At 39.9% G+C, this 244,233-nt stretch overlaps 6 protein-coding genes and 1 long non-coding RNA gene across 18 annotated transcripts; 4 read left to right on the top strand and 3 right to left on the bottom strand.

Annotated features, from left to right (window-relative positions):
- The first annotated feature begins 929 nt into the window (after nucleotides 1-929).
- nucks1a (nuclear casein kinase and cyclin-dependent kinase substrate 1a) lies at nucleotides 930-17,870 on the top strand. Its single transcript, XM_008410259.3, has 8 exons — nucleotides 930-1,193; nucleotides 13,258-13,307; nucleotides 14,609-14,699; nucleotides 14,858-14,904; nucleotides 14,993-15,145; nucleotides 15,500-15,649; nucleotides 16,322-16,474; nucleotides 17,468-17,870. The coding sequence occupies exons 1-8, from the start codon at nucleotides 1,177-1,179 to the stop codon at nucleotides 17,728-17,730; spliced, it is 924 nt and encodes a 307-aa protein (XP_008408481.1). The 5' UTR covers nucleotides 930-1,176; the 3' UTR covers nucleotides 17,731-17,870.
- Nucleotides 17,871-25,098: 7,228 nt separating this feature from the next.
- On the top strand, nucleotides 25,099-35,520 carry LOC103465439 (Krueppel-like factor 15). The gene is made up of 3 exons (XM_008410258.3): nucleotides 25,099-25,256; nucleotides 27,874-28,955; nucleotides 32,016-35,520. The coding sequence occupies exons 2-3, from the start codon at nucleotides 27,916-27,918 to the stop codon at nucleotides 32,182-32,184; spliced, it is 1,209 nt and encodes a 402-aa protein (XP_008408480.1). The 5' UTR covers nucleotides 25,099-25,256; nucleotides 27,874-27,915; the 3' UTR covers nucleotides 32,185-35,520.
- A 6,507-nt stretch (nucleotides 35,521-42,027) lies between these two features.
- elk4 (ETS transcription factor ELK4) lies at nucleotides 42,028-56,907 on the top strand. Of its 5 annotated transcripts, none has more exons than XR_014087684.1 (7): nucleotides 42,028-42,255; nucleotides 44,712-44,926; nucleotides 45,441-46,196; nucleotides 47,350-47,592; nucleotides 51,950-52,069; nucleotides 52,149-52,979; nucleotides 55,846-56,907. XR_014087684.1 is itself a non-coding variant. In XM_008410256.3 (6 exons), exons 2-6 carry the CDS (start codon nucleotides 44,720-44,722, stop codon nucleotides 52,245-52,247), a joined length of 1,422 nt encoding a protein of 473 aa, XP_008408478.2. In that variant the 5' UTR covers nucleotides 42,028-42,255; nucleotides 44,712-44,719; the 3' UTR covers nucleotides 52,248-56,907. The 5 variants fall into 5 exon arrangements, 2 of the variants coding, with proteins under 2 accessions (XP_008408478.2, XP_017160465.2); XR_014087683.1 differs by having other exon boundaries at nucleotides 54,084-56,907; XR_001776638.2 differs by having other exon boundaries at nucleotides 52,149-55,781.
- A 1,188-nt stretch (nucleotides 56,908-58,095) lies between these two features.
- slc60a1a (solute carrier family 60 member 1a) lies at nucleotides 58,096-71,684 on the bottom strand. 2 transcript variants are annotated; one of them, XM_008410254.2, is made up of 12 exons: nucleotides 71,576-71,684; nucleotides 71,266-71,351; nucleotides 70,815-71,115; nucleotides 67,929-68,127; nucleotides 65,701-65,952; nucleotides 63,873-64,002; nucleotides 63,271-63,383; nucleotides 62,162-62,335; nucleotides 60,838-60,985; nucleotides 60,679-60,749; nucleotides 59,535-59,655; nucleotides 58,096-58,672 (listed from the first exon to the last, which is right to left on the bottom strand). In XM_008410254.2, the coding sequence occupies exons 3-12, from the start codon at nucleotides 71,045-71,047 to the stop codon at nucleotides 58,620-58,622; spliced, it is 1,494 nt and encodes a 497-aa protein (XP_008408476.1). In that variant the 5' UTR covers nucleotides 71,048-71,115; nucleotides 71,266-71,351; nucleotides 71,576-71,684; the 3' UTR covers nucleotides 58,096-58,619. The 2 variants fall into 2 exon arrangements, with proteins under 2 accessions (XP_008408476.1, XP_008408475.1); XM_008410253.2 differs by lacking the exons at nucleotides 71,266-71,351; nucleotides 71,576-71,684 and having other exon boundaries at nucleotides 70,815-71,163.
- A 2,598-nt stretch (nucleotides 71,685-74,282) lies between these two features.
- Nucleotides 74,283-121,051, bottom strand: cdk18 (cyclin dependent kinase 18). 2 transcript variants are annotated; one of them, XM_008410251.3, is made up of 16 exons: nucleotides 120,690-121,051; nucleotides 99,480-99,615; nucleotides 93,793-93,929; nucleotides 91,850-91,981; nucleotides 91,530-91,586; nucleotides 90,532-90,646; nucleotides 87,785-87,879; nucleotides 87,628-87,690; nucleotides 86,069-86,192; nucleotides 85,560-85,680; nucleotides 83,877-83,974; nucleotides 82,765-82,870; nucleotides 81,686-81,728; nucleotides 81,504-81,594; nucleotides 81,308-81,385; nucleotides 74,283-79,992 (listed from the first exon to the last, which is right to left on the bottom strand). In XM_008410251.3, the coding sequence occupies exons 2-16, from the start codon at nucleotides 99,595-99,597 to the stop codon at nucleotides 79,958-79,960; spliced, it is 1,413 nt and encodes a 470-aa protein (XP_008408473.1). In that variant the 5' UTR covers nucleotides 99,598-99,615; nucleotides 120,690-121,051; the 3' UTR covers nucleotides 74,283-79,957. The 2 variants fall into 2 exon arrangements, with proteins under 2 accessions (XP_008408473.1, XP_008408474.1); XM_008410252.3 differs by lacking the exon at nucleotides 120,690-121,051 and adding an exon at nucleotides 109,332-109,490.
- Nucleotides 121,052-183,564: 62,513 nt separating this feature from the next.
- Nucleotides 183,565-185,302, bottom strand: LOC145551769 (uncharacterized). The gene is made up of 3 exons (XR_014087682.1): nucleotides 184,759-185,302; nucleotides 184,152-184,266; nucleotides 183,565-184,057 (listed from the first exon to the last, which is right to left on the bottom strand). It is a non-coding gene; the product is annotated as an uncharacterized LOC145551769 (long non-coding RNA).
- Nucleotides 185,303-193,836: 8,534 nt separating this feature from the next.
- LOC103465433 (uncharacterized) lies at nucleotides 193,837-220,084 on the top strand. Of its 6 annotated transcripts, XM_081607476.1 has the most exons (3): nucleotides 195,909-197,767; nucleotides 212,977-213,091; nucleotides 214,555-220,084. In XM_081607476.1, the coding sequence occupies exon 3, from the start codon at nucleotides 214,586-214,588 to the stop codon at nucleotides 214,718-214,720; it is 135 nt and encodes a 44-aa protein (XP_081463602.1). In that variant the 5' UTR covers nucleotides 195,909-197,767; nucleotides 212,977-213,091; nucleotides 214,555-214,585; the 3' UTR covers nucleotides 214,721-220,084. The 6 variants fall into 6 exon arrangements, with proteins under 6 accessions (XP_081463604.1, XP_081463602.1, XP_081463603.1 ...); XM_081607478.1 differs by lacking the exons at nucleotides 195,909-197,767; nucleotides 212,977-213,091 and adding an exon at nucleotides 193,837-195,801; XM_081607477.1 differs by lacking the exon at nucleotides 212,977-213,091 and having other exon boundaries at nucleotides 195,909-196,128.
- The last annotated feature ends 24,149 nt before the right edge of the window (nucleotides 220,085-244,233 follow it).

Below are 244,233 nucleotides of genomic sequence, written 5' to 3'. Positions count from 1 at the left end.
AATACTGCCGACTCAAGATGTGGGACGATGATATAGCATCCTATCAAAGAAAACTACTAAAGTTAAACCAAAAGGTGTTTCAACTGAGAATCGTGTGATGAATGAATCAGATTGATGTAATTAATTTCATGCTTTGGGGTTATTGTGCCTTTTTTATTTATTTTTTTCAAAAATATTTGTTTGGTTTTGGGATAAATTGTAAAGGAATTCTCATGAGCATATGTACTGTATTTCTCAAAGAATTTCAAAGTCCTGTCATTTTACAATTATGTGTTACTTTGTTTTGGTCTATTCGATAAAATTCACATAAAATTTAATTTTATGTATTAAATCAATTTTTACAAAAGTTGAGGTTTTTCCTAATTTTTTTCAGCACGTGTAAAAAAATCAGCATAAATAGTTGAACTTTTTTTTTCAAAGAAACCCTACATTTATAATTAGAGGCTGTAATGTAAATCAGGATTTAAGCAGTAATGCAGAAGGACCTGCTACCTGCATATCCTACTACTGCAGTCTGCAAGGTGAGACAGAAGAAAGTCTTTCCCGGTAGTGGTGCAGTCAAAGGTGGTCATTTAAATGCAACCCAATCAATTATCATAATGTCATTGCACTCTTGAACGTATGATTGCATTGTCGCTTTACAGTCTTCAGGGACCCACACTGAATTGGATGTTTGCATCCAACCGGAGGGCCTCTTTTTGTTTTCTCAACAGTGAGGTGTCAACCTATCCTGCTAACGGGGAGGGTGGGGGCGGAGGCTAGCATGTAAAAATTCTCTGACGAGCAGCAAACGCATGCAATAAAAGGAAAAGTCGTCGTTCAAATTAGCCAATGGCGGCCTGAGAAGGACGTGTTGCTGCTCTCAAGGTCCGTAGGGGGCGGTGCTGGCCAGTGAGGACCGTCCCCTCAATACCACCTGGTTTGGTTGCACACAAGCTGCAGTTTCAGTTTGTTTTATTCACCATTTTGAGTAGCTGAAGGTAAAAAATAAGAATATTTGTGTTTGGTGAGCGAAACCTGGACGTCCTCTTATTTTCACGCGCTAGCTCGGACGGTGGAGTCGCGCGGCAGCCTCGCGCCTCTCGGTGTTGTGCAGAGCGGGAATCTTATTTCTTTTACCCCCCCTCCCTGTTCTTTTTCTTCTCCCGTCTCTAACCTCCACAGTATTCCTGCAAAATGTCAAGACCAGTGAGGTAGGTGTGCTCGTTTCGTCCCGTTCTCTTTCTGTGAGTTAAATAACGCCACTCGTTGTCTGGCTTCACCGATAACATGCACGCTCTCCACCATGTTGGCCTTAATGAGGCGCCAATGGATTCATTTCATGAAAAAATAATGGAGGTGTGTTACTGAGTGTTTTTCCTGTGGGCACGCTCTCTTTCTAACATGGATCCCAGCGGGGTGGTCTGCACGCGCAACCCGCCGCTGCGTCGTGTCTGTCTGCTGCTTTTCAAGCGGATCCATGATGAGTATTGTTGACTCTCATGTAGGCCAAGCGTAACATTCATCGGTGTGATTCAGCCAGCTCTGGTCGGTTAAACCGGGCCTGGCGATATTTTTCCCTCCGTTAGCTGAGAATGAGAATATGGCTACCCATTCATCCAGGGGAGGTTCTAACACGCAGCCAAGTAGCCCCCCCTCGCCATAGAGGGAGAAAAAAAAATCCCCGGAGTAGGTGGTGGTTGGCCTAAGGATTTGATCTTGTTAGCGCGCGTGCTGGTCATGTCGGTGCAGCACTCGCATTATTGTCGCTTTCACAGCTTTTTTTGTGCTAAGGTAATACGCAGCCGGGTTATGTTGTACAAAAATGTCGTCGTCGTGAGGGTTGAAGGGGGTGGGGGGAGAGGAAAAAAACGAGCGGGTACATTTTCAGCGCTGTAAATTAACACTGCTGGCTGATGTCACGAGGAGGCGGAGATGTACAAAAAGTCACCACACCCCCTCCGTCCCCCTCCGCCCCTCCAGCGCCAGATCCCTGCTGTGATGGCAGGGCATGAGGTGTCCCTGCGCTCTTTAATCCAAATTAAAATGCCCTCCAGCTTGATTAGAAGCCAGTTTGTCCCGACATACTTTAGTCTTTAAATCTTTTTTTTCTTCTGGAATCTAAGTGATGTGTTTTTTTGTTTGTTTAGCAGTACTTTGGAATAACTGTTTGCGTTTTTTGTTTTATTGAGCAACTTCTTTTGCAGTTTGTCATAATTATAAGTGTATCGACCCAGCTTTCATTGACTATCATCCGTTTTAATTCTTTCTAAGCGCTACAAGATGCCAGAGTTAATTTTGAAAGCGCATTTTAGTTTTAGTCAATTTAGTAATCTTAGTAGTCTTTTTAGTGATACAGTGGATCCCCATCTATTTGCGGTTCATTCTTTTTCTATGGAATGTAACTAGAAAATGTGTCTGTATATATATATATATATATATATATATATATATATATTAGAGATGTGCCGATCAGGTTTTTTCCTGCCGATACCGATCACCCATGAGGGCCGATCACCGATACCCATCACATAATTATTATTTTATTTTTTATTATAAACACTACTAGTTACATTATGTGGAAAAAGGAACCATGAATTCTCCTTAAAACTTGTTTTTAATAACTTTTTCCAAGAAGAAAACTAAACAGTCATTCTGCAAATTGTACTGCTACCAATAATACTATCTTTAACAGACTGATAACATATGAAGGCTCTGAAGAGGCTAAATAATGCAAAGAGCCAAAATAAAACCTCTCAACATTGCCAAAAAAATTCAAGTATAAAACTTAACATTCAAAGGCAAATACAGGTTCCATTACAATAAATAATCCAGTTACTGAATGAAAACTTCCTGATAGCATGGCGGCTAGCTGATTACTGCTAGTTCTGAGTGGCTGTTTCTGACTGAGCGGAGTAATTATGCAAAGCAGGGAGGAGATCGATAATTTTTTTTAGAGACTATCCGTCTCATGTCCGGACAGCGAAAGTTTTAATACGTATGTAAAATGTATTTTTTAGGTTAGATGCTGCAGCTTTAAATAGAGGTTCAGTGTGAGAGTCACTACCAGGTGGAGCAGAAGCGGCGCTCCGTCTGTCAAATATTACTGCCTGTAGCGCGTAGCAGCGGTTCAACAGCGAGAGCAGAACCAGCTTCTTGCATCTCAGCTCGAAGACTTAAATAATTTTGCGGGTTATTTGTTTAGCTTTCTGACCGTCATGCTAATCCGGGTGAGTGTTTGTAGCTGCGCGCTGCTTTACCTGCTATCTGATCCTCCATGTCTTTTTTACTGCAGTGAGCCTCGATGTAGCCAAACTCCGTCAAATATGGCATTGTTTTTATGTCCTATTAGCTTCGTTGTGTTGATGCATTTTGACGTGCTTCAATTTTCCGCCGCAACACGCAAACTTTCCCATTCACTCAGTGCGTTATAGTTCCACATCGCTTAAGATTTGTTGCTGCGCGTTTGCGCAGAGTGAAGGAAAGAGGAAACTAGCTGCACAGGCAGGCTGCGAAATGAGATGCAGGTGATCGGTATCGGCAACAAGAGCCAATGATCACCGATCATGCACTTTTTCACGAAAATCGGCCGATTATGATCGGTGACCGATCGATCGGCACACCTCTAAAATATATATATATATATGACAAATAAATAAAAAATTTCTTACCCTCCACGCGTGGTCTCTCTTTCTCTCTCTCTCTCTCTCTCTCTCTTACATCCTCTGAGCTCGGGTCCTCTACCAGAGGCCTGGGAGCTTGAGGGTTCTGCGCAGTATCTTGGCTGTGCCTAGAACTGTACATTTCTGGACTGAGATGTGTGATGTTGTTCCTGGGATCTGTTTTGGCCACTGCTCCAGTTTGGGGGTGACTGCCCCGAGGGCCCGGATGACCACAGGCACCACTGTGGGCTTCACCTTCCAGGTCTTTTCCAGTTCCTCTCTGAGGCCCTGGTATTTCTCCAGTTTCTCATGCTCCTTTTTCCTGATGTTGTAATCACTTGGTATTGCTACATCCACCACAACGGCTTTCCTCTGTTGTTTATCCACCACCATAATGTCCGGTTGGTTCGGCATTACCATTTTGTCTTTCTGGATCTGGAAGTCCCACAGGATCTTAGCTCGGTCATTCTCCACCACCTTCGGGGGTGTTCCCCACTTTGATCTTCCAGGCCATATTTTGCACAGATGTTCCTGTACACTATGCCCGCCACTTGGTTATGTCGTTCCATGTACGCTTTCCCTGCCAGCATCTTGCACCCTGCTATTATTTGCTGGACTGTCTCAGGGGCCTCCTTGCACAACCTACACCTTGGGTCTTGTCTGGTGTGGTAGATCTGAGCCTCTATTGCTCTGGTGTTTAGGGCCTGTTCCTGGGCGGCCAGGATGAGAGCCTCTGTGCTGTCCTTGAGTCCAGCTTTTTCCAGCCATTGGTAGGATTTCCTGATATCAGCCACTTCAGTTATTTGTCGGTGGTACATCCCATGTAGGGACTTGACCTCCCATGACCTCCAGCACCTCGTCCTCTGTTCCCCATTGTCTGAGACATTCGCTGAGCACATCGTCTGTTGAGGCTTTGTCCTTTATGTATTTATGGATCTTGGATGTTGGCTCTCACACTCACTAGTCCTCTGCCTCCTTCCTTACGGCTCATGTACAGTCTCAGGGTGCTGGATTTGGGGTGGAACCCTCCATGCATGGTTAGTAGCTTCCGAGTCTTAACATCCGTGCCCTTTATCTCTTCCATTGGCTAGCTAATTATTCCTGCAGGGTATCTGATTACTGGTAAGGCTTAGCTGTTTATTGCACAGATCTTGTTCTTGCCATTGAGCTGGCTTCTCAGGACTTGCCTTATTCGTTGGAGATATTTGGCTCCTTGTGACCTCATCAAGGTTGCCATTTGCTTGTGGTATTCCCAGGTACTTGTAACTGTGCTCTATGTCTGCTATTGTTCCTTCTGGGAATGAGACCCCTTCTGTGTGGACGACCTTCCCTCTCTTTGTAACCATCCAACCACACTTCTCTAGTCCGAATTAGGGGTGTAGCGATACAATAATGATACGATACGATATTCTGGTCACGATACAATATGTATCACGATATTTGTTGAGCGATACAATTCAGTACATTTTTACAATTTTCTGAAAGATTTTAGGACAGTGATTTTAGTGACATTTTCTGTTTTGTGACTTGAATTTAGTTAACTGAAAACTGATTAAAAGCACCAACTACACAATACCTGAATCTGATTGGACAGTCTAACAGTCTGCAGCTGGACAAAATGAATCTAAGATGCAGTGACAGAATTAGTTTCTGTCATTTAATTCATGTGGATTTGACATAAAACTCAAAAGTTTAAACTGTAATCCAGGAGCCGAGTGGTGAGATTATCAGCCTCTGTAGACTCTCAATATGCAAATGACTGCACTTATGTTTTTTGTTTTGGACACTGTGGCAGCATTTTGAAGTAAAAATGCAGCCACAAATGCAGTCTTTTGGACTATGGGGAAAAGGCTTTTCTACCTTGGCTCCCGGAGTTAGCCGTGGCTGTAAGCTGCTTTCTTCTAACTGCTAAAGTAGTGGCTCCGCCTCACCCCGTAGTGATCGACTCCTTGCAGCTACGCAGCGCCGCTAATTCCCTGCTTGGATCTCTGAATAGCTGCCTTTCAGACTGCCAGGATCTCATAGTTCTCTGTCTCTGATACTCTATGTTGCTAATAAGAATTATCGATCAGCCATTGTTATCATGGAAATCCTCACTGCGCCGCGGATTCCGGCTGGGGGTTTTACCTCTTTGTCTTCCTGCTCAAAACACAGCGCCGCTGCACGCCCACTTCGGATGTTATCAACCCATGTTCATTCTTCAGGTAATCTTTTATATACAGAACAGAAACCGCTAAGCTAAAAGCTAATTACGAAGTGAATGCTACCAGTCAAAATTTGCATTAATTTCGCGATCTCACTGCTTTTGCAGCTGCTCCGTTCGCGCCGCTTCTCGGTTCCGCTTCTCTTTCACGGTTACTTGTGCAACTTTACTTTGTTTCTCAGCAACAAAATACAGCCCATCGTTATTTATTGAAGACAACATGAGAAAATTTTTTTACCTTGATGGTTCTGATGGCTTCCAATGTTACTGGCATGACAAGGAAGATCCCACCTGAGATGTTTTCTACATGGCACAGTGGTGGGGGCGCCATCATGATTTGGGGTGCGTTTTCCTTCAATGGAACAATAGAGCTTCAGATTGTGCAGGGGCGTCAAACAGCAGCTGGCTATGTGGAGATGTTGCAGCGGGCATCCCTCATGACTGAGGGCCCTCGTCTGTGTGGTAATGATTGGGTTCCTTAACAGGACAATGCTGCAGTTCACAATGCTCGCCTGACAAAGGAGTTCTTCCAAGAGAATAACATCACTCTTTTGGACCGTCCTGCATGTTCCCCGGATCTAAACCCAATTGAGAACATTTGGGGATGGACGGCAAGGGAAGTTTACAAAAATGGACATCAGTTCCAGACAGTGGAGGCTCTAAGTGAAGCCGTCTTCAACACTTGGAGCAACGTTCCCACTAGCCTCCTGGAAACACTGGCATCAAGCCTAAACGATTGTTTGAAGTCATCAACAAGAATGTTGGAGCTACTCATTACTGAGTCCTTCTTTTTGACACTTTGATTTCTGTTTTGGGAGATTTTTTTTTTTTTTTTAGCTATGGTCTTTTGATCAGCTAAAAAAATCATGTTTGAGTGTAAATGCAGTTTTCAATTAATTTCCCGCTCAAAAGTTTTTGTCTCTTACGCTGATTTCTTTTTTTAACATTGTGAAGCTCTACTTAGAACCTTCTTAAGATCCAATAGTGAGTTTTTAACTGGTCTTAAGATTTTGATCAGGAGTGTGAATATATATATATATATATATATATATATATATATCAGTGACGTGCGGTGAGGTTCATTGCTGGTGAGGCACTGATTTATGACTTGGACACCATGCATGTTATTGGACGTAATAACTTTATTAAAATTTCGCGTATACATACAACGCTGGGGGACAAAAAGACTAATCTTTTACACGTCATCCGTAGTTGCGTTAACTCAGTGAAACTTATAAATGTAGGTATTAATTTTGTGCTATGATCCACAGCAAAGTGATCTGTATTTGCCAAGCTACATGCAGACTCGTTGCCATAGCAACTGACAATACCACTTCATGTTTTAGAATTTAACACCAAAAAACATTCAATAATTTTGCACACAGAACAGAACATTTAGTCTGTTGTTGTAGTATATGTTAGGCTTAATGTTTTATTAATAAATAATTGCTGTGGTAGATTAGTTACCGCTTCTACTTTACTGAATTATTTAGACATAAACTGTTGCCCACAAAATGCACATTTCATTAAAAACCGAAACAAAAACATATTATTGCTGTCTTACCTTTACTTATCAATGAAATCCATGCACCGCTAATTCTGCACAAAAATATCCATTCATCCAAAGCCAAGTCTATCCTCGGCATGTCTTTTCTACGCCGTTTGAGAATCAAACTGTCTCGAAGCAAAACTTTCAGCTCTGGTGTTGGTCTTCCTTCAGTTGAACATCCACTTTAAAAAACTGTTAAAGTGTATAAATGTAGTCTTTCATGTTTACGTCGGAAGAGAACGGAAAACAAATATATCGCGGTACTTTACTTATATACTGTATGGCTAGCTCCATGGCTAGCTCGCTGTGTCTTACTCTGCAGTTGTGGAGTCACGATATCTGGGATCATGAGCGCCCCCAGCGATGAGGCAAGAGAACTGCCTGCCTCACCTCCAGTCTGTTCTCTGCCGTTTCTGATCATTCCTCGGCACACAAAACACGATACACACACACAGTTGGTGACAAAAAACACTGTACATTATAAACATAAGAGAAATTATGGAAAATCAGTCCATATATTAAATGTTTTTTAGCCATTTTATTGCTGGCGTACAGACTGGACGAACATGCTCCCATAGAACTGCAGCCAGTGCAGTTAGCGAGAGGTTGTGCAATCCCAGATGAGGCTCAGCTTCCTGCTGCCTCACCAGCTTCGTTTCTGAGCATTTGAATGGGAAAATGCGAAAATTCAGCGATCAGAATTGGTTAAGCTAAGTAAAAAATAGATACTTTATAGTACAAACCATAGGGTGAAAACTGCAATGTAAATGATTTTATTATTGTATATTATTTTTCCATGATGACAGGTGAGGCTCTGCCTCCCCTGACCGCACGTCACTGATATATATATATATATATATATATATATATATATATATATATATATATATATATATTATTTTTCTTTTTAATAAATGCAGCCTTGGGAGCTGGAATACATGGACGCTGTACTATTTGACACACTATTGGCTGACATTTGCAAAGCAGCCAATCCAAAAGCAGCATTCATTTTTCTTATTGCTGATTGGCTGTACCCGACAAGAGCAGAAATAAGGAAGACTGTAGATGTTCACTTCTGTTGTAGTGTGAAGATGGTTTCCATTGTGCATATTTATGCATATTGAACCTTTATAATTGGTAGTTCTAAGCGTTTTGGTCTCAAGCATTTGCAGGCTTCAGCTGGTGGTTGTGTTCTTAATGCTGCCATCAGGGGACAGAGCAACAAGAGGAAGAGAGTTTTTGTCTTGACTATGGCAACTTAGTGGCTTTTTCCTAGAGAGGAGCAAGCCTGGTGATAGCGACTCGATTGGCAAATGTCAAAACTGGATTGTTTTGATGTTAATTTCTGACCTAACAAAGTGGACCTCTGACAGGCGTGAGGTAGGACTGGGAGATATGGCTGAAAAACATATCACAATAAGGATTTCATATCGGTCAATAAAAAATATTGATTAGTTGTTGTTTTTTTAATAGATAAAGACTTGCCAAACTGGTGACATGACATTTCCTGGAAACTGTTTTTAGCTTTTTGCAATTATGAGGCACTGTGGCAAAGCCTGACACTGTTCAGCAGGTTGTTGCTAGGTAACCAAAGAGTCAATTCTGTATTCACCAAAGTGAATACAGAATTGGAACCGTTTGCGTTATTTTGTTGAGTGTCTGAAAGTGTTTGTCAGTTTTTGTAGGTTAAGATTTGGATAAGCGTCACCTTTGTTTATAACTGATTCTATGATTCAGAACGAAGTGATGGAAAAAGGTCTAAAAAATAAAAATGTAACTTTTATATGATGCACATGGAAATCCATAGAACTTTGCTGTTACTCCCCATCATCAACTTTTTGTATTCTAGCCATTTTTGTTGACCCAACAAATGGAGTGAATGAAAACAGTTTAACAAATGAATTGGCAGCGGTCCACATTTATTATTCAAATGTAACAAGCAGCTGTGGTTCAGCAGAACATTGAATGGGTTTTACAAGTCAAAATAAGGAAGTATTTTGCCGCCATTGTTTAAAAGAACTAAAACATGTGCAAAACCAAGAATCTGACATTTTTAACATTTTAATAGAAAATCTCCCTATTGAAAATGCTTTGAAGTGAACTAAGCACAAAAGTATGTCACATAAAAAACCTGCAAACAGTAAAAGTTTGTGTACACTTCTATAAAGATCAAGGTCTTTAATTTTTATTTTCTGCATCTGGTACAGATGTTACACCCCCCACAAAGAAAAAGAAAGCAAAGTTTATCCATGTTTCTGATGAGACTGCACTATAAGTTGTCACATTTATCCTTACACTTCCTGTCAACCGGGTACTGACAAAACATACAGATTTTTTACATTCATAAGCATTGCTAGCCTTGCGCTAAGCTTAAAGTTTTTCTTTTTGTTTCCGTGAATGTTTATTTTCTTTTTTCCACCATGGCTGACTGGTTTATTCTGTCTGTGTGGAGAGGAGAGCTAACCCAACCCCCACCTAACCAGGTCATAATAGAGAAATGTGCGATAATGATATGACTTTTGATAAACTATTTAAGTAGTGTTATTATATTTCTGTGTTTGGTTTATAACAAACAAAACCCAGATAAGGAGTAGTCTTGTCAATGTACAGGGGACAAAAAAATTTAAAATAATTATTGCCATTGCCGCACATTATTAGAAAATCTTGCAATGGCCATATTGGTTGCCGGATATGCCTATTTTCTTTCCAATATATATCATGTTTTTTATAGCATACATATTATTTTCATTGCAATATTGCTAAATTTGCTACATTTTGCGCAGCCCCAATTGCAAGAAAGTTTTCTTTTCCTGTGTTCTACTGAGATATGTAGAAATATCAACAATTACCGAAAATGCTATTTTTGCCACAAGTGGTCAGATATTAAAACCAGTACATTCAAATAGTTGGTAATTTTAAAAGTTGTTTCCCTAAACATGCTCATTTATAAGAGACTGAAGAAAAACATATGGAATAGATTTCCTCTGCGTTTGTAAGAATCATTTAAATAAACATGCTTATTGCACAGAACGCTTTGGTTTGTTGTTGCACTGCTCTTCATTGTGTAACAAGTTTACTAGCTGGCTGATAAATTACCGTAATAAGAGTAGTGGGCGACATTCTTTTATTTTAAACCTAAAACCTTTCAATAAACTGACCATCTGTCCTGTAAACAAGATCATAATAGCATCGTTCTAACCCCAGTCTGCCCAGTAAAGGCTGCCAGTACTTGCAACAATAAATTTTAATGAAATGTTTAAGTGCTTGTCAAAATCATTAAATTAATCTAATTAAATTCTGATTATTTTTCTACTGAACTAATTAAATATTATTTATGGACCACATGTTTATGGAAATGTTATAGCTAAAAGAATGAGTTAACATTGTGAAACCTGGGATTGAGAAAAGGGTAAAATTAATCCACAAAATGTGACTTAATCCTTACCAACAGGTATACATGGCTGGGGTTGATACAGGCTATTCTGGAAATGCGAATTTCATTCTTGTGGCCTCTACCACAGAAGTACAATTATGGTATTAAAGTACACAAAAATTACATCAATGTCACTTTTAAAAACCATAAAAACTGCAACATATTTTCTGTCAGTGGCATGGAGATGGTGTTGTGCAATGTTTCCCCCAGAAAGTCATTCATCCAGCAGCCTGTTGTGTTTTTGAGTTAGAAATGTTTCAAGTTGACAGGAAGCTTGGATACATCACTTGATAATTATGTGTTGGAAGATTAGTACCGGACCCCAACTATAAAGTCTCAAAAATGCAAACATTAAAAAAAAAACTTGAATTAACTAAGCAATTCTTAGCCTGGTGGGGGCACAAGTAAAGCCAGGTGGCCCTCCAGGCTTATCATACAACTTATCTTCTGGAGTTGTTCCTGCTCTGAAGCGGTAGGATTTTTCATATAGTGACAAGTTATGTTTAAGACACTGACTCCAATGTGTGGTTGAAAAACTGCTGAAGCATTGCACATAAGTGACCAAAGCCACAGCAGTTGGTACAATCTCTCCCTGATGCTCTTTTGCTATATATTTCAACATTTCCCAAACACCTAAGCTGTCAGGAAAACTAAGAAATTCTAAGTTATTCTGCACTTTAAATTGAATTCTAATTTGTCAATTTCCCCAATTCGGTGTTCCCTGCATAGTGGATAAAACCATACGACCTTAAACAAGTATTATCATCATATAGTCACTCTGATGGGGGGGGGGGGAGACGTGTTGTGGGATAAATCGCCTTTACCAGGTGGATCCTGATGCATAAAGGCTTGTTGGATCTGCTCCTAAAACCTGGTGTACGTAAATAACAGTATGCAAGGATCCTAAAACATATCCTTTGTACATCCCATGGTCAAAAGTCATGTCTTAAAGGGGAATTTATAAGGCTTTTATACGGATTTGGATTTTGTTATATGGATTTAGGTGTTTTTTTGTTCAGTTGCTCTACTAGAGAAAACAAAATGTTGGATTTGTTTTATCCAGGAATGTATACATCTCTGAAGTCAGGCCTTCTGTCGGCAATCGGATCACAATCTTGTGGGGGGTTCTGCTTGGAATATTGACCCCTTTTTTCAGATAGAATGTAGCCTGGTATAAATCAGCTCCTTGTTCTACGCTTTGCTTCGTCCAGAGGACGTCTGTTGAGAAACGATTACTTCCTGGATGTGTGGACTGTGTTTAAGTTTTAAATTTTACTCAATCGCTAATGTTTGGCTGTGATGCATGTAAGGCACCAGTTCAACACTATGAAATTTACTGAAAATTAGCAGCACTGTAAACTGCCATCCTCCACTGCAAAGAGAACTGCCTAGCCAAACGAGGCAACTGTTCATGATAATTCAATGTTTGGTAGTGTGGTCGAAATGGACTGAATGGTTTTGTTCACTTCCTCTGCTGTCATTGCCAAAAATTACAGGCAGACTACAATTCTGAAATAGAGTAGGAAATTAACATCATCTTTCAAAATTTCTCCTTCTGCTCGCTGATTGGCCCGGTTAAAATTCTACCGGAGAAATTTAGCTCAATTGGAGAAATCACAGGCAGAGCACTGAAGGGCGATGAGAATCTAGCAGAATTGCATAGGAAGGCAATGGTCAGGCTATAGGCAACCTACTAAAAAAATTAGAATTGTGAGAAGATGGTCACAGGAATCTTAAGAAGCCATGCAGGGTTGGTCTGAGGCCCCGGACTGGGAGGCACTGTGCCAGCCACATGGAAGTGACTGACTGGGCTCTGACGTGTAAGGAAAGGTTTCAGAGGCATCGTGCTTACTGTTTCATACAACAGAAGCATCTTTTTTTTTTTTTGTTAAAAAATATTGGACATGTTTTACCAATTTCTGTCCATATACTGAGGGTTTTGTGTAAATGTGAATCGGTGGGTTCAAAACAAAAATCTAGCTATGCTTGATGTTTTTCAGCTGGTCTAAAGAAAAACTTTGGTATAAATTAGATGGTCACAGATGTGCCGTTTGCCTAAATTTAGTCTTAACGGTGTTTAGCCATTTCCACTATTGCAGCAGCTCTTGAACGTTTGTGTTCCCCAAACTGAAGCTGTTTGTCACCTACGGCTAAATCTATACACACAACCAAATTAGTCCTGCAAGCCACGCAAGGTTCAAGGTCCAGTTCAGTTCATCCGCCTCTGCCTGGCCACTGCTGGAGGTTTTTCTACCCAAACAACACAATGCACACATTCAGGCAGTTTCTTTGTTGCTTCCACTCTATTCCGTAGAGGGGAAACACAATAGTGTTAACAGTCTCCTTCTCTCCACTTTTTATAGTCTGGTATCAGGTGAAGCTTGTAAATTTACTCTGTAATCTGATCAAATGTGTGTATTTATGTTCACAGGAACAGGAAAGTGGTGAACTATTCACAATTCAACGAGTCTGACGATGCAGGTAAGCAACGCCATGTGTGTTTCTCCACCGGTTGTCTCGTTCAAAACAAAATACAATCTAGCTAATGTGCCAAACATGAAGTGACGGCCGGCATGTAGATGCAGTTTACGTTCTTAAACCTTTAACCTATTTTATTCATTTGTGCCAGTTTTATGAATGCTTGTTTGTGGTCAGCTTTCATTGGGGTGAACATGTATCATTGGAAATGAATGTTTCTCTGACACTACATTGCCGTCTCCCACCTCCTCTACCCCCACTTAGAAATATCACACCCGCTCTGGAGTAGCTCGCTGCTTGTGCACACATTCATAGTGTTTCAGTTATTAACTCCAGATGATCCATGTGCTTAGATCAGCCTCATATTCAGTTAGACATGCAAGGCTGTTGGAGTTGAGCAGTAAGACTCAGCCAGGCTGCTGCTGCTAATCAGATGTTTACTATTCGGTATCACAGGGTAACTTTTACTGGCCAGCACTTTTTGCAGCTTTTGTTTTTGATTGTTTTTCTTTTTTAGATCTGGGCTGCCAATTCCTTCTTTGTGGGTTTTTTTTTTTTTTTTTGGAAGACTAACCCATCAACGCAAAGACAAATATGGAACCATTAATGATTTAATTAACTATGATCAAAAACCCTGGTTTTCTGTGATGGAGAGTAACTCCACGGCTCTGTTGGTATTGTATCATTTTGCCAACTATACCTTCATATGCATTATTATTCACAGAACTACCACAGAAGCTAATATCTACAGTCTTGGGAGGTGCAGCCAATCGGCACCAAGGAAAATAAATGGTGCTCCTTATTTGGCTCCTTTGCAAAGGGCAGCTAATAGCTTAGCGTTACATCCAGGACAGAGCTTTCTGAGCTGCATTTTCTTTAGAATATGTTTGATATAATCTACAAAAAAAAGTGAACATTCGGACAAATTTCACTTGAATTGTTTAGAGCTGCGTTCCATAGGGGAAAAAAAGTATAGGCGGTATTTTATGAACTTTTGTTCAACAGATAAATAAAAAGAAATGCATGAAGGGATTACAAGACTTAAGATCACAGATATAAAAGCAGTTTGTTCAAAAGAAATGTTGCTGGACTTCCTGAGCAGCACAGCTCTGATGGTTCTAAGCAGGGCCTACAATTTGATTGAAAACAGTTGCATGTTAGTGTAACAATAGATCATAATTTAATAAAGTAATAAAAAAATATTTTCTGAGTAAATTAGTAGTGAAACATTTACTCACTGCTTGTAGACGGATGGATGGATGAGAATGTGAGCTGAGACGTTGTGCTTGCTCTCTTCTCCGTAGATGAGGAATATGGCGGCGATCGGCCTAAGAAGGTGCGCCCCGCCCCTCGTGAGCCGAAGCACAAGCGCTCGAAGAACTCACAGGATGACAGGTTAGGACACGGTTTGGATAATCTTCGTTCTGCCGTTGGACCTGCGCTAAATGATGTTATGTTTATGAGCGCGAAGTTCAGGAACTTTGAGCAGATGGTGCTTTAGCTTTATGTCAGACTGTTAAACACAAAGTCTGTTGTCTTCTGCTTTCTTGCAGCGAGGATTCTGATGAAAAGCTCTCCAAATCCAAAAATGATTCAGCAGGTAAGTTTGTCCATTCGATTTGATGAGCGCATGCTCCACGCCAACCCGAGATCCCGACTCTCTGACTTCCCCGCATGTTGTGATGCAGATGACTTCGGCAGTGAGGAGGAAGACAACGACTTTGGAGAAGAGGAGGAGGAGGAAGGAGGCAGCGACTACGAAGAAGAGAGAGGAAAAAAGGCAAAGAAAGCCAAAGTGGAGAAGACCAGTAAGAGGGGCCCAAAGAGAAAACGGGCTGCAGGTACTGGCAGCTGCCACAACACCCAGCTTAAAATGTTATGCTTCAGACTTTTACTGTCTGACTTTGAGTTTTTTTAGGAGTGACCAACACAAAAGTCCACTAAATTCACGACTTTCACAATGATTTACATGTAAAAGTTTGAAAATGGATCCAATCCTGTTGAAATAAAAATGGATCAGCTGTGCAGAAACATGAACTGAAATATTTTTTCTTTGTAAAATGAAATCTTTTGTAAGTTGGTGTCGTAAAAGGTCACAGATCAAACGGTGTGAGTTTATCCACATCCTTTTCCTCCTGCCTTCATGTGTTTTTTCCCGTCGTAATAAGCGCCAGTATAACTCGCTGTGTGTACAGATGACAGTGACGACGACAAGGAAGTGAGTCGGAAGCGTACAGTGAGGCAGGCTGCTTCCAAGGCCGTGTCAAAACAGAGAGAGATCCTGCTGGGGGACGGAGGCAGTGAGGATGAGGAGCACGAAGACCAGGAGGAGTCCTATATGGACCGTACGTACAACACCAGCAGCTCCACTAATTTTAGGGCAGCAGGACAAGGATTGCATTGCCTGTTTAGTTCTTGTCTTCTAAAATGAAAGAAACTCCAGAGAATCCAGAACTGGCCAATAGTGACCCAATATGGAGAATTCCACATGCTAACCTATAAAATATTGAGAATCTTAATATAAAGTGCATTTGTCACTTGATTGAAATTCTAATCGAGTTCATTGCAGGGGTTTATAATTATAGAGAAAAAGTATATATATAATTATGCGTTTAAAATATGCGTAATTATTTAATTAATTGAAATTACTGTGTTGCTATTCACCTTCTTCTGTCTCGATGCTTTTCCTGAACCTCCTTACTGGCATTTATGCATGTAACAACCAGTCTTTCTCACAGAGCAAATATGGATAAATATTACATGTGAACATTAACTTCAGGTATTTAAAACCTCCCGTGGGAATAGTCAATTACGTATTTTAAAGACTTTATTTTCAAATAAAATCTTCTCTTTATTTTGTTGTAATTCAGATACTTTTTTAGTGAACATTTACTGTGACAGTCCAACTCTTGCTTTGGTGATTCCCACCTTTTCTGGGCAGCTGTTTGACTGCATGTCAAGATTTTATTAAATTTTTTACAAACTTAAGTTTCCCCCCTCTCTGTTCACACACACAGCTGACGAGTCTGGCAGTGACGAGGACTTCATGGTGGAGGATGACGATGACAGTGACTATGGCCGCTCCAAGAAGAAAGGAAAGAAGGTCATCCGACGGGGGCGGCTGGAGAAAAAGGAGAAGAAGAGCCCCAAACCGCGACTAAAGGCCACAGGTAGTTAGGAAACCAGCAGACATGCCAGTCTTTCTGTTTGTAGCAATTTGATTCCAATTTTTTATTTATTTATTTTTTTGGGCTTGATTTGACTATCAGCAAGTGTCATTATACAACTTCCTTCTCAGCCCTAGTGGAAAATTTTAAAGGGTTAATAGAGGAGCCATGTTGTGATGATTTCCTGAAGGTGTAGATTCAGAAAGAATTAATTTTGAATAAATTAGGAAAGTAAATTGGGAACTAAAAGTTTCTTGTATATAATATAAAATAAAATTTTTCAATTGGAAAAATTGGATTTTATATATATATCTAGCCATCCATTTTCTAACACCCTTGTCCCTTAGTGGGGTCGGGAGGTGAGAGGTGGCGTCACCCTGGACAGGTCGCCAGTCTGTCGCAGGACACACAACCATGCACACACACACTCACACCTAGGGACAATTTAGAGAGACCAATTAACCTGACAGTCATGGTTTTGGACTGTGGGAGGAAACCGGAGTACCTGGAGAAAACCCACCATGCACAGGGAGAACATGCAAACTCCATGCAGAAAGACCGGGGCCGGGAATCGAACCCAGAACCTTCTTGCTGCAAGGCAACAGCTCTACCAACTGCGCCACTGTGCAGCGCATATACTGTCTATATAAGCATTTTTATAACTGAACATAGTTACTTAATTGTGCTATAAAATTGAAAAGTCATAGTACTACCCCTTTAAATAATGAAAAAAATACAATTTTACAAAAAATTAAGCAGACTAAAATTGATTAAAATTTCCATGGCTATTAATTATGATTCTCTATATAGAATGAAATTATTTTATTTTTGTTCCAGCCTCTCATTTACAGTCAGAACTTTTACTCAGTTTTACTTCAGTCTGTGGAAATGCTCACATCAATTTTAGTAACTTGACGTGAAATTTTAGCATTTTTTTTTTTTTTCTTTTTAACCGATGAGATAAGTTGCCCTGAGCTCTTCCCCTCTGTCCTGCAGTCACCCCCAGCCCCATGAAGGGGAAGGGCAAGGGCCGCCCCAGCACCAAGACCGTGGAGAAGAGCTCACCCAAAGAGGAAGAGGAGGAGGAAGAACCAGAGAGCCCTCTGGAGGAGGAAGAGGAGGAGACCGCCGAGAAGAAGGAGGAGACCTCCCCCGCCCCCAAGACAACGAAGGAGTCTGCAGGAGGAGACGAGGAAGAGGAGGAGGACGACGAGGAGGAGAACGGCTCAGAAGAGGAGGCACCCTCTGGGGAAGACTAGAAGATGGCACCTGTTCCTTCCCATCCTCCACTTCTCTCTGTCTCTCCTTATGTTTGTTTTCTTTTGTTGCTCTGCATTTAGGGTTTGTTGTTTTTTTTTGTATTCTTCCCCTCCTGGTGGCCTGGCTCAACGATTTGGAGAATCTCTGCTTTTTTGTTTGTTTGTTTTTTCAGTCAGCATCCCAGCTCCTCCAGCAGCATCCCATCGTCTCCTCCGTCTCTGTAGGACGGTGAAGCGAGCGTCCGTCTTGCAGCAGAGCAGCAACCTTTCTTTTCTCCCTGTTTTACCGGTTCAGCCCATCCCAGGTGGTGTTCGGTATCGGTAGGCAAAGCGCTGTATCTCATGCACGTCAACACGCGCCGGGGTCTACGCCCCTCGTTTCCTCTCTGCTTGGTGTTTTCGGCGCCGCTGAATGCCGTGATGAGTTTTAAACATTTTATTTAAAGCATTTCTGAGCTCACTTAAAGGTCACGCTTGTCATATTTAATCATTTTTCCTTCAGCTGCTTTTTTAACGGTTTTCTCTTTTGTATATCCAGCTATATTTTATTTTATTTTTTGTTTTCTGAAACGGCGCTCCCTGCATGGCTGCATCATCCTAACATCCAATCCCTTGTGCCAGGCACCTCCACATCCTGGTTTTTTTTTTTTTTTTTTTTTTGTTCGTTTTCAGAAAAATGCAACAAGAGGTGTTCTTTGTTTTGAGAGCTTAAAACAAGAATGTTTTTTTTTCTCTCTCTCCTGTTGGCTCATTGTTCTAATTCTCTATTCAGATTTTTTTGTAATGTTTGTTTTTTAAGAAAAAGAAATAAAATGTATCTTGATTTTAAAGAAAATCCATTGACCCTATCTAATCTGTTCAGTGTGATGGTGGGAGCAGCTTTCTCTCTCTCTCTGTTTCTCTCTCTCCCATCAGCTTTAGTGGTTTCCCGTCGGTTTCCCATCACTGGTTCTTCAGTACTTTGAATTGCCCGCGTTAGCAGTTCAAGTAGACCGGGGAGCTCCGTGTTCGTGTTCATTTGTCTGTAGATGCCTTAATTTTCATTTGGTTAAAAAATTTTCTTTTTTACACCAGTGGCTCTAACATCATCCCTGAAGGCCTGAGAATGTAACGAGTCCTCACATTTCAAGCCTTTCCTAGCAAGGCGGCCGACGCCCGGCTCGAAACGAGTCACCAATTAGTCCGATCAGCAGACCATCCAAAGCCATAGACGATCTCAGAACTCGTGATTTTTAGATCAGGTGCAGCACTTGTGAGATTATCCTCTTGTGTTTGATGTCAAAGCAAAAAAAATAAATAAAAGAATGAAGTTGCTATTGCGATCTTGGGGACAGTGCTTTCGTACAGGTCGTCCTGAGGTCGCAATAGAAGTTCGTCCCAGCCGGGTTGGTACGGGGCGCCGGAACTTTTGTTCACAAGCACATTTGATTGTTTCCCGCCTGTCTGCAGTAGGTCAGTGTTTTTCTACGTTCAGGTCCCTGAATTGGCACCGAGTCCTTACAGTCCAGCCGTTTTTAAAAACTTGGAGGTTAAAAAAAGAGGCTCCTCTCTCCTCCTACTGGAGATACATGGTTCTGTTCCTCTCATCCACTCTTCAACTTTACTCTGTTTTTACTTTTTTGTTTGATTTCTTTTTAATCTACGTTGAGTTGTTCTGGCAATGTTAATGTAAGCTGACTTGTGATTCCTATGGCGACCAGGCAGTGAAGCTTTTGTCAGTCTAGTGGGGGGAAAAAAGGAACACTGAACTCTTCAATCTTTTTGCATGTTGTGGAAAAAGTGCGAAGCGATGATGTTGAATAAATGCTGGCAGTAGCAACATTGTGGTCTAAAGGAAAAGTATTAAACAATGTTGATAATGTTTTGGTTTCCCAGCTTCTAATAAAGGCAACCTACTTTTTATACAGATTACCTGCTTGTCTCATGACCTTCAGCTGTGTGTGAATGGCTACTGATGTGTGAGATGTTTGGTTAGTTAGAAAATTATGCACAAGGCTTATTTGTAACAAAAGGCAAAGACAATACAGTAAATCACTTAAAAGATTAAGCTGTGTCAAATTTAATAGCAGCAAATTATTGTTATAAGAATGTCAATGTAAATGCTGCTTTAACAGTCTTAACTTCATGTACCTAAAATTAAGTCCTTAAAATGTCTTGAATTTATTTTAAAAAGTTAGTTGGTCTTTAGTGTTTTTCCCAAGTCTAAATTTTGTCTTGACAAATTTGTTTAATCCCACATATCCTATGTATTATTATCATTTTATTTTTTTTGTTGTGGGACTTTTCTGCCCGTCAAAAGTTTGAGTCGTTCTACGGAAGCATATTACGGTTGAAGCTACTGCTAACTAGCTTTTAACATACCGGTGCTAGCTAGCTAGCTTTCATTATGTCTATCATTCCTAACTGGAGGTTTCTCACCAGTTGGCTGGTCAAAGTTCATCCGTTTCTGTGGAGATGTAGGTCTTAAATTTCATTCACAGTGGTCGTAAAAAATGTCTTAAATTTGAGTGAGTGAAACCTGCAGAAACCCTGCTAATAAGATGAAAGTGTAAGTAGTTGTGAAGAAGAATTAATAGAATTTTTCTAGTTTTTACAAGTCTGAAAATATCATTTTCAGATAAAGTATCCCCTTTGACGTTTTGCCATTTTTATTGATTTTACAAACCAATCAAGATCAACAAAATTTGACTTTTTTTTTTTTTTTTTTACAAAAAAGGTTCAACAAACCCTTAAATGTCAAAGTGAAAACCAATTTCCTCAAAATAATGAACATGTTTTTAACCTACAGCAAGTGCATTACCTTCAGCACAGTCTGTGTACATTATTTTGATATTTGAACATCTGGAGCTTTATGGAATATGAAGCTTTAGATCTGATCATTGACGGCCATTAATGAGTGTCTGCTAAGCCCTCGCTCCATTTACAGAACTTGCAGCTCAAGAGCACATGCTGCACTGCACAGCCATGTGTCAAATAAGTTTTTAAAATATTCTTCTGTGTGAGGAGTGATAGCGAGTGATACCCGCCGTGCACTGTTGCTAAGAAACCACACAGGAATCTACACTCCTTGTGTGCTGCATTATGCTGCAGTCTTCTCATCCATATGCTCTGCTTGGCTCGTAGGAATCAGCTTTCGCCAGAATCTCAGTCAATTCAAGAATAATTTACTAATTCATTTACAACACCTTTTCCCACTACCAGCAGTCTGAAGCCTGAGGTTGGCGCCACTTGAAGGGGTTTAGTTATTGTAACACTCATTCTAACAGTCAGCACGCTCTGGCAGTGTGAGCAAGGATGCTGAAATATGCCCAGTAAAGGATAGCTGTGCTCTTTGAATGGCAGTATTCTGAAAATCAGCAGGTCTTTTCAGGAGCTGTAAAAGGCCAAATATTTTCTGTTGACAACTGTGACTTCAGTTTTTACTGCTGTAAGAACATTATGTGAGCAAGTCTTTTAAGCAGCTCTTTGAAATGATCCGACCCATCAGCATGGTAGCCTGGACCTTCGTCTATTGAGAAACTATTGGAAGGCTGTGCTGACATTTGAAGCTTTATCCACTCGCTAAGACTTGACATATGCAATGCACCTGTTTAGCAGTATAAAGTTTGCCAGAAGTTGTCTGCGCTGTGAACAACCGTCCTCCACTGCCGAGAGAGATGTGCTAAGCTGAACAACATGGCTGTTGATGTTAATTCAATATTTACATGGGTGGTCAAAACAGCTTAGTTCACTTCCTCCATTGCCATTGCTAGAATTACAGGCAGACTTTACAATTGTAAAACGACAGCGTTTGCAACTTCTCCTACTGTTTGCTGATTGGTCTCGTAGAAATCCCACTAAAGGAATCTAGCTCAGTGGGAGAAATCCCAGACAGAGCTCTGAAGGGAGATGAGAATCAAGAAGAATTGCGTAGAAAGGTAATGACCAATCTATAAATGGTCTCACATGAGGAAACTGCTGCTGAGAACAGTGCTCCTAAAAAGTCAGATTGCAAATTAGCTTCAACAGACAATTTGTCTTCAACACTTTGCGGATTTATTAGGTTTTCCAGAAACCTAATAAGATGAAAAGAATGGGAACCATCTGATGATCTGGGTCACTTTGGCCCAAATGTTATGTTCAACATATCAGAGGGAATAGCAGCAAAAATTACCAACACATCAGATACTGACCCGTCACATTAATTTGATGTCTTTAAAGTATGTGAAGTGAGTTGATGGCAGTTGCAGCATACCACAAAGACGTATAAAAACAAATCTGAAAAAAAGTTCATTACACAAAATACAACAAACGTGTTACTGGTAAAGACTTTGGACATAGTTTGTTTTGGTACTAAACTTTAATTTTGCACTTTTCGTGGTTTGTAAAGTATCTTGAAATGATATTGTGAATTGGTCCTATATAAATAAGCTGAATAGAAATTTATTAAATGCTTATAATGTCATGTCTAAAAATGCCAACTTCTGTGTAATAATGAAAAAATATGTAAATACACAAATGGCAGGGCTTTAAAGTTCAAAGTAATTCGATTCTGATTAACTTTTTTCTGCTATATTCTTTAAAGCTCACTGAGTGATGCTGTGTTGGGAGGAAATTTCATAAAGCAGGAAATTGTGTTTTTTTTTTCTTTATTTTTTTGTCCAAAGACATGAATTGTGAGCACATCTAAATATGGTAAACATGAAGTGTTCAGAAACAGAGTTAAAGTAAATTTCAATCCACAAACAGCTTGTTTTCTGTTTAATGTTTTCCTCATTTCTAAGTTCTGTTTTCCTAGAACAGATTATTTGTTATAGTTTAGCCATGTGGTTAAACTATTAATTTGCTTTTGAAAGTGTGGCTGCTTTTGGCTCCACTGGACCACCAGAGGGCGCCTTTGCACAATCCTTTTAAAAACAATCTAAGTGTTACCTGGTAAAGACGTTTCAAAAAGGCTGTTTATTTTCATTGATTATTTGGGACTAATGCTGCAAAGAATAGAGGGAAAAAAGTTACTTTCTGAAGCTATTCTTGGTACACACGTTCACACCAGAAATATTCTTGAAGAACATTTGATTTGCCCTCGTTTTTTTCCAAAGACCTAAGAGTTAATTGACAGATTTGTGTATAGCTCTGATGAATATGTGTGAAAAGCATTAAAATAAGTTAGTTTGGGGTAGAGCAGGCGCTACAGTCCTCAACACAGATGTGATCCAAAACATGGTCAAATCAACACTAAAAAGTTCAGTTAGACACAAAGTCAACCTTCTTCCATAACCACTGAAATTTGCAGAGAGGAATACGCTGTTTATTATATTATCTTTACAAAGCTTTTTATTTCCACTGCACTGTTTAGGCAAACTGCAAACTGAAGAACTTCAAAAGATTAATAGATATGTTCAGCCAAAGAATATTGAGCATCAAGACATCTGAAGACTTGTGTGTAAATTAGTTCTTCTTTTCCCAACAAGTTCACATTATTTTCCTGGTGGCTGGAGGATGGAGGAGCAAAACCGAATGTTCTTTAGCAAAAAAGAATTCCTACCAGTTTTTTTTTTTGTTTTTGTTTTTTTTTCATTGCACTTTTCTCTCCTTAACAGTCCTGAGGTTAACTTTAAAATAAACTGTGTTAGACTAGATAACTGTGGCTGTGGTGTAAACCTCTTTGAGGGGTCAATATAACCAGAAATGTACTATAAATTCAGACCATATTTACATACAGATAATCTGCTTTTATGGATCAATACCTTGTTTTCCTGAAGGAATACTTTATTTCATTTTTTGTAGGGTGAAATATAGTCATAGTCCATATAAGTACTTTATATGTACTTTTGCAGAAGGGCTCAGTAACAGAAAGTACAGCCGTAAGCACTGAATCAATGTAGTCATAATAGTCATAACCAGGGTCGCAACTACATATTGTGTATATATATATATATATATATATATATATATATATATATATATATATATATATATATATATATATATATATATGTGTGTGTGTCCTCTCTTAAAGGGATATGTCTGAAATGGTAGTGTTGTGTTCCCAATGGTAGAGAATAGGGTGTAACATTACACATAGCCCGTGGAATATGGGCTATGTGTAACATTCATCAATAACGGTGTCCATAATTAGATGAGTGTATTGTTTCATTTCAACAGATCTGTTAAATAAAATTGCTGCATTCATGTTGCAGCTTCCCCAATGAATGTAACAAGAAAGTCCTCACTCTAAGCTTCCTGCCTGGATTGCCAAAGAAGCAAAAACAGTGAGATTTGCGATAGTTTGTAGATTAGATTTTTGTATCACTTTTCAGGAATGCTGAAAATGTCCTTTTTGTGTTTTAAGGCTGTTTTAGGAAGCTTTCAATCCAGGCCTTTTTAGTCTGTTAATCAGTGAAGTTCGTTTCCCTACAAAGTCTGGTTCATTTAGGGAGGTGTGAATCTGTAATCAAACTCTGATCCACCTACACACCTGGGTCTTGGTTCGGTTGAAGTGAACTCTGGTGTGGTTCGAGTGAACACCAAGCGAACTGGAGACCGCTACAAAAGCAGGAAGGAGGCTATAGCGCGGGGCATTCTGGGTAAATGCAATCAAAGCAAATGCTCGTCTAATGCTAGAGGGATAAACGGCTCGATGTCTTTTGCAAGACAAAAGAAAAATCCTACAACCAGTAAAATCTGACGGCATTCCATTTTTATGCTTACAATATTGTTATGAAGGAAGTTGCACTCAGTGTCTTCCTCAGAGGGTTTTGTGTCATTTCCTTCAGTGGTTGTTAGTGCAGTACCAACACAGGCGAGGGGGTAAACAAGTTTTTCAAAAGGTTTGGTTCGTTTGACACAGCACAGTGTGAAAGAGAACCACACCAGCTGAAAACGTAACACATGTTGCAATTTCGGTCGCCAAACAGTCTGCTGTACTATGAGGTGTGAAAACACCCTTAAGGAATCTCTGTTTGGTGAAGACTAATCTATCAATCCTGTTTAATCAGTATGAAGTGTGATGAGACAAAATGTTATGAGGTACAGACAGGAAAACAGAGGCCTCAAGGTGACAGTAATATTTATTTACAAAGAGAGAGTGAGCTACTCTGGTAGCCTATTTATTGGTTGCACTGGTCTCGGAGAACAGCCTGGAACATGGTTTCCGTTGACATTAGTATTGATATTTTTATTTATCTCATTAACGCCACAATAATGACAACTACAGTTTTTTACTTCGCTCATTATCTTTAGGTTTTTAGCCTGCTTTTGGATAACACATGGCAGTCAGACTTTATAGAACAGCAACCAATCAGAGCCTTCCTCTTAAGGCGAGCCTCCGTGGCGCTTGACCAATCACAGCCTCGGAACGGGACCCATGCCTCCGAGTTGTGCAGCGATGCGATCACGTGACGTGTGGAAGAGGAATGCCAACATGGACCCGTGGCAAGGACGGGATGTGAGCGTGTGGCGACAATAACACGACGGAGGCGAGCAGAAAACAGCGAGAAGACGGAGAGAGGTCGACGCATTGCCGAGCCTCCTCCCGGTAACACACGGTAGGCTGAGCTGGGGCGGCTGGGGGACTCCTGCTCGGCTCTCCCGGAGACTAGCAGGAGTATAAATAGAGCTGTGTGTTTTTCCCCCCCTTTTTGACCCAGCCGAACTTGAAACTCGTGGATTCCTCCGCTGTGTAACCACGCGGCTGGCTTCTCCTCGTCAGACAGTTGCATTCTGGTCGGTTTTCTCCCCAGCTTTCGACTCTGCCCCTCTGTTGTTGTTTTTACCGTAGCTGCGGTTGCTTTACCATATGCTCGTGGGCGCGTCGTTGCGGGCCGTGTTTCCCCTCCCTAACTCCAAGCAGGCCCTGCTGCAACATGTGCCCCGACGGTCTGACAGCAACGACAACCATTCCGACTCATAAGCAGCTTCCCACTGTAATCATAGCTGGTTATGCTGATCTGTACGGAGTGGGTTAAGGGTGGAGGAGCAGCGGGAGGGAAGGGGGTGCTTTCACCCAAAACAGTCTCCATTTTAGATGAGCTTATTGATCTGTTTGAAGCTCAACAAAATGTTACAGGTTCACCAACGAGCCATGTAACTAGAAGGTCCTGTAGGTGGCTCTTGTTCAAAGCTTCCTGTCTGGGTTCCCAACGAGGCAGAACGAACTTCCAAAATATCCTGCTGTCACTGTAGCCCACTTAGCTATGGTCAGTTTAGTTCATCACAAACTCATTCAGTCATGGTTGAAAGTAAGTACACCCTCTGAGTTTGGAGGAAAAACTGAACAGAGCAGTATAACACATTGTGCATGTTGACTGAACATAACCCAGGCACATCTGAAACAATCTGATTCAGCAGATGTTTGGGATGTAAACTTTGTGACCCTGTAAAAATCTGTTGGAGAGAATTGTACCACGATAAAGATGCAATAACCTAGTGGAATATGTCTGCACTGTCCGTACGGTACTGTATACTATCCTTACTTGTGTTTATATATACATATACACACACATAATACTTATATTTAATCTTTGTGGCAACCCACATACCTTGATGCGACTGCTCTGCCTGAATTCCCCCACTGTGGGACAATAATTGATTTCATTTGAGCTTCCAGTTGTTATTGTTTTTGCATCTATGAGCATCTTGACTTGGGAATTGTTGCCAAGGAAACAGTTCAGAATTCCCCAAATCTCTCAGATTATGAGGTGACCCTAAATATCATAAGCCCCATTTAACTGGGCCCAAAGTATTTTTGTTTCTGGTTTTATTTATTCCAATTCCAAAATGTTGTTTTCTATTGCTTAAGCCTAAGACTGTCAGAATAAGCAATAAATAAATTAATCACATTGATAATTTCCGTTTGCTTGCTTGTTTGTGTATAGTTTGCTTAAGCTTTAAAGAGATGCTTACCTTTATTTTGAAAACTGATACAAACATTTGACACAGCACAGAGTAATTAGTTTATTTTTTAACAAAACTCCCAACTGGCAGTCTTGCTACTCTATTTTTTGCTCCACCTGAACCCAATGATTAAAATGTTTTGAAGGGCTTGTTTTTTTTTAGATTCTATAAATCCATTTTCCTTTATAATTTCAGTTGTTTTGTTTATTTATTTTGGATATTAAAAATGTCTTCCTTTTCCACATTTAAATGTTCTTTGGACAAATGTAGGTTTATTGATCTTTGAGAGCACATACTTGCATTATTATGCCTATTACTATTATATTAGTTGAAAAGGGTCTCAAAACAACAATGCCATGGTTTATTGCAGCAATATCTTGTGCAACTGTTCAGTAATTTTATTTTATTTTTTATGAAATGTGTTGCTTTGGATTTATGTCAAATTTAAAGGACTTGGACACAGAAAAGAAAGGGAGGAAGGTTAAAAGGGAAAGGAAATGAGAGTAGAGGAGAGAAAGAAGCAGAGAGAATAGAAGAAGTCTGCCTCTACACCTGCAGAGAGAGAGAGAAAATGTATGCATATATAATAACAATTATAAAATCACTGAAAAGTTCAAGGTACAAGTTAACACAAGATGTGTTTAGTGGTGACTGCGCCCCAATGTAGAAATGATCTGAACAACATCTGAATATAAACAGTTTCCAGTAAAACTGTTTTTGTGACAGGCCTAATTAAACCATTCATGATTAGTGCCTGGACTAACTGTGAAGCTGAAAAATGAGATGGATTTCTTCTTTAGCTTTGTAGCAGACAACAGAGGGTTTTCAGTCAAACGTTGCTGGTATTTGGAACTGTTAATAATTTTATTAAAACCTCAGTTTCCTCTCAATCAGGCCGGGATCTGACTCCATCCACAACCAGGATTTTTCTGGCAAACAAAACCAAATGTAGTTTTTTATTTATTTAGTTTAAATTGGATGTTTTAATTAGGCTTTTTTTTTAGGACAGGACTCTCCTTTTTAGTTGGGACATATTGGAGAAATCTGGAGAGTCGTTGCACTAGAACACAATCGCTGTTCCAGAAGTTCCTGCGGCTCCCATAAAGTGTTGCTCTCATGTTTTTTGGAACAACCCAGACCGTTTCAGTATCCTCATCAGCTGTGAAGAAACGTCCCATTTCAGTAATGCTATTGTCTTGAATTTGAGTGAATGTTTGCTTTTGCAGCCACCAGAACACTGAAATTCTTCTGTGACTCGTTTCCCTGCAGGTTTCTGTGACTTCCTCCTCCGGGTGCTTTTTTTTATTCTCAATGGTGTCCCTCAGCAGCAGAACACTGACTGTGGAGTCTGAGCTGTTCAGGGACAGCAGCAGCAGCCTGTTTTCCTTCTCAGAGGAGGATGCAGTGTGCTTGCGCTCCTGCGACAGCCCCGGGGCCTTCCAGCAGGGGGCCCTGCACGGCTCCAGCCCTGAAGAAGAGGAGGAGGAGGACGAGAGCGAAGGCAGCAACCGGCTGGTTTATCGAAGTTCAACAGACGGGGGAGCGGATTATCAGGAGCCTCGAATGCCAGAGTTTTCTTTCCGCCCATCTTCGCCATTCTCTCCCACCCTGGAGGACATAGAGGAGTTTCTGAAGGAGAAGATGGAGCAGGTGAGGGCAGACATGAGGAGCAGCAGAGAGGAAGATTCTCCGTCGTCCTCCGTACCCTCTGCTTCATCAGAAGAGACTAAAAGTGAGCCATCAGTCGGTGCTTCCCTCTGTACTTCCTCCTCGGAGACCCCCGAGAAAGAGAAACACGACCCCGTCCAGGTTGACCCGTCTCCTCCTACTCACCCAAGCCCTCCTCCAGCCACGGTGACCCCTCCCGTGCTCCTCAGAGCTCCGGTGGTTCTCCAGCTGCAGCCGTTACCTCTGGCCCAGCCTCAGGCCCCCGCCGGCTCTCCTCCGTCGGCCCCAAGTGGCATCTGGCTCACTCACCTGGTCATGGGGCTCCAGGGCGCTACCGCTCCAAATCTCACCCTGGTGGCCCCCCAAGTGTCCTCCACACCCACCACCAGCTTGTTGCCACTCAGCAGCGATAAATCAGCAGACCAGAAGTATGTGAAGATCGCTCCTCTGCCCATCACTACAAGGACTCTGGAGATCACAGCGGTGGGGGGCGTCCCAGGGGCCGCCTTCCTGAAAACAGCGGCCCCCCGGGCAAACAGGGCGTCGCCCACCGAGAGGGTCCACAAGTGCTCCCACCCAGGCTGTGGGAAGATGTACACAAAGAGCAGCCATCTTAAGGCCCACTTCCGCCGTCACACGGGGGAGAAGCCGTACACCTGCAGCTGGCCAGACTGCGGCTGGAAGTACGTCAACCTCAGATAAGATTCCTTCAGTTTTAGCACAAAGTCTACCTGATTGTCGGAGGCCCATGCCCATCCCTGTTTAGATGTTACCATTGTTCTCTCCACAATAGCTCCAACTCAGTCAGCTTGGATGAAAACAGAACTTAAAACTCAGAACAGGAGTTTTAAGTCCTTTTCAAATGGATTTGGGTCTGGACTTTAACTGGACCATTTTAACACATTAATGTCTTTTAACACCAGTGCAGTGTGTCAGACAAACATTTTATTTATTTTTATTTCACCTTTATTTAACCAGATATGTTGACTGAGAACAAATTCTCATCTTCTACGGCGACCTGTTCAGAAAACATTAAAACATCATACAACAGAATAACATGCAGAGTCATAAACCCAAGAAAAAGATCAAAATTCAACATGTCGATGTGAACAAAAGTTTTAAATGAGAAGGAGTACCTGGAAGAAAAAGCAATCTGACATAGTTTACCCCTTCTCTCAAAAGTCAATTTGCATCAGCAACTAGCATCAATCAACCATCATAGAAATCCCTCTAAACAGGCAGTGCATACAGTATGTTAATACATAAAATAACAACAAAGAAGATGTATTATCTTTGCAATGATATAGCAATCTATGGATTCAGTATACCTTATTAGACCATGACAGTATTTTATATTTTATTATTTTCTTAATTTTGCTTTTAATTTCTTGGTATATAAATATACTTTGAAAAGCGACCAGTATGGAGTGTAGTTTTAATGGGGAAAAGTTCACATTGTATATTATTCTTTTGCAAGGCACTCTGAGATTTGTATTATTATTACTATTAAACCTTTATTTTACCAGGATTTAGAAAAAAAAACTAAATTGATTACACAGAAAATGACAAGCTATGAAAAAAAATAGGTGCATGCCATTGAATCGATCTTTTAGTTTGGTTGTCAAAACTCCAAACGAGATGAATTCAATCTGTTGCAGTTTATTGTGTTAAGTTCCAGGAAGAGGGAACAGAGTCAACATAAGCCTTCTTTTACCCAATGCTGAAATATTTACTGTTTGCAGAGGAAATATTTCAGCAATGTTAGCGAAAGAATCACGTTAACATCTGTCTGCAAATGAATGTCAATTAGACAGATTAGTGTAGCCATCTGCTGCCTATTTGAATCATTCTTACAGTCGCATAAGCTATCAGTTAGCTGCTAATTTGTCATTAAATTAGGCTAATTATGTTTAATTGATCCTAAATCAACGTTTCCATATTTTATGTTGAGTTTTCCTATTTTTCATTGGAAAACTTTATGGATAAAGTTATACTACTATTGTTACATTGTCAGTACTAAAGTTTCCATGGTTAGAGTTAAAAAACAAAGTTCAGCGTTCAATTTACAGCACAAGAAAGGTTTATATGCTTTAAACCAGAAAAATGAATAGAAATCAGGAAGCAAAACAACAGAAGCTGCAAACCATAATTAGGACCCAACATTTATGATCCTTTACTGTGTCCTCTACATCCGTCAGTCTCTGACTATTATATTGTGTGGATGTTAGGGGTTGTTTTTCAGTGCAGACCTGGGCATGTTGGTGGCTGTTTTAAATGTCTTTTATTACAGTAGAATGGCTGATTTCACATTTGAGAGCTCTTTGAAATTCTTACCAGACTCATAAGACAGACCAATTAACCTGACAGTCATGTTTTTGGACTGTGGGAGGAAACCGGAGTACCCGGAGAAAACCCACGCATGCATAGAGAGAACATGCAAACTCCATGCAGAAAGACCGGGGCCGGGAATCCAACCCAGAACCTTCTTGCTGCAAGGCAACAGCTCTACCAACTGCGCCACTGTGCAGCCCGAGTTAATGAAATCGAATCAGAAAAATTCTTGGTTCGACTGCTGGAGGGAGTGGTAATTTGTAAAAGCACACAGGCAAGAAAATAGTGTAAAATTAGCAAAATGTATTCAATGATATTCTCAATATATACAGACAAGTTGTTCAAATAGATGTTCCCTCCCTCCCCTTTATCCAAGGACTATTTAACCAGTTCAGCTCCTTAATGGAGGTGAGAGGAATGATGATAAAGGATCCAAATCAGTTTGGTCCAGTCCAGAGTGAAGATGAAAGTGTAGCTGTGGATTGAATTTCTTCTACCAAATTGGGAGGAGTTGACAGGATGTGACGTTTCTCTTGATTCGCTGTTTGGTTTAGCTCGCCAGTCTGGTCCACTTGGCAACAGACAATCAGAATTCTGGATCAGGATCTGGAACTGAAATAGGATCTGGAAACAGGAACCTGGGCCAGTTCCCACTTGTCAAATTGTGTGATCCGGTGAAGGGTTTAACCCATAATGATACATCTGCAGCAGCGTCTCCTACCTAGCCCGGTCAGCAGCAGCTGTCTATTAAGACTCTGACGTGTGGCTGGTCAAGTGACCTTAAAACCACGTGATAAAAGACACACTGAATGGTGTTTGTTCTTGTTTGGTTTATTTTTGTGCTTAAAAGAAATTAAGGAAAAGAGGATTTTATTTTAAAATAAATCTTTAAGTAAAAATAAATAAAAGTGAATCTAGCAAAAATGTTTAAAAAAAAATGATCCTGGTTACAATTATATTTTACAAAAAGTTTTATAAAGGATCCTTTCTTCAGTATTTACTGTTTGGTTATATTACTTGAATATGAGCATGTTAAAAGGCTGGGGTCTGGTTAGATAAGACCACAATTAACAGCATATGTGTAGGAAAACCACCCTGAACATATCACACCCACTGTGAAACATGGTGGTGGCAGGTTCATGCTGTTGGGAAGCTTTTTTTCCCCTCACAATCTGAGTTTTAGCATTTCTGCAAAAAAAAAAAACTGACTAAAAATTTGAAGTCTGTATAATTGCTAAAATGATGGAGAAAAAAACTTGCAGCTTGAATTGGAGCAAAAGATGATTCTACAAAGTATTGACTGAGGTGTTGAATACAAGTGCATGCCACACTTTGCCAAATGTCTGTAAACTCTACTGCTTTAAGTTGTGCAACATCTTCCTCACCCTGACCTCCTGCTCTCACACGCCCAGGTTCTCCCGATCGGACGAGCTGTCTCGCCACCGCCGCTCTCACTCGGGCATCAAACCATATGAGTGCACTCTGTGCGAGAAGAAGTTTGCCCGCAGCGACCATTTAAGCAAACACACGAAGGTCCACCGCAGCTCCCGGCCCAGCAGGGTGATCCGGACCACTGTGTGACCACTCTGGGTCTGTGCGAACCAGGTCCGGGGCTCAGGCTTCCCTCAGGACTTTTTGGTGCTTTCACAAGCAGAACTTTCCGAAGAATCCGGAGAGCTGGCTGTTGTTTCCCCCTCCCCAGCCCTTTCTGGTTTCCTTCCTTTCTCTTCCTCTCCGCCGTTCTCCTGTCAATCGTCGCATCTGAGGAGTTCACCTTATACAGAGCAATCAGCCACCTCAGGAAAAACTGAGCTGAGAGAAGACTTCCTGTCATTTACACGCACATCACAGGAAACAGTCTTCCAGAGGCCCCTCTTCCAGCCACTGCTTGCACTACTGCTCCTGGAGCCTGGAACTGCCAGCAGCTTTAGGAAGAGGGACACTAACCAATAATGGGAACATCTGGTGTTTTAAAATTTCTCGTCTTTACTTCTGGCAGTTGTCCCTCTTCCTTGAAGCCAAATTTCAGGGTTCAAATGCACAAGAAGCGTCTAACGTTTTCCTCTTCTATGTCCCGGTTGGTGTCATGTGATCCAGTCACAAGGGTTGGATGACTATGCTCCTTGTGGCAGCGCTCTGTCCTGGGTGCAAGTATGAACAGCAAAGCAGAAGACGCAGTTCAGAGCTGCCGTTGAATTTCAGAGACAATCGAATTGTACCAAACTCTGGGCTTTGCTCAAAATTATGTAAATCAGTGCAGAAATTTCCAAGTTAGTATTTTATGCAATCAACGCTGGCCTTTTGAAGCATTCACCCAATCATGAGCCACTTTATCTGGACTTGTATGCCCAATCTCTTGATCGCTGCCTTTTGTCATGATCACCAACTTGTCTTTATCCCATTGTTGTGTTGTTGTCCGATGACTGCTCGTATTTAACTGTGATTCCCAACAGGGAGGTTGCCAAGCCAGAAATCCCTGTTCTGGTCCCGCAGGAGAGTGAAAGCGACACTCTCGGTGCGTGACCGTCTATAAGCTCCTTGTTACCGGCAGATCAATGTGCAGCCGACTTCTGTGGCCTCGAGAACCGCTGGGTCCGGTGGTGCAACGGTGACATGAAACACTGCTCTTACTTTATTACAGTAGCACTTACTGTAACTATCATTATGTTGGATTTTAGCAGCAACAAAAGCTAGTAGTTTAAATAGATGAAAAAGCAGCTAACATCTGTCCAATCATGTGGATTAGCATTAGGCATGGGCCAGTTAAAGGTGTCAGGGTGTACCATGTATATCTGACCTAGGTCAGCCACAGGGTCTCCTCTCAGTGGGTCGTACCCAGAAAACCTTCAGAGGGAGACAACTTCGTCAGATGTTTAAACTACCACAACTGACTCTTTTCAGTGCAAAGGAGCATCAGCTAAACTATTTTCTATGATTTTAAAGTGCTTTGAGGGTGTTTTCACACCCAACAGTCCGATGGACTCGGTTTGATTTGGGGACCAAAACGGTAACATTTGTTCCATTTTGAGCTGCTGTGGTTCACTTTCACACTGCAATGTGTCAATTGAACCAAACCCTTTGAAAAACCTTTTTCTCCCCTCGCCTGTGGTGGCGCTGCACCAAGAATCACTGAAGGAAACAACAAGAAAACCTCCAAAGAAGACACTGAGCACAACTTCCTTTTTCATGAAATGCAAACAAAAATGGAGTGGCATCAGATTTTAGCAGCAATGTCTACCAAAAGGACAAAACTGCTAGCGGTAGACTCACAGGTTTTTTTCTAGTTGTATATACCCAGAATGCCCTGCGCTGTAGACCGCTTCTTGCTTTCGGAGCTGTCTCTGGTCCACTTGGCATTCACATATGAATTTAAACCATGTCAGAGTTCACTTTAATCGAACAGAGACGTAGGTTTGTAGCCGAACGAGAGTTTGCATCAGAGTTTGATTACATATTCACACCTACCCAAACAAACCGGACTTTCTAGGCAAATGGACTGGAGTTTGAGTAAAGCAGACTGAACAGGGCCGGTGGGCATGCACCCTTCATGAAAAGCCAGGTAAAGTGTTGGGGTGACTGGAGTTTTCTCTGAACATTTAGAACGTACACACAAAGCAGTGCTGCCCTTCCCCCACCTGTTGCTGTACATATCCAGTCAGCTGGCTTATTGAAGGCAACTCTTTTTTTCATACTGATCAAAAACACAAATGTAAATGTCCTGGAAAACAAAAAGAGAAAGAGATCAGACTTGGTGTGAAACCTGAAGCAGCATTGTTCATTACTGTTGTCAAGGTGTATTCACCACAGCTGGGATGCTGCTTGAAATAAATGGGTTTTTTTTTAAAGATATTTGTGTTACTACCATGAAATATGGTGTTTATTTATAGTTACCATGAGTCTCATACTGGCCCATGCCTCATTAGAATACTATAATGTGTACGCAATACAAAGGACAAGATAACACATGTACAGTTTGTTGCCTTGATATAATGTTTTTTTTTTGTCAATTCAAAGAGGATTTTCAATCAGTGCATTAAGCTATTTAGTCGTGTTCCTTGAGAACTGTTTGGTCTATTTTGTAAAGCTTGATTGTAGCGTGATCAGTGTGTGGAATGTAGGACAGTTCATAGTTTGGGATTATGACTCCTACTCTGCCCATTCACAAACCAATAAGCTAAAACTGCTGGTTTTTAAGTGCACTTGTGTTTGAAGAAATGAGCCGCCATCGGCTCTTCCTGGAAATGTATCAGAACCATCAAATGCGAAACCAAAACAAAGCCACATGCTTTTACAGAAGGTTAAAACATTTGTTCTTGGATCTCAACACTTTGGTGCTTTTCGACCTACCAGTGCTTCACAATAACCCTCTGCACACATGAAAGTGGGAAATTTTTACACACCTGGCTAGTGGAACCAGCACTTACTACTAGAAACTAGCTAGATTAGTCAAGCATAAGCTCAGCAGACATCAGTGCTTTTGGATCGGGCTCAGACGTACAGCCCTTGTTCATGTAGCAGCGCCTTAACACGGCAGCCATTGTCACCTCTGTCTCCCATAGCATTTAGCATACTCTCCAGGTTTCATAGTGCAAACAGAAGCTGGCGGTGGAACAGACAGACGGGGCAGGCGTGCTGATCCGTCTGAACTGGAGCTGTCTTTGTGTCTGAGCCTCCCCAGGCTGCTTCTGCTGACCTACATCCAGACCTGCGCCCTAATCATCATCATCAGATTCTCTTTTTACCCCGCTCACGCCTGTGTATCTGTATGTGTTTGTAAGATTTATACATTTATAGATGTATACACACACTCGCATATATGCATACTCGGATACACATGTTTTTCTTTAGTTTTCTTTTTTTTAATATTAAATATGCTATTTTCCTATTTGCAAAAATAAAAATTAAATTTAAAAATGACCAATGGTGTATTGTGTAATCTGTATGTATGTGTATATTCACACACATTACAACAATACAAAACACATCAGCAAGGCTAGTCTGAATTGGTCTAAAAAAAATTAAATGGAGCATTGGAGTGGCCTAGCCGAAGTCTGGATGTAAATACAATTCAGATAATGTGATAAAACCTTACCATGCCACTCACACTTGAAAACTGTCTGATGTGACTTCAGTAAAATGTGTCTGCAAAGGACAGTGCAGGACTTTCCTCAGCAGTGGCCCTGAAGACTCTGCCATTTATCGCAAATTCTTGACGCAACAACTAGATCATTAGCACTAGAAGTGGTAGGTTGCACGTACACCAGCTAATCATATCATATACTTCAATTAAAAATAAAAAAGATAAAGCCAAAAGCAGAAACATAATCCTGATGTGTTGATTCCTGCATCACTTTGTGCTTACAAATTCTGTGTTCAATGCTTATTTTACACACTGAATGTTAAATAATTTAAAAGCTATCTACCATTTTATTTCCACTTTACAGTCATGCTTATCCAGTACAATAAAAATATTTAAAAGATCAATTTCTAATTAACTGCGATGGACTGGTGACCTGTCCAGGGTGACCCCACCTCTCGCCCATTGACAGCTGGAGACAGACACCAGCACCCCTCCCAAACCCAATAGGAAAAGAAAGGAAGGAAGGAATTTCTTAACAATCTCAACAACAATCTTTAAAATGATGTCTTACTAATTCACTAAGATTCCCTCTTTACAACATCAACTAACCACACAGTATGGTTCAGCTTTTTGCTGTTGTATTTTTTTTGTCACCTGCTCTCCATGATATCAGAAACAGCCGCAAACTGGTTTTCCTGCTGAGCTGCAGCATGGATTACAGCAGAGTGGGTGCCACGGTAACCACATCAAGACCCCTCCAGTGAGCCTGTGGTTTAAGACATATATATATATATATATATATATATATATATATATATATATATATATATATATATATATATATATATATATATATATATATATATATTAATTCCCTTATCACCCTCCACGCGTGGTCTCTCTTTCTCTCTCTCTCTTTCATCCTCTGAGCTCGGGTCCTCTACCAGAGGCCTGGGAGCTTGAGGGTTCTGCAGTATCTTGGCTGTGTCTTAGAACTGCACATTTCTGGACTGAGATGTCTGATGTTGTTCCTGGGATGTGTTTTAGCCACTGCTCCAGTTTGGGGGTGACTGCCCCGAGGGCCCCGATGACCACAGGCACCACTTTGGTCTTCACCTTCCAGGTCTTTTCCAGTTCCTCTCTGAGGCCCTGGTATTTCTCCAGTTTCTCCTGCTGCTTTTTCCTGATGTTGCAATCACTTGGTATTGCTACATCCACCACAACGGCTTTCCTCTGTTGTTTATCCACAAATGGTAATGGCAAACCAACCGGACATTGTGGTGGTGCATATATATGTGTGTGTGTGTCTGTGTGTGTGTGTGTGTGTGTGTGTGTGTGTGTGTGTGTGTGTGTGTGTGTGTGTGTGTGTGTGTGTGTGTGTGTGTGCATACAATCCTGTAATTACTCGTGAACTGTGATGTGGCTGCTGCTGCTGCAGTGCTATCTGCATGCTTATCGCCTCGGTATTTCCAGTTCTGCTCGGCTGGAAGGCAGTGCTGAGAGGAAACTGGGAGCAGCTTCAAAGCCAAACACTGGAGCTGTGGCTTTCCTGCATTGCCTCTTCACATCGTGCTCGACGTCTCATTTTGTGTTCAGTAAAGAGGGCCCCTTCGTCTGGTTTTTGTGGACATGCTTAGATTATAGGCCGAACAAGAGAGCCCAAAGAGCAGGCCTGAAGAAGAGAGAGAAAGAGGGAGAGAGAGGGAGAGAGAGAGGAGTTTCCTCTCAGAAATGAAACAAGGCCAGAGGCGCAAATGTGACAGGATGAGTTGACAACAGTCACAAGCAGAGGTTACTAAAGGACAGAGCGCTGTGCTATAATCAGGAACAAGGCTGCCTTTTCAAAGCGAGCAGAATGATAAGGAAATAAGAAAAACTAAAGAGACGAGGAGAGTTTTTCTTGATTTGTGAAACTGCTTCCAGCTTTTCTAATATTTAAACTCTGTAAACATGTTTTTCTCCTTATCGTCTTTGCTGCCAACATTTCTTTCAATCTACAGAAGCATACGTCAAAAATACAGATTAAAGGGGCAACATTATGTAAAATAGGAGGAGTTTTGAGGAGTTAAATGAAACACAATTAAATAAACAATTTAAAATGTCTGTATTCCAAACATACCAGGGCCGTTGTAAATAGAAAGAAAACATAAGGAGCAAATTTCTGCCAAAAGACTCAGAAAATTTGAAGAAAAAACAAGGACATTTCTGTAATTTTCTAGCAAATTTTCGACTTTTCAAACTCAGAAATGTATTTGTTTTCTCTATACAATTTCTGAGATGAATGTCAAAATTGCAGATTTTTTTTGGTGGAAATTTACTCCTCCTATTTTTTGCTATCTACTATGGCTTTAATATGGAGTTGTAGAAACCAGCTCATTCATATTTAGCTGGTTTGCTAAATGACGCTAATGATAAATGATAGTAGGTATATTACAGAGCTAAGGTGGCTTAGGAATGACAGAGCATCTGGTGTTGTCATGTGGGTATGTGGGAATGTGGGGCCCCAAATGAAAATCTGCTTAGGGCCCCAAACAGTCTGGTTGGTGGTCCTGATTACCACCACCAACCAGAAACCCCCTTCCCTTTTTTGTTGTGTAGTTTTTAGCCCTGGTGACATCAGAGTTGTGATGAAATCAGGTTCATGAAGTTCATCCTAGAATTGAAAGTTTTTACCCGTCTCCTTTGTTTTCTGGAGCAGTGCAGCCCAGTCATTTTGTTGTTGTTCCTCATATTGTGATGCATGTTAGAACTTAACACTTACTTTGAACAAGCAGCAGCAAATATCTTTATTTTTTTTAAGTAGCATCTAACAACCTTTGATTATGGCTCGTATTGTACGTACTAACCCTCCTCTATGTTTTATCCTATTGATCATGATCAATAATTTTTTTGTTGACAAATTTACAAAAAAAAATAATTGTGTCAAATTTAAAACTGATTTGTACAAAATAATGACAAACGAAAGTTAACATAAAACAAGCGACTTGCACCCACCCACCTTTAAAGATAAAAATAATTGAAAAATAGATGAATTCTGGACTGGATTGCAGCTTTTAATGACCTCTATTCAAATTTCAACTATAATAAAATGGTTCATTTTGTGTTATTTTTTAATTGTGTTAATCATATTAAGCAATTTGAACTGCCTTGTTGCTGAAATATGCTGCAGAGATAAATTTAACTTGATCTTTAGATTTATCATTGTGGTTTTTACTTCTTGTCTTGTCTTGGCGTAATCTGTAATATCTATATTTTCTTGGCAATAGCCCTTTCATGCATGAATTATGATCATATATGTTAGGATTTTTCCCCAAATGTTGTTGATTTTCTCAGGGCAAAAAAATAAGGTGGGAAAAGATTTTTTGTAACATAAATATTTTTTGTAGGATTTATCCAAGTGTCCACTTAGATGGACAACATGCGCTTACGTCTTTTCAACTAATGAAATGCTATAAATTATAATGTGAATATATTTTGACATTAGTTAACAGAATGCATAAATATAGGACATTGTATTCAACTCTCATCCTAATCTAATGTTCACTACTATCTGATCCCTTAAATTCAGTCCCTCTCATTAAAACACTTGGTCTCATTTTAGTCTTATTTTGGCTCCTTCTCAAACAGTATGATTTTATTATGGGCATTTTTAATTTTATAAAACTAACAACATTGAATATGACACTTCAGGCATTCTGTTGTTTTCTGTAACATAACAGTGCTGTCTCTTCAGTTTCAGACTACCAAAAATGAAAGCTATCTTATATGAAAACGCGCAAAGCACCCAGGTTACAAACAACACATTGGATGCAGATGTATTTAGTTTTGTCTGCAGGCTGGATCATTGCATGTTGATATTTTTGGCTGCAGTGATATAGGGCCAGTGTTCTCCAGCCTGATCTCATGGGTTTGTCTTAGACCAGTGGTGTCCAAAGTCGGTCCTGGAGGGTTGGCATCCTGCATGTGTTAGTTCTCTTGTTGGTTCAACTCACCTGGATCAAATGGTGGCTCATTACAAGATCTCAGGAGAAATGCTGAGGAGGAAGTTACTACCACCAGGCAGAGAACTAGAACATGCAGGATGCCGGCCCTCAAGGGCCAACTTTGGACACCACTGCTTTAGACACCCATCTGCATTTCAACGGTGATGGGATGGCACTGGTACTGTTGAACATGTCTGGATGGAACCCTCATTTATTAGCACACAAGCTACAGATGTGTTGAAATGTAAAAGATTCACCTTCTCCAAGAAGTCAAAAAACACTTAGTATGATGTCAAGGTGAAGACCTGGCTCTAATGATTTCTACATTCTTGACCTTGGGTATCTGAGGTATGACATGATTCCATATTTATTACTGGAAATGTATTCACTTCCTGATCTGTTAAGGCCAGAATTTGTTTTTTCTTTTTTGGGATGCAGTTATTTCATGTCCCTCAACATCTTCCGTGATTTCAGTGATCAAAGGTTCTTCATCATCCTCATCTTCACTGTCACTATTGCTGCCATTAACCAGTAACGAATAAAAACTTTACTTCTTAATGGCAACAATGGACTTCAAGTTAAGAACTAAAATCTGTCAGTTTATTTACAGTCAAAATATTTGCTGGAAATGTTGCATATTGTAGATCTATAGTACTGATATCAATACCTGTCAAAATTTTGTCACTGATGCATGATGTCCACTTTAGTGGACAGGTGATCAGTAGTAATTTTCTCCAAATATAAAATTGTTATTTAAAAAATACATTTAGTATTAGTCTTTAGGGGTTTCTTGATGACACAATATTTTTTTTTACCTGCCAGAGTTTTCCACAGTTAGGAGGGAGGACTGGATATCCCCGTGTTAGTCTGGTACGCTTCTGTCTGTTCGCGTCATATTGGATTTAACAAAAAAAAAAAAAATCTTGCACTTGCAGTAGATGGACAGTAGTTGTCAGTGTATTGCATGATGCACTAGTGTGCACTTTAGTGGCCAGTGTGCATTTCAAACGTAAAAATCCACAAGAAACATAAGAAAATGGCTTTTAGATAGCTGTCCACTGTAGTGACCGCTATGCATGAAAGGGTTAACATGCATAGCTTGACACTATCAACCTTCATTCACAGTTGATCGTAGAACTTTCCTTTTATGTGTAATAGAGCAGGACAGTATTCGTGTAATTGGCCATTTCGCAGCTTGGTTCTGAGGATTATTGTGATGCACTGCCCCCTGGTGGTGATTCGTAGATCTACAGTTCACGTTGAATGCAGGAATAAATTGTTTTGCTGTTTATATTAATCCAGAGAATTTCTTAGAATTCTGATTCCAATGTGGGAATTCCATTTCTAACAAATGGAATTTCCATTTGATACAGTGATACAGTTTTCCAGTGATGGGAACCAACTGATACAGTAAAAGAAAAAAATGGTGCTGCAGTTGTAGCAAAAATAATTCTACTCCATTTGATGTAATTAAATTGAGCTGTGATACGTTTTATTTTACCCACAGTTACTGTTACAGTACATAACTGGGTCAGCCTAATATTGGAGCACGACGCTAAAGTTTCTAGCGCTGCTCAGAAGTTCATCTGAAAAAAAATTCTTTGTTTTTTCATGATGCAATCTTGATTTTTTTTTTTAGGTGCAACATGACAGAACAATATAGAGTGCCTTGCAAAACAATTCATACCCACATAAGTTTCATGTTGCTTTCAAATTGCAAATGACAATATGTTTGATTTAGACTATGACAAAGAACAACACAAAATAGTGCATAACTGTGAGTCTAAGGGGAAGGATGCATGACTTTTAAATCATTTAGCAATTTTTTAAAGTTATGTCTATGTTTTGTGTTATGTCGAGTACCAATCACAAGGTTTTCAATTTTATTTAGATTTAGTATGAAGGAAGAAAAAAATTATACATGCTTTTGAAAAATAAACATTTTAAAAATATGCCTAGGATTTGTAACATGCATCCTACAAGGAAAAAACAACAGGTGATCTGTCACTCATGTTTTTATAGTTGAAAGAAATGAAAAAAGATAACATGAGCTAAACCCAGAGATGAAAACAAACAATGGAGGAAGTGATCTCTGTTTATTTAATGACGCATTTAAGTAACTTTTGAATTCGTAGGAATTCCAACCTGCATTGTTCTTACAGTCGTTCAGAGCGAAAACAACGTCAAACCAGTGAAACTGATGAGATCGCCAAATAACCTTCTATTTCATAATCCTACTGAAAATAGTTATACTCGAGACGCTATTCTTGTCTTATCTTCTTTGACTTAACCACATTTGTCAAGCAGCTTCTGTATGGAAGGACTTCACACCCACGAAGTCTGTAAAGAAAGTTGTCGGATTACGTTTATACGCAGAACATTGAACGCAACATCAGTTCCTGGTCAAACGATACACCGTCAGTAAGATCCAGATGCTTTTAAATCTGAATTCCTGAGTGGGAATGCGCTCAACCCTTTGCTAGGACCCCGTTTCCTGACCCACGGTGCTGTAGGAGCTTCCCAGAGATGACAGAGGAACACCTGGACGCGGCTCGACGACTCAGAAATTCAGCGGGCTCTTCGAGCGAGGTAACCTTAGCACAGGAGCTAACTTGGAGCTAGCCTTGAGCTAACTTAAAAGCTAGCTTTCATTAACGTCGGCGCTTTCATTTGTTTGACACCTCAGCAGTGTGTACGCGCGCGCTGGAGGCGACACCAGCTGCTCGAGCTTTAATTTGGGACATTAATTGACGCCCAAGAAAACCTTTTGCAGTGTTAGCTGTACCGAAACTATCCAAGGGCTCTCCATCAACAAGTGGTCTCTGTTCTGCACAGTGGGGAGCTGCCTGACAGCATGAACAAATCGCTCCACTTTAAAACCTATTGATATAACTGTGCACTAAATCTGCCATTCCGTTCAGCACTTCATCCCTATATCTACAGATGAGGGTTTCAATCAGTGTCATATGTTATGTAACCCTCTGTGGTAATCTTCTTCTCCGACTGCAGTTTTTCTCACTGTCCTATTTTCCTCTGATATCGGCGCTTTTAACATGACCGTGTGAGACAGATTGGATCGTGTGTGTGTGTGTGTGTGGGTTGGGTGTTCTCCATCCAAGCATGTCGCATGAGTCAGGCCAGATTTATTCCAAGAAGCTTAAACATCTAGATGTTGACGGATCCTGTCAAAGTAGAAGTCATGTTTTGATGCAGCAGCGAAAATACCAGAGACACCATTCAAAAATGAATTATTATAATCATATTGTATGGAATGTCTGACAGCAGGTTTAGTTACGGTGACTCTGTATCATCGTCTGTCCTGTCAAAGGACATAATCGTTTTGTTTACTTACATTCTGGTAGAGAACTGACCCACAAGCATTTTTTTAAATGGTGTTATTGATTGGCTCTGATCAGTTATAAGTAGATCAAATACTAATAATGCTAACCCATTAAAACTAAGAATTCCCTCCGTTTTTAGTCTTTTGTTTGAATCTTAGTAAAAAATGAGTTTTGTATAAATAGATGGGATTTTGTCATACCTTAATTTTCTGTTGGATTAAAAATCGCTTGAAACTTGCATCAGTCTTTTCCCCTCTCTTTTGGTGTAATAAGCGCTGGGGAAATGACCAAAATTAGAATCTGCAGGTCACAGAAATCATGTCGTGGATATCTGCCTAAGAGTAGGGGTCAATGTCAAATTGCTTTTGTTTATCTCTTTGCTTTTTGAGATTCTCAGAGGGGTTAATTTGAGATTTCTCCAATCGTCAGTCAGAAGTCAGAAACAGTTTTTTCTCTATCAGTTCTGATCAGTGAGTGTCGGATGAAATACTGAAAATCTGATTTACCTCTACCTATCAAACACATGCAAACTAAGAAGGGAAACACAACATTCTCATATAATATTGCAGCAAGGTTTTTTTAATGAAAAAAGTTGAGAAAGGTGGTTTGAAAAGTAGCAAAATATAGCTCCAAAATTGTTAAGTTGGTAACATTGGGAGACTGATGTAAACCGTGGCTGATTTTCAAACATTGGTGAAGGAAGATAAGATTGGTTTGACATTTATGAATCAAGGTTATTATAGTTAACAAGAAATAACAAAAACTGAAATTGAGAAAAAGATTTTGTTGCTAAATGAAAAATCGGTAAGTAGTGGGGGAACAATTACAACTAACTAGAACTATATTGTGCATTTATAAAACTAACTTTGTTTTTGTCTTCATTAATCTGTTTAATAATCCTTTGAACTGATGTGAAATATTTTTTTTTTCTCCACACCGGCAGTTTACGTCAGCTGTCTGCAAATTACGGCACTCCACATTCCTCCTGGCGGTGCTTATGCTAGTCCACCTAAAGGCAACAGCAAACGTCTAGAATCAGTTGGTTGTTTCGTGATAATAAGTTTTTTAAAATGGTATGTACTGACGGGTATTCATTATCCAATGATGTATACATAATCACAATACAATACTCTGGTTAATTTTTAAGTGCAGAATTCAAAATGGTCAAAGCATGAAAAGCTAAAACTACTACTCTAAAGAAACAGCATTCAACTACTAAAAACTAAACGTTCAACTGATAATAACTAATGAAAACTAGCAAACACATCAAAAACTGACTAAAACTAACTGAATTATACAAACAAAAAGTCACAGCGAAATAAAACTAAACTATATCGAAAAACCCCAAACTATTAAAACCCTGATAAGAATTGGCCAATCACATAAACTTAAGGAAATCGGTGCTGATCATTTGGCACGCTTTTAATTTTAAAGATCTCAGTTTGGTAAAAATGGCAAAAATGACAATTTTGCGACATGGCATTTTTAGAGTTATCTGACTTAATCCTGTACTCCACAAACCCCAACTGGTATTGATTGAACAGGTTCCTCTATCACTGCATCACCTTCCTTCAGTGTGGGAGTCTTCTAGCAGATGGTGCTGCTGAACTGATTGGCAGCGACTCCATTTAACGTTCTAAATAGTGTTAGCTTTAGTGTCTGATTGTGTGTCTGGTGTGTGTTTTCTTTTTTTTTTTCCCTCAGTAAGCAACATGGACAACTCTGTCACCCTGTGGCAGTTCCTGCTCCAGCTCCTGTTGGACTCCAGCAACGAGCAGCTCATCTGCTGGACCAATGAGGAAGGAGAGTTTAAGCTGCTGCAGGCCGAGGAGGTGGCCCGGCTTTGGGGAGCCCGCAAGAACAAGCCCAACATGAACTACGACAAGCTCAGCAGGGCGCTGAGGTACTACTATGACAAGGTATGCTCCAGTGACCTCTGACCTCTACACAGGAGCTGGTCAATCAGGGGAGTTTCATGCCAAAGAGAAAAAAAAAAATCCCACAATTTTTTTTCATGACCATTTAGGAGTTTACGCTTAAAATGTGTGGAAATATTCTGATCCTATTGGTTCACAGCAACAAGAAAGGAATGGCAGCTTGCATACAGTTGAGTCCAGAAGTTTACATACACTGAATGAAATGACTTGTCATCCACCTTTCTTCTTCTCACTGCCTGTAGTTCAGTCCGACCAAACGTCAGAATTTCCTAAATTATTTCTGTTTTTTCTTGCACCACCAGTGCAGAGGAATTCTAAAGTAAGTAGCTCTGTAGACTGGTGCCCACCCTGCCTGTGGTTTGACCCTGTGGGCGTTGAGCCATGCTACTCTGGGACGTCTGTGGCTTTGGGCTTGGTGCAGACAGGAAGCACCCAGCTGCCCCGCACACAGGGCGGTGCTGCCGACTCACTCTGCTCCGTCTGCTCTGTCTCGTAGAACATCATAAAGAAGGTGAACGGCCAGAAGTTCGTCTACCGCTTTGTGTCCTACCCTGACATCCTGAAAGGAGACGCTGCTGCCCGGATGGACGGGGGGGACGACGGAGCGGGCGGAGTCCTCCCTGCCGCCGCTAAGAGGCTGGACAGCGTTCTGCTGGAGGCGGAGTCTGCCGACCGCTCCAAGGTGGGGTCGGGTTCAGCTGCTCTGGGCTCCAGCACCAAGCAGTCCAACAGAAACGACTACATCCACTCCGGCCTCTACACTTCGTTTCATCTCAACTCCCTGCCCAACGGCCGGCAGCTCTTCAAGTCCATCAAGGTGGAGAACCCTGCAGAGAAGCTGGCTGAGCGGAGGGCTGCCTCCCAACTGAGCCAGGAGACCCCGTCTCTGCTGCAGGTGCCTCCAGCAGCCGCTCTGCCGTCAGTCATCAAGTTCGGAAACAGCCCGCCAAAGCCGCTGTCCGCGCCGCCTCCTCCGGTCGCCATGGAGACCACCCTGAGTGGCTTGGACTCGCTGCAGGCTCCGCCTCAGAGGGCCGAACTCATCAACACACACTCCTCCCTGCAGCCTCAGTCCGTCTACTCACTGGAGCACAGCCGGCAGTCAGAACCCGGCCTGGGCCTACCGGACCTGGGCGCGGCACCGGAGGCCGCTCAGGAGGGAAACATGACCAGCAGTGACGGCGAGTCGGGGGGCTCTGGGTCCACTGAACCGGCTGCTCTGGAGACACCAGAGACCCAGCAAAACGACAAGGCCAGTACACTGCTGCAGACATCTCTACATCCATCTACACAGGACAGAGCATTTATCATATTATTTATCACTTATCCTGATTCACTTATCCTGATTAGCGTCTTTTCATTTTGATTTATAGTTCTCACAATAAATTCAAATCATTGACAATTTGAATCAATAAGAAAAAATGGTAAAACTGTAAAAAAAATTGTAAAACCCCTAAAACTGTTTGAATTGTTGGGATTGTTAGCAGGGAGGTACGGATCTACTTCTCTTACTTCTGATACCAATACAAGGTTTAGTATCGGCTGGTCCTGATCTAGTATAGAAAAAACATAGAAAAACAGCTGAATTAACTTAAAATGTTTGCTAACTGCACCAGTATAGCACACTAGAACACACAAATAGATTAATAAGCTTGGTCAAACATGTAAAAACAAAACGACTTTAATTCTTTTAGTCAGTAACAGCCAATGGAAAATAAATAATAAACTCAAACTGACTAAATAATGGTCAAATGTAAAAATAAACTAACAAACCTTCTTTCAAATGATTCAGAAAGTGTAATTAGGAATTCTAAATATAATTAAAAAAAAACGCATGATGTCGCTCAGAGCACAAAGCATAGAATTATACTGAATAGATCTGACCTTTTGCATCAGGCACCTTGTCACTGATAACCAATCTAGATCATTTTTCAATATCAGGACTGATACAGATATGGATATCAAATGGGTGCATCTTTAATTGCTAGTTTTACTACTTTCTTCACTATTTGCTCGGTGAAAGTATCAATAACCTTGGAAGTATGTGTGCAGTTTAGTGATATAAATCACACTTCTTTACCACGCCTGGAGTCCTCTTCATGCGCCTGAAGAGGTGTGTTACAATCATGTTTTTCAAGAGTTGTGTTTGTGCCATGCAGTCACAGCCATGCAGTTACCTAAAAAAGTGGTAAATAATTCTTATTCTCACTTTTATCATTATAGCAGTTCCACAGAATATTGTGATAAATCTAAATCCATATTGCCCAACTTCTAGATTAAGATAACAGATTAATGTTGACCGTATTTATGAGTTTGTTTAAACCAGCAGATCTTCCTGTGTGGCTGTCATATCTGATAGACTGAGGTGTGACCCATGTTCTTAAAGGAACCTGTTGTGTGTCCAGCAGGTGGATGGCAGCATCAGCGTATGTATAGACGAGCCCAGCCTGGTGGACACTGAGACCAGTTCGTCCTCGGTGAACAGCAACACTGCGGGAAGCGCTCAGGCTCTGGGAAAAACCCGTAAAACACCAAAGGTCCTGCAGCTCAGTCCGCCCGCTCTGCTCGTCACCACGTCCGAGTTCTCCCCCATGAACCTGTGCAGCCCCTCGCTGCCCACTGCCTCACTCACACCAGCAATGCTCCAGGTGAGACGCCTCTATACTGCCGCGTTGCCATGTTTATCACATTATAGCCGATGTCAGTGTGCGGTGTCTCCAAGTGCACCGATTGCAGTTTTGCTGAAGATTTTTAATCCTTTTTTTTTTTTTGTCAGAAAAGTTTTCACCATTTTGCAACGGTAGAACAAATCTACCGCTTTTTTTGAAAAGCGCTGAGGACAAAGCCACTGCACTCCATAGATCTTTAAGTTAAAGGTTTGTGAAGACTTTTGGAAGGTGTTGAGTCAGACTGAATTAAATGAAGTTGGACATTTTCTATAACTTAGTAGCGTATATCTGCCTAGTTCTATTTTTTTGTTTTTATGAGTATTTGCTATTCTCTGCGATAATTGGATTTATAAACGTGGAAACAAAACAGATGGGTAAATTAAAGCAAACATAAAGTTTTTCAAACTACCAGGCTGGTTTCTACTGGTGTAAAGTTGCAGAGTGATCAGCATAGAGGTTGAGCTGGCACCGTGTCAGTATGACAGCAAAACCTCTCGGCAATCCTCTGAGCTCAGGCTGGAAGAAACAAACAAACAAATCTGTTTGAAGATAAAAATATAATAAAGTGCAAAATGCTGAAAATCCATAAATACTTGAGACCCCCTTTAAAATGCTCATAACTCACAATTTTAACAGACCAATCACCAAATATACCTTAATATGCGTTAAGTGGAAACCATCCACTGTCTACTTTATCACTACTGCTGGGGGTTCAACCAATCAGCAGCAAGCAGAGTGAATGCCGATGGTCCATGAGGTGGTAGTGTGATGGTTTGCTCTGAATCCAACTTCTCTGAGTCAGTTTTCTGGTGCAATGTTAAAGTTCATTCTTCAGTCTGACTCAAAGCTCCTGCTGGACTTGAACCTGCAGCACTCTGTGCTCTTTTCTGATCAGTGTTTACTGCTTGGAGTTAAAGCCAAGCTGACAAATAACATTTCTTTGTTACACATCTCTGTTGTAAATGACATCTTGGATCTCAGTGAGGCAGGATGTATAAATAGTGTAAATAGATCAAAACTGTAGTTAAAATAATCAAATCAGAGCTTATAAAAGTGGACAGGTCAGACATTAGAGTGGAAAAAAAGATATCAGTATCTGGCCTGAAGGGTGCATTTCTTTTTTCTATTTTTTTTAATCCAATAAAACCAAAATTCAACTTTTGGATTACAATTCTATGATTTATTTGGCACAAAGCCAGTACTGGGCGTTAAGAAAGAGATCTTTACTGTCAGTCGCTGCTTTAACCATAAAATTGCACAAATCGAAATTAGCTGAAGTCAGTTTCTTCAGTCAGACTGTAAGAAACTGACATATTTCAGTCAGTTTCTTACACTTATACAACCAGATATTTCTTTTATTTACTCTTTTCTCACATTGTTTTTCACGGATGTTGGACAGGATATGAACCTATATTACCCGCTTTATCTGTCATGGTCCCATTTTATGTCAGAAAGCCCAAAGTTTTAACAGTTTCTTGCTCTCATCCACTTTCCTGTTTTACTTTCAGACATCTTTCAACTGCTGGACATCTAAACGAAGACAAGTCAACACCTTTTTCTCACAATTAATTTCAAAACGCAACCAGTTAATAGTTTTCTAATTATTATTATTATTATTATTTTTATTATTATTATTATTACTATTAAAAACAAACAAACAACAACATGTCTTTGAATGTGGGAACTCAATCTAAACCCACTTTAAAGTGTGTCCAAATAGTTCCAAGCCAAATGTGACTATGAAAGTGACACTGCAGCTCCCAGGTGAGCAGCAGGGGGCAGTAGAGCTCCAGTAACGTCTCCTTGCTTTTGGCTGTTTAACTGGTGGCGGCGCTGTGTGGTGTGTCTGGGTGGATTAGATCTGCTTGTTCAGGTCAGACCTGGTCATGACTTCCAGCTCAAGCTCCCTGTCGGCTCACATATGGAGAGGACCAACATTTAGCTCTCAGTTGTTTGCCTGTGATGGACTTTAAAGCTGAAACTCTACTTTTCGCAGCATCAACACAAAACATAACAAAGAAAACAAATCAGGAGATTCTGTGTTAATTTCAGTTGATTATTCAGCAATAGGTATCACAATTTTGTGGTTTTCCAATATCTTGCATGATAATTCTTGCTTTTCAACCCTGTATTGCACTGCAGAAAGTTGGAATAACAAAGTGTTTTCTATCTTATGTTGCTGCTTCTTTTCACAAGATGCTCTGAAGAAACAAATATTTCTCACAAACTTTTTTTTTGTCACATTTCCTCCGCAAACACATTTGAAGGTGCAAAACCTCTTTATTTTCACTTTCCTCTTCTCATCCTCCACTCCACACAGGAACCTTCACAGTTGGACCTCAGCTGTGTGTTTGGAGGAGGCGGAAAAATGTGGTTCTAGTTGGAAAAACTGGGAAAACAGTTTAGAAAAAAAGGTTTTAGACGCCTGTAATCTGCGAATGGATGATATATGTTTTAGTCTGTGAGGCAGACACCTTGTCTGATTTTACAATTAGGCTTAAAACTTTATTTTTTAATAAAGCTTTTAGTTAGACCGGGTTAGGTTATCCTGACTTACGTCTGTAGCAGTGCTGCTATAGGTCGTACATCCCTGTGGCGGTTAGATGGTGGATACTAACTAGTACATAACACGCCGTTCCTTGCAAATGTAAAACTTTACTCAACTAAAGTTTTACAAAGCAGCTAAGTAAATTACCGCTTTAGAATTTGTCCAGAAACGTTCATTTAAGGGAAACTAAGTGTGCTAAACCTTTTCAAAGTTAGCAAAAATGCTAAAGAGCTGATTAGTAGACGTCTGTGCCCCACTTCAAATGGAAGACAGTTCCAAACCCACCGGCCCATTTCTGTCCTAATATGGAACAGAGAGCAGCCTGCGCCGACCCGCTGACCGTATCTGTCCTCACCTTGGACTTTCTACGTTAGGTTCTGCCTCAGAGCCGGTCCCAACCCCACTGGTCCTGAGGAGACAGACCAGTAGGATATTCTGTGCCAGCTGTTGCTCTGTTGATATAATGGCGTTTTGCAGCAATCATTTACAACAAGCTATGAGTGCTGACATTTTTATGAGGAGGATAAACAGCCAGCGCAGGGCAGCCGATAGCCAGACTAATTAAACTGCCGATATTAATCTGATAGCCTGTGGCTTCAATAAGCAGAGAACAGCTCACATACCGAACAACTAGTATCATTGCTATGTAATGTTACTATGATTAGACTAGTACTGATTAACATTAGGGAGTGTGTGGTGGGTAAATGTTTGTGTTCTTACTATTATTAATAGTAGAATTTTAATTAATTTAATTTTATTTTTTTACTGAAATGTAAAACTAAAATCTTGTGATATGCGATTGATCAACACAAAGTAGTGTTTACTTGTTCAGTGGAATCGAGATGTGTTCAAATATTTAATCACATTTTATTTTGTATTTTGGTGATAAATCTCAATAGTGTGGTGTGCAGCTCCTTTTAGTTTGCTGGAAGGCGAACCTCCACCTCAAGTCTTTTCTCACCTTAAACAAGTTTCCTCAAGTCTGTTTCCAGCTCCATCCATCTTTCCATCAACCAGCTCCCCTGTCCTGGCTGAATAAAAGCATCCCGCATCATGATGCTGCCACCACCACCAGGGATACTCACTGTTTTCTGTCTCAAAAGCTATTCACATTGTTTTTCTAAATTATCTTCATTGTATCAGAGTAAAGGAGCTGAATACAAAATAGATTCCAGATTTCTCAAATATTTAGAGAGAAACTACTATTCCTCACTCATCATTTTAATGGTAGCGCACATCCCAGAAAGTTTTGACAGTTTTTATGCACAAAAGTGACTGAAAAAATCAAACACCCAGCTAAGTGTTTAAGGTTGAATACGCTCAAGGATCCAAGTCACAATTCATCACTACTTTGTGTTGGTTTATTTAATAAAATCCCAATAAACCATGATAGAGTTTTATGGTTGAACCGATTGCAGTTTCCAGACCTGACCTGCCGAATCAGATTTTATGTGTGTGTATGAAACTTTGCTAAAAATGATGACAAAGTTGCTAAGCTGAGAACAGTGGGGTGACTTGTTAACCGTGGATGTGCAGATGTGAGCTGGTGGGTGGAAAAAGGGAACAGTAGCAGATTTTCCAGGCTCTGCGGATCTAGACAGGAACATATTTTACATGTAAACGTTGGCTGATCTCCCAAAATGGATGAAATCGGTGCAGCGAAACTGGGTCCTGAACTCCCAGTTTCAGATCCCAGTCCAGAGCCTGGATGGGCTGTAAAGTTTGTGAATCTGTTTTCAGGTTGGTAGTTTATGCTGCTTTAACAGTCAATGTTTCTGTCTCTCCCAGACTCCAACCCTCCTGCTGACTCCCAGTCCTCTGCTGTCCAACATCCACTTCTGGAGCACGCTCAGTCCCGTCGCTCCCCTCAGCCCAGCCACCAGACGTCAGGGAGCCCACCTGTTCCAGGTGTGTGTGTGGAACCAGCTCAACTTCCTGTTTCTCTGTGCTCTAAAACTGAACACCATCATTTCCTTTTCTGTCGCAGTTCCCGTCGGTCCTGAACTCCCAGTTTCAGATCCCAGTCCAGAGCCTGGATGGGACCAACACACCCGGACCCATTTCCCCAGACCCCCAGAAAACGTAGACACGGCCCAGACCCATGTGTGGAGGGCGGATGAGGGCGAAGCGTTCACTTGGTCTTGTGGCATTCACGCCCTCAGGACCCTTTTCTGTTCGCCATCCTGATGCATTCATTTTGTCTGGCTTATTTTGGGATCACAGCAGATGAAAAGGAGAGAGGGATTTCCATGGTAACTGCACCGGACACAATCTGCTTCACACCTAATGGGATTCCAGCTGTGGCTTTGCTGCCAGATCGGTTCTTCTGACCTGAGTCAACTCTGGTCGTTTGTTGCTCCAACCTGATCATACGCCAGCCTCAGCTGCTCACTACCTGACCCACACCACCTCCACCCTTCTGTCTTACTCTGACTTGTCGCCATAATCCAACCTGAACCTTAAGTTATGTTTCTCCAGTGCTTTGCAGATGTTCTAACACTCCTTTCACACTTTTTCTGTGATACAATCCCAACATTCAGTGTGTTTCATTTGGATTTTATCTCAGAGAGTGGAAGGAGTGTGAATACTTAGGCAAGCCACTGTGTGTGTTTGTTTTAATGAAACTTATGTGGACACCCTGACAGCCATGTTGACCTGTTCTGCCTTCTTTAGGGAAGAAAGAAAAGCCATACAGCATTTTTGGCCACAGGAGGCACCCATCCAGCCGTAGTTCTCTCTGTCATGGATCACTAGTGTCATCGGCTTGTTGGGGCGGGAAACCAGAGAACGGAAACAGAGGGAAGCGGCTCATTTGTTAGTGAGTGAGCTTTTTTTTATCACCACCAGCTGGTCTTTAAAATATTGTTTAGAAATGAGAAAGGGGGAAAAAACACGTCAGGGCAACTGTTTGCAAGGATAAGATGGATGCAGAGATTCCTGTGGTTGAAATGTCTCCCTATAATTTTGTAAAAAAATTAATACCATAAAAACTCTTTTTGATGCTCGCCATTTGTGGAAATTCTGAGCAGTTGTTTGTTGCATCTTTATAGATCCAGTTAAGAACCTTAGAAGCATTTCGTTTAAATTCAAATTAAAAACATATTTTGTTGAATCTCCAGTAGCAGTCAGACCTGTAACAAATCTAGAAAATCTTCTGACTAAAGATAGTTGTTGCATGGCAGTCTTATGACTGTAATGACATGCTAACAGCTAAATATCCAGGGACAAAGACAATATTTTTTGTCCCTGGATAAAGGATATCCAGGGACATGTCCTGGATGACATCATCAGTAGTTACCAAACACTGCTAATCCACCTCATTTGCTTTGGCCGCTCCCCTTTAACTCTCTGCCTGTCTGTATGGTTACCAAACCGAGCAGAGAGGGTTTGAACTTCCTGTTCCTCTCTCTGCTCTGCATCATGAAGCCTCCTCTTCAACTGCTCTTGGAATTATTGTAGCTTTTACGATGCTAATCAGTTGCTCCGAGTTGGAAAAACAATACGTCGTTGCCATGGCTATGCATTCAAGCTGTCCACAAGTAAAATAAAGCAAGCGTAATTTAACAATAATGCAACACCTCAACCAAAAGGATTAACAAAAGTGTAGAAGAAGAAATGAGAGCTAGCGTAGCTCCTGCTGCCACCACCAGTGGCACTGTTCTAGAATTAGTTTGAGTCCAGTTCAGCACTGGACATCCCTACATACATGTGGTATTTAGTACGTGGTTATTGCTTCAGTATCTGTTTACTGACATGCATATTTGTACAACTCCAGGTTCATTCAGTCTGTCCTGTAAACTTCTACGTTCTTGTCAGCAGATGCTGCCGTCTTCCCCCTGTTTCCAGTTGAAAAAGCTCCAAACAAAACGGATGGAATTATAGCCAAGACTGTTGATGGCTCTTTTTTTTTTTCTTTTTTTAGCAATACCTTTGCTTGCCCAACAGTCAGCCAAAACATTGTGACCTCTTTCTGCCGCTGAGCTGGGAATGCACCAAGAAGTCAGCCAGAATCAGGTCAGGTCAAGACACTAGCAACATCCTTCGGTGTGGAAGTTCTTACTGTGGGAAGCAAGAAAGGGTTAAAAGCGACTTAAATGTAAATGTATCGTCAGCTGTTTGCTGACAATATTTTCAACAGAGAATAGGAAAGCTAAACATATTACCGAAAAGTTGTTCCCTTATATATTTTCCTAAGGTTTTATTCTCCAAATTTAAACAGCGAATCAGAGAAAACATTTTATTTGCTGTTTTTTTAATTATTATTTGAATTGACTAAAATGAAACAGAAATGTCCAACAGCAGAGCATCATTTGTGTGGACGCCAGTTTGTAGCTTAAAGTTGCTTCTCAGCTTTAATGCTTAAAATCCAAGGTGACAAACTCGAGGCCCGTGGGCCGAATGTGGCCCACTCTATTTATATGGCCCCTCTAATCTCAAGATCTCCACATAAATCCAATCAGATTATTTTTTAACTATACATTGTAAAATTACATCAAAGATTAAAGTGATTTAAGTTTAAGAAGTAAAGCGATAATATAACAGTTCCTTATTGGGTAATTTTATCAATAAACTTAATCAAAGATGCAACTATTATTTTAGTTATTGATTAATGTATTGATTATTCTGATTATTAATTAAACTTCCATACAATATTAGAAATGTATATATATAAAGAGCATTTCTTTAGTAAATGTTGGATCATTTGTAGCAATAGATGAATCTGCAACTAAAAATACTTTTAATAAACATGTAAAAAAAACAGGAGATTCTGCTGGACTTGACATCAACACACTGAAAAAGTGAAACATTTGATCCAAGTTAAAAAGATGAACTTAATCAAATTAAGTTTACCTAAATGCATATATTAATCTAAGTTATGTTATACACACGTGAATAAATTAAGTTTGACAAACTTAATTTGATTTCATGTAACAATTCTCCTTTTTTCAGTGTAGTTAATAAATGGGTAGCCAAGGTGCTATTTTTAACAGAGTCTGAACCAGGTGAAATAAAAACTGCCACTTTAGGGTTTCTGGGTAAAACATTTACAGTTCTTTTCTTTTATCTTAAATGCGAATTGTATATATTTTTTTTGTACAGTTTTGACTTAATTGCTGCTCTGACTCCATTGTTCTTTCAGCAAACTCCTTTTTTTGGATCCGTATACTCGAGCTAACGATTAATCGATTACTAAATCAGCTTGCAGTTATTTCAATAACCAATTCATCCAATTAATCGCTATTCAAGATCTCGATGCAACCAGAAAGAGTGACAGTGCTGCATCACCCTCTCCTTCTGATTGGCTGGTGATGTTTCGGTTGTGAACATTTCCCCGCTGCCTACCCATCAGCCACCTGATTCCCACTCCATGCGTTTTACCCGACTTTAAAGCCATAAGTCTGACGCAGACTCCAGAGGGACTCCCCGCCTCTCTATGCTATCTAACATTGAAAGCGTGTGTGGCGCTTGTTTACACCGTACTTGGATTAAAGAAAAAAAAACAACACAGAGGTGTGTTCTGTTTTTAACCAAAGTGTCGAACTCTAACCCAGGGACGGGTTAGACGGGTTGGTGCAGGACACTCAGATGGAAACGGTGCCTTACAGCAGCCAAGCCCAAGGTCAGCCTCACTAAGCTCTCTCACACACGGAGCTCTTTTTATCTGATTTTATTTTTAATTTCAGATGCCGTATCTTACATGTCGACCAAACCAGAGAATTGGAGGAAACTCGGCAGCGGTGTAATTCTGGATGCATTACTGTACATACAGACAGCGACATGAGCGCTCAGCATGTAAAATACCAGCTTCACGTCGGCGGCCATGTTCCTTTTTAACCTGCCTCTAAATGTTTGCTCAGAAAGTGTATAGATAAATATATATATATATATAGAAGGAGAAAAAAAGCCCTGTCTTTAACTCATTGTAACCTCCATTTATTTTCCTGTAATGCAATAGAATTTTCAGAATAATTTCTATTTTTGTAAATCAGTGTCTGCTTTTTAATATTCCTCTTTGTGCATGTTTTTTTGTATCCTTGTTTTATTTTGTGTAATTTTTGGGGAATTAATGTTTTTTTTTTCCTTGTTTAGGAATCAAAGCCTTATTGGGATAAAATCAAAGTCTGTTTTGTATGTTGACTGTTTTTTGATATCGTGTTGATATTGTACATGCAGATGTTGTGATCAGACGTTTGCACTTAAGAGTCGGGGATTCCTGTCATATTGGATTCTGTCACTTTTCTAGGATTTCCTTTGATGACTAAAGAAATGTATTTTTCCCCGTAAAGGGAGGACTTCATTATGCACTTGTATTTTATAAGAACAAAAGGAGCTAAATCTAAAGTTTTACAGTTTGTATGGGAAAAAAAAGACTAATTTGTAATTAGGCACTTGCACAAATATTTATAAAAATGTCTACAACCCATAGAACAGATATATGGAATAAGCATTTTTGCTGTAAGTTTAATATTAAAAACTATGAAATGGCTATAAAATGATCCCAAAGCTTTTTTTCTCTCCTCCAGTCGTCTTGGAGTTTAGTTTTTTCTTCATATCTGCCGTCTTGATTCTTTTCCTTGAAATGTAAAAAGTTGTTTTTAAAGAATGACTGTTTTTGCTTTATTTTGTCCAGTTCGATGCTTATTCAAAATGTTTACAAGCTGCTTGTCTTGAGTGGCATATTGATGTGCGAGAAGCCTGCAGGAATTCTGTACAACAGACCAATAATAAAACAAATGTCTAACTGACACCAGCTTTAATGTGTGTGTGTGTGTGTGTGTGTGTGTGTGTGGGCGCGTGTGTGTGTGTAAGTAAATCTGATCATTCTTTGGAAACCTGATGGTTTCTTTAAACTCCAGATCTGGTTGATGTTATTGAAATCCAGTTGAAATCAGAAGTTTGCGTAAACTGATTAAAGACATTTTTTCCTCCCCAACTGAAGTGAAGTCAGAACAAAGTTCTCGTCTTAGATGAGTTAGAATTACCAAAATTATTTCTATTTCCAGATGCCACAATGATGAGACTCATAATTGTTTGAACAGATAAACACAGCCTCAGTAAACATATTTATCGCTGTGAATTAAAATCCTTTCAATGAGACGACAAAATGCAGGAGTGACCAGAGATGACAGTATTGGTGTCCACAAGTTCATACAGATGGCTGATGCAAATTATTTCAAATAATGCAAAATTATTAGCGACAAAATCTTAAAACTCAAAGTATTCGTCTGTTAAACACTTTTTGGATTCTCTATTTTCTCAGTGAATGAAACATTTATCCACTGACTTTAATTCAAAAGCTGACTGATGCACCCAAATCTCCTTTTCATTTTTTTTAAGGTTGACTCAAAACGGCAAATTTTAAAAAGTAATTTAAAATTAGAAAAGTAATTTTTTTAATGCTCATAATAAAGTTCTTTCCATTTACTTCAATATTCTGATTCAACAATATTTATCCCAAAGGGAAATGAAATATTTTAGTACTTCTGGCTATCTTCTAAAAGCGGTTAATGTAGATCTCCAGTAGCAGTCAGTCCTACGACTAAGCCGCGGAGGCCTCTGACTGAAGACAGTTTGCTGTATGAAAGTCTCATGACATGCAAACAGCTCAACACACAGGAACAAAAAAATATATTCTTTGCAACATGTCCTGGATGAAGACAGCTGTTCGATCAGATGTAAAACAATTCCTTGTTGCCATAGTTACGCATCATAAATGTTGATGAACCAGAGGGAATAATTGTCCAAAGATTGAACCCCTCAGCTTGAGCGACACAGTTCTAGAACAACAACGCAAATATGCAAAACTCTGTCAAAGTTTTAGATCTACAGTGATTCATGCATTTTTTAAGAAAAATCTGATTAGATTATCTGTTTAGTTAAAATATTGGAAGTTCTGTTCATTGATTAGCAGTTAAAAAAAAAAAGAAATAAAACCTTTTTCAGTGATTTTTATTTATTATTATATCTTGGCAAACGTGACAAAAGGTTTGAACAACACTGTCAGAAGAAACCAGCTGTGCCTGTTGCTGTGCCCTGCCAGTCAGCTGGCTGAAATAAAGCTGTTACACTTTTCTGTTGCTCTTATGAAAGACAGCAGGTCTTCATCAACCTGATACTGTGTTTTTTTTATACCACAGAAGAAAAGAACAAACATTTCTGCACAATAAACACTTGAAAAATGAAATCAACTCCTGTTTTAAATGTTACTTTTTCCTCCAGGCTAAATATCAAAAAATAAAACATAATAGAAAACAGAACAATATCATATTAGCAGCAAGAGGAAAAATTGATTCCCTCGGTTTTAAATAAAGCAGTTTGATCAAGTTTGACGTGTTTGTTGTACCATGTTGCAGTGAAGCGACAGCTGACTGCCACAGCGGCTCAAGCCCAGAAACCCTGAGCTTAGAAACCGTCCTCAGACTGAAGCAGTCAGTCCAGCTGTCATGATGTCTGGACATCAGGAGCCTCCGCTCTTCGGCTCATCCTTCATGTCCAGACAGGGAGACGAATCTGAAAGACAAACATTTGACACTGAAGTTCAGTCAAATATTAGACGCTTGGATTCAAACAAATGCATCGTTGCTCCCAGGGTGGCTCCTGTGTTTTTGCGCGGCATTTCCAAGCTGGTTGGAGATCAGAGCAAAACAGATGCTAAATATGTTGATCTGTCACTGAAGAACCACAAAGTTTTAGAGCCAGGCTAAGAAGTTTCAACAGTAAAGTCATAGCATTAAATTGAAGTCATAATGTTTATGATTTTATTATGAGAATAAAGTCAAATGGCGTCATTGTGATAAAATCAGAGGACATGAGAATAAAACAAAGAGTACTGCTGTACGACAGTAAAGGAAAAAAAAGCACAAGAAAACAAGTCCTGAGAACGTGAGAATAAAGTTGTAATAATGTGAGTAAAGTCATGATATCAGAATAAGTTTGCATGGCAGAAGACATTTTATGGGAATTCCTCCAGGAAAAATAATTTTTAAAAAAATTAATGAGGAACGTTGAGCATCTTGTGAAGTTATACTTTGGAATCGGCTTTACAAATAAGGACTTAATCTTTTAACAAATCACCATCAATAACTGTCAGTAGCAGGACGACTGCAAAAAAACCACAGAGCCAATTTCCAAGACAGAATCACAGACTGGACCAGCTTCAGGTCTTTAACTGTTACAGCTTTGCTCGCATTAAAAACAGAAAAAAATTATTCTTGTAATTTTCGTGTAATTCTGGTAATATTGTCTCTTTATTCTACTAATATCAGGACTATATTCTCTTATTTAAAAAAAATCTTATTCTGGCCCCAGGACTCCATTGCTGGTCTCTGAGGACGTGCAGCGTGGTGTCGGCATCGTGTTTGAGTGGATCTACCTGTCTGAAGGTTTCTGTGAACCCGGTGGACGTAGAGGAGCAGCAGGAAGAGACAGAAGCCGATGAAGGACGTTATGGTCGTACACAACAGGAAGGAGTAGCTGCCTTTACTGTGGATCACCTACAGAAAGCAACACACACACACACTCACACACACATCCTGAGCTCCAACCCCAAAACATCAGCTGTAAGGTTTAGACAACAGGGTAGACGTCATTTACTGCTGCTACATCACAGAGCTTAACTAATCTAATCTATGAAATTAAATAATGATTTCAATGGGTTTTTTAATAAATGATGTTTGTTAAAAAACAAACAAACATCATTTGTATTTTTAACAACAAAATTTTGAAATAGAAAAAGGAAAATCCACTGTCAGAAACCAGCAGTCCCTAGTTAGAGGTCTATCAAAAACAAAAAACAAAGAAAGGCATCACTAAGTCTGAGTTTTGTTCACAGAAACTTCCTAATCCATTTTATTTACCATTTCTGTTGTGTGGAGCTTTTATTTCCATTTCATTTATTGGTTTTGGATGTTGTGTCTTATTTTGGATATTTGAAATATCTTCTACCTCCAGTATGAACTGGAGGTAGAAGTTTATTGGTCCTTGAGAGAGCAAACATGCTTTATTATCCCATTTTCTATACATTACTTAAAAACTGGTCTCAATACACCAAAATTATCGTTTATCACAATAATTTTTAGGACAGTTTATTCTCCAGGAATTTTTTTTTAATGGTGACTGGCTGAGGTATCAGCACATTGAGCATACAGAGCTAGAGTGGAGTTGGAACGGTCCAGTCAAAGTTCAGACCCGAGTTCAGGAGAGAGTTTGTGGCGAGACTTGAAAACGTTCAGCGTCTCTCTCTCCACCCACGCTGGCTGAACCAGATGCAGACGTGCAAAACTCAAAGACTCACAGCTGGAGCTGCAGCAAACCCTGCCTCTACAAAGCACAGCGTCAGAGAACCGCACGTTTTATGTTTTTGTTCATCCAAATGATTTTCCTTCTGCTTCAGTTTATGTGCATCGCTTCAAATCCAATTAATCCGGAGCGCAGCTGGAAAGAAAAGGCTTCACAAATATTTTCTGTAACGTTTCATGGTATCAGAATCATGAACAACCAGATGGGACGATTCTCACCGATCCCACAAGCAGCTGCAGCAGCATCTCTCCTGTGCTGGCGCTCGTCACCAGGACGATTGTGGCGGAGCCTTCGATGCACAGATAACAAACAAGTCGGCATGGAGACCAGGAGCAACAGATAAGATGAGGTGATGGAGAGGCAGAGCGCTATGTGACCTTTGTAGTCCAGGACGTCCTCAGTGAAGGCCAGCATGGAGGGGAACACGCTGCTGATGCACAGGCCCAGAACACAGCTGGCCATGAACAGGAAGACACGGCTGGAGTAGAAGATCAGGAGCAGGAGCTGGACCAGGATGACGCCCACCTGACACACACACACACACACACACACACACACACACACACACACACACACACACACACACACACACACACACACACACACACACACACACAGAGACACACGTTTGCATGACTATCTCTGTGGGGACTTTCCATTGACTTCCATTCATTTCTACAGCCTGACCCTTATCCTAACCCACCCATTACATACTTACCCTAACCAAAACTCAGTTCACACCTTAGTCCTAAATCTGACCCCTGACCCAAAAGCAGCGTTTCCCCTCATGGAGACCAGGCTTCAGCCCCCACAAGGAGCAGTGGGTCCTCACAATGCAGTATGTGTCAGGAAAATGATCCTCACAAGGTGTTACAAATGCTGTGGTGAATGGGTTGTTTTATTTTTGTTCTTCTCATCAAAAGTTTCTCTTCTGAGAATATTCAGTGTCTACAGACTCAGTTTGAATCTGAAAGCTAACTCCAGTCCTGCTGGAGCTCAGCTCAGACACACAGCCTCTCATGGACTTTGTTTGTCTCAACAAAACAGCACAAAGAACAACAACAAATGTCCTTTTATGAAATTAGAGACTGTATCATATCTCTGATATGAACATTTTATGAACACCCCTTTATTTGATGGGGTGACATGACATGGTGTCATGCCATGTCCAACCTGACATGACACCATCAAACATGACATAACATGTCAGGAACATGAAGACATCTTCATGAATATCTAACTGTTGTCATGAAGTCTCATTCTGTCGGCACTTTTAATGGACTTTCAATGCAACTTCTAGAGCAACTTTGCATTAAAAGTGTCATTATTTACCGAATGTCACTTCATGACAACAGTGATGTCAAGAAGACTCCTTCATGTTCATAACAGATGCTATATCATGTTTATGACAGAGTCATGTCAGTCTGACACTCCGTCAAATAAAGTCTTACCAACATTTCCAGCTCTAATAGCTGCTAGCAGCAGCAGCAGCAGCAGCCGCTGTATGACTGTGGGCCTGCTTCACGTTCTGAACAGGTATGAAAAAGACAACAGAATCAGAATGCCGGACAGGCGTCTTTATAACAACACTGTGCAAACAGTTTAGCTGCCACATTATATCCTGGCGCTTACATTCCCGCCCATTTCAAATATTTGACTCCAAGCAGTGTGCCAGACCTCATCTCAGCAGCTGCCTCATACCAGACTAACGGAGAGCAGAGCCGGTGCTGCGTATCGGTAGGAGAAGAAGATGAAGCACAGCCTTCCTGCCATGATGGAGGCCCAGAACACGCTGTCCAGACAGCCGGCTGCCTTGTAGCCCATGAGCAGAGGGGGGGAGACGGCGTAGGTGTAGACGAAGCCGGCGTAGCAGCCCTGCAGGAGAAACCATGAGAGGGGCAGGTGAAGCAGAGCCGCTGGAGGAGGAGCTGATGTCTGCATACAGGAATGTTAGCATGGATTAATGTAGCCAGGCTGGGCTGCTCTGAAGGTTTTCACCCACCTTCAGATGGCTGACCTGACAACCACTCACTTCAACGGGTTTCATGGGATACAAAGTGACACTTTGTTCTATTTTTAAGTAGACAAAATCCACTCCCTTGCTGAGGTGGGCATTTATCATATCACTTTATCATGATAAATTTCTTAGAAGAATTTTGACTTATTGTCATGATAAATTCCAATTCATTCAGTTAAAAAAAATGTCCATAATGTCTGTCATTTTTAATATTTCTCTCTGGTATTTGTTCAGCAAGAGCCTCGATAAATTCCAATAAATTTGATAAATATGATTAAATGCAGTTACTGTGTGCAGTTTAGAGATGTAACTATATTACCTTCAGTTGTTATAAAAAAGGTGTATGTATCAAACATGACAAACAAAACATGAGTTTGCAGTTTGATGCCTTAAAATCGGGTCTCTGTCTCTTTAAGAAGCTCCTCCTCTTTCCCACACGCTGAAGCCTTCAGGAGAGGCTTCAGTCTGGTGCTTGTTTTTGAAGGACAGTTTTCTTTACAGAGACTTCAATGTCCAGTTTAATTTGTGGTTGTTCTGTTTACTTATTTTTGGAAATGTAAAATGTTAGAAATGAAAAGACTGGTCCAGTCAAAGTTCAGACCAGAATCCAAATGAGAGTTACTGGTAAGATTTGAAACCTGATGGTAGAGAAACCACTCCATCCAAACCGAGGGGTTTGTGTGATTTTACTAAGAACAGAGGGACCTGCAGCTGTGACTGCAGCAGAGTTTGGTTTAACTGAGCAGCTTCAGAACATCAGCAACAGAAAACATGCTTTTCCGTTTGCACTCACTATAATTCCATCGGTGATGAAGACGATGGCTCCGCCCAGGGCATGAATGATGAAGAAGGTAGCGGGGTGGCCCTGCAGGTTGCTGGGCCTGCAGTCCAGTAGCCCCCCGTGTCCTGCAGAGACAGGAACAAGATCTGTTGTCTTCACCAACACATGAGGGCTGAAACGATTAATCGTGAGTGATCGATTACTGAAATAACCATCAACTAAATTAGGAATCAATTAATTATTAGTTAAGGTATATAGACTCATAAAAAGACCATTCACTGAAAAGACACCACAGCCAGAGCAGGAATTGACTCATAAATGTACAAAGAAATCTAAATGTTTTGCATTTAAGATAATAAAAAAAAACTGTCAGTAAATATGTTCTATCAAGAACTCTTCATGTGGCAGATTTTGGCTTCACCTGGATAAAAAAAGTGAAGTTTTTACATGTTGATGTTAGAAGAATTTTTTTAGCTACAGATTCAACCTTTGCTACAATTACTGATCAAGCATTCACTGAAAGAAAGAAATGGTTATTTTCTTATTTAAAAAGGGAATCATTTGTTTACTTGTATTTGTGTGTATTTCTAATATCGCATAAAAACAGCTGTCACCTTGCTGTTGCTCCTTGGCGGGGTGGGAACTGATGTCAGGCTTCTTGGTGAGCAGAGGGGGGCTGCTCCGGCAGCACCTCACCAGTCTCTCATGGAACATCAATGCGAGGACTGCTGCTGGGACAGGGAGCTGCACACACACACACACACACACACACACACACACACACACACACACACACACACACACACACACACACACACACACACACACACACACACACACACACACACACACACACACAGCTGTTTACTCTGATGATGAGCAACACTTCCTTCCTGTCACCTGATTTCACTCATGAGCTCCGTCTCATAAAAGTCAAGTCCATCCCCTCAGATCCTGTTCAGACAGACCAAACTGGTCACAGTTCTGGAGGAGGACAAAAATGTATACCTGTAATTTATATTCCTACTTGGGTCATTTATTTATTTATTTATTTTTTGTACAGTAACACAACGTACTGTGAATCTGTGGAGATAAGAAGCAAATGTTGAGGATTGTGGTCCCGTGTTCCTCAGAGTTGTTTTCCAGTCTAACCAGGCTATAATAAATGCTTAATGTAATAATCCACTTTGCCGTTCAGTGCTTCAGTAAACTGACTGTAATCTGACTAATTTTGCAGAGAGAAAAGACACAAAGAGAATTCTGCTGCTTAGCTCCAATCCTGTGTTAAACAGTGGAAATGTTGCTGCTCTTTCATAATTCCATGTTGATTTTTGTCTTTGAGCAATTTATTGACTTACAGTATGAATCAAGCACTCAGGCTGCAGTATGTTAAGTCTCTAATCTGTAGGGCTGTAAAGATTCATGCAGCTTGCAAAATCATACGACACGCCTTAAAGGACCCATGAGACAGGACAGCATTTTGTTACATGTTTGGGAAAATAAATGACCACACGGTTTTTTTCATTTTAATGATTTCCCAAATTAGACTGTTTTAATAAAGAAGAAGTTCCTCTTACCTGCAGTAGAAAGACATCATACATTTGTATTGAAAAGTAAATAAACCCAAAGAGTGGCAGAAGCTAAGCTAAGCTAAGCTAAGCTGCCTTTAGCTAGTTAAAGTAAAACAGAAGATGTTAATATCAGCTGGATTGTGACATGCAGCTGTTTGTTTAGTTTAGACTGAAGGGAATCTGATGTCTGCTCCAACTGAAGAAGACTTCATTTGGGGAAACGACATGTTGAAGAGCCTCATGTCATCTTCAGCCTCATGTCGTTGTAGATGGTGATGCTGTAGGCAGGAAGGCTCTTCAGTAGCAGTCAGTCTTGCAACGAATCTGGAAAACCCTCTGACTGAAGACTGTTGTCTGACTGTCTCATGACCATCATGACATGCTAACAGCTCTACATCCAGGCAGCAGAGATAATGTTCCACAGTAACATTTATGACTATCATGATGACTTATGGATAACATGGATGACATCACTTGTTAGCTAGCTCTGCTAATCCAGCAGTTTGCTTTTGCCGCTCCCCTTTAAGTCTCTGTCTGGCTAGAAAGCAGAGAGAGAGAGAGAGTCTGGGACCTGATGTTCATTATAGTGATAGAACTGAACTTCCTCCTTCTCTCTCTCCGTATCTATGGAGACACTTTTGTTCTAATTTTGAAGTAGAAATTTATTTAAGGTTTTTTTTAATCCACCCAAAGCTGCTGTAGGTTACTTTTACATCTTTTTTTTTTTTTTACATAATTGTTCAAATTGTCATTATGTCCTGACAGTACAATATGATCATCATCTCTGTGGTACTACAGTCATCTGCAGAAATACAAAAAAATAAAATGTGTATATAAACATATAAACACATGAAATGTGAGACGAACTCACGTTGATAACAGCCATGATCCAGAAAGCGTACGACACCCTGGTGACGACCACGCCCTCCGTGTACAGAGGGTACTGGGAGGCGTTGTGCAGAAGGGCGCCGTGTCCGGCCAGGGTGTTCCGGAGGTGTTCCAGGTCCGAGCCAGACGAGTTGGCGGTCCAGTTGGCTGAGAGGACGCAGCTGTCCTCCGCCAGGAACGGGTCGACCACCAGAGGGCTGACCAACGCTCCGAGGCCAATGAAGAAATGCAAAGCCTGATGGGAGGAATGACGGCTGAGGCAACATGAAGTGGTTCATAACTGAAGTGGAGGAAAAATGCTACATGGGTTTAATAATTTTTTTGGGACAAATTTAAATGACTTGCTTCTCAAATCTGAGAAGAAGCCTAATGGCGACCAGATGGCAGGGCAGGAGGGGGAGAACACTTTTGGGGGGAATGTTAGGGGGTTTGGTGGATTTTGAGATGCCACCAAAACATCTCCAAAAACGTTTTGGTGGCCATTTTATATTTCATGACCAGATTGGATCTGTGTTTTAGGAATCTATAAATCTATTCTTCCTACCAGAACTGCACATTTCAGGTACAGAGAACGTCGCTCTTCCTTCAAACAATCAACATTCCAGAAAGCACCATCATCTCTTTCCAGGATAAATGTTATCAGATTTCCCATTCAGGGTTTTTAGCTGCACTTTTTCTATCTAGGACATAGAACTTTTACAAGAAAAGACTCATATTTATGGAAGCCTTTTCAGCAATGAAAAAAAAACAGAAAAAAAAGAAAAGCCCAGCATAAAGTCAGAATTTTGAGTTTTAAAATCATAATTATGAGATACTGAAGCAAACCTCCTGAAGAAACAGTGCAGTGCAACTTTGAATCTCAAAATTATGACTTTGAAACTTATAATTATGACTTTATATTTCATAATCATGACTTTGAAAGTAGAAAATATTACTTTTGTTCTTATAATGATGACTTTCTGTTGGACTTTTATTTTTTTGCTTCCATAGCAAAAATGAGCTTCCAAACATTTTATATGGGTAAAAAACATTAATATCATTATTATTTATTTAAGTCTCTAATGTAATTTTGGTCATAGAAAAACATTCAACTACTTTTAGACATCTATCTGAAGCCCCAAAAAGCACTTTAAAAGCATGCAAAGGTATTTTTGGATATGTGTTAAAACATTTTCTGATTGTATCTTCACTTTATCTAACTGAATAATTATAATCACATTCAATAAAACCAAACTAAGACTTCATTTCATTCAGGTTTGTGTTCATCACTAAAGCCTCCAACAATGAATCCAGCCAGTCACAACTGTGATCCATAGAGTTCCATTTTTACACAGTGACACAGACTATGCTTCGCAGTGAAGATAATTAAAATGACTGTTACAGTTTCATTGTGCTCCCTTTATAAAAGTAATAACCTGGCATTACTTTATGATTACAGTTTGAAAAGTCACAAACTCAATAACTTTCCCTCTACAGCAGCTGAACCTGAAGTTTCCAGAGTTCCGCCTCTCAGTGCTGGTGCAGAACTAGAATTAAAAAAACCTTCATTACAGCTCAGGCTGTGAATATTCCTCCTACTGTTCAACAGTAACAGGTAGGAGGAATATTTCTCTGGCAGAGAGCAACTTCTCTGGCATGATTCCACTTAATTAAAAACACAGAAAAAGATTGGAGATTGACCATGACCTCAATATTATCAGAGTCTTTGAAATAAGTCAACTTTCTCACTCTTATCAGAAAGAAAAACATGTTGAGTTCTTTCATTAATCTCTTCTCTCTCATGTCTGAGGTCAGTGTTACCTACTGATAGAAAATCAGAAGCTTGTGTCCTTGAATTGGAATTTTATTTTATTACATTTTTAGCTTAAAAAGATTAGTTTGTGGACAAAAAGGTTCTCGTCAGATAAAGCTGCCTAAGTTGTTTTTTCAAACATTCTGAGTTGTTCCATGGGATGCAACACATGGAAACACCAAACAAGATGACAGAAACGCTGCTGATTGTTCTGATTAATGATTATGACATTTTCTGGACTTTGGTTCCAGTTCTTCAGTAAAGGCTGACACTCTGTCCTGACTGGATGTAGCATTGCAAATAATAATTATTATATAAAATGTATTAATAACATTTATTTCTGCCATAATAAATACATAGTAGCTGTGTAAAGTGTGATTTCATGACTCGGCAGATGTGGCCCAACAAATCTGACTGACCTGCAGGAAGACGGCAGAGTCCTTCTGGTAGAGCCTCACCAGCTGCAGGTTCCCGATTGTGTCTATGACGCCCATGGCAGCTCCCTCCACTCCCATGGCGACAGACAGCAGGATCACATGGTGACACAGCGGTATGATGGCAAAAACCAGGGAGATGACGAGCGCCGAGGCGAAGAGGGCCGACAGGGAGGACAGCAGGCTGGAGGAACACAGACGATCCGACATGTTAGCAAGCATTCTGCTGGCGTTCTGAGTTAACTTTGAGTTCTGTTTTTCAACCCATGGATAGTAATACTGGTCAGGTTTCTCTGTCTAACTGAGTTTATTTCCTACATGAAGCCACTAGCTCAGCTGCTGCCATCAACTACGTCTCCTGTGCTTCCTCTGTAGGGGGAACTGCTGCAAAAATCAGTGACTTGAGCTTCTTTTCAGAACTTCTTTTTACCAAATGTGTTAAAACTGGGAACATACCAACCTGAATGCGATTGTAATAATGCGATCTCCATGCATGCAATTTAGATTATTGTGTTTTCTTACACTATTACTAAAAAGAACTGAATACATTTCTTCATTAATGTCAAGGTGTGAAACAGTACAGTATTATTTCACTTTTAATGGTAGTCGTTTCAAGACTGTACGCAAACAAATTCATCCAGCTCTTAGCAACAAGCTCCAGTTTGTAACCACATATCTGACAGCTTCATATAAGTGAAGGATCAACACACTTCTCCTCATATTTCCTTGTTTTGCAGACTTTTCATTGTTTTATTTGCCAACTAACAGAACACCCTGTGATCAGAAGTCAGAGCTGGGAATGATGTCACACCCAGTAACTGTGATCCAGTTGGAGGCAGATCCACAAATAGCACAATAAACATTTAGCGAAAATAAAATTGAGCTGCATATCTTAATATTTCTACAAGGCTGTGAATACACACAAACTCAAAAGCTCACAAAAATGTTTTCACATTGTCATCATGGCATACTGAATTTTGAGGAAAGAAATTGATTTAAAACAAGCTGAAACAGTAAACCGTGAACACTTTCTGGATTAACTGTGTAAACTGCTCTATAACATCAATAACTTTTTATGCAGGAGTTTTTTATTTTTTACAGACTTACTGGGATAAAGCATGACACCCTGTGCTCCCAGTTTAAACAGGACAGCCTCGTACAGTTCCAGTAAAGTCACCTTGATGTTCCACTAACTTGTATTTACCCAGTCAGTTTATCACAGCCCTCCAGCCCCACTGCTGCTTCTATTTAATCTTTACCTTGTGTACTCAGCCATCCCTGCCAACGTTCCCCTTTCCTCTTTAGGCTGTTCCTGATAAATTATATTCAACATCAGTGATCTTCACATCAAACCTGGAACAGCATCACATTAACAGTCACTAGAGACTGGTGCAATGATGTCCTTAAAATTACAATATAAAACTAATTCAAACAAGCAGAACTGTTTAATTGCTGCAGAACCTACAGGTTCAAAGGAGGAAACCCCACAGAGGAACAGCAGTGTTGTTCTTCTAAGCATGAAACTAACATCTACCGACACAGCTTCCTGTCCTGCTAAGGAGAACATTTTAAGTTGGCTTAACTTTGTCAGAGGGTCGCATCTTTGTCGCATTACCATTAAATTACTTGAAAATGTTCAATACAGCAATTTTATCACTTCTGCCAAATATCTTCTGGGACAATTTGCTGACCAGAAAAATTTGTTATTCTTAAACAAAACATGACTTTCAGATTTTAATTTGCAAAAACAAATGTTAAAAACTCTTTATGTCACTTAAGGTTAAAATGTGTGGATAATGAAATTGTTCAATGGATATATTTGCAGTTTGGTTACCCAACATGAGCAGCTCTACGATTTGCTTTGGACAGAATCAACTTTGAGATTGATAAAGTATTTCTGAACTGAACTTGAACTGCATTACTAAGTCATTTTATCTTGAAATTTTGTTTTCACTGTTTATGTTCTCTATCGTTTTATTTGATATGGATTACAAAGAAAACAGCTAAGAACTCCACTGTTTGATTTAAAACATATTCTGCCAACATTACCAAACATCAGACATCTTGGTGTCTGATTCCTGACCGGTGCTGCTGTCCCTCCCTTTAAAAACCACAAACACAGAGAAATTATTTACTGTTTATCTATTTTTTTCTTCTTCAGAAAGGGCTTTCCTCCAACACACATCCTTTGTGTGTGTGTGTGTCATCACATTTCGGACATTGCACTAAGACAAGCAGATGTTATTTGAATGCTGGACATTTGCCAGTCAAATGAGAAGAACTGTCAGACAGAATTTTGACAAAACTTCTAAACTAAAGTTTTAAAAGTTTTTTTTTCCCCACTGCGCCTTAAAACTTCCTTAATTTATCTTAGAGGTACCCGTAAAGGGGAGGGGGTCAAGGGGTGACATCTTGAAAAATGTTGGCCATGTCACTGACCTCCCCAAAGTATCATGTTCAGGACATAGAAAGGCATTGAGTCACTTTATTCAATCACATCCAAACAAACAAACAAATAAATGTATTTTTTTCCCTAAATTTTTTTACTGACCTGGTCTGGCCACCCCTGTTAGAATTAGTATGCTTCATATAATATGAAGCATATTCTTTTAATTGTCTTTTTGAATAATCTATGCCAATAAAACATTTAATTTCTTAGTTTTTTATTATTATTATTATTAGTAGTAGTATGTAACATTTGTTTTTGCCAGATATCATAAATTAACTGTTATTTTTAATTTATATGTAGTAATAAATAAAAAAAATCACTAATATAAGCTGTCAATGTAATGACAATAAAACAATGACGATTATAGCAGGATCAAACATACGAGCTCCCCCACTAAACCTTTAAAAACATATTTCTCTCACGTTTTCTTGAACAGTCCGCCCACAGTGCTACCCACGAGCAGAAAGAACTGCTGCGAGAAGAAGACCCAGGTGATCTGCTGCAAGGTGGTCTGGGTCTGGCACCGCAGGTCCAGGATGGTGGGCCCCAGGAAAGCGACGCACAGGCCGAAGCTGAAGAACACGCTCCAGTAGGTGAGAGTTTGCTGCAAGTGTCGCCTGAACAGCAACCAGATCCGCTCGTCCAGCAGCCTCATGGTGGCTCATTGAGAGCAGACCGAACTCCTCTCGGCCGCCTGCGGTTGGTTTCCTTCTGCTGGCTGGACTGGGAGCGGACACACAAAGTAAACACAACTTAATAAGTGATAAGAAAAAAAGTTGAGCTTCACTTTATCCGATCGACGGATGTGATGCTGATTGGCTAATTCTGCGTGGAGGTACAGCCCCCTTTTCAACATTTGTGTCTGCTCGTTACCACTTTGCCGGTGGCTTGTCCGGCTGATAGGGATGACGAGCACGGAGGAGGTGGCTTCCCGCTCACGTGGAGGGAAAAGGGTCGACCTGAGGGATCAAAAAGTGACGTTGTTAACACGAATATACAAAACGTACTTGTAGATTAAAGACAAATAGTTAGTTTTTTTGGGTGGGAGGAAGGACAAACTAGCATAAAATGGTCAAATAGCCGTGAGGAATTCGTTATGCTTGTACATTCATTTACTTTTTTCCCCCATACATTTTGAGTTGGAGTGTTCAATCATACTGCCAATGTGTTTTACTGCCCTTACCGCTGAAGGTGAACACCACATTCTTGGTATTCGGTCATGGGTGTCCATAGTTAGTCCTCGTGCGTGTTAGTTCAACAAAGCTGGATCAAATGATGGCTCGTTAGCAGCAGAACACTGATGCTGCGTTCCAGTTGTACTCGGAACTGGGAAATTCAGACCTTCTACCAATTAGAACGGTCTCCAAAGTTTCCCACTGGGAAACTGGGAGTACCTCTGACAAGTTTTAACCACAGTTACGACTTGTAACTTGCAGCGCATATTGAAATGGACTTCGCGTTTCAAAATGGCCACTCCGCAGAAACAGTGGCTGAAAATGTTTTATTTTATAAGAAAGACAAGTAGAGTGTGTCTAAAATCAGTGCTAAATGTAGCACATGTAAATATAAACTGAACAAAGTAAATGTGGTATTTGCTTAAACTATGTTTGCAAATAATGCTTATGGGCGTCTCCATGATTAAATTCCACTTGCGGTAACACTACCGGGTAAATGGTAAATGGTAAATGGACTGAACTTATATAGCGCTTTATCCGATCATTTTTGACCACTCAAAGCGCTTTACACTAGAGTCACATTCACCCATTCGCACTCACAAACGCTCACACATTTATACACCGATACGCAGCTCGGTAAGCAATTTAGGGTTAAGTGCCTTGCCCAGGGGCACATCGACACGTGGCAGGAGGAAGCTGGAATCGAACCTACAACCAGTGGCGCAACTACACATTATTCAGGTGGATGCAAAAACATAGATCGGCGCCCCCCCCCCCGAACGAGGGACGGAACGTCAGGGTGAAGGAGCGACGCTCACTCAGCACCCCCCCCCCCCCCGAGGCGACGATACGTGAAGGGTAAAACTCGCTACATTTACCTCCTCGTTATGTGTGCGAGGTGAAGGAGCGTAAGGCGCGCATTAGTGTACGGGAAAACATCATCGGCGCGCCGCCCCCTCCAGACGGGGTTTTGGCGCCCCCTCTGGTGCTGCGCCCCTATGCGTTGCATACCCTGCATACCCACTTTTTGCGCCACTGCCTACAACCTTCCGATCGCAAGACGACTACTCTACCCGCAGAGCCACAGTCGCCCAGGTAGCAGTTCTAGGGTAGCGTCTGTGTTCGTCTACTGTCTGCTCTCCAGTGGAGCTGCTAAATCCTGGTTTGCGTTAGCTCTCATTTCTCGTCCTGTAAGTCAGTTGCTACCGGCATTTAGCTGTGCGCTTGTCTCTCTGCCTGTCCTGGACTGTCTGAGCCACTATCTTCAAATAAATCACCATCATCTTCATCTTACCTGGGTCTCAGTGTTCTCTCCTCACCACCAACCACTTCTTTCCTGACAATATTATTCATATATAATAATATATAAATAATAATATAACTATTATTTATACTCTTATAAATAATATAATTATTTATAATAAATAATATTTTATTATTATAATGCTTATAATAATAATAATAATAATAATAATAATAATAATAATAATAATAATAACAAATATAATAATTCATCCATCCATCCATCCATCCGCGACCTCTCACCATGGGCAACTCCAGAGTGGAAGTACGTCCAGACCCTCTCAAGGAGACTGGTTCCAGAACCGGAGCCATGCATCGAGGTAAGACCCACTATTTCTAGCCTCTCAACCTCACACACCGGCTCCGGCTCCTTCCCCACCAGAGAGGTGACATTTCACGTCCCAGGAGCTGAAATGGGGTTTCTCCATAGGGTGTCTGGGATCTCCCTTATAAATAGGCTAAGAAACTCAGTCATCTGGGAGGGACTCAGAGTAAAGCCGCTACTGCTTCATGTCAAGAAGTGGCTGGGGCATCTGGTCAGAATATCTCCTCGATGCCTACCTGGTGAGGTGTTTCAGGCACGTCCTACTGGGAGGAGAACCCGGGGAAGACCCAGGACACGCTGGAGGCACTATGTCTCTCGGCTGGCCTGGGGACACCTTGGGGTTCCCCCAGAGGTCATGGAACAAGTGGCTGGGGAGAGGGAACTCTGGACCTCCCTTCTTAAGCTGCTACCTCAGTGACCCGACCCAAGAGGAAGAAAATGGATGAATGAAATGGATGGACAGTTGTAATTACAACTCCCTTACACTTTACGCAAGTTTTTCACTGTTCATTAACATATCCATCCATCCAACCTAGGGAAGATTGGAAAAATCATTACCTGGACAATGGTCTCTTCAGGGGTCCAGTCTTCTAATACTGTTTTCATCAAAGGAGAAGTTGAGTATTCAGACTAAGCTGTCGTCTTTTCACAGAAAACTTCCCCAGCCGGGAAAGTTTCTTCTTTGAGATTAGAGAAATCGTTCCCTAGGACAGATTTCTCTTGATGGGTCCAGTCTTCTCGTGCTGCTTTTGTCAGAGCAGAGGTTGAGCTTTTAGACTCAACGGTCTCCTTTTCACCGTAAACTTCCCCAGCCGGGAGAGTTTGTTCTTTGAGATTAGAGAAATTGTCCTCTAGGACAGATTTCTCTTGATGGGTTCGGTCTTCTAATGCTGCCATCATCAGCGCAGAGGTTGAGCTCTTAGACTCATTGCTCACATATAGTTGTCCAACAGTAGCATCTTCTGTTCATTTGTGATACTGCACCCTTTCACATGCACAGTGATTGTGTCATGAAAAACAGCAAGCTAGCAACATATAATTACACATTCAACTGTCAAAAAGTACAAGGAAGAAGAAATACACAAGAATAATTTTTTTCATGATATCAATAGTTTATTTAATAATTATTTATTCAGTCAATTTTAGGCCTTCTGGCAGTCACAGTACATTCATTTTCTCATTGTAACAGAATAGACAATTCACATAAAATATCACATCTCATACAAAATCTAAAACTCATCTTTTATAAAACATTTAGACATCGGTATGTTTTTACTTTTTATTCTCAATACAGAACTCTATTGTTTGCTTTTCTGTATCTGTTACAGCATAATACTTACTGAAATAGATTAAAACATTTGTCAAAATACATATACATATATATATATATTATGATCTCTTTTTCAAGGGCAGTATTTAAAATAGCTTCATTTAACACAACTAAACACACAGTAACACGTTTCTGTCATTGAAGGAAGGGGAGGGGGGGTTTGAAAGTGGACCGTCCCAGACTGTACATCCTCCTGAAGCTCCAGCAGCTTCACCAGAACCCGTTCTCCCTCTCACTCAGCTGGACAGGTTTGTAGATGGTAAAAACCAAACCACTCTCTCTTTTGAAGTGTAGAGGTAGAAAAGTGTGTTTGATACAGAATGGTGTGAATCGTGGTGTCAATACTTTGACTGGATGCTGGGACTTTAGTGTTTTCCTTAAAACGGCTGGAAGATAAAGTGGTCTTCTCCTTTGCCAGTAAGTTCTGGTTTTGATTTTTAGTCACTTAAAGGTTCACATGTTCAAACAAACAAATGTTAATATCATGACCAGTGTAAATAAAAAGGCATATTTTCAATCATCCTGAAAGCAGAACAGCATGGTATGGCCATTTCAGATATAAAAAAAGAAAGGAGGAATAAATTTCCATCAGAATATTTTTGATTAATTAGCTTGAAAAGTTGAACATTTGATAGAAAACACTCTGAAATCTGAAACTGTTTAGAGTTTTGAAACTCAAAACATTTACAAAAATTGAAAATCTTAGAATTTTGAAGCTCAGAAATGTCCTGTTTTTTTTTTATGGAAAGTTTCTGAGATTAATCTCTTAATTTTCAGAGTTCTTTTTTTCTCGCAAATTTTAAACTTTTGGAGCTCTCAGACTTTTTTTAGATTTTTTTTTTTTTTATAAAATCTCAAAATATCACTTTTTTTGTGATAATTTACTCTTTTTTCTATCTACAGTGACCATAAGATGCCATTTTATATTGTTGGTAGATGTGTGAGGGACTTCTTGCTATTTTTGTTCAACAAGTAAGAAAAAAAATTTGTAAGAGGTTAAATACTTCTTCACAGGTTATTTTCAAGACATTATTTCTCTTAATAAATCTAATTAGTTGAAAATTAGATTTGGTTATTGTCAAAAAATGAAATGTGTTTGACCTGAAACAATTAAGTGTGACAAAGAAATTAAAACAGGACATTTACAGGGCCAAATGCTTTTTTTGTGCACTCTCCTAAAACTTATGTCTTTTTTTCTTTCCCAAAGAATCTCTTCAAAGAAGTTTGTTTTTCTATCATTTGAGTCACATGACCACTATGCCTGTAGATGACATGATCTTATCCAAGATATTAAAACTAAACAAATTGTTACTTAAGGTCACTTGAAGACTCAGACCACGGTTTCTTCCGTTCTATCTGACTGTAACTGACTGATAAAAATGCACTAATGGTCGTTTCGAAATGACATATTTGATTTCTTGAAAAGTGGTTAAAGAGTGTTTGTATGGCGTTCCAATCAGCAGTCATATGAACGTTGCAACATGCAGTTTCAGTTTAGAGGATCTTTTTGGTTAACTCACAGAGAAGTCAAGCTAACTGCTACTCAAAAGCCAATTTACAGCTATACGAAGCTCCTTATCCTCAAAACGTTTGTAAAAATCTGACCAAATATCAAATTAAAGATTTTTTATTCCTTGTCCTGTTTGCTTGACATAATTGTTAAGAGTTGTCTTTTTATTTTCCCTCTGTCTCCATGCAGTTGTGAACAGGACACATCCCAGATGTGCAGCAACAGAACTAAAAATGAACCTCTCCTTCTTTTGGGACACAACCTGCCTTGCAAAAGTACTTTCAGGTTTTCACACTTGGTCACGTCACCACAGCAAAACTCAGGGAAAGGAAAGATGTTTTGGAGCATGCTTTAGCTTGACTGCGAAAAGAATACTTTTTGGAAGGATTCACCTCCATGCTGCTCTGCATGCCTTGTACAACATCCATGTTTTTTTTTTCTAAAGATGTCTTTTGAATTATTTTCAAGAGGAGTTTTGTATAAGGACAACAGTAGAGATGCCGTCCAAAGACAGCCTCCTGACGACGTTCTGCCATGTCTACTGTATTTAAATGAGCCATGCGAATCTCTTTCTGGATGAATACGTTCCCTCTGGTGTAATCTTAAGGCTAGTATTAGCAAATCTTCATTAAAAGCTATAAAGAAGCGATATGATTTGGTTCACAGCTTTGTTTTCTTCATAGTGTCATAGTGGTAACATTTCTTGTCTCCACAATAATGGATTCTAAAGAAATAAGTAGAGCACATGCTGAACATTTAGCATGGCATCTGTAATGCAAAGTTAAAAACGTAGCATTTTGGGGTCTCCACTACTAGAGACACACTTTTTGCCTTGATTCCACTAAATGGTAGGGCACGGGTCAGTGTAGTTCAGTACGATATTTTCAGCAGAGCCGTTTTTCTGTCCCGTGGTCAATGCGCTGTTTTGTGTGACGGCAGCAGCTCCGCCCTAACCGTATCGTACCATTGTCCTGAAGCAATGGTCCAGTATGGGCCAATGCTTCAGGTCACTGCTCATATTGACTTTTAAAATGGATAACAGACATGGCGTACTGAAGCGCACCGACCTGACCCGCACCACACTGACCCGCTCAGTGAAAACCAGGCATTCGATCAATTGCCAGTGTTTTGTTGGATTGGTATACCGACGTTTGTTTATTATGTAATTAATTCTCAATATAATGAACACAAACTGAGGTATACTGAAGTGATTGTTGAACTACTTTAAACTGCTCGTTCTCTTGGTTCTCTTCATTCAAGCTAGCAAGATGTGTGAAGCAGTAGCCTTCAAAATAAAAGTTTTTTCATCAGTATCGGAGGCTTCCAAGCGTGTAATTCAGATTGGCAGTTTTGTTTAGCAAGTATCCATTATTGTTCAGTTGTTTAGGTACAGGATGTCGGCGCCTTTTTGCTTTTCTTTATGTACCAAACCTACAGAACATCGCTCCCTTCCCAGAAAGGTTCTGGCTGGCTTTTTTGAGCTACCAAGTAAACATAAATAAAATACGGGCTGAGGTTTTTGTTTCTTAGTTTTGGCAAAGGTGATTATTTCCCCTAGATGGCACTGAATCCAACAGACTGCTCCTTTAATTAGACACAGTTGGCAAGCCAAGCTGTTTTTTTGAAAGTTTTCCAGCTCATTTCTTCAGCTGCATGTTTATCATGAACCTACATCAGTTTCCCACCTTAAGAAGAAATTTAACCTGTAGGTTAAAATCTGCAGCGTAAATATAGAATAATGACTCAAAAAGATGTAAAAATGTCACCAATTTTTCATGGTCTCATCAAAAATTCTGTTTTACACATTACTTCATGTTTCTTATCTAAGGACTTTTACATATCTTCAGCTAAAAACTGCCTATGCTGTAGCAGTGAAATACATCAGGAGAGGACTGTGAATCCTACTTAATCCACATTGCTTCAAGAAAACAACTGTATGACTCCATTTCTCACTGTACTGGACACAGAGCGAGGAGTCTGAGAAAGTCAGCAGGTCATATTTAGGAACAGCGTAAGGACAGACGAACTAAAGCGAAGGGAGCAGGCTTTAGAGGACACTTTTGGTTTGTGCAAATAGGAGACTAAAATATTTACAGACACAAAGTAAAGGTTTCCCAAAACATTAGCTACACTAGATCAATTATAGACTCTTCACAAGCCAACACATCATGCACAGCTTACTAAGGCAACTTCAAATTCAGCTGTTAACACTGTAAAGGTGAAAATGAGCCCAGTCTGCGCGGAGTGGGGGTTCTGTAACAAGGCAAGTTCCTCTGCATGAGTTGGTTCTCATCTGTTGAGATTATTATTCACAAAAGGGTCAGATTTGGTGGACAGGTGGAGGATAGTCAGTAGAGGTAAGACGGAATGCTACGTGTTTATCGCTAGGACTGCCCTCATGGCCGCGTGTACAGCTTCAGAGCTACGGCGGCTGAAGCTGAACTGCTGAGGATCCTCTGAACAAGACGCAACTTCTACACAAGTCAATGAAACTCTGTCCTATCTGAGTTGGTTTAATTTCCACAGGATCTCTGCCTGTCACTCGTCTCTCTCTTTCCACATAAACTCTAATGATTTAAGTGAAATCCATGTGGTAGTTGTTACCCGTCAGACAAAAGCTGTGTCTCCAAGGAAAACCACACACAAATCAACAGCATCGTAGCTTTGATTAATTTTTATTCATTGGCTCACTAAATACATTTTGAAGCTTATTAGATATAATTTTTTTGTCTCATTTCCAAAGACCTCATTCAGAAATGAGACAAACCTGTCCCTGAAAAGCAGGGTTTGTTCCCCATCAGATAGGAGAACAGATAGCTCCTTTCATCCTTCCTGTTATCTGCTGAGGAAATCTTTCTCCCAAGATACAGCAGAAAACCTGGTTTTGTTTTAAGTACCTTCTCAGAGTTCTGTGCTAGCTCTAATTTCTGTTTAAATGTCTCGCTGCTGCAGAAAAAGCTAACTTTGAGTCTTCTCTTCACACAGCAACAGCATCCACACACACACACAGCTTAGCAGCTGTATTGGGCATTGTAACGTTCAGTTACCAGAAAAAGATCAGATTTTTGATTCTGGGATCAGTGGTCAGGCCCAACCAGGCTAAATGTTAGCTCACATATTATTTGCTTTGTATTAACATGCTAACATGCTAACATGAGCGTGTGTACAAATTGACAGTTAAGCATTTTTTTCCCGTATTTGTACAAAAAATATGATGTATTTGTTGTACAATGTTCTAACATTTTTTTTCAGAGGGACAGCAGAGGGTCCGACAGGAGGCAGAAAGGCAGAGGCAGAGCTTGTGGAAGATGAGTTGAGGAAAGGATGAATGGGAGCCGTAGGGGTGGAGGAGCCACCAAACTGGACTGACACTAAGGAGATCTCACTCAGAGAACACAACCTGCTGGTATGGTTCAGTTTTTTTGTAAATACTACAAGCAGGCTTTAGAATGTGACTAGTTAAGAATAGCAAAAATGATCGACTTTGTTCAATTTTTCAGTTTTCAGAGTTAATTATTATACAGTCCCTTCTTTGTCAGAGGTATCAAAGGAGGGAAGCAAAGAACTCTCTGATATGTGCAACATGTGTAGTGTTTCTTATAGTGCAAAAGTGTTCAAGGGGGTGTGTGTGTGTTTATGTGTGTGTGTGTGTTTGGAAGGAGATTGAATAAGGTCTGTTTAAGTGCAGAACATTTTTTATCTTCAGAAAGAGGATGAGCCTTCAAGTTCAGCTGCCATGGAAATGAGTGAAGAAGATGTCCTTGTGACGCTATGCGTGTGTGTGTGTGTGTGTGTGTGTGTGTGTGTGTGTGTGGTTGCTGAGGTTGCTTGCTCAATGTGTTAAGCTTTAGTTGGCCTTGGTGATCTGGATTTGAAAGGCAGCTTCTCTCCATTCATGTCTTCCTTCTTCTTCTCTGTGTTTTCTAGAAGATGCTTTGTCTTCGATTCTTTCCTCGGCCTGAAGAGGATCACATTACAGTTCATAAAGAAGAAGTACATTTTAATGATTTTTCCCCCCAGATGTTTCAGTTTAGGTTCACTGAAAAATGTTTCATTTTTTTTTTACATTTTAGTCATAAAAGTGTTACATTTCAGTTACAAACATGGTATTAAATACATGCTGATAAGTGTTTTCCTGTGGTTTTACAGGCCAACACAAAGAAGAGCACAGTGGTGAAGTACCAGCATAATGATGCTCTTTTCAAAATACCAACATCTAGGACACAATGAAAGTGTTTTTTATATTTATCTAAAACTATATTAATCTAGCCCCAAGTGAAAAAAAAAATTTAAAAAAATAAACTGAAGAGAAAAAAGTTGTTTGAAAAACACCCTATGATAACAATGCATAGCTGTTTTCTTGTCTGACTTTATCCGTCTTACATATCTTGATAGGACGAACTTTTGAGCCACTATAACATGGCTTCAGTTCATTCACTGCAAAAACATCAGTTAGTTTTGGTCTAGTTTATAGTGCAAATATCTTGGTACAGTTGAAATAAGACAAACTAACTTACTAACAACTTTTCAGCAAGATGTCAGGAGTTTGTTACAATCTGTGATGGCGTAGTTACTGTGAAAAAGTTACTTTAATCGGATTACTGATTACTCCTTGAAAAAGTAACTTAGATTATTGATTACTTGATTTGGAAAGTAACTAAATTACATTAAAAGTAACTTTTTTAGCTACTTTCAGCAGCTGCTGACAACAACGCTCTGCCTCCTGTGAAAATTACATTGAGCTTTGCCAAAACTTAATTGAAAGTTATTTTATAATGGTAACATCAACAATGCTTCTCCAGTTATATGGTTATACTGAATGGGAGATTGTTTAATGGTTACAACAGTACAAAAAATAACTTTAGTAATTTGTGCATGTTTTTCTGTGTTCCAGTATTGTCTGGAAAACTATAAATATGATTTTAGTAATGCAAAGTGATTTGAATAAGTAACTTTAGTCCGATTACTGGATTTGAAACAGTAATGCGTTAGATTATTCGTTACTGAAAAAAGTGGTCCAATGTCAGCATTTGTCAATATTTATAAAAAAAAATACTAGTTCCATTGGCAGCATCTCAAATCCTAACAAAAGTCTTAAATGACAATCAGTTGCTGATGTTTGTTTCAAATCATTTTAGAACCTGGTGAAAATTAGACTAGATTCTGTCCTCAGAAAAACCCAAAATACACAGAGGGCATGCATATCATACAACAATTGCCTTCCATTATCTGTGATATGCTTTGGGTAAGGTAATGTCCAGCTCTTTTCTTACCTAAAGGCTGGAATACTGAGCTACGATGGCCTGGATCCTTCTGGAGCTGCACCTCTCCGAGAGAGAACACTGAAGCAGCTGGAGCAAAGAAAGGAAAAGGAGTATGTGTGGAGCTCTCATTGCATTAATACCACATATAAAAATCATACAGCTGTGTTTATAATGGAGGATCTCAATGGAAGCAACTATATCTTACTGTCAGCAAGATGATGTATGGCATCCCCCAGACTCAGGAAGTAGGCATGGTGTAGAGCCGCTTCAGACGAGATTCTGGTCCTGGTGTCATACTGTCACATGCCATGCAGAAAGAGCTCGTTAGAACCTCAGTGAATTAGCAGGTAAGATTAGGATTCATATAAACGGGCTTTGGGGTCGTACCAGCAGGAAAGCTGACAGCAGATCAATTCCCTCCGTGTCCAACCTGATGGAGACCAAGAAAGTGTTAGACAGCTTAAAACTTCACTCGTTCAATAAACATGAACATTCCATTAGAAAGTATTTGTTCCCTTGCAGATTGCTTTTTGGTGAACTAAACATCAAAGTGTGAAAAAAAGCTAAAAAACAAATCCATTCTCAATGGATCATCCTAAAACAAAAATTAATAAATCAATCATGTCAGATTACATTTATAGGAGCAGTATTAAATATTTTCCAGGCACACAGTGTCATTTTATAGCTCAATCAAGTAAATATGTCACTTTCAGTTGCTATAAAAATGCTTTAAATAGAAAATGTGACTTAAAAGAAACTGAACTTTGATATTTAAACGCTTTTAAATTGGGCGTCTGTCTCTTTAAAAACTCCTGCTCTTTCTGAAACTCCGCCTTCAGGAAGTCATCACAACATGGCTCCTTTATTAATTTAAACGTTTTACCAGCGTTTCAGTGAGAAGTAGCTCCTATAATGAATTCAGCTGATGCACAGGTCCACCAGGTGTTTGCCAATTGCTGCTGGCTAGTCTGAAGGAGCTGAGTGGAGGAGTTTCAGAGGAGGGCTGCTCTGTGAGGTGGAAGCTCGGAAACTTGGGAACTGGAGCTCAGAGGACAAGCTGCGTCTCAAAGGCGGGGCTAGATCCACCCAGGCGTTTCGCGCAGCTGAATGGTTGCCATGGGAGATTAAAGGATTTCTCAAATATGCATGAAAGAAGACAACACTACAGGAATGTTTTTGGTGAGAGACCAACATTATAACATGATGTAATTTTCAAAAAAGTTGATTTTACATAATACTGCCCCTTTGATTATGTATTTCAATTTCCATTACCTGATTTCTTATGCTTGATAGGATTATGTGTCCAAAACATCTCGAAGTGAAACACCGATAAAGTTTGAATCACATTAAACTGGATGATACATAATTGGCCTAATACTACATTAATAAATTAGCTAGTAATGCTTTAGATGTCTCAGCGTCTGGCCATGCATGGAGATCATTGCTAGTTAACGCAGAGGGTTTACCGAGGTACGTGGTTGATGAGAGCTTGAGATCTGTACTGAGGAAAGAGGTAAGACCTGAACTCCTCATTACTGCTAATACCAGGCCAGGTCTCTTCTGTTGGAGTACCTGCATCACAAAGAAATAGTTCGTCTCATTTATTGTTACATTTAGTTACTATTATTATGTAATCACCAGGAAACCAAGTGAGAAAAAGCCCATCTTAACGGTGCAGACTAACTGCTACATGACCAGTCGTCACCCACTTCAAAATAAGAGCATGAATATAAACGTCTAACTACTTAAAGAATTCTCAACAGTGAATAACCAAAACTTTGACACAGATGTTGAACTTTATTCAACTGAAAGTTTACAAAACAACCAAGTAGACTTATGGTGCGTTCACACCAAAAGTGTTTAGAGCGTCAGGCATGTCTGGTTTACATTGAAAGCCTATGTGGAGGCGCATCGAGGGCCGTGGAGGCGCATCGAGGGCCGTGGAGGCGCATTTCAAGCGGCTAGCGTGGCGAGATTTGAACCGTCTGGAGAGTTTTGAGCATTTGAAGCATCAACAGCATCTAACAGAAAGCAGTGGCTAGAGCTGACTAAATATGCCTCCACATAGACTTTGAATGGAAACCAGACAAGCAAAATGTCAAGAGTCTGCGTTCAACATGCACACGCGTCAAATTTGAACATGAAGCGCCGTTTTTGACCCACGTAACGCTTTTGGTGTGAACGCACCATTAGAATACATACCAAAAAATGAATTCGGTGGAAGCTAAGAGCACTAATTGTTTTCAAAGTTTGCAAAACTGCTAAAGTGCTACGTAAAACATTTGCTATGTACAGTTAGCAGAAGTGGCAGAAGTGACACACCACTGGTGGTTTCCTTTCATTGTAGGTTTCTAGAACTCATTAGATTGCTGAGAGCAGCCCAGCTTTTCACATACGCTCATAAAAGAAGGCTGCATGCGTAGGTGCTGGATTTGATAGTTCTGTGACCAATGAACCGGTTGGTACAGGGCAACTCAGCGGCTGAGCAAACACTTTCTGTATTAATAAGGATAAGCTCTCTTCTCATCTGCACATTTCAATCAGGATTTTACTCTACTGCCATTCCTAGTCATCTTACCCATAAGTCTAAAAATCAAGTGTAGCTCCTCCTTCACTGTTGCACCAGGAAACATGGGGCGACCCGTTGCCATCTCATACAGTATACAACCCACACCCCTACAGAGAAGGAGAGGAGGAGGCAGGGGATGAAAATACAAGTCGGACAGAGAGGGAAAAAAGCAATCCCAATATATTAGGTCTCAATGTGAATTCAAGACTTTAAAATGAGCCGAGTGAGTGGGCACTGTGGGTGGCGTGGTGAGACCCCCTGTGGATCTGTGGGGGGATATGTAAGCTCATAAAAGACTGTTGCATTGCTGGAGCTCCGTTCTTCATAATCTGTCATTTCACAAAGCTGTGGGGGAGTTATAAGCAAACAATTATTGTGCAAAAAGTATATAAGGAAAGTGATTGCCCATGAATTATGCATCTTCATATTAGAGTGTGAGTCATGTGTCTACAAGCAACCTGGGATATTTAAAAAGAGAGAAATCACAGAAATCTTGGAAGATCTTGACGATGATTAAAAAACGCTCAGTGGTGATGGGGGGAGGGCATGTAGCATTAAAAACTGTCTGTGCAGTGCTGCATGGACCCAGGCACACTTTATTTGTCCAATCAGTTTAAATGACAACTGTTCAATATGAGGAAATAAACTGAGAATTATCCGACCAATGGAAACAATGCTGCACTGGTTCATCAGCCAATCTTGACCAAAGATGACACACAATGTTTTACAAAACGATTCATCCTCCCAACGTTTTCACATTACATCGACAAACTTTGACACATATTCCTGACATTTTACCCAATAGAACAACACAAAAACGCACATAATTGTAAAGTGGAAGAAAAAAAGACATGTGGCCTTCAAGGATCTGAAATGTTTGTCATGTTCTGCCCCTTCTTTCCTCTGATAACCCAGTGAAGGCAATGGCCTTCACCTAATTCATAAATGCAGTCGACCAACACATGACTTCATCTCACCATGGATGCAGCTGTTTTGCGAGCATTTCCAAGGTTTGTTAGCGAACGTTAGTGAACAGACAGCACCATTAAGACCTGTGATGGGTAAAAATGTCTCTGGATGTACAACGTTGATAGAGACACAACCCTGAACACCTGCTGCTGTCACTGATGATACAAAAAGTTGTTCCATCAACTTGCCGATTACATTAACGAGATCAGTAGATGAGCAGGTGTTTGCTAATTGCTGCTGGCTAGTCTGAAGGAGCTGAGTGGAGGAGGGCTGCACTGTGAGGTGGAAGCTCAGAAGAATGGAAGCTGCAGCTCAGAGGAGGAGCTTCTTCTTGAAGGCGGTGCTAGGTCAACCCAGCTGTTTTCCACAGCTGAATGGTTGCCATGGAGATTAAAGGATTTCTCAAACATTCATGAAAGAATCAAGGCAAAACTTTAGATATAATTTTAATAAAGAAAAAACATTATAACATGATGTAAAGCTAAAAAAAAAAAAAGAGTCAATTTTACATTATGCTATCCGTTTATGGTGGCTTTGATCAAGAAGTGCAACTAATAGCAAATCAGAAATTTGGTATCTTTTGATATTTAATTAAGGTCAGAGAACAAAGAATTATTTATCAATTTTTTAAATTCTTCATACCTGCAAATAAAAAATCCATTAAAACTCCCGTCTTTGCGGGACGTGGGTGGGTGCACTGAAAGGTGAGTGACTGTTTCTCACCACATGTCGATGTGCATGGAGTATTCCGTAGAGCCCAGCAGCACATCGGGGGGCCGATACCAAAGAGTCACCACTTCGTTGGAGTAGGTCTTTGTGGGGACGGATTTGGCTCGAGCCAGACCTGGGCAGCACAGGACGCCATTTTAGCTACATCTTTGCTCAGCGGGACAGGTGGCTTCGCTCTGCTTCCCATAAACATTTTTAGCCAATGAAAGAGCCAAAGGCAGTTCAACATGTCGTGTCATTGGCTGCGTGTTTAGCTGAAGCTATTAAAAATAGTCAGGGACACTGGTGGGCTTACCGACCTACTTCCAACACAAAACTGAGAAAATCAAGAGAGGGGTTATGGTTGCTAGGAAACATGAAGAAAGGCCGAGGGTAATCAGCATTTAAGAGCTCCGTGTGGCGATAAAACAGAATATGACTCAAAGTATTTACTACAAGCAGGATTGCTCCGTCACTGCAGAGAGCGACCTGTTCGGTTTGTTGAACGTCGGCGTGCTTCCTACCAAAATCGGCCAGCTTCAGTTCGCCCTTGTCGTTGATGAGGAGGTTCTGAGGCTTCAGGTCTCTGTGCAGGATTTTTCTTTTGTGGCAGTAGGAGAGACCGCGCAGCAGCTGGAACATGAAAATCTGCAGGAGGGAGGTGAGAAGAAAAGACGCTGCACGGGTTCAAAAGGAAATGCAGCCGTTCCAACACAGTAGCCGTGTTTACTCACCTGCCTCACATAGTCAACATAACTTTACAACAATAATTAGAATGTCATTTATTTTATGTAATAAAGCAAAACACAGCAGTGCATAATAAGTGGAAGGTCACATTCAATAAAATAGAATATGCGTCTTGATGAATACGTCCAATTAAAACAGGAATCTTTAAGCAGCTATTAAGCTTTTTCAATAAGCCCACATTTCAGTATTCAATTTTTTTTGTTCTTATTGATCTGATGTGATATTATAAACTCAAATGTTGTGTTTTTATTAGCTGTAAGTAGAAAATCCTCATAATTAATAAGAACAAAAGGCTTAAAAAGATCAGTCTTTGTGCAATTAATCAATACATGGTGTTTCAGTTTGTACACTGAGTTACTGAAATAGATTATCTCTCAAAGCAAATCTTTATCGTTGTTTGTTTTGTCAGTGAAACTGTGTCTTTAGAAAATCTGTCTACTGTGTAATATGTAAAACAGTCTAAAAATCCAACAGAAAAAGTAAATATATGTGAGCTTGAAGGCATTTTGACTTTATTTTTCATAATTAGCGTCAGGATTTCAGAAGAATGGAGACAAGTTTAGGATCCAGCAGGGCTTAATGACCAAACTAAGGCATGATAATTAAAGAGGTAAAACAAAGAATAAATGTCAGACTGTCAGGCAGCATATCGTATAAACGCAGCCTGAAAAATGACTTTAAGTATAACACATAAAAGGATACACATCCACAATTAAAATCTGAGAATTGAGTGTGTTTATTGTAGGGGTAAAGAACAAGGAAACAGTTTGTTCTGGTCACCAAGTTTAACAGTCTGGAGTCCTTCTTCAGTGACAAACTGCTGCATCCTGGGTGCATAAAGTAGAGTTAGCTCAGATCCTTCCCCCAGCAGCTGGTAGGCTACGACCAGCACTACTCAGTAAATGTTTACATCGTGCTGATATTCGCTAATTTGTTTCTTGTGAAAGCTCTGTTGTATTTTTATGCAGATTTTATTTTTTGAATGACTTTACTCAATTGCACTCTTCTTTCAATCCAAGTACTCTAATTCCAATAATTGTGCTATGTATTTTTTTGCCTTTGCTGTAAACTTGCCCCTGACTATTTTCTTACTTGATGTTCTCCTTGATGTCAATCTGCCTGCCTGTGACTTTGCACTACAGGAACACAAAATCTTAACAAGTAAAGACAACTCCAATGGTGACGCTCATCTAAAATACAAGCTCACCAGTATAAACACAAATTAATTCCTGAGTGGGAGTTTGCAGCAAAAAAAAAGTTTTTTTTTTTTAATAGATTCAGGACATTCAGTTAGCTTCTGAAATCCTCCCACCAGTAACGTACAGCTAGCTCTCACCTTGACGTTGTGCATGCTCATGAGATTTCCACAGTTGTCCAAGTAATGTTTAAGGTCACTGTCCTGCAAGACAGAACAACTCGCTGTTGCATTGATCTTCCTTTGGGCTGAGTGACCTTTAGGAACTGTGCTGATCTCCAGCTGCTGGTGCACTCACCAGGTACTCGAACACCAGGGTGAGGCAGCGGTCCGTGTGGATGATGTCATGCAGTGTGACGATGTTGGCGTGTTTGAGGTTCTTCAGCAGAGACACTGAAATAAAAAAATCAGGTGTACATGAGGACAACAGAAAGCTCCTTGTGAATCGCGTGAATTATTACATTGCAAAATAATTCTCAATTAGGGGTTAAGATAAATTTGATCTATACAGCAAAATGAAGCTGTACAGCGGTGAGTATACATTTTAATGGGAAAAAACAAAGATTATATGTGTGAACATAGAAAAAAGTATGTGTATTTTATGACGAAATATTAGGGCCATGCTAAGAAAACAATAAAAAATATAAAATTACACGAATAAAGTCACCATATGATGAGAACAAAGTCGAAATAATGAGAAATAAAGTGGAAAAAATACGAGAATAAAGTCAACTTTACTTTTATATTATGACTTTATTCTTGTATTATTTCGACTTTTCTCATAAAATTACTTTATTCTTGTACTTTTCTTTTATTAGTGTGGCCATAATACTCTGTTGTAGTATTTAACCGAGTCATAAAAAAATAGTTGTTTTGAACCTTTTCTCTACTAAAATCTCACATATATTTTTAAACAGATAATTTTCCCTTTTGTTTTTGAAAATAATTTGTGTCTACATAACCATGAAAGAGCATTTCCCCAGAGAAGATGTTTTTTTTGGGGGGGTTGTCATACTTACATGTTCAAATGATCACATTTATTTTTATTTCCAAAAGCTTTAGGGAATGATTTCCACTTAGTGAGGGAAAGACAACCTGCTTTGATCTGAAAAGTGATCGGTTGCAAATTCCATCAAGCGTTGTGAGAACTTTAAGAGAGGGTTTCTTTCATCCCTGTGGAGGAATTCTGGCGCTTTGGCCCAGTCTTCTCGGCAGTATTGTTCTAATCCATCCACAGTAGAAGGTTTTTGAGTATAAATTGCCTGTTTAAGGTCATGCCACCCCATCTAATTCCAGACTTAATTAAATTGCTGGAAAGCTTCCGTTTTTTGCATTGAATCATTTTGATGCTGCTTTACCCCAGTGGGCTTGTGCTTAAGGTCACAAACTGACAACTGGACTTCCTCCTTCAGGGCTTTATGTTATAAAGGAGAATTAATTAATTAATTCATTCATTCATTCATCAACCACAGCAAATGACCCAATCCTGAAGAAACTGTCGATGTGATGTTTTGTTTAAAATGCTGTGTTGGTCTGACGATCAGCGAACAAGAGGAAGAGTTGACGATGACATCCATTTTTGTTTCATGTTTTAGAATCGCAGTCTGCTTGTTGTTGCAGGCCGACACATTACAAATGTTACCGATGGGGTACAGTCATAACAATCGTTATAAACCTCACCAGAGGCCACGCCTCCAGGAAGCAATCGTCTCTCAACAGGCGAGGATTCAGACCCTCTGAACTAAGCAGAGCGTGATTTTTATCAGCCTATTCTTTTGTAACCTCCTAGGAGACTTGTTGTTACTGTCTTGGAGTAATTTTAGTAGACTGACCAGTCCTTTTAGAAGTCCACCACTGTTCAATGTTTCTTGATTTGTGGGTAAGGACTCTTAACAGCAGTTAACAGGTTCACTGGAGTCTCAAAGCCTTAGGAATCGCTTTATACTCCCAAAATCATAGATGTCAAAGATTTATATCCCTTCTGTTCTAAAAATTTCTTTAGATTGATGTTGTGCCTCCTGATATCATAGACCCCACTTAATGTTGGCTGTCAGGTTCTACTGAAGTCATTTCATTTTGCTGCAATATAGGACTACTACTCCTATTAGTGTGAGTGGTGAAACTAGACCACAAATATGACAATTTCATAATTTGAAATAAATGGGGAAAAAACTTTTCATATAGTCAGATTGGGTTGGATAGTTTCCCCAAAAGTAAATAAAATTATTTGAAAATAGATTTATATATTCTCTTGGGTTATTTTTGTCTGACATTGACATTTCTTTGAACTAAAAGTTAAAAAACTGAAAAAATACACTGTCACTCACTGTACTTTTATATCGTCACCTTCCTAAAATAATGGCCTAAGTTATTTTTTGCAAAAAATGTATTTTTATTTATATATTTTTTTACTGAAAACTATTTATGCCAATAATTTTGGCATAAATAATTTTGTTTTTAATGCCAAAATCATTTTGGTTATTAGTTTAGGAAGGTGACAATATTTAGATTTCTGTAAAAATAAAAATAAAAAAGTGTATTGCCTATGCTGCACCACCAGGTGGCGATAATGATAACCATAAATCCATTCAAATTCATAAGAAGAAGATCCAGAGCGTGGCTCAAGCAGCTCCACATTAAATATTCTACCAAAATAACTTCCTTTAAGCTTCATAGAAACAAAGACAAAGGAAGATAAATGTGGAAAATCCACAGAAATGACACCAGTGTTGTCTCTACGCCTCTTAGCACAAAGAGAGCTTTTACATAATCAGTGCTTTAATATCGCCGCATACATTATGCATAAAATAAGTATTTTATTTTGACAAAAGATTTTAACCTCATTTTGCTGAGAATTTAAACAAAATAAGATTTGTGGAGGTTTGGAGCCCCCCCCCCCCTCCACAAAGCTCCATCCTAAAATTCAAGTTTATCAAAAAAGTGTCGCCTCCTCACCAGGGAATTTTTTCTCTGGTGAATTTGTTTGAGCAAAAAAATCTCAGAAAATCCCAAGTGAGATTCTGAGAGGGTTAATGATTCCTTTACCTTCTCTGATAGCAGTGCAAGGCGCTCCCTCGTCGTGCTCCAGACGGATCTCCTTCAGGGCCACGAGGTTCTCCGTTAGTTTGCTCCTTCCTTTAAAAACTGTAGCGTAAGTCCCCTGGGAATAGAAGCACAGGAAAGCATATCAGGTGATATCATGCAAAAGAAAGAGCCGTTGTAGAAACATGAGTCTTTGGACACGTTGTAGTTCTGTTTCGCTCAGAATTACCTTTTTATAGGGAATTATTGACGACTATTTCTGACTGAATGAGAATGCCTTAGAATGACGGCAATCGTGTCGTCAAAGTATTTAAAGTTGAGTTTGAGTGAGAAGGTTTCTACTGTTCCATTGTAGTGCAGCGTGTATCGTAAAAAAAAAAAATCTATTGCATTTTGTGATCTGAATCAGTTCCTCGTATGGAAGTGAGATATAGATCTGAGAAAAGGTCAGAACAGGGCCGGTCAGACTACCATGAAAACGTCAGATATGGGTCACATTTGCCTGCTGTGTGATTTACAGTTTTTTCAACAATGTTCCAGATTTATTCAGCTTAATTCAATGTTTTGAACCATTTAAAAGAAGGTTTTGCTGCAGTTTATTTGTACATGTAGGTGGACAACCTATTGTTTTAGTCAGTTTCAGTTTCTTTGATATTTATTTTCCATTGGCTGCCATACTACTGATTGCACAGACTGAACAGATTAAAGTTGTTTTTACATGTCTGACCAGGCTTGTGAAGATGTTGGTGTGTTTAGGTCTGCTGTACTGGTGCAGAGTCATCAAATAAATGTGACTTCTTTAAAGCAGATTTGTTTTTAGTTGAATGGTACAGCATAAATATCACATTAAATGTGAAAAACAATTTCAAATGATTTCGTTATCACAGCGACCCACCATTGTAGCAGGGAGTTAACTTTTAGTTGCTCACAAACCAAACCATAAATGTTGCACTGAACTCAACAGAACCTCTGAATCGTATGAATAACCAGCTGCGACGTACCTCACCTAGTTTGCCAAGCTTCACATACGTTTCCAGTTTCCCAAATCCTATATCAGACTAAAGGCAGAGAAAACCATTAGACAGATTAATTTCACAACATTTGATTCTGTCCTCTGGATCGGGAAAAAAAGGTTTTTACTAATCTTACACTCCACAAATGACTTGTTTTACTCTGTCTAACAAAAATACTTAATTGGCAACAGGGCTGAGAACAAAATAACGACTCCTTCAGTCTGAGTCACTACCCTTCATGCAGGTGGAGCGACACACAGGACGAGACAAGACAACGCGGTGTGTAAAATAAACCGATGGTTACTGACCAGTGAGGCGCGTCGGGACATGCGGCTGAGCGGTCTGCAGAGGGGGGAGTTTTCACTTTCCTGCTGCAGTTTTTTGAGAAACTCTGGAGGCAGGCGGATGTCCATGGGCAGAGACATCCGCTTACTGACGTCCTGAAGAGGCCGACAGAGAACGAAAAGGATCAGACGGTTCTGTTTGTCTTGTTCAGGCATTTTATTTTTTGTCAATCATCTAATTGATTGTCAAGTAGATATTCAAAAGTTGGTGGATTCAGAATTGTGACTGAGGATAAATGGGAGCCAATTATAGTTGAAGGAAGGAAATCTAAAAGGTCTGACCCATACAGTCACACAGTTCAAAAGGCAATTATCCCTGCCGCTATAAAAAAAAGTTACAAAAATATCTTTCAAATATATTCTTTCAAACTTTTCTGGCATTTAGCAAAAATAAAAAATGTTAGTCATTTTACCTGACCTAAAACAGGACAAGTTTGGTCTGTTTGGTGTGTCTTTTTATTTGGTTTATGTAAACATCTGGCTTCAACTGGATCTGATTTAGGCTCCTCCCCCTCTGACACTCAGTAGTTTGTACACCGAAAGCCACAATAGGTGACATTTCAACACGTGTGATGCCAAAAAAAGTGTTTCCATTGCAGTTTTGCAAAATTGTGACACAGAACATCACCTCACCCAAGAGCAAAAACATCTTCTCAAAAAAAAAAGTTAGCTTTTTGAAATTGCAGCATCTCCATTGGATAAATTCATTCTCGTAAATCCATTTTGCGCAATGTCATGGTCAAATGGTCAATGACAACGCAGCTATGTTGAAATGACGAAAGTCAATTAGCTTCATGGAAAAACTTCTCACAATTCCCAAAATTTCAAAATTGAGTTTTGTCAACATGAGCAGGTCAGCGACAAAGATCTGCTCAGATTTCTAATGGAAAGGCAGCCGCTGTTACCAGCAGACCCTGAGCCAGCACATTCTACCGGAGTTGTTCATGTTCATCAACATGACATTGTATTCTTCTTTTCTAAACATAATGAAATAACAAATACCTGAAAAATGTAAGGAAACTAACAAAACAGATGTTAGCAATGTTCTACAGCAGCATTGCCAAATTCATTAATGATCTCGAGATAATTGTTTTTCACCGCATTAGCTGCTGACCTGTTGTCACTACCCTCATTAGAAAAATCCACTCCTCACGTTTGTAGCAAGAAGCTGTAGAGGTCTGCGGAAGCTGAACACCGGCTCAGTTGTCATGCTGTTATTTCTGTCCTCATTACATCTTTCTAAGTATTCGCTTCACTTTGGCGTACAGTATTATTCTCACTGGTCTGTCTGGTGCAGGCTAGATGGTGTCTGAGAAAAAAAAAAAGTCAGGGTGACTCATGCTCCTTCAAACAGGACTATTTTACCTGAGACGGTAGGGCTGTAAACAGTCTGCGAAAGAAAAGTGTGACGCTATGGAAAGGTTAAAAAGTTGAGACTCAGAGATGAAGAAGACATCAACCTGTTCACACTCTGAATAACCTTGTATCTCTTTAAGGCAGTTATATAATGAAACATAAAGTCATGTCTCCCAGAAGAAAAAGATACCTCCAATAGAATACCAGCAATGGTAACTTCATTTCTGACCTAAATATGTTTGGTTTTGATTTTATTTTTAATAAGGTTTTTAAAGGTCAAAGGACCCATCCTGTGGTCGGTTCAGTGAAGTAGGTAAGATGGTAGGCCTGCTAAGAATAACCAGTTGGTTTCTTTAACAAAACCAACTCTGCAGAGAAATGTTTGGCTGAAGCTTCCTGGCTTCTGCTCAGGTTTGCTAACCGAAGCATTTAGAGTACCTCTGCTTTTCCCAACTTGCAGCTGGAGCAGTTAGGCGAGTCCATTCCACACCACGGTGAAGAGAAGTCACCATAACTCCTCGTTCTGCAGCGTCAACCTGTTTGCTACTCACTTCCATGGAAAAGCGTCTGTGCTGGGCCTGGCTGTGGTAGTGCAGGTGGGATGGAGAGTGAGCTCCTGGTGTGGTGGCGTCAGGGCTCACTGGGCTGGCATCATGAGATGGAGGACCGAGCCGGTCCGGAGTCAGCCCTGGAAGAACAACAGGACGGAATCAGCATCTGAAGGATCATTCAGCTCATCCACACAGAGCTGAATATCCGGGAAACCGAATAGATTTTTACATTTTTACACGATTTTACATGACCTCTGGGCAAAGTGGAGATTTCCAAAGTCTCCTTTTATTTCCCCCCACTTTTGCGTGTGGACATTGGAAACCGGAAATTTAGAGGTCCGGACTTGACGGTCTGCAACAAACAATGCGCCGCTGACGTCATGTGACCAGTTTCTGTTTGGTCATGCAGTGGAGGAAAGATGGCTGCTTTCAGAGAAGTGCTGATTTTTTACATTTGTTCAGACATTGTTTTACTTTTACTTTTCTAACAAGTTAAGTTGCAAAGGAGAAGGAGTGCTTGGAGGTCAGCTGTTTTACACCAACTATCCGCCCCAAATGAGGCATCTCCACGTGCGTCCTCCCGCCCTCTCGACATTGTCTTGTGTTTTATTCTAACACGGTATTTAAAAGTAGTTCAACCTCTCTGTCTGAACCTCCTGGCACCATAGCGGTGCTGTGGTGGCACAGGGGTTAAGAACAACCAACATGTGGAGGCCTTAGTCCTCAACGCGGCTGTTGCAGGTTCGTTGGATTCCCACCCTGGTGGCCTTTGCCGCATGTCTTCCCCCTTCTCTCATTACCCACTTTCCTTTCAATTTACTATAAAATAAAGGCCACCAGAGCCAATAAAACAATAAATAATAATAATAAAAAACTCCTGGCGCCATGTTTATGTCCTGACAGGAAGTTGTGGTCGTTTTGAAGGTTTCATTTTAGCTGACATACTGCTTTTCACTACACTGCCACCTGTGGGTTTGGCATGTCTAAACCAACGCTCAGTAAGTCATGTAATTCAGCGGCTTTCTGTAGATGAACACTTTTCTTAAACCGATCAGGTGTGGACGAGATTACTTTATAAAAAGAAAAAGACCTGGCTATGTGTGAACTAGGCCTGAGAAAAAAAAATCTAAACGAGCTAATGGCTATTTCTACCCTCATTAGTCCACACACTCTTATCCCTCATGTAGAGAACCTTCACTTATTTATTTAGTTTCTTGCTTCCCTTGTTGCAGAATTGAAGGGCAGGCTAGCCTCCTCTGGTCCATGTGAATCATTAAACCCAGCTTCAGATGCTGTGCGTTGGACCCCAGCAGCCATGTGGTGAAAAACTCTGTGATCCAGCCTGACATGATAATTAGATCAAAACCTCATTGCTCTGTATCTGGACATTCATCACATTCACCAACCTCAATATTGCTCTGTGTGTTTACACGGATTTGTGCTCACAAACATAATGCTAGAAAACAAATAAAGGCTTTTCATCACCGTCATCAGGCGCTTATGTTTAAAGCAGGTTTTCTATGAACTTCTGTTCTTCCTGACTTTAATCATGAAGAATCAACAGTCTCTATTTGGATTTGCTTACCATTTTCCTTCCTTTTCATGGCTGAACACTACTTTTTGTTAGTCTGTTCCACAAAATCCCAATAAGACATGATGTCACTATGTGGGCTTTTCCAACTAAACGGAGCCATTCTTCAGTTTGACCTGGAGTATCAATATCGCTATTTACCGTTTAGCTAAACTGTGTTTGATGTACAAAAGCAGATAATAAGCATAAATCGGCTTTCTGTGACTATCCATTTCACACACTAGACATGAGGCAGCCGGCTCACGATGAAGAAAATTCCAGTGGAGCTCAATGTTGTTCAGCTGCACTGTGAGAATGCTGTCTGGTGAAAAGAAAGGACTTTGATCCGCCATGTTCAAAGTTGTGCCTTGGACAGCGGTCAGTGTTTGGTACCTGGTTGGCTTCTAAATGCTTCACACTAAGGAGTTTTTTTTTATTTTCCCCAATGGCAGCATTAACAGCAGCACTATGCCTGGTGGACATGTTGGAGCCCCCTTGGGGTGCAGCGCACAATCCCTGTTTCCATAGGGACACCGGCAAACAAAGAGCAGGACGCTTTATTAGGTGTTACTAAAGCCACCTTCCCAACGTCGAGGCACCGAGACACACACAGCTCCTGCTCAATCTGTGATGTGCTTAACCCTGATCACACAAACACACACACACTTTGTAATTACAAAGCCTAACACGGTCCAGTAAAAGAAAACAAGTGAAGAAGAAGAAGAACTTGAAGCCCAGGAAGGCTTTTAGATCTGAGAAATGTTTGAATGAATCTAACAAGACATTTCAGAAGAAGCTCAGAGGCGCTCTGGTGCAGCCTGGCTGTGTGTTGTGTTGATTATCAGTCTAAATAGGCTGATAGGATGAAATGACAATCTGTTTTCTGGTCATTTGAATTTCACAGCTGCAGCGCTCCTTTGATCCTTCGGATGCTAATTAGGGTGGCTAAAGGTGAGGCTAATGTGAGCCCAGTTGGGAGAGACAGACGGATGTCTGCTGGACACCTGGTTATGAAAAGGACAATCCATTACGACGCACAACATGATGTCTGAGCCTGTTCAGCTGAAATTGCTCTTACACTGAGAGGAGGAAAGCAAGATTAGACTGAGGGAAAAATACCTATGAAGACTTCAGATATATTTGAAGCAGTTTTAATAGATTGCAGTCAACATGATCATTTTAAAGGGACAGAATTATGTAAAATTCACTTTTTTGAGCTTTACCTCATGCTATAATATAATTTCCTGCTAAAAAACATACCTGGAGTCTTGCCTGGTCTCCCTCATGCATTTTGAGAAATCCTTGAATCTCCATGGCAACCCATTCATGCTTGGGTGGACCTAGTCCCACCCTCAAGACGCAGCTCCTCCTCAGAACTGCAGTTTTCAAGCTTTTGAACTTCCACCTCACAAAGCAGCCCTCCCCCAATTCAGCTCCTTCAGACTAGCCAGCTGGAAGTAGCAAACACCCGGTGTAATTCCGCATCAGCTTGGCTCATTATAAAAGTTACTTCTCAGTGCAGTGCTGGTTGTTAAAGGGTGAACCGTGTTGTGACTACTTCCTGAAGGCGGAGTTTTAGAAAGAGCAGGAGTTTTTAAAGAGGCCCAATTTCAAGGCATTAAACTTCAAAGTCAATGTACAGCACTTTTTCAACAACTAATGGTAACATAGTTACTTGATTTTGCTATAAAACTATGTGCATGGGAAATACTTAATATTGCCCCTTTAAGAACACAAGCTAATCTATGTACAACAGGCCATCAGTATTTGCAGAAGGGCCACACCTATAATCTGCAAATACTTGAGTCCCCTTCTAAAGATGCTTATATCTGCCTATTTTGATATTTCAATTGCCAAATATACCTTAATGTGCTTTACAATGCACACTGGAAACCATCTTAGCTCTACCATAGAAGATAAAATCTACAGTCTTCCTTATCTCCACGCTTGGGAGTCCAACCAATCAACAGCAAGTAAAATAAATGTCGTTTCTGCTTTGCAAGTGTCAACCAATAGCATGTAGGTCGGTATTTTAGGTTCCAAGCTGCATTTTCTTTTAAATTTTTGGTTTAAAAAAGAAAAGTCAGAGAATAGGCAGGTTTTCCACCAATCAATAAATCTCGGGTTAATGTAGCTCCTCCCCCTCAGCAGAACCAGGCAAGAATTTCCAATTTGCAGAATAGTAAGCATGGCCACCGACGCTAGGTTGTTTTCACGAGTACAAATGCAGCAAACTGGCAATCCTGAGCATTTATGCACTACAACTGGTTGTTTCTGACCAAGCAGCGTATTTCTGCAGGTGGCAGTAGAACCGCATTACTTAAAAGAATTTTATATTTTCTGCTCCCCGTTTGATTCTACTGAAGATGTTCCTATAATAAGAGATAGATTGTAATATTACAAGTGTTTTGTTATTGCAAGGAAGAGTCAGAAAACCAAATACCTGAAGGACCAGCAGCAGCAGCATAACAATCATCCCCAGGTGAAGGACAGGCCAACCATATGCAGTGTTGTAACTTCATACTTTGGTGTCATTGCAGTCACACTGTCAAGCAGCAAAGACTAAACCATCTAGTTATTAACATTATTTGTTTTTGCGTTATCTATTACTTACTCCATGATTGATCTGATTTCCAATCAAAACCTGTAGATCTGCTGTGCTGTACTGGTGGCACCAGTCAGTGTGGAAACTCAACTTTCTGAGAGGTTCTGACCCAGAAAATGGAAATGACTGGCAGTTAAACACCCAGTTAAGTAATCCAGTTTGCACTCTTATTAAAAGTCACAAGTCGCTGACTGACAAACCCAGCAAATGGTGCTGGTAAATAGAAGAGTCTGGATCTGCAAAATTATTCAACTTCTAATGAGCTGAAACACGATATGACTCAACAACCTCATTCAAAATAATAATTAAAAACTAATTAGAGAGATTGATAGTGAAGAACTTAGTCGATCTTATAAATACCCTCAGCAAAAACATAAAATCTTATGCAGAATTTTTGGTCTAGTTTCTAGTGCAAATAAATTAGTATGCTGAAAATGAGACAAAACTAACTTACAAGTAACTTTTCAGTAAGATATAGGCACTTGGTTTAAATCAGTAATTCCTTGATATTGACAATAAAGTACTAGCTCCATTAGCAGATTCTTTCACTCATAACATGAGGAAAATATTTTGTTACATGTTAAATAATCTGCCAATAGGACTAGTATTTTATTTTTTATCAATATTAAGAAATTATTTACTTAAAACAAGTTTCTATATATTTCTTAAATGTTATTTGTAAGTTAATTTTGTCTTACTTCAAGTGTTCAAATATACTTGCACTAAAACTATGACCAAAAACACTCCGTAAGATTTAGTTGTTTCTTTTAAGTGTTCTACTCATTTGTTACACAAAAAAGGAAATCAGGAAACAAAAATGAAATCTGTTTAAGTCCTTTTTCACATTATTATGACAACTATAAGCCTAATTTCAACAACAAGATTTACAGCGGTGCTCAAGACTCACAAGGCCTTGTAAAAAAAAATGGAGCAAGGCCTTTTTTAAATTAGCATGATTCCATTAAGTGAATTTATTTCTGTAATTTCAAGTTGCGCAATTTTATGGTTGACTGAAATGCAGCTACTGGTCTACAGGATACAGAAAAATAATATGGTTGTAGTGAATGAATGTACCTGAGCTCTTCAGCAGGCCTGGTGATTGTTGTGCCGACAGGCTGCTCTGTCTCTGGGTTACTTGTTCATTTGGATGTAAAACAGGTAATCCCAGGTCTGAACAGGGTCGTCATAATATAGTACCGTAAACACAGATCAATTTCAAATGAAGTGTGATTTGTTCCCGTGTGATACTTGTTCTTGTTCTGGACCAGAACCATGAAAAAACCGGGAGGAATCACACACAGGATGATTAACTTGGTGTATTTTGAACATTAGTGGCAAAAATACACACACAAAAAAGTTTTTGTTATAAAATAAAACACTTTTTGTTTAATGCTTTTCAGAATGAAGGCGATTTTCCAGTTCTTCTGTGGAACATCTTTAAGATAGTAGCAAAAATAAAGCGATTAGGACACAATGATGATGAGAAACCTTTGCTAGGGCTGGAGTTCTTACCCTGGGTGTGCCTTATGTTGAGCTGGTTGATCTGCTCAGTGAACTCGTTCTCCTCGATGGTCTCAGTGCGCGGGACTGACAACGAGAACCGTCTCTTAAAGTTCTTCATCTTGTTCATGGTGTAGAAAAGGAGACTCTGGAAGACAGAACCAATGAGAATAACTTCAGTAAAGTGACCGAAACTACTAATGGAAACCAGGAAAAAGTCTACAAATCACATGATTAAAGAGAAACATCCTCACTTCGCCGCTTGTGTGTGACACACATGACACACTCTGCAGAGCGCCTCGTACGGACGGCTGCGACAGATCTACATGAGACACTTCATCAAACACAGTTGTGTGTGTATGTGCGTGTGCATGTGTGTGTGAGTGTCATTGGCTAATGAGGCAGAAAGCAGCAGGAAAGCTACAAATCAATATCCTGTCTCCCACAGTTTGCTCCACAATCACAGTCAGCCTGACTGGTTGTTGCTCTGCTGTTATGTTTACAACTCGCTTTTCATCCTCCTTGCCTTTTCCGCTCCGTCTGCCGGTACCAGGACCGGAGTCATGGGGTGTCCATGATTTTCAAATCAACTTGGGATTGTGAATTAGTGTGTGAGAGTGTGTGTCTGCTCATCATCGCAAAAATAAACCCCTCAGAGTCGTGTGGGGTTGAATCAGTTACTGACGACATCAGGATGTTATCGTCACGCAAAGCACTTTGCTTTTGTCGCACATGTTGGACGAATGTCTCTAAATGCAGAAGGAAACACTAGAAAATGTTGCTACATAAATACATGCTGGGATACTTTAGCTACTACAGTGGTACCACTAAAGTTCACACAGCAGGCTTTGATGATCAATATTTTTGCTGAAATTTGATATATTTTTTTTTATGTGTGGACATCATTCAGTTCATACTGAATTTTGTCACACTGAACAGAAATGATGGGGGCGGGACAGAACGCAGACCAAAACAAACATGGACGTCCTGCTGTTACTCCAACCACAATACAGTCTCATGTCTGGACTGCAGACATGTATGTATTCATCTCAGGTTGTTGCATCATGAAGTGTTACTGGCTCTGTTTGCATTCATTGAAATCCACTCCATGTAATTTTAAATGCATTAGCAAAGAATAACTGAGCACATGATAACCGTTCCCTCATTATCTCGGAACTAATTTACTTAGGAAGAAAAACAAATGACTTCCTTCTTCTTCTTTACAATATGTCTCTGGTGTGACAAAAATAGTTTACTGGTGAATGTAGATTGTGTTTTTTTCACAATCTATAATCTCTAAAATGCCTTAAAACGGATCCGATCACTGTCACTGAGAAATGTACAAAGGCATATCAGGGTCATTCTGAGCAGAAACAAAATTATGGAAGGAAGGGTACATTTTTGCCAAAAATCTCTGAAGTTTTTCAGACAAAAACAAGGACATTTCTGAACTCCAGTCAAACATTTTCTAGAAAAAAAACCTAATTTATCTTGAGATTCATTTCAAAAGTTTTCTAGCAAAAACATGGAAGTTTTAGAGTTTCAAACGTCTAAAATTTACAACTCGTCAATGTGAATTTAATTATAAAGCACTTTAAAAACTGCTATGAACAATGCGCCAATATACAATGCGCTGTATTGTATTCTTAAAACCACAGACAAAAACTTGTCTGTTAAATTTATTGTGTAAAACACGTTATTCCACCAATCAGGAGCAGTGACAGCACATTGCCGGCCTCCTCTGCTTTTCAGTCTGGGTCTGGGAACATGTAGGAGCAGCGTGTTGATTGACCGAAGTGTCCTACAAATGGAACGGTCATGAAGAGGCTCCTGGAGAAACGCAAAGGCCAAGTCATTCAGAGTGCAAACATTTTTAAATCAAAATTTCTAAAAGTCAAAAAATTTTGACTTGAATCTCATACATTTCTTTTTTTTTTTTTTTCAAGAAAATTTTGAGATCAATTGAAGAAATCAAAATTTCTTCTATTTATGATGGTCACAATATGCCGTCAGAAACTTACTCAATGGAACGGTCTGAGTTTAAGGCATAAGTTCTAGTGGTTACTTTAAATAATCATTGTGTAAGAGTTTGTGAGTGGTATTCTGGCATTAGTTATGAAAATACACCACAGTTGGGGACTGGGGATCCATTAAATGCACATTTTTGTTCTTTAACCTGGTTTTTCCAGACACACAAAATGGGATTTGACTTCATGACATGAATATTTCTAAATTAAGAATTTAATATTTGATGGGGCAACTTTTACCAATGTTGTCAACAATATTGAGACAAACCAAACAACACAAAACTAATTCTAAGTTTGGAAATCCTATAAGACAAAAATAGTATCAGACAGAAATCACAAACCACCATTATGTTTGCGGTTGTTATAGATCATTTTTGTGCACTTTAAAAAATGTAAGTATAGGAAGGAATTTAACAAGACCGTGCCGTGCCAGTACCATATAATCTGGACGCCTTCCAAAATCTGACCCACCGTTACACTGACAGGGTCAGAAAAGAAGCAAAATAAGGAATAAAAGTCTGAGGATCTCTAAAGATTAAAAGAAATGTTTTGTACTAAATGCTTCTGCTATTCCTAATTCAGGAAAATAATGATAATAATATATATTTCATGCAAACTTAACATAGTTTGCATGGTTTTGTTATTTTTTTTTTTTGGTTTGGTGTTTGGTTTTTAAAAATGTTTTTTTTTTTTTATTCTTTCCTTGCTGGTTGGGGCTCAGAACCTGTTTCACTGCCTGCAGCTCTACTTTTATTTCTATTCTATTCTCAGGGGCCCCTGTGAGACATAACATAACATCAGTACTTGTTATGAGATGTTTGTGATTTTAATCTAATTTCATTTCAATTGAATTTTACATACTGGGTCAATTGTTCACACACCCGTCCTCCTAGGCTTTAGTAAAATGTCCTTTAGTTGGTTGCAGAAAAACCAGAAGCCGTTGATGATGATGATGATGATGAGGCATTATATTGGCCTGTGCTGAGAGGTGTTCTTATCAAACTGAAAACTTTGTTGACCACTATTACATCATATCACTTTCCCTTAAAACAATGAAGAAAGGCTCCTTGCTGTCTGTTTGTCTGACTGTGAGCGCTGCCTGAGGCGATAACAGAGTCTCTGCAGTTCATCTCCACCACGTTGCACAATCAGGAGGGGTTCTTGTTTACAGAGCAATTTTTTTGTTATCATTTCTTTCTTATTAAACTCTAGATATGAACCACTATCTGCCTGTTCTACAGGTAGTAGCCTGCAGGTATATCCAAATGTTCCTTAAAACCCAATTGTTAAAACAAGTAGAAAAATCTGAGCAACCGCTACAGCTGAGAAAACCATCAATAAAGAAACAACCATCGATAATTTTCAAGGTTGTGTCTTTTACCTTTCACTTATTGACCATATTTACAGTCTTTCAGGAAGGAAACCTTGTCTTTTGTTTGTCTTTCACTGATTTTTTTCTCAGAGATAATATGATGAACATTTCCCAGGATGAGTAGATTAATAATTCTGTTAGTGAAACTTCTGCCCACTATTTCTTAAAGGTGTGCGACACTGGAAATGTTGGTATTGATCCGGTACCAAGTAAATATAGGGCTGGTATCGTCAATACGTAAATATAAATTGATTGTCATCGACTCATTGGGTGACTGGACTTATTTTATTAAGATTATAATAAAACACAAGACACAGATTTGGGGCAAAATTACCTTCTACCACACACAGCTGCTTAAGAGGATAACTGAGTCTGTAACTGTAGCCTGCATGGAAACTAAATATTACTATTTTTCTTTCATTGCCAATATTCAGCTTTAATCATATTTATGTTTGAGTTATATTTCTTTACTTAAGCTTATATTTTTAAATTCCAGAAATATGTTTTCGTCTGAATAGATGAAAATTAACCTGCACTTCTGGGTGGATTAAACAGATCGTATTTGAAAGAAATCAGACATTCTGAGTGCAAACATTACAAAGTCATGAAATCCTGCTTTCAAATTAAAGATGTAAGCTCTTGTTTGGCATTTTAACTCCTGCATATGCGCGGACATGAACTCTGTGAGGGAATTTATGTAACTTGCTGGACACATGGAGGACCAACTCTAAACAAAAGTATTAATCTTGGCATCAACAGTATCAACATGTCGATCGATACACCCAGCCTTAGTTTTTGAACGTCCAGCTACAACAGCAGGTCGTTTTCTCGTTTTCTTTCCCTGCGTCAAAATGTCCTGCTGCTTTCACAGCAGCGTCACAGCACAGATGTGAGCTAACATGTTTAGTTTGGGCTGCAAATTATATGGAAATATATGCTGATTTCCCCCTAATATTCGTATCATGCATCGTTGGATGGCGTGGAAATTAATCATCAGTCATTGTTGGAGTAAATCTTCCTTTCTCTGTAGTCTAAGAATACATAAAAGCCGCAACAAACACAGCTACAGTTTTAAGTACAACCAAAAAAGGTGGAGATCATAACAAGCTTCTCACCTCATGACCCCTACTCACACTGAACCATTCATTCATGTTAATATTATTAATGATAGTAAAGTGCTACCAAAAAAAATGACTCAAGAAAGCAAAACCCCTCCAATTTAAAACAGATCTCATCATCAAACTTTACGTAGTTAGATATCCAAACTTTTGTCTCTCAGGATCATCTCTTAACTTACTTATCTGCAGTTTATCCGTTATCTACCAGTTCATCTTCATTACTACGGTCATAACCAAGAAGGTTTCTTGTTGCAGCTGACAGTGTTTATGTGAATGAGTTGAGATGGAGACGGCGGTCCGGTGCTCCATTCATCTTCCAGACAACAAGCGGCCTCTGTGTGCGATACGGCGGAAGGATCTGGATTGTTTCAGACACTAAAAAATCTGGTTTAGATTTCTGAGGCGCTCTTCAACCTAATTTAGACTGCGATGCTTTTTATCAAACCATATATCCATGAAAACACATACACACGCACACACACACAACTTTATTTTAATTGTGCCCGTGGTTGCTATGGTTCCCACTCCCCTTTTGTTTTAAAGATCCTCTTTGATCTCTGTTTGTCAAACGCCCCCGTCCACTCATCCAGGTTTTAATGAATCCCTAGGAGGGGTATTAACCGCCTGAGCAAAAAGAAGGTCAGCCCCTGCGTTTAATTCACAGGAGCTAATCAATAGAGATCCTCATAGGAAATGTACTCTAAAGATTAATGTGGAAACTGGCCAAAAGGTATTTGATCTGAACTAAAGCAGCTAGTTTGTGGGATTAGGTATTAGCTGTGTTTCTATTTTGAGGAGCATCACACTGGGATCACAACACACACACGCGCACGTGCACACACACTCAGGTAACTGTCACTTTCAGTTTTTATAAAAAATGAGGTACACATCAAAAATAACTTAAAAGCAAATAGATTTCACAGTTTGACACCTTGAAATTGGACTCTGTCTCTTTAAGAAGCTCCTGTCCAACAGTCCCCCTCATCATAAAACTGCTTCTCCATAATGCCGTTTATGACCTTTCTAGAGACTGAGAAGTAAACAGAAGAGTCCAGATTCAGGAGTTGGACCAGGGAACCAGGCTATTATAGTGAACTAAAACTAACAAAATAACCAAAATTGAAATTGAGAAATAACTGAAATAAGTAAAAACAGTAATCAGTGGGGAAAAACTCTAACTTATAGGAGCTACATCATGAGTTTATAAACCTACTGAAATGACAGATGTAATATCATTTGTTTTCATGTTTATGAATCAATTAATTGTCCTTTCAAACTGATGTGAAATTGATTTTCTTTTCCATACAAGCAGTTTTCATTAAATGATGGCACTCCATGTTCCTCCTAGTCTGCAAAATGGCCACAGAAAACGATTGGAGGAAACTCCAGAGTCAGCTGGTTGTTCAACAATCCATTTCCTGAAAATGTTATCTACTGTTGGGTATTCGTTACCTAATCAATGTATAAGTAATACCACACTTTGACCTTTTTGAATTCTGCACTTAGAAATTAACCAAAGTATAGAAAACCTCAGACCATAACTAATAAAATCTAAACTAAAGTAAAACATATTCAGTTAATAATAACAAATAAAAACTAGCAAGAACACTCTAAAAACTAACTAAAAGTAACTAACTTAGACAAACAGAAAGTCACAACTAAATAAAACTGAAGTATAATGAAAAACCCAAAACTGTTATAACCTTGCCGTGCACACATCTAAAAGCTGCAGGTTTATCAAACTCTCCACATATGGCTACAAATTGTAATAAGACTGCATCTCACTCTGTGGAAGCTATTTGCTAAGAGAGGAGTTTACAGAAAGTCTCATCATGCTGACAGGCTGCAGAAGGTTAAATGCTCTTTCTTTTACTGCCTCAGCATTAAACAGATTCCTTTATATGACTCTTGGAGCTCAGGAAAGCAGAAAACGTTCTACATCAAATGCACAAATCTGATGTCTTCATACATCAAGATACAGACCAGAGTCCAGATGTGAAGTCTGGACATCGACAGTTTGTGCAGCACAGCAGTCAGGACAGCTTTAGGTTGCCAGCTTCGCCTGCTCAGGCTTCCATTGTTTGCCTACATGCATACCTTTTTGAACAAAGGCTGTAAAACATCTGACTTTAAGCATGTTATAACTCCCTTGATTAAGTCGGGCCCACACTTGCTAGGAACACCTTAATTTGGTCAAATTAAGGGACCTGATCCAGCACCTCGCTGCCTCAGGGGAGATGAGGCTGAGTTTATTTTGTTCGGGCACGAAGCCATATGCCATTGCGCCAGAGGCTTACGCTGGCTCCCTCTGAGTTAAACCCCACGACGACTCTGGTGTGCGCTCACTGAGAACGGGGCCAGCTGATGAAAAAGACTGCAGACTTGTTCAGATGGCTTCATGCGGGTCAGTGGGCAGTCAGAACAGAGGAAACGGTACAGAGAGACGTAGGCCGGAGAGCACAGATGTATGCATACGCAACCGTGACTCACTCAGGCACGGACCTTCTGCAACGTAGTGAACGAATGGAAGATCTGAATATCATATGTGAACACTGAGACGTCCAACTCATCCTGTACTTAACCTGAAGGGAGTGGTCGTGAAAGAGAAGTTGTCCCCTTACAGATTTTTATCCATTTTTTCTGTTTTTTGCTGTTTCCAAAAATGTCCAGGATCTTCAAATGTTTTAGAGGAGATAACAGAAGGATTACTGTGAGGTTTTTGGTTCAGGAATAGGACTGGCTGATGAAACTGAACCAAAGAATGAGGTTAATCACAGCTAATTTACAGTTCAAACTGAATAAATTAGCTTTTTTCCTTCTTAGTAATCAAGATTGTAATTTGATCATTTAATTTCTAATAAATTGAGTTTGTTTGATATAAACATGTTTTTTATCTGAAACATTTATGAAAATCAAGAACAGAGGAAATCCATAGTTTTACCACAGCACTGTGCGTCCTGTAGCTGGTTTGGAATTAATACGGCTGCTCCGTCCTGAACCAGAATAAAATATACATTTATATGAACAATCAGCAATAGACTCACAACAGCGGCTTCATTTTCAACTATCGTTCAACACCAATTTTATTTTTTGGTTTTTCCTTTCAATTGAGATCGCTTAAGACTGAAACTGTTGGGTTTTCAGGCAAAGAGTTGGTCTTCACAAGAGACATCACTGAGGGTCATTTCTACAGTGGCCCAGAAGGTTTAACAAAAAGCAAAACTCACAATGTAACAATAACAAGAACAACAAGGCATAACTCAACAACTAAAAGCCACAATGGAAGATGAACGCCTCTGAAACGTTTTTAACAATGCTTAATACTTCAGTCATAATACAGTAGATGCCCTGCATATTTGAAGCTACTTCGTGTTCTACTTTATGTTTCTAAATGGTTCTGAATCCACACATTTCAACACTTAACAGCTTTGATATTTCTGAGGCCGATTTATTGTGTGAAGATGAAAGCAGAAGCTGCCATTCAGTCTTTTCATAAGAAACAAGGGAGAAAGTCCTCAGATTGTTAACAAAACTGACAATGAACAGAGTGGAGAGAAATGGATTCAGCAGAAACAGCGAGAGGATCTAATCCTGCCTTGTGTGGGAGAGAGAGGTTTTTCACATGCACTATAAAAAGCAGCTCTGCATCCAGACTCTACAGGCGTTCCTACAGCAGACAGAGCCACGTCAGAAACCGGGCTGGTAGCAGAGGAGTTGGTCCGCGGCCGATTAGCTCGGCTTCCATCGAAGCTGATATGCTTTCAGTTTATTTTGTGCAGCTATACCCTAAAAGTAATCATGATGTCTGCAGTGGTGGCTGATGGAATCAATCAGTTCCACAAAGCTTAGATAAAAAATAAAATATAAAAGAAGAAGAAGAAGAAGAAGAAAGTAAGGATGGAATGGGATGTTTTTTTACTGAGTCATTATGTGAGCAAACTGATTTCAATTTCATTTCTTATTTATCGGAAACATTTGAGGAATTGTGTTTTTTCAGTTCAGTTCATGATCCGACATGAACTGAACTGAACTGAATGATGTCTGGATGAAAAACAGGCTTCTGGATTTTCCTTTTAAAGCCAACACCTGACATATGATGCATACGTTCCGTCCACTTCACAATCACACACAAGCACACACACACCTTTCTACTGATCTATCACAGACAATCTGAATAAAATAAATTGAAGTTTGTGGCTGTAAAACAAAAAGATGCGAATAAAGCCGTTTTCGCACTGCAAGGAACGGTTTCAAAGTAGGGCCGACCGTGTTTGCATTAGAACTTCCGACCGGTTCCACCAGGCCCCTTGGAACCATAGACATAATATAAGGATAGACCCCTCATGGACCGCTCTTGCCTATTGTCGCTGACGAGATTTAGGGCGGCCATCTTGGACCGCTCCAAGATGGCCGCCCTTTTATCACTCAGCTTATGTGTTTAGCAGCACAATGACATATCAGCGATTTAATCGATCATAACACGCTTTTTTGTTACTGGAAACCATATTCAAACATCTATCAAAACTACATTTATAAACAATTGTATTTTTTTAAGTATGTTTTTAATACATAGTTGATTTTTAAGTATTTAATACATAGTTCAGCATATTTAAATATGCTTAGTGGCTCTAACAATAGAATAGGAATTGAAAATTCTGATACTGACGTATGATGAGCATATTACAAAGCCCACAGCCGTTCATAATTTATTTAATAAATTATTTAGTAATATCAATACATATTTATATAACTATAAAAACACAAATAAATAATGATTAATACTGAATAATATATTTTGTTTGTATGTATGTATGTATGTATGTATGTATGTATGTATGTATGTATGTTTTTCAGCCGACGTGTTCTAGCTTCAGAGAGATTCAGCAGCTGAGATTGAGTCCAAAATCTGATGTGAGATTCATCCGTGCTGCAGTGAATCTGTCTCTCTTTAAATATATCTCCCTCTTCTTCCTCACATCGTGTCTTTAGGAAATTTTCAAAACAAAAACGGAAGATTTGGGATGTATCTTACTAATGAAAGAATTACATATAAATAATAGTCTTTACCACCTGTGTAAACTTTGATGGTGAATGTTAGAACACATAATATACGTTTTATAATATGTGTTATATAGTTTCATTTCTAATATAGGCTCTTGTGTCAGATAATCTAAGTCAATGTTGGAGAATAATACATTTTTTTAGATTTACGGAATCTCAGTTAACCTTCATAGCAGGGCTGAACCCGTATTACACCAAGCACTGTGGCTAATATTAGCTGGTATCTCGCCGGTGACATAAATACAGTAAAGTAATATTCTAATCACAATATATACATATTTCTTACTTGTGAAATGTTGTCTGTGGAGCCCTCACATCAATAGTCCATCGATCAGAACCACAATATCCCTCAGTGCTGAGGCATCTTCTGCTGTTTTGATTGAGCAAAGTAGGAGGGAGTACCGCTCCAAGATGGCCGCCGTATTTCCTGCGCCGGAGCAGCCAATGCGGGGTCTACTCTTATATTATGTCTATGCTTGGAACCGCAAGAGCTGTGGTTCCAATCGGGCCGGTCAAGCGGTTCTGCTTAGAATCAGCAGCTGATTGGCCGCTGGTTGTTATGGTGTCAGACGTTGATTTTCCGTTGACAGCTGCCTCTCACTAAAGTGTATTTTATTTTGTAAAGAGTGCTCTTTTCAAAATTTTTATTATTAGTTTTAATTAGCAGTGGATTCGTCTCAATACAGTGCAATCACCTGGTCTAATGATGAGGTAATTTTTTTCCTCCGCTTACTCCCTGATGAACGAGTACAGAATGAACTAGATCGGTCAACGAGGAAAGAGAAAGTTTTCCGCCGCATCTCTGAGGAAAAGGCTTCAGCCGTTACATCGAAACCATTGTTTAGTTTCAAAAATAATGACGTCGTCAGGTACAGCTTGTATGCCGCCCTCAGTTATATACAAACACAACAGTGTTGCAGTACAGGTGGAACCGTTCCGTTCCGTTCCTTGCAGTGCTAAAACGGCTTAAATGTTACTTCTGCGAGTTACGGCATTAAAAAAACAAACCAATAAATAAATAAATAAAATTTCAGCTATCCCTCACAACAACCACATTGTTTACAAAAGACTTAATCCAATCTGGAGAGATGCTGATAAGAGCTGATCTTGCGTCACTGACTCGGCTTCAGTTTCTAGAAGCTGCAGCTCATAACATCCACAGATATGGAAGCTGTCCTTAGGACAGGTCAGCAGTATGCGCACAAAGGAAGTCTTTCAGTACTATGAGTGCCATCGCCCAAAGTAGGAGCGATATGATTTATGTCCTGTCATGTTTGGAGACAGCTCGCGTTAAGGAAGCAGTGGCGCAACTACACATTATTTAGGTGGATGCGAAAACATAAATCGATGCTCACTCATTCTGCATGTTTTGGGACTTCAGGAAGAATCTGGAACACCTGGAGAGAAACTGTCCATGACCTGGAAGATCGTACAAGCTTCATGGAAAAAGGTTCTTCTAATTTGAATAACATTGTTTCTGGAAGGTGATATTGCTAAAATGAATAAATAAATCTGCAGCCCCATTTAAAATGGTACAGTAAATGAACCAGCGACAGATAACAAACCTAGCCTGACCATTGCTGTCCTACACAGTTGTTTGATTCTCATCTCCCTTCATTGCCCCGTCTGGGATTCCTCTGGTAGATTTTCTACAGGGGCCAATCAGCAAACAGAAGTTCTGAATGATTAAATTGATTTTCTGGTGTTTTAGAATTGTAGTCAGTCTGTAGTTTTAGCAATGGCAGCAGAGGAAGTGAAGGAAGTCGTTCAGTCCATGTTGGTCACACTTCCATGAACGGCCGCCTTGTTCAGATCGGCTCTTCTCTCTGCACAGTGGAGGATGGTTGTCTGGCAATTTCCAAAGTGTCGAACTGGTGCATTACATGTGTCACAGGCAAACATTGGGTAAAATGTCAAACTTCAACACAGTCCACGCCTCCAGGAAGCCATCATTTCTGAATATCTGAGAGTCCAGACCCTGTGGACGAAGCGAAGCGTAGAACATCGATTGGCTTCTACCAGGTCAGGAGAAACCCCTCCCGCCTGAGCCAACAACACAAGTTAAGGTACAAGAGTATAATTGCTGTTGTTAATGTGTTTCTACAGGGAACAGAATGACGTTTCCCATCCATCAATTGTCTGCCACAAAGAAGAGATCAGGTTGCTGTTCAAGAAAGGAAAGCAGGTGATCTTTCTCCCCAGTGGCAGTCAGCTCAGTGTGTTCCAGGACAGAAGGTGTTTCTGTCTCCACTGGTGAGAAATGCCTGGGAAACCTCCACAGGGAGGCATTCACAAGGCATCCTGATTAAATCATCTCAGCTGTGGTGTTTGACCCACAGCTTTTTCATTTTGCCTTTGCGGTGTTTAATAAATAATGACAGTTTGGAATCTGGATTTGTGCACTTGGGGTCAGGTTAGCATTAATTTAGAACCTCGCAAAGATCTGTCCATTTAACTATCTCCTGATGCGTCAAACATTAGAGCTGAGTTTTCTTGTTATTGTTGCTGCATATGTGCTTATTGCAGCTGCATACCAGCTGGTAGAGTGATCAGTTTTATTTTATTTAACATTTATTTCATCACAGAGATCAGGACTCTATTTTCCAAGGGATACCTGTTGATCTTTGTAAAAGGACCTGTTGGAGTTCTTGCCAGTGTGTTTCATTCTGCTGTCTGGTAGTCACATTCTAAGACTGACAGAAAAGTCTTTACATAAATCAAGTTAAAATAAAAATGCCCCAGCTGTTAAACACTGCCGTCGGATTTGGCTCCAGCCTCTGGGGTCGGTGGACATGCTTACCGTTTCTCCACATGTAACTTAATCTTGTATATTTTACACACCTCCATTTGTATCTATAGTGATTTGCCCAAATGCTTATTTTAATTTTGTGCCAGTCAAAGTCAGGTTGTGCTAGTTTAATAAACTGTTTATAGATTCATAATGTCTGCTGACCAACTTAGATTTACACCAATTCTTATAGGTACGGTTCTACTGCATCAGCATTGAGGTTGTTGTTTTTTGTTTTGTTTCAAGTGAAATTTGGACTTTTTGCATGTCGTCATCTCCATTGACTCCTTTGTGTTTGAGTCAACTTTAAGTTTTCTACACAGAACTTGTCCATTTTGTTGGAAAGCTTCTTAGTTTGCCAACTGTGAGAAGACGATGAAGGAGTTGGAAATGCTGCTGCATCGGACAGCAGGAGGTTTTTTCTACAAGTTACTCTTCAACTCACCTCTTGTATACATACATACAAGACCTGAGATATGTATGTATGTATGTATACAAGTGTATTTTATTTTCCCTTTTTCTGAACACTACTGTACAAATTATTACATATTCTAAAACATCTAAAAAAAATTTAATGAAATAAAAGCGTTTTCTATGGTTGCGTTTCATTTTAGGACTTTGTAACAATTTCAATTGATCTTTTTCCTCCCCCAATTAATGCTAATGTAAGCAAACATCATGGGGTTTCCAAGAGCAGTTACAGGTCATAAACGCAGTGTTTATCTGTGTAACAGGAATGGTGTGTGTGTGTGTGCGTGTGTGCGTGTGTGTGGGCGCGCTGCTTTGGAATCAGGGAATGAGACTCTGCTGTTTGGGTCCGCTAGCATTTCTACCAAACTCGGCAGCTCAATGCTTGGGCAAAAAAACAAACAACAACAACAAAAAAAAAAACTGCTGTGGTGGATGCTAATAATGCTAATGCTGCTTAAACAAATTACACTATTTAAGAAGCATCTATAAATCATTCTCAGTGAAAGAGGAGTTTAAAGTTAAATCAAATTCATTTTAAGGCACAGGAAGCCTCGGTCAATGTTAGCAAATATCCGTTATTTAGAGGTTTAACAACAAAAGGAGCCAGATTTCTACAGCGAGGATTGGCCTGAGGCCTATCAGTGACAAGTGGAATTGGCTTAGAGATTGAAGCCAACCCTAAGGACTTTCCTCTTAGCTACAATCAATGGCGGCAGACAGGTCACTGTGCAGAGAAAAGTAAAAGCTGGACAGAGAGGAACCGTATCTCGGTTTCTCCTGCCTGATTAGATGAACGTAGATCCGCATTCCCTTGCTTAACATTTCTGTGACATGTTACACAATACATGTAGCTGGAAGCCTGATGTCACATGTCGCCTTGCTTTCTGTCCTCAGGCTGTTGTAATGAGTGGTAATAAAGATGACCTTTTGTTTGCTGGGTTTCAGAGTCACGCTTCTCCAGACAACAAGTCCAGCTCTGTGGTTTTGTTTTTCAGCTGAATGCCTAGCCATGGCAGTCCTGTTCGTCTGCTGGACGCTCAAACCATGACCTGCTTCTTTCTTTTTCTTGTAGAAACAAAATTACAACAATAAATCTTTTTGTGTATTGTGTTTTCACACACTCACCCTCCCCACTCATCACTGAAGTGAACAGTGGGCATACTCTGTTCACAGATCATGATGCATGACATCAGTACGCAGGTCAACATAAGACCAGCTTGTTCTATGGCATATGAATGTTTGTGTTTCTGTGCGACACTTAAAGCAGCAGTATGGTGTTTTCAGGACACATCGTGCTATTTTAGAGCTCAGTCAAGTAACTATGCTGCCTTCAGCTGTTATAAAACAGCTGTATATATGAAACATAACTAAAGTGAATAAAAAAATGTGATGCCTAGAAACTGGGTGTCTGTCTCTTTAAGAAGCTTCTGCTCACTCTTAGCAGCATTAGACTCAGAAGTAGCTCCTATGACGAGCTCAGTTCCACAAGGTGTTTGCTAATTGATGCTGGCTAGTCTGAAGGAGTTGAGTGGGGGAGCGGTACTCTGTGAGGCGGAAGCTCAGCTGAAGATTGCATCTCGTTATAAAGTATGATAATTGTGCAGAGATGAAATTATTATTTATTTGTTTACTACTTGTTGTATTCCCCAGATTTTTGGATCTACTTGTGTATTCCTTTTAGCTTCCAAGTAAAAACATCTCCTTTTAGAGGATGGGTGCCCAAAGTGTGGCCCTTGGCATGCAGTCAACAATTGTGAAAATTACACATGTGGTCTACCGGCACACGTGGTTAACACAGATGGACACTTTCATATTTTTTTTCTGGCAAGATTATTTACCCACAAATTACAATCTTTTTGGAATAAAAAATTGCAGGTGCAACACAACATATATTTTTTTAATTAAGCACAGGATATGATATTTAGGAAATGCAAAATGCTTTTTTATTTTTTTGGATCAATATTATTTAGAAATTCCATTTCTTACACAATCTGACTATGTTTAGTTTATCTTAAGTAAAATATAAATAAAAATGAATTTACTTTCACATTTTGTAATTGAAATAAAAACTAAAAATAAATACTTCTAATTTGACTATATTTCCCCACAAGGCAAAAAGGTTCAGACAGATCTGTTTGAGTTTGCAGCTCAATACTTACATCAATCAGTTAGTCAAGTTTATTTGCGTAGCACATTTCAGCAACAAGGCAGTTCATAGTGCTTTATATAATATTAATAAAAAAACAAAATACAAGAGTCATGGAAAAACAAAATACAGTCAACAATTGAGAAAACCAGCATATTATATTATATATATTTTGATGAATGCCATCACCAAAATTATCAAAACACATATATGTTGGTCAAGGTTTTATTTATTATAGTTCAAAAGCAACTCTAAACAGGCGGGTTTAAAGGAACTCAGTGTTTCAGCTGATTCGCAGTTTTCTGGAAGTTTGTTCCAGATTTGTGGTGCCTACAAGATGAATGTTGCTTCTTCATGTTTTGTTCTGGTTCTGGACCAGAACCAGAAGACCTGAGAGATCTGGAAGGTTGGCAAGACAACAGCAGATCTTTCAGATAGCTTGATGCTAAGATGTTCAGTGATTTATAAACTATCACATTATTTTAAAGTCTATTCCCCTAGAATAGACTTAAAAATAACGGATCCGGGGTGATGTGCTCCATCTTCCTGGTTTTAGTCAGAACACCTGTGAAGTTGCATCCACCACATCACACAGACAATGTGCAACAAGCAGCAACAGCTGAGAGCTTGAAAAACAACATGTGCTTTTTAGAAGCACTTCTAAAATGCACCTAAAACGACTGCTGAGCTTCACAGTCAACACACTGGTTATCAGTGGAGGCAATCATGTTCCGGTCCAGAGGGCGCCCAGCCGCTCGTCAAACAGCCCCTCAGTGCTTAGTGTTGTCTGTTGGTTTTGTTTTTGTCCAGTGTTCCCTAATAACAATAATAATAATAATAAAAATAAAAACAGCAGTATTTGCATGTTTTTTTTTTCTTTCTGAAACAAACTACTGCCTGAGGTAGGATGAATAATTGCAGAGGAGAAATTAGCAGGGCTGCTCGGCTGTGAACGCGCCGGCCGCCCACCTGCAGGCATCCTTTGAAGCATGAAGCGACTGAGTGAAGGATATCCTCTGCAACATTTGTTTTTATGTATTTTATTTTTAGAATAAATTCAGCCAAGGATGCATAATGTTGACGACACGCGTCCATGCACCCAGTGTGACGCTGAGGCCGCCCATGTCATTATGTTCGTCACGTGGGTTTTAGTTTTGACGTTCTTCATGTTTTGAATTAGCAAGCTGTATCTCTGATCAAAACCATATTGACTTTGGTTCCACACTGTTCTGATATTTAACGGCTGCTTGAAAGAGGCAAATGCAACTTCTTTGTTTAGTAAATACAAGAGGGTAAAAATAATCTGCTATTAACATGTTCTATAAAAACGGTGAGAAAAAAAAATACACAAAAAGAAACATGAAGAGAGGCTTTTTGAGCATTCTTGATGCCAGTTTTTGGAAAAATCTACTTTGCAGAGGGCTGAGGAACATTTGATTTTAATGGAGATAAGAGAACTTCTTCAGAGAAACGCCCTGCAATCACATGAATGACGCAATCTCCAAACATGCAAACATGAAAAACAAATGCAGCAGAAAAAGAAGGTGTAGTCCTAGAAGATAGAAGCAAAAAACGAATACTGCGACCAAAGAAAGTAGGTAAAATTATTGATATGATTATGCAGATGCAAGATATTATAAAAATTAACATCTTCAAATCTTTGAAAGAAATGTGACCTTTTTCTTTCTTTCTCCAACTTCCTTCTGGACATCTTATTAAATCGTCTTTACTCAGGGTCTGGTCCAAAAGGCTTTAGTGGTCGACTCCCCCTAGTGGTCTGGAGCACTTCTGCTTCATAGAGTTTTATACTTGCTGTTGTTGTTGTTGCTTCTATGTCCTACGATTGCAGCATTTTTCTGTTGCATTTTGTTTTCCTTTTTGTGTGTGTGTGTGTGTTTATGTGTTTTGGACTTTGCATCATTGATGTCTGTACTCTGCGTTTCACCATTTTCGTTTGTCGGCACACATACGTCTTAGGCCTCATTTGCACAGATTTGGTTTTTGGTGAAACTGGAACATTTTTGCTGCGATCCGGCAGCTTGTTTAGATTAGAGTCTAAACAAGCCGTCGGCAATGTTCGACACCAGGAGTCTAAACTTTTCTGGAACACACAAAGAATACACCCGGCAGGATGAGGTGGAGGTCTCATGGTCAACTCCCATGTCCATTTAAACAATGACTTAAAATCACAGTGCCATCAAGTATTTTGACATAAGAGCTACAGCTGACTCAATGTGTCCAAACATGGACCTTTTCCCCAAATGATTTTCAGCGGTTTCCAGACAGTGTTCTGGTTTAGATGAAGCTCTTGGCTCATTGCAAAACCCACAGGTGATGTTTACACAGCTTTCAGAAATTAAGCGACCATGTGTGTATTCTTTTCTGCAATTACACAATTATTAAAAATAAATAAATAAAAGCTCAACAGAATAATACATTTTTTAATTTCATACACTAGATTTCACCAAATTTGTAAGTTTCACAAAGCATGCTAAAACCCCCAAAACAAAACAAGAATTTAGTGTTTCTACTTAGTGAACAGCCAGTGTTATGGGAGTTACACATGTAGTTGTAGTCACCTTCCATCACAAAGACTCAAAACATTGAGTCAGAGATACAACGGCACAACTCATAAACATGTGTTAGAGTGGCCTAGTCAAAGTCAGGACCTAAGTTTTCTTGAGAATCTGTAGCACGGCTTGAAAATGTATGATCACAGAAGCTCACCATCTAATCTGACGTATGTTAAGCTAGTTTTCAAATGTGTTTTGGCAAACACTGTCAGCACATACCCTGCCACTGCAGCAGAAGGCCAGAAATCGGCCTCTGTGGTACGGAGATCTGAGGAATCTCACTGCAGATCCACTTTCAGCATCTTTCTTCACAGCAGCGTTGAGACGTGTGAAACACCAACAGTCTTCCATGTAGGGACTTTGACCAAATGTTTCCCGTTTGTCCGCCTCTAACATGGCGTTCAGTGGCAGAGCCAGGGCCACTGTTGAGCAGTCAGGTGGATCTTCACATTACCATGATAGAGTGGGCCTGGGGCTGTGAGATGATTCACACATATGATAATAAGCCGCTTATATAAACACTATTGTCATGCTTCAGCTGCAGCAAACGAAAGGTAAAACCAGATCTAAATGATAGTAAAAAAACGTTTTCATCAATAAGAGTCCTGTTATGTGCTGCTCTGCCGCATTTCAGACACACACATCCTGCGCTTTTGTTCAACAACCTGAGACTAGACCGAGTTTTAAACATCTAAAAAGTAACACCTAAGCAAGTCCAACAGCAAACAAATGTTTTTGTATTTATTTTAATATTTAAAAATGTAAAGATTACTAAAAAAAAGTCAAATTTATAGCTCCAAGAACTCAAAAATAATTCCACTTCTAAATATAGACTCAACACAGCATGTGCCGCCCATTCAGCTTTCACACCCTTATTCAAGCTGCTTGTTGCTAAACTTGATGGTGTGCATTTTAGCACCACACAGACGCTGGTAACGCAAGGTAAAAATAGCAACAGAATTAGCACTCATAGTGTATGGTCGGCCTTACAAACATAATGTATCGTTGTATCGTAGACGGCAGTCAGCAAAGGATGAGTTTGGAAAATTGCACTTGAAAAGTGATTCAAACTGACTTAGCTTAAAATACAGAACCTAGCATCACTGCATAAGCTGATATCTATAGGGTGGTCATTATATTTATTTAGTTTGTCATAAACAAAGGAAATGGGGATTCATATTTCAGTCATATTTTAACTATATTATTATAACTAGCTTTGATGTTATACTGGTAATAAGCTTTTATTTTGGCAGTCTAATCAAAAATGCATGCAAGTTTGCATATCAATTAAATATTTAGCATGCAGCTAATTATTTAGCTAACTTTATATTTAGTTTGGAGCTAAATATAAAGCTAGCTAACTCTTCAAGGCACACTGGCCTGCATGTTTTAGGCATTTCCTTGCTTTAGTCCAGCTGATTTCAATCAATGACTGATTAACAGGCGTTTCCTGAACTGCAATCAGTTGAGTCAGGCACATTAAATCAGGGAAGCCTCTAAACCATGTAGGACAGTGTCCCTTGAGGACCATGGTTGGGAAACACTGAACTAATTATTTAGATATAAAGCTAGCTAACAAAATATTTAGTTTGAAGCTAAATATAAAGCTAGCTAACTCAATATTCAGGTTGAAGCTAAATATTTAGCCTACTAACTAAATATTTGGCTTGGAGTTAAATATTTATTTGGTTAAAGAAATATTCAGCTTGCTAAATAACTTTGTTTTCTTTTTTTGTTTGTTTTGGGACATTTTAAAAGTTTGTTCAAATTTTCGCATGACATTTGAATGGAAAACTAGCTTATCGCTACTCAATTTCAGACCTCCTCGATGTAAAAACTACTTTTTATTACATAATTCTGGGAGCAAATAGTTAAACCTCTCAACCTCTTGACCTGACCTGACCTCTCTGGTGTGTTCAGTGTTCACATGACGCTCATACGTTTGCTAATGATCTCTGACAAACCTTTGAGACCTTCAGTAAGCCATCTGGATTTGTGCTTTGACTAAATTACTAAGTTAGTGACTTCCTAAGACTATTGGTTGCACTGGATTCTATTCAGGACTACAAAAGGTATGCTGAATATGAAATTAATCAGTTTCCTGACACTTCACAACCATGCTCTACCTTGTATTGGAACCTCACCGGATTACTTGAAGAACCTCCTTATTTTACATTCAACTACTAGATCAAGACTAAGGACTCTGGGTGATGGAGCATTTGCTGTGGCTGCTCCTCGTCTATGGAACTCTCTCCTGGACTATTTGAGAGCCCCGCAATTATTGTCCGATTTTAAAATCTTTCTTTTTAGACAAGCCTAGTCCACTCTTAAATGACTGTCTTTTGTTTTTGATTGCTGATTTTATTTGTTTTTAGCTGCACCGTGTAGCACTTTGAGATTTTTATTAATGAAAAGTGCGTTATAAATTAAATTTATTATTATTATTATTATTATTATTATTGGTGTAAAATTTACACCAATAAATTTTACATTTTCCCGCATTTTCACAAAATGCGGGAAAAGGACTCACCTAGCCCCACGTTTAGCATCCTTTTATTGCCGCCAACAACCCTCTCCCCTCAGCTCACTGAAATTTGTGTCCTGTGCTACATTCGCTCCTGTTTCAGTGTTTGCTTTGGTAATCAGAACTGTAAGTTGTAGAGTAAATAGCCTTTGGCAGTCAGTGCCTCTGATGTTATTAACCCTGGCTCGAAGCTTCGAGTTGCACCTGGGTGATGTAACAGAAACGAGGCACCACTGGCGCTCCGTTCTATTCCCATCACGTGTATTCCCTTCTACCTGTACATTTAGCGATGTATCGATGTTGTTGCTGTCTTCAACTAAACGTGGTTGGTAAAAACACAAATAACTGAAACTTCCTTGTTGGATTACAGTATGCAGCACCCTGACCAGAGGTGCCATTTCTCTCTCTCGCTCTCAGACCGTTTGTGATGGCACTTCAGCCAGGCAGCAGAGTAAACTGTGCATGATTCAACAGTGCATGACAGAAGCATGGAAAAGGGAAGCAGGGGCTTGTGCGCGCACACACACACACTCGCACACACGTACACACATTAGATACCCAATTACACCCACAGGTTCTCATGGGTAAACAGTGCTGTGTGTGCAAATGGATTTCTGTGAATCAGAGTGAGCTCCTGGTTGACCTGTTCAGGAGATTTGAGTGAAAAATGAGAGAAACTGACATTTCCTCCACGGAGAAGCAACAGTTTCTGTGCAGACGGATTCCTGAAAGCTGCCTCATCCGTCGTCTTATCAGTACCTGTTGCACTCACTGGCCGTTATGTAAGGGCTGCCCTTACTGTGCACCAACAGTGACCTTGTTTTTAGCATTAAAGACAGACCCACCGCCCCTCATGCATTTTGAAAAAGACCTGCTCCTGCATGACTCTAACCACAACAGGAAGGATCAAAGCAGAAGCTGAAGTAAAACAAAAATCAACATCGATCCAGTGATGAATTCCCCCTGCTAATGAGGAATCTAATTAGAACGACCTCCATCCCGCTGAGACGCAACACGCCGCGCCGTCTCTGCCCGCTCCGCCCCCTCTAACCCCTCTAACCCCTCTAACCCCCAGCTTTTAGGCTGTTTTTTGGGTCAGAACCGGGACTCCACGCGGCTGCGGCCAAAACTGGGTTACTTACAGGAGAGCAGAGGTCATCTACAGCCAGTCAGAAGAATGGAGGGATGACTTAAAGACTCCCCGGGGAGCAGTGGAGAACAGGTTTCGCCTCGTCTTCCGGGCTGTCACCCACAGCGGAGATAGATCCACGAGACGCAGGCGGCTGGGTAGCAGTGATGGGCAGGTAGACGTAGGGAGGAGGGAAACAAACAACTCTGTCTGACAGTTTACCCTTTCCACCCTCCCTCCCTCCGTGTGTGCGTCCGTTTGTCCTCCTCTCAGAGCGCCGAGTATCGGCTCGCCGGCCAGATAACAGGAAAGACTAAATAAAGGCGCAGAATCACAGAGGAGAGCTCAGCGGAGCAGAAACTGCTCCTCTGGAGAGCTTTATAATCAGCCCATGGCTCCTCCTCCCCAGCCTCCCGACTCTGCCCCGCCCCCGTTGGTATGGTGACGGCCAATCAGCTTGCAGCAATTCTGCAAGCCAACGCCCCCTCCCCCCCCACACCCCCACCCCCCACCAACCCCCAGTGTTGACAGGGCCGTCACATGAACAGGAGACGTCTATGAAAGCATGTGTGTATGTCTGAGGGTGAGACGGAGTGTTTGTTAAAGTCTTAATGCAGAGCCAGATGAGTGAGTGTCTGTCGGTGTGTACGTCTCTGTCAGGTTTAGAATGGATGCAATGTGCATGTGTGTGTGTGTGTGTGTGTGTGTGTGTGTGTGTGTGTGTGTGTGTGTGTGTGTGTGTGTGTGTGTGTGTGTGTGTGTGTGTGTGTGTGTGTGTGTGTGAAGCCTGTGGGTGCACATAGCTGCAGATATCTGTGGGTGTGTGGATGTTTGTGTGGGTGAGTGCATGTGCAGCACTTGTTGCCTCTCTTGGACCATTTCTGGTATAATCATCCCCATCAATGACTGCTGAGCTTTTGGGGACCTTGTTTTATGTCTGCTTGAGGTTTCGTTCGTTTTTTGAGTCTAGTTTATTGGCTTGGCCTCTTTTATTGGGTTTCCTGTTTAAGTGTTTATTTTGCTACTTATTTTTCATTCTTTTGGGAGTAAGTAAAAATCCACTTTGTGAATTAAATACCTGTGTCCTCCATGCTGGACTGCTTGGTCCCTGACACTAATAACCATGATAATCAAGTAAAAACTGTAAAGATGATGGATTGCGCTTTTTAAGACCTATTTGCTCGTGTCAGTCCCCAAGGATCCTACTTGTTTTTCTTAAATTATCGTTTGTCTTGCACTAAAATAACAGCTGACAGTAATAATGACAAAAACAAAAATAAAAATTCAATTGTTGACAATTATAGGACTCCATGACCTCAGGGTTCAAACTGATGGGTTACTGTGGGGGAAATAAAGTCAATACATTGTCCTAATAAAGACAGGAATTCAAAGTGTGCGTGAGGTTGCAGAGTGTATGTTTGCCTTCCCTTCATGACTCCATCAGTGCTGTGTTTATACCTGACTAGATAACACGGCTGCTGTAGGTTATTCCATTAGCACAAATTGAATTCAACAGTGCAACAATTACAAAAGCAAGCAGCTGCTTACTGCCTGGAACAGACAGAACGCAGGGTTGGAAATGTCCGAATCTGTTTTCTGCTAGCTGGTTCACTTTACTTTCTTTTGAAACTTCCATTTTAGATGCAGAATCTGTCATCAACCGAGTGAACCGACCCCCACTTGTTTCGGTTCCCCCATAGGGAGTATTCCTACTGAGGCCTTTCTGGAGGTGGAGAGAACAAGAGACAGATAAGCACAGCAGAACATCGGTTCTGTTGGAAGAGAACTGGCTCTGTCTGCTGTCACTTTGCATTTGAAGAAGCTTCTATCCCACTGTCTCTTGCTTAACACGTTAAACACAGATTAACCAGTAAATGGACCTTTCAGACACAGGTATCTTTATGCTACAGTTACTGGGGACACCCTCACTGCACTACTGAAACAACAGCAACAAGAAGGCAGTTCAAAGTGATTTACATAATAAAAACATGAAAATCAACAATTGAAACATTACATTTTGCTTAGTGTTTCATTTATTACTGTTCAAAAGTATTAATACCAGCACCAGCCGGCTGGACCTCTGTCCACTTAAGCCACTTTAAAGGAGCTGAATTATTCTGTAGGCAGCATGTTTAATATTTTTTATCTAACTATTATTATTTCATAAAAGTTAGTTTCATTTAGGCATTAAAAACCTATATCCCACAGATATAGTTTTTAAAGAGCCAAATCTTGAAGATCACAGTTGATTCATCAAAGCATCAAAAGGGTAAAACATCGAAGCGGGTGAAAACTTCATGTAGGCCCTGTAAAAGATGAGGAACTGTGGAATTATGCAACAGGCATAAAAAACATAAATTTAAAACAATCAAATCTAGAACGGTAAAAAAAAAAGCAATATTATCAAAACACTAACTGTATAATTATAAATGTCTTAAACAGGAATAAAATCAGAACCTACAGGGCAAAATAAAATCCGGTTAACTGGCTGAGCTAAGAGCGTTATCAGTTTGAAATACCACTAAGAGCGTTTTGAGATCAGTTTACTAACAGCAGCCGAGGCTGAGGCTTGCTGTGATTTGACCTGGTCCTCATCAGCTTCCTACCAGCTAAATTCAAACGTAGCTGCAGTGATTCAATCTTCAGTCATGACTGAAACTCCCATTTAAAGTTGAAAATTGAGGTTGCTGAATATTTTGTGATTAAAGCTAGCAATTAAAATGTTAATTAGATCAACTGTCAGACACTGCCTAGCTGATAGATGTAAAATTGGAAATATTTTGCAGCCAAAAACATCAGCAATTAATTCTGCACATCTGTTTGGCAATAAAAACGTCACTTCAGGTTTGTTTTTCTGCCTCCGCCAGATACGATCGACAGCTAGAGTTTCTTATATAACGTTTAGGATTAAACCCTGAAGAGTGCAAAAGTCTGACCTGCACGTTAGTTTTGTCATAAGTTGGTATCTTATTATGTATTACAGTGAGTTAAGCACAACAACAAACAGCAGCAGCAAGGCTCAGGCTTTCAAAATTGCACCAGACCGTTTCTGGATCGATGCCCAAAAACCAAGCTAGAGATTTTAATCCATAACAACAGCATGTTTAGAAACATAAACACCTCATAAGAGCTGCCAGGCTTTGTTTTTTATGAATGAAAAGAAGAACTGTTGAGACAAAAAGGTCTAGTTCAAGACGATTGTAGGACCTAAAGTAAAAACGCCAAACTCATTACCCAACAAAACGTAGCTGCCTTTCCATTACTAATGTGAGCAAAGCTTTTTAAATATTCCACTAATGTCGAAAAAACATAATTTCGCCTTAAATTCCATTAAATAAGAAACCTTATTAAAATCATACGTGATTACATTTGTTCAAGCGATAACTCATTAAAGACGAGCAGTGCCGTGATCCTCCAACTACTTCCTGTCGACTTCTTTGTGGTTTTCACCAGTGGCAACAACCAGTTATTGGTCATGTGACTCGTTTGATGTGAAAAAAAGTGTTGCCATTGCAGATTTGCAAAATAAACCGGTTCTGAAGTGACAAAAAAAAAACCTACCTCATTTTGGCACCAAAACTTATTAACTATTTGGAACGTATTCATTAAGATAATTTATTTTCAAAGTGACAAAATGTGCATCTATCTGTTCGATGGAGGCAGAGCTACTGTTGGCTCATTCAAGCCCAACTATCACTGAAAACTAAACTGACTCAGTTGTTTTGGATCACTTTCATTTGTATTAATTTAGCCATTTGAACGTTTCTAGGTTTATTCTGATGAGCGAATTAAAGGCGGCTTTATGGATGTAAAGTCTTCTATTTGCAGTAATGTATTTCTTAATACTTTATACGGTAGTTGCAGCTAATTTGTGAGATAAACCCATTCCCATACTCTTCACTGACACATCTATTTTTTTTTCATCAAACACTTCAGTTTCCTTCAGCTTCTCTTCCTCCTCAGATTGTCTTTTAGGCTCCATGTTCGAGCCGATCGGCTTCTGGAGTAAAGAGCCAACCGATGTGGACAAATATCAACAGCAAAACCCAAGAGACTGAAAGCATTAAGATTGTTTGAAAGAAGCACCAGCAGAACTGCAGACAATCCAGAGATTTTATTACTGGAAATAGATTTTAATTTGAGGTGTGAAAAAGTGGAAAAAACGTTGAGTTGTGACTGATTCATCAAAGTGCCGTGTTAATGCCACATCGGTCGATGTAATGTTTAATTTGAACTTTTTTATCTTTCATGTCTAATTATCTTGATTAGTCAGGTCCAGTTAAGTAATTAAATACCTGATGAATCTTAACCAAACAATAAGTAAATAGTTTGTTTGTACAGGATGTTTGTGAGCATGAGCCACTGGGTCAGAGTCAGTCAGTCAGTCAGTCAGCGTCAGCAGCAGCAGCAGCAGCAGCAGCAGCAGCAGCAGCAGCAGCAGCAGCAGCAGCAGCAGCAGCAGCAGCGTCAGCAGCAGCAGCAGCAGCAGCAGCAGCAGCAGCAGCAGCAGCAGCAGCAGCAGCAGCAGCAGCAGCAGCAGCAGCAGCAGCAGCAGCAGCAGCAGCAGCAGCAAGCTGGCTGATGTTTCCAGGTTACTTCACTGTCTCTGTGTCACACAGCATGACAGTAGGGCTAAAGTGTATCCACACACACACCCACATACAGGACAACACACTGCTTTGTAAAAAAAAAAAAAAAAGGACAAAGGCTTTACACAGTTTCACACACATTACAACTTCTGCCATGAAACCCTACAATTAAATGTCAAGATGTAATCCTTTTGTCTGATTTTTCTTTTTTGTGTTTTTGAGATGAACTTAAAGTTGAAAGTATGAAAAACAAGATCAATGTCCCTTTCTTGTTTGAGATTTAGAACAGAAAACAAATAGTTTTTCTATAGTGAAATAAAAACAGAAATGAAATGAAAATGAAATTACAGCAGTTTAGATACCTACAGATTACTATCCCCAGAGAAGAACTTTAAAAAGCCTTTAAATAATTTATTTTTTTTTAATTGCAGCAACACAACAAGAGACATTTAGGTAAAACAAAAAAAAAATCAGACCTTTAATTTTAATATATTTATTCAATTCAAAAAAATAAAATTTATTTGTACTGACAGGCAGGCTAGGCTAAACCTATATTTGGGATATTTGGGATAATAATAATATAAAAAAAACTTATGACATAGCATATGGTATTAAATTGAAATAATAAAACCAAGGTAGAACTAACTAATTTCATCACATATTGAAGACAGACACACTGAGTGTTGGATGTGGAACATTCCTGAGAGTGATTAGAATGTCCCAGACTTTCAGTACAGAGCAAGTTTCTTTCCTCTCTTTTATCTGCACACACACACACACACACACACACGCACACACACACACACACACACACACACACACACACACACACACACACACACACACACACACACACACACACACACACACACAGGGTTGTATAGTGCAAGCACACAGCAGTACAGAAAATTAAAATCCATCATGGGGAGCTGCTGGCAGCACACAAGCTGTTTCATATTTGATGAGTAAACAAGGGGCTGTCTCCCTCCTTTATTCTGTTCTATTCATTCTAACAAGTATTCACACAGACATGGAGGTGAAAACACAATCAGAGCTGTTTCTGAACATAAACAAAATGTTGAACCAATTAAAAATTTAACCTACCAAACATGGGAAGATAAATTATTTACACAGGCTTGGAAAATGAGAAGGAAAATAAGAAAAACTGTGTTTGTCCGGTAGCTTACAAATCCTTTTTGCCAATGACCTGCGGATGTTTTTGTGTGAAATACAGTCAGCTACTCTTTTAATGCTTATTCTGAGTACAGACCTAGTTTCACTTGAAGGCATGATGTCATAGGTAAACAACTCTTAGGAGACTAGCAAATTATGAGACTGCACACATTGAGATCACTAAGACAGAGGTTTTTGGATGTTTGAACATGTCTGCAGGAGCAACAAAAGCCTTCATACATCATGCATGAAGCAAATGTACCGCTGCTATAGAATCAACACAACTTCAGCAAAGACATTGTGTCATTTATCCAATAAGAAACATCACAGCAGTCCAATGAGAAATAGGCCTGATTTGTCTTAGTGATCTCAGGCCATTTTGATGTTTCTAGGGGGTTACATCACACAACAGCACAATTATGAGCCTTATTCTAAAAGCACAGCACCACATAACGTTTGTGCGTAGGGCACCCAGCTATTTATATATATATATATATATATATATATATATATATATATATATATATATATATATATATATATATATATATATATATATATATATATATATATATATATATATATATATATATATATATATAAACTCAAGATACCAAGCTGCAGACCCATACTGTCACATAACCATATATCTGCATTTCATCTTGCTTTGATAATCACCTTCCAGTCATTAACAAACCCATTTTAACCTTTCCAACACATTAAATACTGTGTTCTTCTGAAGACACCCAGCATTACATAATGGCTCGGAATTCTGGAGAGATGACAGAGATAGTTTTATGCAACCAGATGAGATTTTCCTGAGCGGGAAAACAGATGGGGGAGTTTCCCCTGCGGCCTGAGCAGGGCAGTGAGAGATGACGGGCCGCTCTCAGTAGGGAGGTGAGCATACCTCCTCCTGTCTCTAAGCCCTGCTGAGACCTCTGCTCTTTCTCAACAGCTGCACCAGCCGATTACTTTCTCTGCTTATCTCTGTTTGGAAGGGGGAAAGATAAGAGACAAACGTAGCGCAAAATAAATTTCATCTTTTGCAAAGTAACGTATCTGCATTTTTTAAAAATTAAAATCCTTAGTGTAGGTTTTTCTTGGGTCAGTTTTTAGATTTTAGACAGGAGTGAGTGCTGTTAGTGCTTATTCTCTGTCTAATGTGATAACTAGCACTACGTGTTTTGATCAGTAGGTCCAAAATGTTAATAATATCGATACCAAGTCATTATCTGTATCGTATCGATACCAGGGTGATACTTTAGTTTCAGATTCCCGCTGGCAATTTTATTCTATTTCTGTACTAGTTACAGAAGATTGATGATGATATATCAAACTTAAATAGTAACAAATATTGGTATTGCATTGGTACTGTATCAGTATCATATTGGCATTCCCAGTATTTTATTGGTATTGTCTCAGTACCATATCAACTTTGTATCTGCATTGTATCGACATCCTAGCTGCAGCATATCAGATCATGTTGTAATGGTATGGGTTTTCACATTATCTCACATTACAACCACAAAACTCAGTGTAATTTTACTGGGATAAGTTGTGCTAGTGGAGCACAAAGAAGTGGATAAATGTGAAGTAGAACAAGACAGAAACAAGAAATGACATTCAAGTCAGATTTGATGATTCATAATGCGAAGAACAGAAAGAAGCATTAGAGCAAACTGCAGCAGAGCAATGTAAGAGAAGTCTGGAACGAAGAAGATCAGACTTCAAGCAGAAGGTGGAGCATAGATGGACGTCTGGACATGAACAAGTGAACTTCACACATTCTTTAAAAGGTTTGGTTCATGAATAAGGTCAGCATCTCCCTCTAGTGATGCCAGCCCAACAGAACAGAGCCCACAGCCTCTCTCTCTCTCTCTCTCTCTCTCTCTCTCTCTCTCTCTCTCTCTCTCTCTCTCTCTCTCTCTCTCTCTCTCTCTCTCTCTCTCTCTCTCTCTCTCTCTCTCTCTCTCTCTCTCTCTTTGTCTGTCTGTCTCTGTTTATCTCTAAAGCTCAGGTGAAGAGGCAGCTGGAGAGACTGAACCGGAATGAGGATGTGGATTCATACGACATCCAGACTTGTAAAGGCTCAACAAGCTGATAAGGAAGTCTGGTTCTATTTTATGGAACCTCTGGAGAAAGTGATGCAATATCCTCTCCTGCTTCAGTTTACATCACACCCCTAAGCATGGATGTAAACGGTAACAGACCTTTCTGCAAACACCCTCCTCCATGGACATCGACTCTGGAATTTCTATTCATGAATTTTTAGATACTTTGTGAAGAACATTGTCCATCACGCAACTACTTCAATGAGAGCTGATTTTGACGTTTTGAGATGAAGTACTGGAGTGCATTTAGCCTGATGCAGAAGAAGATGTTAGTAGTGTGGAGGACATCCTGCCTTGTTCTGGTACCAAGAGTTTATCCGTCAATCTAAAGTGAGCCTAGTCCCGTTAACGTGACTTCACACATGAAAACTCCTGTTGATCCCCTCATTAAGCAAACAAGCACCTTTCAGATCCTGCTGTAGTTTGGATGGTTCTCCCTGTGGAGTCGTGGTGTTGAAGATCCATCATACACCTGCTTCAACGAGCCGTCATTTTAAGAAAGCAGGCAGCTCTCTGAGGATCGTGTTGCTAGTTATTTTCTTAACCCCTCGGTGCCAGAAACTCCACCATTGCTCTCAGATGTCAGACTCCTTCATCTGCAGAAATACATGGAGTCAGCTGGAGCTTTCAGGTGAATCAGAGATGAAGCTGAAGAGAAACGTTGGAGCGCTTTGCCAACTCATTTTTACTGTGAACTAAACAAAAGAAGGGAAACAGACTGCTACAGCAAATCCTTCCTGCTCACAGACATCAAGTTAAGAAGATTTACAACATCTAACTGTTATTTTGGAAAAATAAGGTCATTTTTTAGTTAAATTAACTTAAATCAAATTACTTAATATTAGAGAAGAGGTTCCCCTTCCAGCAAGGCAATCCCTCTAAATATACAACCAGAACTATAATGGAATTATTTAAGTTTAGATCAAAAATATATTCACGTTACAACATCAGTCTCTGTCTGTAAAGCTGTAGATAGACCCCAAGCGACTTGGTATGATTGCCTTTCCAAGACACACTTGTATTTACTGTTGTACTCTTGTGTTTTGATACATGAAGTGATGTATTATATACTGTATTTTATATATTAGAACAACCTGCAGTTGTGAGCTTACAGTACTGCTGGCCTCGGTGAACTCCAGTCAGACAGATGAGCCAAAAACAGACGGATGGATCGATAAAAGCGAGCTCCAGAGAGTCGGAGGAATCAAATGTGTTTCTCTCTGTACCCTGAACTCACTCAGTTTTATTGCCATCTAATGACTTCTTGAAACACAGCCTTTAAAAAGAGAAATGGAAAAAAAAACAGCATGAAGCTAAAAAGCTGGAGTCCATGAAGAAATGAAAATATAAAAACACATTTGAGGACTTCAAACTAAGACTGGTGAGTCATCTCCACTGGGTAAAAAGAAACCAGAAACATCTTGCTGGTGAGCCAACATGCAAAAAGTCAAGCTAGTGGATCCTGGTCCAACATGGAGGTGAGGAAAACCAGTCAGGCAGCAGAAACACATCCTCAGTCAGAAACCCTTCCTTAATTAGAGCTGCAGCCAAACTGAGTTTATTATAGAAATGTTCTCCTGGGGCTGTCAGACAGTACAAGAAGTACATGTAATTATCGTCGCAACACACCCATCAGACACCAGAATGCTGCAGTCTGAGGCTGAACGGCTCCGTGTGTTGGTGAAGGGTTTGACAAGTCGTGTTAGCAGGAACCCTCAGACTGCCGGGCTCATTACAGAAACTTCTACATGTGTCTGACCAGGCAGAGTTTCATTTTGGGAGTCTTAGAAAAGTTTTAGTGGTTAAAAGCTGCCCTGGGTGAAATCATAAGTCAGCTTAAGACTTAAGTGATTGTACATACAAGCCAAAAAGCTTGTTTGTTAATGCTACTACAGCTTGCACTTATTTAACAAGACCATCCAGCTGTGTGTTTGCACCACTTGGAAGTGTAGACTGACAACAAAAACACATCTGGTTAATGGAGGATAAAATTACATGGTTCTTTCAAAAAACAAAAAAGAAAAAAAAGGAGCACTTAAAAACAGAGTTTCTATTTGCTTTTTTGCATGCAATAAATCCATATATTATAAAAGGCCCAGGGCAGCTGACACATTTCTATGATGAATAATTTGAGCTTTATTTGAGTTGTAAGTTGTGTGCGTGGGTTTTTTTTTTATTCTTTATTTTATAACATTTTTGCATACTTACACAAAAACCCAAACCCTATAAAGAAGGAAGGGTTAGAGGGCAACAAGAAAGCCTGCTAGCAAAGCTTGCAGCGCTCTGTTTATGAAGTGATAACAAACACTGCTGTTTATGGATTGATTTTAATGTTGTTGAACAATTTGAGCCGTCAATAACGTCACCAGATCATAACAAGAGGAAGAAAGCTAATTAAAAAAAAGTACAAATAGTAATTATCTTTTTGTGGAGCATTGACAGCAACTTCTGTAGAGAAATCTGTTTGGATGTGTATTTGGACCAGGAGTGGTACTGTGTAGGAGGTTTTAAAAAAAAGAAAAAAACACACATGCACACACACAACGGGACAAACAGACTTACTCTAACGAAGTCATTTGCCTTATGTGACGCAGTCTGAGGGATGGAATCTTGATTTTTTTGTGAGGTAGATTTTATTTTGCTGAAACAGCAACACACTCAGAATCAAAAAGCTGTTAAATTTCCACAACTAGTGGAGAAATATTTTGAAATGTAAGATTGATGTTATAAGAAATTCTAGCTAGTAGCTTTAAAATGTATTAGAAGACATTGTGTGGAAAATCTGTTCCTTAGTCGCAACAGAAATTCCAGACTATTTTTATTTCAATTTAGGCCTAATCCAGAAGTATCTATAGATAAAAAATATATAATTATGCCTTTTGGCCTTTGACCAAAGAGAAAACTCTGGCTTTGTGTTTGTGTGTTTACCTGGGAGTCTGGAGATTTAGTGTCCAACACCTTACAGACATTTCCCTCTTCTTCTTAACATCGTGTCTTTATGAAACCTTCAAATCAAAAACGGAAGCAATATTACCTTTGACATAGTGAAAGAATTACATATTTATAACAGTCTTTGCCACCTTGTGACACATAATCTAAATCAATGTTAGGGAATAATGAAAACTTTTTAAAATCTCAGTTAGCCTTCATAGCGGGGGCTGAACACCAAGCACTATAGCTAATTTTAGCTGGTATTAGTGATGGGTCAGGCAACACCGATGCGTCAGCGCATGCATCAAGCCCACAGACCAAAACCCGTGTCGGTCCCGGTGGTTTCAGCAAGTCACGTGACCAATACAGGAACTGTTTCGAAATGACATTAACGCGCCAAACTGTGTTTATAAGGAAGCGAATCTGTCAATCTGTCAAATGCATTTGCCAAACGAATTCTTGATCTTTTACAGCGTCAACTATGGAGCAGCTTCAAAGGAAATGTTTCCGCAGTGTGGGACCATTTTGATCTTATATTGGAAAATACATTTGTTTTCATTTTTGTTGTTTCATCCGGTTCTTGTCAGTTTCTACTTGATCAATCTGAATCCAAATTCAGCTGAAATTGACTCTTAGTTTACTTTCATATTATGTTCTGCAGGTTAAGTGTCGCATATGTTTGACTAAACCGTCTTATTTAAATAAATCCACCTTTTCCATGTTGAGGCATTATAAGGCCAGGCATGAGAATGAAGTCCCAGATACACCTTGATAAACTCAGATATGCAGCCATTCTACAAATTACTCAAATTATTTCATATAATGTGATCCCTCGTTATAACGTGGTTCACCTTTCACGGTATCGCTGCTTCGCAAATTTTTTGTTCAGTTTTTTTTTTCCACAGTGTTCTGTGTCCTGATTGACCATATGATTGGTAAAAACAGTCTCCGCGCTTCTTCTCTACCTGAGTGCCAATAAAGTTACGGTATTTAATACAGATTGGCCATTCAGGAGATGGAAACTGAAACTTTGAATGCCAGGTGGAAAAAACTGTGGCCAGAGGCAGCGCAAAACCCAACCGGAGGCTTGACGAGATCCATCGCTCTGCTGTAGATACAGCTGTGAATCTCACGGGGCAGGTTGGAGGAGACGCTTTAATGACATGACTCCTGATCACATTAATGCCCGATTGATGCACACGCACATCCACTGACCTGAAAACAGGTTTTGTTCTTTGGTTTCAATGTAGAGTATTTAATTATGCTGTATAATAATTGTGAAAACTAAAGGTAACTACCCTTTTTCCGGCTTTTTCAAGGCCATGGTCTTGAGCCGGAAAAGGGTAGAGTGCTTTCTCCGGGTCAGGGGGGTCGTCCTGCCTCAAGTGGAGGAGTTTAAGTATCTGGGGATCTTGTTCACGAATGAGGGAAGAAGGCAGCGGGAGATCGACAGGCGGATTGGGGCAGCGTCTGTCGTGAAGCGGGCGCTGTACCGGTCCGTCGTGGTGAAGAGAGAGCTGAGCCAAAAAGTGAAGCTCTCGACTTACCGGTCGATCTACGTTCCCACCCTCATCTATGGTCATGAACTTTGGGTCATGACCGAAAGAACGAGATCACGGGTACAAGCGGCCGAAATGGGCTCCCTCCGCAGGGTGGCTGGGCTCTCCCTTAGAGATAGGGTGAGAAGCTCGGTCATCCGGGAGGGACTCAGAGTAGAGCCGCTGCTCCTCCACGTCAAGAGGAGCCAGTTGAGGTGGCTCGGGCCATCTGGTCAGGATGCCTCCTGGACGCCTCCCTGGTGAGGTGTTCCAGGCACGTCCCACCGGGAGGAGGCCTCGGGGAAGACCCAGGACACACTGGAGGGATTACGTCTCTCGGCTGGCCTGGGAACGCCTTGGGATTCCTCCGGAGGAGCTGGAAGAAGTGGCTGGGGAGAGGGAAGTCTGGGCCTCCCTTCTGAAGCTGCTGCCCCCGCAACCCGACCCCGGATAAGCGGAAGAAAATGGATGAATGGATAGATTAACTTAAGATATGACATAATACAATATATATTATTCAATAAAATACAAAGACTTAAATCTTATTGTATAGTCTTATTGTATTGGTCATCAAATCACTACGTTGCCTGTAGGAATTTTTAATGTCCAGCAGGTGTCAGTATTGAGTGACACAGTATCGACACAGAATCAACACAGTTTTGCTATGTGTCGAAACGATACATGACGCCTCATCTACCCGTCACTAGCTGGTATTTTGCTGGTGGACATAAATACATTTTAGTAATATTCTATTCACAAAATATAAACGGTAATATGTCCAGCTTACTTGTGAAACATTATCCCTCGATTTGAACAAAAAGATCTGCTGCTGTATTGGTTTAGCCAAAGAGGAGGGACGACCGCTCCAAAATGGCCGCCATATTTCCTGCGCCAGAGCTGCCAATGCGGGGTCTACACATTATACCTGGTGGCCCACGAAAAAGTAGCCCGCCTTCCTGCCAGAGTGGCCACCGAGATCGCCGGACTTCACAACTTGTGACTTTTATCTGTGGGGCAATTTGAAGGGAAAAGTGTACGCTAATAACCCGAGAACTTTACAGCATTTGAAAGACAATATTCATAATGCAATTCAGAGCATTGGTGCCCCAGAGTTGCATCGCGTATATGACAATATGTTAAGGCGCGCCCAAAACTGCATTGACGCACAAGGGGATCATTTCCAGTACTTTCTGTAAAGAGTGAGTAAAGATTTTGGCATTTCAAAATCCTTCTTTCTTTACGGAAGGCCGCCAGTATTACTATAGTAATGCAGGCTATTTTTTCGTGGGCCACCCTGTATTATGTATTATGTCTATGGTTCAACCTATATCTGCCCACAGAAATGAACCTCCTGGCGCCATGTTTAATTCCTAGCAGGAAGTCATGGTTGTTGACATAGGTTTCAGCATTGCGCTACACTGCCCCCTAGGGGTTTGGCATGTTTAAAACAACATTCAGAGGCGGATTTGTGTGGGTTTGTGTGCATGAAAACTTTTCTGAACCGATCCAGTGTGGATGATATAATTTCTTTTTAAGCTATGTGGTGGAGATATTGTTTTTTTTATAAAAACCCGGCTACTTGTGTGCAAGTCCTTAAACACAATCAGTTTCTGGCCAGTAATTACAGGTTCAGCTGAGTTCAGCTTCGCCACAGTAAGCTAATCATCATCAGCAGATTCTCACAAGAGGCTGGAAGTGGCTGTGTGCTGCCTGACAACACTAACAGGCTACATGGTTTCTTCAGGGCTCCTTCTCATCAGGGAGGTTTGACATTAATGTGGTTAGCTGACGCTAATTACCACCATTCACTGGCGGAAAAAGATCGCCCTGACAGCTGGTGGGTTACTCGGGCTCGGGTCTTTCAGGAACAGGTAGCTGCTGAGCTCAGGGCAGGAGATCAAAACACCAGGCAGGAAACAGATGAATGGACACAGAGGGCTGAAGGACAACTGCTGCTGTCTGCATGGGGCTGTAACATCTTTTAAAACTAAAATAAATTACAACATTTTTAACTCGATACTGCACTAATTAAAATAATAAAATCCTACTTTCTACAGCAGGGGTGCCCAAACTTTTTCCTGTGAGGGCCACATAACTTTTCCCTTCTCTGGTCGGGGGCCGGAGTCAGTTTGTAACAGAAAAAGTGTGACGATTGCAGGAGTGCCTAAATGTAAAAATGTAGTTTTCCAGAAAGCACAATCAAATAACCCTCTCTGGGTTCTTCACAGAACCAAAGTCAGAAAATAACACTATTTATGAAATAAATGCTGCACTGGACGATAAGCCGCAACCCCAAAGTTTTTTTTTAAAAACCCCAGTAAACATACACATATAAGTCAGACCGGACTATAAGCGGCAGATATCTCTGTCGCTCCAGGTTTTCCACTGCGATGCAGCATCAGACAACCAAAATTTGAGTCATAACAGGTCAATTGAATATCACATTTATTACGGTTGAAAAAGAAAAAGTTGCCAAGTTTAGATTTAACTGTACTGATTGTGGTAGTTTCCGAACGGTAACTGTAACAGTGCTCATCCTTCGTGTCTGCTACTAGCATATGCTAAATGAACATGGGCGCTTTCTTCTTCTTCTGCTTCTTTAGATTTCAACAGCAGCTTGCATCCATTATTGTTGCACTACTGCCATCTATTGGATCCTAATATATATGCCTCAAATTCTCATAATGATCCCAGTGTTATTTTTTTTTAAATCTTCTTTTCCCCCCTCAATGCTATTTAACTGATCAACAACAGTCTCAAATTTCAATTCCCTATTAAAACCTAATTCCGTTTAAATGGGCGCTTTCTTCTTTTATTTCCAATTTTGACTTCCAATGATTCACTTCTTGCTAAAGAGACCCCTGGTGGTTGAAGAAAAATCCACATATAAGCCGCACCGGGCCATAAGCCGCACCAGGCTATAAGAAGCGCGGTTCAAAGCTTAGGAAAAAAGTAGCGGCTTTTAGTCCGGAAAATACGGTACTTTGAAAAAAATTGAAATGCTCTCTGGTATTTTTCAGGGGGCCGGACCAAATATGGAGGTGGGCCGGATCCGGCCCGTGGGCCGTAGTTTGGGGACCACTGATCTACAGCATTCTTATTAATCTCTTTAGTGTCTCTTAGAGAACTTAGAAAGACCAGCTTGCCATATAAGGAAAACGTTTCAGTAAGACCGATACTTAGGAACTAATAACTAGTTACCTTTACTCAGTTACATTTACTTGAGTAACTTTTTTTGAAAAAAAATTACTTTCAGGAGTATTTGTACTATGCTGTGCTTTTTAATTTTACTTGAGTCATTTTATCATGAAGTGCCTCTACTCTTACTTGAGTAAAATTTCTGGATTCTCTACTCACTGAATGAAAAAAATACCAGACACAGACACACAGCTGCAGGTTTTGTAAAAGTTTCATAAGTTTTCTATTGAAAGAAACTGGATGTTCTTTTTAAATTCTCACTGAAGGAGAACCAGTGAAAGTCTCTAATCATATCCTCATGACTTGTGTTTCTTTTTGTCCCGTCAGAACTCAGCTCTGCTTTAACTGCTGCAGCTGATGCGTGTTGGACCTCAGAGGTCGTTTCAGTCTTAATCTCTCTGCAGCATTTCCAATTATTTTGAATTCTCTTGCACTAAATGAGGAGTTCTCACCGGCTATGTTTGTAAGTTACCTGCATCCTGCAATGTCTAAATACATCTGTGCTTCAACACACCTGAGTCAATGACTTGTATTCCCCTTTATCAGCGGGCTTTGATAACCCTCAACGGGCCATTTATGTAGTTCAGCACACCAAACCTCCTCAGCCAAACATTTGCTCAGTGCAGATCTGTACATACGCCACTAGAACTTTCTGTACCATGACTTGAGGTTGGAAGAACAAAGTGCAGAGCTGCCAAGGAATTTTCTGAGGGGCCATTTAGGATAAAAACTATGTTTTGTCTCTCACACACTACTAAAGACTCATACATACAGACTATATTTTAAAATTGCATATATACACTGCTAAAATATCACACACACACTATTCTGAATGATAGGTCGAAAATGTGTCTGTGTGTGAACTCACACTAGGCTGAATGAATGAATGAATTGGGATGAGACTTGCATTTTTCTGTGTGAGAGACAAATTTTTTGTCTATGTGAGAGTTGTCACGGAAGAGGCCGGGCATAATTTGGAGATCAGATGGTGCATGTGTTGATACCACAGTAAAGTTAGCTTCAGGTTGGATATTGGATATTAGATACTGGCGCTCTATGGTGTAAGCGGAGTTTATCTCAAAGTTGATCTGATTTAAGAATGCTAATTTTGACCAGCCGTTCTCTAAGTGAACCTCTGAGCGCTTGAGGAGGGAGCGGTAGATTTAAAAATATATTCATTATGCCCTCAAATGCCACAATAATTCCATATAAAAAAGTTAAAAGTATGACGAGTCATTGAACAAACAAATGAATGGACAGAAAGGTCAGATGGATTTAAAATGAATAACAAATAAATAATAATGAAAAAAAATGGAGACTTAATTTAAAATATTCTAATAAAGTCTGACTGGACTCTTTCAATTATTTCAAATTGAAGTTGTCTGACATGAACTTTGAAGGTGTTTTAACTTGAAAGTGCGGTTTCACCTGGAAAATGAAAGGAAAGTCAACTAGAAAATTTATTTGGTTATAACTCAGAAATTAAAGTTCAAAATGATTTAAAAACAATAGAAAAGCTGTCAAAACATTGTTTTTTTTTATTCTGAGAGCTCATTAATCTTGAATTTTGAGTTTTATAACTTGATACTGTAATGATTTCAAATTATACATGAAAACTACCCCTGCCTGGTTGAACAAGAACATATTTCTGCGTTACTGTCACTCACATGAACAAGTTTAAATAAATATGTACTAGTGGAATTTAAATTCTTGATCCAACTTGCATGAAAATGCATTATGTGATAATGCATTTTATTAAACGTCACACTAAGTTTTTCTCAGAAGCCTTTAGTTTGAATAGAGCTTAAATAATTTGAGAAGACATTGAATCAGACAGTAGCATTGAAATTTATATTTTCCTTTATAATACAGAAGAGGTCAATGTAGCACACTTCCATCTCACTCATATGCTGCACAAAACATGAAAACCTTTTTCTAACCCATTTAAGTTAAAAATCTAAAACTTACCAGATTTTTTGTTTTTAATGCAAAAGTAGAAATTAGAAGCAAAATGTGGCTCAAATGCAAGATCTGGTCGACTGAAACACTCAGTAGAGTCTCATTTTACGCTCCACTGTTCTTGCTCCTGGAAAGTTTTCCTTCACTTAAACTATAAAAACACGCAAAAAAACCTGAAGTTTAAGGGCTGCACACATTTTCAAATTCACAGTAACATCTTTTATTATTTTATGATTAAATTACTTACTGACCACTGAAAATTCTACTATTTCTCACCTGTACTTACCACCCACAATATTTCAAGATCCAAACAACGCCTCTGATGATGATGATGATGATGATGATGATGATGATGATGATCACTTTTAAAACCAGCTAAACCATGCTGTCCGTCGCCTAGGATACAGCCTGCAGTTCATCCGTTCGTCCATGCATTCTCTATACATGTTTTATTCTTGCCAGGTTTCAGGAGACACGAGACAAACATCCATCCATGCACATACTCACACATAATACTTAATTTAAAATCCAAACAAACATGATTATGCTTATGAATGAACACAGCCCAAGGAGATGAGAAATACTGCTTCTCAGTATTCCAATTCTCAGCAGAAATTAAGGTTATCCTTAAAAAAATATATAATAATGTATTTTTTTATGTCCCATAGAGCATGGCAGTTGGGTTTTATAAACTGCTCAGCTTGATGTGCTAATTGTCCTTCAGCCTGTATGGAAGGCAGATTTACCTGTGTGCATGCAGCTGTAATACTGCAGTTATTCCACAGGATGGCAGCAGCGACACATGTGTCTGAGTGGGAGCCATCTGGTGGGAGCGCTGAACGTTCACAGTTCTGTTCATGGGTTCCTCCGTTTGTTCCGGAATGACGTCACGCCCGCGGGTTTTTATAAAGCTCCTCTGAGGCGCCAGTATGAAGGTTAAGCTTCTCTGTCCTGGCTGAAATAAAACACACTCGCTTTAAAATCAAGTTTTCAGACACGTAAAAAAAAAAAAAAAATCTGACCTCCATCATGTTCTAAAATATTCAAAATATATCCTCAAGGGTACAAAATAATACCTATGTCATAATTTAAAGTTAACCATATTTAACTGGAAACACTTAATGTATAACATTTTCTACATTATTTTCGAAATTTTGAGCCACTTTGCTTCAGTTCAACAGTTTGGACCTTTCTGACTCTGAAAGTCCCACCACAACTTTTCAGTCACATTAAAGTCTGGACTTTGACTGGACCATTGCTGCTCCTTCGTTTATCTCATCTTTCAGCCATTTTGTTGCTGACATGTTTGGGGTCATTGTCCCGTTACATTGCCCAATTTCTGCTCAGTTCACTCAGCTTCAGAAGCTGCTCATTTAAGGTGGTGTTGCCTAGATAAGTGCTGATCAGGGATGAAGAAGAAAATCACAGCTCATCTGTCAGCCAGGCCTGAACACGAGAAATCCATCTCCTTCTGCCGATGTGGAGACTTGGCAACACCAAATTTATGCAAACCTGGAGTTTCCTTCTGTTGGCTGTTCTGTCTGCTTCTTCACAGGAAGTTGCCCAGCGTTAACAGGAAAAGGGGCGGCACTACGGAGTGCTGCTGCTGCTGTGAATTACAAACTGCAACAATTCCTCTGCATCAGCTCACTTTAGACCAGAGTTGACCTTTTTGTTCTGCAGCAGAGTTCTGATGAGCCTCCACAGCTGGCCGAACGGAGCACACTGTCAGACTACCAGGGGAAATCCTGACTTTCTCAAGGTTAATCCTTCAGTTCAGCATGGAGCGAGGCGTCTCTGTGACAGACTGAATGATCCCGACTTTATGTTTGTCTTATGCTATAATTAAATCACTGCATAATCTTGCCCCGGCTTACCTCTCTGAGCTTCTTCACCCCTACATACCCTAACGGTCTCTCAGGTCAGCAGATCAGCTGCTCTTGGAGGTACCGAGATCCAGGAGGAAGCTCAGAGGGGACAGGGCTTTTCTCTGTCATGGGCCCTAAGTTATGGAACGACTTGCCTTTGCAGGTCAGAGAGGCCCCTTCACTGTCCACTTTTAAAGCTCGTCTTAAAACCCATCTATTTTACTTGGCTTTCAACACCAGCGGGATCTAGTTTTAAATTGTATGTTTGTTTTTAAACTGTAAGAGTTTTTATTTTTTTATTGTTATGTTGTGTTTTAATGTACAGCACTTTGTATCAGCTGTGGTTGTTTTAAAGTGCTTTATAAATGAAGTTGGTATGGTATGGTATAAATAGCACTGACTTTATGCTCCAGTATGTAACTGATTAAAAAAATAGTTTTTTTTACATATTTGTTAAAAATGATGATTATGTCTTGACAGTATAATACAAGATAAATAATCTGAAAAAAAATCATCGAGTTCCAGAAACAACCAATCAGAGCCAAGAGGAGGGGCTTAGTTGCTATGCTACAGCTGATTCACCTTAACATAGCCTGCCATTAATGCTAATGCTTTTCAGCTGCAGGTAAACGGTTACCCGACAAATGGTTTTCCTGGAACGGGAAGCTGTTTTTCCACCATTTGCACATTGAGCAATGTTTATGAATTTGATTGATAGCGCTAAGCCCCTCCCCCTGACTCTGATTGGTTGTTTTTGGTTGGGAGCGGTGCATTTCTTCAACAATAGTAGCTCCTGGAGGAGATCGATTTTATCAGAGATTATCTGTACCGTATTTATTAAAACATGGTGACTGTCGCAGCATTCTATGTTCCAAAAACCAAAAATCCAACAAAGGCTGTGCATGGGTGATAACAATTGGTTTGATTTGCACGCATTTCCGACTTGATTTGTTTTGAAAAAATATATTCTTTATTTCTTGTAAAAAAAAAAAAAGCAACAAAATAAGTACTAAAAAAGTCTTACAACTTAACCGAAATCGAAAGTAAACCTAATTTGATGTTTCAAGTACAAAACGTGGTCAAAAAATAATTTACAGAAAGCTCCCGTCCACACCAAACATTTGCCAAACAATAGGCCTCCACCAAGCAGCAGGTGTGTTTTTAATTACTCAAATTAATGAGAGGGTCTAACAATTAATAACATAATCTAAACAATTCAAATATACAAATGAATTACAGATTTTGGTTCTAAACTAACGTAAATATATTCTAACTGTCCAAAGAAGAGAAATAAATTGTTAAAAATTACAATCCACAAAATTTACATAAATGGCCACAACAGTGACACTTTTAATAAATATGTAAAGAAAACAAAATATTTTTATAAGAAGTTGCACACCGCACCCTTTAATGACTTCATCATTATTCCTTGATGGTACAACAGCCACGGAAATGAGCAACTACTGTGATCAGCATTTTCTGGTGAATAAATAATAATAATAATAATAATAATAATAATAATAATAATAATAATAATAATAATAATAATAATAAGCAGTGAAATGTGCTGATCAGAGCTGGATGCTCACTGGAACGTTTTGGAGGTTTCCACCGTTCACTGCAGCATAACATCCAGGTGGCATCGCCGTCTTTAGGGGTCTAATAAGGCTTTCAGCTCACGAGTCCATTACTCACTTCTACATTTGTGGATTGTATTTCATTGTCTGGCCCCTACCTGGGGCAGTTTTGCACCTTGCGTTCTCTGGAAGCGCTCGGTGAGAGACAAGCTGAGCCAGATCAAATCTCCTTAATGCTGCAGGTGCTGGAATGAAGGATCTGTTTAAATTGAAGCCTTCAGGAGATGCCAACATTACTGGTAGAGCAGGGTTCTCTTTTCTTTTCTTTCTTTTGTTTGAGGTAATCCTTTAGTTTATTTAAAGTGGCGAGCCTCAGAACCACCTCTAACAGGATCTCATCACTGGACTGAGTCAGTCGTGGTTTATTCTCCTGAAGCCAGTTGAAGCTCCAGCAGTCTGAATTAAATGAACGAACTGTGTATCCTTAAAAGCATATGTACTTATTTATTTCTGAATATTTCCCTACTGCTAACTCTTAAAATTGATCTTTCATTACTTGATAATGTATTACCACACATGAATTTAACCCAAAATGCATTGGGGTTAGTCATGATTTTGGGAAATAAAAAAAAACAACTAGTTAATGGACAAAAAGTAACTATTTTTCAACCTCTAATGTGACATAAAGCTATTAATATCCTACAACTGACTGAGAAATAAAGACACAAACCAACATACACACACAAAAAACAAATTCGAGAGGCGAAAATAATAAAATAGAAGCTCTTCAAAACAAAGTGTTTGCAAATGTATAGAGAATAAAAACGTGCAACAAGGTCAGTGTGACACTTTCTTTTGGTAAATTTTACATATGCATTTGCTTGTTGTTCGTTGGATCATTTAGGATGTGCCATTAAAGGTTTAAAAGTGTTAAAATGACTCATTAAGATCTCATGTTTTGACATGACAAAAGTCCAGCAAGATCTAACAGACTTTGTTATTTTCCTTCAGAGAAACAAGAAGTAAAATGCTTCCCCTGCCGCCTCAGGCTGGTTCACAGACAGGTAACAGCAGACTGAATTATGGGCCACTGGAGGAGGCTTCATGTAATATATCTGTCACATTTGGAGCAGATCAGAGAATCCACATCCCAGATGGGGAAATCTCCCAACAATATCCTCCTGGGAGGTTTCAGGTAAATAAGTGTGTTTCTTCACGATTGGGGACATCTTGAACCCATTTAAGACAAACAATAAAGATTTTTTCATATCTTCCTTCTTCACTTTTTTGAACTGCAACAATGGGAAAACATCCCAAGTCTTGAAAAGCTTGGACTGTTAGCAGCTCCTTTTGTTCCAGAGAGGCTGATGTTTAATCTGTGGAGTTCACTCATGTCCTGAGGAGGAAGGGGAGCAGTGGAAGCTCCAAGGTTCTTCATGTTCGTTCCAGTTGAAGCAGATGACTTTAAAGGGCCAGAGCACTGATATGAATTGCTATGACTAATATAATCTAGCAACCATATAGTTGAACCTGCGGATGTGTCTGGCAGTGAGAAGACTACAGACTCATTCAATAAATTAGAATTTCAGGAACTTTATCGCAAAGTGAAACACAATATATAGATTAATCAATTAATTAATTAATTATAGATTAATTACACAGATTGATGTTTGAAAGCCTTTATTTCTGTTAACTATGATCATTTTCCACTTACAGTTAATTTGAAAGAATTCTAATTAAAATTATTATATTACATCAAGTCAACACAAACTTCTTTTAACACATCTATGTGGGTTTATTGGAAGGTATGTTTAGTACCTGCTTAAAGGTTGTTGTTTTCAAAAGATCATTTTTATGTGATCTCATCTGAACACATATTATAAATGACTGAATATGACTCTATGTTGAATAAAAATGCCACAACCTCAGTCCTCTTTAAACACAGCCAACATGTGTTTCACTCCTGGAAATCATTTAATATTTTGTCTATTAATTGTCTGTAATATGAAGACATCCTCAATAAAGACAGAATTTAATAATGTCAAACACATAACAGTAATATTTACTAAAGTTATAAAGACACATTCAGCTCAAGAGACAAGATGATAAACAGCTTCAGGTTCTATTAATTTAGTTTTCTTTACAGTATAGTAAGCAAAAACTAAACTGAGCACTTAATCTGGAGTTTATTAGAATTACTGTGTTTCATAAAGGCCTGCCCAGCCTGTGGTGTGTATCTGATTTGTCCAGGTTTGCATCAAGGAATTTGTTAGTTTTCTAGAAACGTGTTGTAGCTGGCTGGAGAAGTTGCTCTGCTATGGAAATGACTGTTTGAATTCTCCTGTGTTGAGGTTTGACTTGTCCAGATGTAGGTACTTCTTTTGCCAGTGTTTGAATTTTGACTCAGATCCTATCCACTTCTCTTTTGCTTCAATATTCTTTCAATAATGTTGTGCATCGTAGCAAGTATGATTTTCAGCCACCATAATACTAATTACTTCCCACACCTGTTTTCCACATAAATTCAGTTTTGTCACACAGCTATTGTCTTCCTGGAACCTAAACTGCTTACATCTCAGAGCTCTGTCAGCTCCCCACTGCTTATGCATCTGTTTTGTGATTACTAAGCATTAATGAGTATGATAATTAAAGTTATGAAACTTGAATCTATCTTTTTTCTATATGGATTTTAGAGCTTTCATTTCCTCTATTTATTAGAGTTGGGTTGTTTTGGGCGTCTGGGTTGTTCACTGTGTACAGTGTACTACAGGACTGAAATGATTGTTCCAAAAAACCTGAAGATTCCATAAAAAACTATTTATTCAGTTCAATTTGAGTTTATTTATATGATGTTGTTTCACGACAAACGTCATCTCAAAGAACAATACCAAAAAAAATAATTTATAATTTCAATTCATGAGGGAAACACAGCCAAAAGCTAACATCTGACCAGATTCAGCTGCTATGGAGAGAGAAAAAACAGAGAGAAAGTCAAATTAGCTGTTGAAAAAATAATGCAAAATGGTATAAAGTAGCAGAGAATCATGGTGTATTAGGGGATTTAAAGATATATACGTGTATATTACAAACACACACACACACGCACACACACCCCCCCCCACACACACACACGCACACGCACGTATAAAATATATATAAAATTATCATCTGATTCAATATATCTAGAGAAAACTTAGACATTTCTGAGTTTCAAAGGTTGAACATTTTTGACTTTTGAACTCAAAAGTATTAAAACGTTTTCCAGGATTTTTCCAGATTAGTCTGAAAATTTCAGTTTGTTTTGTTTTTCCTAGCAAATTTTACACTTCTGAAATTTACAAAGGTGGAAAATTTCTGAGATTAATCTAAAATTTCAGATTTTTTTAGGGATATATATATATATATATATATATATATATATATATATATATATATATATATATATATATAGTCGACCTAACAAAAGAACCTCAGACGAGCTTTTCTTAAAAAGGGATTCAGCTTTGAGTAACAACTACTTCTTGTAAGATTTCATCCTGTTTAAATTAGTAAAATGCCGTCGCATCAGAGAGAGGAAAAGCGGTCAGTTTGTCCAGCAGTTTAAACCTAAAGCAGTCTGACTGCAGAGACAGCTCAGGAGAACCGAACCCGATAGAGTCGGATGGTTTTCATCCTCACCGGAATCACTGCTAGAATTTCTTTTATCTCTGAAATTATTGTCCTTTGTCTTTCATTGTAGCTTCCAAACAGCAACTGCTTGCGCTAATCGATGTTAATCATTACTGAACAACAGTAGACTAAAATAGCAGCATTGTTACAACCACTTTTGAAAGCAGAATCGTTTATTTTAATCCTCCGTTTAAAGGCTCCAAACATAAAGAACACATTACACACAGAAACTATGAGCTCCAGAGGAACAATGTGTGTGCAAATGCAGCAGACACAGTTTGTCCAACGGGATTTTCGCCAAATCCTTCAATTGGATTTCTCCCTCCCGCGAGGTGAAGGAGCTGCCTTCTTTCCAGCCCAATATCTCTGAGCAAACACTTGCGTCAGCTGTTTGTGTTTGCCAATACATTATGACTATGAATATTTTAAAGGGAAACAGAACTATGCAACACTCATGTCTTTCCTGAGTATCTTTTGTTCTCAACCAATTCAAACTCCTTCACTACAGTACAGTACAGTATGTTGGGGAAAAAATATTCATACCCCTTTAACTTTTTTACATTTTTGCAGATCACAACCACAAATGTCAGTGTATTTTACTAGCCCAGTCGTTTCATCTGAACGACTGGGCAAAGAGAAACTATACATGTTTTTCAAAAAGGCAAGTATGGTTGCATAAAAATGAGAGTGCAACTACTTTTCCCTAGGAGTCACCTAAACAACAGACTGCTCAGTTCTGTTTAACCAGAAACAGAATGGATCAACTGGAAACCTACCAAAATATGACCGTCCACTGAAACTGTCAGGACAGGCAAGGAGAGTGCTTTAAAGAAGCTGAGGAGGCCTTGGTAACTATGGAGACGCTGCAGAGAGAAGCAGCTCAGGTGAGATAATCTGTCAAGACAGAGAATCAATCTGAAGTATCTGAACACTTCAGATTGATTAACAAACTTTCCTCACACTGACACAGTGATGGTAGCATCATGCTATGGAAATGCTTTACTTCAAGTGGACCAGAGAGTCTGTAGAGTCTGTAGCAGACCGAGGGGACAATAGTGACTACAGTGGTAGTAGTTTTTCCTTCAATCGGTGGTCGGTTCAATCCGTCCGCCTCTGTCGTTGTATCGTTTGGTGACATCTTACCTGCTGGTCTTCCTCGGTGGCTCCTGTGCATGGAAACTTGTCTCTGTCAGCTGTGGCTACAATCCAGCAGTTTGCCACCATGTGTGTGTGTGACTGAATGTAGAGTGAAGCACTTTGGGGTCCTGTGGATTTGATAAAGTGTTGCATAAGTACAGGCCATTTACCAGAGTACACAGAGACACCTAAAAAGTATTGCCTTACTTTTAAAAGTGTTGATTTCTTTTACTTCCACTTCCTGTCTTTTTGTTGTAATAACGTATGAGCAAGACCCAGAATTCAAATCCAAATCCAGGAAAGTGTTAAAAGACGATGTAAGACGTGCAAAATGATTGCTTCTTCTCTGGATAAGCTTTCGGTCTTTCCTCTGCAAGGCAACATTTCAGGTGATTAGAGGTGACGGTTTTGAGACAAGAAGGAAATAATTACCTGTTTGGGTTGGTAAATGGTGTGTACTTGTACTTGTTATCAAGTCCAGAGGACTCCAAAGAACTTCACACTACATTCAGTCTGATGGAAGCAAGCTAATGGATAGTAGCTACAGCTGCGAACCGATTCCAGTAACGAACATCCCGATTCCAGAGGATAATCCAGTAAAACCCCCAACATAGAGGGAATTTAGAATAACCAAACACGGATGACAATGTAGAAGCAATAGTGATAGTCTGTGGAGTCATTTTAAGAGATAAAAGACGTAACAAAAAGAAAAGGCGGTGGCACTATGATTTGGAGGTGAATGTTTTTTCATAGTTAACATTTTTAACTGAATAAACATAATAATGACCTTTTAGATTTAATAATAAACATTTCCACATATAATCTCCGATATCCACCGGACTCTCAGTTGTTCATATGTCACCTGTTTGGGATTCCCCTCTGTTCTGACATCACCGTGCTTTTTGATTGGCTACCTGTCACATTCAGCAGGTCGTATTCTCGTTCCCAGTCAGAAAATACCCCACAGGTTGCGATAAAAACTCCAAGACAACCCAAATTGGGTATATTCAGGATTTAGCGGGAACACCAACACCGCCTCCCCCCTCCCCCACCCCACTGGGCCGCCGCAAAATTTTCCAAGTCTTGGAAAATTGGGGACCAGTTGGGGACCACTGTTTTAGAGAAAAGAAGCCATCTTTCTGAACTGTAAAGACCAAAGATTGCTTTGTTGGTCTGAGCAATGTCGGACCAAAGAACGAACCACTGAAGACTTTAACTGTAGTGGAGTTGATTTAGCAAGATGTCCTTCTACTGGGGATTGTTTCTCCCACAGGACTAATCAGAGTTAAGGTACAAAAAGCAAGAGTCAAAGCTTAGGTCAGAGTCACTTACAAAACATGAATGCCAACAGACCATCTCACACTGGGTGAGGGCGAAGCAGCTGCTTGAACAGCCAGACACAGGAGAGAGCAAGGAACCAAACAACAGGAATGGAAGGCTGTGAACGACGGCAGGAAGCACAAGGAACAGGTGAGCCACAACAACGATTATATAAAATTCCAATGAGGTACATTCAGTTTTAAAGTTGTTATATGACACAAGGGGAAAATGTTCGTGGAATATAGATGTTTTTGAAAAGCTTTGAAATAACACCTGCTTAGGTGTTGCTACTGTAAGACTCCCTATAAAAACCTGATGAATTACACTGAACTTTGCTATGCCTGGACTGCTGCAGAACAAAAGGTTTTCCCTGAAAGATAATAACTTAAAATGCCATAAACTCTAAGTTGGGAAAGTTTCTCCAACGAGAAAGAAAAAAAAAACTTAAACAATAACAGGTAAGAAATCTTAAGCTTTTCATTCGCCCTGCTTTTTTAAATAGTATTTCTCCTGCATAGAACTTGATAGCCACTGCCGATTGTGAAAGTGTATGCAGTATGTACCACATAATGGAGTCAAATTTTAATATTTCTGGTGCTTTGTTAAAATAAATGAAGCCCGGTTATGATAACACTTCTTTTTTATGGTGCACTTTCATTGTACCTGATGCACATCAGAGCCGCTGCTCATACAAAAAGTGCATTAGCTGCTCAGACTGATGCAAGGAGAAGATGTTCGCCCATTTCATTCAGCCATGTTTTCTTGGGCTGAGATAAATCGAGTAAATGCAATTGATTTTGGGCATCTGTCACTCAGCGAAGGAGACGTTGGTGGGAAGAGCAAGAGACAGCGGCACCTTGCTGCAGCAAAACGGAGGAGAAAGAAATGTGTGCAAGAGAGATAGAGACAGACAGATGGTGTTGCTACACAGGAGACTGCCCTAATGGAGTTGTGTTAGGCCCTTATCACCACTGGCAGCATTTTGGCACAATTTAAACCGATATGGGGAATGGTAAACACAGCAAAGCCCTGAAAGATGGACAACGTGTTTAACTATGGCATTGACTTTGCTTCAGTGAAAAGGCCAAGTCGCAATGTTTTCTAGAGACTCGATCTGATTTTGTGAACAGTAAATTAAAAGGGATGTGACTGCAGAGAAATATCAAATGAGAAATCCTAAACGTTTGGTGACATGCAGCAGACGGGGATGTTGGTCAGCTCATCTGAGCAGCGTTGAGCTGTAGGCTGAACCTCTCCACCGTTTCAGAGAAGACTTTCAGGGAAAACTTGGGTCTTGGAAGAAATGTTAATCCAAAATAGGATTGTTTTTTATATAGCAGTTAATCATGAAAAAAATCAATCAACAATCGATTCAAAATCAATTAATTTCAGACATAACAGTAATATTGGAACCAATAACATGACACGAACAATCACATAAAATTATGACTCTTAAAAGGTCAGTCTTATGCAAAATTGACTTTTTTTAAAGTTTTTTTTTATGTTACAATGTTATTCCCTTCATAAAACCATATCTGGAGTTTTGCCTTGATTCTTTCATGCATGTTTAAGAAATACTTTAATCTCCATGGCAACCATTCATCTGTGCACAATACTTGGGTGGACCTAGCTCCGCCTTTGAAGCCCATCTCCTCCTCGGAACTGCAATTTCCAAACTTCCACCTCACAGAACACAACTCCACCATATCTCCCCCACTCAGTTCCTTCAGACTAGCCAGCAGCAGTTAGCAAACACCTGGTGGAACTGTGCATCTGCTGAGTTCATTATAGGAGCTACTTCTCAGAGCAGCGCTGGTAAAAACGCCCTTAAAGGGTTAATAGAGGAGCCATGTTGCGATAACTTCCTGAAGGCAGAGTTTCAGAAAGAGCAGGAGTTTCTTAGAGACATTATATATACACAGCTCAAAAAAATAAAGGGAACACTTAAACACTTAAGTGTTCCCTTTATTTTTTTGAGCAGTATATTTATATATATATATATATATATATATATATATATAGTTTATATGCCTGTAAAAAACATAATTCTGCTCATAATCTCACAATAACCTACTGTTCATTGCAGTTCTAATCTAATGTACAGACAAATGACAATCCAACCTTTAACAACCTAAAAACACTGTTTAAGTTCTCATTTAAAAATACAATTAGGATGTAAGCCCTAAACAGACAAGCTGGACAAGGAGAACATTATTCATTATTCAGAGAAGCAGCATGGAGGCTCAGAATAACTCTGGAGTTGTTACCATGGGAGGGTTTCCTTTAGAGGGAACAGGGAGGAACATAAGGCCAGGTTCACCATCCAGCATGAAGTCAACCCTGCACATAGGTTCAGACATAAAACAGAATGATTTCATTGCTAAAACGGCCCAGTCAGGTTCCTGTAACGGCCCATTCAAAGTGCAGATCTAAATCCAAATGCGTTCATATTAGGTGAAAATACTTTTTCATGTTTGGCAACTTAACAGCTTACAGTCGTAGAATGTCTGTTTAAGTTGTTTCTTTCCCCACGATCTCAGAGGGACAGCGGCTAAAATTAATAAAACGTATAAATCTTGAGGGAAAAGACAGTTATACAGTCATGAAGAAAAAAATAATTCTATCCCTTCTACTTCATATGACAACAATGAGGATTCTTCCAAGCCTCAAAATGATTTTCGCAAATTGGTGCTTTATGCTGGAGGGGTCTGAAGTCATCAAGAGTAACTGCTGTTGTTCTATGAAGTGGCCCCGCTTTTCTAATCATAATATTTTATGGGTCTTATTGTGTGTAAATTGGCCCATGAACAAATGTTGCCTTGCAGGGCTTTAGGAAAATTATCATCTGATTCAATTTTCAAACTTAACACTGTTAAATCTGTGTAACTGCTGGTCTAATGATCGCTGCGCAGATTTTATTGTAATTTGTTCGTTTTCATTCAGCTTTTAACTTTTCATAATGTTACAGAGCTAAACGTTCAAAGTGTTTTTCTTTAACATTTGCTTGGATGTGAACTTACAATGAGGTAAAAAAACAACAGCAACAATAACACAAGACCCCCCAGCTGGATAAATGCACACATTCCCATTACAAAGCTGTTAAACCAGTCGACGTGCTGGAGGACTTAACTGTGTAGGAAAACAGAAACTTTTCCTCTAGCTTCGGAATAGCTTGGGAATAACTTTCTGAGGCAAACATTCTCCAGAAAAACCAAAGTTCTGACTTCATGTGGATGAGTAACAGTTCACGAAATCACTCATTTCCAGGATTAAAATGTCTGCTGGTAAGGCTCTAGATCCCGTGTCAAACTCAAAACATGCAAATCACATCTATAACTATTTATGAAAAGTGAAGTGTGCTTAAATATCATTTTATCAGTCAAATCAAAGCCTTTTTTTAATCTGTGTCCTGCCAAATTAGCAGAGCACACATGACCCATATATGGTACCCACTTCCTGCTTGTAAGAGAACCAATAATAATGATAATCAACAAATGTTTTTAAATTCAGTTTATTGGATGAGAAAAAATGTTGACAATCAAAATATGATTTTTTTATCTGTCATACTGTCGATCTGTATGCGTTTTATGGCTCATGGCAGTGGTTTAAGAATATTCTGAAGAGGTTGTGAGGAGTGGATGAACATGTTCAGTGGCCTGTTCCTGCAGCAGTTCTGGAGCAGATCATGGAGGACAGAACAATCCAGGCTGTTTCTCCCCATAGCCCTGCAGGATGCTCTCGTCTCTCTTACCTTACTGAGATGCAGGATGTCAGTGGACTCCCTCACCTGAGCTGTGACGATGGAGGTGGGGAGTTAAGTTTCTTCCAGCTTCCTCAGACAGAACAGTCTCTTCTGGGCCTTTTTAACACCTGAAGAACCGTTTCAGCCAGACGAGGTCATCAGAGATCTGTAGTTGGAGGAATCTAATGCTATCCACCCTGTCGGCTACACGCTTGTTGACGAACAGAGAGCTCAATCTGTCCCCTCCCTAAACTCATAATTATGTCCTTCAGTTGTTTCTGCACTCTCTCTCTAGCTGTTTGATTCCCTCTCTGTCCATTTATCCACGAATGAGTCCCACTGCTGTGGCATCATCCACAACAACATCCAAACCCTTCAACTTTCGCTGAGAAGAACAAACGTCGCTCAGAAAGTCTGCAGTGGATTAGAATATACTCCAATTTGCTCACATCTGTTCTCATCTGAAAACACTTTGTTTTTGTGACAAACAGAAACACTGAGATTATCAGAAACTTCATGGACAGAGGAGACGGACCACCAAATAATTGACTGTCAACCGACAACAGAAAACATTCTCACACATTCTCTCTCCTCAATAGTTTCCATGCACAGTGACTGTCTGGAAGCTGTCTGTGCGGATTGGTGCAACTACACATAATAAATGTGGCGCTTACCTCAACAAAGCAAAAAGTCTCCTGAGGCTGGGATGATTTTTCCAGCCAGTTCATTTCTGATCAAATTAGAAGTGAACTCAACCCTCCAGAGCCGTTTCTTCAGGCTGACTTCTCTTTATTTCTGCGTTAATTAATCGATTCCCGAGACTCTTCCAAAGTTTTCGGCTGAACAGTTTTTCTGCACTAACTGCCAGATTTATTGTTGTAACTTTATCATAAAAGGGTTCTGGCATCTGGCTGATGGATCTGTTAAATGATGGATCTAGGTTATTTATTTCTAGATGAACCGCCTTTGTTTGCATGAGCAGTGGGAACAATATTACAACCAATCACAAAGCTGGAGCTCTGATATCAGACGTAGCAAAAGGCAAAATGAGCTGCAAACATATGAATGATTCAAATGCAAACTCGCTCTACAAAGCAGAGGTCCTCCACACCACTAGGTGGAGTTGACCAACACATCTTATGGGACCAAAATCTCAATGAAGATTTCATCTCATCTTTATAGACAAGACGGAATGTCAAGAAGAAAACTGGAGGAAATAAGAAAAGGTGTGTTAACCTTCACATGTTTTTTAAACATGCAGTCTTTTACAATGCTATTGAACATCAGGATATTTACGTGACGTTCAATAATATTTACTCCAGACTCCTCCTAGAAGCCTGGAGGAATTCCAGTTTGTGGAGTAAGTTTGCAACTTTTCATATTTGCAACAGTTTTTGCCATTTTGAGCATTTTCTCATTTGCTTCTATTTCCTGTGGTTGCAGCATTTTGTTCATTTTTTATTTGCAGTTTTGTTGTTTGAAGGTTTTTTTCTTTCAGGTTTTTATGACTGCAGAGCACGCTTAAGCTCCATACAGAGGGTCGGCTAGTGAGAAACGAGAACTCTCCTTTAAGTTTAAAATGAATGGCTCTGGTTTTACCCGGTCGCTAACGTTTGGCCCTGACGTGTGTAATGCAAAAGTTTGACGCCATGCTTATCGCAAATTCCCTGCACTGTGAACAACCATCCCCTACTGCAAAGAGACAAGACCTGAGTCGAATCACATCTTTGCCAGCAATAATATGTCTTAAACCAGGGGTGCCCAAAGTGGGTCCTGGAGTGCCGGCATCTTGCGTGTTTTAGTTCTCTCCCTGGTTTAACAAACCTGGATCATATGATGGCTCATTAGAGGCCTAAGAAGAACATTGACATGTTGAAAAGGTTGTTACCACCACCAGGGAGAGAACTAAAACACGCAGGATGCCGCTCCAGGACCCACTTTGGGCACTATTGTCTTAAACATTTCTCTTGCTCTGAGTTTAATTGTGCAATATTTGGAAGTGTGCCCAACTAGAACTGAACCGTTTCATTAATTTCCTACCCAAAGCAGACTACAGTTCTGAAACAGCTCAGAAAATTTACATGACTGTTCACAACTCCTGCTTCTGTCTGCTGATTGGCCCGGTTGAAACTTTATCAGAGAAATCAAGATCAATGGGAGAAATCCCAGACGATCCATTGAAGGGAGATGAGGATCTAGTGGAATTGGTTGACGATGGCCAGGTTAAATTATTTTAAGCTTCCTAAAAATAAAAAAAACAACACAAAAAAAGCCTGCTCGGTATTTTGTTTCCGAATACATCAAAGAAGCGCTCCAGGAAATTATCTCTAACATTCTCAAACATTTCACCACACAGCATGCAATTAATTTCCAGGAATGTAAAGTCTATGACATGGAAGCTTAGCCACTGGAGTGACTCTCCAAGGGGAACTTGCATCATCACTCTGTCCCAGGAAACACTAAAATCCTCCAGGTCCTGCCGACTGAACAACAGCCACCGCTTGTTAACATTTAGTGGAGGAGGAAACCGGAGTGAGGCTGACTCTTGCACACCTGTAGCTACCTCTTTCATCAGGGATGAGTAAAATGACAGAGGCAAAAATAAATGAATGTCACTGAGCAGTAACTGGATTTGTGAAAGGTTTGTCATGCTAGGAGCCCCTGAATGTTTGGTAGGACAATTTGCTGCATATCATATTGCTTAGCTTATTTAGCCAGAATTGTCAAAATGTATTTTTAACCAGTGCAGTTCTGTTTTATTTATTCTCGAGACATATTTGCTGTAGGGAGATGACAAAGACTCTTAAGTCAAAACACCATCTCCAAAGTAGCGACTGTTCACCAAACCACTGGATCCCTGCTTGAAAAGGAGTTGAAAAACAGCAATCTGTCACAACGTCAGCCATTATGGCTCACGGATGGAAAAGTTTCCCTCTTGACCTGGCCTGGTAAGAAGCAGCCTCTTGATCTACACTTCAATTCGTCCAGAGAGTCCGGAGTCTCAGCTGGTAAGAAACCATTGCTTCCTGGAGATGTGAACTCTACTGAAAGTTTTAAACTTTACCCAGTCGCTAATGTTTGTCTGCACCAGTTCGACACTCAGAAGCTTACTGGTAATTGCCTGCACTGTAAACAATCATCCTCCACTGTGAAGAGAGAAGCACCTAGCCAAACGAGGCGACTGCTGGTGTTAATTCAGTCTATGGAAATGTGCCTAACACGGACTGAACAGCTTCCTTCTCTTCCTCCGCTACGTTGCTAAAACTATAGGCAGATTACGACTCTAAAACAGAGCAGAAAATCAACATCATCGTTCACAAATTCTGCCGGAGGAATCCCAGTCAATGGGAGAAAGCCCATATGGAGCCGTGAAGTTAGATTTGAATCAAGCAGAATCAAGCACCAAGTCAGGTGAAGGTCAACATAAGGAAAAAACTCCTGCAAGACTAAAGCAGTCAATGAATCACCAACACAGGGACAGTTTGTAGAGCGCAGACAGAGGACATCCTGGAGGAGGCTGGAGGGAAAGAAAAAGTTGTGGCAGCCAGTGTGGATAATGCTGTAAGTCTGGATGTTGCTGGAAAGAAGATTTTCAAGTTTCCATGTTTGACCACATGCTAAACCTCAGAGCTCAGAGGCCACACAGCTACAACACAATGAACAATGGATCGACAAAGATTAGACTGGTTCAGTGATGAAGAGATCCCACATGGCAACGGCAGTCCTCATGAGGAGGCAGCAATTCAAATACATAAATCAAAGCTAGCTAAAACATCATTAAATAGATTACAATTCATCTAAAATGAGGTTTTGTGTGTTCATGTATGCTCTTCTGCCCTGCCCCAGTACATGCTCTTCTTAGACCAGAGGACAAGATGGAACTGTGTGTGTTTTTGATGATGGAAAGGTTCAGTGGGCTGTTTTCTTCCCTCTGAGCCGCAGTAAATAGCTTTGATCAGAGCAGTTCTCTGTTGTGAGATTTTTGCTTGTTACTGCCTGGTTCTGTCAGAGTAAATTTCTTTTTAAGCTGTGAGAGCTGAGAGACACAGAAAGGCAGTCAGAAGATCATAAAGAAGAAGACGGTTATGCAACTTTTGCACTTTCAACTTTATTAGAAATTGCTTTGTGTTTGTTTCAAATGTAACAGGGACTAAAAAAAGAAGGGACAAAGATAGGGGAAATGTTTAAAGAAGGAAAGAAGGAAGAGTAGAGGAGAGAAACACAGAATTCAAATAAACGCCCAAGAAGTCTGCTTCTACATCTGCAAAAAGAGAACAAAACTAAATCGAGAAACTGTAGCAACAAACAGCCTGGACAGCAACTACGTCACTGAAAAATACATGACAAGTTAATACAAGATGTATTCATTTAGTGGTAACTGCAGTCTAACATGAAGTGTATCTGAAAATATCTGAACAGTAGCTACCAACACTGAATTGGTAACTGGGTTACAATATTTGAAAAGTAACTACGAGTGAAAGTAACTATTTTGTTACTTAAATAAAAAAAGTTTAAATATCTAAAACCCATTTAGATGCTCTTATAATGGAACCATAGAATATTTGCTAAAAGAAACATGAAAAGGAAACACTGTACACTAACCTGGTGGTGATTTTGAATAAGCAAGAACAAATAATCTGACAAGAATCTGTACTTGGAATAATTCCACAATGTAAAACACGAAACAGGAAGTGATGTGATACGACCAACCCACTACTGCCCTCTCTGGTCTGGAGAGTCAACACCCCATCTCAGCTGATAAAGCTTCATCAGACTTTAAAGGGTTAGTTTGATTTTCTACAGTATTTTTTGATAGTTACTATTATCAAGTCGTCAGTGTGTTAGATGAGAACACTATCTGTGTTAGCTGACTTCAGCCTATTTAAATCAACTCAAAATGAAAATGTCTGCACCAGTGGGAGACAGTGTGTTAGTGGATATTTGTAATGGCCGACAATTTCACCCCAGACTGTTACATTTACTGCGGGTATGTCCAGCTGGTCACCGTTGTTAAATATGTTGCGTGCTGCAGCATAAAATTCAGTGACTAAATACTAAATGGGTAAAAATCATGTAAAATAGCAAAAACAAAACCCAAAAAACATTTACCGTTTTGGACTGGTTGGACGTATTTATCATGCACTCGGTTCACAGAAACAGTTTTTTCAGCCAACATCATTTCAGATAAGGGAACACATTAAGGGTTATTTTTTCCCCCCTCTGGCATAAACAACCTTCAAACTCTCAACACCCTGCCTCCCACCTGAGGCATAAAATCACAATCATTACCTGGCGCTGTTCCCTGACAATGACACTATTTGAGTTCAGCTTGGTCACAGACAACATGGAGCTTGTCTGATTATTTTAGGAAGGTAATCAGAGATAATTGCACTTCTGTCAAACCGTCCGTGCTGCACATCTCTCATGTTCACGGCTTGCAGGTTGAAGATTAATGCCAAAACCCGAATCACTTGTCATATTGGCCGTACCACTGTTTAAAGCTAGAACAAGCTAACATTCTGATACATACTGATATTCTACTTATAGTTGAACAATCACTCACCATAAATGTATCAATTTCAAAATTACTCATCTTGATATTTAATTTTAAATTGTAGATTGCTTTTTAAAATCAGTATTTCTGCAAAAAATAACAACAAAAAGCCTGTTTATTTTATTGTATGATTGGAAGCTTCATTTTCACCTGTTTTAAATATTTCACAACATGTGTGATGGATGTTTTGTAAAACTGAACTGCGCCGGGTTTCAGTAGCCTCGCTGTTGATTAGATGGGAAGTTGCAGGACAAGGAGGCGGCTGTTCTTCATTAAAAGCCTCATCTTGACTCTTCCAAACATACGTCTCATCGCTGTGGACTAAAAGCTCATTTTTTTTCTTTTTACAAAAAACATTTTTATCTGTGGGGACAATTTGTTAGATGTTATAGGTGGACCCTATCGAAAATATATGCTGAATTTGAACTTCAAACAGTTCTTCCTTCATAAAACTCTTATATCTGTATGTTTTGAAGGTTCAGTTAAATCTATGAAGGAATGAAGGGAATAGGATCTTATAGGACACCAGGTAACCATGACTACGCTGAAGGAGTTACAAGCTTCAGCAGCTGAGATAGGAGAGACTCTTATTCACGTGTGATTTTAATTTCATTTCTTATTTATTGGAAACATTACAATTGCAAAATTGTGGGTTTTTTTGTTTGTTTTTGTTTTTAGTAATAGCAGAACATAGAGAAACATTAATGCACAGTTATAATGGAAAAGCAGCTACTGACTGTGCTGGGATTGCAGCCAAAGGTGTATCTGCTAAACACTGACTTGAAAGGGGGTAAATACTTACTTTTGCTAAATATTATCTATGTATTTGTCACTATTTTTGCAGAAATGTTTTAACTTTTACTTTCAAGGCTAAAATCCCACTTGATTAGAGTTGCCTTTGATTACCATAATAACAACTGGACCATCATAAAGTGTCGTGAGTATTCCATCCTGCCATTGTTTTCCTTAACTTAGCTGCTTCAGCATAATACTTTTAGCTTGTTTGTAGTTTTATGTTCCTTCTAATCACATGAAGCACTTTGAATTGCTTCGTTACTTAAGATGTGCTACGATCTGCCATGGACTGCTGAATTCTCCAAGATGTTCCCCACCGGCAGCCCAATGATCGATAAAGACAACCACTTTCACCACCCAACCACCTGCACAATAAAATAATTATGATTAATTAATGTGTAGTTTGTTCCCACTTACATGAAATTAATCAAATTAGAGTACACAACATCAGAGAGGAAATCCAAGTTAAAGTATTTAGGTTTTGATAAATAGGTTTGGAACAAATTTCAACAACAAATATTTTACTGAAATGTGTCACGCCTCCGTAAAATATTGGGCCTTCATTATTTCCCGCTCATAAATCTCCATATTTCCCTCCTGAACAGAACTCCTTTTTAATCAGTCTGTTGGCACACAGCAGAGGTTCTGATGACACATCACAATGCAGCAGACAAAGAAAACATCTAATTGAAAATAATGGAGATGGAAACCAAACCACCCCGAAAAGCTGATTTGCATTCAATTACTTCTGAGACGTAGAATCCCTGAAAAACCTGGGAGAGAGGATGAGACTCGAGTGTGCAGAATTTTATGATGATGAACTAAAAAAAAGGAAAAAAAGGGAAGAGGTGTGTTTGTTTGTGTGTGGGCACAATTGTTTAAAGACTCCCGGCTGGGCTGTGATGTCTTGGCTGGGTGGAATCGGCCTCCTGGCAGCAGCCTGCCAACACGCCTCGGTTGTGTGAAACCACAATGAAACAAACAAAAATCACCCAACGCAGTTGATCATTAATATTCTGGCTTGTAGGCAACACTGAAATCTGTCAGATCTGAGTGACATTCAAAGTAGACATATGTTTGTTCCCTGTGTGGACCGACATGCCGTACTGCGGGACAAGAAGAAAAGACTATGGGAGAATATGTGTTCGCCTTAACAATGGAGTTGGAGTGGACAGGAAGCCATTATCTACAAATGTACAGCAGAACTGCAGGTAATCATCATAAAACTATGGTGAAATAATGTAAAAACATTTTAAATCCAGCTTGAGAACTTGATTTGATCTAGTAATAATTTATCAGAGAGTGGACAATGTTGGTTACCCCAAATGTTTTACTTTTGCACGTATAACTGAATGACATCAGAAGGAAAATATGCAATTTAGTGAAAAATGTCCATTAAAACCACATTTGAGGGTGCTGTGGTGGCGCAAGGGCTTGGCACGACCCATGTATTGAGGCCTTAGTCCTCATGGCAGTGGTTGCAGGTTCAATTCCTGGCCTGGTGACATTTGCCACATGTCTTCCTCCTCTCTCATTACCCTCTTTCCTGTCTAACTATTTTCAAATAAAGGCAACTAGAGCCAACAAAACCTTAAAAAAATTTTTAAAATAAGATTAAGCGGCCTGTGTCTAGCAGCAGGTAGAAACCCTATCTATTCATTAAAGCAGCAATATTTTGTGTTTTCCAACCTCATAGAACCATTTTTAGCACAATCAACTAACTATGTTACCTTCAGTTCTTATAAAGCTGTACATGTTAAATATGACTTAAAAGAAATTTGACTATGCACTTCAACGCCTTGAAATTGGGCCTCTGTCTCTTAAAAAAACCTCCTGTTCTTTCTGAAGCTCCGCCTTCAGAAAGTCATCACAACGCAACTCAACGTGGCCGACTGAAGCTTGGAGGCTTGGAAACTGCGTCTCAGAGGAGGATCTGCGTCTGAAGGCGGGGCTAGGTCCACCCAGGTGTTTTGCACAGCTGAATGGTTGCCATGGGAGAGTCAAGGATTTCTCAGACATACATGAAAGAATCAAGACAACACTCCAGGTATGTTTCTGATGAGGGAATAACATCATAACATGATGTGAAGCTCAAAAGAGTCAAGTTTACAAAATACTGCCCCTTTAAGAGCCACGAATGCAAGACATGATTTTTGAACCGTCAAAGTGGAGCCCTTACTTAAGTGCATCATCCTGTGGTAGTATCTTACCAACCCATGTCTGCTACAGATTTAAATATGTTTCCATAGATTGCTAGATGTCAAGTTATATGAATGTTTGTAAATGAACAACAGGCAGTAAAGCCATGTTTAAAAACTGAATGATATTTACGTCAGTATGAATGTGTCTGTGGGCTGATGATTGATGATTAGTAAGATGATAAAAGTAGTAATCATTGTGCCAGGAAACTGGAGGCATGGTGTTTTCTACTTCTTAAAAGCTCTTCTTGTGCATGATTGCGTGTATGTGTGTGTTGGGGGGGGGGGTTCACAAACACATGACGTTTGTGTGTATTCCTCATCAACGCCTCCTCACTCAACTGGTTAACCATCAGAGATGTTCCATGGCCCCAATTTGGGTTGTGTGTGTGTATTTAATGCATTGCGGGGACCATTTTCCTGACACATATTACGTTGTGGGAACCAAATGCTGCATGTGGGGACCAAGGTCTGGTGAAATGCCGTTTTTGGGTTAGGGGTTTAGGACTAAGAAGTGAATCGAGTTTTGGTTAGGGTTAGGTTTATGGTGAGGTATGTAATGGTTATGGTTAAGCTGCAGAAATGAATGGAAGTCAATGGAAAGTCCCCACAAAGATAGAAACAAACATGCGTGTGTGTGTGTTGGGGTGTGCATGTGTGTGTGTGGGGCCTTATGCTTTGGCGGGTGCCGCGCTACTAGAGCTGAGTCAACGCGTGGACGGCTGGCGTTTATGGGAATGTGTGACATCTTAAATTAGTCAACATTCCTGGCCGAAAAAACCGTTCAGCTGTGCCAACCGAGGCGCAGACAGCACCGCTAATGTGTGGCAGACTATGATGACAAGCTACACACACACACACGCACACACACCCGCATGCACGCTCTGTGATTCATACGTCTTAATTAGGAGCTAAGCGTCAACATGTTAGTATATGCAAGCGAAAAAAAAGGGGTGAGGGGAAAGCGCCTGTCACTGGCAGGAAACAAGAATGATTGCAATTACGCACACGGACACACACGTTTAAGTACAGGAAGCAAACTGGATGCCTTAAAACTAATTATTTCATGAGCTGGAGGTTTGATGAGTGCTATCAGTGGTCGCTAATGTTTACCAAAGTTGTTACAGCACGCTAACATGCGTGACCATGCGCACAGACGGCAGAGCGTGGCATTTTACTGGAGTCAAGCGGAGGCTTTAAGGAGGGAGGTGGCGGAGCGGAGGGTTCACTGACGTCCCCGTTGCCAAGGGGACAGAGTGACCTTAAACAGCTGATAGTGAAGGCGATACGTGGAAGGTTTTGGTCACTGATCAGCTCACCTTAACATCAAACTCTGCACACCCACACACACCCAGAAAAACAATTATCGAGGGAGGCGTTCGGTCCATGAGGTTCCTCTTTGTTACTCTGCTGCTCCGTCTTCATTTTCTAATAAGTTTTAAATCACATTGTGCTTATTTTCTTAAATATCCTTTTTTTTTTTGCCAGTCTCTTAAACTCCTAATTAGTACCTTCTCCATAGTTTTCCATCAGCCTATAAAGGAAAAAAAAACATATGCTCAGTTTTTCAGATTGTACCAGTGATCCAGAGCATACTAGTTTAGCGATGTTTCTATTAGTCACTAAATGAGATGCTGCCACTGGTGACTGAGACCAGCACATCCGTAGTATTTTGATGTCCAGTCCACTGCATCTCTCAGCTGGTCAAGGCAGATGACCAATCACACTAAGCCAGCCTCTACTGAAGGTTTCATTCCATTAAAAAGTAGAACTTCATTCTCACAGTCGCAACATTCACATTTAGGTGGAAAAATGGCTGCATACGGAAAAGGCTCAGGTCATTGAAAATAAAACAAAAAATTTGATTTTAATATTTTTAATCTACTTTTAGAATTCAGACTTTACTCTCAGAATTCCAACAAAATTCTAAATTCTGATTTTACTCTCAGTAAAATGACTTTCCTCTCAGATTTCTGACTTTTATCTCAGAATTCTGACAATTGTCAAATTTGCACCTTGATCTCAAAATTCTGACTCAACTCTGAGAATTTTCAAATGTCTGATTTTTACCTTGAGAATTCTGAATTCACTCTTAAAATTCAGACTTCAAAGTCAGAATTTGGACATTTTCCTCAGATCTGACCTTAACCTGTGAATGCTGATGATAACCAGATGGGCACCTGAGAACAGACACTTCGACCATGTAAAAATAAAAATAAAAATCCTTAAGTCCGATATGTTCCTCCAGGAGGTTAGCTTTGTTCCTCTACAACTCACATGTCTGTCATTGCATCTGATCGCTCTCAGTCACCGATCTGGATTTAAGTCAAAATTCTGAGATTAAAGTCAAAATTTTCTTTTTTTCCCCCAGAGGCTCAAATCGTCTTTTTTTGAGGCTCATTATGCTTTACCTTAGTTGTCATATTATGTATAGATTTGGGGACATAACCACTGAAACAACCTCCAACCTACCAAGAGAAATAATATACAACACAATAAACAATATGCTCCCTGAAATTGTTAAAGAAAAATGACAACAAAAGAGGCAGGAGATATGAGCTGAGATGAAAGTTTAATCTAAACCAACCAAACATAAATACTACATTAAAAAGCATGTGTGACTCTGTGGCTGGGGGTTAAGCAGTGGGGTAGCTTGCCTGTAAATATTAAAGTAAGTAATAACATAACACAGTTTAAAAGGGAATTAAAACATAGAATGATTGAATGTCATAAGGAGACTAAATATTTGAAATATGACTGACATCAGTCTTTTTTCTATTTTTCCTTTCTTTCCTTCTGTTGTGTGGATTTAATTGTAGATTCTGTGCATTCTCTTCACATTTCTTGAACTAAAGCTACGAAGAGTGGAAATTTGCAACAGAGATACTTAAGGTAAACGTGTATAGACTGAAGCTTCAGCCAAGACCTTTTCCATTTACACAACACTTCTGAATTATTTTTACTCAACTTTGTTTTGAATTTCTGTGATTTTTAGAAGGACTTTTGATCGACTGTAAACAACTAATCTGTGTGTGTCTCAGTGTTTTAGACTAAAATAAAACTTTATATCACATTTCATGACTGACCTGAGTTAAGTCTCTAAAGGAAAAATATGTGGAAGTTGAGAAATTTTTGTCTCCTTGTGAGCTACCACGACATACTATTGATGTTAATTTAGGTGGATTTTCACTGACTTTTTAAGTGAAAAAGTAAGCGATTAAACAATGTGACAGATCCTGACTTAAGGAATAAATCTTTGTTTTTGACACAAAAAAAATTCTCATCTGATTTCCACCCTGGTTGTTTTCGAAGGAGGAGAGGACGCTTAAAATTTTACATAAAACCTGTGAAAATCCACCCAGTTTAACTCAGATGAAAGTTAAATTGCTAAACAAGAGTAATATTTATTGACAGTGAATAAAAGTGAGAAAAAATATACTACAAGTTGATGTTAATATACTTTGTAGTTACGTTGTCTGTCAGTTTACTTTGGAATTAAAACTCCAGTCTGAAAGGATCTGGGAAGAAAAAGGAAAGTTAGAAGTGTGGCCTGTTAAAGTATCACAATGCTGCTCATAACCCATAAGCAGGAACGTTACTCAAAGTTAGACTCAGCTCTGAAAGAGAAGACTCAAAGTTTCCTTGAATTTAGGGTTCACAAATCCAGCATTCAACAATAATCATTCTCCATGCTGGTTGTTTCCTCTCAGATTGCTGCCATTTTCTTCTCTCAGTAAATTCTCTTGCGTTTTAGACTCTGCTTTATAACATCACATATTTTCTTTGCATCTGATCCTGATTTGCCCCTTTTTCCCTTTACACCAGCCTGTAACAACCGTCTTACTTGACAAGATGTGGGAAATGAATACTTTCACAGTCCAATGAGCCGAAATATAGCAGCAGAAATAGATAAATACACAGACAAATCTCTGTTTTAAACATTTTTATCTTTTCTTATAAACTACTCTCAGATGTTGTCTCTTCAACCCTTTTTATCACATTTGTCCTTTGCAGAATTCATTTAATCTCCGTCAGTGATTCATTTTTATCATTCCAAGAAAACTATTCACTCTCAGGTTTTTCTCTCAGATCTTTTCACTGTATGCTCGGCGTCTTCGTACACCTTCTTTATCTATGTTTGGCTTATATCTTGTTTCGCCTCCATCTACGTTCTATTTAAGCAACTTTAATACCGTCATTCAAAGATGTTACCTCTCTCTGCCTCTATTCCATCCTTTTGCACTGTGTTTTCTCCTGATGAGCTGAGACGATGCTCAGCTCATCAGACTGCCTGTCTGTCCTCCCTGCTTTCTTTAACACTTGTAGAAATGACCTGACACATCCAATCCCAGGTTATTACACAGATGTGCCAACTCTCTCTTTCTCTCTGTGTGTGTGTGTGTGTGTGCAAACAAAGACACACGCACACACACACACGCGCGCGCAAACATTGAAGGACTCACCCTATTACAGGGGCCCAAATGAAAATGAATAATGCATTCTGCCTTGGCACTTGTAACAAGTATATGATGCATCCCCTGTTTCCGCACAATTGGGCACGTAGATATACATGCAAAGTGGGAAAAAGAGAAGCTCAACCCTGTCCTCACAAGTAAACAGAGGTGAAGTCAAAACATGGAATGGATTACTGATGCTAATCTCACCATTCACTACCACGCCACACGCATGAAGCCGATATAATTCCTGTAGAGTCGTCCCCCTCCACTCCTCCGCGACCCCCATCAACTCAAAAGTTTGTCTCGACGTGAACAAACCTGCAACACAAGGCCATGATTGTTTTCAGGGCACAGTTTTGACTGATGTACCATTCCCCTACACTCCCTCTTCCTCTCCCTCCTCCTCCATCCAAGGTCACGGGCCTCTCTTCTGCTGTTGGCATTCCCCTCGTATCCCTCATAATCCTGCCGGTTTAAGCCTGCAGGTACAAATGCGTTCTATTCATCCTGCACCAAGCGGTCCGCTGATACCCGGCGGATTGTGAGTTTGTGTACACATCTGCATGCTTATGTGCCGCTGAGTGATGTGTAATCATATACACCTCTGTGCACACAGGCGTCTGCGCCGGGCTTTGTGTTAAACACCCATCGGTGCTTAGTATTCATTCCGCCACGCGTCCTTGCATCCCCACGCTTATTTTTCCCCGCTCCGTTCTCCTCTTTCAGATGAGAATAACGGCGTCTGATGGGAGAGGAACTGAGGAGGTTTTGAAAAGCGTAGGGGTGTGAGTGTTGGTCGGAGGCGGGAGAAGCAGATGGAGAGGTGAGCAACAAAATACAGGTGGAAAAGGTTTAGACAGACTGACTGCTGTAAGGGTCCGTAGTCTTCAGGAGACAACTGGTGCAGATGGAACTGCTTGTGAAGCTTGAAAAGGACGGGTTTTCTGACAAACACAAAGATCTGTTTTAATCACTGATATGTTGGAAAGAAAAGGAAGAAAGCAAAACTCTTCATACAATCCTCATTACACATTACAAGAATCCTGACTCAACAAACTCTTTCTGTCCCTTTAGAGAACAAAGCTGCAACAACAGTCACATCATTCATCTTACATAAGAAACAATCAAATAAATAAATAAATAATATACATATATACATTTAAAAATAATTCATAAAACAATCATCCCAGAACCATTTACTGTCTTCCTACACCGAGTTCCAGCCAGTCTAATTCCAAGATATCAATATTCATAATCAATGCAAATTTCAATTAAATGAATTAATCAACAGTCCCTCCTGTATTCCAGTTCATCTCATTGTCTTGGGTCATTAATAAGGTTGATAGACAGGAGAAAGATTAATTTTTATATGGGCTGTATTTGCAAAGTGGAACCTTGTACCATTTTTCTGATTTCAAAAGAATGTCCCATCCAACATCATGCCATCTATGTGCCTAATGGAGAAAAAAACTGCTTGAGGTGACCCGAGGGCTGGCATGCCAATGCTTTTACCTTGTGTCTTAACCAGAGAGTCCATCTAAGATTTGGATTTGGATTACAAACACTATCTCATGTTTTTTTTATTAATACAAATCGGCAAAGTGTTGTATGCATTTTGTTTTTAGGCCCTCAACTCCAACATCCTCAGGTGTGAATGGGGAGCAGGTGTGTTAAATTTTGTTTTATTGATCTCACTCTCTCTGGTCACTGGAGGTTCAACATGGCACCCCATGGCCAAGAACTCTCAGAACCTGAGCTGCAGCACATTAGCCCAGACTTAGCAGTGGTTTAACATTCACTCAGAATCGGCGTCGCCACGGTCGACTAATAAAGGTGAGTGCACATGGTCAGCGTCATATCCAATTGTTGTCTTTTGAAAGTAGAAGTTGAAGGAGTGTCAGTCGTCAGACCATCTATTGCATACTGCATCAGATTGGTCTGCATGGCCGCCGTTCCTAAAGCAGTGGTTTCAAACTCTAGTCCTGAAGCGCCGGTGTCCTGAAACTTTAAGATGTTCCTCTGCTTCAGAATACCTGGCTCCAATACCAGGTGGTTAGCAGAGCTCTGTGGTGGATCACTTAGTTCAAATTTAAAGAACAAGAGATACATCTACAAATTGCAGGACTCTGGCCCCCAAGGAATGCAGTTTGAGACCGCTGATGTACAGGAAGCTGCTTTTAAAGAAAGCCTGCAAACAGTTTCCTGTGGACAAGGACATGGATTTTTGAGACAATGTCGGCGCTGATAAGACCAAGAAACAGTATTTGGTTCAGATGGCTTGAAGCATGTGTGGTGCCAATCAGGTGAGGAGTATAAAGACAAGTGTGTCTTGCCAACAGTCAAGCATGATTGTGACTTGGGGCTGCATCTGTGCTGATGGCAGTGAGGCGCTACAATTCATTGAGGGAAAAATGGACGCCAACATGTGGAGTGACATATTGAAGCACAGGAAGATGGCCTCCCATCTGAAACTGGGCCACAGGGCAATCTCCCAACATGACAACAACCCCAAACATCTCCAAGACCATCACTGCCTGTCTGAAGAAACTCAGGGCAGAGGTGTTTAACTAGCCAAGTTCTTCAGACCTAAACCCTATCGATCATTGTTGGGGCATCCTCAAACAGCAGATAGAAGAGGGCAAAATCTCTAACACCCACTGGCTATGTGATGTCATCCTGGAGGAGTGGGTGAGGGTTTCAGTGGGAACTAGGGTTGCCACCTTTCAGAAATAAAAATAAGAAAAGCTCCCAACGGGAGCTTTCCTACTCTCCATCCTACTCTCATGGGGTCTGCTGCAGTGATAGACATTATTTTATGGCAGTGTTTTTTGTTTTTAAAAAGTGATCCATAGAGCAATAGTTCATGCAGAGAGGTTGGTTAGACTACCCCAAAATTGTACTCCAATCAGAGTAGTATGCCTTAAACACGTTTAATTAAGCAAGTGTAAAAAGTATTTGGTAAACTACAAGTACTGAGCAACTGATCATAGCACCTGATTTAATATTCAAAATGTATCCTCAGACAGCCAAAAGTATAAAAGTTATGTGAGCATTCTGATATATTTGGTCAAAATATATCAGCATTTCAAAATAAAGCATTCAGAAAGCATTAACAAACCTTTTAAAGTAGGAAATATTGATGTCTATTTGTATGATTTGTTTTAAATGACCATTAGTATTAATTTGGCTGATATTATTAATAAGCAAATAAGCAAACCTTCTTTTTTGGTTGGTTTGATTTTCCTTCTTTGAGCAAAACTTATGTCATGGTAATAATAATTGTTTGTATTTGTATCAAAAGGTTCTGAGTCTATATAGTGTCATGCTCACTGATATTATTATGAAGTTTTATAATTTTTAATGCTTTAATGCTTGTTATGACCGCTGATGATCATTACTTATTAGGCTGTTTTATTGTTTTATCAGAAGAAATGAAGAAGTACAGCAAATGTTAGTTTTTTTTCATTAAAGTACCAAACATCACAAAATGTTTTACACTGAAAGAAATAAATGTAAAAATTTTTCATTCTGTACGTCACTGATTTAGAGAACTGATTTATCAGCTTTGAGTGCTTTGTTAAATGGTAATTTTATATGGAGATATGCCTTGTTTGGTGATAAAACATAAAAGCTATCTACTCATTAATGTTGATTAAAGACACCTTTTTGGATCTTTATAGATTTTCTAATTGCTCCTAGCATCAATTGCTGCACATTTTCTTTATCATGGTTATGAATGTTATGTTTTTTTCAAGCTGATGATCAGATGTCAGTTTTTGGATTAATTGGTGGAAATAGTAAAAAGTTTGATGTTTTCTATTTTGAGGTCAGACGTTTTTCCATGTTTGGTTTTTTTTCGCCTTTTTTTTCCTAATCAAAAATCCAAAAATATTTAACATTATTTCAGTTTGAACTCAGATTTCCACAACAGATTTGCTGAACCTCCTGACGGATAGCTAGCTAGCTGTGTTCACTCGGCTGCATGCCGGCATCTAGTGTGAACTCTGGTGTTTGTGTTTTGTGTTGCTCTACGCCCCCGTTGCAGCGGCAGGTTGTCTTCCTCTGTAACGCATCAACTGTGTCGTTTTCGCCTCTGCAGGGTCCGCGTGGGCCCCGACGAGACATCAACTGTATCGCTTCAGTCTCGCACACACAAGGGTTAAAATCCTCCTTCCAAACACACTGAGCTCATGTTGGTCTTTTGAAGCAATAGCCTTGAATTTCCTGAGGAAAACACTGATGCTTAACTTTTTTGTCCTAAAACTAAACATTGTCCTTGTTTACAAACTGGGATAAACAGCGAATTAAGTTTGTTTTTTTGAGTTTGGACTCTTTGAAATAGACAAAATTAGTTAAATAAATGATTACTAAGCTCTAACCACAAGCCCTGTCCTACTTGCCAAACTCAGAAAGAAATCCAAATGTGAAAACAAGGAGATGTGGTAACAACCGCAGCACAGGAGTAATAACATCAGTCCAGCTAGCGACACGACCAACACCAGCATTAGGATGGCTTTGTCCTGATGACTGATAATCCACACTAATGCATTAATGAATGGTTGACATTTTCTCATGTAAAAATACAACATTTCCTACGTTTTGTTTATGTCCCTGAAAATATATTTTCTCAAACTCACCCAGTCTTAGTCGGTCTGTTCAGCCATTTTCAAAGCACAGATACGACAGCCATACTCAATAACTAAAATGTCTTGATGAGTCTTATGAGATTAAAAGTACCTTTTGAAAATAATAAGCTTTAAGTAGCTATTTGGCATACATTTCTGTTTTTTAAAAGTAACATTTTTCATTGGTCTGAGGCAATAATCTAATTTTAAATGTCATGTTTTCATAAAAGGAAAATCATCACACTTAACAGAAATAAAGGATATAAAATATCCATGTGTGTAATTAATCTACATAAAATGTTCAATAAGTGATAAAGTTCCTGAAATAAATGAACTTTTCAATAATATTCAAATTTATTGAATATTATCCGTACAGCCTAAAATATTTAACAAGAATTTAACGCGTCACTAATTTTCAAAGTAAATATCATTTGAAGATGGAATTTACATGACATTCTTTCACTGAGTCCAGGTGTGAAAGGAAATCACACCCTAGTTTTATGGTAAGAGAGTAAAAACATTTTTCTGTTCAAGAGACCAAAAACTGATCTGGTCTTAATTTAAATCTGACCTAAACTCAAGTGCCACAAAGATCTGGCAAACTGTTCAGTTTTCCAGTCTGAACAGTTGCTGCTATGCTGCTACTTTAATTATGCTTTTTTTTTCTTCTTTTATTCATTCACATGCTTAATAACACAGCTGAACAGTGGCACAGTTGGTAGAGCTGTTGCTTGCAGAAAGAAGGTTCTGGGTTCGATTCCCGGCCTCCCTGTGCATGGTGGGTTCTCTCTGGGTACTCTGGCTTCCTCCCACAGTCCAAAAACATGACTGTCAGATTAAATGGTTTCTCTAAGTGTCCCGTCTGTCTCTGTGTTGCCCTGCGACAAACTGGCAACCTGTCCAGGATGAACCCTGTTTTCCTTATGAACAGAGCAAGCAATTAAGGCAATACATGATACGTTTAAGAGGATCCTCTTCACTCAATTCAAAATAGATCAAGCAGATGGCTTAGAGCCAGTTTCTAAATGTGACTGATGTGTGTCGAACTTCTGGAAAAATACTTACTCTCTCTATAAAACCTATCAAAAAAACTCGTATTAATTTATTTGTTTATGGGTATTCTCATAGGTAGAATCTTTGATTTCTACATGTATGTATAAGTTGGACAACAGGACAAATACAAAACCTAAATTTATGCACATTTATCGACTGACATTCACAAATTTAGATGTCTACGAATGGATTTTTAATTGACAGTAGTCTTACATACTGCCTCAAGTGGAGGAGTTTAAGTATCTGGGGATCTTGTTCACGAATGGGGGAAGAAGGGAGCGGGAGATCGACAGGCGGATTGGGGCAGTGTCTGTCGTGAAGCGGGCGCTGTACCGGTCCGTCGTGGTGAAGAGAGAGCTGAGTCAAAAGCGAAGCTCTCGATTTACCGGTCGATCTACGTTCCCACCCTCATCTATGGTCATGAGCTTTGGGTCATGACCGAAAGAACGAGATCACGGATACAAGCGGCCGAAATAGGTTTTCTCCGCAGGGTGGCTGGGCTCTCCCTTAGAGATAGGGTGAGAAACTCGGTCATCCGGGAGGGACTCAGAGTAGAGCCGCTGCTCCTCCACGTCGAGAGGAGCCAGTTGAGGTGGCTCGGGCATCTGGTCAAGATGCCTCGTGGACGCCTCCCTGGTGAGGTGTTCCGGGCACGTCCCACCGGGAGGAGGCCTCGGGGAAGACCCAGGACACGCTGGAGGGACTATGTCTCTCGGCTGGCCTGGGAACGCCTTGGGATTCCCCCAGAGGAGCTGGAAGAAGTTGTTGGGGAGAGGGAAGTCTGGGCCTCCCTTCTGAAGCTGCTGCCCTTGCGACCCGACCCCGGATAAGCGGAAGAAAATGGATCGATGGAGTAGTCTTACATCATACATAACTCATTGTGTTTCTATAGCAACTAAAACAAACAAGAACCTGACACATGGTTGTTTGACATCATCATGTCATTGATGTTCTCATCGACGATGTCATAAAGGTTCAAAAGATTATTATTATCATTTGGAATACAAGAATCCTCAGTTTGCTTTTCAACTTTATTGGAGGTAGAACATTTCAAGAGAGACTATTTCAAAGAGTGATTTTAGAAAGTATTTCCAGTGCAGTAAAAATGATTGGTTGGGGCCTTGGCCATCTTGTGACGAAGGGAGTTGAAAACCTCCTGGTATATAGAACTAAGAATGAAGAAATTCCAGAAGAGAGCCCTTCTGACGAAAGTTTTAAGTACTTTTGTTTTGAGGATGTCGCCGAAGAAAACTTAAAACACAGAGATTATTTGGTACATGACGAAGGACTTTTAGTGGAAAGCAGAGAGGACAATAGATGTAAATATTTTGTTTTGAGGAGATTATGCCGGAAGACATGGAAGCTTCCTCTGAAGTTGAGGAAGTAACCAGCGAGAAGGATTTGACATCTGAGGACACTGTTGATTTGGAAAGTGTTACTGAAATCAAAACAGAGCTGCACTTGGAAGCTTGCACTGGGGATACTGAAGTAAACACTGAAAACACTTTTAAAGACTTTAATGCTTTTGAAAGTGTTGATGTTCCCCATGAACACGTGGACCTGACTGTTCAAGCAAGCTGTGACAGCAAGGAAAGTCTGATGAATTTTCAAATAATCTTTATTAATTTTTCAACGGAGGAAGAATCTTCAGTTGATGAAAACTCTAAGGATGGAATTCAAAATTCCGCAGACTGTTTTGAGACCATGGACGCTACAAACAATGTTTCCTCTAAGGAAGGAAATGCTGGGACTGTTGAGTCACATTTTGATGAGATCTCAGAGTATTCTTCATCAGAAGAGATGGTTTTCTGATGAAGAAAGCTCAGACAATGACACTCAAAATGGCCTTGACCATATTTCCAGCATGGATGCTGAAGAACTGGATGTGCCCTCTAAGGATGAGGAAGGTCGTTCGGGAAGCTCAAATGCTGGAAATATGTGGGAACATTTTGGAGAAGTGTATGAGTTTTCTTCATCAGAGGAATCTTCTTCTTCAGAAGAAGAAAACTCTGAAGATGGAAATCAAAATGACACAGATGATTTTGTCCACATGGATGTCAATCTTGACCCAGCTATGTACTTCTGCAAATTTTCTAACTCATTTTTCAATTGTTGGATGAATGCCACCACGCAAAGCGTCATGAACTTGACCGTTGTCAGAAAGTTTATGGCTCAGTTTTCTGAGGAGATTGCTGATCTTTTTGCAGAGACACCGTTGTTTGCAAGGTTTTTCTTTGAAGCAATGCACCATGCTGGTAGAGACTTTCCCCCACATGAAGTCTCTGCAGTTCAGAATGAACTCCTCAAAACTCTGCAGATCAGGGATGTAAAACATCAGGACAAGCCAGGAGTCCTGATGTTTTACATGTCACACTATCTGGCCCAGTATGGCATCACCACAGACTGTAAGCTGTACACAGCTGACTGTTGTGAACAATGTCAGAAGTGTTCACAAATTATTCATTGCCTTGGTCCTGTCATTCATCTTCCAAAGGAACAACAAGGTGACACTACATGTTCTCTTCTAGAGAGATATTGGAGTAGGATTTCAGAAAATTGTGGCACCTGCAAGTCCAACATAAAGAGTGATTGCTTTTTAAATGATACTGATGTGATGACCCTGATACTGCCGTGGTCAGACAGTCCAGACGATATCAGACATCCTGTGGTACCTGACTCAGCCCTTGAAGTTCCTGTAAAAACTGGAAGTCAGGTATACCATCTGTCCTCAGTCATTTGCTGGAAGCAGGCAACAACTTCTGACACCAGCAGCCTTTTCACATATCTGATGTGTGGAGACCTGGTGTTTAAGGCAGAGGATGAGCAGGTATCACGGGCAAATATCGACTGTGGAGCTGACATTTGCAGCAATGGGTACATCTTCATCTATGAAAAGGCCACAGAAGGACAGGATGAATACAGTGTTGGGGTCAAAGTGACAACTGATCAACAGCAAAGATAGTGGGTGGAACATGGCCCGCACATAGTCATTGTCAAGGAGTTGTGGCCAAACCGGATGCTTGCAACGACGCAGACTGGACCACTGAAGAGCCGGAGGTGGGCGGCCGATTGGCCACATGGAACCATGAAGACACAGAGATGGAGGCTGGGTGCACTGGCAGGAGGACATGGAGCGATCGGCAGATGGATCATCAGCACCAGCAGACGCACAGGTAAGTGCACAGGTATGAGCTGCTCAAACTATATATGAGCAGCTCATATATATGGATATAGATGTCTACGGTAAATTAAAAAAAAATAAATTAAGAAAAATCTAGTTATTTCCATGCAGTGTCCAGAAAGAGATGGTATTCTGCTTGTTGCCTAACAGCTTCGGTCAGCATCCAGCGTTAGTCATGTGCTTTTTTTTAGGACATATTCCATGTAGTTTTCTAAAGAGGTATTAAAATATTAAAAAGGTAGATTAGCTGTAGGGACAAAATATTCCGCGGGAGACCAAGTTTGTAGTCAAACAGTATTTGTAGTAATAGTGGCGCTTAAATGGGACTAATGTCTTGTTCACAGTATGGTAACGATATTGGAAACAGTAAAAGTCATTTATGTTCATATGTTTGATTAAAATAGCAGGTTAATTAAATAAAATTTACCGTAAACTTCTAAGAAATAAAACACAAAATGGAACTTCTACAGGTATGACGGATTTATAAGAAACATCGATGTGCGCATGCGCATTACCATAAGGTATGCTGGATTTACGGGTATGACAGACAGTCAGAACCATAGACAACAAAACACCTGAAATGTAACTACTGGAACATCTCTAATTAAGAATGTTTCAAGTAACCACAACTATAAATGCAGCCAGATGAAGGTTTGGTTATAGCTTCATCTTATTTTAATATAAAAAATATTATTTTAATTTCAATTAAAACTACTTAAGAATGGGATAAAACTGAATAAATCAAGTAGTCAAGTTTATTTGTATAGCACATTGCAGCAGTTCAAAGAGCTTTACATAATAAAAAACACAAAAATAAAGTCATAAAAACAACATACACTAGACAACTGAGAAGCCAGTGACCAACATTGATCATCTTGTATTGATCAAGATGATCAATAGACGTCAAATATGTTGGTCAATATTCCTTTTGTTATGGTTGAAAAGCAACTCTGAACAGGTGTGTTGAATGTAGAAACACAGGAATCAGGATCAAGTCCATACATGTTAACAAATAAGGTCAGTAGCACCAATGTCCTCACAGAAATGAGGAGTTTTCATTAAAACACACAGATGAAGTTAAGCATTTCATCATTAGACTTGTTGAACCAGCGATGCTGCCCTTCTGTCTGCATGGCTCCACTGATGTCTCACTCATTATATTGAACATTACAATAATCCACCCAGAACCAGAACTTCAGGCTGCAGTTAGGGTTGCCACCTTTCAGAAATAAAAATAAGTTACGCTCCCTTTGGCGCGTCATCCTACTCTCATGGGGTGGGACGGCCGCTGCAGTGATAGACATTATTTTATGGCAGTGTTTTTTGTCTTTAAAAAGTGATCCATAGAGCAATAGTTCATGCATAGAGGTTGGTTAGAGTACCCCAAAATTGTACTCCAATCAGAGTAGTATACCTTAAACATGTTTAATTAAGTAAGTGTAAAAAGTATTTGGTAAACTACTCAAGTACTGAGTAACTGATTTTCTTGACACCTGATTTAATATTCAAAATGTATCCTCAGACAGCCAAAAGTATAAAAGTTATACATTCTGGTATTTTAGTCAGTGTTTTTTCAGCAACAACAAAAACAGAGCAATATTTCATCATTTGATATATTAAATGAGCCAAAGAGCCACATCTGTCTCCAGAGATTCAGGTTGCAGATCCCTGGCAGATGGAAAGTCTGATCCTAGCTCTATACAGCAGCTAAAAGTGCAGCACTAGAATTTAATTCATTGTTAAAGCATTTAATTCAAAGCATTTAATTCATTGTTAAAGTAAAATTGTGAAGGTTAAAAAAAAATCCATCACTGAGTATTAACATAAGACATTTATTTTGTATAATTCCTTAGGTACCCCATTGGCCCCCATTTAGAACCGCCAGTGGGCTGCAGGTCTGTGTCTGGTGCATTAATAATACATTAAATGACCACTGAACACTGAATTCATAAAATATATCACCATTTCAAAATAAAGCATACAGAAAGCATTAACAAACCTTTAAAAGTAGGAAATATTGATGTCTATTTGTATGATTTATTCTTTAAATGACCATTAGTATTATTTTTGGCTGATATTAATAAGCAAATAATCAAACCAATATAGTCGACTAAAAGCACAATAAAAAACTTAATTAGTAATAAAATTCTCTACCATATCAGCCTCAGGAGATGATTGAGGGATGAAGAGATGCTGATTTCTGGTTCTTTAGGCTCTAACACGCGTCTACAGTTCCTGATCCATTCTGGTATCACACTGCGCCATGATGGACACATTTTTTAAAATTGCCTTTAGTCATCCTCACAAACATTATTCCCACTCACCTAAGTATCTTTACAAGAGGTTTTGATTCTAAGGACAATGGAGTATCGGGTCAATGACGTTTCAAAAAGACCCGGGTTGATAGAACCTCCCGCGGCTGTGTAGTGTTCGTTTCTAGGCAACCGTGACAATAGCGTCGGTCCGTAGCGTTCTCAGGTCCTTTAGCTCCCGCCACCAGTGTTTTATTTTGGTCATTATTGTTGCACTTAATGTCAATATGTGTATGATAGGCAGTGGTGGGAAGACTTCGTTACTGTACTTAAGTACAATTTTCGTGTGTCTGTACTTTACTTAAGTAGATTTAATAATGGATACTTTCTACTTTTACTCCACTACATTTTACAGTAAGTATCTGTACTTTCTACTTCACTACATTTCTACAAAAGTGTCGCGTTACTCGTTACATCCAAGTCGCATTGAGCTTTTTTTTCCCGTTAAAATGTGAAGTTCAGGGACTTAAGGTGGCGCCGTAAAATCCAAGCAATAACGTGACTTACGTGTCTGTTGTCACCCATCGCCTCCACCTTTACTCGCACGCGGAGCTCCAAGACATGCGCAGTGGTTTCCTCTGAGAGGGAGAAGATGTCTGTCTAATCGTCAGTAATATAATAGCGCTGCATAAATCATAGATATGGCGACATGTAAAATCAGCAGCGCTTCGCTTTCACAGACGGGACTTCGTCCAACTTTTAGCGTCACTTGGAAGGAAAGCTTAAAGAAAGGTAAGATTGGACGTGTTGCTAGCAAAGCTAGCTATACAGAGACACATGTTGATCTGCAATGAAAAAAAGTTGTCACTCACTCGCTGAATTGTGTGGAGGTGTTGACTGAGGTGTCGCATATATGAGACAACGCCGTGACCAAAGTCGGCTATATAGTGATATGACATTCAGGAACGATCCGATTCTCCTGGACGGATCTTTACTGATTAAATTTATTCCAGCTCTAAGTATTTAATATCTAGGTGTTTATGTGAATGTGGATCTTTAAGATCAATTTGCGAAGCAATTTTGATAGGTAAAACAATTTTTTTGTATAGTGCATGGTGCTGGTCTTGCCTTGGTCTTGGGTTGGTGGTCTTGACTACAACTCTGCTACTGGCTCCTTGGTTGCCTGTCCTCTCCCACCCACCTTCTTTTCATCCCCTTTCGGTTGGATTTCTTTAAAAATAAATGCCAGGGATGGAGACAATGTTTCCATCCCTGAAATTATGATGCATAGAATCACATATCTATGTCTAAACTATGTTACAGAGGGTAAACACAATAAAAACATGCTTTCTCTGTGGCATTGTTAATTAAAATGGCACATTTCTAATGTATTAAAATTAAATACGATCGGTTCACGTAATGATATTAGCGATTAGGTAATCCATTCAGCAAGTACTTTTAATACTTAAGTATTTTTAAAAGTCAGTACTTTTTTACTTTTACTTAAGTACAAATGTTATTGTGGTAGTTTTACTTTTCCTTGAGTAAATTTTTGTCTGTGTATTTGTACTTTTACTTAAGTATATTTTTTGAGTACTTTCTCCACCACTGGTGATGGGCATGTCTATCAGATATTTATAGAAATACGAAACGAATCGCGTCCTGTATCAGTTCAATACGGGACGCAACATTTAACAGCCAAATACGGGACGATTCCGTATTTTACGGGACGGGTGGCAACCCTAGTGGGAACCATGCTCAAAAGCAGTACAGGAAATGAATGGTGGCCACACAAAATATTGGCTCTTTGGTCACAATTTTCACTTAGGGATGTATTCACTTTTGTTGCAAGCTCTTTAGATATTCATAAATGTGTGTTGAGTGATTTTGAGGGGATTGAAAATGCACACTGTTATACAAGCTGTACACTGACTGCTTTGTATCTAGGTGTCAAATGTTCAGCGTTGTCCTGTGAAAAGACAGCATCAAATATTGCCTTACAAAAATGTGAGGCGTGTACTCACTTTTACTAGATACCATAAAACAAGTAAGAAAAACAAAACGTTAATATAGCACCTTTAAAAATCTCAAAGAGTTTCAGAAAAGCGAAGCATGAAATTCAAACATGTACAAATAAATTAATTTAAAGTTTCAACTCAGTATAAATCCAGATATTCAGTGAGGGCCTCAGAGGTTTGCTAGAGAACCTTAGAAAACAAACAGCATCACAAAGACAAAGGAACAGAGCAGGGAAGTCAGGTAGAGACAGATAAAGCAGGGCTAGCTTATAGAACAGTATCCCAGGCTTTGTATGTGTCACAGAGAGATTCATTTCAAAGAACCTGAGAACTTATCTCAAGTCCGTCCAATACACAGGGTTTGCTCATAGCAATTTCCAGTGAAATGATCCAAGTTATAGAATGGTTTCTTAGCCATAGACCCTGCTCTCTGATCACAGGTAATTAGCTTTCTCCCAAAAGAGAGACAAAGGAAGCTCAGAGCAGCACGATCAGCAGTTTGCTCCAAACGGAATCTAATTTGGAGCATTCCAAGGCTGCTGCAACCCAACTGGAAATGTGTTCCAGCCAGATGGGAAGACTCACAAGCCATAGTGAGAACAGACATGCCTCATAACATCGGCAAAGCAAAACGCACAGACTGCTAAAATCTTTCTACCCAACTCAAAATTAGTTTTATCGATATCAACTAATTGATTCAGTCTCCTCAAAAGCAGTAACCCTGGCAATGAATTGTAATGAAATTCAAAGGATATTTTCTGTATTTATCAGAATAAGCTGACTGATAATGTTTTATAGTTGCCACTTGCCTATTTTTAAGTAATCTGATATCTAGTCTATTTTTTCAGTAAAGTCACAATGAACAAAAGACAAGCATGCCAAGATTTCTGTTAAAGGTAGAGGTGTGCCGATCGATCGGTCATAGGCCTGTCACGATAACAAATTTTGCTGGACGATTAATTGTCTAAAGAAATTATTGCGATAAACGATAATATTGTTTCAAGACCTTTTGACACTGATTTAATGGAAATGACTAATAATGCATGTGATTTCCTGATATTTATTTTCAAAATAACACGTAAAACTGGAACTGATAAACTAAATAAACAAAACCAAAAACAAAAATAAAATGGATTCTCAGTCTCCATTAACAAAAAACGTACTTGAATAAAAACTAAACAACATAAAGCCAAAGTGGAAATAAATACTGCATTCAACCAAAAGAGTGCAGATTATGAAGTCTGTATTGCCCTTCAGTAATCTCTAGATTTAAATGGAGAAAACCGGCACATCCGACTACCTAATGCAATAGTTCACACTACACCATTTTTTGCCACTATTTTCCCCATATGACAATCTTAGATCGTTGGCCGATCTAATCGATCATCCTGCGATGTGTGGTGGGTTGCGGTAGATTGTCGTGGCCGCTCCGATCTAAATCAGGGGTTTTCCCCGACTGGGAGCTTAACGCTGAATGTGACAGGTAGCCAATCAGAGCGCGGATTCACCTCCTGCTTTCTGAGGGGAAATTATGGAGGGGAATCCCAAACAGCTGACACGGCGCAACCCGAAGTCCGGAGATGATATGTGGAAACAACATTAATATTTATTTAAAGTTTCGTGCAAAGAATATAGAAATGACAAGGGGAGGAGTTGGGAGCCAAATTGCTACTGCAGTTGATAAACCCGGTAGGTTTTCAGCTGTTCTTCATTAACGTTTCATAAATAGGTTATAATGGTTTTCATTCAGTCAGGACTTTACTCTGACTCTTGCCACATGCATCACAGGTAGATTCTAGTAAAGCATTGATTAATGCTTGATTTTAAAATTAGTTAACTGGACTTGCAGCCGTCATTTTGTGCCCATGTGGCTGGACATCACACGGCACAACGAACCCGATCGAACCGTTATACCTAGGATTTCTGTCGGCTAATGTGTCTCTCAGGGTTTGAAAATGGGCCGTCAACTTGTGTAATGTGCGCTGGACATTAGACTATGGAAATGAGGAAGGGAGGGTCAGTGCAGAGCACGGGAACTGAGCCTTTCTCATTCAGCGTCATCAACAGAAAGAAAAAAAGGCAGGAAGAGACGATAAAGACGATAATTAAAATGATCTCGATAGGTTTTTTTATCGTCCGATTAATTGATTAATTGTTTATCGCGACAGGCCTAATCGGTCACCGATCATAATCGGGCCGATTTTCGTGAAAAAGTGCATGATCGGTGATCGGCGATCATTGGCTCTTGTTGCTGATACTGATCACCTGCATCTCATTTCGCAGCCTGCCTGTGCAGCTGGTCTCGATTTGGAACTATAACGCACTGAGTGAATGGGGAAGTTTGCATGTTGCAGCGGAAAATTGAAGCACGTCAAAATGCATCAACACAACGAAGCTAATACGACATAAAAACAATGCCATACTTGACGGAGTTTGGCTACATCGAGGCTCACTGCAGTAAAAAAGACATGGAGGATCAGATAGCAGGTAAAGCAGCGCACAGCTACAAACACTCACCCGGATTAGCATGACGGTCAGAAAGCTAAACAAATAACCCGCAAAATTATTTAAGTCTTCGAGCTGCAATGTAAGACGCTGGTTCTGCTCTCGCTGTTGAACAGCTGCTACGCGCTACAGGTAGTAATATTTCAGACGGAGCGCCGCTTCTGCTCCACCTGGTAGTGACTCTCACACCGAATCTCTGTTTAAAGCTGCAGCATCAAACCTAAAAAAATACATTTTACATACGTCTTAAAACTTTCGCTGTCCTAACATGAGACAGGTAATCTTTATTAAAAAAAATCGATCTCTCTGCTCTGCATAATTACTCTGCTAAGTCAGAAACAGCCACTCAGAACTAGCAGTAATCAGCTAGCCGCCATGCTATCAGGAAGTTTTCATTCAGTAACTGGATTGTTTATTGTAATGGAACCTGTATTTGCCTTTGAATGTTTTATACTTGAATTTTTTTGGCAATGTTGAGAGGTTTTATTTTGGCTCTTTGCATTATTTAGCCTCTTCAGAGCCTTCATATGTTACCAGTCTGTTAAAGATAGTATTATTGGTAGCGGTACAATTTGCAGAATGCCTGTTTAGTTTAGTTTTCTTCTTGGAAAAAGTTATTAAAAACAAGTTTTTGTCCAAATTAAGGTGAATTCATGGTTCCTTTTTCCACATAATGTAACCGGTAGTGTTTATGATAAAAAAAATAATAATTATGTGATCGGTATCGGTGATCGGTATTGGTGATCGATATCGGTATCGGCAGGAAAAAATCTGATCAGCACATCTCTAGTTAAAGGGGGAAAGTATTATGCATTTTCCGGGGGTATATTGGCATTTTAGAGCAAAATCAAGTAACTATATTATAAAAATGCTGTATATATCAAATATGACTTGAAAGAAATTTGACTTCATACTTTGTAATGTAACCCCTTGAAATTGGGCATCTGTCTCTTTAAGAAACTCATGCTCTTTGTGAAACTCCGCCTTTAGGAAGTCATCACAACATGTCTCCTCTATTAATCCTTTAACAACTTTTCCGCCAGTGTTGCTCTGGGAAGTAGCTCAGCAGTTCCACCAGTTATTTGCTAATTGCTACTGGCTAGTCTGAAGGAGCTGAGTGGAGGAGTCAATGGGGCGGGCTGCTCTGTGAGGCAGAAGCTTGAAAATTTCAGCTCCAAGGAGGAGCTTCGTCCTCGAAGGCGGGGCTAGGACCACTCAGGTGTTTTTTCACAGCTGAATGGTTGCTATGGAGATTAAAGGACTTCTCAAACATGCATGAAAGAAACAACAGGTATGTTTTTAATGAGGGAATAACTTTTTAACATGATGAAAACTAAAAAAAAAGTCAACTTTAAATAATACTGCCCCTTTAACCAAAAAAAGGAAAAGTCTCTAAATCAGAATGCAACAGAAAAGTCTCCAACCAGTTCTATGGTGGCACAATTCTCAAAACCAACACCAAACATGATGATATCAAACATGATTAAAAACATGCTACTGCATGACTCTGAAAGTTACTTTCTATGTGCCAATGGTGTAGTTTAAAATGACCAAAGTCTGTGAAAAAAAGTATTGAAGGCTTTTGTATGTACAGGTTTCCTTGTTGCCTCTAGGCAAATCACTGCAACTGCAATATTTATCCTTCAGATCGAAACTGCAGGTCAAGGAGGTTCTGCAGCTCTTATGAAGTGCCGCATAAAAGCTGGATGGACAGTTCAGAGATGACTGATGCTGGTTGGACTGGGTCTAATGCAGTCTGGCTTGTCCTGTACTGAATGTGACATTGGTTTGGTCTGGGGAATATTGATTGGGAATGGTTTTCACCAGGCCTAGATACGGGCTGGGTGAGTGTATTGATGTTCACCATGGCACTCATTTGAGGCTCATCTTACCCCGTCTCTGCGCTTGTGTGTCTTTGCGCCTGTGTTTGTGTGTGTAAGGCAGGAGTGGAGCCGGAGGCTACTCGGGCGTGAAATCGCGTGACGTTTTCTCCATTGCGCTTCATTTAGCCACACATCGCCCATCTTTCATTCCTGACAAGTTTCTTAACTGCTCCAAAATGTAAGCGCCCCGGGGCGGGGTGGCGGTGCAGGCCCCGTCGCCGCACAATGGCGGGAGTTTGTGTGGATGCGTGAACATGTGTCTGAGTGCTTGTGGGAGCTAAAGTGAGAGTCTAATAAAGCTGGCAGCTGCCATGGAAACCGGGGCAGAGGCTAACTCATCCTCCGTGTCTCGGGACCCATCAGGGCCTCGGCCATGGTACAAACACACACACACACATGCAGTCGTTTACCATAGGCATGGTAAATGACTGTTAGAGGGAGGTCTGTTTTACACACTCTCATACAAACAGCAGATGAAGGGCCATGAAATAAGCTGTGGCACCAGAAGCAATAGGAAAGCAAGCCGGCTCTTAAATAGCCGCTGAGACTCATCACACACTCATACACAAGTTTGATAAGGAAGGGGAGAGGATTACTATGGATATTGAGCATCTTATGCTTTTCTGACTCTCACAGCATACTCCTGGAGTATCCAAGTGTATGTGTGTGTGTGTGCACATGTTTGTAAAATAGGTAGATAAGAGTGACAGCGAGCCGGGGGTTGACGGCATTACAGCGGCATTCTCAATGTGACAGTTTTATTGCATTTCTAATCTCTGTTTGTGTAAACGCCAGAACGTTGGGCATACACGGCTACACTGCAAAAAGTCCCCTTCCAAAAACAAGAAAAAAAAGTACAAAAATAAGGTACAATTTTCTTAAAATAAGAAAAATTATCTGCCAACAGAACAAGAAAATTTATCTTGTCAAGATTTTCTAAAACAAGAAAAAATATCTAACCAAGATAAACCTATAATATCTTAAAATTAGTGTATTTTTACTTAAAACAAGCCAATTTTACTTATACGAGTAAGATATATTATCTTATTTTAAGAAAAATTATCTCAAGTAAAGAAAATGTTACTCGACACTGAATTTCTTGAAATAGCGTAAAATTTTCTTATTTGAAGAAAAATGTTCTATGTATTAAGAAAATAAATCTCATATATTCTATTTGTATTAGTAAAATTGGCTTGTTTTAAGTACAAATACACTAATTTTAAGATATTTGTAGGTCTATCTTGGTTAGATATTTTTCTTGTTTTAGAAAATCTTGACGAGATAAATTTCTTGTTCTGTTGGCAGATAATTTTTCTTATTTTAAGAAAATTTTACCTTATTTTTGTACTTCTTTTTCTTGTTTTTGAAAGGAGACTTTTTGCAGTGATATACCTAAATCTAGTTTATTTTTATTGTTGCATAGGATTAAAATATATATTTTATCATAGCTTTACTCAAGGTTCTTATGCTAAGACAAAAATCCAAAAATTGATCCTGTGAATACTGGAACAAGAGATGTTATTGGCTTGCTGAAATGAAGACATGAGTTCAATTACTTTTAACATATTTATTACGTTTAAGTTTCACATAAACACAATAAAACATGACTACTGGTCAGAATAAAGTCTGGATGGGCATCTGATTCTGAAACAATCCTGTAAAATGACAGAACAATGACGATCTGACACATCTGCCGCACTCATAAGATGCCCTAAGAGTCAAGCAAACCAAATTGTCCAAAGCAAAAAAAATCTTGGGATTAGATGTCAACAATAGGAGCTTCCTCCGCAATGAACTTCTTCCAATAAGCCATAGCCTTTTATATGTGGAAGTCTTGCCTCAGTTACAGACGGCGTTCTCAAGACGTCTGTCAGCAGCACAGAGAGGAGTGGCCTCAGACACACGGATGCTGAAAGGTGTAGTAGCTGTGATGTCCTCCTTTCAGAAGATCAGGGCAGGCATGGTTCCAATGGCCAGTAGAAAGTTGGTTTCACGATCACCACAGAGCTGAAAAGTGATCTTGTTTGAAGTTGTTGGGTCATCTGCTAATTGGAGCACAGACAGAAAAACAATCACAAAACAAACCACGTTTTAGGGTCTAATCAGTGTAATGATGAATCAGTATCATAAATTTCTTACCTTGAGAATTTGAAGGACGCCGTCACTTGCAATTCCCAAAGTTTCTTGTAGATGGTGCAATACGTGATTGGAGACTTGTCTGGCATAGGCTTCACCATGGCAACAGTTTGGTTTACTTGAAAAATAAAACAAGTCTTATTTTAGTTCATGTGCTCAATTACAATATTACATGAATTCAAGATGGCAAGAAAGTTATTTTAATTAAATCAAACAAGGACTACTTAAATTCACTAATTAAAAATAGTGTTTAAAATATCCTGGTAACAGTGTGGAATATCTAACCTTGTAGACTCATTGCATTTAAGTTTTTAAATTACAGCACATAAAACACCCTCAAAGTTAGTGAAATACTAGGCGGAATTGCCCTTTAACCATTTCCCGAATGAGAAGCTGCGAATGAGAAGCCACCTTAGCTATGTTAAAAAACGGAAGCTACCATGAACCCGTGTCGATATTATTTTTAAGCCACAGCTATTGTGGTTAATAACTGTTCAAAGATCATATTCACAAGAGCGGCTCTTTAACCGCGGATGAAAATTGGCATATCACGACATGCTAACTAGCTTCAGTTAGCTTATCTTAGAAAGACAGACAACTTTAAACTTACCTCTGAGTACAGCAGCTGTAGGGTCTATACACGTAAAAAAGTCCTCCATCTTCATTCATGTCCAACCGAGATTAGAGAATTTGCCAAAAGAAAATCTTATAAAAGTACTGTAGATAAAAGCTTAGTTAGTCTGTTACAACTGAATTAACCGTTAATGAGGGCAGTTAAATGATCTCTGGCGTTGCCGTTAGTGATGTGCGGATTGATACTGAAATATCGATTCTTTCGATACCAGAACTTAATTCTTTAAAATCTATTGTCAGATCCAAGGATCAATACTTTCAACACTTTAGTAATTTGAGATAATGTAGATTAACAAGAGCAAGTTAGAAAGTAACAAAATTATTGAGATCTTGCCTAAATGAAACGTTGTTAATGGGAACTACTTTTTCTTCCGCCTGATAAGTATGTAATGTGTAAGGACGTAATGCCCATGCGCAGCGTGCTGCTGACGCTCACTCACTCAGAAATGAACATGTTGACAGATTATAAAAAAAAGTGACATGGATCTATTTCAGCTGCCATTTTATAGTAGTTTTAATAATTAAACAATGATGTACACTGCTAAAAAAAAATAAAGGGAACACTTAGACACTTAAGTTAACACTTAAGTGTTCCCTTTATTTTTTTGAGCAGTCTATTTAGTAGGGTTATTACTTTACTAATTTTCATTTTTTTAGTTTGCAACTCCATTTTCACATGTTTTGTATATTTCTGCTGAGTTAAAATAGCTTATAGTAAACAAGATTGTTGTCTCAATATACTTCTGAGTTTAAAATGAGTGCATCAGAGTACATTGTGTTCTTTTTATGAAGCCAAGATATGGATTACATTTATTTTTTATTTTATTAAGAAACAAACTAACTGTCTTTGCACAAAGTATGGGATCTGTATTGCCAATACCAGCTTAAATTTTACTCGGTATTGGATCGGAAAGAAAATCTGTTGTATCAAACATTAATACTATCTCACTGACATTTTTGGCGCTTTCCCATTTGGATTGTATGATGTCATAAAAGGGGTTACAAACATGATGAATAAAATATTGTTCAAACTAATATTAGTAACTTATAAAGTAAGAATTTGAAATATAAACCAAAAGTTAAAATATTTATCATGACATTGAGCTAATCAATATTGTTGATTCTAATCTCATTGTGTGGAATACCAGCCATTTAAAATCACACATCGATAGAAATTTCATGGCATGTCAGTAAGAGGTCCCACATCTTGCATCAAGAAGATCAGATTAAGGTCCACAGCAGACGGAAACATGCCAAGAATTATCTTGATATATAAACTGATATTGTCTCTGAAATTGTTGTGTTAAATGTCAACCGTTTAAATATTAAATTATAATTTCCAGTACACTCTGCCAACTTATACAAGAATATAAGTTCATGTTTTTGTTTTTTTTTTTCATTGACAATAACACAAAGGATTCCATTTGGACATAGTCTGTTTTAATTATCTGAATACATTTCATTAAGTATGTGATTTCGCTTTCTGTGCTTGAAATAAGAAATGTTTACTTATATAAAATAAGTTCTAGACTTGAAGTTTGATAGGTAAATATTGATATTCTAGATTCTAGCACATATTTACTCATAATAAGTAATATTTTCTTAATATTAAGCTTTTATATCTTACTGAGATAATTAAGTACAAAAACACTTAAAATAAGAAAAATATTCTAACATAAATCCCTCTTGGTGAGAAAAATTATCTTGTCAGAAAGAAAACAAGAAAAATCTCCTTAATTTAAGATATTTAATCTTACTAAGATTTTAGTTTTTGCAGTGTACCGATGCATGAACACACACACACACACACACATGTCATCATCCCTTCCCTCACTGTCGCTCAGACAATGAAAAGGGCAGAAGGAGCCAATCAAGCTGATCTCTAATAAGAATATTACCTATCAGGTTGAGTGTGTATGTTGGTGTGTGAGTCTCTATGGGGATGGATAGATGGTGAAGGCGGAAGAGTTGCCAAGCTTCCTCTGACATTTATAAAATGAATTGCGCAGGAAATAGCGCAGATCTTCACATTACGCGAGGCAGGCGATTCCCCAGTCCCGCACTTGACAAATCTTGTACCCTCATGGCGGACTGATGCGCCAGCGGGGAATTAGATGATTGCATTTGAAAGCGTGATTGAAAGGGAGACGTTGTGGCAGAGGAAAGCTGGAACGCCGCTCTGGGCGTGCCCAAGGTGTCGCCAGATGAGGAAAAATGACAAAAGTTAATGCAGGCGAACAAGTTGTTTCCTTGACTTGGCTGCAGATTCCTTCAGTTGGACAACAAGGCGCTTCAGTAAGCCCTGTGGGGATTTGGTTGGATGTGGCCAAGGGGAATATGATCGAGATAAAAAGAAGAATGATGCTGATTGTAGAAGAGGAAATGGCAGGTTCGGAAATAAATGCTTCTGGTGTGCAAACGGCTGTGGTCACATTGTGAATTCCGTCTCTTTTGGGAAAACAAGAAAACCTAAGTGAAATATTCTAAGCACATTTCTTCATGGCAGCCACATTTTGCCTCTAGAGCAGTGGTTCTTAACCTGGGTTCGATCGAACCCCAGGGGTTCGATGAGTCGGTCTCAGGGGTTCGGCGGAGCCTCTGCCGCGGAGGTAAAGACACACTTGTGTAAAGTCGTGATGACGCCCCGCTTTGCCATCACTTGCTGCAGAGGATCACGTTACATTGCTTAGCCAATCAGTGCTGCGGAGGAGCCCTGATTGAAGGAGCTCCACTCAGCATGGATTTGAACTTGTGTCTTTAATTACTTCAGCAAAGGTCACAGTTTTTACCAAATTGTGTAGCTTTCAGTGTACTTCTAAATCTGCTCTTTAGTCGCATCTTTTCGGGGTTGGTACTGCCTCTAGTGGCGTGGGAGTGGTAACACAACTATAATTACATTACTAAATCAGAATACCGCAAAGTCTTTATTATTTATTACTAATTTTTCATTCTCTTAAGAATGTAGAGCTAATTAAATGATCTAAACAAAACCTTAAAGTGGTTCCAGTTTCTCTCGATGGCCAACCTGTTGAAACTGTGGCAAATTTGAAATACCTTGTGTCATTCCTGGACAGTCAGCTCAACTTTGCTGAAAACACTGACTATGTTTTGAAGAACTGATCTCAGAGACTCTACCTTTTAAGAAGACCTAGTGATCATGGGGTGATCACTAGGTCACCCCTAGTGATCACCCATAGACTCTAGTTGGGTCACCGCTGAGTTTTGAATCTGGGAGAAAAAAATCAGATTTTATTAATCACTACAGAAGGGTTCAGTTAATGCGCATATGAAACTGGTGGGTGCGGTACCTCAAAAAAGGTTAAGAACCACTGCTCTAGAGTCTTATGTCTAACTGGCAACCAGTCATAAGAGATCACTGCTATACAGCTAATATTAAGTAAGTAGTAAAGTATCAACACCTGATGAGCAAAAGAAAAAGAAAACAGAATCCAACAAGAACTTCCAGACAACAGTATACACCGTCATCTAGGAGCTTTTTTTGGTACCAGAACATGGAGGAAGGTCTGTTTGTTAGGAGGAACCTGAACTGATCCTGTTGAAGAATGTGTTCAGTTCATTGGCTCTGTCCAGACCTCCACCTGTCTGCTCCTCCTTTTGATTTCAAGTCTGGGATATGAATCTGCCCTGACTCACTTTCAAACATTTATTCTATATATTTATTCTATATTTTATATATTTATCTCCAAGCATAATCAACAGATGAAATCTAAATTAAATGACCAATTCTAAGTTAAGACTAAGAATGATTAGTATATAGATGAATTAACAAGTTTACTAAATTAAACAAGACTGCTTAAATTTAACTGCTTATTTTTAAATGGTGAAGTTTAGAATCTACCTTAGGAGTAATTCTGAAGGAGTGGTTTAGCGTCTTTCAACATCTGTGAGGATGCGTGCGTCATTGAAATGTGTGAATCACTGCCTTATGGTAGAAACTATGGATCAGTCAGAGCAAAAGTAATGGATGTCAAAGGATTGACGTAACTGACACATATGTATAATTAGCTGGCATTTCTTCTACCTGTGCTGCCCTGTTTCTGGTAATGTGAGAACTCCAGTGCTGCTTGATGGACTGAGAAACCAACTTTAGTGACCAACAGGCTTTGGGTTGTGGCCTTCAGTGCTGCAACAAAACAACAGTTTGGGTTCAAAAATAAGTGTACAACAGACTCTTTAAAAAAAGTACTGTGATCTCCCAAATATTGAACGCATGTATATAATATAAGCTGTACACACTAACTTTGAAAAGAAATAAGGACACATATAGGTCACACGTGTCTATAACCTGCAGGTGTCCATGTTGTAACATGAGATATTTACACAGAAAATTGTTCCAATATTAAATGTTTAATACATACTGGTAAAATGGCTGCTCACGTCTACAAAACCCTTTCTGTCAGAAAAACTCCATTGAAGGCTACGTATCTCCATCTTCCTCCTGGGCATTAAAACCATTAAATTTGTCTCCTTCGGTGTTAGAATTGAACATCCTCACACACACACTTCCCCACGTCTCTGTTCGTTGTCGGTCTTAATGTTCCTTCCGTTTCCAGGTGACGGCACAAGCTCCTCTTCATCACCCGTCGGTAAAAACCCATATGCTACCCACATGGCAATGTTCAAAGTGTGTGAAAAGTAAAGCTCAATAAGATCCACGCACATATGCCGGCTCTATGATCCATATTAGACTCAGCATACACGACCAAGGAGGAGATGTTGACTCTCAGTACAATAACACACGCAGAGAGGAAATGTGACCTTTTTAGAAACAGCGCTGAGGAGATTTTTTTTCACTTTTTCAGACACATGCTGTGTAAAAAAAAAGCCTCTGATGTTGTTTCTCTTGTTTTCTCTGTGGATGACCTTTAGGTTTTGGTAGATATGGTATACTGTATCCCAGTAAACAAGTCTTTAATTTACTCCAGATCCCGTCTGTAAATTAAAACCCATATGCTTACGTTCCAGCATGCATGTTCTTCCTGGGAGAGCGAGAGATGTGACAGTGCAACCATTGCCATGTTTGCTGGGATGAAGTTGGATTATTTGTTCTTGCACCTGTTTGGTAATTTAGTGGCTCCAAAACAAGCCTGTGTGTGCCGAGCTCCCGAGTGGCGCAGCTGTGGTCGTGCTATTGTAGCGCTGCATGAAATTGCACCTCTTACCTCAAACAAAAAGCTCTAAAAGCATTTTTGTCTATTTCAGTTGGTTGAAATCTGCATGCCTCAGACAAACTGTCACGAATTTGAACTTTTTCATGAACTTTTTCTCAGTAAAAACAAAGTCCTTTGAATCAGCACTCAATGTAAGGCTGGAAAATTAATTCACAACTTTGAACTTGTTGCGTCTTCCTGGACTCAGGCTTTCAGGAAAAGGCCAGCCTCAAAGCACTGCCATATAGTTGAATACTCAAACTTTAGAGTCCAGTAAAACATTACGTCTGATCAGCATTACACCACACGTATCTCATTAGATATCAGAACATTTTAGTGATGTTTACGCCCCATTAAATATTCAGTTCTTTCACAATTCTTCACATGTTAAAGTCTGTTTTTTATTTCTCCCTAAAAAAGTGATTTGATTACAAGTGGGTTTTTGGTTGCCTCTTGTATTAGTTGAACAGCTAACGGTGTTGAATTGACGGAGCGTTCCTTCATATTGTAACGCATTTCTTGCATCTTTCATCGTTTGGGCCAACCTGTCGGAGAAGCCGCAGGTTGCTGGATGGTATGGAACAGATGTCATGTGTCGCAATCTCTTGGTTTTCAGGAAAACTAACCGTGTTTCCATTAATGTTTCTTTTTCTGTACATTATGAAGTATCGGGTTAGGAAAGGTTGATGGAAACTGCAAAAATTTAAATAACTTCAGTTTCATAAAAGTTGTTACACTTGCTTGAAGTGGTTAATGGCTTTTCTGAAAAAGAGTTACTGCATTAAAAGGGAGATGGAAACACGTTTTCTGATGTCATGAACTCCTTAGACTGGTGGATCAGTGCCTTACTAGAGGCACCAAACTCAGATAAAGTCCAAATTTCCTCTATTTTTCCTGACGTGGTTCGTATTAGATTGCAACCCGTACTTCCTGTTTGTTACAGCCAAACGTAGCATCAACATCTGATGAAGTGACTCTTTGCATAGCCTGCTTGATTGGCTCCAAACCGCTAGAAAGAAACAAAACTAATTCACATTTATTATTATTATTATTATTTATTTATTTTTTTTCTTTTAAAGTTTGCTAAAAAAAATCTGCATGACAGTTGAATGGAAACAGGACTACGTGCAAGTGGACAACCAAAAGCAACCAAACATTTCTCCTGCCCCCCTGAAGGTTCCCTCCCTGACCACCACTTCAGGCCTTTTACTGTGCGCATCGACAGTTAAAGGAAACACTGTGTCCTCTAAAGGCCCTGCAGACTCGTTATCCACACAATGCCGTGGCTGAAGTGTGAACACCCAGGGGTGGAGAGGAGCTATGCACAGATCACTTTAGAGTTTGTGACAACATGAGCAGCTTTTGGCCCTTTCCTCAATCTATAAGTCAATGTTTGACCACCAGAAATAGCTTTTGTCTGTCCCTTCATCATACTGTGCAGCTACATCCAGAACTCAGTGCACGATGAAAACCAACTGCCTGATTACTTGAGCATAAAAATTATTTTGGGGGGGATCATGAATACAATTTATTTGTGATTGAATGTGTTTATGAAAATTATTTCCAAAAGGCTTAAAGTTGGATTATGATAATGGAAACGAAGTGAATGAAATGGTGATAACAGGATGAAGGAAATAATGCAGGAAGGATTAAAACAACATCAGGAAAGTGATATGTAATTAAGCTTCTAATTTGTGATTGTTGCCAAACAAATCTCTCCCATGTTTTCCTCTACGGTATTCGTGTGAAGCCAAAAATAATCTCGTCTAGTTTAGACTAACTTTGCTTTCATGTCTGCCCGGATACAGGTCTGAGACTTCACTGCAGGTAAAATAGTCTCTGGTGGATTTTAGACTGATAATAATTCAACAAGCAAATATTTACGAGGCTTTGTGTATAACAGATTGGTCCACACACCCACACACGCGCACACACACACACACACGCACACGCACAACCAGCTGCTTTGACTTCTGTTATAAGTTAGCATCCTCATGAATCAAATGTATAAATCAAGACATTAACACATAAATAACACAGCATATGAAGCAATACCTCAAGCAATTATTTTAAGATAATGGATTAAATGAAATACAAATTCTGTTCAATAAGCCATTAAAACAAACCTTGGGTTGTTTATTTATTTTAAAAAAACATTTAAAAAAAGAAGAGTTAGCCATAAAGGCTAGTTTTCATCTGTAATCCCTCAGGGTACAATCAATATACACATAATACATTACAGTGCAATACAGGCAAATTAACAAGCCTACTCCATCAAAAAAGAAAATAACGGTTTATAAAAATAGTCTTTTATTTAAAAAAAACACATCAGGTTACAAATAAAAAGTTATATATTGTGATGGACTGGCGACCTGAACAGGGAGGGGATAAATGTGTAAGAAAATGGAAGGATGGATGGAAAAAGTCACATAGCGCAAAAATTCACACAATACAAGCAATGTATAAAAAAGCAGAATAAAAATAAGAATCACATGTGGATGATTAATTTTTAAAATCAAGATTTGTGATTTCTTTCTCTTACTGCTGAGCAACAGTGTAAATCCTAAGTGTGGACATTTTCATCAAGAACAGCAAAAGGTGGAGGTGAGGGAAGCCAGTCACAAGTGAAGCACACTTACAGTCTTTAATGGATACTTAGCAAAAGCTTTCAGAGTGCATTTTGCCACCTAAATTAATTGATTCCACTTAATTGCTGCTTGGCTGCCAGCTATGTAATCTCATTAAAGTGGACCCACACAACACAATGACTTGCTTTGATTGGTCGCTCTGATCTTGAAATAACTGCAAAGAATCAAAGCGTGTTGTAGTTACTGCCATGTTGATGTGTGAAAACATAGCAGCAGTCCAATTTTTCCAAACTGTTTTCAACAATTAAATCACATTAACATTTTCAGCATGGCTTACTCTGACATTTCATAATGTCACTCTGTAGCTAAAGAGCAGATGAGCATATTCATGGCAGGAGGTGTGGGCAGTGACACAAATGTTAAGTTCTTATGACACACTAAAAAAAAACAACTAAAAAAAACTATCCCATAGGTTTAATGATCTTTATTAGCGAACGTGAAATATGAGACAAGAGACAAAATGGGGAAAGTTTTCTGACCACAGATCGACTATCTGATTTTTGAGAGTATTTGTCATTAATCCTTTAACAACAATTTTTATCAGTGTTGTACTGAGAAGCAGCTCCTATAATGAGCTCAGCAGATGTGCTGTTCCACCAGGTGTTTGCTAATTGCTGCTGGCTAGTCTGAAGGTACTGAGTGGGAAGGAGTCGCTGGAAAAGGCTGCTCTGTGAGGCAGAAGCTTGGAAACTTGTAGCTGCAGCTCTGAGGAGGAGTTGCGTCTAGAAGGCAGGGCTAGGTCCACCCAGGTGTTTGGCAACATTCTCCTTTTACAGCAGTCTGCTATCATGTTTGACCCTCAGTCTTAGAGTGACTCTTAGGAGGAGTGCGGCAAATGTCACGGTCAGACAGCCAAGAAGCGGGGGCGGTTGTTTCCCGATACCATACAAAAAATAAAATTCATAAAACTGCACACGGTGTCAGCGACATCCCTGCCGGACTGCGGTCAGAGAAAAAACTTCTGTGGGGTCTAAATGATCTGTCTCTTCAAACTAATGGAAGTATGAGGGAGTAATGTCAGCTGGACTCTTTCCTACTTCACCTGTGCTGATATGACTACACTGAAATAAAGTTACCTAATAGACTGAGACAATAGTGAATTTTGTCATACAGTAACATTCTAAGCTAATAAATTATGTATCTGATTAAAACAATCAAACAACTTTTACCACAAAATAATGAAGGCAGAATGTTTTCAAAGTCAATGTTTTATCATGGCGGTCACACAGTCCTGATCTCCGTCCTATGGAGAATTTGTGGTTAAACCTGAAAGGGCGTGAGAGTTGTTGCGCTTCCGTTAGCCATATAATTTGACATTTTTTAAATAAATCTGCTCAATGAAAATGTGACAATTTTGAAAAATAAAACCTAAATAAAAAGTTTTGGCAAAAGGCACGGCTTTTTTGGCCATGTCAATATTGCTTTATATCGCAAAACTGTGATGGAAAAATGTTTTCGCATCACACGAGTCACATCCATAATCAACAACCAGGCCACTGGCGCAAACCACGAACAAGAAAAAGACAGGAAGTAGTTGAAGGATGATGGCGGGACATGTTTTTTTAACCCTTGTCTTTACAAATGGGGTCCAACCAACCCCACACCCGTAAAACTTGTATAATTTGCCACAGTCCTCTACGTTTGCCTCAGTCCTCGCACACACAAGGGTTAAGAACTTATCGTGTGAGCAATCTTATTCGCAAATTACTTTAATTGTGTTTCTTTTTTAATGGAAACACCACAATTGCAAAATTGGGTTTTTTCAACATTTTCAGAATACAGGCACACATTCGCAAATGAAACGCAACACCTATTATGTCCATCTACCGCCTCTTCTAACCAATTCCACGTATTGTGTCAAATGAATAATATATATATAAAACAATAGACAATAATTTGATTAAATTGTGTTGAATTATATGGAAAGACTTGCTTCTGGGAAGCACACCATTGAACTCTGATCTGCCAGAAAGTGATTACATAAAAAAACATAATCACTTCTCTTGAAATACAAAGCGTTCTTTGTGGAGTTACAATAATTAAATTTTTAACATCCGACAACCTGGATTGTTCGCTTGATTTTCTCTCAATCTGTGCAGTCTGAATGAGGAAAACTAAATGTCTAAGTGAATCTCGCAGAGTACTCATCGACGAAATGACCTGAGAGAGGCTAAAAAACTTTTTTTTAAAAAAGCACATCTGAGCTGCCACAGAGCGCCGGAGATCTTTTCTCCCTTTCCCCATTCGATTCAAGAAGTTTTCATCTAGCCTCCTTGAACAAGTGTTCAGCTTTCCAGCTTCTTCACCCCCTCTAAGAAGAGCCCATGCTCCATCTTGTGAAAGCGTACACGCAAACACACAGGGACACACAGGACACAAAGACTCACTTCCATGAACACACAGTCAGTGGGAACAATAGACGTAGAGGGGACACCTGCTGGTCTAACACACCCCGTCCTCCTCCCTCCATCCTTTCTATTAAGATTCTCTGTGGGTAGTTTAGCCATGCATGTCGTGGTGAAATCCCGTGAATGATAATGAACTGGGAAAAGTGGAGAGTTTTTGTGTGTGAATGGACCGAGAAGAGGTGGCTTGTTGAATCAGTCCCTCCATCCCCAGCATTCCATCCATCCATCCGGTCCTCCTCCGTTACCTCACCGCCTCCTCTTCCTCCTCCTCCTCCTTGTCGGTGGTGTGTCGGCTGGAGGGACGGCCCCCGTGCTCTGACACAACTCACACGCAGACACACACCTCCGCGATGTGTCACTACCCATTCCACCTGCCTCTTCCCGTCATTCCCCGCTCACCGCTCTGTCTGCCCACACTTGCTGCTCTTCCCTCCCTCGGTTTTTAACCCTTATTTATTCATTTCATTTATTCTGTCCTGAGTCCTTCCTTTCACTCCTCCTTGCCCTCCATCACCCCCATCACCACCACCACACACACTACACACGCCATGTGTCACCACCACAGAGAAGAAAAAAACATGCTCCAGTCGACAAGTGAAAGAGACGAAGAGGAAGAAGACAGCAAAGTGTGGAGCGCGTGCGGAGCCCGGCGACGCCACCGTCCGCCTCCAGCCGGAGCCTCCTTTGATGGAATATCCCGGACGGCGGCGCGCGAAAGGAGGGAGCAGAAGAAAAGAGAGGAGAAGATTAACGGGGCTGAGAAAACGGGACAGGCAGCGATCGCCTCGAGAGGGTACGAAGACTCACAATGAAAGAAAAAAATATATATTTATGACGTTCTCTTGCCAATCAGGTCTCTTTAACAACTTCGGCGCTTTCTTCTGTCGCTTTCGGCGTTCTCCATTCGGGTGTTCATCTCCCGCTCTGCAGCTGCGGCTCCAGTTTTGTCCACAGGCTCTGTTTGGGACTTTGACTAATTGTGAAGCCATTTCCAGGACTTGGGCGAAGACGAGCCTTTCCTCCTCCTCCTCCTCCTCAACCTCCCCACTATTCATTTTTTCATTCTAATTAATTCCTCCCTGTGCAGACCCTCAAAGAATCCCGCTGTCTTTCACTTTCTGTAAGTCTGACTAATTCTCCCTTCAACCCCATGTGCTGTATTCTCCCGGCTCCCCCCATCTGTCTGCCTTTGAGAGGCAAATAATTGGACGTGGAGATTGGCTTTTCTCTGCCGAAGCCAGAGGACAGAGGCACAATTACACACACGCACACACACACACACACACACACCTGGAGCGGAGTATGTGTGCAGTGGTGCTCTGTGTTGTGTATTTTATCTCAACGCTAGAGTTGAAAGTTGCTGCAGAAATGTTCTGATGTGGTTATGTGGGTTATGTTCCGAAGACGATCCAGGCGTAGTGGGTTTTCTCTGACTTTTCCAAGTTGTATGTGGTTTAAATAACGTTTTGTTTGTTTTGTGTGGCTAAAGAAGGTGAATATCATTCTTGCATCCATATTTATGTCGTTTTCCCACTTTGACCTTTAGGTATTTTGGCAGTTTTGTTTTGGGGTTTTTTTTGTATCAGAAACTTTCTCACATGCAAGCAAGAAAATGCCAAGGGGAATGTTTCGCACTAACTTTGATTGTTCCATTTTTTTCTGTTTTTTGTTCATACTCTTCAGTAACAAAATGTGGTTATGCGATATGGATAAATGTTACCTATCGTGTATCTAAAGGTCATGGTCTCTCATACTGCGGGAGAGCAGGCGAATCCAACCAGGACTGGAACCACAATTGGTGAAAAACAGGAGATTTTAAATATATTTATGATAATTTCTCTCCTTAAGTGATCAAAAATAGCTAATCAAAGAAATATACTGAAATTCAATGCTTAGATGCGTGGGTAGAAAATGGAAATAGATTAGGAGGAAATTGCAAAATCCGGGTAATGACTGGTCAAACCGACCGGAAGTTCTATATTGTAGGTAAAATATTGCGATTAAAGGTTATACAAAAAATATTCGCTGGTTTTGGTAAAGAAAGTACCAATGTTTAGCTAATTAGAAAAACATTTTGACATCCTCTGAGATATTTGCCTTATTGGTGAAATTTCATTTTCATTCGCCAGCTTGTAAGGATTTATTTCTGCGAGTTTCCCAAGTGAACTCATCTGTACGACTTAAAACAATAAAGAGACTTGTTGAGGCGATGATGAGGAAGACGCAGCGGAGGTGTTGAAGTGGGAAAACCTGGGATGTGTTGCCATGCTGGCCACATGTGGCCTGTTGGAGGAGATTAGGACATGAATGGGAGGCTTTTCGCTCCGTCTCACTCGGAGGCTTGATGCCAAGTCTCAGAGACGTGACGCAAACTCACCAAAAAGAACCAATCAGATTGTCCACTGTACACATTTTCCTACACACAATTAACAAAATGGGGACTCTAACAGTGTTCCTGGAGTATCCGGTAGTTTTCTCAGCACTCTGTTCAGAATCTCATGCCGTATAATTCAGTCTTTTCTTCTCTCCATTCTCTCCACCTTCCCGCCCAACCATACATCTCCCTCCTCCTCTTCCTCATCCTCCTCACGCTCATACTCCTACTGCACAGCTCCATCGAGTCCAGCCTCACACACACACACGCACGCATACACACACACACTTTGCTGTGGAGCGTGCACATGTGTGGGCACTCACCACAAGTGCATGTGTGAGTGTGAGGATTCAGCCGATCGGACCGACGCAGCGGCAACTCGGAGGTGAGTGTTTGTCGTCCGTTTTGTTCCACAAGTTTTCCTCCTCTGGTCTCGTTACCTCAGGAAGTTTGAGTGCGGAACTAGTGACAGCGGTGGAAGGAGTTGGCATTAGCACTGTGAGTCAAAGGTGGCACTGGTGACATTTGGAGTAGATATGGAGCTAAGATTTAGTTGGTGTCAATTCCGTGTGTGTGTGTGTGTGTGTGTGTGTGTGTGTTGGAGTTGGTGCCACAGGGTGAGCCTGGCTCAGTCAGTACGTGCTCTGGTTAAGAATGACTGACCACAGCTTGAATCTTTTTCCCCGACCAGATCGTTCCACTTGGAGCCTGCGAGGCGTCCTCCCAATTTTTCCCCACTTTCTCATCTCTTTATTCGGTCTCCAGCCCCCTGTCCGTCCTGACTCTAATTCATTTCACTTCAGGGACTTAATTGGAATTCCAGTTCTTAGGCAGGCTCTTGCGTGCTAATTACGAATTTTCACAGAAATGATTTATACATTAAACGATCTCTCTTCGCCTCTTTCAACCCCTATCTTTGTTGCTCTCTTTTTCACTACCCCCTCCATCCCCCCTGACACACACACACATGCACACGCACGCACACACATGCTTGTCCGTGGCAGATTTGAAAATTTCCCGGCGGGGTTGGAGGGCGAACAGAAATAGATCTGGTTCTAAATCAGGACGAAGCGCTTGGCACATGCAGCCTTGCTATCCTCCCTCCCTCCTGCTGCTGCCAGCAGCTACTGCACTCAACATATAAGGGAATGAAAATAACAAAGTGAAAAGTTTAAAAGACTGCTTTAATGCAATGGAACTAAACAGAATTCCATTGCTGTTGGTGGAAAAACCAATCGGCAAAGCTCGCCAAATCCTACAGGCACGAATTCCCAGAGGACAGAAAAGGACATCCTTAATGTTTAAAGCGAATTTCACCTTTAAGACAAACTGCCAATAAACATGGGATGAGCTGCGATGACGTGAAACCGATAAATCGCTTCTGAACAGTCAAACTTTGTAAAAGATTCCAGGCGGCTTAAGCCGTATGGATCGCTCCGTTCCACCTCCCGCGGACGGATTAAGAATCTCAGGCTGGAATTGAGATACGGATCTGAAGCTGACTAGTTTCCAACCGCCCCGTCTGTCTGCCCACCTGTCTGTCTACCTGCCACATGTACGTATGACAGGTCTGATCCAGGAGCAGTGATAGGATAGGTCACAGCCCACCAGCTGCCTCCGGCGGTGCTGGATAGGCGACGGGAAGACATGATGTGGCAGAGGGGGGGAAAAAAAGAAGAATGATAGGAGGATGGGAGGGGGGTGCCAGGTTGAAGCAGTGAGTGTGTGTTCATATGTCAGACTCTGAGCTTGTGACAAGACAGTGAGAGATAAGTGGAATGGGGAGGGGGTTGTAGGGGTGGCATAAGATAAGCAGCACCTGAGTTTAGACAGAAAATGAAAGATAAGAACAAACAAAGAGAGGAGAGGAGAGGAGAGGAGAGGAGAGGAGAGGAGAGGAGAGGAGAGGAGAGGAGAGGAGGTGGTGGTGAAGCCCATCTCTTCTACCTAACCAAGGCTGGTGTCGCAGTAAGACCTACTTGTCCTCTACACCCCTTTTTTACTCTGTGCTCTCAATTTTTTTCCTTTTCTTTTTGTTTGACAATGAACTGACAGCAAAGAACAAAAGAAGACATAATGTATGCAAACCCTCCTTTCCCCTGCACTCAGCAGGGGAAGAGGATGCAGCAAGGAGAACGTAGGCAGCATAACGTACGGGCTGATTGCAGTCGATGCACAGCAACCAAAAGCATGAAGCAGTAGCTGCTGCACAAAGTAGCCGCTCCACTAAGGATTTGCGTGAACTGATTACACTCTATGGGACGCCGTACCTCTTAAAGAGGTGAGCAAAATAAATTACCTTCTTTTCATGACTTGTTAGAAAACACAATGGAAGGATTGAGTTTTACTCGGCTAAACTTACTTTTACGTGTCGATTTTCCTTCACCTTAAACCTAATAACTTGCTTGACCAAACGTAAAGAAGCACTTATATCCACACCTAGTGGCAGAAATGCAAACTGCAACTAGTCTAACAGCCACTGTCACAACTTTCTGTTTTGGAACATTTGATCTGCATCAGAAGTCATATCTGACTTTATGTGTTCTGGTTGCAAAAAGATCAGTGAGATTTGCTAACTGTTGTAACGCTAACTGTTAATGACAACAAAGGAGTAAGAATAGGGATAATTGCATCATGGTTTTCTAATTTAAAGACTGAGAGAAGCGTCATAAAAAGCTTGTACTGGCAATTTTTTAAATGCTGAGGTTTTGGCTACTCAAAATTTTTTTTTTTTCTTTGGTAGAAGTCCAAATATTCTTGCTATATTTTTGATTAGAAAGTCAAAATCCACATGAGAAATCAAATGCAGCGCATCATTAGTTAGACCTGGACGATATGGCTGAAAAACAAACCACAATACCACACGTTTAATTTCAGTCGATATTGATAATTATGGATTAGTTTTTTTTGTTTGTTTTTTTATATCTGAAGCTTTCTCATTTTATCCACAAATTTCTCTCCACGCTGTTACATTTTTAAGCAGTTATGAGGCAAGATGATGAAATCTGAAACTGCTACTGGGCAAGTTACTCAACGACTTGTTGCTAGGTAACCAAAGAGCGAGTTGAGTTAGTTGATGCCACCAGTTTTGTCATGAGAGGTTAAACGGTTAAAGTCTTTCCTCTGTCTGCATCCCCCAGAAGCCTGTGTAGTCGGGATCAGAGTTCAGTGAATATTCTGTCAGACATATTATCTATTGATATCTGTCATGCGTCTATGGCTATATATATTGTTATTGACTTATTGTCCAGCTCTACTATAAGGGAAGCATAGACTGGATTGACAGTACACCAAGGTTTCAAATCCTCTAAAATGGTCCATATTATTATTCCTTGTGTCTACACTTACTTTAATTAGACACCATACAAAGTGTTGGAGTGTTTTATACTGCTGTATGAAGCACAGGGTGGCAATGCTTTTGTTTATCAGAAACAAAACTCTTGGTTCAATAAAAATATATGTGAATCAAAATCTGCCAAGTGTATGAATAATTCTGGGTCAACCTCTACATATGCCACCTTGGCTGAGCTGATAATTTTCTTCGAGCTACTTAGTCTGTTTTTACTCGTTATTGCATCATGAGCATTTCATAGCAGCCCATGCTTACCATCAGGCAGATATATGCTTTTGTAACATTGTCAGTTCTGTCCTCCTTGGCTTTGATATCTTCTACAGATCCTAATAGTATCTTTTCTGTTTGCTTCCCCAGAGAACATAGTGTTCTACTACAAACAGAAAGTAGAAAATAAAATAAGAGTGGAAATTCATTCATTGGTTGGATTTGTACCAAATGGTACAGAGCAAAGTTAGCCCAAACCATGACATTTCATTCATTAAGTGAGCTACTACAGTTGAACAGATTAGTTTTTCCTTCACGTTTTTTGTCATCAGTGGTGCTTATGTACAGAAAATAGGAAGAGATTAATGGTGGGAGTTAAACCCTGGAGCGCTTATGTCAAAAACTAAGATTACGTTCACAAAGCAGGCAACTGGAACTCAAACCTGATTTTTGTTTTCTTGCCCAAAAGCGACTTTTTCACTGCAGTCTGAATGGCCCAATTCTGATCATTCACCCCCCCCAAAGCATCTGATCTGGGCCACTTCCGTATGTGGTACTAATTTGGATATGTGTATGGTAGTTTTCAAAGCGTCTGCCGTCTGAACGGTCAGGTCGTGTTTTATCTGACTTTTACATCATTGATGTGACATGCATCATAATTCTGCATGAGAAAGAGCCAGACTCTGTGAATGTGAACTTAAAGAAGGACCCAGAGTACTGAACAAAATGCTATTATTTTTATGAAACAGTATTAACATATTTAAGCTTATGCTTGTCTTTTGCCTGCCCAGAAGCAGGTGTGTATGTTACAAATAGCCTCAGACTGCTTGGCCAACAATCAGTGCCAAAGCAACAGCACTAGGGGTGCTTTAGCTATGTCTGGTTATCGGCCCATTGTTGTCCTCCAGCATGGTAAGAATGGTTTGGTAATGTCAAATAAGAACTGATCATTCTGGTCAGCACAATGGAGAGGTAATGAGTAGATGTGTCTGATACTTCATAGTTTGGTTCAGCGCTTACCAATACCAGAACTGAAACATTTTATTTAAATTTGATATAAAATCAAACTTTTGACCTTTTCCTTTGAATTATTTTGTTGAAATCTAGGACAGAATTAGGACCAAGTTTATAGGGGTCTACAAAATACTTTAATAACACATTAACATTAACTATAGAAAAACAAAGCAAATTTTGTGAATTTTTTATCTAAATAAAGTAAAAAAAAATTTAAAAAAAAGATAATTTGGGAGCAAGTAAAAACCAAATCTTTTTATAAGTAGAGTTGAGGTGAAATTTCAAGATGGAATTCGAAACTAAAGTATCGATCTTACCACGCCAGTATCAATCCGATACTGATATCGATTCGGTACCAACATTGTTGGTATTTTGGATCCTTCCTGTTTCCACCTCTAGTAATCAGGTTCAAACAGAACTTCTACCTGATAAACTTATAAATGATGGGATTGTTTTCCACGTAGATGCACAGAATTCTTTGGCTCCTCACTTTGGCCAGCCTCCCTTATGTCTCCCCACTAGATAATTGATGGTTTCTCACACACACACACACACGCACACGCGTGCGCACACACATGCACACACCCACAGGAATCCTACTTGACTGATGATTTCAGCTGCGATAATTAAAGAAGCATTAGTCGTGAGTGAATAAAACATGCATCAATCCTGCTTCTAAACTTCCAATCTTTCTGACCCCCCTCTTCCTCCAGTCATGGCTGTGGTTGTTTGTTTCTTCCTCTCCCTTCTCTTCTATTGGATTTTTTTTTTGTTTTATTTCATCTCTCCTCCCCATGCTATTCTCCTTTATCTTTTTATTCTTCTTTCTTCCGGCTCCTTTTGTCATCTTCCCCCTGCTATTTTTGTACTCATATCCTCTTCTGTTTTTTTTCTTCCATCTACCCCCATTTCCTAATTTATCATTGCCTCTCTGTTCTTACACATCACCTCCTCCCCTCTGATTCCATCCTCTAGCTTCTTGTGTTCAGCATTCCCAGGAGAAGCAACAACGTTCTTAGCCGAGCTTCATGTGCACACATGGAGACATTTGGAAGCACACTTTATCTAGCCCGCACACAAACACACACACACACACACACACACCTTTTCGACACCGCAGGTGCTGCATCAAGATAAATGAGCCGTCATTAGCCAATCAGGTCAGCCGGTGGGAGGGCGATGGAATACCAAGGAGCGAGATCAGCCGGTGGAGGTCAAGCTGCTGACAGGGAGGGTGTTTGTGTGTTTCTGGGAGTGTGTTTCTATGTTACCTTGTGCCACTGCACGCTGTGATATTGAGAGGGAGGATTCCCTGATTAGATCTGAGCTCCTACAAAGTTTTCTTCTCCTCCTCCTCCTCACAGCCCGAGCTTTTCCTTCCCTTCCTTCCGCCATTGCCGTTTCTTCTTTTGTTTTTTCCCCCCAGCAGCTCTCCTCTGGGAAGTGGAGGAGTGCTGCAGATTGTTGCTGCTGCCATTTGATGGCCTAATTGGTATCTCCGGCCTGTTGTTTTTATCTCCTCATCAGCAGCTCGTCAAAGTGAAGAAGGCAGAGGTTGAGGAGGAATTAAAAGCTTTTCACATGTTTAGCATCTGCCTCTGAATTTCCTGCAGGATGGAAAGGTAGACGCATAATTTGTGTTTTTCTTGGCATCATCTCAAGAGAAAAGGCAACTGAAGTTGTACAAAACAAAGTTAAACTGGCACAAGTTTGCGTAGCGGCTCTGTAATCATCCATTATCTATTGCATGTCAAGATTGCATTAACATTGAAAAAAACACAACTGAGCCGTTTCTATTAAATAAGGAATGCAATTAAAATCACATGTGAATAACTTAGTTCACATTTGAAAACACACCGCACCAACATCCTCCTCCTGTTTCCTGTCGTCGTCTTTGTCTTTTCCACCAGTAGTAACAGTCGACTGTTGATCACATGACTTGTGTGATGTGAAAGAAGGTGCTTCCATTGCAGTTTTGCCAAACATGATAATTTCCATATGGCCACGTTTGGTTTTGTTTTGGGGGTTTTTCAAAAAATTGGTGCTTTTGCATTAGGTGAATTTACTTTCATACTTCTAATTTGCGCAATGTCAGGGTTAATGGAAATGTAGCTACAGAGACACACACGACAAACAACCCTGCGCACCTAAGGAAAGTCAACCTAACAATCAGGTGTTTGGAATGTGGGAGGAAGCCTAGCTACCTAGAGAAAACCCACACATACAGAGGAAGAGCTGGTTCTGGTTTCAAGTACCAGAACCAACAAGAAGCTACACACATATTTGTGTTTCTCCTGATTAGTCTCCAAAATATTGGTAAAGTAAATGAATGTGGCTGTTCTCACCAAACCTAAGAATAGGGAAGGCAAAGAACTAGTCCTATAAAAACTTTGAATATGATGCTCTGAATCTACAGACCTTCAGCAGCTGCCCATCCTACATAGCACCTGAACCTTTAGCCCATCCCAAAAGTAGTGAGTTTGTGAGATGAGAGAACCTCATCCCTGACGCTATTGGTCAGGGACGAGGTTCTACAGCAAGTGGAGGGGTTAAGTATCTTAGGAATGTCTCCACAAAGAAAGGAATAATGGAAAGGGAAAGCAATAGGTTGATTGTTGCTTCATCTGCAATGATGCAAGTGCTGTACCAGTTTGTCGTGGTGAAGGTGTAACTCTAAATTTATTGGTCAATCTATGTTCCTATCCTCACCTATTGTCACAAATTTCAGGTAGTGACCAAAAAACAAGATTGTGGATACGGTATGTCAAAATAAGTTTCCTCCGCAGGGTGTTTGGGCTCTTCTTTAAAGACAAAGTAACAAGCTTTGTCATCCAGGGGGGACTTACAGTAGAGCTGCTGCTTCTTCACGTCGAGAGGAGCCAGTGGAACATGGCTCAGGGGTCTGGTTAGGATGGACGCCTCCCTGGTGAGGTGTTCCAGGCACATCGCACCAGAAGGAGACCCAGAGGAAAACTTCTTGGTCTGAGTTAGGACATGGAGGGACTATGTTTCTGGGCTGGCCTGGGAACTCTTTGGGATTCTCCCTAGAGAGTGTTCCAAAGTGTCCACGGAGAGAGAAGTCTGGGTCTCCCTGCTTGGGATGCTTCTCACACAACCTGATTATGGATTATAAATCCATTATTATAAGAGATAATGGATGGATGAAAGGGTAACTTTTTCAAGATTGAATGGAAATCCTCATTTTTTTGTTCTTGGTTACACTGTGGGCCAAGGTAATAGATAACTGGGTTTAGGCCTGGGTTATGTTTGGGGTTTAGGTTAGGGTTGACACATTAATGGTAACCTGATATGAATAAGTGACGTAATAAGGACTGATATAAATTTTAGTTTTGTGTGTGTGAGAGTGTGTGTCTGTGTATTTGTTCAGCTATCCTATCAAGGACCTTCTCTGGCATATTTACTAACCTAATGAAGACCGATGGGCCTCATATGGACCAAAGCCCGGTGCTTGATGGACCCCCTTGTTTAGGATGTGAATTAGATGTGTGAATTAAGTTTAGGTCAGGTTTAGTGTTAGGCATTAGGTGTAGGGTAAAAGTCAGAGTTGGGCTGTAGAAATGAATAAAAAATGAATGGAAGTCAATCCAAAGTCCTCGTGAAGATAGAAAGATGTGCTTGTGTGTGTGAGAGAGAGTTCAGTAGGCTTTCAGGATGGCTGCAGGCTTTCTTTGATCACTAATCCTTCCTCTGGCCTGACTTTCTGTCCCTTACACATTTTTCCGTCTGACCATCTTTGTGTTTTTCTCTCATCTCCACTCCAGCGCTCACCTCATGCGTCCCGTTGCCATGTCTGCATAGAGAGCAGCTTAGAGGCGGATATCTAGGGCAGGGTGTCCTCTCTCTCCGTCTTTCTGACTCTGTTTCTTTCTCGTTCTTTCACATGCCCCTACTTTAATGTTGGATTTTTTCTTCTCACATTTAGAATGTCAGGCTTTTCAAATACAAACACAGAGACTTTGTGTGTTTTAGTTCACTGATTTAATCCTGTGAACTAGAACACTTTTCCACCACCACCTACATGCAAAGTAGGTACAGGCACAGAGTTAGAGTTTGAAATGCTTCCTCACTTATAGGATATACTGCTTTAGATAAGACTACCATTACCTAAAATATTCATTCTGTTTGGAGGACAAAATTAGTGTTTAGGACCAGGACATTGGCAAAAATGTGAAATAAGTTATTTATTCCTATAAGCAGAATAACCTATAGGAAGATTATTGAGTTTGTCAAAGATGCCAGTTGTCTTTACCAGAAAAACAGATTCTCATGAGGATCCCTAAATCCTCGTGAGAGAAACTAATTACCTTCCTCATGTTCTGAGCTGAGTGTTACGGGATACATGACACTAGACTTTATTTGGAAAATATTTATTTTAGATGTAAAAATAATACAGCAGTAATACTGTAGGTTATTTAGCTTAAATATTGTCACCCAAACATCGCCATGTTGCAGTGCATTCTGGGTAAATGACATCTAATGGTCTAGCCAAATCAATAAGTAACATTATTAAGCCTTTTCAAATTGAACCAGAGCTCGTTGAAATCAACAGGAATGTAGACATCACAAGAGGTGATGAAGGTGAGGAGGACCAAACAAAAGAAGAGGACAGAGTTGCTGTAGCAACTGAACCTTGTTGTTTCAAGACAACAGTGGCGCCTTCGTATCATGATATTCATATTTATTTTTCACAATTCTCCATGTAGGCAATATTAATATAGATTTTAATGCCCAGAAAAATATGTTGGATGTTTCCTTATATTGTTATACGGAACACGACCGGCTAACTCTTTCAACACCATAAGGCTCCTGTTGACCAACCGTAGAATGTTTCAATACGTTGAATATATTTCAGACCTGAATTGCAGAAGCATTGTGAAAGACTAAGTAAAGGATTTGGATGATAAAGTGAAGCAGTGGTTGGCAGGTAGAACTAAGAACAGGTGGAGTGGTGATGTTGGTCTGATTTCTCATGTGGGTATGGAGGAAGTTAGAGATGCGAGTGTGTATGTGTGTATGTGTGCGTGTGTGTGCGCATGTCTGCGTGCATGTGTGTTGGAGACAAGCACAAAGCAGAGGCCTGTGGAGAAGGAAGAAAGCTCCTGTGTGTTACAGAGTCAATAGGCTCTTTGTTTGCTGGGCCTGGGAGACAGTTAGCCATTAGAACAGACTGGGACTCCACCATACTGAGCCTCACCTGAATATAACCGCACCTGATGAAACGTCTTGAATACCAAACAGTGACAGAATGTCAGAGATTATTTCCAACCATATTTCCCTTTTGGATGCACAGTTTTGTACTCTGAACCTTTGGAGGATCAGGGCTGCTGGTTTAGTTGTGGCCTTCAGTTAATCTGTGATTTTGGGGGAGGGTGGCGCCGGACAGTGTACCTGAGAACTGGATAGAGGGCATTCTGTGTTGAACGAGGGAGAGAGCAGTAGCGAGAAGGAGTCGGAAAAACAGAAAATGGGAGGAGTGGAAAACAAAATGAGGTGGAGATGGAGGTGGGGGTTAGGGGGCAGGAATGCAGCCTGTACAGGTAAAAGCTTTGTCCAGGTACCAAAAAACTAGCAAAGAATTCCCGGATCTGCACCGGTTTCAGTGTTCACGTAATGGTATGGAGAGTGAAACTCGGAACAAAAGAAGGATGCGGAGGTTGGAAAATCACCAGTAGATAGACTTCTGCACCACAGCCAGAGGATGGGAACTGGGAACAGTTTGGAATAGTTGGAACAAGATGTAAGTAAGAACAAAACATTTTCTGAGCTCTTCTGCTTTAAAGTACTCTGAACATTCTTTAGGTTGTAATCATCCTCTTCTCAGCTGTACAACTGCATTTAACTATCTAAATATCCGGATAGCAAATAATTTTGAATTATTTGTAAATTTACAAAGATGGAGAATGTAAAGAAGGCTTAGTGGTAGATGTTTCTCAGAGACAAATTATGCTGCAGTACAAGAAGTCAGACACATGTTAGTAAAAATTTTATAAACAGGATTTCTTCTTTACGTATCTAAATTTGTCCGTTAATATCAGACTTCACACTTTTCACTCTTATTTGATCATGTTGGGCCCCATGCCTGGTTCCTCTGCCACTAAGGCAGCTACCACTCAACTGTTGGTGCAGAACGGAGAAAACACAGCAAGTTACACTATGCGCCCTCGCGACTGGTTGACTCAACATTATCAGCTTTGTGTCACATACAAAACAGTACAATGCGAACGCTGTTTCCTGCCGAGTGACTTCGTGACGTACAGATATGTCCATTTTGAGTCCTTGGACCTCCGAGAAACGAAGCATGTCCAAGTATGACGGTGACAACCTAACACTGCTGCTGCACGTGTTACGTAACAAGTTATTGCCAGCTGATGTACCAACCTTTCATAGCTGGCTGTGAGAAGTTGAGAAGCTAAAGTCTTTCCTCTGTCTGCATTCCTAAGAGTGATGTTGTCAAAATTCTATCAGATGTATTTTTGTTGATATTGATCATATCCCAATCACAGTAGATATCAACGACATATCTTTCAATTTCCTTGAATTTGAAATAATTCAAGGAAGGAAAAGGCAGAGAACATATCTGAGAATTGATGTTAGAATATAAGGGAAGCAGAGCAGTAGCAGTCAGGCAGGAGACAGATGAGCATAAAAACACAGCAAGGAACAAGGAAGTTTGTGGTGATTTCCTTTCCGATCAAATACTGAGTAAAATTGAAGCTGATATTGGCGATACCGATACGATACTTTGTACAAACACTTAATTTACCTGTTAAATCTTGGCTTCATAAAATACAAGACATTACTGTAATGAATTCATTTCAAACACAGAATTACACTGAAGTAGCAGCCTCATTTGCTATGGCTAGGTTATTCAAGAACAGCAGAAAATCATACAAAATATGTGAAAATAGTGTTGCAAACTAATCCTACTGAAATAAATCCTTGTTTAATTATTAAGACCTACTGTAAAATAAAAACCGTCCTTATAAGGGGGAAGAAAAAGTAGTTCCCATCCATCCTGTCTCATTTAGGCAAGATCTCTATAATTAAGTTACTTTCTAACATGCTGTTAAGATACATTATCTCAAATAACTGAAGTATTAAAAGTATTGATGCTTTGTTTTGATCTTTTTAAAACTCACAGGTCTGATATCGGAAGTATTGATATTTTAGTATCAATCCGCACATGAGTACAAGAAACACAATGGAGGTAAAAAGAAAGGACACAATATTTAGAGAATCATCTATGCAATCCTTCTGCAAGACATAGGAAGCCTACATCCAAAGGCAGGTCGTAAGTTTGAATAATGGAAAAAGCTCTGGGTGGAAAGTCTTTGGAGTGTTGACCACTGGGATCGGCATTAGGATTCTGTCACTGAAACTGAAAGGCGCAACGCTAAGCTTATCTATGCTTTACGCACGGACACACACAGTACGCACACGCTCGCATGCCTGCGCGCTCTCCTGCAAACACTGATCGCCTTATCTCCTCGTCCAAACAAGAAGATAACAAATAAGGCACATTGTCTGTTTCCACAGTGGATCTCGATAAGACTCAAATCAGCTTAAATGCTCACAAACACACACCCATGCATATAATCACATAAAGGGAGGCAGAGTGTGTATTCACAGGAAGCAGGCTGAAAAAACTGGGATTTAAAACATGGATAGATGACTTTGACAGTCATCCTACCAGCTCAAAACTCTTTGAGTGCTCGTCTTTCATTCTTAAACCCTTCTTCTCTGCTTGTCTTTCCAGGCCTTTGACTCTCAAATCCCCATGTTTGTTAATAGAGCTGCATTCTGAAATATAGAAACTCACCTTTTCTTTTCATCTAAAACAACATATTCTGATGCAGCAGATTATTATTATTTTTTTTTAAATCTGCACTGTTCTTTGTGATTAAGGTGATGCGCTTCCTAAATATTTCAGGACTGAAGATAGCTGCTTTATAGTTTAGCTTAAATATAAGAAAGATCAACAAAAATAAAAACTGATACATTGCTGGCAAGGAGTGGCAAAAAAGTGAAATGTTTGCTTTGTTTATTTAATGAGATTATTAAGAATGATACAACAAAACTACTTTAGTACTTTTTACTACAAAAGCTAATTCTACTTTTATAGCAACAATTCATAGAATTAGGTGAGACTTTCAAAACAATACAACCACGGTCAATAAAACTAGATAAAACACTGTTATATTACTTGAAACTTTTTATTCTGCTTGGGTTCCTGTACATTTTCTCTCATTGTTCTAATATGAGATTGTCATAGAATGGTAGTCATAAGGAAATACACCTTTCTTTGACCACAAGATGGCAGCAAAGTACTTTTAATACCATCCTTGGTATGTGTAAAATTTGCATTAACAGGCAACTTGTAGCCCTTTTCCAGACGCATTTCTGCTCTCTACACCGTTTGGTTAGTTTTTCCATTACATCCCCCAAATCATGCTACTTTTCGGCCACAGAGTCTGAAAAGTAGCATGATGGAATCTGTACAAGACGCTAACACAATACAACGCAACAATGGAGAACAGGGAAACTATAGAACATCTGCTCAGTCTGTCATTGTTCTTCAAAACTCCAAATATGCTCAGTTACCATTGCGAGTTTCCACAAATGAAGGGTTATTGTAAGGTAGTCAATCTTGTGTCACAACTGGTGACTCTGCTGCCTAACCAATCAATGCTAAGTAGGTGCTAGTGGGAAAGAGCCGAAGTGGGAGCAGTAAGGTGCAGTTCTCTGGGGCTAAATGTAATATTAACACATTGTAACATGACACAATGTCTCTGGCTCTCTTTGTTTAGGTCCTGGAGACCCAGAGTAAGCAAGTCTCTGTTGGCCTGAGGAGTACACATGGTTTAAACTTGGCAAGTAGTTAGGAAATGTTTTTTGTCAAAGACCATTTAGTGCTTCAAACACCAATATATACATTTTAAAATCTATCCTTTTACAGGAGTCAATGCAGTGATTTAGGAACTGATGTTGTATCATCCATTGTATGGTGTTGGTAAGGACTCTGGCAGCAGGAATTGGATGAGCTAAAGATGCTAAACTGTTTTTACACAGACATGTAAAGATAGCCATCTTGTAATTGGATATAAATCTAAATTTCCTTGCTGGACTGCAGGAGGTGTTATATACAGTCTGGACAGGTTACCAGTCCATCACACAGCAATACGGAGACACAGAAGACAAACAGCCATTCACAGACCTAAGAGCAATTTGGAGAAACCAGGTAACCTAGCAGTCATCAGGTAACTGCATTGTCATTTTTCAGGACTGAGAGGACGCCTGAGTACCTGTAGAGAATCCGGACACGGGCTGGGAGACCCTGTAAACTTCATGCTGAACGATAAAAGCATGTGCTCTTTATTCTGTGCTTTGTTTGGTCAGTACTATCCTTTATCTTTGCAATATTTTAAGATGGTCATATGATTTCCCAACAGTTTTTTTGTGGATGTTAAAATTAGGTCTGTGTTCAAAACAACACAGAGGTTTCTTGCATGCTCTTTGGTCCCAGACAGTCGAGTCTATCCTTATATTTATTGAGACCAAATAATAGTGGAAAGAAGTCATGTAGAAAGTTGTGTGTCATCAACAAACATATCAGAAAGAGGCATCATATGATGTTCAAATAAGAAATTTACATACAGAGGATAAAAAGACGCATCTACTTTTTTTCCTCATTCTGAAGTATGACTTAAAATAAGTTTGACTTTGTTCATTTAACATCTTAAAACTGGGAGTCTGTCTCTTTAAAAACTCCTGCTGAAACTCTGCCTTCAGGAAGTAATCACAACATGACTCCTCTATGAATCCTCTAGCAACTTTTTTTTAACCTTTATTACATTGAGAAGTAGCTCCCATAATGAGTTCAGCAAACTCGCAGTTCCACCATTTATTTACTAATTACTGTTGGCTAGTCTGAAGGAGCTGAGTGCAGGAGGTGTGGGGAGGGCTGATCTGTGAGGGGGAAACTCGGAAACTGCAGCTCCAAGGAGGAGCTGAGTCTCTAAGGCGATACCAGATCCACCCAAGATGTTTTGCACAGCTGAATGGTTGCCATTGAGATTAACTGATTTCTCAGGTATGTTTTTAATGAGGGAATAACATGATAACATCATGATGCAAAGCTCAAAAAAGTTGATTTTACATAATACTGCCCCTTTAAAAATATAATCGGTGAGCTTATTCTGAGAAATATATTAAATTTCCTTTGAACTCAATTATAATTCATGGCCAGGGTTACTGCTTTTGAGGTGACTGAACCAATTAGATGACATGGACACATGGGCACACCGCTCTCTCAGAATGAATAAAACTTTTATCAGATTACATAATAAACTCATGACTGATCCGTTGTTTTCCTTCAGCCAGTGTCCCCCCACACCCGACCGTACGCTGAACCATGCCGCGGTCCCTCCAAGCGTCGGGCACGTGGCTGTCCGTTCTCCTTGCTGCACTTGCGGACGCTCGTGGGCCGCAGTCGCCTCCCTCTTCCTCTCTGGTTAACGTTGAGTCATCCACTTTCAGCCGCTTAATAATTCAGAGGCTCCATAAACTGTGTTTTCACCTGTATCATCTTATGCATCGTTCTGTAAAAGCACCCCCGGAAATGACAATCCGGCAAAACAAGAAATGGCCGAGGGTTGGGTGGGGGTGGAGAAGATGTTGAAGGATGTGAGATAGGGATATGTGGGAGACAAGAAGGATAGAGAGTGGAGAGAGACAGAAAAGGAGAGGGAGAGAGAGAGAGAGGTGTCTGAGCTCTGTTGTAAAACCTCTGCAGGGCCTTGTAAGCTGTCAGACAAGCTGAGGGTATTAAAGCCACAGAACTGGGAGAGATACACACACGCGCACACACACACACACACACACACACAGATGCGGATCGTTGTGAGGAGAGAAAATGTTACTCCTGATACCACCATGACTGACTCACTGCTGTGTTTTATGGCTTTCTATTCCTATGTGATTTTCTCTGGCGTGTCACATAGGGTCTAAAGCCATTGGGTACAGAGTGGGAGATCTGCAGACGGGGATTAGATGGATGTATGGGATGGCAGAGCAGGGATAAAAAGAAGAACCCTCCCACCCCCCCGAGATTCGGTGGTATGTACGTACACATGCACACACACACAGCTAAGTACAGCTACGTACTGCCGGGGGCGGTTTTGTCTTTCCTCGTAGGCAGCTTGGAGCGAGGTTCAGCTAATTGCCCCCACATGAGCCGAGCCAAAGACGGCATCAATCCCTAAAGCCACACACAAATAAACACGCGGGCTTGAATGCAGAAATTTTATGTTCAGTCTGCGCCCGTGTCACGCACACCCTCTCTCCCCCCTCCCTCGCTCCCACTTGCATCCTACCTACATACACACATGCAACACACGCATTGTGCGCTCGCTAGCGAGGCTTGCTTGCTGCCGCCGCTGCTGCTGACTCAGGTTCGTATTTAATGAAGCTCTCGGTTTCACCTCGCCTCTCCTAATCTCACTGCTCATTTGTGATTGGCTGCGAGCGCGCTGGCGAAAACTGTTAACGTTGGGAGTTTAGTGAGCCTTAAGACTACTTTGGTGGTGAACGGGGAAAAGAGAATGCCCGGGATGGAGAACCGGTGGGAGAAAGTTCTTTGGCTGCAGATGTGGGAAGTTGGAGGGGAAAAATGTGCGAAGAAGCATAATGGAGAAAAACTTTTTCTACTTGAGGAGTGCCAGGGCTCCATGTGCTGCCAGACTTTACTGCAGTGCATACATGTGTGCGTGAGTGCGTGTGTGTGTGCGCCGATTCACTTATTGATGGAACCTACACAAGTTTACCTACATAATTTCTGCTATTGACTGTACACGCATTACCATGAAAAGTACACTCCTACGTATTTTCATTACAAATGTGCACAAAACATTTTTGATATTCTACTAATGTCAAAAAAAAAGCACAATTGTGAAATTGCGCTGCGTTGTTTTACCTGATTGGTATAAAAATGCATCCAGCACACAAGTCCATGTCAGGTTCATGAGGTGATGTCAGATTTTAGCAATATCTTAGAAAAATTAAGATTGACATGAACCAGTTTTTTTTTTTTATTATCATGTCAAAAGAACATTGAAGATGCTCCCTTTGTGTTTTCACAATCAGACTAAATGTTTGTTCAATTTAAAACTGTTGAAACTATTCTCTGTTGACTTTGGTTTTGTTGCACTCAGCTTTATTTTGGGGTTTTGTATATTTATATTCTGCTCCCTGTGTGTGTTCTGTCAGCCATTTCTCCCGTTTTCTCAGTTCAACTTCAGTTCCTTGCCTTCCCTCACAATTGCACCAAGGGAGTAATCAACTCCCCAGCTGTAGTATCTCTCGCTTTGTTAGCCCTTTGTCAGATTCACAGCAGCCTGCTTTATTGTGTTGCTCTCATAGTTATTATGCTGAATCTTCCTGAACTTTAGTTTTTGAATGTTCATTTTTGTTTGTTTCGTAGATAGTCAGACATCTGGGTGAAAAGCCTTCATAGTTTTTATCAGATCCAGTTAACCAAGAACCGTCCGATGAATGCCTAACTCACCTGTTTTCCTGTGCAGGTCCTTGTGGATGCGGCGCGTCAGGTAGACCATGCCCTTCACCTGTGCCTGCTTCTGTGGTCTGAATGGCTTCTGCCGCAGAGGAAAGAAGAAAAAACAGGACCAAGCATCAGAAGAGGAGGTTGATGAGGACGGGCATCACCGGGATGAGGAAACGGTGGTGTGACTCCAGCGCTGTTGGCTGAACTCTCTCTCTTATGTTAAAACACTGTAACATAAGACCAAGGTTTCAGGTCTCTGCATATCAGGGGTCTGGGAATGTTCCCATAGAGGAAGTGAAGGGGTTTCAGGTTTTAAATACATATTTTTCTTCAGGTGTTTCATGGAAAAGATTTGGTGTTCTACTTCTTTTTCTACTCTCACAAACCAAAAGGCCATCTAAATTTGTTCTCATGATAAGACTGATGAAAATGAAAGCCTCTGAACTCTTTGCTCATCCTCCATTCCCCAAACCTGCTATGCTCTAATTTTCCCTGGGCATCTGCCTGAGAACTTTGCTTTTGCTGATAATATTCAAAAGATAAAAAAGAAAAAAACAAAGGTCTGATTCGTTTCTTGCCAGAGTGTGAAGAGACAAAGGTCTCTCAAAATCCATTATTCTGTTCAGGCATACCTCTCCTCGACGCCCCGTCTTTCCCTTCTCTACCTTTATTGCGCCTCCTCTGCGGCGGCTGGATTGGAACCGAAGCTCCGTGGAGCTCTGCACCTACTCACCTGCTTACTTACGTCAGATCGACTTAGTGAAAACTTCAGCCGAGTAAGAAAGTGTAGAGCAATTTCCAGAGTCGCCCGCTGAGGGGCCCCGAGCCCATCTCGGATTTTCACGCTGAGCTGACCCCGATCTAAAGCCAAAGCAGCTGTCCAATCAGTGGCTTAGCTGGAGTGTGAAGAAGGGAGTCAAGGGTCAGAATGAGAAACGGGGGTTTGGGGAACTTCACTCCCTTGGTGCTGCGTCTTCTCTAATATCCGGACAAGTAATTACCGAGAGGAACAACCACAAATGCAGATGCTTCAATTAATGTCCGTCCCTGTGGGAGTTGAGTCTCTCCCTGCAAATGCCACCACAATGCACTTCCAGCTGTCACCTGTTAGAGGGCATGGCAACGCAAGCATGCTAGGGTGCTCATGTTTCTTCTTGGCTGCCACAATGGTGCTTTCGAAGTAGAAACAAGTGGTTGACATATCTTCTGCCGCCATGCCGCAGGTTTTCCCGGGCGCATCCGGACGCCCAAAGACAAAAGGCCAGCGCACTGGTCTCATTAGCATGCGTGATTATGCATTGCACGTCCAGTCAGGCGGTGGAGATGTAATTAACCTTTTCCAGCAGGAAACAGATGCCTGGATGTCACACACACACACACACACACGCATACACACATGTCTGCTGTCAGGGAAACAAAGCCGACGTCACGGTGTCACGGAAACAAAGCCCCGAATGCGCCGCCTGGCACTTTCTGATAATCCCCTCACGCATATTTACATTCATGGCTTAGAATACGCCTCGGTGACACCGCCTCCACCCTCCTACCCCCTTCACCTCTTTCCTCAGTTGGCACCCACCAACCCAAGTCACACCTTTTCTGTTCTTTTCACCTCAACCGCCCCCCCTAGTAGCCCTGCTATCTTCCTCTTTTTCATCATCTCTCCTTAAACTTTCTCCTTGGTCGAATTCATCCATTTATTATCAGTGGATGGTACATGGCCCTGCATGGCAGCTCCCATAGATTAACCCCCACTCTTGCTTTCACATATCAGGGATTTCTTCAGGCGGGTAAGAAAGTGAAGAAAGAAGCTGCTTTACGACAGATTAATGGACGGCCCTGATTGCGCCTGTTGGTGCGGTTTTGCGTCTGAGCTGAATCGACTGTTTACTCGTTCTCCCGCCACTACGAGCGGCGAAATGAAACAAAGCGAAAGCCATTTCACAGTGTAGAGCACCTATTATGATTCAGTGTTACGGCGTGGCCCTAATGAGAAAGAGAGAAAACGAGAGGAGGAGCAGAAGAAGGAGAGGAAGAGACAGTAATGAAAGCGAGTTGGATATATAGAGGAGGAGGGCTAACGCTAGACAGAGCAGTCATGCTAATTGGCTACAGTGGATAACTTTCTTCGGCGAAAATGAAGGTGTGTGGTTAAAAGAACGGCCTTATCTGTCTGCATTGCTCTCATTTAACGCTCCCTCCATTTCACCTCTTTTAATGAGAGGAATATTCACCGCGGTAATGGCAAAGAACTCTTGAGTTGACGGCAATTTGTTGCTCAGGCTCGCCGCGCTCCGAGACGGGGCTGAGGCAAGGCGCTCTCCTTGCCCCAGCCTCCTGCTATGGATCATGACAATTTTCAGGGATTGTAACTCAAGGACAAACAGCTAAAAATAGAAGGGTGGTGCACGACTCCTGCGGTAGTGGCGAAGGGAGGAGGTGAGTACGCGGAGGGATGGGGGCAGGAGGACCGCGAAAACGAGTTCTGTCGCATTAGATTTGGGTCAGAGGCGAGGGAAAAGCCGGCGAAGCGGAGAGCGTTCCAGACGGCTGGGAGATTCATCGCCCGCCGCTGCGTGCTCCTTTCCTCTTTTAACACCTCGCCTTTCTCCTGCACACACCTGCAGAGACAGCGCTGGGACACATGGAATGGACGGGGGAAGCATTGTAAAACATTTGAAAGAACAACAATAAAAAGATATAAGGATTAGTACCAGGTTAGACAAGGAGGATAGAAAGGTTAGTGTGTTGTAAGGTGCACCTTGCTTGGATCATACCGTTTAATTTATGGCCTCCTGTTCAAGGCCCTCTTGTGTTGCATTATTCACATGATCCAAACAGGCAAAACTTACTCCAGAACTGCATCAGAGGTCCTGGAAAAAATACAAAAAACCCACCATGTTAAAAAACAAAATTCCATCTATGCGGAGCAGACGCAATGTGTCATCAAAGTTTATTATGTAAATAGAACCAGTACAGCAAAAGAAAAACTAGTTGTCCACTACATTGGAAATGGCTTGTAAACGGGGCACAATGACGGGCTGTTTGGGGTTCCATAATGGCAGAGCAGCATTTGACCGGCTCAGTTGGAGGCAGATCGTCTACAGATGGCAATTGGGAGATATTTGGTGGAAAAAAAAGCTGAAATCACAAATCCTATCCAGTTTCCATAACCTGTGGAACTTGGTGGGTTTTACTCACTGGTGTGTGACACAGGTCAGGTATGAGTGCTAATTAGGCTCCATCTTCATAAAATGGGTTTCCTGCCCATGTGGTTTTAATGTATAATTCTGGACAGATAGTTGGTCTCAACTAGAAACAAGCTGCGCACGATTTATCTGGGTCCCATTTTTAACTTATGAGTTAAAAAAGTTAAACCAAATTGTGCATCTTTTACTTTAATAACTTGCTTTTCATCTTCAATGCCTCAAAATGAGATCAAAATCTGTTGATAGTGCCTTTGCTAATAGGAATCAAATTGCTTAAATGAATAATTCAGGACCTGCAATGGTCAACAAACACCATTCCTTTACCTACAGGAAAAACAGATTTCATATTTCTATGAAATCTGTTTTTTTTTTTTTTTCTAAGGCTAATGTTTAGGAAAACCTGAACCAAATATTGTGACTATTCCTTTAATAAAACACTTATTTAAACTGCCAGACTTCAATGCAAAACTCAGATGGTTATATTGCCTTGTTGACTAAAACCACTTGTTTAAATGGATTGTTATGATTTCTTTTTAACTGGGGATGTGAGCAGTTCATATGATGAAGAATATTTTCTTAACTTCCTGTTTTAGAAATGCACTGTTTTTCTGAGGATTAAAAAAATAAAATAATGACATGCCAAGACCAAAACAAGTGGCTGCGTTTCATGTAAACACTCCTTATAAACCGCCGATATGCTGTCATATTAGCCGGTAATGTACCTTTACGCCTGTGGTCATTTAAACAAAGACTGCAGTTATGAACGGGCCGCTGCGGTGTCCCTCCAACAGGAAACATATCAGGTGCATTTGACAAGAGATGCTAGCTGCGTTTCCATGACAAATGTGCGCAAAATTTTTCCCATAATTCTAATATTCACAAAAAACATAATTTCACTTTTGTGGTGTTTCCATTAACTAAGAAATGCAATTAAAATCACACAGTGACTTGCTTGTGTGACAAGTCACTGAAAACCATATTCATATTTCACCTCATCCAGGCACAAAAGCTTTCTATTGATCAACGTTTCCATTCAGAAAATTTGTTTTCAGGATTCCAATTTGTTGAATTTCATGGTCAATGGAAATGCAGGTACTATACGGCAGAAAGTGATGTGTAAAACTTCTAAAAAATGCATTGATAGTTTGAGATTTCATTAAAATGACATCAGATAATTCTCTTGTCAAATGTGCTTGCAATATGCTATTCTGCAGTACCTGTTTTACAGACCAACTTTGTCCTCTGTTTTTTTTAATTCACTGCCAATTTGTAAAGAAATGCCTTGCAATGTAAACATTATTATTATTATAATGCAAACATGACGCATTCAGGGTTCCACAATTTTTCATTAGGAAGTATTTCTTCACTTTGGATCGCAAGATCCACAATATTCCATTTAATCACCTTCACCAGATGTTCAAAGTTTTACCTGTATTGTGTCCCTGTTAAGGAAACCTAAGAACTGATGAATACCTCAATATTTAATAGAATGGTCCAGTAAAATTTTGAAAGCAAAGTCAGATTTGAAAATATTGGTTTAAATGTTTAATGTCCGATATTTTGTTAAATCTCCTTTGATGGTCCAAATGAATTTTCTGTTAAGTTAAATAAGCCAGAAATAAATGAACATTATAGGTTGTAGTTGGAAGTGACAGAGCTAGCCTTTTAGCTATTAGTAAATCATAAATTTACCAATTTATGATTGGTAAATTTTACCAATCATAAATTGGTAAAATTTATGATTTATTAGAGAAGCATATTCTCATACTTGAGACCTCAAAAGTGTTGGAAGGAAATGAAAAAGAAAAATAAATAAATTTAATCCAATAATTTTTTTAAATTAAATTTTAAATTGCTTTTTTCTTTGAAATATCTTTTCTTTTTTTTATTTTATTTTTTTTTATCCAAAACCTGATTTATATTATTTGTGGACATGTTATTTGCCATGCTTAGCTTTCTGATTGGCTGCTGGACACTAATGCAAAAACCAAGAACTCTGGATATGAAACAAAATTTAATGTGTGATTTATATAAAATGTAACATATTTTCTAATAATTCCAAAAAGAGTATTGTGCTGGCTTATTATCAGGTAGCAAATTATGACTTTATCAATCTATTTATGTCATAATACGTTAACTGATACTAAAAAACGTGTGGCCAGTAAAAATAAGAATCGCAGCTTTTATGCTAAACAAATGTAATAATAATTGAATAGTGAATAAAAGTGAGGAAAATAAACTGTCTAAAAGTCAACACTTTTTAAATGTTTTGTAGCGATTTCTGTGGCTTTTCATGCTAATGCTGATTGGGCAGCCATGGCATTAAAAGGTTTTGGATTCTCTGGTTTTGAAGTCTGTTCTGTCGTTCCTCTTGGAAACAGGCTGCTGAGAGCATCAGAAGGTTGCTGCTTGTTAAAGCAGGAGAAGAGCAGAGTGGAGGAGAGTGGATGAGCGATACACGTGTTAATTGAGATGGTAACATGTTTTGTCAGCAGCACCTGTCAGGTTAACGTTGCTTCAGTAGCTGCGTTTCTAATACAAATGTGCACGTATCTTAGCTAATGTTGAAAAAACACAATTTTGCAATGGCGGTGTTTCGATTAAAGAAGAAATAAAATTAAGATCATACATGAATAAACTTGTTCACGCAGTAAGTTATGAAAAATAATGGCAGCGACAGAGATATATTCATAATTCATTCAAGGCGCTAGCACTCATCATCTATCAGCCATTGGAGGAGATGTCGGTGCGACAAGCCCCACCTACTTTGGAGTGGCTACATATATAGCATTTTAGGGAAATTGTAGTCTGTGATTCTACATAAGAGTTATGGATTGACAAACTTTCTCGTGGATCCAACTGCACACTGTCTGAAATAAACAGAAACAGGACATCCTTTGTCTTCTTCACGGCTTTCACCAGTAGCAACAACCGGCTGGCGATCACGTGACTCGTATGATGCGAAAAAAATGTTTCCATTGCAGTTTTTTGAGCTACGTCCACTTTGATATGGCCGAAAACCCACCTCATCCTAGCACAAAAACTTTTTTTATCGAAAAACGTGAGTTTTTTCAAAATTTGTGTGTTTCGATTATGCAAATTTATTTTAGTTCTTTCAATTAGCGCCAATTCTATGGTAAATGGAAATGCAGCAAGTGGCAGAGAAGATGAGGAAAAAAGAACAGGCCATTATCCATCTCAGCATCACCCTATTTCCAATTTCTACTCGTCTGCAGGAATCAAACACAAGCACATGCAGGCATGCTAATACCGCAGATTACAGAGTACAAACCAGCCAAAACCCCATCTTCAAACACTAACCCACATGCGCACAAAAACACACACACGCACACACACACACACCATCAGCACACCTACATCAACATATTGGACACATCTAGCCATTTAACAGGATGTCTACGGTCATAACTGACAGTGTGATTCTGAAGAAGCGACTGGCACCGTTAAATATCTAATTCCCCTTCACGTCTAGATGAAAATAAGGTGCAGAGCTGATTAGATTGCTGCCTGCTGTGCCAGCCTTCGGGTTTGTGCTGTGTTCATTACCAGCCCCAACCTCCAAACCCCCGGCCCCCAACCAATCCTATCTCCATCCATGTTCACCTGCCAGCTGCAAATAGTCTCTGATAGAAAAGAAATTCTGACACACTTGAGAGTTACGGTCGATGCCTGAGGAGTGATGATATTAAGTCAAGTATGATTTATTTAGAAATTGCCACTGAAGCCACACATGGCGATTTAACACGCTGTCAGGCTCGAGTGGCTGTGAGAAATAACTGAAATTTAGAACTTCAATTCCAAAGAGTTTTAGTAAAGGTGCTGTCAGTAGATGCAGAAAGTGATTCAAATATATTACCCTTAGGACAAAAGTTCGACTTTTTGTCCTTTAAGGTTTTGCTGTGAAAATTTCACATGAAATATTTTCAATCTAGAAAGCTTTGTGGATGTTGGAGAAGTTTAGATGAAATATGAAAAGTACTTTTTGGTGGAGACACATTATGCTGTGCTATAGATTAAAATAATGTTATCAAGTTATATTTAGTTACATTAGTTTAGTTATATTTAGTTACGTTTTAATCAGTGTTTCAGGAACTAGTGATCATTCATGAAACTTTGCATTGAGATGCTAGATTAGGCTTGAATAGCTTCACCAATATGCTAACTCCTTTTAGCATAGCTTGAACACACAATAGCCTTTTTTCAGCATTTAATCAGATTGTTTCTTTAGATGCAAAAAAAAAACAAAAACAATCTTAAGTGGCTTTGTGGTATTAGTTTGTTGCTTGTTCGTCAGACAAGTGTACCAGAAACACATGAAAAAAAATGCTATTCCAATTTTTGACATATTATAATCAATTAATTGATATTGCAGCATTTTGTATAGACAAAATAATTACAGTTCATATTTATTAATGATAAACAGTCTTTGAGACCAGTTTGATTGGGTATTGAGGCAAATAGACCAGTTTGACTAAAGCAGATTCCATGTATGTATTTTGTTGTGAAATATCTGAAATTATATTGCAATAAGCATATCACGAGGTAACGCATTGTTTTTTTTTAACAAAGTTAACATCTATTCCTGTCATTTAAGGAATAGACAGCACACAATGATATTGTGTGCTGTCTTTGCCTTGTGAGCTAGAGATGCCGGTATTAAGGCTGATGTGACTCACTTAATACATTTATTTCAGTTCAGCATAAATGGCAAGCCAGAATAAGTAGAAATACCAGGTAAAGCAAAACTTTAGGAAAACAAATAAATGTTCCTTGTATTTATCTCCATATTTCAAGAAAATATAAAATTACAAACAAATAGTAAGCTGACACCCAGCAGTATAAGTAAACAAGTGAAACAAGGAGCCAAGTGAGTGACAGTGAGGTTAACTTTGTAAAGCATTTGGTTGGATAGTTTTTCATGCCTTACATCTTATAAATATTACAACTGACATTATCTTCATCGTTACCTGGATGATTGTCACCATGGAGATTACGTCTGGAAACAAAGTAGGAGAATGAGAAATACAGACAATAGACATAAAACTGACAGACACTAACTCTGCTCTAAAAAGATGCTCTTCAGAGCGGCCCCAGAGTGCAAAGGAAATATCCATTTAAAATATCCGGTTCATGTCTGTTGCAGATTTCGAACATGTCCTGCAGCCTTCAGTTTTAGTGGGCTGAAGGTTAAAGAAGATGCTGAGTGAGATTGGAACTTTATACCATCACCTTTAAGGGAGTTCTCGGAAATACTGAACAACTTGCACAAACGCTCTGGGCTACTGGAACTTATTTCACACAGCTGCTGATCCAGGATTTTATACTAAGTAAACTATAAGTAGTGTGGATTAAGCTGCTTTTTTTTTTTTTTTTATTGTGCGAGGAAAACTTTTACACATTGCCCAGAAGGCTGGAACAAAGGTTAAGTGTCCCACACAGCTGGTTCCAAACCACGATCAGCTAGAAGCGCTAAATTGATTCTTTGCTCTTTTTTTTCTTCTTTCCTGCGTCACCTCACATTTTCCTCTCACTTTTTTTCTTTTTTTTCTTTTCTTTTTCACTCATTTTCCTCACACTTCTGCCAGAACTGGTCAATACTGGAGCAGCTATCGAGCAGCGGCTAAATGAGACTTTGATTCCCCCTGGGGCGAATGGTGGGGGGTTATTCCCTGGAACCAGGGTGTCTAGTCCTTCATCAGGGACCTCTTCACTCATTGATGAAGCACGCGATTTAAACTCCATTTGATTTAGCCATGCTTAAGGACAATACTTTTCATTAGCGGGTGATAGCATTCATCAAGAGCCGTCCAGCATGGCCGCTAATGAGCTGATCTGCTCTCCGTTCCGTCTAGGAAACAGTGACGCCACGAGGACACAAAGACAGCGCTGGCGCTTTATGAGTCAACTCTCGAAGCGCTTCCCGCTTCATCTCCAACAAGGCCGATTCTTGTAAATGTATTTATGCTGGGGCTGACAAACGATTAAAATTATTAATCTGATTAATCACAGGGTTGCTGTGAACTAATCACGATTAATTAGTTGTTAAAAAAATGAACTGAGTTGATGAGTTCTAAATGTTTTTATTAGGGTTGCCAATTGATTAAAACAGGACGTAACACACAATACATGGGATTACTTCTCATGTCGTTGTTGCTTTTGTATTTATCATTGTTCATCTTTTTTTATTTGTTCTTTGCAGTTTAGTGTTACTTCAGTCATGAAGGTAAAATGATGCATTCAGTTGTTGTTGACAACAGCAATTGTCAACAATTGTTGAGGTTCTGCCTGCTGAGATCACAGTGCCAATACTCACAATGCGCTCCTGTCCGCTCTCAAGCTGGTTTTAGAAATGACTTTTGTAAGAAAAGCAAAATTAGTCCTGTACAAAATCAGCTGATACATTAAAGGAAATTATGTTCAAACTCTGCAGCACAGGTGACGTCCAAAAAGTACAGAAACCTGTGCAATTAACTGCTTATTAAAAAAAATGTAAGCACGCTAAAATAACGTGAAGTAACACGCTAATTTTGACAGCCCTAATTCATACTCCAGTTCATATTTTGTCACAGAGTCACAAACTACAAAGTGTTTTATTTGGAGTTTTATGTGATAGACCAACAAGAACAACTACATAGTGGTAATGTGAAAGAAAATAAAGCATATAGAATTTGTTTTTTTGTATGGCTTTAATTTTGTTCACTCTGACACCACTGAATAAAATATATAATTTAGTTTTTCTCTTTCATTTGAGGTGGCACTAAAAAGGTCGTAAAAAGTCTTTAAACATGACTTGTGATTGACTGGTTTTCAGCTCCGATCTGGTGACATCTGGTAGGTGGAAAAGAAGAAAAGGAGGAGGCGGGACAAAAAAGAATACCAGGTCGAAAAAAGGAAAGGAAAAAACAATCAACACACCTTCCTTTGACTAACCTTCTTTTTTGACTTTGTCCCACAGTTGAGCTGAAAACCCAACCGCTCATTTAAATCTGAAAAATTACCACCCCAAGTGCTAAATACGCCCACTGAACACATAGCATGAGTACAACTTTTTTGTAAAAAGCACAAAGGGTGGAGAGTCATGCTGCATCCATGAGCCAGTGAATTAATGGAAATGGGTTTTGGCAGGAATGTGACGCTTCACAAAATTACTACCACATATCACAGTGAATACACCAACCCTACGTAGAAGCATAATGGTGGTAGCGTAATGCTGAGGGGACGATTCCCCACGTAACGTCCAGCAAGAACAGGGAACATGTCAAACTGGGCAGAAAGATGGATGCAACTAAAGATGTGACGATCCTTAAAGACAAAAAACAGTGGTTAAAATGAATGGGTTGACCTTTACCAGTACACGCCATCTTTTGCTGGTCATCATTAAAGTCCCAGAGAAACACAACAAAGTTTGAAACAAAATATGACAAAGTCTGTAAAGCATTTTCCTTATTTAGGCAAAGACTTTACAGAAGAGAACAGTTTTTCTCTTCTTTGCTCGCCGAGCCATGGAGAACAAACACTAAATGTTTGTTTTCCACCGTCTGGCCTTGAAAACCGTCTCTCTGTGAGCTTTCACATTCACTTTGAAAATATTCTTTTGCAGTTTTTTTCACCCCAGTTTTGTACACACATCCAAAAACACACATTATAGTAAAAGTGTTGCACTCTGTCCCGTTTGTGGCGTTCTTATATTATTCATATCTCAGGGCCTTTTGCTGTGGGAAACAAGCAAAGCTGAGATGGAACAAGCAAGAAAAGAAAAAAAACACAAGAAGGGACCTTTTGACAGAGCAACATTGATGAACAGCCCCGACATAGCGAGATACATAAACATGAGGTCAGAGAAGATCGCTAAGGGAAATGGAGGAGGAGGAGAATGGAACAAGCAAGGGGAGAAAATGTGAGAGAGAGAGAGAGTTACGAAGAACAGCGAAGAGGCAGAAATAGTCTTAGAAAACGCTCTGTCGCTGACAAGCTCACGCTTTACTCACAAAACCCACCAATCAGTCCTTTGGGACAGATCAACCTGTGTGGTACTGTGTGTGTGTGCGTGTGTTTGTGATGGAACACACACACACATATAATGGGAAACACCGCCTGGCGCAGCAGAGAGCATCTTTGAAATGCAGAACGCATCGAGAGTCCTGGAGAGCTCCGCTTTGCAGCAAAGCCTCATTACAGAGACAGCAGCCTTAAAGCCGGACGAAACACACACACACACACACACACCTAAACATACACACACTCCTAAACACACAGAAACATGCTAATGCGGCCTTCTGCATTTTTTGCAAATCAAATTGAAATCTCAGCAGAGCAGAAATGCTGTGAAAGTTCTCCTTCCTCTAATCCTTTCTGCCGTTTTCGCTCCTTGTTCTCCACACGAATAAAGTTTCATTTACCCCCCTGCCCTCCCACTCCCTCCACCTCGCCACTAATATTGTATTCATGTATATTTGATTGTGTAAACTCTGTGGAGATTGGCTGCGCTGTATCTGCTGTGCCTTTTTAAAAATGCATCTATGAATAAATAATGTCTCTCTGCGTTGATTGAAAAAGCCATATTGCCAGAAAGCCATGATGAAACGATAATGTAATATCTGTCCTCGTCCTGATTAAAGCCAAGCATTCTCCTTCTTTTTTTTCTTTGCAGCCCACTTCTTCTTCTCTTTTTTGTTTTCTTCTTTCAATTCTGTGGCTTAATGAATCCTGAAGCTCTGCCACCTCACGCCGCCTGATGATGCCCCTCCTGTGTGGCGCCGCACCTCCGTGTGTGTTTTAATAAAGAGAAGGCCTCTTTCTACACGTCTGAGTGTTATGTGGTTGTTTGCAGATATTAATAAAGAGCAGCCAGGCGCCTCCCCTGACGCCCCCACCTCGCTAATTGACAGTGATAGCAGAGACTCGTCTCCTGGGCTGATGTGGGAGCCTAATAAAGATGCATTACTATGAGGCCGGGCAAATGATGCACGTCGTATCACCCCGCTCCGTCTCCCTCATGCAGCCTGATTAAACTGATAAAGTGCGCCAAAAAAGAGCCAGAGATTGGGATGTAAATAATAAAACAGCGTCGGGTGAAAAGGAAGAGTCAGCAGAGGTGGGGGAAGAGTCACAATGCTGAGAGAGAAATCTCATTAGGAGCAGTTCCATACCTAATGAATAAAATGCAAAGTTCCTCATATTGCTCGCCTAATTTTTCAAATTTTTAATTGGTGTGACATTCCAAGTTAAAAGCTTCGGCCTTTGGATGACCCCGCAGTGTCAAGGCTGTTTAAACACACGCACACACACACACACTCATGAGCGCGCGATGCATACATTGACAGGCGGCTGTGCTCCTGACTTTGATGTACTCTCATTAGCATAGCAACAGCAAGATGACCGTCCACAGGGGAGGCTGTAACCCAGGCAACCAAAGCTGGCAAATCCAACTAGCAGAACCAGAGGCACGAATGGAAGTGCGCTCCCAGCCACATTCCTCATGTTTGAGTCAGTGTTGTTGAAAGTTGGCCTTTTAATATGAAGTGGTACGTTCAGTTCGCACAAACCTGAACTGAATAAATTCCTGTCGGTACTTCATTAATGGAAGTAACGGTATCTCTAGCTCACAAGGCAAAGACAGCACGCAATATTAGAATCACAGGAATAGATGTTAACTTTGTTAAAAAAACAATGTTAAAAACAATGTGTTACCTCGCAATATGCTTATTGCAATATAATTTCAGATATTTCACAACAAGATATGAACATACATGGAAAAACCTTAAGAAAGCCTTATATAATTATAAGGAAAAATGATGGCCACCGTAAGAAAGGCTTACAGCATTCAGTTATGCCGCATGAAGTGATCAGTACATTATTGAGAGAGAACTCAAAACCTATTGCAAGGGAACGCAAAAGAGAAAAAAATCCTCCGTGTCCCCTAGAGGGCTCTGTAGTATATAAATATCGGTTCTGCTTTGCTCTCAGTAGAGACATTTAAAATATAAAAAGGCACTAAAAGCTACAAAAAAATGTAGCTTTTAGTGCCTTTTTTATATTTTAAATGTCTCTACAGAGAGCAAAGCAGAACCAAAGTCAAATTCCTTGTTTGTGTGGATAAACCTGGTGGCCAAAACAGATTCTGAAGTCACAAATGACCTCCAGAATCTTAAAAACCAAACCAGACAAGCTGATTTATTCACATTGGTGTATTCTGCTGCAGACGAAGTGAAACTACGGTGGATTAAAGTGACACTAGGGATGAATCTGCTAACACACATTAACATGGCGCAGTGTGTGGCTCAACAAGACCAAACTGTTAGGATTGTTTTTCTGTTCACATTTCGAATTTAGAAGTTTACTTTGAGCATTTAGTGAGGAAAATATTTCATGTTTCAAATGAACCTTCCTGAAAGTTTTTTTTTCTGGTTAGTTGTTTTTGCTTCATTTATTTTGTAATCTTCACGGTGATTTTGATAAAAAACTTTGTGATGTAACAAAAAGGATGCCGTTTGTAAAAATAAAAAAAAACTTTTATAAAAAGTTTATTCGCATTCAATTTTAAAAGTTCAAAGAATGTCAGGCTTTTTACTGCGTGTTTTCACCTCACCAAATCTGGTCCTATTTGCAAAGTGTTTCAACATCTCTGGTCTACACAAATATATTACCTGATTCACCAACCGCAGAGTGAGTTTAGAAAAAATACGGATTTCTATAGTTATTGGGCTTGTTTCAATCTACAATCCTACATGAAACAAATACAAAGGGTTGGTATAGTTGGTGTTCAGGTATTAATCTTCCAATCTTTTAATAACATATAATTATCAAATTTCCTGCCAACTTTAAACATTTTTTAATTCTAAAAGACGACGAGCCACTGGACAGATAACTGCTCTAGCACCCAACCTTAGCAGGTTTTCTGGGGGAAACCTTGAATAAATATGTTTTTTTTTTAAAGTAACTAAATGTAACAGTTACATGGTAGTGTTAAAAAACTGCTCTTTTCTTGCAGCACCTCCTAGTCCTCCTTGTGTTGTCTGACACTAAACGTTCTGCTTATAACCAAAAGCATCCAAAATGCTGCCAAATCAAGAAGATAAACATGGTGGAGTTCCTGTGATAGACAAAAACTCCCTTCATTGGTTCATTTTTAAACTAAAACTCACATGATTGTGAGTGAAGAAATATTTACTTCCTGGGGTTTATCAATAAATTTGACCAATGATGTTCAAAAGAAAACGTTTATTTTGGACATAAGTCTAAGATTGATTTCAAGGGTACACATTTAAAATGATATGTGAGATCCCTGAAAGTCAGAGAAAGCTTTTTGTTTTGAATTTAATTAAATGGGAAAATCTCTGTTAAGGTTAGATACCTTTCGCTGTCCTTCAGATTTATTGAACCACAGCACTGGAAGGATAAAACGTGCAAAATTCCCTGTCAGGCATCAGAGCTTTTGACTGAAGCTTTTGTTCTCAGCTGCCCAGAATGACCTATGGTAATGCAACCTTATCAGCACAGACACACCAGCTAACTGTTAAGTTTCTACAAAAAAAAAAACAAAAAAATCTGGATTTCTTTCATTCAGCTTTTGATGACCACAGCCAATATCTTTGAAGTTCAACCTCTGCATAAAATGTATGCTAGCCCATGTGAAACAGTGCCAATCCTGCCATCACATGCAAAATGGTTAGGCTAAGATTTCCAACATAAATCAACCATGCGCGGCTCTTTGTTATCCTTGAATGCCAATCACGAGGTTCACCGTATTTCCAAAGGGAGGTAAACCCCGAGAGGAACTGACGAGTGGCTGACAGGTGATTCTAGGGGGAGAAAAGTGACGCACATGTGTCAGAAAATTATGAGTTCTTGACTGGCAGACACCGTCTTCTGTCCACACCTCATCCAGAAAAATCAGATAAATAACTACGGGTAGAATTATGTTTCAATCTGCCAAACTTAGTGTTCAATCCATGAAATGGGAAGAATGCCATTTTTTACACTTTTTTATATAATGAAAGCTAGTCAAAAGAAGCTAAATAATGCTAAGCTAATTTTTAGGATGTGCTTATGGTGTCCTAGTCTTAAAAGATTGCTTATATTTTTGGAAGAAATAAAAGGGAACCCAGCATGAAGAGCTCATCTCACCTGAAACACATAAAAGCTTTAGATTGTGAAATCAAAGGTGGATTTTTCTCCGTTAGTTTGCTAAACTCTGTGGGTTTTCATGTCATATTCAAATTTTGTGATGTTTGTTCTGTCTAATTTACCAGAATGCAAAGTTTTCAATCATATAACCGGGAATCAGTAGTTTTCACCATGGCAACTGCCAGGAACTGACCAGTAAGGTCAAGATGTCACTATCTGACGAAAGCAGATATAGTGACAACAAAGATATTAGACGCACATCAAGAAGCTAGCTATCATTATCTGACCATGTCAGGTGTGTCTGCTGCTGATGACACACCTGTAATTAACTTGCAGAGTTATAGTTATTCTTACTTCCACCTCAGTGGCTGCTTGCTATAACTAATCACAATTAATGCACCAAGTACATTTACACATATCATAGCTAAAAAGATTAATGATAAAACAAATTCCCTGAAAACAATAACCTGTGTTGTCAACCTATTTTTTTTTCTTTTTCAGCTATTCTGTTACAGATTTGACTTTCTTTTTGTGATTGTTGTCCTGTGGCATGACTCAGCTGAAATGGCTCACAGTTATGTAATGTTACTCTCTTGAGCATGCTGTGTTATTTACTACTGATTTTCAAACATTTCCAAATTGTGGTGTTTCCGTTAAATAAGAGATTCAATTAAAATCACTTGAATGAGCAATAAGTCATTAAAAATCATGGAAGTGATGGATGTAAACAGTTACGCAAGATATAATTAATTCATAATTCATAATGTTAGCATGTTATTCAGGCGTTGGAGCATCAAGCCCCACCTACTAGAGCAGCTACGTTTGCGTCGATTTGGGGAAATTGTAGTCTATGATTTTACAGAAGAGCTATGGATTCAACACGTTGGAATGATGAGAGGTCTGGTGGAGCCAGGGGCACATTGTCAAAAAACAAACCATCATCCTCCTACTCCTTCCTGTATCACATTACCGTCTTCAGTGTTTCCACCAGTAGTAAAATCCGGCTATTGATCATGTGACTTATGAGATGCGAAAAAAATGTTTCCAGTGCAGTTTTGCAAAATACATCTGTTCCGATTTTCATAATTTCAATTTACTCAATTTTATGGTTAATGTAAACGCTGACAGACTGCTGCATTGTAGGTGCACAAAGGAGCTTTGCCACAGGTCCTTCCTCTCTGCAGCTGTTGGACTTTGTACCTGCTCTCAAAAGATTAAATTATAGTTTCATTCCTGCTGGTGTTTGCATAGTTTTTTTTTTCACTACTTGTAACAGTAGTTGCAGTAGTTGTCTTTTGTTGTGGTTTTTGAAAGAGAGATCTCCCCATTTTTCACCTTTAGCTGCTCAAATGGTAATATTTTATTTCATTGTAAAAACGAACAAAAAAAAAACGCTTAAAACTTTCCCTTCACTGTACTGACAGTGGTATAGCTGCTACATCATTCTAGTAGCATATTATTTGAGAAAACAAGGAGAGCCTGTGTCGTTAGTAAATTATCCGCTCCTAATTATCTGTGAGTTTGCTTGTTTGCGACCCCGTAGTAATTTGTGCTCCACTCAGTAGGCTGCGTTGGTGATTATTTAAAATAGAGAGAGTGTGTTCAAAGAGCACAGAAACATTAGTGGATCAGCCACAGAACCCATCGCTTCTATGTGCATCTTTTTTGGATTACAACCTCACCTTTTAGAGATCTCTGTTCTTCCTGTGCCGATGTGCTACATCACAGTATGCTAGCAGTCGATTGGTAAATAATGTACAGCTGTTTGTTTTAGAAATGATCAAATCTGCAGTTAAGATTGTACACATTAAAAGGCTTTACTATAAAGAAAACAGTTACGTATTATGGCATACAGTTTCATTTTACAATCTGATTCAGAACAAATATGAAATGTGCCTTTGCCAACATTTTAGTTCACATGCAGAAGCTGATTGTCTGCTTTTGTGTGCTACTGAAGACAGGCCAGTCTAGCTGGAAGCTTTATCAATAAGTAAAGTTTTAAGCATCATCTTAACAGAAGACAGGGTGTCTACCTCACAGACTAAAACTGGGATCCACAGAAAAAGAGGAACAAGATCTCCTCTTTTAGTTTACGTTATTGACTCAGAAGTTTCTTTTTCAAAAACTCTGTTGGTAATAAAATATATGAAATACTATGTTTGTAATGTGATAAAATATAAAATAGTTCAATGTCAATGACTAATTTTTTAAGGCACTCTTTAAGTTTCTCTCATTTTCAACAAGGTTCTGTCTTTCCTAAGGCCATTTTGAGACCAGGCTGTATGAAAATGAGTTCGCTCTGTGCTCAAATCAGGTTTAAATTAAATTAGCTTCATTATAAAGCATATTTATAATAAGCAGAGATGACCGAAGTGTTGTAAACAACATTAATCCACAGTGACAGAAACTACACACAGCAAAACAGAAGAAACTAAATTACCCAAAAGAGAAACGGCAGAGACATTAAAGTTTGCAAAAAGAGAAAAGAACAGAAATAAATCCTGGCAATGCAACGAGTCCCTAAAAGAAATAGTAAAATGTTAATAGACCCAGAGAGTTAAAAGGCACAGAGAAAAAAAAAAAAGTCTTATGGAGAGTATTAAAAGTGTCAGCAGAGAGGACGGATTTAATTGGCAGTAGAAAGCTGTTCTGCTGCTGTGGAGGCAACACTGCAAATACCTCGGCCTTACGAACAAACATTGATCAACCAACTGCTAAAAGCTGTTTTCTTAGGTAGGAAAAAGAAGTCCAGCAGTGATTTCAGAAAAGCACTCAGGTCCCTGACTGTGCAAACCTAAAACTCAAGCACACTTCTACTGTGAACAGCATCACACAGCTTGTTGCAGCAACTCTACTTTTATTGGCTTTTTCTCTTTAAAACTTTTCCTCCTCATTTTTCTGTCCATGTTTAAATCATAGATTTTCATCCGCCTTTCTTTTTGCACAACGACGTGCAATTAGACTGTCACTCTGCTTCATAAACAGTTGTGTTTTGGCTAGCTGGACAAATTTGTTGAGCTAATGTGTCCATCTAGCTCAACAAATTTGCTTGTATGCTTTCGTATTATAGGAGAAGAATGAAATAATCACGAAATTCCAACTGTGTGCAGACAGTTAAGAGTCTGCCAGATACCAGTACGCCCAAGTCTGAGGGGGCATTGAAACTACCCATCCTGCTCTCTGGCTGAACAACCGACTCCTGGTGGTTGAGTAGTTGGGGCTGGTTTTTCCACGAAATTCTGACCAGTCACTCAACAGTTTTATATGGAAAAGAAAGGGGGTGCAAAGTTCGCCACGGGGTTTGTGACAAGATGGGGCGGATGACATGAGGATAAAAACAACATTTTTATCATGCCACTGTGACATCGAGAACAGATTTCGGCAGTTTGGCTCGACCTCGGAGGGCAACTTGAGTTGATGAGATTGTTTTTTAGTTTTTTGGGGTTTTTTTGCCTAATGCATGTCCTCTTTTCTTTTCTTTTTTTTTACTGTGTTTTGGCTTTTACTTAAGTCTTCTTTTGTATTAAAATCAGTTTGTAAGTGAGGCTGGAAATCAGTATAATCCACCACAGCACTGTAAATTCTCAGAACACATTAGGAGTTGAGCAGCCTTTTCAGGTTGAGTGGGATGTTGTGCTCAACCTCTGCAGCCCAAACAAACAGCAGGCTGCCAAAATGGAACAGTGTCAATCTCACTCTGCGTCACCTGGCCTGGCAACCCTGACGTCGGTTTTGAAATGCATATGGTGGATCCTGAACAGATGGGAGATTTCATTACACCTGTCGGTGTTTATCCCTCACGCTCGCTCGCTCGCGCGCACACGTGGTGGGCGGCGGTGCTGTTGTTAATTAGAAGTTAACATCTCAAACTGTGTGTTTCGCCGTAACTCAGAGTGTTTGCGGGTGGGAAGAGCGGTGGTGGGGGTGGGGGAGGAGGGGTAGGTTAATTGTGTGGGCAGAATGACTAGCTTGGTGGTTGTTTGTGTTAACTCGACACAGAAACACAGGCTATGTTTGGGAACGTCTAATAATAGAGCCACGGACAGATTGGAGAATCCTCTGCCCAGGCAGAATGAAAGTGCTCTAACTGCATCTCTGAGTAAGCAAACAGGCAGCAGGAGAGGAGGAGGAGGAAAAGTTGAGAAAAAAAAACAGCAAGAGAAGTAACGAGGGTTTTTTTCTTTCTTTCTTTTTGCAGAGCGTTGTTTGGACTGTGTTCTGTTTTTTTTTTATCAGTGCAGCGTTTCTCTCTCTGTGCTCTTTGTGCAGACCTTCTGCAGGCCTCCCAAAGACACAGCTCTTTAATGAGCATATCGATCAGCGTTTCTCACACCATCGGTCCCCCCACAGAGAGAGAAGGCGAGAGACAAGGGGAGGAGAAGAGGAGGAGGAGGAGTGGGGAGCGATGAAGAGACGAAAGCCTCTGAAAAAGCTTTAGACTCACAAAGTGGAGCGTTTTTTTCTCTCTCTCTCTCTAAAGACCGCAGGGGAGTCGGCTTTGTGCCTGTAAAATTCAATTTACCTTTTCATAGATGGGCTATGCTGAGCGGCTGGTATTGAGGTGCACATCTCATAAGCCGCTTCCAATGTGTGTGTGTGTGTGTGTGTGTGTGTGTGTGTGTGCGTGTGTGTGTGTGTGTGTGTGTGTTCACCTAGGAATCTGCGTGCCCATGTCAGTGCATGTGAGCGAGCAGCATCAGGCGCTCTGGTGTGAACCTGGGTTCTCTGTCAGAGCTCCGTCTCGCTCCGATCGCTTTCCTGCATCACATTACCGCTTCACCTCCACCTCCACCTCCACCCAGCCAGGCAGCCAGGCAGGCAGGCAGGCAGGCAGGCAGGCAGAAAGATGGAGGAGCAGAAACATCAAAGCCACTCAGCGAGGCTGAGGAGGGAGCGAGTTAAATACGCGGATGCGATTTTCTTTGTTGACTTGAAAAGGGGAAGCGGTCAATAACGTCCGGTTTCTCTGATAACATCCATTCCCCTTCTGTAGAGTTAGGCACTAAACTTCAACAAACACGGCGTGGTGCGGTATGCGCGGTCTCAGCGGGACTTCCGGTTTCACTTTGGATGCAACTGTTGTCCTCCCAAGTGACTGATTGTTCAAGGAGAGCAGGGAACTGACAGTAGCTGCATTTCCACTAGCCATGGATTTGAATTTACAAAAATTAATTTGCTTACTGGAAACACGGCAAAATAGAGAAAAATCACGTTTTTCAGTGAAAAGTTCCCATCCCGCTAGGATAAGGTGGATTTTCAGCCGTATCGAATTAAATGTATTTCACAAAACTGCAATGGAATTTTTTTTCTCGCATCACATTGACAGCAGCAGGATGTTACTACTGGTGGAAACACCGAAGAAGAGGACAGGAAGTAGTAGGAGGATGATGGTTATTTTTGTTTTTTGTGACAGTCTGCAGCTGGCTCCACTAGAGCTCTCACCGCATCACAGTTCATAAAAGGTTGTGTCAGTCCAATGTGTTGAGGTCATGTAGAAAGGTTAGCATATCTGATTTGATCAAACTAAGTCAGTATTTATTCATCTATCCATCCATTATGATTATTCTTGCGGGGGTCTTGGGTGGCCGTTGCCTTTCTCCAGAGGTCATTAGACTTTTCTTAAACAATGTATGAAAAACAGAAAGTGAAAGTCTGCTGCGATTTCAACAAACTTGATTCTGATAATTGCAACTCAGTGGAAACCATGTGGAAGCATAGCTTACTGTTTTAAAGTGGAGCGGAGAGAGCCGGTCGAGTTCTTTTTCAGGTGGTATAATCCAGAACACAGATGAATCCCAAAATCAAGTCAGACAAGAAGGTTCTGGGTTCAAATCCTAAACTACACTAACAGGAGGCATAACATCTTTAATGTGTACATGAATGTCTCTCGCCTGTTGACCTCTGGAGAAAGATAAACCGTAAAACCCCTCAGCAGAATAAGGCAGGCGTAGAAAATGAATGCATGCACACATTAAAAAAAACACAGAGCTGAAAGCCAGAGGCAGTTTCTGAAACACTAAGTATAGCATTATGTCTTCCCTAGACATTAGGAGCTCATCATTCTGCCAAGAAAAGTCTATTTACTGCTGTGAAATGATCAAGAGAGCTGTCCTTCTAGGAGAGGAAGTTTATTTCTGTGTGAAAACACAAGGTCACTTTATCCTTCAGCTAAATCAGAAGTCTAAGACTCCAATCCCCTCACAAGAGGAGTAATATTAACAATACTGAAAAATGACACCAACCAATCTTACACTAGCCTGGCCACTGCCTTCCTACACAATTATGAAAGATTCACATCTCTCTTCAGTTCTCAGTCTGGAATTTCTCCCATTGAGCTGGATTTCTCAGGATGTATCTCAACTGGGCTAGTCAGCAAACAGGAGGAGGAGTTGGGAATGATGACATCAAGATTGTAGTCTGCCATGATCATAGTTCTGCAATGGCAGTGGAGGATAAGTGAACAAAGCCATTCGGTCCGTGTTGGTCACGCTTTCAAATATTTAATCGACTAAAGTCAGAGAAAGACGAATGTTTAAAACATTTTATTGCTGGCAAAGATGTCATGGCAACTACTCCCCACAAAGAATAGTATGGTATTTTGCAGCACACGCAGTGTCCGGTTAGCTTCGTGGTGTGGCTTCCTTCATGATCCAGCCTGGCACATTACTTATGTTGCGGTCAAATGTTAGTGAATGGATAAAATAAGATTAAAACATTTAAAACTTTCACACGTCCAGCAAGCAACTGTTTCTCAATAGAGAAACTTTCGTATGAAGCAAAACCTAGAACACCAAGCTAACTGTCCACCAAACTACCAACACACCCGCTGTCTTCCCTCTTTTGTCAGCATACATTGTCAGGTTGTTGTAAAATCCAGCTGACACAATCAGTTAAAAAAGACTATCTGAGAGGTGGATGGGTCAGAATATCCATCTTATGCTGGTAGATGATATTGCGTGTAGTTCCCCCTGCAACTCCAGCTGACTGATGTCGGCCTTTGCTGTTCTTTATATTCTGTAAGGATAGTGGCATCTAACCTGGGCAGCGACCTTGAGAGGATGTAAGTCCAAAGACTGCCACAGGGACAGCCTTGGTCAACCACCTCCGGATGGTAGCAGTGACAAAGTCGGGATGAAGTTCTTTGGTAAAGACCCAAAACTGCTGAACCTTGCAGCCCAGTTGCATTTGCTGATATATTTACTATCAAGTTTTTTTTTTCTTCTTTCTCATGCATCCCTTTACTTTATTGTTTTTCACCGTGTGCAGCTCCACTCTGCTTTAAAGACATGTCCTAAGTTCCTGCGTCCAGGGGATTCCAACTCAGACGAGGCAGACAGAGGCTCAGGTTGTCACCTAGGGTAGGTACTGCTGTCAGCAGCTACGTTTTTGGTTTCATATTGTAGAGATACATTAACCCCCTATGGACACCTACATATGTTGCATTCTTGCTGTATAGCTAATCCTCTCTCCTGCTACAGTAAGCACATTTAGTCTCACCAACTCTTCATGTAAGCTCCAGCTTGTTTGGGTTTCTTTCTTCAGTTTTCTGTCCAGGGTAATGTACACATGATAGCATCTTTGACCTCTGATTGTTTTCTGTTTATTCCACTTCTGGAATATACAATCTTCGTTTTTATACAATCTTAGACATAATATGTGCTCTTTGCGGAAGGGGTCACATACAAAAAGTGAAAGAAGACACTAGGGGTGGGTGATATGAACTTAAAAATGTTATCACAGACTTTAAGAACTATGATTTATTATTTCCTTGTTAGATAACTGTATGGCTCAGACTGCATGACGCAGTAGTTATAGCCCCACAAACACAAATCCTGTTCAAAAATAAACTCTTTAGTTATATTATCACCTTGCTAAAATAATGGCCTAACTCATTTTTCTCGTAAGTGATATGTTCTTACCTAAAACACATGATGTTTTGGCAATGTTTTTATTTTTTTTTTTTTTTGCCAAAGTGACTTTTGTCAAAAAAAAAAGACTTCGGCCAATAGGCTTGTCGCGATAAACGATAAATCAATTAATCGCACGATAAATTAAACCTATCGACCTCATTTTAATTATCGGCTTTATCGTCTCTTCCGGCCTTTTTTCTTTCTGTTGATGACACTGAATGAAAAAAGGCTAAACTCCGGTGCTCTCCATTGACCCTCCCTTCCTCATTTCCTTAGTCTAATGTCCAGCGCACACGACATGAGATGTTGGATTGCCGACCCATTTTCAAAACCTAAGAGACCACACATTGGCAGACAGAAATCCTAGGTATAACGGTTCGATCAGGTTCGATCGTGCTGTGTGGTGTCCAGCCACATGGGTAATGGCTACAAGCCAGTTAACTAATTTTAAAACCAGGCATTAATCAATGCTTTACTAGAATGTACCTGTGATGCACGTGGCTAGAGTCAGTGTAAAGTCCTGACTGAATGAAAATCATTATAACCTATTTATGTCACGTTAACGAAGAACAGCTGAAAACTTACCGGGTTTATCAACTGCAGTAGCAATTTGGCTCGAACTCCTCCCCTTGTCATTTCTATATTCTTTGCACGAAATGTTGAATAATGTTGTTTAATGTTGTTTTCACATATCATCTCCAATGTCCGCTGAATTTTGGGTTGCACCGTGTCAGCAGTTTGGGATTCCCCTCGTAATTTTCCCTCAGAAAGAGCAGAGGAGAATCCGCACTTTCTGATTGGCTACCTGCCACATTCAACAAGCTGGGTTAAGTTCCCAGTCGGGGAAACCTCCTGATTTAGATCGGAGCGGCCACGACGATCTAAATCACATTACATGGTTAAGAAATCACCAGCGACAATCTTAGATCGGCCAATGATCTAAGATTGTCATAAGGAGAAAATAGGGGCAGAAAATCGTGTAGTATGAACTACTGCATTAGGTAGTCGGATGTGCTCATCTTCTCTATTTAAATCTATAAATTACTAAAGGGCAATATAGTACACAGACTTCATAATCTGGACTCTTTTGGTTGAATGCAGTATTTATTTCCACTTTGGCTTTATGTTGTTAAGTTTTTATTCAAGTATGTTTTTGTTAATGGAGACTGAGAATCCATTTTATTTTTGTTTTTGGTTGTTTTATTTTGTTTGTCAATTCCAGTGTTACGTGTTCTGAAAATGAAGTGTATATTTCTATGGCAGAAAATAGCATGCATTATTAATAATTTCCATTAAATCAGTGTCAAAAGGTATTGAAACAATATTATCGTTTATCGCAATAATTCTTTAGACAATTAATTGTCCAGCAAAATTTGTTATAGTGACAGGCCTATCGGCCATATACTGACCTTGTATGAAGGTCACTATATGGTTCTTCAGGACACCAGTCACAAAAGGAAGTGTGATTTGTGTCACTAATCCACACACAGTAACATGTTGATTATGTTTTCAAATTTGCTGATATTTATTGATACTTTCTTTGAACAAACAGTGGAGAAAATAGTAAAACTAACAATCCTGACAACACACACCGGTCTTGTGGGGTTTTAAACATCATTATTTGGAATTTATTGCGACAACAATAAATTAAAATTATTATTGTGACGAGAAATGTATCACAATAAATGATAAACGATATGATACATGTCACAACAGTCCAGAGTATGGGGCTGGTTTAGGCCTGAAGCCCAGCTTGATATTGAAAAAGACTTTGGAGGTTGATGTTAGGGAGGCTAACAAACCAAAGAGTGTGCTAATGGTATTTTAGGTGTGCTGCTTTTAAATCAACATAACTGAATTTTTTAATTCATCTCCAATGATGTGAACAGCCTCATGCTCAGGAGGCTTTTTTGTTTTTTGCTGACTGCAAGGAAACTTATGCAAATGTTCAGGTTCTAAGTCAACATTAGCACACAGAGGAAACACAGGAGGCATCATGGCAACAGTAAATTCCTGGCATGGGGAAAATGGGCCTGCCTTTAACAGTGACACAACTCAAGTCAGAGAAACTGATTAAAATGGCAATGTGTTGCACAAGTTTATTTGTGCAGCACATTTCAGCAACAAGGGAAGTGAGGGTGCTTTCCGAGATGAAAGCATAAAAACAGCAGACAAACACCTGGCAGCGGTATAATAAAGGAGAGCAATGAAAAATTGTAGTACAGATTAAATATGTGATGTTTGTTATAAATCGAAGGCAAGTGGGCTTTTAGCCTCGATTAAAATGAAGTCAGTGTTTCGGTCGACATGAGACGTGTATTATAATTCTGTGCCAAAAGAAGTCAGAAGCAAAAAATCTAGATGTAAACAATGGCTGAAAATGGTAATGAAATTATGAAAGAGGTCTGTGTCAGTGAACGCAGCCCATCACAGTACCACAGTACCACCACTCCTGGCTTTGACTTCGTATCCAGACAGACTTCTCTACAGAAGTTGTCGTCAATGCTCCACAAAAGGTCGCAGCTATTAGCAATAATCAATCAGACTATAAGCACGTGGGATTAATTTCTCTAGTTTTTGTTAGTACAGTAATCCGTTAATCCTGAAAATATTCTTCAAGTGACAGAAGGCTGACTTTGTAACTCTGTTTATGTCTCCGAAGGTTCAGGTTTATCACCATAAACAGATTTTAGGCCTGATCTCTGGTTTGTAGCTGTAATAACTGAAGCTGTGTGCTGATTCTAGATCCTTCCTCTTTAACTTAAGACACTGAAATATCCAAAATTATATCAACACTCACATTGTACTTAAAATACAGCTAGAATTTAAATTATTTTGCATATATGTTTTAACATGTTATTTAATTTTTTCAATTTATTTGAATTGCTTCAATTGGTAACAAGTAATTCAGTTCAGTTGAACCAACTCAGTTTATTAAGTTGATTTAACTTGACGAATTTAAGTCAGTCTTACTCAAATCATTAAGTTTACTTCAAATAAATAAGTAAACTAATAAAGGATTTAAAAGGATTTTTTTGGCTCAGGCAGCCTTTATTTCAGAGTAGTTAGACAGGAAAGTCTAACTACTTTCTCTGTCTAACTAAATGACACAGAGAAGACATGCAGTTAAGAAAGTGTATTTTTAGAGTACACTTATTAGAGTGCGCTCTAAGTCATTGACTTTTTTCATACCAAAGAGTTGTGTATGTGGTTATATGTAATAGCTTAGCTATTGGGCAAGTGGACAAAAATTCTAAGTGCGACAACCAATCAGACCCCACCCCCATAAAAAAATTTAAATCTCTGATTAATACCATTTTGTGCTTAATTAAAATCTAAGTACATATCTCTGGCATCTAATTTACCAACCTTTTTCTGAAAATCAAAAACAGGTTTGCAGGTTAAATTTCAGTTGAACGATACCAAACACCAATGCAACGCTATCAAAGACAGCTGGAATATTACTCATTTCATTTTTGCCCACTTTGCTCAAAGAAAAATGAAAGGACCTCATTCAAACAGTAAAATATGCAAATGCAACCAAAAAAGATGAGAGGATAAAAAGACGGAGCAAAGGGATGGAAAAGGCAGGTGAGGAATATTTGACTTAGATGAAACAGGGAAGAGAGGAAAAGAGAAAACGTTAAATTTGACTGTGATTGCTCTGTCAGGTTCATTTAGCTACAACTTGACAGTAGCAGCATGTTAATGATAGCAGCTTTGTGTGTGTGTGTGCCTGGGTGGGTGTGCGTGCGTGCGTGTGTGTGTGTGGGGGTGTGTGTGTGTGTGTGTGTGTGTGTGTGCGTGCGTGCGTGTGTGTGTGTGTGTGTGTGTGCGTGCGTGTGTGTGTGTGCGTGCCAGACTTTGCCCTCCCTACTTGGGTTGAAAGTTGAAAAATATGAAGAAAACATGGATCACTTACTGCCGTTACATTAATATTCATGTCCGTGGTAGAAAAGATGCCGAACAGCTCCACAGCAGCTGCCGATTTCTGTTCCATTTCTGAAGCTCTAAAACGGAGAGGAAATATCAAACACCAAAGTTCAAAAGAAGTTCAAGAAGCAGCAGGAGATCCGTCTGTCAGTAACCATCTCCCTGACTTTGCTTCAATAACTTGCTGTTTCATATTGGCAGCAGTTTTTGTTTTACTCTATTGAAAAATGTATCGAGACAATCCAACTCATGAGTAAATTCAGGTGCACCAACGTTATGTTTTGAGCAATACACTCTTCATTGGACAAATGAACTATTCGTAGCTCCAACTTAGTCATATGAGTGATGTTGGACCACAAGGAAAACCATAGTCTAACAGGAACCTTGTTATCTTCATGCCTTTCTGGTACACCGGTAAAACTGACGCACAAGCGACATCCACAAACAACATGGATGGACAGCAAAACCGCTTCTCTTAGCCCAGTGGTGGTTCATTTCTGCTTCAGAAATAGATCTGATTGGACACTGGAAAAGACTATTGTGTTCAAGTTGTGCTAAACGGAGTTAACCTGTCAGTGAAGCTATTCAAGGCTAAAAAAGCATCTCAATGCTAAACATGTAGCAGCAGCACAGAGGTCCCCAATGCTGATGTCAGCGTCCACAGGCCATATTTTTAAAGAAGTTCCATGAATGATCAGGAGTTCCTGAAACACTGGAGAGATGGATGGATAGAATAGAACTTTGCTCCAATTGGATGGTTTAATAACCAATGTTATATATTAAAACACTAAGTATCTGCTGCTGTTTTAGTCTACAAACAATTATTATTCTATTTGTCAAATAATTTAGCAGCAAAAAGGGTTTTTGAATTGCAAATGTTGCTTATTTTGTCAGTCAATTAAAATGTGATTAATTGTACTTAATTACAGTCCCAACAATTAACTCTATTAAAAATGCTAATGGAGTTCCACCTCTCATTTGGATACATTTTTCTAGATACGGCTCACATTTGACAATTTATCTTATAAGTTATTCAGATCCAAAACGTTTATCTGATAGCACAAAACAACTTTTTCAGAAACTCATTAAGTTGTTTGCGAGACCCAAAACATTCACTTGTTATATGTAGGCCTGTCACGATAAATGATAAATCAATTAATCGCAAAACCTATCGACCTCATTTTAATTATCGTCTCTTCCTGTCTTTTTTCTTTCTGTTGATGACACTGAATGAAAAAAGGCTAATCTCCGGTGCTCTCCACTGACCCTCCCTTCCTCATTTCCTTAGTGTAATGTCCAGCTCACATGACACAGTTGTTGGCCGACTGTCGGCCCATTTTCAAAACTTGAGAGATCAAACATTAGCCGACAGAAATCCTAACGGTTCGATCGGGTTGAATTGAATTAATGTTGTTTCCACATATCATCTCCAATGTCCGCTGGATTTTGGGTTGCTCATGTCAGCTGTTTGGGATTCCCGTCAGTAATTTCCCCTCAGAAAACTCGGAGGAGAATCCGCGCTTTCTGATTGGCTACCTGTCACATTCAGCGTTAAGCTCCCAATCGGGGAAAACTCCTGATTTAGATCGGAGCAGCCACAAGGACCTCCGTAACACACAATACACTACAGGATGATTGGTTACGAAATCACCATTGACAATCTCAGATCGGCCAACGATCTAAGATTGTCTAAAGGGGAAAGCAAAAAATCGTGTAGTATGAACTACTGCATTAGGTAGTCGGATGTGTTCATCTTCTCTATTTAAATTACTGAAGGGGAATATAGTATACAGACTTCATAATCTGGACTCTTTTGTTGAATGCAGTATTTATTTCCACTTTGGCTTTATGTTGTTTAGTTTTTATTCAAGTACGGGTTTTGTTAATGGAGACTGAGAATCCATTTTATTTTTGTTTTTGGTTGTTTAGTTTATCAGTTCCAGTCCACATTGTCAGAATTGTTAATTCCACTGATTGTTCAATGAAAGCATCAATAAATATTAATATATTTGTTTAAATGTCATTAGTACTTGCTATTTATTGAGATAATTCACACTTCTTAAAGTGACCATTGTCTTGACGAAGCATATTTTAAATCAGAACTTTTTCAAACGCAGCCTTTGTGTTTGTAAGACTCTTGGTGTGTTCACACCAAATGTGTTTGGAGCGTGAGGTGCGTCTGCTTTACATTCAAAGTCTACTTTGACGCGCTCAACGGGTCAAACACTCCATACAGTTCAAATTGTGCCGCGCTGAACTCTCAAAACGTGCCACAACAGCGCTCAACGCGCCTCCACATAGACTTTGAATGTAAACCAGATGCGCCTGACGCTCAAAATGTGTTTAGTGTGAACGCACCATAGACTGGTGTGATGCACAGCTGCATCCATAGTTATCAAAAAGAAAGAAGCAATAAATAGTTCCTATTGTCACTTTTATTGTTATCACTACTGTACCACAAAATACGGTGGTAGAACGTTAGGTCCATATCGCCCAGCC

The sequence above is a fragment of the Poecilia reticulata genome, chromosome 5 (genome assembly GCF_904066995.2).
Source record: "Poecilia reticulata chromosome 5, P_reticulata-male-v2, whole genome shotgun sequence".
NCBI lineage: Eukaryota > Metazoa > Chordata > Actinopteri > Cyprinodontiformes > Poeciliidae > Poecilia > Poecilia reticulata.
The sequence above is the reverse complement of the archived record's forward strand: the minus strand, read 5'-3'. Positions and strand labels throughout refer to the sequence as shown.

What these genes read in the sequence shown, in the direction of transcription:
- nucks1a (XM_008410259.3), top strand. An exon ending in AAGAACTCACAGGATGACAG is followed by an intron (nt 14,700 to 14,857) that starts GTTAGGACACGG and finishes GCTTTCTTGCAG; the next exon opens with CGAGGATTCTGATGAAAAGC. An exon ending in ACCGCGACTAAAGGCCACAG is followed by an intron (nt 16,475 to 17,467) that starts GTAGTTAGGAAA and finishes TCTGTCCTGCAG; the next exon opens with TCACCCCCAGCCCCATGAAG.
- LOC103465439 (XM_008410258.3), top strand. Translation starts at nt 27,916, where the DNA reads ATGGTGTCCCTCAGCAGCAGAACACTGACTGTGGAGTCTGAGCTGTTC. An exon ending in TGGCCAGACTGCGGCTGGAA is followed by an intron (nt 28,956 to 32,015) that starts GTACGTCAACCT and finishes TCACACGCCCAG; the next exon opens with GTTCTCCCGATCGGACGAGC.
- elk4 (XM_017304976.2), top strand. Translation starts at nt 44,720, where the DNA reads ATGGACAACTCTGTCACCCTGTGGCAGTTCCTGCTCCAGCTCCTGTTG. An exon ending in TGAGGTACTACTATGACAAG is followed by an intron (nt 44,927 to 45,440) that starts GTATGCTCCAGT and finishes TCTGTCTCGTAG; the next exon opens with AACATCATAAAGAAGGTGAA. An exon ending in AGACCCAGCAAAACGACAAG is followed by an intron (nt 46,197 to 47,349) that starts GCCAGTACACTG and finishes TTGTGTGTCCAG; the next exon opens with CAGGTGGATGGCAGCATCAG.
- slc60a1a (XM_008410254.2), bottom strand. Translation starts at nt 71,047, where the DNA reads ATGAGGCTGCTGGACGAGCGGATCTGGTTGCTGTTCAGGCGACACTTG. An exon ending in GGATCATGGCTGTTATCAAC is followed by an intron (nt 64,003 to 65,700) that starts GTGAGTTCGTCT and finishes GTGTGTGTGCAG; the next exon opens with CTCCCTGTCCCAGCAGCAGT. An exon ending in CGCCAAGGAGCAACAGCAAG is followed by an intron (nt 63,384 to 63,872) that starts GTGACAGCTGTT and finishes CTGTCTCTGCAG; the next exon opens with GACACGGGGGGCTACTGGAC.
- cdk18 (XM_008410251.3), bottom strand. Translation starts at nt 99,597, where the DNA reads ATGAACAAGATGAAGAACTTTAAGAGACGGTTCTCGTTGTCAGTCCCG. An exon ending in TTGCACTGCTATCAGAGAAG is followed by an intron (nt 87,880 to 90,531) that starts GTAAAGGAATCA and finishes TTTTTATTTCAG; the next exon opens with TGTCTCTGCTGAAGAACCTC. An exon ending in TGCTGTCAGCTTTCCTGCTG is followed by an intron (nt 81,595 to 81,685) that starts GTACGACCCCAA and finishes GGCATGTGACAG; the next exon opens with TATGACACCAGGACCAGAAT.
- LOC103465433 (XM_081607478.1), top strand. Translation starts at nt 214,586, where the DNA reads ATGCCCTTCACCTGTGCCTGCTTCTGTGGTCTGAATGGCTTCTGCCGC.